General features: G+C 34.2%; 28 protein-coding genes and 1 long non-coding RNA gene across 82 annotated transcripts in view; 14 read left to right on the forward strand and 15 right to left on the reverse strand.

Moving 5' to 3' along the window:
• Positions 1-5,802, forward strand: part of LOC129805183 (uncharacterized) — an 18,461-nt gene extending 12,659 nt beyond the window's left edge. The window contains exons 8-12 of the mRNA XM_055852975.1: positions 1,392-1,631; positions 1,693-1,960; positions 2,033-2,295; positions 5,343-5,506; positions 5,577-5,802. Of these exons, the coding sequence (XP_055708950.1) occupies positions 1,392-1,631; positions 1,693-1,960; positions 2,033-2,295; positions 5,343-5,506; positions 5,577-5,750 (1,109 nt within the window). The 3' untranslated portion in view covers positions 5,751-5,802. The remainder of the gene's footprint in view (positions 1-1,391; positions 1,632-1,692; positions 1,961-2,032; positions 2,296-5,342; positions 5,507-5,576) is intronic.
• LOC129802378 (crossover junction endonuclease MUS81) lies at positions 5,466-7,267 on the reverse strand. Its single transcript, XM_055848143.1, has 3 exons — positions 6,657-7,267; positions 6,184-6,601; positions 5,466-6,126 (listed from the first exon to the last, which is right to left on the reverse strand). Exons 1-3 carry the CDS (start codon positions 7,139-7,141, stop codon positions 5,764-5,766), a joined length of 1,266 nt encoding a protein of 421 aa, XP_055704118.1. The 5' UTR covers positions 7,142-7,267; the 3' UTR covers positions 5,466-5,763.
• Positions 7,268-7,865: 598 nt separating this feature from the next.
• LOC129802326 (formin-binding protein 4-like) lies at positions 7,866-17,914 on the forward strand. Of its 2 annotated transcripts, none has more exons than XM_055848056.1 (5): positions 7,866-8,544; positions 8,855-9,484; positions 16,440-16,573; positions 17,275-17,527; positions 17,595-17,914. In XM_055848056.1, the coding sequence occupies exons 1-5, from the start codon at positions 7,945-7,947 to the stop codon at positions 17,889-17,891; spliced, it is 1,914 nt and encodes a 637-aa protein (XP_055704031.1). In that variant the 5' UTR covers positions 7,866-7,944; the 3' UTR covers positions 17,892-17,914. The 2 variants fall into 2 exon arrangements, with proteins under 2 accessions (XP_055704031.1, XP_055704040.1); XM_055848065.1 differs by having other exon boundaries at positions 7,866-8,538.
• LOC129802400 (40S ribosomal protein S13) lies at positions 17,903-18,705 on the reverse strand. The gene is made up of 3 exons (XM_055848182.1): positions 18,615-18,705; positions 18,303-18,430; positions 17,903-18,240 (listed from the first exon to the last, which is right to left on the reverse strand). The coding sequence occupies exons 1-3, from the start codon at positions 18,635-18,637 to the stop codon at positions 17,936-17,938; spliced, it is 456 nt and encodes a 151-aa protein (XP_055704157.1). The 5' UTR covers positions 18,638-18,705; the 3' UTR covers positions 17,903-17,935.
• A 17-nt stretch (positions 18,706-18,722) lies between these two features.
• On the forward strand, positions 18,723-22,733 carry LOC129802386 (PHD and RING finger domain-containing protein 1-like). Its single transcript, XM_055848156.1, has 2 exons — positions 18,723-19,042; positions 21,803-22,733. Exon 2 carries the CDS (start codon positions 21,841-21,843, stop codon positions 22,528-22,530), a length of 690 nt encoding a protein of 229 aa, XP_055704131.1. The 5' UTR covers positions 18,723-19,042; positions 21,803-21,840; the 3' UTR covers positions 22,531-22,733.
• Positions 22,734-24,726: 1,993 nt separating this feature from the next.
• Positions 24,727-27,699, forward strand: LOC129802371 (uncharacterized). Its single transcript, XM_055848132.1, has 2 exons — positions 24,727-25,390; positions 26,898-27,699. The coding sequence occupies exons 1-2, from the start codon at positions 24,806-24,808 to the stop codon at positions 27,624-27,626; spliced, it is 1,314 nt and encodes a 437-aa protein (XP_055704107.1). The 5' UTR covers positions 24,727-24,805; the 3' UTR covers positions 27,627-27,699.
• A 13,684-nt stretch (positions 27,700-41,383) lies between these two features.
• LOC129802364 (uncharacterized) lies at positions 41,384-43,422 on the reverse strand. Its single transcript, XM_055848119.1, has 2 exons — positions 42,054-43,422; positions 41,384-41,980 (listed from the first exon to the last, which is right to left on the reverse strand). Exons 1-2 carry the CDS (start codon positions 43,420-43,422, stop codon positions 41,619-41,621), a joined length of 1,731 nt encoding a protein of 576 aa, XP_055704094.1. The 3' UTR covers positions 41,384-41,618.
• Positions 41,384-44,142, reverse strand: LOC129802409 (tubulin-specific chaperone A-like). Its single transcript, XM_055848194.1, has 2 exons — positions 43,767-44,142; positions 41,384-43,649 (listed from the first exon to the last, which is right to left on the reverse strand). Exons 1-2 carry the CDS (start codon positions 43,973-43,975, stop codon positions 43,529-43,531), a joined length of 330 nt encoding a protein of 109 aa, XP_055704169.1. The 5' UTR covers positions 43,976-44,142; the 3' UTR covers positions 41,384-43,528.
• A 4,752-nt stretch (positions 44,143-48,894) lies between these two features.
• On the reverse strand, positions 48,895-80,198 carry LOC129802294 (putative helicase MOV-10). The gene is made up of 11 exons (XM_055848012.1): positions 79,763-80,198; positions 79,543-79,679; positions 72,683-73,011; positions 72,429-72,592; positions 72,024-72,145; positions 70,732-70,814; positions 70,544-70,666; positions 67,636-68,091; positions 67,147-67,566; positions 66,875-67,077; positions 48,895-50,734 (listed from the first exon to the last, which is right to left on the reverse strand). The coding sequence occupies exons 1-11, from the start codon at positions 79,800-79,802 to the stop codon at positions 49,368-49,370; spliced, it is 3,444 nt and encodes a 1,147-aa protein (XP_055703987.1). The 5' UTR covers positions 79,803-80,198; the 3' UTR covers positions 48,895-49,367.
• LOC129802338 (uncharacterized) lies at positions 54,990-62,264 on the forward strand. Of its 5 annotated transcripts, none has more exons than XM_055848091.1 (7): positions 54,990-55,640; positions 57,051-57,203; positions 58,239-58,731; positions 58,885-59,437; positions 59,500-59,846; positions 60,313-60,496; positions 60,575-62,264. In XM_055848091.1, the coding sequence occupies exons 2-7, from the start codon at positions 57,172-57,174 to the stop codon at positions 60,748-60,750; spliced, it is 1,785 nt and encodes a 594-aa protein (XP_055704066.1). In that variant the 5' UTR covers positions 54,990-55,640; positions 57,051-57,171; the 3' UTR covers positions 60,751-62,264. The 5 variants fall into 5 exon arrangements, with proteins under 5 accessions (XP_055704066.1, XP_055704057.1, XP_055704080.1 ...); XM_055848082.1 differs by having other exon boundaries at positions 54,990-55,606; XM_055848105.1 differs by having other exon boundaries at positions 54,990-55,606; positions 60,331-60,496.
• An 8,334-nt stretch (positions 80,199-88,532) lies between the features above and the next one.
• Positions 88,533-94,808, reverse strand: LOC129802317 (putative helicase MOV-10). The gene is made up of 10 exons (XM_055848044.1): positions 94,504-94,808; positions 92,881-93,229; positions 92,647-92,810; positions 92,446-92,567; positions 92,308-92,387; positions 92,119-92,250; positions 91,573-92,043; positions 90,224-90,643; positions 89,585-89,787; positions 88,533-89,516 (listed from the first exon to the last, which is right to left on the reverse strand). Exons 2-10 carry the CDS (start codon positions 93,210-93,212, stop codon positions 88,591-88,593), a joined length of 2,850 nt encoding a protein of 949 aa, XP_055704019.1. The 5' UTR covers positions 93,213-93,229; positions 94,504-94,808; the 3' UTR covers positions 88,533-88,590.
• Positions 94,809-96,008: 1,200 nt separating this feature from the next.
• On the reverse strand, positions 96,009-118,059 carry LOC129802305 (putative helicase mov-10-B.1). Of its 2 annotated transcripts, none has more exons than XM_055848024.1 (11): positions 117,795-118,046; positions 117,594-117,730; positions 116,760-117,082; positions 116,528-116,697; positions 116,341-116,462; positions 116,190-116,275; positions 116,012-116,134; positions 115,500-115,952; positions 99,849-100,268; positions 99,363-99,565; positions 96,009-98,219 (listed from the first exon to the last, which is right to left on the reverse strand). In XM_055848024.1, the coding sequence occupies exons 1-11, from the start codon at positions 117,832-117,834 to the stop codon at positions 97,114-97,116; spliced, it is 3,183 nt and encodes a 1,060-aa protein (XP_055703999.1). In that variant the 5' UTR covers positions 117,835-118,046; the 3' UTR covers positions 96,009-97,113. The 2 variants fall into 2 exon arrangements, with proteins under 2 accessions (XP_055703999.1, XP_055704007.1); XM_055848032.1 differs by lacking the exons at positions 96,009-98,219; positions 99,363-99,565; positions 99,849-100,268 and adding exons at positions 109,980-111,162; positions 114,752-114,954; positions 115,016-115,435 and having other exon boundaries at positions 117,795-118,059.
• On the reverse strand, positions 100,335-107,720 carry LOC129802419 (uncharacterized). The gene is made up of 7 exons (XR_008751798.1): positions 107,528-107,720; positions 107,319-107,458; positions 102,154-102,500; positions 101,889-102,049; positions 101,178-101,829; positions 100,991-101,113; positions 100,335-100,796 (listed from the first exon to the last, which is right to left on the reverse strand). It is a non-coding gene; the product is annotated as an uncharacterized LOC129802419 (long non-coding RNA).
• A 1,763-nt stretch (positions 118,060-119,822) lies between the features above and the next one.
• On the reverse strand, positions 119,823-130,538 carry LOC129802284 (putative helicase MOV-10). The gene is made up of 11 exons (XM_055848002.1): positions 130,244-130,538; positions 130,020-130,156; positions 129,595-129,944; positions 129,347-129,516; positions 129,157-129,278; positions 127,648-127,730; positions 127,347-127,469; positions 126,813-127,262; positions 126,329-126,748; positions 122,785-122,987; positions 119,823-122,726 (listed from the first exon to the last, which is right to left on the reverse strand). The coding sequence occupies exons 1-11, from the start codon at positions 130,281-130,283 to the stop codon at positions 121,360-121,362; spliced, it is 3,465 nt and encodes a 1,154-aa protein (XP_055703977.1). The 5' UTR covers positions 130,284-130,538; the 3' UTR covers positions 119,823-121,359.
• Positions 130,539-133,125: 2,587 nt separating this feature from the next.
• Positions 133,126-139,426, reverse strand: LOC129802432 (putative helicase mov-10-B.2). 2 transcript variants are annotated; one of them, XM_055848237.1, is made up of 8 exons: positions 139,164-139,426; positions 138,953-139,104; positions 138,555-138,889; positions 138,179-138,482; positions 136,539-136,588; positions 135,817-136,470; positions 135,335-135,754; positions 133,126-134,174 (listed from the first exon to the last, which is right to left on the reverse strand). In XM_055848237.1, the coding sequence occupies exons 1-8, from the start codon at positions 139,183-139,185 to the stop codon at positions 133,202-133,204; spliced, it is 2,910 nt and encodes a 969-aa protein (XP_055704212.1). In that variant the 5' UTR covers positions 139,186-139,426; the 3' UTR covers positions 133,126-133,201. The 2 variants fall into 2 exon arrangements, with proteins under 2 accessions (XP_055704212.1, XP_055704221.1); XM_055848246.1 differs by lacking the exon at positions 139,164-139,426 and having other exon boundaries at positions 139,066-139,095.
• A 59-nt stretch (positions 139,427-139,485) lies between these two features.
• Positions 139,486-140,581, forward strand: LOC129802457 (anaphase-promoting complex subunit 10). Its single transcript, XM_055848270.1, has 3 exons — positions 139,486-139,594; positions 139,666-139,902; positions 139,975-140,581. The coding sequence occupies exons 1-3, from the start codon at positions 139,486-139,488 to the stop codon at positions 140,184-140,186; spliced, it is 558 nt and encodes a 185-aa protein (XP_055704245.1). The 3' UTR covers positions 140,187-140,581.
• LOC129802424 (uncharacterized) lies at positions 140,271-153,543 on the forward strand. Of its 2 annotated transcripts, XM_055848225.1 has the most exons (10): positions 140,271-140,511; positions 144,422-144,594; positions 144,650-144,861; positions 144,921-145,842; positions 148,440-149,384; positions 149,443-150,781; positions 150,844-151,168; positions 151,321-151,424; positions 151,723-151,978; positions 152,042-153,543. In XM_055848225.1, exons 1-10 carry the CDS (start codon positions 140,271-140,273, stop codon positions 153,519-153,521), a joined length of 5,997 nt encoding a protein of 1,998 aa, XP_055704200.1. In that variant the 3' UTR covers positions 153,522-153,543. The 2 variants fall into 2 exon arrangements, with proteins under 2 accessions (XP_055704200.1, XP_055704189.1); XM_055848214.1 differs by having other exon boundaries at positions 151,723-153,543.
• Positions 140,527-142,307, reverse strand: LOC129802446 (RWD domain-containing protein 2A). Its single transcript, XM_055848258.1, has one exon. The coding sequence runs from the start codon at positions 141,425-141,427 to the stop codon at positions 140,582-140,584; it is 846 nt and encodes a 281-aa protein (XP_055704233.1). The 5' UTR covers positions 141,428-142,307; the 3' UTR covers positions 140,527-140,581.
• On the reverse strand, positions 153,539-154,316 carry LOC129802465 (60S ribosomal protein L31). The gene is made up of 3 exons (XM_055848283.1): positions 154,274-154,316; positions 153,783-154,033; positions 153,539-153,720 (listed from the first exon to the last, which is right to left on the reverse strand). The coding sequence occupies exons 2-3, from the start codon at positions 154,004-154,006 to the stop codon at positions 153,570-153,572; spliced, it is 375 nt and encodes a 124-aa protein (XP_055704258.1). The 5' UTR covers positions 154,007-154,033; positions 154,274-154,316; the 3' UTR covers positions 153,539-153,569.
• Positions 154,317-154,394: 78 nt separating this feature from the next.
• On the reverse strand, positions 154,395-156,091 carry LOC129802466 (uroporphyrinogen decarboxylase). The gene is made up of 6 exons (XM_055848299.1): positions 155,824-156,091; positions 155,614-155,727; positions 155,382-155,552; positions 154,870-155,328; positions 154,644-154,811; positions 154,395-154,584 (listed from the first exon to the last, which is right to left on the reverse strand). Exons 1-6 carry the CDS (start codon positions 155,839-155,841, stop codon positions 154,441-154,443), a joined length of 1,074 nt encoding a protein of 357 aa, XP_055704274.1. The 5' UTR covers positions 155,842-156,091; the 3' UTR covers positions 154,395-154,440.
• A 120-nt stretch (positions 156,092-156,211) lies between these two features.
• LOC129802467 (DNA polymerase alpha catalytic subunit) lies at positions 156,212-163,838 on the forward strand. Of its 2 annotated transcripts, none has more exons than XM_055848315.1 (4): positions 156,212-156,371; positions 156,433-159,899; positions 162,651-163,446; positions 163,513-163,838. In XM_055848315.1, the coding sequence occupies exons 1-4, from the start codon at positions 156,356-156,358 to the stop codon at positions 163,677-163,679; spliced, it is 4,446 nt and encodes a 1,481-aa protein (XP_055704290.1). In that variant the 5' UTR covers positions 156,212-156,355; the 3' UTR covers positions 163,680-163,838. The 2 variants fall into 2 exon arrangements, with proteins under 2 accessions (XP_055704290.1, XP_055704301.1); XM_055848326.1 differs by having other exon boundaries at positions 156,436-159,899.
• Positions 163,839-166,451: 2,613 nt separating this feature from the next.
• Positions 166,452-169,601, forward strand: LOC129802471 (uncharacterized). The gene is made up of 4 exons (XM_055848340.1): positions 166,452-167,475; positions 168,384-169,189; positions 169,255-169,390; positions 169,452-169,601. The coding sequence occupies exons 1-4, from the start codon at positions 166,866-166,868 to the stop codon at positions 169,586-169,588; spliced, it is 1,689 nt and encodes a 562-aa protein (XP_055704315.1). The 5' UTR covers positions 166,452-166,865; the 3' UTR covers positions 169,589-169,601.
• Positions 169,602-169,693: 92 nt separating this feature from the next.
• Positions 169,694-171,041, forward strand: LOC129802730 (m7GpppN-mRNA hydrolase). The gene is made up of 2 exons (XM_055848775.1): positions 169,694-169,867; positions 169,932-171,041. The coding sequence occupies exons 1-2, from the start codon at positions 169,778-169,780 to the stop codon at positions 170,994-170,996; spliced, it is 1,155 nt and encodes a 384-aa protein (XP_055704750.1). The 5' UTR covers positions 169,694-169,777; the 3' UTR covers positions 170,997-171,041.
• LOC129802738 (40S ribosomal protein S8) lies at positions 170,986-172,499 on the reverse strand. The gene is made up of 4 exons (XM_055848787.1): positions 172,419-172,499; positions 171,961-172,067; positions 171,376-171,778; positions 170,986-171,142 (listed from the first exon to the last, which is right to left on the reverse strand). Exons 1-4 carry the CDS (start codon positions 172,420-172,422, stop codon positions 171,033-171,035), a joined length of 624 nt encoding a protein of 207 aa, XP_055704762.1. The 5' UTR covers positions 172,423-172,499; the 3' UTR covers positions 170,986-171,032.
• Positions 172,500-173,452: 953 nt separating this feature from the next.
• LOC129802496 (modifier of mdg4-like) lies at positions 173,453-220,851 on the forward strand. Of its 45 annotated transcripts, XM_055848394.1 has the most exons (7): positions 173,453-173,586; positions 174,164-174,400; positions 174,493-174,635; positions 175,240-175,807; positions 205,864-206,132; positions 206,188-206,329; positions 206,401-208,914. In XM_055848394.1, the coding sequence occupies exons 2-7, from the start codon at positions 174,187-174,189 to the stop codon at positions 206,610-206,612; spliced, it is 1,548 nt and encodes a 515-aa protein (XP_055704369.1). In that variant the 5' UTR covers positions 173,453-173,586; positions 174,164-174,186; the 3' UTR covers positions 206,613-208,914. The 45 variants fall into 45 exon arrangements, with proteins under 45 accessions (XP_055704369.1, XP_055704449.1, XP_055704583.1 ...); XM_055848474.1 differs by lacking the exons at positions 205,864-206,132; positions 206,188-206,329; positions 206,401-208,914 and adding exons at positions 199,580-199,718; positions 199,780-199,999 and having other exon boundaries at positions 173,454-173,586; XM_055848608.1 differs by lacking the exons at positions 205,864-206,132; positions 206,188-206,329; positions 206,401-208,914 and adding exons at positions 186,967-187,127; positions 187,193-188,752 and having other exon boundaries at positions 173,454-173,586.
• LOC129802748 (sorting nexin-12) lies at positions 210,092-218,052 on the forward strand. Its single transcript, XM_055848799.1, has 3 exons — positions 210,092-210,498; positions 216,742-216,837; positions 216,954-218,052. The coding sequence occupies exons 1-3, from the start codon at positions 210,322-210,324 to the stop codon at positions 217,182-217,184; spliced, it is 504 nt and encodes a 167-aa protein (XP_055704774.1). The 5' UTR covers positions 210,092-210,321; the 3' UTR covers positions 217,185-218,052.
• On the reverse strand, positions 220,823-232,212 carry LOC129802480 (condensin complex subunit 1). The gene is made up of 4 exons (XM_055848353.1): positions 231,992-232,212; positions 229,811-231,896; positions 224,699-225,961; positions 220,823-221,571 (listed from the first exon to the last, which is right to left on the reverse strand). Exons 1-4 carry the CDS (start codon positions 232,110-232,112, stop codon positions 220,938-220,940), a joined length of 4,104 nt encoding a protein of 1,367 aa, XP_055704328.1. The 5' UTR covers positions 232,113-232,212; the 3' UTR covers positions 220,823-220,937.
• A 37-nt stretch (positions 232,213-232,249) lies between these two features.
• Positions 232,250-236,796, forward strand: LOC129802488 (CCR4-NOT transcription complex subunit 10). Its single transcript, XM_055848382.1, has 3 exons — positions 232,250-232,432; positions 232,497-233,660; positions 236,020-236,796. The coding sequence occupies exons 1-3, from the start codon at positions 232,344-232,346 to the stop codon at positions 236,714-236,716; spliced, it is 1,950 nt and encodes a 649-aa protein (XP_055704357.1). The 5' UTR covers positions 232,250-232,343; the 3' UTR covers positions 236,717-236,796.
• Positions 236,797-236,874: 78 nt separating this feature from the next.
• LOC129802486 (cell division cycle 5-like protein) lies at positions 236,875-243,564 on the forward strand. Its single transcript, XM_055848367.1, has 3 exons — positions 236,875-237,019; positions 237,129-238,685; positions 242,446-243,564. The coding sequence occupies exons 1-3, from the start codon at positions 236,975-236,977 to the stop codon at positions 243,436-243,438; spliced, it is 2,595 nt and encodes an 864-aa protein (XP_055704342.1). The 5' UTR covers positions 236,875-236,974; the 3' UTR covers positions 243,439-243,564.
• The last annotated feature ends 538 nt before the right edge of the window (positions 243,565-244,102 follow it).

Consider the following 244,102-nt stretch of genomic DNA (forward strand, 5'->3'; position numbering starts at 1 on the left):
AACATACTAAAATTTCAGCCCGATTGCATAAGGAATTTTCGAGTTATTTAACTTATAAGATTTAAAAATTTTCTTTTTAAAAAAAGCGCCCCTAGCGGTGGTTTTATGAACTTGCGATGTTAGAAGGGGAAGTGGCATTTCACGAGAGCTTTCCAAAAAGCCCTCACTTTTTAAATTCTGACAATTAGAACCGGAGTTATGGCCATTTTAAGAAATTTTTTTTGGACCCTTATAGCTCGGGTCAGGGGGGTCGGGGGACCTTAAGTTTGGTACTGATGGAAAGCTCTAAGGCCCAGCTATAACATACTAAAATTTGAGCCCGCTCGATGCCATAGGGGCGGAGCTATTGAGAAAACAAAAAAAGGGGGGTCTTCAAAATGGCGGAAGGAGGGGTGGGGGGTGGGGGGTCAATGCACCATGTTGCAATTTTCATACGATATTTAACCTTTGCCGAAAACCGCAAGTCGATATCTTTTTTAGTTTAGGAGCTATTAAGCTCCAAAGAGCGGCCGGACGGCCGGCCGGCCGGCCGGGAACGTAACTTAGCCACATATATTCTCAATCAGGAAGTGGCGAAACACATTTTGGCCAAATTTGAGGTCGATCGGACGACATGAAATTTTGTTAGGATTATAGTAGGTGAGATTGTTAAGAATCTCACCTAATATGCTTTTTTTAATCCGCGTCATCCACGTAACCCCTTAATTGAAAGAAAAACGCAATGACACTATGATATGGTTTTACAGCTTAACCGAAATTCTAAAAGCCTAATGATATTAACATTTTTTTAAAATAATTGTGTAACGTTATTGGTCTGCTAGACTGTGAAACTGAAAATGAACATTTGTCCTCCTATAATAGCGAAGCGATATAGGTATATTAATTCTTGTGAATTCGAACAATCTACTGAATTTTCCGGTGCCATTATTTTCAAACAAATTTACCAGGTAATTTCATGACATGACGATGTCACAAATTACAAAAGACTGTATTATGAATCCTTTTGAATATTCTATCATCCATAATCCTGAACCAATCCACTAAGATATTCATTATTCTACCTTATTTAAGAACCTCTATTGCAAAGCCTATTATCTGCATAAATGGCTTTTCCAAAATGTCCATTGCACCAGAAATTAATTTTAATATCCCCATCTTGGTATAATAATTTCAAGAATTTTATTATCACCACTACCACATAAATTTTGCCAGTGAAAGCTATAGGAAATATATAGCATTTTTAAACCAACATCAAATTGCGCAAATTTATACCAAGCATGGTAATGTATCTTGATGATAATTTTATGGTCTAATACTATTGCTTACTTTAAATATATTTTCACCATAATTTAATAATACGTCTGCAATGGCGAAAACATCTGCATTTTCAGGTGATCACTGTAGGCATGGAGTATCAAATGCTGAAGGTACAGCAAAACTTGTCATTCATTGTCAATCAGCAATTGCTGATCTGAAGAAGGGAATTAGGCCATGGGGATGTGGATTTCAAGAAAATATACAAATTGTTTGCTGCCTAGATCCAGACGATACCTATCCCATTACTCCTAAACCAGCAACGACCGTGGATAGATTTTCAGGGAGTAGCGGAAAAGAGAGGGTTTCTATGAGAAGTTTGTTGGAAGTCCAAAAGTATAAATGACTTTTAATTGATTGAGAAACTTTGCCTTGCAGAATGCAAAGAATATGCTGAGTATGCGTATGAGAATATCACCCTACCCATATCAATTCCCGGTTCTCCTGATATTACAAGGAGAGTCAACAGGTGTGGCTTTAATGTGATACCCCTGATCGTGGGTGGAACACTAGCTGGACCCAGAGAATTCCCACATATGTGTTTGATTGGATATGGTGACGATCCTATTCAGTGGAAATGCGGTGGAACTCTCATTAGTGAATACTTTGTACTCACAGCTGGACACTGCCTTAATTCTCAAGAATAGTAAATATTATAATTTCTTCTAATAATGCATCCTGCCTTATATTAATCTACTTCTTAAAAAATATCTCTCAGTGGACCAGCTAAAATGGTGCGTGTGGGTGATTTGAATTATGAATCTGAGCAAGATGAGGCAAGGCCAGAAAATGTGAGAATCAAGAGACACGTACCATTTCCAGAGTACACAAGAAGAACGCAGTACAATGATTTGGCACTCTTGGAACTCGAGAGGAAAGTCACATTCAATCCTTACGTGAGACCCGCTTGTCTTTTCACACAATTCAATACAGAGACTGATAAAGCCATCGCTACAGGATGGGGTAGAGTTGAATGGGCAGGTCAGTCGCTCTTAAAATAATTTTTAACTCTAAAAAGAGGCGAAAATCCTTAGTTTTTTTTTACCGTTATTTTGATTACTTTATGGTACATTGACTTGAGAATTGATAAAATTTGCATGATGATGTCACACCCATTCGAAAAGCAAACCTACCTGTTTTATATGTATTATATGATTCGCACAAAAAAGCTTAAACTTTACTCACCAACTCGAAATATGCTCCATGCAAGGAAGTAGTCTGCTGAATAATTGCCCTAATTGATACACATCTTCTATAGCAGATATGATTAACTTGTAATTTCTGTTTTTTTTTTTTGCAATAACCCACATGAGACATCCTACGTGAGATTTTGAAATAACTAACTAAATTAAGAATCTTGTCCAAATAGCCCTACCCACCAAAAAGAGATCATACACCCAGACAAACTGTAAGAAATTCAATTGAAAATTTCAACAATTTATAGAGGTTGTAGTCAAATTGGGAATTTCGGTGAGAACAAAACATGTAAAAAAAGACGGACGTAGCCTCAGAATAAACCTGACATTTCTAAGTTTTCCTTTAGCCGTACATTTTTAACCACATTCCGGAATGATGCCAAGGATGGTTCATAAATAACTGGGCTTCTTTTTCATGGTATTATCATCCCACGTAATTTTGACGTCAATGAACCATAAAAGTAACAAAAATAGAGCTTGCAAAGCGTTTCAACTTTTGCGGAATGCTCGAACTTGTGACTATGTAGTGTAGATAGTATACCCGCAAGTCTGGCTTTGTAAATTCTTTAGTAAACCAACTCATGGAAAAAGTCTCTCGTGAACATGGGTTCCAGCATTCCGCAAAGTAATTTTGCACGCTGCCTTTTCTTCGATATTTTTATGAAACTTTAAATATAAAAAATATCATAATACAAACACATTTCCTGATACAAATTAATAATTTAGTTGAGATTCTTACCAATCTCAGCTTTTGTGGTCCTAAAATCTAACCTCGTCAGATCGGGCCTAAACTTTGTACGTATGTACACAGTGCACACGTTTTTACACTCAATCGATATTCGTGGACATTGGATATCCTATCCGTCCGTCGTATTAGTACTTCTAGAGAGAGAACGACAAGCAATTTCCGGCAAAGGTTAATTGGTTAATAGACAGATCGTCAATAAATGGCTAGTTGATAATTTTAGGATCCACTATCCCTTTCTTAATTTTGGAATATCCCAAAAATTTTGTTTTACCAATAACTCAGCCACTATGTTTATGGATTGGTCTCAAATTTTAGTATGCTACAGCTGCACGGTAAAAAATTTCGGCACGTATTTGTTCCAAAAATTAGCTCGTCCACGGACACCATAATTTTTGGCATAATCTTGTTCATTTTATGAGACTCAAAAAGATACCCAATATTAGTAACGAATTTGTTCCAAATTGTAGCTCGTCCACGGACACCATAATTTTTGGAACAAATTTGTACCTTCTAGGAGGAACGAAAAATACCCAATATTAGTAACGAATTTGTTCCAAATTGTAGCTCGTCCACGGACACCATAATTTTTGGAACAAATTTGTACCTTCTAGGAGGAACGAAAAATACCCAATATTAGTAACGAATTTGTTCCAAAACGTAGCTAGTCCACGGACACAGAAAATTTTTGGAACAAATTTGTACCTTCTAGAAGGAACAAAAATATTCCCAATATTAGTAATGAATTTGTTCCAATAAATAGCTCGTCTAGTATAAAAGCGTATCCCTCCTCTCACACTCAGTCACCCCTCACCGAAGTGAAGAGGACGCCAAATCTGCGGCAATTTTCGTGATACATGGTTTCACTTTTTTTAATTCGAGATTCCCTTCCCCTCTTGCTGGCAGCACTCGCATATGATTTCGTCATGCACGCGTCTGTATAAAACACTCTTAAGATGATTCTTATTTGATGTTCCTTATGAACTTTCGCCACCGAAATCCATCTCGACTGAAGTATAGGCCTTAACTGTAAGACGAAATCACTTACACGGATTTGTTCCCGACAATGGGAACAAAAAGATTCCCCATATGAGTAACATTTTGGTTCCAAAAATTACTTCGTCCGCGGACATGGAAAATTTTGGGAACAAATATGTTACAGATGTAGGAATAATATTGTTATGAAAAATATGTACCAATTTGTTCCTGACAGTGGGAACAAAACAGCCGAGTGCAACAAATTCTGTTCCAAATTTCAGGAACAAATTTGTATAAAACGAAATCAACTCAAATTTGTAGACATTCCACTGTATCAACACGGTTCAAAAGGAAAACTCTAACAAAATTGTAACTGTATTTTGTAACGAAACTGTAAAGAAAACTTTTTGGAACAAACAAATATCTTCTCTAGGTACAAAATGATTCCAAAAAAATTTGTTCCAAGGAAAACTTGTTCCAATATTTTGGTTAATGTCCAAAAGTTTTTACCGTCTACTTAGGACTTAAACCGAAAAACGGCTTAATATAATTATAATCAAAATAATGAGCAGATTACATTTCTATCAGTTTCTGACTAGTCCTTCTCTCGGTTTAACCTGAGAAACGGCTTAACTAGTGGGAAATTGATGGGAATTTAGTCAAATCATTATTTTGATTGTGATTACGTTAAGCCGTCTCCTGGCTTGGGTCGTAGTAAGTGTGTCTAGGACATAACATTACATTAGCTCATTACATAATTTCTGATTGAGTAAAACTACATAAGGCCTCAAATAGGCTCACATTGATCCTTGAGAATATTTAGAAGACTGTAAAATTTGGCAGTAAAGGATTAGGCAATTTACTCAACCGGCCTCTAAAATCAATGATCAGTCACTTTAATTTTGTAGGCTAAGGTCCTTGACACACTTAGGACTTAAGCCGAGAGACGGCTTAGTGGAAATGGATAGAAATATGATTTAATCATTATTTCGAATACAGTTACGATAAGGCGTCTCTCGGCTAATCCTCATGTATATATGTCAATGCCCTAAGTATTCTCGAGGATCAGCCTGAAAGAGTGAACTAAAAGGCTTTTTTCTTGCCACCAGGTGATACCAGCAGTAACCTCCTCAAAGTAACTCTTGAGCTGTTCACGCATCAAGAATGCAATAAATCTTTTGAATTCAATATCAACAGAAAACTTAGCAAGGGAATTGTGGACGAATCACAACTTTGTGCAGGTTCTCACAGCGAAGAAAAAGACACTTGCGAAGTAATATTTCTTTTTGTTAGATAAAACTTTTTTTTTTGGAACTTACCACACATTCCGGCATCAATTTCAGGGAGATTCCGGAGGTCCACTTCAAATCTACAACAACAATGTATACTGCATGTACAACATAATTGGAGTGACATCCTTTGGCAAAGGATGTGGGTCAGTGGGTCAGCCAGGAGTCTACACGAGAATCTCCAACTATCTTGACTGGATTGAAGAAGTAACGTGGCCGAATGAGTGAGACATTGTCTGCATCAATAAGTCAGAGTATTGTAATAGAATTCATAAATGATTTCGCTGAGTTTGTGACCAATTTGTCTGCCTAGTCGCCCATATTTGATGTTTGTCAACAAATCTCTTCCCTCTTGTTCATTACGCATTCTATATGCATTCATGAGGATTCTGGGCGTGCCATAGATACGTGTGATGGCTAGTGCTTTGTCCACAGACATTGATGATAATTGAATTAATTGCCGAGCAAAGAAATCTCGGACTTTCATTTCTCTTGTCTTTGAAGATAATGCATTGAATTCCTTAAAATGCATCAAGGATACAAAATCATCCGTCATTTTGAATTCCTTGATATCTACTTTAGAGCAGCCTACTAGGACCTTTTCCTAAAAATGTTGTGAATTATTAGAAAATGTATGAGAACTAACGTGTCAAAAATGTACCTCAAAAATCTTCTCTAACATCTTGCTCATGACGCTTAAGTACAAGATGCTACCGTGATGATTATCTGTGATCTTCACTGTGAATTTGTTATGAACATTGGTATTTGTAGCTGCCTGCATGATTGTCTTGAAAGGGAGCCCAAGATGCCGGGAATCATACATTTCAACCATGTAGATCACATTCGGGATTCCACTGCGCATTAGCCGAAACTTCTGCTCATGGAATCTCCCATCTCTTATGCTACTCCCAAAATCATCCAACCTCTTGCGTTCAACGATATACGGAAGCACGAGCTCATTCCCTTCTGGATCTCGAGCTATCCAGGCAAAGTCACCAACACTCAAATGTCTAACTTCATAAATTACCTTCGAAGCATTCAATTCGCAAATTGTTGCATCCAATGCCTTCTTCGTTTTCCTAAAAAAAAATCATCTTATTAACTTTTTCAGCAAGGTTATTCCTAAAATCTTACCCTTTAGTTTCTTGGGTATCCACCAACAAAATGATTTGGAACGTACTAGGAGACATTACAACAATATTAGCGTCTTCTTTCTGCTCAGATTTTGTTTCAGGGACAATCTTTTTCGTAGCTCGTTTCTTTGGGGATGTTTTTGAGGAAGATGGTCCCGCTTTTGGTTTCTTAGAGACTTTTTTCTTCTCAGCAGGAACCTCGACATTTCCTGAACACTTCATCTCTTCGTTTTTATATTTTTTGTGTTTCTTATCGAGCATTTCACAAATAGTTGGACCAAATCCTTCCAAAATTATACACTCCCGAGCAGAAGCAAGAGGCAGCGGGTATTTTTCAAGTGAATTAAGTGCTCTGGCCAGTGCTGTTTTGTTTCCTAAATTATTTTCCTCGGAGTATTTAAGCCACTCTCCCAGCCATTTTTTGAACAATGGATTTGGATCATTGTATTTTATAGTCACGCGTTCTTTTACATATTTTTTCTTCATTTGATCACTTTTATTTACTAAACTTTAAGGAAAAAATAATATTTTTAATCTATTTCACAATTTCCCTCCAAAAGTTACAGCCGGTTGTGAAAAAACTGACAACTGGAAAGCAAAGCACACAAAAATGCACGAACTTCCAAATTCCACAACGCAACTTAACCTCACTTTCGAAAATGATATGCAAAATTTTCATTTTTAGAATTTCAAAGAATATTTATTACATTATAGAGATTTGAAATATGTTAAAATTTTAAGGAATTAGATATTACTGCCTTTCCTTGCTCGTATTGTTCAATTGAGCTCGCAACTGTTGACTGAAATCATCTTCAACATTGTCGTCGTCCCAGTTATCCTCCCAAACACTAATTTCTTCCTCATCAGCCTTACTTCCAGCCCATTCTATAGAGCAAAAATAAATAATATTAATAAATTATTTGTTCAAAATTCAGAAAATAAAATCTTACCCTCAGCAGGAAACTCTTCAAATTCATCATCTTCTTCCAGCAATCCCAAATCAACTTTTGGTTTTTCTTTTTCCGTCATGGTTTCTACAGAGATTTTACTTAATTACGGGCCAGATAATTGATAGTTTTTCTCAAAAACTCGAGAAAATATTCTTCAGAGTAAACCACGCACAATGAAAACAAAATGTGGAACAATGACTTTCCAAAGTTCTACACTGCTAGAAAATTTTTTCCATGGAAGTGACAGCATAATTTTCGTTGCAAAAAAAAATGTGACAGCGTGAATTGTATGCCAGACGCTTTTGTTTTTCTCTTTATTTCACAATTTATTGTGTGATAATGCACGCAAACAGTAGTGAAAATCGGTTAACACACCTCTTGGGTGTCTATAATTCCGACAGTGATGACGAGGAGAATGAGGAAAAGGAAGTACAAGAGAAACATGGGAACAATGGAGCTGCAGAAGTGGCAGACAATATCGTCCAGACAGACTGGACACAATGCTATGATAGGGAAACGGGAAAACCATATTTCTTCAACACCAGCAGCAATCAGCATCAATGGGAGATGCCGGAGGATTATAGATTGTATCTGGAATGGGTGAGGCGCAACAAATTCAGTGAAACTGAACAGAAATGGAAGGTATACGAAGCAGAAGACAGTGGAGTTCCCTACTATGTCAATGAAGTTACCCGGATAGTGTCATGGGAGATGCCAGAAGGGTACAGGAAGCACCTGGAGAGTCAAAAGAAGGAGCAAATGAGGAAAAAGAGTGTGAAACCAACAAACAAAATCCAAAAGAAACCCCCGAAAAAGTATCCGGAACACCTTTTGAATCATGATTCTGACGAGGATAAGATTGAGTTGATCTCTTCCTACAGTAGATCCAGTGATTCTGAAGATGAGGATGTAGCTTCAAAGAGAACTGAAAAGGTAAAGGTAAGATAAAACATTTAAATTATTTAATTTATAAAGGCACATGATGATTAGCTGCGCCTGATTGTTCAAGAAAAATTGAAATATCAAAATGATGGTGAAGTTTTCAATCTGATGCCTCGGATTTTTCCTAGAAAAATCCCCTGAATTGTGATGAATTTTATCCAAATCGTTGATAGATGAACATTCTTTGAGAACATTCAATTAGTTCTTGGAATGAAGTCATTTGTCTCGTGGATAGCTGAATAAGTTTTGTTCATTCCATAAGAAACCTTCCGGAGATGACAGTTTTTAGAATAAAATCCTATTTCAGACGTCAAAAAGTGACAAATCTCCTGATCAAATTCCAAACGAAGAACTTCTTCCCTACAAAATGTACACTCAGGATTCGAACACAGACCCTCAGTCTATGGAAAAGTCCTCAAATCAGCCGAGTAGTATTCTGTTCAGTAATGAAACTTCGGTAACTCTGTCTGAGCTCGAGAAGACATATTTAAGTAGCAGAAAATCAAGCAAATCCCCTGAAAATATCATCCAACCAGAAACAAATAAAAGTATTCCGACTATTGGAGAGGAAATCGACGCGAAGCTGATGATGAGGAAGAGAAGGATAGAAATTCCGAGAATTCCTCAAAAAATAGAACCACAGCCAAAAGTGGAAGTTGACGAAGAACTGCAGTCAAAGGCCAAAACGGGTCTCTATGCCAATTTTCAGAGCGGCGGAGTTGAATTTGCTGATCAATCTGAAAAGAAGGAGGAAGTTGTTGAAGTCAAGGAAGAGAAGAAGGAGTTAAAAGATGCTTCGACAAGTACAGCGGAAGATGATGAAACTGGGGAGGAGGATGTAAAAGAATTGAGCACACTAATTGGTGCGAAAGTTAAATTTCTCTCCGAGGGAAGGCCTATTGTCTCAGGAGTACAGATCATGCAGATCCAATTGGAGGTAAGACTTTTTTTTATAGAAATCACCCCCGGAGACCAAAAATTCTAATGAATATTATCAAATCGGATGATATCCCATTCGTCCGTGCAGCCCTTAACAGAGCTAGGAGCCAAACGGATAGTGACTTAGCATCCGTTCTCTTCCTCCCTAAAACCGTGTTTTTTTATTGGGAAATTACATACTGTCATCACTTGGATAGAGACTTGGAATCTTCGAGGGACCTTTTTTAGTCGTTTTTGGATATGTTTTAGAGATCACCCAGGCGAATATTTCGTCTTTATACGAAAATACCGTTGAATCATTCGTGATAACGGATTTTCAAGGTCGAAGGTTAAAAAAGTTCTAGATAGCGTATTTCTCAACTGAATGGTATCAGGTTTGGGCTCGTTGGAAAGGTCTTGGAAATTCCGATCAAACTGAACCGGTTCCAATCAACTTTAACCCTTTAAGGACAAGAAGCTTTCCGCTGAGCGAAATTCAATGATATCAAGTTTCCCTCGATATTTTAGCCTAAATAACAGATTTATGGTTAGGAAAAAAATTTCCTATCCCTAGAAGTCCTGGAAAAGTATGGGTCATATATGACCCAATCGTCCATAAAAGTAAAAAAACACAAAATTTTCCAGACGACTAGTTTACTAGTTTGCTCTGTTATTTTTGTAGGAGGAATAACTTGAATATATTTGTGATAATAAAATGACTTATTTAGAGTACGAGTAAAAATTAAAACGATCAAAAATTAATTTAAAAAAAAAATATCTTATTCAATTTTTGGTCTCAAAGAATCTTGAAGAGTTGTACACAAAAACAATAATTTTTATCATAAAAATGTATTAATGTTTACTTCATTTTTTTATTTTTATGATATTAATCGAAACAATTTCGAATACTGGTCACACAGAGAGAAATGTCGCATGCCTCACAAATACAATTGTTCTTATAATCTTTTTTTTTCTAATAGCACCATGTGCACCTGCGCCTTTCCTCAGTTTTCTTCAAAACATGTTTCATGGTAATGGGTAGGTGCAATTTGTCTCTGCGAATTTCAGACGTAGTTACACATTGCTGTGAATCCGGGAGTTCTTCCGGCGTTGATGCGTTCTCAATAAAACTTCAAAATCCACTTCATTAACGTCTTGTTCCAAGTATATTTTGTCGCTTTCGTTCAGGACAAAATTGTCATCTGGGCATTATGTGAATGATTTCGTGGTCATTGATCTTGCATTTTTTTCCATTTTTCAAGTCATCTACAAGAGTAAAAAGTTATGAATTTACAACATAATACGCAGAAGTATTTTATAAATTATCAAAATATTACCTGCTTCAGTCAGTATTTGACTGGGAAATCTCAGCTAAATGATATTATCACATAATATTACACGAATAATTGACTATTTTGCGCACACATAAACAAAAACATGAAACATTTTGACCTCAAAACTTGGAAAATCCATTCGGTATTTTTTTTACCTTTATGGACGATTGGGTCATATATGACTCATGAAAATTATAAAGCTTTCCTGAAAATAACAATAAACTATAATTTTTACTTTGTTGAGAAATATTATGTATAGTATTACAATTTCTAGCCCCCAAAGGTTTTTGCTTTAAAAAAATTAGATATATTAAAAATATTAAAATTTAAGCACCAATATGAAAATTTGAAAATTCGTAATTTTTTAAGTAGCTTAAATATTTTTTATATACGCAAATAGTTGGAAATAACTTCGGGAGGACAGGAAAAATTATTTTCTCTGTGGGTCACGGGTGACCCAGTCGTCCTTAAAGGGTTAAACCAATAACTATTTTTTATTCGAATTTCAATTAAAACTACTTTTGAGCTTGAAGTGTATTTTGAGCAATGTTTTTGTTTTGAGTTGTTTATAAATCGGTTCAAATCGGTTGTGAACCGGTAATAAACCGATAAGTAATTTTTGTCCAAAAATCAATTCTATTACTTTCAAAACTATTTTGGGCTGGTTTTTGAATAGAATAGAATATTTATTTGGTTAATGCCCCGGTTGAATGCAACAAGTTGGGACTATACAATATTATACATTTTAATATAAAAGACAGATATGTTTAGAACAAAAAGTATACAATCAGATGCTTAACAAGACGAGAAAAAAATGGAAGTGCTACAGACTTGTGATAAAAATTAAATGAATCGGTTCAAATCGGTAGAGATCCGGTAAACAGTTAATATAATAATGCGAAAGTGTTTTTGAGCATACAGTAGAATTTTGTTGACGATTTTCACGTATTATTTTAAAGCAAATTTGTTCAAATTTGCTGTATTTCCCCTTGCTTTATCGTGATTCTTTAACTTTGCGCGCTTTTTGTGGAATTGATTTTGATGCCCAAATCCCTCGATAATTTGGATGACATTTTGCCCCATATGCCCGATTGAGAGAGAGACTAAGGGAGACTGGGGCAAAAAGTCACAAATCGAAAAATTCAATATCTTCCAAGGTAAAAAAGATAGCGGGTCAAATTTTTTTCTATAGATAGCCTCCATAGACCTTCTTCAATATCGTAAATTTCTTAGAATTCGAACAAGGAACTTACAAAATGAAAAATATCGAAATTTTTAGTCCTATTTTTGAAATATTTTCCTTGCAGAAGATAACAATTATTAATTACCTACTTATTTTCCAAAATTGATGCACTGGTGAATATTTTCTAAATAATTTGGATATTTTGAATACGAATCCGTTGTCTATTTTAGAATTTTACAAAAGTTCTTTTCTCCAGATATCCTTTCAATAAAAATAACCACTTGCGGTAAAAAGTCACAAAAGGTAGGGTAAGTGTCCTAATTCAAAACCAGTTCCAGACGCTTTAACTTTGACACAAGATTCAAGACATTAAATTATTTTTTTTTCTGAAGAAAATTACATAAATTTGCTCTTTGGCTCTTCTAGAATATTACTATTTAGTACAAATACTTTAAATTGAGTTTGAAAACTACTTTAATACAAGAAAAAGACACATGTGCAAAATGCTACTATTGGAAACAATTTAATCCAAATGGAGGCAAGGGAAATTTTTCAATTGGAGACAAACACTAAGTGATTAAGAAAATAGTTTATTTTATCATATTTTTTTTTAGATGGCATTTTTAGTATCCTCATTCTCGCCTTTTCACTGGTTTTCTCAAACCAGTCAGTGATGTTCTCAGAGGTAACACAGGCTCTTTGGGTGGTATATGATTCTGGTTTACGTCGGCTTAATTCAGGATGTCTCTTCAAAAACTTCCTGAACCAAGCATATTCTGGCCTTCCATCTACAAACTCATTGGTGATCTCGAACTTCTTACACATGAGTTGCACGGTGTCGAGGACTTGGTCCTTAGTTATAGGATGCCATTTGTCAACGCATTCCAAAATCCATTCAACAAGCTCGTCTTCCATGACCTTTGGTAAAGTAGGGCGCCTTCCCACTAGAGATGTGCGCCGAGATAATTTCGGCGGCGGCGGCTAACATTTAAAATTGTCGGCGGCTGGCTGCGCGCCGGCGCGCCAGCTAAAGCAATCAGCTGCGGCTCAGCTAGGCGCGCCAGACTTTTTTCCTTAATATTTTTCGATTACAATCCACATAAATTATCGATTTTCCTCAAATTTTTTTCTTGCTAGAATAACTAATCATGGAAATCTATTTAAAAAAAAATAGTAACAACAAAACAGATAGAAAACAATCTGTCAACTTTAGGCACAACTTTTGATGATTTAACAAAAAGACAGATTCAAATAAAAATATTAACAAAAATTTTTGAAATCCGTAGACACGTAAAAATGAAAATAATTTTATCTGGAATTATAAACTTAAATTCAATATCCAATAGAAAAATTGTTTATCTACAAACAAAAATATTTCTCGATGAAAATTTGATAACAGTTGAAATATTTGGTAAGAAATGTTGAATTCGATGCACTTGATTAAAACATTATTTTTAAAAAAAATGTTTAAAATCTTAACCCTTTAACGACGGGACACTTTTCACGAACCGAAAATCATCAATAAAAATTAAACTGGTGAACGTAATCAATGATAAATAATATTACTAATAATATTACTATTATTATTAAAATTATTTGGTCAGCAAAAAATTAAATTTGATAAGTAAAAAATACAAATCTTTCCAAAAATGGATTTAATTTTTCTATCCATAAAGATAGAAACTTTCATGAAAATTCTACCGCTTTTAAAAGCTGCAAATTTAGTCACTTCTCAAACTTGATGTTTTACTGCTCGTTTGTACAGTATCAATACAAAAATGAGCTCATACTAAAGTTATTTTTTTTAATGTTTATACGTAATCGTAAAGTAAAACGTTGTAGGAATCCATAATATTTTTGCAGATGTTCAGCCATTTGCTATCTAGTAAATATTGCAGCACAAAAGTGAATAATTTTCAAACTACCGCATTGATGAATGATTTTTATTATTTTTTTCTAATAAGGTAAAGTATAGTATGTCGACCACTTAAGGATAGATTTTGTGAAAAAATTATGAAAAACAGTTATAATTTGTGTTTTTTGATAGGGTTTTTGCCTAAAACTAGAATAGATTCTTATCTATCTAATTGTTAACTTCATTTAGTCATAATATAATTTTACATTAGGAAATAGTTAAAATGTTTTAAAAATGCGAAATGTGAAGTGAACCAATTTTTCTTAAAATTAAACAAATCACAAAACTAAAAAGCCACTGATTTAATTTTGGCTTGTTTAATACATCATGAATAGCACTTAAAATTTAGTTAATCAATAAAATAAATAGGGAAACTCACGTTTATGATTTCATTCGGAAGTATAGAACAACATTCAAGTGAAAAAAGCTTCACTTTGCTATGATTCGTCGACCGGTCGAATTGAGGAACAATTTATTTAAAATGCACTTTCAATTTTAATACATAAAATTAATCTTCAACTTAGTCATGGAAGTAAGATTTTTGCACAAGTAACAATTTGAATTCTCCAGTAATCTGTAAGGGTAATAATTGAAATAATTCCTTAAGAAAAAAGTCAAGAATATCAAAAAGTATGCCATAATTTGATGAAAAATTGCGATTTTTTTTAAGAAATACTTTAACGCTCCGTATTTTTATGATTTTTTCCAGGGTTTTATGGTCAATTTCTATGATATTTTCACTGATTTGAATTAATTATGAAATAATTGGCCCTATGATGTTAAACCATTCGCTAAATATTATTGTAAATGCAAATAAATTAAATAAATATTTCCACCGGTCGACTTGAGGAACCCAGGGTGGTCTACTCGAGAGGCGATCGACTCCAGGATACTTTACCTTATATTCAAATTTTTTTAAGGAAAAGCCTCTTGACAATAGATAGTATAATAATTAACTATCCTAACTATACATTTTTTTCATAAGAATGAAAATTGTCTATTATGGTTATTGTCAGAAAAATTACTTAATTGAATTGAATTATAAACAAAATTCGCCGCGGCGCGCTAAAAAAGAACTGGCGGCGGCGGCTGGCGGCGCGCTTTAAAAATTTTTGGAGGCGGCGGCTAAGCAAAAATCGCGGCGGCTCGCGCCGAGCGGCTAAAATCGGCTTGGCGCACATCTCTACTTCCCACACTGCATTCCTCCGGATATCTTCTAGTAAGCTTATTATAAAGTGTTGATTTCGGAACGTGAAACAAAACTAACGCCTCTGTTAGTGATTTTCCACGACGAAAGGCTTCCAAAGCTTTGTTGAGTTGCTCTTAAGTGTAGGTTTTGTTCTTTTCCTGGTCTTATTTTCCTTTCCCATCTGAAACAATAAGGAGATCGCTCCAATAAACCCATATTTTCGGTGTTTCCCATTGAAGCACTTGCACACATTTCACAAAAGTACTTTTTGGTCAGAAAATATGTAATTATTTTAATTGAGCAGTTCATTTACTGTTAACAATAAAGTTTAAGACTTAATTTCACTAAAATTTGCCAGATATAGTGCATAAACGTCAAAAAATTAATAAACAACAATCAGCTTACTTGCCTTTTTTATTAGAAAAAATGGTCGATCGATGAATTTTTTCGACGGTGAAAAGTTACACTGTCAATTGAGATGAGACTTTTAAATGTTAAAACTTATTAATATGAATGGATTTTCGCTTTATTTGAACCATAAAGAACTAAATATTAAAAATATACCACAGAAAATGTATGAAAAAAAACTATAAGTTGAGTATTTATTGTGGGAAAAATATGTTTCCATTTGGAGTAGCGAAAAATTTCCAATTGGAGCAGGTTTTGAATTAGCTTAATTTACCCTATGGAGCAAAAAGTAACAAAAAGCGAAGCAATTTCTGATGTCTCACGGCGAAAAGAAACGTCATTATTATGTCTCACCGCTTGTTTGCATTGGCCGAACGATTCGCAGTCTTTTGTGTGTGTTTTTTTTTTTTTTTAAATAGCTTGAAAAGCGCTTTTCTCGTTCTCTCGCTTTTCTCGCAGAGGAAACGGTGTTTTACAAAGGTGTATATGAATAAATTTTCTATGAAAATATGTCCTCTAGGTATTTTTTCAAATTTACGGAAGCCTGTAATGAAGCAAATCAAAATATGAATAGTCACAAAATTACCTTTTAGAAATTGGCTCGATAAACGTATTTCCTTACAAAATAGAGGAAAATTACTTTCACAAAGTTGTAGAGCAGTAAATTTCCTATAAAACTGCGCTAATTAGAAATTTTTGAAGCGCTCGAGTAGCTTGTAAAAAAATGAAATATCCGTTTTGTGCCTTTTTGCCCCAGTCTCCCCTACTGTATAAGTCAGGACAGGAGTTCGATTTATCATTGGCATAGCACCAATAGAACGTTCTCTGTTATTTCCATATTCATTGACGTTATTTTATGCTGTTGAATTATTTTGTGAAATTTAATTGAATTTATCGATGTCTAGCGTAACTAGCAATAATTTTATTTTTTGCTCTGTTTTGCAGACTCTCGTTGCAGCCTTCGAAGCGCAACAACTGACACGATTTTATGTGATGAATTGGCTTAATTCCACTGCCAAGAGCCTTATGCAGCTGGAGAATGATGTGGCGCCTAATGGTTGGAAGTGCAAATGGGATAGGTAGGATATTTTTACGGATTGTACAAAAAGAGTGGCATTCTATTTATGCCTTCCTCAGCATCCTTCATCTCTATCTGTTCCACTTTCTCTCTCTATATATATACATATATATTTTTTAATCATTGACAAAATATTGTTGAGATAAAATTTGTGATGAAATTTGTTAGAGAATCCTTTCTACAGGAAAATGAATTCAGGCTTCGTGGGATTGAATTGAGGGAAAAATAATCAACAATTTTGCTCTGTGTGAACTTTGTGATCTGTAATGAGAAGCTATGTCTTGTTAAAATTTCTTGCAGGAGTTGACAAAATAATTTTTTTGACAAATTGCTCCTTTAGTATTCTCAATGAGAAATTTACAAAAAAAAAATTAAGCATCCTAAAGAGGTATGTATGCATTTTTTTGTACTGTTTTAGTGGATGATTTTTTTTTTTGATCGTGATAATATTTTTTTGTGATTGGAGTAATCTATACTTTTGTCTTCTTAGTCCAACCTGGCCCGAAGTGATTTACAGGGAGAAAAATAACTCCTTGATGCTCTCAAATTGCCATCGTGTGAGGGCAGAAATTTGAGAAGTTTTCAAAAAAAAAAAAGAAGCAATGACAAAACATTAAAAAAAAACTGGACATTTTGTCAGAGGAAACGTCGCTGTTATTTTTTTCTTCTCTTTTCTCTTTCTTTTCGGATTGAAACTTTTAGGACTAATTCCCGGTACTACTATCAGAGTTTGGTCACGGGAAAAATTCAATGGGACTTTCCGGAGCCCGATGTCACGTGTCATGGGGATGAGATGGAGATTTGTACGACACCACCTCATCCAGGAGTTGAAGATGAGGAGCCAGAGGCAAAGAAATTGAAACAGGAGGATAAGGAAGGTGATGATTCCCAAGAACCTCGAACACCTGAACCACCAACATGGGATTCGAGTCCTGAGCCACCTCCAGCACCTTCGGTAGGATTTTTTTTGACCCTCTGTCACTAAATTTCCCATATCTGACAGGAAATATAATCTTTTTCAGTTCGATGCTGCTCCACCACCTCCAAGAATCACAGATAAATTTCACTCAGAATTGGACTCTTTCTACTCGGATTTGGCATCGTTGGAGACAACAGCAAACCCAACGGAAGAGCCAGTAGCAGAAGTAGTTCCAGTCCCGGAAGTTCAAAAGACAACGAAGCCCGAAGAGCTCCCAGCTCAACCTGTTGCGGCTGTTAAGGTGAAAAAGAAGAAAGTCAAGACGTCGAGGACTGAGATGAAAGAGATGTCTCAACTGATGGCTAAATGGCAAAAAGCTCAGCAAGATTTGAAGAAATAAAATCCACTATCTTCCGATTAAAACTGTATTTTCGGATTATCAATTTAAGCCACAAGGGCAGAAGCTGTACTGGATTCGTATTTCCAGTTTGGGGGCAGAACACCTCTGGTCTTGTAAAAACGGGCCAGACGGTGGATTCGTGACTCCACAAGAATCAGACGGAATTTACTGTCCTTGTCCTTACGATTCCTCTCCAAATGCTTCCTGATGGCTACGGCCTTCTTGATGAGGTAATAGAGATCCTCAGGGATGTCTGGTTTCAATCCCACTGACTTCATGATTCGCAGGATTTTATTTCCATTGACGAATCTCACTTGAGCCACTCCATGAGAATCTCGAAGAATGATGCCTAAACGTAAGAAATAAGTGAATTTAGCTATAGAGCCGGATAAACATAACCTCAAAACTCACCAATTTGTGAGGGAGTCATTCCCTTCTTGCCCAGCCGTTTAATTTGATCCTTCACATCATCAGCAGTGAGCTTGAGCCATGAGGGCACCGATCGACGGTAGGGGAGCGCTGATTGGGATATACCCTTGCTGGAAAATTGAAGAAAATATTGTCATTAGAGCCTCCATGTGGCACAAACACTAAAACACATCTTTCCACTGATTTTTCTGCAAATTATCAACAATTTTCACATCCACTCTATTCTCTGAACAATCTAAATCAACTATCACAACATCTCATGGTTTTTAAAGCATAAAATAAAGAGAAATTTACCCAGGAGCGTGCATACGACCCATGTTTGGTGGATTTTTGTTCCAAAAGAGACAGAAAGCGGATGCTGTCAGTCCGCCATGTGCTTTTAGTACAGAGCTGCTAGAAAAAAAATTAGATTAGTACAAATTACTCCGCTCATGTTAACGGGAGTTTTGAAATAGAGCTCTGTGAAAATAGATTTTATATTTTCATTTTTGTTTCAATCAAGAATAATCTGATAATATTTATTGACATCAAATATCAAAATGAACTTTCTTTATGATAGTGAGAAATGCGAGGCAGAATCCTAGTGTACCTTGCAACGCTTGCAACTGTTTCAACAAAATTTATGTGCTTTATGGCTACAGAGTAGACATTGAAATTTTCTGCAAACGAAAACTCATTCTCCTTTAAGAAATTTAATAAAGAAATACATTTGTATTGCAACTGTAAGTACTTATTATTTATTTCATTTATAAAGGCTGCTAAAAAAGTGCCCCTAAATGAACAAAATTAGGGGTTAATTCAGACATCCCAGCTGATTACTGATTTACTGATTAAAAAAGTCTCCAAAAAGCTCCTATGCTGTTTTCGTATTCAGACACATCAGTCGAATCCAGTAAATTACTGATTAGCCGCTGATTTATTCTCGACCACTTCTCGCGCACAGAAAAAAATATTTTATAAAAATGTTCGTAAATGTTTGTGAATTCCTTTAGGGGAGTTACAAAATGATCGTGAATCGTATAACCCACAAACAAGTTCGTAAAAGTTTGTACTTTTTTCACAAACATTGTTCGTAACATGATCATTTCACGAAAATTTTTTTGTACTTTTAAAAACATTTCTTCGTAAATGTTCGTAAACACACAAAAAATGTTCGTAAAATTTTGTCATTTGTTCGTAAATGTTTGTAAAATTTTCGACAGAAAAACAATTGTATGACAATTTGGGATAAATCTTTACTGCCAAATTTTACAGGCTAAATTATTATCGAAGATCAGCCTTTTTGGGGTCTAAGGAAAAAAAGTGATTAAAGGTTTTCACAGCATTTTAAAAGTCATTCCAAACGACCGCCAAATACTAAAAGTTAGCACTATATTGCTTATATTTAGCAAATAATTTCAAATGGCCATATTTTTTTTTAATTCTTGGTGTTCGCTCTATCCTTAAGGGCCTTGTATCCGGTAGTTTGCTAAAGAAAAAAAAACAGGAAAAAATTCCTGAGTATTATTTTAATTATCTATTTATTATTATAAAAAATAGTGAAATCATTTTGAAACACAATTTCAGCGCGAGGCGTTGTCATCTGGCACCTGACGAAAGTGATTCGAATTTTTTGAATGAATTTTGCTTTTACTCGTCGTCTTTACACAGAAAAAAATATTTCGTAAAAATGTTCGTAAATGTTTGTGAATTCCTATGGAGGAGTTACAAAATGCTCGTGAATCATATAACCCACAAACATGTTCGTAAAATTTTGTACTTTTTTCACAAACATTGTTCGTAACATGATCACTTGGCGAGCATTTTTTGTACTTTTACAAACATTTGTTCGTAAATGTTCGTAAACACACAAAAATGTTCGTAAAATTTTGTCATTTGTTCGTAAATGTTTGTTTTCCTGTACTTTGTTCGTAATTTTTTTTACCCTACGAACATTTACGAACAAATGACAAAATTTTACGAACATTTTTTGTTTGTTTACGAACATTTACGAACAAATGTTTGTAAAAGTACAAAAAATTCTCGTCAAGTGATCATGTTACGAACAATGTTTGTAAAAAAAGTACAAACTTTTACGCACTTGTTTGTGGGTTATACGATTCACGAGCATTTTGTAACTCCCCCAAAGGAATTCACAAACATTTACGAACATTTTTACAAAAATGTAAAAAATAATATAACATAAATTTATAATATTAACAATTTGCAAAAAACAATTAAAATTAATAAGAAAAAATATATTTGTCTCAATTTTTTATCCAAATGCAAAACCAACTTTCATCCCGAGCCCTATATTATATTTTTCTCCAACAAATTTCATTAAAAAATTACAAGAAATTAGGATAGTTTTTAAAGTAAACACCTTGAACTATTTTTGGGATATAGGGGAAAGTCGTCTGCCTTCAAACGAAAAATGGAGTTCCAAATTTAAGATTTTTTTCTGAAGAATCCACAAAATGGATTTTATTTTCTACTACACCAAAAAATTCTCTTGTTCATTCGGCGTATATGATTACCTCATTTAGCACTTGCAAGTCCTCAGTTTTTCCTTCTGAGGAAATTAAAAAAGTGATGTCGATTTGTATGAAGACAGCTGGCATAGTCTGCCTTCAAACGCGAGGCAGCTGCCTTTAAATGTTTTTTTTTCACTGAGAATATTGAATCAATAAAACTAAATGGGCTATAAATGATGAGATTGAAGCCTAACGCACTCACTAAAATCATCACTGCAGTCAAAAGACATTAAACAATAACTTTTCTTCACATTTTTCTGAAGAACTGTTTTGCACTTGAAAATTTGGAAGAAAAAGCCATTGAAGTTGAAAATTGTCAACTTGAAACATCCCGGCCGGAGCAAGATAGCAGGTTATAAGTATTTGTATGACGTTCGTCAGAGAAAAGTAGGAGTTCGATTTCACATGTTTTGATGTATGGAAGGATAGGATTTAAAGGCACACGACATTAGCATTTAAAGGCTGCTGCAGGGTGATATTTGCAAATTTTTGCCACCCACAAAAATTGTGTCATCTGAACCAAAATGTATTAACAGAAATATTAAGCCTGATTAACCTTCTATGTGTCACAATGGAAGATTTATTTGTAAAATGATTTTTACTATGAAAAATCACATGATTTGTGGAACATCAAAATTACAGTTTAGAGCTCATTTTCATTTTTTTTTTATCTAGCATCTAGGAAATAGGAGCTAGGCTCTCCATTTTTTGATGATTTGTGAGGATGATGGATAGCTACCTAATAGTTAATAGAATATAATTTATGCTTTTGAGAACAACGAAAAAATCGCAACATTTGAAGGCTGCTGCATTTAAAGGCAGACGACTTTCCCCTACCCCTTTAATCGACTTTGAGGACCAGTGGGTCATCAATTAGGCAAAAAAATAATATTTTCTATGGTTGGCCCGCTGGTCTTTAAAAGAATGAGCTGCAATCTTGATAAAAGATATTGGGACTTTATTTCCCAGATTTCATCGATACCTTTAAAAGTTGCGGGAATCAATTAATGTCCAGAACTAAATTCTACAATTTCCGGAAAAACAATAAAATTATGGCTAGTGATACATGCGCAATTTGCCTGACAAATTTCACAAACGAAGAAGTTGCAATTCCCCAAACGTGCAATCACGCGTTCTGCAAAGATTGTCTAGAGTCTTGGACTAAGAAAAACAAGAGCTGTCCAATTGATCGAAAGTACTTCTATTCCAAAAGCATTGTTCCAAATTACAAAATCTACAAAAGCTATATTCGTCGGCTGCATCCATCTGAGTATATTTGGGATATTATTTGCCAAAAGTGCCTCATTGGTGACAATGATCCCACGCGGTCATGCCTATCTTGCAAGTTTACGTTTCACGAAAAGTGCTTGGACAGCCTCAATTGTCCTCCTGAATGGAAAGACAATGATTCGGATGGGCTTCATGTCAAACATGAGTTCTGCAAGAATTTTAGCCACAACTGGAAACCTATTTCTGATGACAATGCTGAGTTGGAGTTAGATAGTGATATGGGGAGTGGTACAGAATCTGATGGCCTGCTTTCAAGCCTTGAAGAAGATGAAATGTACAGTGATGATCAGTTTGACGAGGAAATGTCCGTAGATGAAATAGATTCTCACGAAGATTCGTCTGAAGACGATGATGATCTTAATGATGTAGCGGCTATTACTGCAGCAAGACTTCTATTTTTAATTTAACAATTATGTACGAAATCCCAGTCATGGATTATTTATTAAAAAGAAAGACCTCAATCCAAAATAAAAAGATATTTGTCTCATTTATTAGTGATTGATCAAAGTGAAATATCTGTAAAATTTATTAGTGTATTATTTCCTGATTATTATTTGAAGTGGTACAAAAAAAAAAAGATGAAAAAGCGTAATAAAAAAAGTTAAACACACTTTAATAGTTTCTGGGATAATTTTTCTATTTTCTCTATCGAAAAAGGCCTGTACGAACGATACTTATTAGGAGGGCTAAGGAATTTCGTGATAACATGGAAAATTTTTATGATTATCTCTTACTTTTTCAATTTCCTAATGATTAAAAGCCATTAACGATACCCAATTCTTCGCCTAAAATCATCAATCGTTTAATAATAATTTAGAAAAATTTTGACAAATTTATTATAATTTATTAACTTTCCTTTTGCCAAGAATAATTCAATAAATATTCATCTTATGCATTTAATATTTAGAATTTTCGTTTCATTTATACACTGAGAAAAAAGGGGTTAGGGGAAGTGCTCATAATTTTGGACAGTCTGCATATAAGCATCGATATCCCAAGTTTGAAGTGCGATATTTTCAATACTAATCGATTTTTTTTTATACTCGCTTTTCAGAAGGGTTGTTTAGAAACTTAGCAAGCTATTTATCGTCTTATTTTTATTAAAATTAGTTTTAATACGTTTAAAAATGAATTGATATGTAGAGGTAACTTTGGCTCTTATTTTGGACAACTTGTTTATTAATTTGGCCAACTTGACTGTAAATTTGGACAGCTAATCCGCCACAACAGGATGCCCATTGTTATTCATTTTATGAACCAATCTTACCAAGTCCTCTTCCTGTTCATGTAAGGGAAACGTAGAATGTCACAGAAGCCCGGAAACTTTCCATATCATTAATTAAAGTGAGTTGTCTTCGATACTCCAAGTACGTGCGGATTCGCTCATTCCCTGGCCTTTCCGGGAACTTTTCAAGGCATTTCTCGCTACATCTCTTTCGTAGAGATGATGCTCCTTTGTTTCTCCAGGCATTTGTCCAACCTAGTCATCACAAAAGCTAAAACTTCACGAAATTTCGTGAGAAAAACACCTGTCCAAAATAAGAGCCATCACCTCACTGGTAAATGTCTTAAAACATTTCCCATTTTTCACACGAAAAATCTAATTCACAAGGCAAATCTCACTTCAGATCAAATGTACAAATCACCAGTAACGAGAATCAACACAATATTCAATGAGTATTCAATAATATCACTCAAAAAAAACCGAAGAAACATTGTTAGTACTTCACTACAGCTAAATAAGAACTGAAGTAAACACGAAGTTCTGTCATATTTCTCGTAAGCAATTGCTCACACTGAATTTTCAACAAAGCAATTTCAACTCAAATCATATTCAAATTTTAACGTATTTAGTGTTAAAATATTCCAAAAAGAACAAATATTTAGATAGAATTCATTATTCATCAAATATTGGAATAAAAATCCATCATTTTAATCAATTTATTTTTAGTGTCCAATGTTATCCTGAAAGTGTCCAAAATAAGAAACTGGACAAAATTATGAGCCTTTCCCCTAATATCATATAAGCGCGATTAACTTTTTTTCCGCATAACTTTAACACTTTTTAGGTATAAAAATATATCAACATTTTTTAATGTTATTTTAACTTTTTCGAATTTCTCTCAGTGTATAATAACCAAAATTCATTTTTTTATCAGAATCTACACAATCTCCTGGCAACGGCTTTATGTCGCATTATTATTTTTTTGAACTTTGCTGTAATTAAAAAAATCATTTATCTTGAAGTTGTATTGCCATTCATTAGAAACTTTTATATTGTTATACAGTGATGCTTCAGATGTTGAACAATTTTTTTTTTTTGGTAAATTTAAATGGGTTGCCGTAATAGTTTTTTAATAGTTCCATTACCCATTTTATACTTATTGCATTTTTATGAAGCCATATGGAATATTTTAAACGAAACCGAAACATAATGCTGTAAAAACTGCATCCCTTCGTCATAAATGTTAATAACTCATCAGGTCATTTTTGGTTTTCGACCCACTGTAAGCTCATTATGCAGAATTCCTTGGAAAATTACAGTTACTTCAAGTTTGAGGATAAAACACACAATTTTTCTTAGCTTGGTCTCATTTCATCAATGACCTTTGAAGAGTAAAATCGTTTGGGAGAGTATAAAATTAAACTTTTTATAGTCATTGATATTAAGGTAAATACACAATGTCTGATGCTGTGAAGGATTTTGATAGCGTTCAGGACCAAAGGGATAGTGATTTTCAAGAAAATCAAGTTTCTGAAGCTGGTGAACATGAAGCCAAAGTAGAAGAGCAGAAAAGTGAAACAATTTGTGAAAATAGTTCATTGAAAAGAAGATCGTCAAATTTTGGCGAATGCACATCGGAATCATTGTCTTCTGAAGCAATTGATGTGAATTTATATGAAGCAGGCCCAAGTCGGATTCAATTGAATAAGGATGAATGTCCTCAAAGTGCAAAAGTTGCAAGTGCAGATAAATCTCAATCGGATAAAATGACCGGAAAATCTAAGGAAGATCCTTTTTGGGATGATCTTCGCAGTAGTCGTATGTGTATAGACGAAGAGATGTCAGCAGAAGATGAATTGCGGCCAGAATGTGCTTTAAGGTTCATCAGGAGGTTTCGGAAACGACGATCTCTTGTCAATAGAAGTTCACAAACTCTTCCATCCGACATTTTTCCAGAGAGTAGATTTTACACTCAGCCTAAACTAAAGCGAAGTTCCCTGAAAGTGCAAATGTTGTTTCCGACTCCCTACTCTCCAACAATGGTATGTTTCTTTGACTCTATTTAATTACAAAAAATAGTTTTATTAATTTTTTTCTATTATTTATGCAATCTCCAGTTTAACTTATGTAAATTAAAATGTAACTAATGTGTTACTGGGTAAATTTGCCATTACATTTGTTAAAATAATAAATTTTATAATAAATCATATTCCTTTAAATAATTCTTTAAAAAATAGTATCTGTTTTGTTTAACTTTTAAAGACGAGTGAGTCACAAGAGATACAAGTTTTTTCTCTTACTTTCTCATTAAGCATTAAAATAAAAATATTCTTTTCTTTATAAAAATATTTAGGGTAAAATGAGGTAATTTTTGGAACCATTTACAATTTGGAACATTTGAGATTTTCTCATTGTTTTGTTTCAGATGAGCAAAGAGAAAACAAAGATCGCGACATAGAAGAAAAAGACAATTAAGAAGAAAAGAGGAACAGCTTTTTTCCTTTTGAATCTTTAAAAACAGTGTAAAAATCTCAAATGTCCCAAATTGTAAATGGTTCCAAATTACCTAATTTTACCCTATACAATTAAGTATTCTATCTTATAAAATATTTTGATTCCACTAGTTTATAATGAATATTGATTAACAATTTAAAGAAACACATCCAACGTTTTCCTGCCCAACTGAAGTATCTATAAATTTCTCTACTCTATATAAATTATGTTTTTTGATTATACATTTGAAAAAGATTTTTTATCTAGATGATTCATTCGTTTAATTGTCGTCCTAAGGACTAACAACGCATACTATTCTTAAAAATTTGGAAAATGACAGAAATTGATAGAACACATGAGTGATGGTGCTATTCTAATTATAAATGAGAAGGGGAATTATTTCGCCTAAACATTTCTTTTGCACTATACTGTTTTTAAGTGCTTCTACATAATCAACTTTGTATTGGTTCCTGTCGCGACTGTTTGGTGGCTTTAGAACACGACGGCGATTGGGGATACAGTCGAGACATAAACCAACACAAAAAAAAGTCGATAATACAGAAGCACTTGAGAACAGTATAGTGCTAAAAGTGTTTAGGAGAAAGACTTCCCATTTTCAATGAAAAATGAAAACTTTTCTCAATTATCGACTTTTCTTTGTGTTGGTTTCTGTATCGACTGTTTTCCTTAGAACTTTCTGTGTTTTAAAACCACCAAATAGTCGTAACACGACGCAATATTAAAGAAAAGTCGATTATGGAGAAAGACTCGAGAGCAGCAAAGTGCTAAAAAAAAATGCTCAGGAGAAGGATTTCTCCGTTTCATTTCACTCGAATTCAAAGAAAGAACAGTTATATAATCGTATTTTTTCAACTTGTCACCGTTCTGGAGCTTAAATGGTAAGATATATCGACTTCCAGTCTTTGATGACCCCCAATAAAAAAACAATATCTCTAGACGTTTTCCTCATTTTATCATTGGAATAGCACTCTAACTCTGTTATTTATTATTCTTAATATTTTATAAAAGGGCTTATGTAAAATCTATTCGTAATAGGTTCGATGGCGTGAAGAATATCAGAAATTTTTGGAAAATTTATGGAAGATGTACGAGGAGAGTTTTGGAGGACCTACTGAGGCATCATCTGCAACTGGAAGCAGTACAAATCTCCCTGATAAATCTATGAAAATGCCTGATGAACATCACGGAGAAGGAGAGCAATGCCCAATTTGCTTGCAAGTATTCAATAATTCAGAAATAGGCATTACAAATATTTGTAATCATAAATTTTGTGCTAAGTGTATCTTTAGATGGTCCACTGATAATCAAGTTTGCCCATATGATCGTGCACCTTTTACACGAATTACAGTCTTTAGAAATTACAATACCATACGTGAAAAAATCTACGAAATACTTTTAACAAGGGAAATAGACTTTTACGAGGGAGAAGAGTCAATTTTGACGTCATACTGCTCCTTCTGCAAAAGAGCTAGTGTCATAGATATCTCAATTATTTGCAGTATTTGTGAGATAAGTAGTCATATGCGTTGCCTCAATTCCGTAATGTTGCCAGGAAATGATTGGTCATGTTCAAATTGTAATAGCAAAATACTCAATGAAAAGGATCACTGTAAAATTAAAGAATTTGTAGTACCTTCCGTATTTGAGGGATTTCCTGAAATTGATAAAATAACAACATCATTTAATTCTAATTCAAATTGTACAGATTTGTATGAATCTGACTCTTCAAGCCTATCTGATGAAACAGGTAATATAAATGTTTAATATTATTTTAAATAATAATTTTTATAGACATCGTAAAAGAATTTAGTATTATTTTTAATATTTTAGTATAGCCATCAAGAACCTCAGAATAATGATGTCGTTTGTTATTGTTCGATTAGTTGCAAGGAGAGTGAGAGACTAAGCGGTTAGAGATAGTTACTTGGTGTTTTCCGGGTGACCTCCTTACACTGGCCAACTCAAAGACCATTAACATAGCCATACCTTACAAAAATCGAAATCATTTTTTTTAGAATATTGGGAAAACGCGTCGTAAGATTTTATCATTATTAAAGGTTTTAAAATTTAGAATAAGGTACATACAATTAGTGGAAACATGGACTCTAAAACTTTTAATTTGTACAGCTATAGGACTCTCTAATAAAGGTCCATATCGATAGCTCAGAACAAGACTGTCGTTCATTATTAGTTTAATTTTCTAAAACTTAAATTTATATATTAAAATGAATTCTCTATGCATCAATTATATTGTTTTCTAATTACAATTCCTACACCGCTCCATCGAATAAGTCTACTTTTTAAAAACTGTTTAAAACCCTGGTATTTTAACTATTTCATCTTTTTCGTAAAAATGTCGCTTAATAACAGTATAGTATGACTTTTAATATCATTAACATAATGTATAAAAGATCTTTTTTATTTCTTTTTAAATTTCTAATATTCATTTGAGTGAATTAAATCATAAAAACAAAAATGCATTGGTTATGTTTTAGGTATCTCTTAACCTGGTGAATTAGTGAAGATTTCGCGGTTTAAATTTTTAATCCTATTGAGTACCTTAATGGAATCAGTATTCCTAGCAGAGAGGTATCTAATCTGGGAATAATCTATTGCAAAACCGGTTTTTGACAGCATTGGGAAATCCCCTTATTTGTTGAGTTCCTCTAAGCTAAGCTTCCCTGTAAGTCTTCTTTTGTTTCAACATTATTTCCTTATTTTATATTGACATTTCCTCTCTATGTTGTTAACTTGTGCGGTGGTCTTCCAGTATGGCAGAATTTACAGACGGGGTGGACCATTGATGATCAGTGTTAATTTTTGGTGCATTTTTGGTATTTCATTTTTTTTATGCATTAGCCAATTTAGCTAAAGGCGTCTACACATTGGGAGAAATTTTCATCAAAAATTGCATTTTTGACAAAATTTTATCATTTCTACCTACAACACTGCAGGGAATTTCCTTCAAAAAAGCAATTTTTGACAAAAAATGCTCTCAATGTGAAGATGCTTTAAGGCAATATGTATATACGGGCTGCGCATTTCACTGAGAGAAATCCGAAAAAGTTAAAATAACATTCCGAAAATGTTAATTTTACCCTACAGTGTTGATCCGAAATCGGTGTAAATATTACCCTTTTTAGGTGTATTATGGGTTAAAGTTACCCTTCTTTCATGTTGATTTTACCCTTAAAAGGTGATATATTTTTATACCCGAAAAGTGTTAAAGTTATGACGAAAAAAAGTTAATCGTAGCCTCTTCTTTTCTCAGTGTTTACATGGAATCATAAAAAATTCACTTCCTTCATAAGAGTGTAGCATTGGAAAAAATTGATCTTATTTATGTTGGGTGATGCCTTATTTTTTGTTTCACTCCATTTAGATATTCTCTCAATTTTATTTAGAGATTGTCTTATCAGCTTCTAAAGTCAAAAATTCTTCAAAATGTTCTATTGAAACATCATCTATTACTACAATTTATGTAAGGTATCGCTGGAACTAAGACTTGATTTTTTTGTCTATGATTTTATTAGTAAATTCTGGATCTTTAAGAATTGCTTTCACGTTGTTTCCGTCCATTTTTAAGATTTTTCTAAATTGCTTTTACCCCCACTATTAGGTGAGATTCTTAACAATCTCACCTACTATAATCCTAACAAAATTTCATGTCGTCCGATCGACCTCAAACTTGGCCAAAATGTGTTTCGCCACTTCCTGATCACGAATATATATGTGGCTATTTTACGTTCCCGGCCGGCCGGCCGCTCTTTGGAGCTTAATAGCTCCTAAACTAAAAAAGATATCGACTTGCGGTTTTCGGCAAAGGTTATATATCGGGTGAAAATTGCAACTTGGTGCATTGACCCCCCACCCCCCACCCCTCCTTCCGCCATTTTGAAGACCCCCCTTTTTTTGTTTTCTCAATAGCTCCGCCCCTATGGCATCGAGCGGACTCAAATTTTAGTATGTTATAGCTGGGCCTTAGAGCTTTCCATCAATACCAAACTTAAGGTCCCCCGACCCCCCTGACCCGAGCTATAAGGGTCCAAAAAAAATTTCTTAAAATGGCCATTACTCCGGTTCTAATTGTCAGAATTTAAAAAGTGAGGGCTTTTTGGAAAGCTCTTGTGAAATGCCACTTCCCCTTCTAACATCGCAAGTTCATAAAACCACCGCTAGGGGCGCTTTTTTTAAAAAGAAAATTTTTAAATCTTAAAAGTTAAATAACTCAAAAATTCCATTGTGCATCGGGCTGAAAATTTAGTATGTTATAGCCGTTGATTATATCTATCAAACAAAAAAAAACCTTAAGTGATCTAAAACCCCTGACCCGAGCTATAAGGGGTCAAAGTTCGAACATTGACCGGCCTCTATCTCCGGTTCTAATTAACATAGCGACCTAAATTTTACCTTTTTGGTTTCGTCTCGATGAGCACTTTCAGATGGAAGTTCAAAAAGTCACCATAGGTGGCGCTGTGATAGCGCCAAAATTCATCGAAATTCAAAGTCACTTTTCTCAAAAACGGCATTGTGCAAGTTAATGAAATTTTAGTATGTTGTAGTCCAGTCTAGGACGTTTCCAAAATGGTGCGTATGCGCGCTGTGGTTTCAATAGAACCGGAGATATGAGGGGTCAAAGTTAACGAAATTCAAAAAATCATATCTCCGGTTCTATGTGACCGATTTTGATGAATGAGGGCTTAAACGAAAGATCTCACCAAATGCTACAACTTTCTAGAATATTTGAACTTCGTGGGACCAACACCAGGGGCGCCACAGTCGAAAAACCAATTTCAATATCACATAACCTCAATTATCTCGACTGTCGCTGAACCGATTTTGATGATTACTTCGACATAATTGTAGAGGACATTTGTCTCTACATTTCGTCCATACATCATTTTCCGCTCAGACTACGCTATCACTCCGATTTTGCCGTTTAAGTGTGAAAAAATTGATTTTTCCTATAACAACGCTTTGAAATCACTCAGATGCCAATTTGACTGCCTCTACTTCACCAAGACACTTAAAATAGGGTTTTATATGGAAAGTCCCGCAAAATACAACAATTCTTTGATATAGTTGAAGTTCAACAAATGACTACTTGGGGAACTCTGGATGAAAAAACGAGTTAAGAAACAAAAAACCTCGCTTATCTTGGCTTCTGAGTAATCGATGAGTTCAAGTTCTACGGCAAAATTATAGAGAACATTCTGGTCTACATTTCACCCATATAACACTTTTCTGTCAGTTCATCCAAATCCTTGATATTTTGGTTTAAATACAAAATTTGTATAATTTCACGAATTTGATTCAAGATAACTGAATGGCGTCTCCCAACTTCAGCTCTAAATCGAATTTGCATGCACTCCGAGTTAGCTAACGTTAAGAATCTCACCTACATAAGCCGGTTAGGATTATCTGTCCCTTTTAATAATGTTTTTTGCAAGCTCTGTATATGGCGTGTTTTCTTTTCTCAGAACAATAACGAATGTGTTCCCATCGGTATGTTTGTACTACAGTTCCTTTGGCGCCTCGTTTTTTTCGATCGAAGAAAGGTATCGCCCTATATGGTTAGTCCATTTCGTTACATTTCAGTTCGGTTTTGAAATAGGTAAAGATGCATACATATCTAAATCTGTACATACATTCTATATACATGCATTATATACATTCTTAAAATTAAATTTCATTACTTAAATCTATCTTATCTAAAAAAAAATAATTTCTCTAATACTTCATTTTCATTATCACCAAGTAATATTACTATTTTTCTATCTATTTTTAGTTCTTCTCTTATATTTTTATACTTAGTACAGTCTACTAATGTTGTTCATTGAGATCTACATTGCAACAGTCACATTTGGTTGGAAATTCTTTTTGGAAAATAGAATTATGTGTTATGCCAGTATGGCCCATTCTTAATTTGGATAATATAATTTCTTCTTTTCTAGTATCTCTATCTACGGTGGTATATTTATCAACATTGTTTTTGATTTTATACATCTTATTATTTTCAAGAGTTATTCTACTTATCACTCCATTTTTCTTTAATTTTAAAGTAGACAAGTTTCTTAATATCTAAATAAGGCACTTTATATTCTGTATGAAGTTCACTAGCCTCTTTGGCAAATTTATCTGCTATAAATCATTTCCCTCAAGGTCAAGGTGGCTTGGGATCCAACAAATTGTAATATTGTAATTGTGCTCTTTCTTAATATCATTTGCTCCCTGAATTATTTCTTTGATTATTTTACTCTGTATTATATTAATATTCTTAATCATGGATTGCACTTAAGGAATCCGAAAAAATTATAACGTTTTTATTATTTGCGTTATCAATCCGTAAATATTTTAGGCCTTCTGATATAGCAAGTGTCTCTGCAGTAAATATTGAGCATTCTTCATATATTGGGAATGTTATTTTAACACTAGCTAACTCCAAGTCCTGTATGATTTACAGATTTAGATCCAACGGTAAAAACCTGCTCATATAAATGGTCATTATAAATTATAATGGTCACTATAAATTACTATTTTTAAACCATAATTTAAAGTTTATTTCTTGAAAATCATACTTAAAGGAAGTTGGCCTGCTTCTACTAGTAAATATTCAATGCATCTTGTTCTATGTGCACCTATAACTAGTCTTATACTGTTATGGTATGCACTACTAAGTTTTTTTAGGCTTTTGTTATTGAGATTTCCATAAACTATTATACCATTGATTGGTAAAGTATAATACTAACAATTAATGCGTTGTGCATCATCATCAGTGTTTTTCTATGAATACCCCATTTCTTTCTTGCAACACATTTTATAATATCAAGTCTTTTTGGACATTTTGTTTTAATTAATCTAGTATTATCTTCCCATTTTACCGATTATACTATACTTGGACTTTACGATCAAAGAGAAAATTAGCTATAAAGTTCAACATTTTACCTCTAATTCCAATTTTTTCTAATTCTTTTAATATTCCTACTTTCCAAACTTGATCATAAGCCTTACTAATAAGGGAAGAGCACCCCGGATCGGAATGTTAAAAGACATGCTCGATATTTAGTTGAAAATATAAGAATCAAAATTACTATTTGGTATTTTTGTGCATGCTAATTGGTATATTAGTGATCCATTTACCTATATCTGCGCATTTGAATTCTTAATTTTTACAATAAATTTATAAAAATTAGGTGTAATTGCAAACATGCAATCTGTACCTCGGATCGTCACGAATTCAATCAGGTGTCTCACGGAAATTTGATTTTATAAAATAAATCATAGCTAATGCAGTGCATTCTTGTAAGAGTTAATTTGTAAAAAGTAGCTAATAATTTTTAAAAAATCATTTGATTTTGAGCAACAATACGGTAATAACCTGACGATCCGAGGAACACTGCCGATCGCTGGTACTCTTCCCTTATATAGGGGGCAAGCAATATCTACTCTTAAATTTAATATACTTGGAGGTGACCTGCTTATGCAATCGACTGGTGTGGGCTCCAGACTATCGCGAGCTCTCCGCACTATGTCCTATCACTTGTACGACTTAAGACGAACTCACGTCCGTACTCATTAAGATCGAACGATCGACTAAACTAATATAGTCGTCTCCAAAGACTCTCTCTGGCCTAGAAAGGAGACATTACGTCTCGAATATTTAGGGTTGCCTTAGAAAAGCATTTATTGCTATAATGCGGTAAAATTTAAACTCTACAACTGAATTAAATTATCATTAGTAGTTCTGCCTCTTCTAAAACTTGCTTGAAATTGTGATAGAATTTTATTTTGTTCAAGAAAAAAAGACTAATCTTTTATTAAGAATGCGTTCTAATATTTTTGAAAGGCAATATGATCTTGAAATTGGACAATAGTTAGGGGAAAGTGGGGCACCTTTGAAATTATGATTTTTCACCTATTTTTAAATAAAATTGAGCCCTATCGTGATATAATTTAGCTTCTTAATCTGTTTGTGCAGCTAAATTATATCATTATAAGGCTGAATTTTATTTAAAAATAGGTGAAAAATCCTAATTTCAAAGGTGCCCCATTTTCAAAGTGCCCCATTTTCAAAGGTGCCCCACTTCCCCCTATTGGAATCGGAGTTACTTTTACCAGGTTTACAAATTGGTTTAACCCAAGCTATTTTCCAGGTATCTGGGAAATAAAATCCATCATAAATTTTGTTATATATTTTAAGCAGAACTTCTAAACCTTTTTCATTTAGATTTTTAATAAAAGTGTAATAAATTTCATCTGGTCCTGGGGAAAACCCTGTCACTTCATTTAGGACTCTTTGCAATTCATGCATAGTGATAGGTTGATTATAAGATGTCAGATACAGACATAAGAAAAAAATAACTTTGGGTAGTCAGGAAAAATTATTTTCTTTATGTGACACCGGTGTTCCAATCGTCTTTAAAGGGTTAAAGAATCCAAAGGAATCCGTATAATTTTTTAAAGAACCCAGGCCCTATACATATTTAAGAAAACCTGTACAGTAGACTCTCGCAAATTCGCTCCTTTAAGATCGGCCTACTTTTTAATTCGGGCAGCGGTTACATTTGAAAAAAGTTTGTTGTCATTTTTCAAGTTTGATTATGATTATCAAATGAATCAAATATGCTCAAATTTGATATGGTTTGTCTTAGTTTTGCATTATTAAGGGATTTTCATGCAATTTACGTTATATATGAGTGTGCAAACTCAATATCTATATGCACATGAATAAAAAGTCGTTGCATTTCAAAAAGTTTGTCGCCCGAATTTCTGTCTAATTCGGCTGACATTTCGGTCCCATATGCTCGAATTTGAGAGAGTCTACTGTATATATTTTTTCAGGTAACTCGAGGCATCCATATTATTAGGGAATCCGTAGATTTTTCTTGGAACCTAACGCACCCACAGTTTTTTAAGGACCTAGAGTTGGAGTTACTTTGATTGCTTGTGATCAGACGTGTGCAAGAAACCGTTGAAACCGAATTAACGTCAAATGAAACATGTACGTCAATACGTCAATGGTCAAAACGCTACTATAACAAACTTATTTTGACGTTAATTCGGTTTTAACGGTTTCTTGCACACCTCTGCTTGTGATTATCCTAAGTAACTCCTTGGTTTGAACTAGAAATATAGGCAAATTTTTTTGAAAGGTTTAAAACCCATAACTAATCCCCATCGGTTTTTTATTAAATTAATTTTTATTTAAAGATCAATTGATTGCCTGCGGCCTATACATGATTTCGAGAAAATTTCTGAGTTTTGAATTTACTACTTCTTTTTAAGTTAATAGAGTGAAGTGGAGCAGTAATAAACGTGGGGTAGTTGCATACACTGCGATTTTTTTTTAAAATAATTATTAGACTTCAGAGGACGATACCTCAATACCGTCAATACCTATATGAATTCTTAGATACTGTAGACCTCCTCATTTTTCACTCGATTCACTCAAAAAAACGCTCAATACTTTGGACTCTCTATTTTATTATGTCTTAACACGTCCACGTCTACTCTCGTTCTGTCTCCGTCCGTTGGTTCGTCAGTCCTCGTCCGTCGTGGAGCGCCGCCTCGCGGAACTCCGTCAAATCGTCAGTTTAAATGTCATGTCGGTTGGGTCAGGTCTACAACTCGGCCAACCTGACCCTGTGATCGGCCTCGATCACCCTACCGTCCGTCTATTAAATTACATATACACATAAATTTAAAAAAACTAAACTAATATAATAAAAATCTAAACTAACATAATTTAATTTTTTTTCAAGTATCTAAGCTGAAGCTACTTGTCTAATTATTCGTCTTCGTGTGACACTTGAATCTGGTTCTGCACGCAATCAATGGCTCTCCACAATCGTATATTTTTTGCCTCGACAATTCCTGAATATGGTATCTGAGTGATTTGGCAATTCTCCACATCCCTAACCAAGTAACGATCATGTGGCAGCACCTTTTCTACTACGTATGGCCCTTTGTATTTGGGAATCAGCTTCTTATTGGTCCCAGCCGTGGTGTCAACGTTCCTCAAAAGGACAAAGTCACCAACCTGGTATACAACTGGAGACTTATGAGTCTTCTCAAACTGTTTCAAATTTTGCTCCTGCACTCTCGCTATTCTTTGGGCCGCGGTTTCTCTCAAAACTTGTAAATCACGAACTTCATCTCCGATACCCTTCATCTCTAAAAACTCTGTTAGGTAATCTACGTCATCACCTCTCTGATCAACGCCAAATAGCAACTTACTAGGGGTAGTACCGATCGACCTTTGCCACGAATTATTAATTGCGAATTCAACCTTGCTCAATTGTTGGACCCAATCAGAATGCTGCAAAGGTTCACTCAACTTTGCCAACATTGGCGTAATTACTCTGTTCACTCGTTCTACCTGCCCATTCGCTTGGGGTGATGCTGTCGCAACTTCAACATGTGAAATATTCCTCTCGTCCAAAAAGGACTTGAATTCGTTTGACTTAAAACAACTACCCTGATCTGACACTATTCTGACTGGGCGACTGTAGTAGTCGAAAAACTTTTTAAGGGCACAGCACACTTCCTTTGCACTGGTGGATGACACTGCATAAAGTTTCGTGAACTTCGTGAACCCATCTACAACCACCAATAAGTGTTTCCTTTTTGACTGCAAGGAAGGAAGAGGACCTAGGTGGTCCACATGGAGAGTGTGGAAAGGCACTGGCTTTTTTGGAATGTTATACAACGCTTGTTGATTCCTCCGCGACGGGACCGAATAAAATAGACACTTGACGCAATTCTTCACATATGATTCTATCTTTTCCTTCATATCAGGGAACCAGTAATGAGAGCGCATTTTCTCATAACACTTCTGGAACCCAAAATGACCGATCTTCTCATGTACGTGTCGAATGAGATTTACTTCCATCTCAGCTGGTACGTAAAAGTACAATCTTCCTTGTCTATCCTTACGATAGACTTGCCCATCTTTCAGCGCATACATCTTGTGGTCGCTTTTCTCTAGTCTCAACTTCAAGTCCCTTATCACTCCGTCCCTACTCTGGGTAGCACTCAACTGAAAATCTATGTCCTCACAATCCACTGCCGCCACCGGACAATTCCTACTCAATGCATCAACATGGTTCATCTGACTCCCACTTCGATGAATTATCTTGTAATTAAAATTCTCCAATTCTAAAGCCCACCTTTGAATCCGAGGACTGTGTGTCCTATTATTCAATGTCATGGCCAATGACCCACAATCGGTCACGATCACAAAAGGAATACCTTTTAAATATACTCGGAATCGCTTTAACGCATAAATTATCGCCAACGTCTCAAGTTCGTATGAATGGTACTTGGATTCAGCTGTTGATGCACTCTTTGAAAAGTAAGCTACCGGATGTAACTTCTTATCCTGTTGTCTCTGCAGAATCACTGCCCCAAAACCCAAAGAGCTAGCATCCGTATGCAATTCTGTTTCCTTTTTTGGATCATATATCGCCAACACTGGCGCAGAAACCAACTTCTCCTTCAATCTCTCATACGCATCCCTACACTCATCACTAAACTCAAATGTCACCCCCTTTTTCAACAAATTAAGCAATGGACGCGCGATTTTTGAAAACCCCGCCACAAATTTCCTAAAGTAGGAACATAGTCCTACGAATGAATGCAACTCTTTTGCATTTTTGGGCTCTGGATACCTTTCAATAGCCTCCAAGTGGTCATTGCTGGGACGAATCCCTTCCCCAGAAACTGAATATCCTAAATACTCAATGGAATTGTATCCAAATTTACATTTAGATTCCTGAATCTCTAGGCCATTTTCGGCCAAACAAATCAACAGTTTCTGCAGCGTATCTACATGTTCTTCAAAACTCTCACTGGCTATTAAAATGTCATCCATGTATACTATTATCAACCCCTTCTCAATAAATTCTCGCAAAATTCTCACGATAAATCTTTGAAAAACACTTGGGGCATTTTTCAACCCAAAAGGCATCCTCAAAAACTCGAACTGCCCCTCTGGGGTCACAAAAGAAGTGTACTTTATTGAATCTTCCGCCACTTTAACGTGGTGAAACCCACTCTTTAAATCAATCATCGTAAAGATATTCTTTCCCCTCAAATGGTCCAAGCAATCTTCAATCAACGGAAGGGGGTAATTATCACGAATTGTTAATGCGTTTAATGCTTTGTAATCGATACACAACCTGGGCTCTCCATTCTTTTTCGTGGTTAAAACAATGGGAGACGCGTAGGGAGAATCACTGGGTCTGGCAATGCCATTATCACACCACTCTTGAATAATGTTCCTTACTACCTCTCTATCCGAATATGCCAGCCTTCGAGGGCGCTGGAAGAATGGAACGTCATTCGTCAATCTGATCTTAAGATCAAATCCCTCTGATTTCGCTTCCGCATTGAACTTCTCAAAATAACATTTTCTGATCAGATTTTTCAACTCTTTCTGGCAACTATTTGACAACTCTGGACAAACACTAATTTCGGGATTCACTGTCCCAACAAAATCTTCACTACTTGCACTCGGTACCCTGAAATTACACTCTTGGACAATTACTAGAATGTCCTCATCTCTACCGAAAATCTCGAACACTTCATCGAATTCAGCACTATCTTCCCCATTATCTATTTCTATCCCCAACATCCCTGAAAACGGTTCTTCATCTCTACAGGTTAATTCTTCATATTCCTCTTGGCCACTCATATCAGCTCTCCAATTTGAATCCCGATCAGTTAACTTTTCCACCTCAGTAAGACACTGAAGCTCACTCCCAACATCACTATGACTTGTCACATTATAAACGATATTTTTATCTTTAAAATTATCAAGTGCCAATGTGCCCATGACGCACTGGGGAGGACCTGAACAATTGCCAAATTCATTAAAATAAATTCCCGAATCTTTATTATTAAGAGTTAGTCCAATATTGAAAGACTTCATAGCATTTCGTCCCAACAAAACTTCAAATGGCATAACTCTATCTGGGACAACGAATATTTCAACAACTTTGTTTAAATTCATCAAAATTATATGACAGTTAATCTTCCCGTAACTGTAAATATCTGCTCCACTTAGTCCTTTGTAAGGAAGAGCCTCTGCTTTGATACTAGGAACGAATTTGTCCGGCACTCTAGATCTCTGAATCATACTGATTGGGCTGCCGGTGTCGAGCAGAGACATGAGTCCCAACGTCACCTCACTCTCAGAACCAGAATCAAATAACACACTTACCCTCTGAAGAATTTTCACGTCATTAGTCACGTCATCTAAGCTAATCCCTGCCTTGTTGGATTCCTCTGCTGCCGCTGATACTCCTGCTGCTCCCTTGCTCTTGTAAAGTGGGCACTGCTTGAGCTGATGACCAACCTTCTGACACTTGAAGCAAATGTCTATCTCACGCCTGGGCTTGGAACATTCTGAGGAAATATGTCCCCTCTCCGAACAATTGTAACAGCGGGTCCCCTGGGCACTGATCGCTGATTTGACAAGCGATTCCTCAATTCGCTGCACCATCGGAGTTGCACTCATCAGCTGTCTCTCATATCTACGCAAGTTCCTCTTCAATTCATCAATTGTCTTGCATCCTGCGATGACAGAGATATTCGTAGACTTGTCCTGAAGCCCCTCAAGAATTGCGCAGATCACATCCTCCTCATGTATTGGATAGCCTGACACCAAGGCCTGCATTGCCAAGACATACTGGTGACAAGTCTCATTTGATGTCTTCTTGCGTGTTCTCATCTTATCCAATATCTCTCGCACTGTCAATTCCTGGCCAAATTCATCCATCAGTGCTTCTCGCAGTTCCGCCCAGGTCTTGAATCTTCCACTACGAATTAGATCCCTCGCTGGTCCACTCTTGATAAGACGTCGAGCAAAAACAAGGCGGGATCTGTCAGATACGGCAAAATCATCACAAATTGCCTCGAAATCTTCTATCCACTGTTGCACTCTGAAGCCATCATCGCCTGTGAAAGCCTCTACTGCATTCTCAACGTCTTCGAATGTACATTTCACTCCAATATCCTGTTTTGGAACACTCAATTCACTCAACAATTTCACTAGTGTTGTACGAATCGCGTCTTCATCGATCGTAGCTTGTTGTTTTTCATCATCAATTGGTTTTTCTAGAAGATTCGGGGCCGAACTCCCAATGGAATTTTCCATTTGCAATGTTGGCGTCACTCGCTCTTTAACGGCCAATTTGAATTTGGCGGCCGCCGCTGCTTGCTCATCCATCGAATTTTCCTCATCGGAGCTCACTGCAGAATTTATAGGAATTTCTCGTGCTTCCCATGGGGCGCTCACTCCGGAATCTTTTGCATCTTGATTCTTCCCCTTGTTCACTGCAGACTCTCCCGCGTGTGATGGCGTCACTCCAATAACCCTCTCAAAAAGCACTCGAATTTGCATGGGAGATACTGTGGAGGGCAGATTCTCTCCTATGCCCATCAAGGCTTGCCTCATCTCCTCCACTGTGGGCCTACTGTACCCCACACCTGAAGCTGTAGACCTCCTCATTTTTCACTCGATTCACTCAAAAAAACGCTCAATACTTTGGACTCTCTATTTTATTATGTCTTAACACGTCCACGTCTACTCTCGTTCTGTCTCCGTCCGTTGGTTCGTCAGTCCTCGTCCGTCGTGGAGCGCCGCCTCGCGGAACTCCGTCAAATCGTCAGTTTAAATGTCATGTCGGTTGGGTCAGGTCTACAATACTATGGAATCTTATCCACTGAAAAATTTGTCGACATTAATCCTAGTAGTGCAGAAATAAAAATCAGTAATTAGAACTACCTCATGTATAATACTGCCCCAGTTTCCTCTACGTCTTTTTTATTTTGTTTTCCTGCAATTATAATATCTAATGTGTTTTGATTATTTATAGATTTTTTATCTTCTTAATTTGTTTGTGATTGATGTGAAAGTAATATATTTTATTATAAGATATTATTTTTAATATCTTTATTTGAAAATGTAAAACTTCAAAACAAATCGCCTGACGCGTTTTCGAACAATTATTAAAAATAAAAACAACTGGTTTGGGAGGAAAAGGACATGGACGTGGGAAATGAAGAAAATGTTAATTGTCCTTGGATTGATTTTATAGGGAGATCTCCCAGGATCGCTATCTCTAACCGTTTGACCTCTAGGTATGACGACAGTCTGATCATCAGAAATATTAATAACCAGCGTGACTTTCTGAGATAAGAGTGGTCCTCGGGGACTAGAAGATGATAGACTATTTTTGATAGACGACATTTAACCTGTCGTTAAATGTGTAGTATCGGAAATTTTGTGTTGATAATTTTAATGGAAATTACATATAGCCATACTGGTAATACTAATACTAATACTAATACACTTCGGCTTTTATTTTAGCTCAGGCCTGGGTTAGAGGGCAAAAAACCCAGGGATATTCTGAGCTAATTAAGATTATTTGGCAATCGTATTCTAAAATACTAAAATTTAAATATTTATTCCTAGTAGGAAAAGAAAACGAAAAAATATTAAAATGTAATCAAGAAAATTTTAAGAAATTCATGTAACTTTTATTTCAGAAATTATCGCATATTAGATTAGAGACTAATACATGTAAGAGATCGTCAAAAATAATTAATTATAGAATTCATTTGTTAAAGAAATAAGAAATATACTTCACACTGTGTCTACAAGACTAAAGAAATTGTTAATTTAAAAAAAAAATAAAGGAGTGTAAGAAAATTTGTGAATTTCACTGATTTTCTTCGTCAATCTCTGGGGTATCAGTTCGAATTCTTCTGAAGGTATGGCCACCACTGGGATGTGGAATTGCGTGAGGGTAAAGCCCAGAAGAGTGGAATGGATGATCCCATGTCCGGTGGAGCTCCATCGGGCACAATACATCGATCCCAGAGTGCGCGTATGTGAAAGAAATTACTGATATCACGTTCAGCGATCAGGAGTGGATTGTTATCATCATAGATGCTATCGGCGCCAAAAATCGTCTCCAGCCACTGTGCCTGGATGGACTTTGGTTCTGGCGGCAGAGGAACATGTGAAGTACGACGATCGAGGATGGTATCAAGTGTGATTTTTTCCTCTTGATATTCCACAAGAAGATCCTCCCAAACAGCTTGAAGTTCATCTGAGGATTATTGGGAAATAAATTTTTTGAAATTATACAATGCAATTTTTTTTTTAGAGATTCTTCTACTGACCCATTTTCTTCATAAAATCCTCAGCTGGAGCTCCAGTATTCTGACCATCTGCTACAATACGCACCAATGAGAGTTGCTTGAGACGTCCAAAGATTTCAATAAACTTTTTGGTCTCTCTGATTCTCTTTGTGACATCCACGAGAAGCTCCTTGGCTGCTTGCTTCTCCAGTTCCTTGTCTCTCTTCTCATCCTCCATTTGCCTCAATTTCTCATTCCACTCATCAATGAAGGCCTTTGTGCGAATCCTACGCTCCTTCTCCATCTGCTTCTGACTCCTATAGACAGCATTTTTCTTGTGGAACCATTCCCGCTTGGCCTGACGTGCTTTAAGCCTCTCCTGGAGCATCTCAATAGCACCCGGTGCTAGAATAGGGTCCAATATCTCACAAATCTCCATCCGATAGATAGTCATCTGCTGACTCTTCATTTCCCACTCATAGTCCGGAATGGTATCAACTTCTGCCACCATATGTGCCCTTAGCTTGGAGATCTTCTCTTCTATAACTCGACATTGTTCAAGGATAGCCTGTGCCAGAGCAATGTTCATCTTTGGCCCCTCTTCTACTTCCATTGCATCATCATCTGGTGTAGGTGTCGGTTTTGGACGTTTTTGTGTGCTGTAGCCACGCTTCTTGAGGAATTCCTTCAGAATTTCCTGAGCACTTTTGCCGTCCCCAGCGGGCTTTTGGGACAATTTTGAGGTAGAGGCTTTAGAGGTGACAGGGAAAGTCTCCTGTGGCAATTCAAATCTAAAAGTGGAAGCTTTAGAAGGTCCTGGTTGGGAAAATTTTGAGGTTCCAGAAATGGGAGGAGGCGGAACATTGACAGTATTGCCAGAAAAATCAGGAAGAGGCTTAGAGAAATTTGGTGGCGGAACAGTTGGATCAAACATATGCAAATCCGCATAAGACATTGCAGAGGACCTTCGTGGGAAAATACTTCCAGGATTTGGATCATTTTTTGATTTTGAATCTTTCTTTGGGGATTCTTTCAGTTGAAAATGGAATTGTGTCGAATCTCTAGGTCGGTACTCGGAATGTCTCCTGCGGTAATCAGAATATTTGGTTTGATCTTTTGTCCGTACTTCTGAATCCTTTGCATGTGTTACAATTTTACTTCTTCTGTGATTGTAGGGTCTGTTTGTGAACTCCTTAGAGGTCCTCTCTTCACTCTTCTCCACTCGTTTCCGACTCGATGCTTCTGGCTTGTCTGCCTCGTCCATCTTTCTGGGCCTCGAAGAGGCAGTTCGGGATCTAGTAATTGGTCCTTCCTTGGGCGATTCATCTCGTTGAGGTGGTCTAAGATTTCTTAGTGGACTGGATTGTTTAAGTGCCGAGAAAGGCGATAGTTTTGACTTGGATTTATTCATGGTTTTAGTAAGACTGTTTTTTTTGATTAATAATTTTAAAAGTCTTTGTGCATTTGTTAGAAAAAATTAATTTGCCTTCAGAGACACGAGTGTGTTGATGAATATTTTATGGGAGTTGCACTTTTGCCTCTTCAATCACAGCCATTGCATTTGTGTATTCTTCAGTTTCCTTGAGATCCTCCTCAGCCTTGAGAAACTCTTTCAATTCTTCATATGCTTTGGCAAGTCTGAAAACAAATAGAAGAACAACAAAATAATGAACACAGGTGCAGAGAGGTTCATCAATTTTGGAACGGGACTGTATGAGTGAATCATGGTGTGATTGAAAGTAAACTTAACCTCACCTTCGCTGACTGTCCGGAATGATCATAAGGCACTCCTGAAGAACTTCCTCTTCTTTACGGATTACGTGCTCGTCCTTTCCCTCACCCTTGAACTTGTCAATGCGATTCCTCTGGGAGACAGCTTCTTTCTCGTATGAAATTTTCTCTTTGAAAAGACGCTTAACAACACCAGTTTTAATTCTAAGCTGTTTCACTCTCGGATCTGCCATTTCACAACACTTTTCGATGAATCTGCAATTTCCTCTGCAAGATTCTATTGCATATGGGTAATTATGTGATAAAACTTTACAGTCGGTGAAATTTGATATTAGAACTGCTCTCTGTGTTGCACTTCAACGACAAAATACACTAATTCGCCCGGCTGAACACCCATCAAATAACTTTAAGAGTGCTGCGTAATAAATTTCACAGCTTCTGTAATCCTGCCAAGCAGTTAAATTCTTTCTTTTACTGATATTTGTTTTTTTTAATTGCAGTTTAAAATTAAGTTTTGTGAAATTGTAAAAAGTTGTTTTTTGTGGAGTTGAGAGTAGCTGATTAGGGTAAGAGTGCCAAATTCCGGCCAGCTTGCAATTTCGGCCACCTGTCTTGTTCCTCGAATTTCCATGAACTTTTAGATTTTACGTACTTTAGAGATTATACACAGCAAAAGAATAACAAAAAATGTAGCTTCGACAAACGAAATGACGTGAAAAAGATATTGGAAGAATTCCCGAAGGGCAAGGAACTATGAGAATGAAGGTGGCCGAAATAGGGCACCAAAGCTATTTCTATATTTTTATTCATTTTAAAATGTATTAAGAATGATTTTAGAGTAAATAATGACGGTAAACTCATTACAAGGTTCCAAGCAACACTATTTCAGAAGAATAAAAAAAATCAATTTGAATTTAACCCATTCCTTACGATAGGATTACACATCATACGTAAATTAGGCGATTTTGCATGATTTATTTCTGCGCAATTAAAATTCGAATTGCTGCCGGAGAAGGAATTTTAGTTACAATAGTCCTTCAATAACGCAGAAAAAATAGCCCGACAGAAGCAGAAATACATTTTAATGCTTTATTTTAGCTTTTCGGAAAGGTTTGCAAGTACTATTTTGACATCGCGTCGTTTATGATAATTTTTGCCTTTATTTTCTTTCCTAATTTAAATTATGGGTAACTAATCCTTTTCTTAGATAGTTAGACTGCATAAATCAACTGTATTTGTAATTAGTTAATGTAAAGAATTTAAATAAACTCACGAAAAACAAGCGTGTATGATATATCATACGATCCAGAAATTAGTTTAATTTTGAGTTCCCGGAACATCCATTTTGAGGTTATGAATGCAGAAAGAAGTGTAAACAAGCTGCGAATTTTCTAATAAATTTATGATTAAATTTCTCAAGAAACTCAAAAAAGTGAAAGTGAGACATCTGAAAAGACTACAATATGTCTAGTGATGGGTATGTATTAAAAATTTAATCATTATTCATTATAATTCTTGGTGAAATAAGCGAGTTTTCTTTCAGATTCAATGACGTGCAGGTTTCTACTCTACTCGCTGTTGCCTGAATGGGAATCTGTTGAGGATAAGATTTCTTCAGCTGATACAGAAACCTTGCGCAGTGCTTCACATCTTGATATTGTCCTTCTTCCGGTTGATGATGGTAATGGAAATGGACTGTGACAAAGACACAGCAATGAGCGACGAAGAGGGACATATTGGTTCATTGGGCCGTGGATTACTGAAATAAAGCGGAGAATACTTTGCAACCGGTCAGAGCAAAATTCAGCTTTGACCAAATAAACCAGACTATGTTTAAAATGACTATGGACAACGAAATTGTGGATAAAATCTGTGATGATCGAGTATGCCAGACAGCCTGGAAATATGGTATTTACAGTGTCCCTAGAAGAAATATATCAATACCTTGGAATTCTTTAGTTTCCGGCTATGTGAAACTCCCGGAACAAAAAATGTGCTTTGAAACGCAGGAGGTTTATGTACCCCTAATTAAAAATAAATGAATTATTACAAGCGAAATTTTGTTGACCTAGGTTTTCATCAATTAAATGTGAAAATTTGAAAAATTTGAATATATAATACAAGTTTGGTACTTTTTCCGTTCGTTATCCAACGGTTACCGAATTTGAAAAAAAAATAAACTGAACCTCGCAGTGTATGTTTTATCATACACTGTCTCCCCGCGCCCCCATGATAGATAATTTTTTTTTCTTTTCAAAAAAGTCATCTATTAATCTGTAAGGAATGAATTCCAAATTATGAACATTCTATCCCAAGTATTTCTAGTACATTGACTGAATGGGTTAAAATATAACATTTCAAACATGAGACTTTGACGCTTGCATGCAACTATGCCGGAATTTGGCACACTTACCCTACATTATGCAACAAATTGACAACTTTTTTTTTGGCAAACGGATCTTACGGACTCCACTTAGGACTACATTTTTGCCATAGAAGACATTCAGCTCCGATACCTCTAAATGCCTTATTTTTTGATTTATACTCTGCCACTGTTTTATTTGAAGGCACTCAATGGGTCAAGTTGTAGAGGACCCATTGATACCCATTTAACCATTTAATGATGCAAGTGTCCCGAGATCGAAACCTCTAGGTCCTTTAAATCATGAGGAATTTTTCTAGCGTTAAAGGTGTTCGGATTGCATCCAGTGAGCTTCACATGCACTTGATTCCACGGGGCATGGGACTGACAAACCCATCCCTATGTAAGAAGGCCTAAGTTCCTCTATGGGACGTTGTGCCACTATTATTATTACTGTTTTATTTGAAGGTAACTGCGCCAGGGAAAAATATATTCTTAACGGAACCTTGCAGATTCTAATAGTTTTCCCGTCTTTTTTTAGTTTGCAACAATAACAAAAATTACAGAAAATTGGTCATCTAAACAAAAACTATGCATAACACTACATTTTTTTAGTGCACGGATCTCACATGGTACGTTTGGTTCAGTCGAGTCTCTTGATTAAATATCTGTTCCTTGGTTTTGCTCCTAAACCTCATAATTTTCTTTAATTTTTTCTTTGTTTTTGCTTTTTTCACATTAAAAATTATTAATCTGGTTGTAATGTACAAAACTTAATGGAATAGGCTTCCGTTGGAAAGGTAAGTAGTTGTGTCTCAACTTTAAAATACATGTATCTACAAAAAATTATAAAAATGAAAAATAATTAGCAGATAATTTCGGTTTCAACACTTTTTTAATGATCGTTTATTTTTTCTTTTGTGTTTATTTCACTTTTGAACAATCTTCTAACTCTAAAGTAATAAAATGTTCAATTCAGTAATTTAAAGTTCTTTTTTAATATTAACTTAATTTTTAAAAAGGTAATTTGGTCATTAAAGTAAGTGCCATCATAGTTAACAGTTCAACTTGTGCTTAAGTCTATGTTATAATCACAAGCCCTATATGCTAAAAGAGGACAATTTTAGGGTCATTATCATTATACCGAAGAGATCACTAATTTGTAAGACAATTATTATGTAATACAAATAAATAATTTATTTTGACCTGCCGGGATAAAACCATAAAATCAGATAGCAGCGCCATCTAATGAGTAGGGAATTTAGATAATTTCAAATGAAAGGGATCAAACGGATCAAATCTCAAATATTAATCATCTAACAGTAGATAACGACTTTTATTATCTATAGGGGAAAGTCAGGCAGTTTTGAATTGGGGTACCTTTAAAAATGGGCTTTTATTGCTTTTATCTCTTATTTTTAAATGGAACTAGACCTAGACCTTACCATGATATAATTAAGTTTTGTTTCATAAACTTATTGTGAAGCTGAATCGCAATATGGTAGGGCTAGAGGAAAAAATCGAATTTTAAAGCTTGAGGTTCCTGATTAGACATTTCATTAATAACTGTTTAATTTTTTTCTTAAATTTCGTCCAGCTTCTGGCTCTTAAAAGATTAATTTAACTCCGATATGCCTTTTTTATTTACTTTGAGTCGAATTTAGATTTTTTTTTTCAAAAATGATGATAAATAATTCAAGTACCCTGAGTATCCTAGATCTGCATGTCATTAGACATCCTTTATGATTTAACAAACTAGGACATAACTGAGAACTAGCTGAAATAAATTTATTGTTGAATTTAGGAAAAAAATAGAAAAATTGTTCAAATCAAAATGGACAGAAAAAATCATATGGTTAGTAAACAATCGTTTTTAGTGAAGCGAAATACTCTAGCCAGTATTGTTGTTCAAAAAGTCATACGTAAACGAACAAGATAGCTTTTAAGTTCTAAATTTTTGCTTTGTCAAGAATATTTCATTATTTTTATGCATTATGAATTTATGATATAGGTTTAGTTTATCCACTTATCCAATTTAAACCATTTTTACTATGATATTGCTAAATCTGTTAGTATCTTCCTACTGTAAAAAGGGAAATACAGTGCCCGCTTTGTTATTCGGGATAATTGGAAAACAAAATGCCAGATATCCGTTTCGTTATCCGGATGGATTTTTTGAATTTATTCAACGTCTTGAAAATATAATACAAGATTTTTTTAACTCTTTATAGAATTATAATAACGGCTTTAAAGAAGGAAGACATAATTTGAGAATTCTATGCCATTATACTGCATTTACGATTTATACGATTTCTTTTATTTTTAGATATGTGTTGGAGGTGGATTTGAATTTGTAAAGCAAAAAGTTTTTACTACTTTAGAGGTCCTATTTTTCAAATGATATGGTTGAATTTAAAGTTTTTGGAAAGGTCTTGAAATAAGTAATGAATCAAATCCGTAAATGACTTATTTTTTCTCTTATTTCCATTTTTTGTTTGTCCGTATGCCTGTAACTCATACCAGAATTTTCTAGAATGATCATTTCTTTATCAATTTTTGATTTCGAAATGTTTTTAGTGATTTATCAAATAATCGCTAGTAGCCCTAGTAGACGAGTTAGCAAGCACCAAAATACCATACGAATAAATACTTTACAGAGAGCTCTATTTCGTGAGTTATTATTATTATTATTAATAACTAATAATAATAGTTCGAGCTGGGACGCTTTGCCATCTATTTTTTTTTAATTTCATTAGGCTTAGGATTTAGATCGATTTTAAGAAAAAGAAATTTATTATCAAAATTTTGTACTCTTCTTTATTTCAGCTCCCTTATACATTTTTTATTGACTTTTGATTTGTTTTGAAAAGTTATTACGTCTAATTTGCCTACTTCTTTGCTCTGTTAATTCCTTCAAAAGAAAAAAAAATGACAAAGGAACATGAAATAAATTGCACATGAGCTAATGTTCGAAAATTTGTATATTTTACTCTTTGTCTTCAGATTTTGATATAATGTATTTCAAAAGTTTTTTTCTTATAGTATTTTTACTTTTTAAGCCAAAGAGTAAGAGTTTGTGTGTACAACAAATTTCGCAGTTTTTACTTCTCTTCTTCAAATATAACTGTAATTCAAGTATTATTGATATTATTGAATGAAAATTAACTCGAAAATCAATTCAATCATTTTTTTGTGCCTTTTTATCTTTGTATATTCTAGCAAATCTCTCTCTTTCTTACATAAATCAAGAGAATTTACTTTACTTACATTATCAAGCATTTCTTCTTTTTCTTCTCAGTCCCAAAGGGGGGACTAGGGTTGAATCTCGCAAAACGATTTACCGTATAAGTCACAGTTGGTGATCTTGCACGAGAGACATCGTAATGTATTTCAATTGGAGGAGCGTTTACGAATTCATATGTCGAAGGCACATTGACCACAACAGGCTCGGGCCTTGGTCTTATGCAACGCTCGTACGAAGAAGTATCCCCTTTTGCACCAGTATAAGAAGCTAGATCAAATTCTCCTGGAAATATAATCTTTTTTGGTAGACACTTTTCATCTTTAACTTTCTTGTCCTCACATCTATCGCAACTATCCAAATTATTAGAGGCCTCACCAAGGCTCGCCTTTCCCACGACAATTGCATTGGCTTTCTCAGTTGAATTATTCGCAAGTGCTACAGCTCCAATTTCAGACGACACTTCCTTCTCAATGAGATCCATACAAACAGAGGGATTGCGATCATCAGATTTACGTAGATCAGGAATCCTTCCTAAATCATCCTTTGGTACATCTGGCAATGAAAGTGACAACTCCGAACTCGCCTTTACACGCTCAACTTCCCTGGTAGAGCTAGTAGGAGTTATGGTATTTTCCTGATTCTGAACTTGATGTTTAGTCCTTTTCTGCGCAGCACAACCGATATCATTTATCTTCTTCACCAAATTGTTTCCTTTGCAGAAATCAATAAATTCATTCCATGTGGGATCAGTTTGAAGGGTATCCACATTCCCCACTACGATTAGAAGAGCCTGGGCACGTGTTAGAGCCACATTGAGACGTTTGGGATTATTCAAAAATCCCACACCACGTGTCAATGATCGCACAGTCGACAGAATTATTACAGGTTTCTCCTGACCCTGAAATTGCTCCACTGATCCCACATCAATATCCTCCCATTTCCTCTTCTTACACTCAATCGTTATCTTCTGACATTGCTTTTTGTACGGAGTAATGACTCCAATGCAATTTTGTGTGATTTTTCTGCCAAAAATATTTTTGGCTTTCATGAGTTGATCAATATGGAACATCACTCGTCTAACCTCCCTCATATTGTACCAACTTGGAGAGTTATCATCCTGTTCCGATTCACCAATAACGTGCTCAAAAATAATTGGAACCGATTTGTTCGGTAAAAATTTCCAGCCACAAGCCCAACGGGTAATTTCAGGACTGCCCTCAGCCATCAATTCACCACTATAGAATACCTCATCAGAGAATTCCAGAATTTTGGGATGTGACCGGAAATTACGAATTAACTTTGTTATAACACGTGGATTGTACTTTCCAGTGTTTGGATCCTTAGCATAGATCCCCGTATCAATTAGGCGCTCAAGTAGTGATACACCTGAGAAAAATAGCATACAAACCATTAGACTATTGTTTCAGTATTCAGTTCAGATCACTATATTCATATTTAGGTGGACATTTCGGCTATCTACGGTAATAACCTCGAATCACTCCTTCTAAAGTTTTTCAAGGTGCGTAACAAAGCGTAACAAAGCGTAACAAAGTGAAATTTTCAGTCAATTGGATCAAGTTTGAGTTGATTTGAAAGATCTTTGTTTCCCCAAATTTTCAATAAATGTCAAGCAATTATAAATTCAACTAAAGCGGTAAATTTTTTGCTTATTTCTGCTGAATTTTAAGCAACAATACCTATAGCACTGCTAATAGTAAAAAAATGTGTGGCGTTTTAGACGTGAGTGTAGATAATGTTAGCTTCCCTCACACAACAGTTCTTACGACAAAACCTTGCAATAAAGTACAAGTAAGTTATGTTACAAGTAATAAGGCACTCAATGGGTCAAGTGGTAGAGCACTGGCTCTATGATGCAAGTGTCCCGGGTTCAAATCCCCTTTAGGTCACCAGGAATTTTTCTGGCGTTAAAGGTGTTCGGATTGCATCCAGTGAGCTGCTGCACCGCACTTGATTCCACGGGCATGGGACTGACAACACCTCATCCCGTACAAGAAAAAATAATAATGCGTGTCTAGAAATCCCCTTGTGGGAAGGCCTAGTTTCTTCATGGAATGTTGCGCCAGCAACATTATTAAGTTAGGACAAATGTGAAAGAAAGGGCACTGTGCAAAAATCCTCTTTATAGTAGTTACTATAAAACGTTTAAAACTGTGTTCTAGCGGTTCTAGCAATCCCCTTTAATGCAGGGTCGAAGGAACACCTGTTCAGTAAGGTACACTTGTTAGCAGTTTCATCAAAATATTGAAATTTATTTAATGTGTCTAATAAAATGGAAGTAAAATGATTTTTTTTATGTTCCAATAAGAAGAGGTGTTGTATCACAAATGATACAGAATCGTCCTAATCGCCCATAGAGGGTTAAAGGCAACTACGAAAAGGGCCCAAAAATTGAAAATTAGTGTAAATTGAATTTTAAGGACCAAGAATAACGTCAAGCTAATTATTAATTGAGTCGAGGCCGTCGAGGCATAAAAATTAAACATGTCTTTCCGAGAAACCGACTTCGTCAAAAGCGACACAATTTGCCGAAAACAAATCCTCTGCATCCTCTGCATCGCAAGACGACGGAAAAACACACAAGTAAGGAGTACTTTGGACTACCCCACAGTCACTCAGAATGTCATCTTCTGAGAAACCCCATCGCCTTCTCTTCTCTTGATCATGCAATCCCGCTTCTCAAACAATTGAGAGCTCTCTACGTTCTCCCATCTTGGTTGCCACCAGGAGGAAGACTTTCCTTGGACTCGACAAAATCTGGAGGGACGACATCCTTCCATAGATTAAGTATTGCATCTAATGGCCTCTACACACTAGGGAAATTTTTGTACATAATGAATCAAAATCCCTATGCTTGTACATAAAGTTCTCTGGTGTGTCAAGCTAATTGATTTCGTCAAATTAGTTATATGAGCACTAATCTTTGGAAAATTAATGATATATCCTTATGAAAATTCACAAGTTTGACATTTTATTTCTTGAAAACGGCTTAACCGATCTTAATGAAATTCGGCTCAAAGTCAATGTATGACTTAAGCTTTAAATTTAGAGATTATCCAGGTGGATATTTCGTCATTCGTCCATATACAAAAATACTACTATTAAATATTTTCTAATAACAGTTTTACAAGGTCAAATGTTAAAAAGGTTATAGAGAGTGTATTTCTCAACCTAATGAGTTCATGTTTGGGTTCGCTGGAAGGGTATTGCAATTTCTGACAAGTTTGAACTGGCTCCAATTTCCAATCGATTATGAACCGATAGATAATTTTTGTCCAAAAATCAATTGTATTATTCCTATAAGGTATACCGAACGCTTTTTTGAGTAATTTATGATTCGGATCAAATTGATTGTTAACTGGTAAACGATAAATGATACGAAAGTACTTTTTAGATGTAGAATATACGCCACGAGATCGAGCTTTTCAAAAATTCCTTTTTAAAAATATCACTGATTTTCACAAAATGTTTATCATCTATATCTGTACTACAGCTACTACGACACAGTAATGGCAAAATCATAAAGTTCAAAAGTAAAAAAAAAAATAAGTTTAGACATTAAAATTCAATATGTCACATTATTAAATATTAAAAAGAACACTAATTAAAAAAAAAGTACATGCAAAGAGTATAAAATGAAACATTTTTGTAAATCTTTGAATTAATTAATTTAGAATGTAAGCATTCTCTTAGAAAATTCGTATTCATTTCAAAATATTTTTCCATCATAGACTAATTCAGCTTTTTTTATCTATAGGGGAGACTGGGGCAAAAAGTCACAAATCGAAAAATTTAAAATTCAATATCTTCCAAGGTAAAAAAGATAGCGGTTCAATTTTTTTCTATAGATAGCCTCCATAGACCTTCTTCAATGTCGTAAGTTTCTTAGAATTTGAACAAGGAACTTATAAAATAAAAAATTTCGAAATTTTTAGCCCTATTTTTGAAATATTTTCCTTGCAGAAGATAACAATTATTACCTACTTATTTTTCAAAATTTATGCACTGGTGAATATTTTCTTTTATAATTTGGGTTTTTTGAATAAGAATCCGCTATCTATTTTAAAATTTCATAAAAGTTCTTTTCTCCAGAAATCCTTTTATTAAAAATGGCCACTTGTGGTAAAAAGTAACAAAAAAGCGAAGCAATTTGTGATGTCTCACGGCGAAAAGAAACGTCATTATCATGTCTCGCCGCCTGTTGTTTGCATTGGTCAAACGATTCCCGTCAAATAATATCTGCAGATATCTTTAAGATTTCTGTAGAGAAAATCTACACCTCTACAGAATATCTGCAGATAAATTCTGTAGATATTCTTACGAATTTTATTTGGGCTTGGGACAAAATTCGTCAGAATATTTCGGCAGATTTATGACGAATCTCTGATGAATTTCTGTAGATATTCTGTAGATTTTTTCTACATTCCAGACTTTCCAGACAAGATGTGTCAGAAGAGATGGAAAAATTTTTCACTGAAGTTTGCGAAATTCTATAGAGTTATTCTTAGTGATATCACGGTGTTTATATAAAATAAAGAATTCTGCGACGCCGTGTTACAAGTAGAGAAAAGTGAAGTGAAAACTTTAAACAGAGTGTCGACCAAAATTTCGTGTTTTTGTATCATTCGATCGGTGATTTTTAAGAAATTAGTATTTTTGCTCGCAGTTTTTTTACTTATCTAAAATGTGTACTCGGTAATGCTTGTTAAGCAGAGCATACAATTTTCTTTATAACTTCTACAGTTTCTTCATAAATCAACAATATTTTTGTGAAGTAATGGAGGTTATGCAGATTTTCTAGGGAGAAATTCTGCCGAGAATCTGCAGATTTTCTCTGAATGTACTAGAATATACCGTTAAAATTCAAAAAACCTCCGAGTAAAATCGGCAGGTAGAGCAATGATTTGACGGGTTTGCAGTCTTTTGTGTGTGTGTTTTTTTTCTAAAATAGCTTGAAAAGCGCTTTTCTCGTTTTCTCACTTTTCTCGCAGAGAAAACGGTGTTTTACAAAGATGTAGTGTAGAAGATGAATAAATTTTCTATGAAAATATGTCCTCTAGGTATTTTTTTCAAATTTATGGAAGCCTGTAATGAAGCGAATCAAAATATTATAATACCCAATGTCTGGTACTATTTGTCCCAGCATTTTTGAGAATAGTTACAAAATTACCTTTTTGAAATTGGATCGATAAACGTATTTCTTACGAAATAGAGGATAATTACTTTCACAAAGTTGTACAGCGGTAAATTTCCTATAAAACTGCGCTAATTAGAAATTTTTGAAGCGCTAGAGTAGCTTGTAAAAAAATAAAATATCCGTTTTGTGACTTTTTGCCCCAGTCTCCCCTAACCTTTATCGCTCTGAATTAAAAATATGAGAAAAAATAATTTCAATGGTGCCCCACTTCCCCCTACTTAGAAGATTCTACAAGATAATACGGAGATGGAATGGAAAAGAATTTGTTTCTAACCCTACTTTCTTGGCGCCTTTTCTGGCTTATATTTGGCGGTTTATGTTGCTTTCTCTTTACGCCACATCCACGTGGTTGGCGCTCTGATGGCATTTGGCGCGCAAAAGGGGCCATTGGCGGGGTACTTAAAGCCCCACCAAGTAATGTGAGTCAGTATTAAGGTGTGCAAAGTGAAAGGTGAACAACGGGTGGACTATCAAGTCTCTCCAGAAGAGACCAACACACCCGAGAAGACATTATAGTTCTTTTCTTATATTTGAAAGAAATCTGAATATTCCACTGAAAGAGGGAATCCTTGAGAAATTTGTGTCCAGTGTTCCAGATATAGTGACTGGTTAACGGACATTTTGGAAGATTTTCTGGAAAACTTCCTGATCACACAGGTTTTGTAGGGGGGCTCAGAAGTTGGGAGTAGTAGCAGCGCAGCGGAAAGAGAATTGGAGACTCGTTGGAAGTGAGAGTGAAAACGATTCAAGAAAAACGATCTGGAAAGTCTTGTTGGAAGTGGGAAGTGCACCTTTTAAGTGAGAGTGGAAGTGAACCAACTCAAGAACAACAAAACATAATTATATATGTATATATGAAAGAACTTTTGAGACTTCAAAAATAATTAAAGAGGAAACTCGAGGACATTTTCACAAAAAAGGAATGAAAAGAATCGTCAAATTTGTGGAAATCTAAGAAACAATTCATAGAATCAAAAATCAAGGAAAAAAGAAAAAACGAAGAAAAGTAAAAACGTGATTTGAATTGGCGAGACAGAAAGAAAGTATGAGGAGGAATTGGATAGTATAGTCAACAGGGTGATCACAATTTTCACATTAATTTGCATTATAAATCATTCCAAAATCACTATACAACGGCCCGTATTTTTGGAAAAAAATAAGAAATAATTAAATTATTCAATTTTTTTCATCAAATTAAAGAAATCTCAAAATGTAGTTCTATTTTTAGAAAATATTCAACTTGCCTTAAAGATATGTAGTGTCGAAGGAACCCCTATTGACGCTTTTGTCAAAATGATGAAATTTATTTAAATTTAATGTATCTGGTAAAATGCAAGTAATGTTTTCTTTCTGTAAACTACCTTTTCTTATAAAAAAGAGATGTTAAAATTTCATATCCTAAATCGGTACTGAATGTGTCAATAAGTATGGCACGATAAATTCTTAAAGTGTCAATAGGTATTTCTTTTACCCTAGATAGAATATTCTGAAGTAGGGCTTTCAGCATTTTCGAAGCTTTTACCAAAGCTTAGAAAGCTATTTTGGATTACGGACCTAGGATGATTAACTAACGGATGGAGCATTTTAATTCAGAAATGGTATATTTTTCTTAAATTCTTTATAATTTTTAAGTCTTAGATCCCACAAAAATAAATATAACACGAAATGGTAGGCACATGTACAGAGATTATATTTTTATTGATTTTAAAATGTTACTATGGTGTTACAAATACAAAATTTGTCAGAAAAATTCAAAAAATTGCGAATTTTACGTTTTTTTCATACAGGTTTTAGGAACTGTTATCCTCGTGCAATCATTATAAATTTTGAGCCAATAATATAACATTAGATACTCTTTCATTTGGCAAAAGTTTTTAAATAATTGCATTTGGTATTATACTAAAACTAAAAAATCACTTAAGAAATAATATACCATACTTCTGTACGGAAAATGTATGAGAATGCTCCGCCCTGTTACGGCCCGATATATTTAGACTCGAGATTTTAAAAATCGTCATCTTCTGCATTCCCCTAGAATTGGATGTTGATCACGATACCACCTTCCTAATCTCTTTTAAATTCATTGAACCTCATAGTTTCATTTGAACCTAATGGGCCCGGCTTTTCATTCTCTCAAATCTGATATTTGTGGATTTAATATTGCGGCACAATTAATTTCTTCAAGCCACTTTTGGATACCATTATTTCTATGTTTAACTTTGATAGAAGGGAACGAAGAAATCATACTTATTCAAATCTTTTATATGACCAACACTAAGTCGGAGGTGGACATAAGAAAGCTTTTTTGTTTTTTTTTCACAAACCATAAATTCATTTAATTCCAGTTTTAAAAGTTTTAAAATCGTGTGTGTAACTATTATTTAATAAATTGAAAATGAAATATCTTCGATCACCCTGTTGATTGATGAGAAGAGGGGAATTGAAAAGGTGGTCAGTGAGAGTGATTTTCTGGCTCAAAATTTAAAGGTCACTTGGACATAAGTTTCAACTATTTTTCTTGAAATTCAATAACTTAAAGTGGTAAAAGAAAACAAAAAACAAGAAGTGGAAGAAAAAAAAGCAGAAAAAAGTGAAAGTGACAAAAATAATGGTTAAAGCATCACCAAGGAAGATGGCAATGTAAGTGATTGAATGAATTTTAGTCCGAAGTTGCCAGTTAAAAAGAGGTGTGCGTGCGGTGCGGCTAAGGTTTTATAAGCCAAGGTCGACCTGTGCACTCACCTGGAGGATACCTTTCACTCACGTGTGCTCTATGTCTATATAGTGTTGCTATCCAAATCCAAAATTCGATTTGCAATTTTATTTACAGTATTTTCGGTTTTACTCTAACTTAAAGACACGGTCAAATTCCCGTCAAAACTTTTCTGCTTAACTGGAACCTTTTTGCCTTTTCTAATTTTCCAATGAAAATTCGGCTTGAAATAATTATAGACTACGTCTCTTTTACCTTTCAACCCCCTTTCCCTGGTCAATGATGAGCTCAGTTAGAGGGTTATGCCCTAGACACACTTACGACTAAGCTCGTTCATAGCCAAATCAGTTCCTGACACACTGCAAACGAGGCTTAGCATTTTTACTCACTGAGAGAAATCCGAAAAAGTTAAAATAACATTCCGTAAATGTTAATTTTACCCTTCAGTATTGATCCAAAATCTGTGTAAATATTATGCCTTTTAGGTGTATTAGGGGTTAAAGTCACCCTTTTTCATGTTATTTTTACCCTTAAAAAGATGTAAAATTAACATTAAAAAATGTTGATATATTTTTACACCTAAAAAGTGTTAAAGTTATGAGGAAAAAATGTTAATCGCACCATCTTTTTTTTCTCAGTGCTGGCACTCAAGCGCATTTATCAAGCGAATGCGGTCATGTTTGGGGTCGTTGGAAAGGTCTTGGAATTTTCGACAAAACTGAACTGGTTCTAATCGGTTTTGAACCGGTATTGGACCGGTTACCTAAAAAAAATTAAATCCTTGATCTAGAACCTAGGAACCTAGAAAAAATTATATCCATATTTGACAGTTTTTTCTACGCAGCGAAAGCAATTTTCTTCAATATTGATATAAATTTTTCTAGTGTATAGGAGACCTTAAAATTGCCTTCATGTTTATGAATATTATAATCTCAATATCTGCACAAATATTTGATTGTTAGGATCGTGGGCATTTGTCTAGTAGCAACTCTAGTAGCTTCAGTGACCTCTGAGACCCCGTCTTTAAGTTCTCAAACGTTAAGCCTATCAGGGCGAGAAAAACCTGAACTGTCTGAACATCTGAGTGCTGTTATTGGTGAAGATGTGGCCAAAAGTATCGAATACAAGCGACAAGTAGAAGAAGCAGAACTTAGATCAACAGCTAGAACACTATTACTTACAACGCCATCTACTGAATCGACTGCAAAGTCGCGAATTCAGATCAAAACAGCCCCAAATGGAGTTGATTACGAATATGAGTATGTTTATTACTACTATGATGAGGATGATGATACAAATAAGACTACAACACCGTCTGAACGTGGAAGAAGTCGCTACCAAAGCATAGAACGCACCTCCAAAGCACCCTTGGCCGATAATAGTCGAACTGAATTGAACGAAGAGGAAAGATTACCACAGAATACGCGTTTTCCGCCGAGAAATTCACCTGAACTGGTAAATTTATGATTATAATTTATGTTTTATTACGGGTAAATTTGTTCCATTAATACGATTTTAGTGATAGGCACAAATTGTCTCCATATTGTCTGAAATATAGATATTTATATAATACCTAGCCAGTGATCTGTAACAATTTCTCTTTTGTAGATAACTGAAGCTCCGGTAAAAATCAGCGTTAAACATCCTAGCCTGGAACTTGTAGACAGCGACACCTTCAATACGGCAGACAATCGCAATCTGTATGGAAGCCAGACAGATGGTCCCATGGAGAAGGCTGCTTTTGATCTCTACGTGATCCTTCAAAATGAAAAGATGGCAGTAGATGCAACAGAAATTGCTACAACTGAAGAACCTACAACGCCAGACATTACCACGGAATTTGTTGAGGTGACAACAATGACTCAGGAAGTGACAACAACAACCCGAAGGACAACAGAAGCACCATCTCCAGCACCAACGGAAACTAGGAGAGTCGCAGCACAGACTAGAAATCGCTTTAAATTGCGCCCAACGCCATCTACTACAACAGAAGTCACAGAAAGGGCGACATTTGCAGCAAAGAGTCGATATGGAAGTGGAAAACCTGGTGGTGGAAATCGTGCAAATTCCTTTGGACGTACTCTAAGCACCTCAGTGCCATCTACAACGGCTCCAACTGAGCCCGAAAGTAGATCATCATTCGGATCACGTGCCACTAGAAGTAAGTAGATTTAATTATCCATTGATGGATTCAACAAATAATTTTGTACTGCCTGCTTTCAGCTCGAAATCGTTTCAATTTGCGATCTACCACAGAAGCGTCTGCTGTATCTGAAGAAACATCTACGGCAAGTCGTCTAACACGTCCTAGGGGAACATTCAGTAGTCGTACTCGCACTAGAGCCACAACGCCATCTTTAGAAGAAGTAACAAATCGCACAACAGAAACAACTACAGCAAGACCAAGAGTTGCTCTTCCTAGCCGTTCGTCCAATAGACTTTTAGCACCTAGAAAGAATCTCCTACGTTCATCTACAGCTCCACCTAGCACTGAGCTACCTACTGAGGATCTCGAGGAGTCTGATGTAGAATCTCAGACATCCCGAAGTCGACCAGAGGAAATAGAAAAGGTGAAAGGAACTTTCCCTAAATCACTTACGTAAAATCCTAGAATTTTCGGCAAACCGTAGCAATTCTTGACAAATTCTTGACTTCACAAATTCTTGATTCGTAACCCCGAAATTTTTTGGGTTTGTGCACAAAGAGAGGCGACAATCAGAATCAGTATCACCCAATTCCAAAATTTCACTCAAGTAGAGGCAGGAAAAAATTCTGCCCCCACCTAGGCTTGAATTCGGGACCTCTCACTGTCTAGGATCTAGGTGAAAACTCTAACTGCTCAGCCTATTACCTTTTCAAAAAGCCCTTAATCCTAAAAATCGATCCATAAAAAGAATGATTGACTATTCCCATAGATTCCTCTAACAATTGCACAGGAATGTCAAAATGTGAATGTTGAATGTCAAAATTTTTAATTAATTTAGGGATCACGATTAGCATTGATGCTTTTTTCTGATAATTAATGGTAAGTCTTAGGGTTTTTTCTTTACACAGACCGAAAGTACAACTAGTCAGAGTGGAATAAATCGACTGAGAAATCGTCCACGTATTAACATCCACCCTGCTGGACGTCCTAAAGCACCAGTCCAGAATGTCTTTGCGGCTAGAAAAGTTAATCCATTGATCAGGAGACCCTTTGGCAACACATCCAGCACTTCTGGTGACGATCAATAATTTCTAACATATGAAATTTATGTTTTGTATTCGGTTTTCCACTCACTTCCCAAAATTTTTACAGAGTCTCCAGCTGAAGCAGAAGAAACTGATGCTGAAGAAGAACCAGAAATCGATGCTGAGGAACCGGCCATTGAAGTCACAGAAGCCCCATCATCGGAGGCTCCACGTGGCCTTGGACTACTAGGGACAAGACGTCGCCTACCATTGAGACGGCCAGGAACTATCAACACAGCCTAAAATATGGCCAGACAAGCTTATGGTAGCTAAGATCAGCTGAATTAATCGAGCTGAAATCGATTAATAAACACCGAAAATATAGTCCGATCAAGTTATTATCGTTTATAGCTCCGATCGAGTCAGGGATAAGTGGCAGTTTGATCTATCGTTGGAAAGGTCTCGAATTCATATACAACATACTAAATTTTCATTGAAATCGAAAATAGGGATTTCAAAGTTACTCAACATAGAAAATTTCGAAAATTTATTTACCGATTTTAGCAACATTAACAGTTGCTAAAATTAGGGATTTAGGGAATCATAGCATTTCACGAGACCTTTTATTATTATCTTTGATCATCAAATTTGGTTAACTAAAAGGAAAGTTAACGTCATTTTAAGAACAATTTTTGAACACCCAACATTTCGGTGGTTTCTGGTGTGGTGGATCTGACATTGCCATCTTTTGTTTGCCACCTATCGATATTTCACTTCAGCCGAAAACCACATGCATTATATCCACTTTTTTTTTACTAAGCTATAAACTTTTTTTTAGCATTTTTACTAAAAACGAAACCTATAGGTGTCAAAACGTCTTTATAGAAAGTTTGGGCTTAATTTACCAAGTCGGAAGTCAGATTTCAATCGAACCACAGAAGCTCAATTTAGCTAAATATTTGGCTTAAATTTGCTAACTCTTCAATAAATAAATAAGATTCCTTTTTTAGACTCCGGTTTAGCACTATATCTTCAAAGTCTGCTAAACATATGCATTTAGTTAAAATAAGATAAGAAATGGTTGCTATTAAAAAAAAGCATGGGCTTTAATTAATTTCGAAGAGATTTTAAACGATTTAAACTTTTCAAACCGGTTATAGACCGAATACAAAAAAATAAATAAAACACTCAAAAGAGTACGCAACGGGATAAAGCGTAGAGCATTCGCTTTATTATACAAAGGTCCTTGGTTCAAATTTCCTTTAAGTCACCAGAAAGTTTTTGACGCTAAAGGTGTTTAAATGGCATCCAATGAACTCAATTGTACATTAAACCAAGAGGGATGGGATTATCAACCACAATTCTTGGATAATAATTAATAAATTCACGTGAGGAAGTATAGGTTCTCTACGGAAGGGTGTACTTACATTTATTTATTTATTTATTTAACAACTGTAGAATAATAATTATAGTCAATATTAAAATTGCAGAAGAAGAATAGGAAGTAGATTAGTAAAATTGGTTAGTAAATAAATATCTACTCCCAAATGTTAAAATAACACATTTTCAGTGCATGAAAATAGTGAAATACTGTTAGTAAAAGAAAAATTAAGGAGTTGTGAACCATCTGAAAATCTCAGATGTGTTTTAAACTTAAAGTCATTTCTGATCAATTTTACGTTTTTTTTTATGACAAAAATAGAATATTTTACTGGCCAAAATGGAATATTCTACTGACAACAAATAGTTTTGCCCAATTAAATCATCAACGAAGATTTTTCAATTTACATAATAATCCTACGAAGTAGATTATGAAATTTGTTTTTTTTCTATCTCATATTCTTCAGTTTCACGTATGCATGGACTATAAAAAATATATCATTCTTTGGAAATTACAGGTGACCAACTCATTCTGAGCAATTTTTTAGGAGACAACATGAAAGATTCAATTTGTTGTAAACAACTATCTTTCTTCGATATTGGAAAATCAAAGTTCAACTTCATAAATTTTGCTTTTGCTTCATGAAAGAAATTGTTTTCAGCATCGGAGTGGTACTGGAGATGTGGATATACTGCAAATTTCCTAAACCCAAAAAATCGTAGCTTTTCACTTGGTGAAGCATCAACATTGATGCATTTGGTCGTGTGTGATATATTTGATGGGACCAACAAATAATTGTGCATTATAAGCTACTGAATTTACGTAAAACTGTAAATGGACATCGGTCAAGGAACACAGGAGAGTGATTATTTCTTTTAACTTGAACTACTGCATTCCTCTGACGTCCAATTATTACTTCGGTAGATAGTGCATAATTTGGATGCGCAAATCTTACATAATTTCAAAGAACTGCAGAGCTGGATGAATGAAAGGTTTTGGTCCAGAACCGCTACGTTCTATCGTCTTTGTATACATGTAGGAGAAAGTACTCTCCCTTCGAACGTTCATGCCTTTGAATAATGTGAAGTTTCTTGTATTTTTCCTAGAAGCTAACTAAGATTTAATAAAAATGTGTAAGTCTCTTAGGAAAATCAAAAGAAAATTCATATTATTCGAAGGAATGAACGTTCGAAGGGAGAGTACTTTTCCCTATTGCCAGAGGGATGACAAAGCTTTGCAACTATTTACAATTGAATACATTTTAAATAAACTTTTTGTGTTTCTCTTGAAATATTACGTTTTTGGTACAACAAAAGGGCAAAATAAAAGAAATTGACAACCTGGTATCTAAAAAATGCGACAACTAGTTTGTCAATATGAAAAGGAAACAAATGGAACTGCCCCACAGTCCTATATTATAAGAAAGTGAGACAGTTCATGCTGAACGACTTTTTTATTTTATTTATTTATTTTTTTTTTGGTAAATCACTTTGATTAATATATTTCGAAGATACAAATACGAAAACAAAAGAACGCCTACAAATTTGCAAGCGCTCGGACGAACATCTACTAAAAATTTAGAACACGTTTTCTCCCTCTTTTCATTTTTATAATTTCTTCGAATTGGCAGGAAAAGAAAACAAATTATTGACCGATTGAAACAATCCAGAATTAAGTTCTCTTCTAGTTGAATAAAAAATCTGTTAAAATAATGGTTTATTATAATATTTTTCCCCAAAAATGCATTTAAAAAAGAAACCTGAGTAAAAGTTTCGATTTAACGATTTTGTTCGGTTCTTACTGCTCGCTCGAACTCCAGAGAGAGCGGTATATATAATTCTTCGAGTTTCAGTTATATAAGACGTCGTATTTTGGAAATCTGAAGTTTCGAGTTTTTGACGTCACGCTGTTTGTCAACGGTAAGACATAGAGACATGGAACCTTCGGGGGACACTTCATAAGTCGACCCTGGCCTGGAACCATTGCTCCAAGGTCCACCAATATGCTCATTTTCCCCTCACTCTTCCGAAAAAATATTTTTTGGGATTGCTCGATAATGCGTCTTGCGATTTCTTTTTTTTTCAATTTTTGGATATGCTTCAGAGATTAACAAGGCGGATATTTCGTGCTTATATGAAAATACCGTTGAATCATTCCTAATAACGGTTTTTCAAGGTCAAAGGTTAAAAAGATTCTAGAGATGGTATTTCTCATCCGAATTCTATCATGTTTGGACTCGTTGGAAAGGTCTTAGAATTTTTGACACATCTGAATCGATTTTAATCGGTTCTCAATCGCTAATAAACCGATTTATAACCGATAACTAATTTTTATCCGAAAATCATTTTGATTATTTCTGAGCTATTTTGGGCGATCTTCTGAGAGTATTTCACGAATCGGTTTAAATTTATTGAGCACCGATAAACGGTAAATCATGCGAAAATACTTTTGAGGCATAACATCTAAAGGCCTCTACATAATGGGAACAATTTTCATTAAAAAAATGCATTTTTTGACAGAATTTTGAGGTTTCCACCTACAACCCTGCAGGCAATTTCCTTTCAAAAAGCAATTTTTGACGAAAATTGCTCCCAATGCGTAGAAGCCTTAAGTCACGAGTACGAGCACTTCGTAAAATTTATGACGCTTCGCTTTGCCACTCCTTTTTAGTTTAACTATGAAATAGGGGAAAGTGCCCATGCTTGATACGATCCAAGCTTAATAATAATTATTTTTTTCCTACGTTATTCAATAGTTATGACTCATCGCAATATATTTCAATAGCTGGTGCTAAGCCTCGCATTTCCTAAAAAAAATAGGATCCTAGCTCTTTTTTCCTAGTTTCAGGAAGCAAAAATCAAAAATAGGTCCAAAACTGTAATTTTGATACATGATATTTCATAAGTATTTCTTAATTAATGTCGCTGTTCACGAAAACTACTATCATAGGCACATAGAGGGTTCATCAGTACTAATATTTATGTAAAAATATTTTTACTTGGGAACACTATTTTTGTGGGTGGTGGCAAATTCATAAATTCTACCTGTGTCCATCCTATATTTTAAAAAGGGTCCATGAATGATAATTTTAATGTGGCAACTCTATCATTAGATGTGATTCTTTCATAATTACGCCTATTGTAATCCGCCAATTTCATCGATAATTGACATAACCTTCATCTGTTGCCTGAATTTTAAGGTTGCAGAGTGACATTTTCATGGACTCAAAGTGAAAAAATGGTTTTCGCTAGCGCCCTAATGTCACAAAAACATGGCTTAGAAAAATTACATAAAAGTGATTTTAAAACTAATAACTAGTCGTACAAACGATTTAAGCAAATAGATTAGAGTTCCGTCTAAATATTGATGTGCAATTTTTTGTATCCGGTGAAATTTTTATAGTCAAAATGGGCCTCCGAATTGTCGAATCAATTATTATACAGGAAGGCCCCGGACCCAACTTATATAAAAATCGCCAGTGAATTTCCATTTTCTTCTTGAGGAAAATCTAAGGATTTCCAGGAATTATTTGAGGTTGGATTATGAACCTAATAAGTGAGACATTTTTTGTCATAGTGTAGGAATCGCTCCGGTTTGTGTGTTAATCAGAAAATAATCACAAACCTTGGACATCATTTTACAGTATAAAACATGGGCACTTTCCCCTACACTTAAAAAATAATTTTTTTTCACACAAAAATTACGAGATCATTTCCCACCAATTAGAGACCGTTGGGACGAGATGATTTTTCAAGGATTTTTTATAATTTTTTTTACAAAAAAAAAATTAATCATTTAAAATATTTATAAAATTATACAAAAAAAATCAAGAAGGTTGTTTTCGTCCAAAAAAGCGCGAAAAACTCCTAATTTTTAGTCTCCTAATCCGATTAAACCCCCTCAACTATCCGAAAAAAATCAAAATAGGGTAGAGTAAGCCCTTTTCGCCACCTTAAGGTTTTGTACCCTTGTAATTCTTACAATTTTTGTCAAAATAAAAAAGAAATTTTCTGTACAAGTGCTTTGAAGCATTGTCTCTCTAATGAACCAGGAGACTTTCCGGGAATTTTTGGGCATCTAGTTGAAAAAATACATTTCCTGCAACAATGCATGTTTCAGTACTTTTCGCCACCTTGTAAACACTTTTTCGCCACTGTGTAAGCACTTTTTTCGCCACTTGTTTTCAATTGATTTTTAAGAAACAGCAGCTTTCGAAAACCCGCAAAAGTACATTGCACAGTACTATTCTTATTTAACACCTATATTAAACAATTATTAGAGTATTTCGAATGATTTTTTGCACATTTTTTGTTTGCGACAAAAATCAATTGACACTTACGTCTGTTTCAACTAAATTCCGCGAGGTGCGCCACTTGTAAAATGCTTGGAAAAATGAATGGCGAAAAGTACTTACACAACCGAAAAAAGTAAGCCCTATTTCACCACATCCGTATTTCTTTATTTTTTTGGAAAACATTATTAAATAATGATATTAGAGCGAAGCTTAGTTAATAACAAAGTGACTTTCAGTGAAAAAATATCAAATACTGTACTGCAAAAACATAAAATATTGCAAGACAATTTGTCTGAGCGTTGACAAGTTTATTAAGAACTCCATATTTTTTTGGTGACTGTTCACCTTGTCGACAATTTCTTCAATTAACTTGCAAATAATCTAGTCGGTGGAGCACCAGTTATGGTTTTCTGATCCGTTGGACTAGAGGTTACAAAGTAATAGTCATTTCGTAGGTCCATGAGCTCATAATTCCCTGAAAAAGTGATTTTATTTGTAGGTGGCGAAAAAGTGCTTACTGGCGAAAAAGTACTGACTCTACCCTAGCACAAGTTTACATTATCTTCATAAAAACGCGTGAAATTGCTTCACACTTTTGTGTACTTCACTTTCCGGATGACTTTTAGCTCTCTAAGGAGCAACAGAGTTAATAATATTTTATTTCTGTTGCTCAAAATATTCTTATGTTTTAATAAAATAAATAAAAAATAAAAATATTGTATTTAAAAAATCGGATAAACTTATTGACTTACCCAAACATTCGCGGGCTGTATCAGACTGCACAATAGGTCCCAGCTGCATAGGATCGCCAGCTAGGACAATTTGACCATGAATCTTACGAAGTGAAGATATCACACCAGCAATTGGTATCAAAGTTGAAGGTTCCGTACAGCTACCAGATTCATCAATGAACACATAGGAAAAATGCGTTCGGCTGATTTTTGCTTGAGCAAATCTGCAAGTAAAAAAGAGCTAATGTAATAAACTTTTTCACAAAAAAACATCATATTCCATCGTTTCTTACTTTCCAGCAATTGCTAGCGTTGTAAGCACAACATTGTAACTAGCCAACTCTGGTATATCAGGGTAATAGTGCGAACCATACTTCAAATTTGAAATCTTCACCAATTTATTATCAATGGAATCCAATTCGGATTCCTTTGAATTCGCGAACATCCGAAAAATGACCTTTTCTGGTAGTATCTTGAGAAGCCGATGAGTAATAACATTGCAAGCATAATTGGAACTTGCTGCAACAAGAATCTTAATATCTGGATTTCGTTTAATGATCTGACAGATTGCTTCGACAATTGTGGTGGTTTTTCCTGTGCCTGGAGGTCCCATCAGGATATAGGGCGCTGGAAAAGATGCTTTTCCCACAATGTGCATAATAGCACTCTGTTGCTCAGGATTAGTCTTCACACTCTCATTGATCCAGTGAAACCTTTTAAATGCAGATAATATGATAAGGATGTACATTATCTGATAAAAATTACGCTGGAAAAAATCTTACCTAGAAACTTCAATTGGATGTGTTGGAATGGTATTTGGAAAGAAAAATCTTGCAATATTCTGCATTTTTACATAATCAAGTGCCTCTCTCTCCAACTGAATCGTCATTCTGTTAGGCAAGAAATGGATATCGTAGAGAGCTTTTACGTCCAAGACATCACTTGTCTGCACATCCAACACAATGTGATCCTTTTTCACTTGATGCACATTACCAAGTAACTTATTTCTTGGCTGTGCCGATGGTGCAACTGTGATCCTATCTCCTTCCATTATAGCAGGGTTATGTTCAGAAAGATTTGGTATAGACAGCAAATAGTATCCTTGACTCCAACTCAAATTCTTATTCAATTTGTCGATCTTTGCCATATTCTCGGTTTGTGCACAATCCTCCATTTCAATAAGAGTAACCCAAAACTGAACATAATTTGACTGAGTTAAACCAGTATTAAAGAATTCCCTTAGAATAATAGTAAAAATTATTAGATACTTTTTAGCAATTACTTACATTTGATAAAATAAATCGACGGCTCCATTCCATACTATGCTAAGTCGACTTAGCCTTTTATTACTCCGAGAGATACAGTGGCGACAAGATAAATAGCACAGTTTCGGACACTGTACTGTATGCTTTATTTTTCGAAAAATTATGCTTTTAAATGATGAAACTAATAATAATAAATGAACTTGTATATAAATACTTGTATATAAATAAATTTAAATATGAAGAAAAAACCTGAAAGTTCTGTCAAGAAATTTAGTACGGTAAAAAAAAATCTTCAAATGGCACATATTAAGGGGACAATATAAATAGCACACCCTATAAGAAGTGATAGTTTTCGGCTTCTACTGCAATTAACAACTTACAAATTCTATTTGAAAATTAAATTTGGAATAATTAGTACTTAGTTAAGTAACTTTTGGGAAAAATAAGAGCTTGACAACGAAGAATCATTAAGAAAACTATGATTTGACACTTTTCTAATGTAATTGTAATTCATGTAGTGTGGATATCTACTTAAAACTATTCCAAATTAGTCACATTCGAGAGATTTGCCTTGTGATCAATCTGTTCCTATAAATTCAACAGGATTGAGGTCCTTAGAAGACCATCCTGCCCATTCCAGAAAGTCAATTTTGTTCTGATTGAACCACTTTTAAAAACTCTTGGAAGTGTGTGTGGGATCATTAGCTTGATTCAAACTTAAACCAAGAGAAAATTCTTTTCGATTTTGGAGTACATGTCTTGTCCAATGATATCCTTGTAAATAAATTAGTTTACATTGCCTGATATTCCATATACAGACCATACGCCACTTCGCAAAAAGTAACCGCATACTATAAAATTACCACTGCTAAGTTCTACCTTCTTAATTATGTATCAAGGACAAAATTCTTGACTTTTGTGACATCTAGGGTAAGTGTGCCAAATTCCGGCCAGCTTGCAATTTCGGCCACCTTTTTTGTTCCTCGAATTTCCATGAACTTTTAGATTTTGCGTACTCTAGAGATTATACAATGCAAAAGAATAATAAAAAATGTAGCTTCGACAAACGAGATGACGTGAAAAAGATATTGGAAGAATTCCCGAAGGGCAAGGAACTATGAGAATGAAGGTGGCCGAAATAGGGCACCAAAGCTATGTCTATATTTTTATGCATTTTAAAATGTATTAAGAAATAGAATAAATAAAGACGGTAAACTCTTTACAAGGTTCCAAAGAAACATTCTTTAAGAAGAAGGAAAAAAAAAGATCAATTTTAATTTAAAATATTACATTTCAAACTTGAGACTTTGACGCTTGCATGCAACTATGCCGAAATTTGGCACACTTACCCTAATATTTTTTTATGTCATATCCAACTGTATTAAACAGGAATACAGGGAATACATCGATTCAAAGAATTTTATTCCCGAATTACAGGTCCTTCTGCATATGCTCTTTAACAAAAGTCAAACAACAGGTACGGTTTCGTTTGTATACTAACTCTGTACATCTGGCAACAGTTCTAAACTGGGTATTTTTACATAATTGGCTTTTAGTAATGCTCACATGAGTTACTCTTTCAAATTTTGTTCAATTTGTTATTTTATTTTTGGTACTTCAGCAAAAGAATTCAATTTTACTATACGAACAATGGCAGAATATTCTATAGAAATGGTTATTCTTTCTCGAAATTTTCAAGCTTTTAGCGTAAATTTTAAGTCTTATTATAGTAAATTATTGGATTATTGGTTCTCTTCCTTGAATAATAAAGTTTATAAAAAAGTTTCATAGTTATCCTAAACTTTTTTACCTAAAGCCTGTACATCTGAACCAAAGGTTTTATTTACATGATTTTTCTGTTCTCATAACTTTATTTTACGAAAATTTGTGACATTAATGCCTACAGATGATCAAAAACCAGGAATATAATGAATTTAAAAATAAAAGTAAATTTCAGGTAATATTTTCAGAGAAAAATGAAGGTGTTCTATTTAAATTATCCGCACGAATTATACCTAAACTCATAAAATGACACAAACACATGGTTTTAACACATACAAATATTGAATATTTATCATTTTTATTTATGATGGGCATTATATTTTCTAAATAATAAATCATGATCAGGAATAAAGATTGATATGGTATCATAAAACATCAAAATAGGAAAATCTCTGAAGGTGCGCTATTTATCTTGTCGCCACTGTATGTATGTTGTTGCTGAGACCGAGATTTACAAGTGGTGAAAATTTAGTTGTCATCCGCCGTCCGGGTAACGAGATATTCCATTTTTTCGAAAAAAAAATTATGCAAGCAACATAGGAAATCGCCAACTTCAAATGGCTCTCCTGGCTCTCTTGAGAAGTTGTCATTCTGAGATAGCATAGTATGGAATGGTAGCGTTAAAATATTGAATTGAGCTTACTCGATCTGCAACAATAAAGCTTTTGCCTTTGAATTCAAATCAGTGCAATCAAAATTATTCGTAATCAGCATCTTCATCTCTTTCGTTGGATGATAAAGAGGCAAGACATCAAAAGTCATTGTCCTATGCAATGCAAATGAAAAACTCGTAAATTTATATGTAAATAATATAAAATTTATTGACTTTACTTGACGTGATTTGGGAGATGCGAAATCCTTTTCTCTTTAATCTCATCCAATGTGATGTCATCGGTGCTCAAAAGTTTTTTCACCTGAAGAAATTACGTTTAGAAAAATTTGACGAACTTTGGAGAAATAATAAGGGAAATGTACCAGCGATCGTCAGTGTTCCTCAGATCGGAAGGCTGTTCCGCGTATTGGAACCCCAAAACAAAATATATTTTTAATAATTATTCACTGCATTTTAACAATGATCTTTAACTAAATGTATTATGATGGTTCATATTTTAATCTATAGAATCAATTTTCTCATCGAATTTCTAACAAAATTACTATTATTTATCTCACTTATTGAATCACTGTATCAGACTTTTAGCCAAAAAAACCGCCATTCATCACTTTTTTAAAATTTTACACGAGAATTTGTCTAACAGAATATGAGGAATTGTGACTGATTAAAACGATTTATAAATCTATGTTAATTAAAAAAATAATACTCAGTGATTCTAATTTCACTATAAATATTTTTTTTTTATTGTCTTGGCAAGAAATATTGAAAATAAATTATTTTTTGCGAAGAAGTACGTTTTGTTCCATCTGTTCCTCGGATCGGAACACTTTTTTTTCGTGGAAAATTGAGCTCAGTTTTTGTTGTGAAAAAACACTTTGCCAATGAGATTTTCATAAAATTAAACAATTTTAGAAGTTTTTTCTTGGTGAATATACACTACACTACACAGTGTAAGAGTGACGAAAAGGCTTCAATGAAGCCTTGCAGACTGATTTGGATGCTATGAAAGCAGATGAATCCGCATCAAAAACGTCTGCCGATCCGTGGCTCACCCCTTTCCGATCCGTGGAACACCTGATTAAATCCCTTCCGATCGGCGGAACACACTACATCATTGCATTTAAATCTATGTTATTAATTTTCGTAAATATCAAAAATGTAAAGACACGAAAATATTTAAATGGATCATTAATATATCAACTGGTATACAAAAACTACCAAATAGTGTTTTGGGGCTCATATTTTCAGCTAAATATGGAGCATGTCTCTTAACATTCCGATCCGTGGTACACTTACCTTATCTATATTTAATCTATATTTATTTCAAACTTTCATATTTAAAATTTTAGAACTTTTCAGTAAAGTCTGATTTAACTCTCGATTCTCGAATAATCAAGTTGAAGAGATTTTCGCCTTTTATTATAATAAATAAAGTAGTTAGTAAAAACTTTCAAATCTTATCAGATCCAAAAAAAGCAAGTCTTTGAAAAAAAGTTACATTTTTTCTTACCGTAAAGTGATATTGCGTCAGGAGAGATGTCTTGCATGCCAACGAGTAGAAGATAAGAACAGTGTAAGGATAATTCACTGCTGAAAACAATTCACAATGCACGTCGAATTTTGTACAGTTTCCTAAAAAAAAATAGTAATAATAATTTCAAAAATTTCTTAATCAAAAACTATGTATATTAGGGAGAGGCGGGGCTATTTTGAGCTGTGGGGCTGCATTGTTATACGAATTTTTCTCATATTTTTAATAGAAACTGGGTTTCAACATGATGTAATTAGGATACACAAAATAATTATGGATTTAAATAAAATAATTTTAAGGACCAATTTTGTTTAGAAATAGGCGGAAAATTCGTATAACAAACAAGCACCACAGCTCAAAGTAGCTCCACTTCCTCCTACATACCTTCGGTGTAGATACTGAGGGGATGGAAGGTATTATCCTCAGGAAAAACAATAACTATCCTATCAATTTGTATCTTCACTTCTTTCATCGTCGCTCTGACTTTGCACACGAATTTTCCTTCTTTTGCCCGAAATTTTGAGGTCATGTCAATCATTTTCTTCCACCTACATTTTAATTGAATAAGTTAACGAAAATATGTTTTTCTTTTTTAATTAAATAAGGATAGTATAAGTTATTGTGGAAAATAACATTACCAATTTGTTGCCTTGATCGTAAACACCCGTCCATGACTTTTCATGTGATCCTCATATTTTTTCTGATCATTAAATATTTCTTTGCATACGAAGCAACTTTTATCTGAGAATGCAAAATTTTCCTTCGTCGACTGTTCCGTGGTCAATATGTATTCAACACAATGCTCATCAAAATCTTGTTCATTGCCACTTTCTTCTGATTCCTCTTCTGCATAGATTTCTGTAAGTTTTTCAATCTTTCCTGTGTTTACCATAAAGAACCTTGAATTATGAGCCAGATTCTTTCTCATATAATAACAATAGTCATATAAGAGCATTGATTTTGGCATCTGAAAATCACCAAAAATAAATGATCAGATAAATTCATCCTTATCACAAAAAAATCTTATTAATTTGATTCTTATATCCACAATATTCTAAATTCTTATAACTTAGAAGTTGTTGTAGTTACAATTTCACTCGTTAAAAATTATCTCAAGTTCTAACCTAAAGTTTAAAAATTTGACATTAAACATGGAATTTTACATATTTTCTCACGTTGTTTTTAATTTATAGGTAATAACTCTATTGGAGTCGTAATGTATTTTAAAAGTAGCTCCAGATTTTAATCCATATGTTATTAGTACTTGTCATGACATATTCGTTTGTCTTTAACTCTTTCGTCTCCTTTGAGACTCTGGATACCCATGGAAAAAAGAATTTTTTTAGACTATTTAGAATCGATAAAATTCCGATTCTTGTGGATGATTACAAACTATAAGGATGTCCAAATCTAGGATATTTTTTGCAGGATCCCAATTAACTCATGAGCTAAGATATTCTTGGTCAAAAATCGTGAATTTTCGATTTTCTGCTTCCTTGCAGATATTGTGACTTTTTTGATATTTCTAGACCCGAATAAGGAAAAACCTCTCGGGGTCAATAAGTATGATAACTAACAATTACAGATTGCATAAATTCGAAAAACAATTTTTTCATAAATTTTCAAAAAACTTGTTCAAACTTGATGGGAATTCTCGTCGTTCTTGGCAAGCAGGGATTTGGTGTCTTTTTAACCACTTCCTGGACATCCCACAAGATACTGGTCAATAATTCTTCTTGTTTTAGTGATCAACTTTGTAAAGGAGTCATTCGACACGCAAAAATAATTCACAAAATTGATATTATTGGCTTTTGGAAAGTTCAAGTTTGTCTCCTTTTCGTTCTTTTGGGGACGAGAGTACCCATGAGTTTTCCAATTTCCCAGAGGCGGAAAAAATTCTTTTTCTACAAAAGTATCATATTTGACCACTAAGACTTACAATAAAGTGAGTTTTACTGAAATTCGTTCGCTGGATATATTAGCATTGAACAGACTGGGCCATTGCTCTTTTAATCGATTTTCAAAGAAGCAATGGAGAAGTGATATGACACCTTCATTTTTTTCGATTGGATAACTCACTGAGAACAGCGCCATCTAGTGTAAGAAAAATTTCCAAGGCGGGAAATATTTTCAGTTGTTCAAAACAATGTAATTCACATTATTCACATGTATTTTATACTAAACTTTAATTTCACTAAGCCTAGACTCATTTTAAATGTATTTCAAAAGTTTTCACAAGAGTTTTATGAGTAAAACAGAGGAACCACTACTAAAGGAAAAAGTCATTTTTGCATTCAAATCTGGCAACCCTAAAAAAAAGTGGCTGATGTTGCATTTATTTTTTAATGTTTTTAGGAGTTTTGATTATTCTTTAGGTATTCTTCTTGCCTAACTATGTTGAGAGACAGCTAATAAAGTTAAAAAATATGATAATTGTGATAAATTTGTGAAATTTGCAGGTTTTTTCGAGACCAAAACACAATGGGTTAACGAACACTGATAGAAAATTGGAAAATTTTAATCTTTCTTGTAACTTTTTTATTCTCTTCTTCCTTTACAAAGAAAAAGAAACTATTCTAGAATCCTTACAGTGCAAAGAATATGAAATTTTTACAATTCTTGAAGGACAAAAAGGAATTTCTTTCTAGTCAATGACACTTCTGGTCATATAATGGAATTAGTTTCTGTGTCCGGAAGGCTTCCTAACAGTACACGGATTCTCTGGGAGGCTACCTAGAACTTCTAGGGCTTCTTCCCGAGAAGATAGAGTATCAGGATGTCTAAAAAAAAAAACCACCAAGAGCCCCAAAACAGATGACAAATACGGTCTGCAGGGCAATTTTCGAGGGCAGTTTTCACACTAAAAAAAATTACAAGAAAAAACGGTAAAATTCACAGAATTTTCCCACAAATCACTTCACTGACCACTTCTTTAATAATTTTTGATGAATTAACTACGGGAATTTGCTTACTTCCGTGCAAAATGACGTGAAAAACATCAAGAGAAATGTCCCAAAGGGCACTGTCCGCCATCTTCTATTTGACAACTGAACCGTCTTGTGGTGCATTTTTCGAGCAAAGCAAACACTTTTTCAAGGCAATTTTTAGAAGATTTTCCACGGAGAATTCAAAAAATAAATAGTCACAAATGCTTCCAAAACTCCCCAATTTTCTATTCCAATTTACAAATCACCGATTTTCCACGTGATTTTAATAATTTTCCACGAATTATGAAATGTTGCAAAAGTCACTGGGCGACCCATATTTAGCCTATTTTTGCTATCAAATCATGCCTTTTAACCAATTCTATGTAACAAAACTAATTCTGAAAACTATTTTCTTTATGTTAGCATCAATTTTCATTGAAATTTCCTTAATTGGACTTTGCAAATCGACTTTAAAAAGCAATCTTGGCGACGGTTTTTCTCAAATGCTGGCGACTACCACTACAAAAGCAGAAAAACGACTTTTTCCTTCAATGTTGGTTCCTCTGACCGGGCAATTGCTTTTTGCTTTTTGTTCAAGGTATTTAAATTTGGCTAATTTTACTAAAATATCATTTTCTTTTTACAGAATATTGTCTCAGAGAACGGAAAAAGATCAAATTGATGCAAAAATTGATTTGATGCCTCAATTTTTTGAATATTTTTTCCACGTGTAAAAAAGCAATAAAGGAGTAAAAAAGCAATGACCATGTAAAAAAGCCCAGTCTGTTCGATGTGATTGTGGTCCGGAAAGAGTTAACTCAAAATTGCAAATATTAATTTTTAGTTTAAACACTTATTGAATATTAGACCTTGAAACAAAATCTCTAAGAATTTCAGGGAAAGCAAACAAATCAACAGTATTATATCTATCAGTTTTCAATAAAGCTTATTTATTCATTGATAACCTGCAGCATAAATGAAAGTGCATTATCTTTAAAATGGATCGAATTATTTGAAACAACTCGTTCTTATCTACTGTGTTGTTATATACAGTTACTCTGCAATAGGCGAGCGAGCTATGATAAGACTGTAATAGATACATAGCTTTGTTGTGATTTTTTTAAACAAAAATAATACAATTACATTTAAAATTTTTCCTATTTCCACTTCGGAGAAGACTGAATGATTTGAATATCACTACCTCTGATTGTTGATTCTCTGTATTTAAATACGATTGATATTGAACAAAAAGTTTGCTAATTCTCGAAATACATAACAGTTTATTTCGGGTTTAAGTTCAAACGATATGGGGGACATCAAACGATAACCCCCCCCATAAGTGGAATTATCTCGGACGATCTCTTTTTCTTTTTCCTTCCATCCCTTTCAGCCTCTTCAAAGATATTTTTCTTGGTTTGTTTCGAAAACGGAACAATAAATTTCTTTTATCTTTGAATATGTTTTAGAGGTAGCTTAGGCGAACATTTCGTCTATACCTTTGACCGGAAAAGTCGCCATTTTGAATTATTGAGGGATGAAAGATAAATCACTTTGCAGGGCTCATTTTTTAACCGTTTTTGTTAAATTTGGATTCTTTGGAAAGATATTGAATTCTCGAACCCGGCTATGTCAATCCCAATCGGTAATAAATTCATAAAGTAATCGTAATTGATTTATTTTTTTTTCAATTACAGTCAAGTGTGCTAATCAGGGCGCTTCGCTATGTGGATCGTTTATGACTAATCCACTTAAAATAATATTTTTATTTTAAAATAATAGCCGTACTCACTATGGCGCTGTTATCTTGTAATATCGTTATCTCGTTATCTCGTTATGTTCTCATAATGTATTTTATAAATGAAAAATTATAACAAGATAACAGATTACGGAGATTACGAGATAACGACGCCATAGTGAGTACGGCTAATATTTTTTTTTATTTTTATAATATAGTCACTACAGTAACATAATATAACTATTCAAGTTTGAGAAAAAGCAAAAATAATATTTTTATCGATTAAATAAGTGAGTGTAATCGACTCATTTCAATCTTGTGCCAGCTGGGTTCTTCACTAAAAATTTTCTAGCTGTGATATTTTCGCTATTTTTCCTTATGAAAAAAGTATTTTAAATCTAAAGGTTTAATTAAAAGTGAATTAGCGAAAAGGCGGCCCGCAGTTAGTGCATGCTGTCTTTTTTCAGTATTATCATTATTTTATAAATTTTCTTTAATATTTTTGATAATTTTTTTATATTATGTTTCTGAATGAAAGAAGTGATTAATTCTATGGATTTAAAAGAAGTTAAAAAGATTTTCATCAGTCCAAAAACAAGCGTTTAAGTAGAACTCTTCGGAAAACGATCCAGTTACCCCACCTTACTATATCCCTTTTTATTTCTGAGTGGACAGACATTACTAAGGTAAGATAGGGTAACTTGGAGTCATTGTTTAATTTGGAACTTTGAGTTTTCCTAACAGTTTTAGATGGTAAATGGTCAAATCTTGTACTCCTTTATGGTTATATTTTCCTCTTTGACCATCTGAAACAGTGAGAAAATATCAAAATTCCAAAATAGACATGATTACAAATTACCCCATCTTATAATGTCAAAAATATTCTAACATGTACACTTTTTACCCAATTTTCTAGTTAGGAATTGATTTATGATTTGTGAATCAATTTAATTGGTAATAAACCGTTTCACCCAAAAATCATGTGACAAGTTAATTCACGGATAGCCCTATCTCATGAGTTTGATTGTTCCACAAAGTCGGACGCTTTGTCAATTTTTAATATAATACTGTGAGATCAAAATAACCGAGGTCTTGGAAGCGGGCAGAGAAGTACAACCTGTGGTGGTGGCTTAACCCTTTAAGGACGAGAAGGTCAAAAATTGGGGGTCTAAAAAAGATACTTTTTCTGACTTTTTAGAGCAAAACATAGCTTTAGAAGGCTATAGGAGAAATTTCATTTTTGGGTCACCGGTAATCCGATCGTCCTTAAAGGGTTTACAAGATTACTCTTGTTAAGGGTGTGTTGATGTACTCGTAGCTCGGGATTCGGTATCGACTGCCTGTTGAGACCGTACCATCAGAAGGCACATTTAGCTCTCTGTCTAAAATCTTATGCTCATCGGAAGGCATGGTTCACTAATAGGCTTTCTTAAAGATGTACACCCTTCACCTCCCACTCAGAGCGCTAACTCTCTAAGAGACAAGGTACATTACATACCAAATCCTCAACTGAATCAGTCTTTCGAGATTTATAATAACGGTAGAGACTGAAGCCGCAGAACGCGCAGAACCGCGCAGAACCGTTTTAGTCTACTAAATTCTTAACTACCAACTTGTTCATAATTTTTACTGTGAACATTAAGCAACTTATTCAATAAGCCCTTAACTCTTTCCGGACCGCAGCATATTCTGCAAGCCAATTTCACAATTTTTTAATCAAAAATATCTAAGCTCAGGAATTAATTGAGGACCTACAAAAAATATCTTACATTTGGACATCCTTATAGTTTGTAATCATTCAAAAGAATTGAATTTTTCTCAGTTCTGAATAATTAAAAAAAACACTGTTTTTCACTGAATATTCATATGCTGCTTTGGGTACTCAGATTCCCAAAAGAGACGAAAGAGTTAAAGGCTTTTGTGATATTTAAAAGCCCAAGGACTCAAAATTTCAGCCATTAATTCGTCAAAATAAACGAGCGAGTTCAAGTCGTGGTCGAACCAACTTTGCAGCAATAAGACCGCGGGTGCAATCTCATTTGAAAATAAATAAAGTTTTTCCCCGAAATGTATTTCACTAAATTTTTTAACAGTAATATTTCCAATGTCCTAGATAGATAATAAAAGAAGCAGTTGTTTGGTTAAATCAGCAAGTTTTAGTTTTCTACTCAGGATATCAGGATGTGATAATTGTTGTAAAAATTATTGTTGGAACTTAGCGAGTAATGGCCAGCGCACAATAACTTTTGTTTGTAAACATGTTTTCAGAGGATCCTGTGAGAGGGAGTGAGATCTAGATCTAGTCATCTTGCTCACTCTCATAGGCAGTTTCGAAAACATGTTTACAAAACAAAAGTTATTGTGCGTTGGGCATAACTGAAAGGATTACAATAACTCGAACAAAATAAAGGGGGACGCCATCGGTAGCAAAAGCATCTGAACCTTAGTAAAGGTTGATCACGATCAAGATCAAAGATCATGATTTTTTATGATTATGAGTGAGATTATTGAGTATCTAATACGAATACTCTCATGTAATATTATGCAACTGGAACTATTTATTAAATACTGCTTATTTAATAGTTTATCTAAGATTTTTCCAGTCAGCTTATAGATTCCATGGATAATTTTTTAAATGAATTTTAAAGAAAATAGTGTTCTTTTTCAGTTGTTGGCAATATCTGTGGGATCTTATTATAGAGAAAGCCACAAATTCATGTGAAATGCAAAATTAGAAAAAATTAAGTATTTCTCAGAGCAGGTAAATACATAAATGGTATTCTACCAACGAAAAAATTTTAATAGCAAATTTGTGATTTGGAAAAACCATACTCACGTCCATGTACTTGAAGCCACTAATACTGTATTTCTGAAGAAAACTATTTGTTTCTTTCCTAAGGGCGTCCTTCGACAATTGGCCCTCATTAATAATCCCTTTTCTATACACTCGAACCAGTATCCGTTCCACAATCTCTGCCAAGAAAAATAAAACATTAAAATTAGCGAAATCAGCAAAACACAGGAATCCTAGCATTTCCGAGCTATTGATAACTTACCTTTAGTGTCCCAATTTGATGAAGTATATTGTTCAGCCATTGTTTGCTTCGTTTATTATCACAAAAACATTAAAAATCAAGAAGTGGCTTTTTGACTAAGCACGTTTCAAACTTTTCTAGATTTTACGGTATCAAAACAGACATCCCAGGCTTTGAATTGCGAACGGGTTACACTACACAAGAAATCCGGTAGACACATATCACTATTCATCACATCACTAAAAAAGCAATTGCCTGGTATATACTTCACAGCACATAAGATATCACATATATTTCAAAGATAGCAATAAACCTTTGATGAGAAAGGGACACTTCGCAAAATCTCTTATCACTCTCAGACAATCGCACTCGAACAAGAAATCGGTGTATCCCCGGAACATGAAAGTTTATTGCATCTGCATGCGCATGCTCAATTTCACTGCTCATGCGATTTCATACTTTCGTTCAGTTTTTATATTATGGCACACTATTTGAAATTCAAATATTAAACGTTGCAGCCGGTGCAACCATATTAAATGAGGCCCTCGGAGCAAAAAACTCTAAGTCGTATGCATTTCCCTATTAAAATAGCGTTTTTTTGCTCTGAGCTCCTCAAATTTCACCTTTCCATTTCACATGTAAATATTTTTTAATTGTAAAGATTATTTAAAATATTTCCAATAAATGTTTAAATAATTACAGGAAAATTCTAAAATAGTTAAAAATGATTTTTTTAATACTTTAATTTAAAAGAGATAAAACAAAATAAATTGTGAATGCAATATGTATTAATGTCCAACATGTCCAAGCTCAGAAGTATTCTGAATATGTTGTGTACAGAACTTACTTATGTAATACTTACACAGACTGTCTCGATCGTCTGGATAATTGAATAAAGTTAAATTTGCGTCTAGCTACAAAATTAAACCATCCTCTCCTCACAGATATTTTTCAATTTGATTCGACATCTTTTCTTAATTTTTGATAATAATTAATACAATCTTTGACCTCTGCGCTATATTCCTGAATCACTATTTTATCTAATTAACAGAAATTTTTTACGATCTTATTATTTCAAGCAGGCTTGATAAGTGTGTAGGGGAGACCAGGGCAGATTAGCCACGTATAGTATTAGATAGGGGGATAGGGGTATCTATCTTATAGTATAGTTTGCCTGCGAAGGAATATTGAGGAAACCACTCTTTATTCTAAATATTATACTTCTCTTCCTATTCATTGAAATATTTATCAGTCTCACGGCGTTATCACACTTGCACATTAAAATTTTAATGTGATTCACATTAATTGTCGCTTGTGAGCGTCCAAATATGTTATTTGTGTCTTTGAGTCACTTAATATTTGGGGTTTTTCTATTTATTGATAAAGAAGTGGACTTGGCCTGCAAAAATAAGTTTAAATTTACCTAAAGCATAAATATTTTTCAAATTAAAAAATTAAAGACAAAATCGCATTAAATTTTCGCATTAATGCTATAAATCAATTTATATCAAATATTGCGGGCCAAGTCTACCTTTTTATCAACAAATAGATCAAATTTTGAATACAAAATGATTCAAACACACAAATTACACATTTGGACTCTTACCAGCGACAATTAATGTGAATCATATTAAAATTTTAATGTGCAAGTGTGATAACACAGTCATACGAACATTTTTTGTACAAATTATACGCAATGGAAAATTTCACTTGGTGGCAAATTTTACCCCAGTCTCCCCTACTACTCCTTGCCTCATTAGGAATCAGATTTATCACTAATTTTTTTTTTAATATTTGCAGATCTCTAAAAGTAGATTGTCGAAGTTAACTTCATTTCGAAAAGTTCTCACGGAAAGAGTTTACAATCTCACTTACCATTTTTTTTCTATGGAGCCGTTGAACCGGCCTCGATTAAAATAACAGCCTTTGGTTTATGTTTTACCGATTTCGGGCATTATTGTGGTATAGCAATATGATCTCAAATTTTTATTTTTAAATCAACAATCCTTTCAAATTGTATTATATACTTATAAAATTAAATTAAGATCTAATTTTTTTTTGAAACACTTTTATAGTGAAACTTACTTAATTTTTTTTTAATAAAATATAAAAAAAACTATATGTTAGAACCGTCAGGGAATCGGTAAGGGCGGAGCCCTTAATGCAATCGCGTGGATGAGCGCCTTGGCCGCCAGAGATTTCTCCAGAACCCTCAGCGTTCCTCCTAACGATCTATACCCTACGACGATCCAACATGAACTAACTCTCACAATACTAATCCTCTCTACGATACCCCTCCCGTAGGGGTAACTCACAGGCTAACACTAGGAACACTCTTAGGAGAAATCGGCGCCGCTCCGAGAGACATCTATGATGCCAAATTCAAATACCAACGGGGGGTTTAACCGTTGGGGAGAAGCTAGTGCTAACATCTCGGCCATTCCTGACAAACATCAACACAGGTGTTGATGACCAAAAGAAGACAAGTCAGTTAGTACAGTACGTTACTTTGTAAATGCTCAACTATACTACTTCAAGCTCTTTCACATCACTGAACCTTTTCGAGAAACTACTTCCTAAAGAATGGCGAGTCATCATTAATTGATTCCTATCGGGTACGTTGCTCCGATCACTAGGGCATCTATGAAAAGACCCCATAGGAGGAGATTCCAAAAATCCCACGCTCGTCAGCGTTCTTCACAGGCCTACACACAATAACAAACTACCGTGTCTTCCATATTGGCGGAATATTTGCGTCGCCCTCAACAACACTTACACAAATACCTATCTCAGCCACATCGTTGGGTAATTGTCAGCGGGATTACAATGTCATATAGGAGCCGATCGACCTACAGTGGCTTGGGACCCAGACAGACATACCCGTCGGCAGGCGGGACCACTTGCACACTGTTTCGTGACATTGTATCGAGCAAAAACATTACCATAGCGTCTCAGTCGTCTCGTCATGGGCACATCACATCTTCAGCATCTTCGATCTGGGTTCCATCATGTCAGACTTCCTTGATCCACAAATATTTTCCTTCATATTTCCATTGTAGCTCTCTGTAAATTACTCAAAAGATTCACATAACAGTCAATCAAAGTACTTCCTTTATTGTGACTTCCTGTGTTTAATAAATTCAACCTGTATAAAGTATTCCCAACTGTCAATTCTTCTTCACATACATTAATATCTTTCCAATATCCTTAATAATTCTCTCATTTAACGTATCCTGTGTTTACTACCTCATCAATAATTCACATTACTATTTGTCAACATCTTCTTTAACCTCTGAATCTTCCCCTTCAACAATCTCATCAACCTCATCACTCTCTTTCAAATAAGACTTTTCTAACACTTCCAAATCTCCATCATTACCCCACGACTTTAGCCTGTCTGCTACCTGAATTCCCTCGTATGGCTTCTGTGACACTTGCGTAATAGGAGTATCCTTAATAAGATAGCGATCTCTACCCAAAACTTTCTCAACAATAAAAGGTCCTCTGTATCTAGTCATTAACTTCCTTGAACTACCAGTAGGTGGCGGATTCCAACGACACAAAACTAAGTCTCCTTTCTTGTACACTTGTGGTTTCTTATGCTCTTCATTAAATCTCTCAGCGCTCTTCTCCTGCATAGTGCTCATTCTGAATGCGGCTGCGTCTCTAATATCTGGTAAGGGTTCCTGCAATTCTTCATCATCAACTGTCGTCGCTACAGCATGCTGCAACATATTCTGTAGAATATTCCTGGGCCTGTACCCCAAAAGAAGTCTCTGCGGTGATTGTCCTGTAGTTCGGTTCTCGTAAACATTAATCGCCCATTGCACTGCCGGTAATTGCTTTTTCCAGTCTTTACCATCACACGAAAAACCCTTCAAGGCGTCTAATACTGTGCGAAAAACCCTCTCGATCTGTCCGTTGGCGCGAGGAGTTGAAACTGCTACTGGTGAGTGTTTGATGCCATTTTCAGTACAAAATGTCTGGAATTCCTTGCTCTGGAAAGCAGTTGCATTGTCACTGATGATAACCGCTGGCATTCCAAAGTACTGGGAAATTTCATCGATGACCCTGATTGCTGATTTTGCTGTTGGTCCTGGCACAGAACAAAGAATTGTGAAGCGTGTAAAAGCGTCGATTAGGCCGAAAATGTGATACTGTTTCCTCCCCCTGGTTTCAAAGGGCCCACAGAAGTCGATGTGGACAGCATGGAATGGTACTGGTTTCTTGTGTACAACATACATCTCCTGACGATTTTCATCCAGACCTGGTTTTGAAATGCTGCAGCTTAGACAATTCTGTATGTACTTTTTAAGATGACGATTCATTCCCGGCCAGAAGAAATCTTTCCGGAGCAGTTTCTGAGCATCTCTGAGACCACGATGACCCATTTCGTTGTGCACTGAGTGCATGAGATTAAATCTGACTCCATGAGGAACGTAGAATCGAAGACCATCCGGTGTTATTGCAAAAACTCGTCCTTCAACCAATTTGAACTCCTTCTTCACCTTTTTCTCATCTTTTTCGTCCTCTAATGAACCCTCAAGAATTTCACGAATACGACTTATCTCTCTATCATGAATCTGTAGGGCAGCCACCCAATCCACATTCTCTGACACTACGTTCATTACTCTGGGATGATTGTCACTTGGCTCCGAACGATTTGGAGGATGTCTACTCAACGCATCTGCATGACCCATTCTCACTCCTGCTCTATACTTGATTATAAAATCAAACTCCGACAATTTCAACCACCACCTGGCCACTCGATCTACCAAACACCTTGCAAGATGAGTCTGCTTGAGAGCATGACAATCCGTGTATATGACAAAATGAATTCCGATCAAATAATACTTAAAACGACTCAAAGTATCCACCACTGCTAGCGTTTCGAGTTCGTATGGTGTGTATTTTTGTTCCGCTGGTGATGTTGCACGGCTGTAGAATGCGACAGGTCGCCACTTCTCATCGTCGTTTTCTCTCTGGAGTAAAACTCCTCCCAACCCCACTCTACTCGCATCCGTGTGGACTTCGTGTTGTGCATTTGCCGAAAAAAGTACAAGAACTGGTTGCGTTGACAAGGCATCTTGAAGAGTCTTGAAGGCTTTTTCCTGATCTGGTCCCCATCTGAATTTCTGATCATTCCGCAACATTTCGGTGAGTGGCTTCGCTATCGTTGCATAATTTTCCACATACCTCCTGAAAAATCCAGTGAGTCCCAAGAATCTTCTGACACCCGGAAGTCCTGTTGGCCTGAGAAACTGAGCTACTGCTTGTGTTTTGAAATTTCCTGGCTTTACTCCTTCTTTGTCAATTTCATGTCCGAGGTAAGTGATTTTATCTGTCAAAAATTCACACTTCCTTATCCCCAAAGTCAAATTATGCTCAGCCAATATCTTAAAAACTTCTTCCAGAATTTCTAAATTGTGTGACACACTCTCTGTAGCTACCACGATGTCGTCCATGAAGAAAGAAATGTTCTGCTTGCCCAATGGTTGGAGGATTCTTGTCATAATTCTCATGAAAATCGCTGGGGCGTTCGCTAAACCGAAAGGAACTCGTTTGTACTGGTAAACTCCATCTGTGGTTACAAAAGCTGTATAACGTCGGCTGTCGGGATGCATCTGCACTTGGTGGTAACCCATCATAAGGTCTAGACTCGAAAATACTGTCTTCCCCGCCAATCCATTGATTTCTTCTTCGAGGTTAGGCATTGGAAAGAATTCCTTACGAACACGATTATTGAGAAGGCGATAATCTACACAAAGTCGTACGTCATTTCCAGTTCTTTTCTTGAATACAATCGCCGGGCTAGAATAATCCGAATTGGAAGGCTCAATCACATCAGACTCTAGTAACTCTTCAATTTTTCTCTTCAAGGGAGCTTTCAACGTCTCAGGAACACGATATGGCGCGTATCTTATGGGAGTTCTATTCAAAATCTCTAATTTCATCTTCTCTACTTCAGTGCAACCGATTTCCTTATAATCCACTGCAAAACTTTGACGATAACGATTTATCAGCGATAGTAATGTCTTTCTCTCCTGGGTGGTGGCGACTGCTCCGATTTTCAAATCTTCTTCTCTAATTTGCTCTCCCCCTTTCACCGTGAAAATTTCCTGTTTCACATCAATTTCACCACGATTTTTGTTCCGATTATCAATTACCTTCAGCTCATCGGGTGTCCACATGACAGCAATATCCGGATCCGAGAAAAAGTCCCTTCCAATTAGCAATGATTCTGTCTGTGCATGATCAGGCACGATGTGTATTGAAATTTCTCGTGTTACCCCATCCATCGAAATTTTCCCACAAGTACAACCCAATGTTGGTACTGTGAAACCCCCATAAGTCTTCACATAAGATGGAGGACCACTTCCTACCATTTCCAATTCCTCTGCAACACTTTTCTTCACCACTGTACACGTACTTCCCAAATCAACAAACGCCTGTATTTCCTTTCCCTGCAGTGTAACCGTCTTCAGCAGTTCATTTTTATTTGCTTGGGTGGGAGACTGCCTTTCCACCCCGAGCCGAAAATCCTTCTGCTTTGGGCAGTTTTTGATCAAATGCTCCGATGACTTGCACAAGAAACACGTCCTAACTGAACCACCTGAACTCTTATTGTCTTTTCGCTCACTCTCTCTTTTCTCTTCCTTTAGCCAAAAACCTTCTTTCCTTGTACAATTTTTAAACAAATGCTCAGTCGACTTGCACAAATAACATTCGCGCTTACTCCTTGCACTTCTGTCAGAACGATCATCTCCACCTCTATCACTTTGCCATGCACTCCTGCTTCGATCACGTCGAGTATATTCTGATTTAAAATCACCACGGCGAAAATCTCTGCTCCTTCCTGTGAATTCGCGTCGACGAGAACTATTGTCATCCTTTCCTCTTCCGTGTGAACTTTGACGTGTGGAATGCTGTTGATCTGAACCCTTGGCTTTGCCATCAGCTTCCATCCTCTTCATAGTTTGCAAAAGCTCTCTCAAAGAAGCATGTTGATTGCCGAATAACACACCCCTGTGGTGCTCATTGCGTATCCCCTTAATGACATATTTCATTGTAACTTTCTCGCTGCATTTAATTCTTTTTGCCAAATTTGTTTGAGCGTAGAAATATGTAACCAATGACTCTTCCGGTCCCTGTCGACGGTTATAAAGTTGATGGTGAATTTCCGCTTCATCGATGTCACTTGGAAAACTCTCCAAAAACGCATTCTTAAACATTTCCCATGTAGAAACTTCATCTCTGCAGCTTGCCAGCCAGCTCTTGGCAGATCCCTTCAACTTGAGTGTAGCCTGAAGATGCTTATCTTGTTCCGAGAGACCATATCGAGCACAAATCGTATCAATCTGTTCAATCCATTGTGTGGCTTCCAAATTGTCTTTCCATTCTGGGTCAAAAACAGGGAGCAAATCTTTCATCTCACGAGTGCCCACAGTGAGAGGCATATTCACAGGCCTCAAGACTCTCTTAGGGTTATTTGCACTGCCACCCGGCAAAGGGTGTGGAACAGAGGAGCTTCCGGATGGCTGGCTTGTGTCATCAATCATTTCCTGCGCCTAAAAATCCCCAATAAATGTCTCATTCCCATACAAAATGACAACTACAATCTCCACAAATTTTCCCCTCATTTGACTACACTGCAAAACCAAATTTACCCTCATACCTCATCTTCCGTCATTAGAACGTAGTATAACTCCTTCTGAGCCATTCCTGCCACCAATTTATTCACTTCGTGCTACAAAAGGTATTCCTGAAACCCAATTTTATTTCTTTCTTAGCTAAAATGTGCAAATCAGAATTTTTCCCTAATTGCGCAATACATTTTTCCCCTCCATAAAGCTATTTGCGCAACCATTTTTCTGAGTGTTCCGTACCTGTTCCTTTTCTGATAAATACCCGTCAATTAAATGTTTTCTCCTCAAAAATTTTATTTCAGACACTTAAATTTGAACTTCGTATAATCCTGAATTGTGAAAACTTCGAGAAAATAACTCAAAAACTCTTGGAAAATGCGAACACAATTTACTCACGAGCAGCTTCTCTGCAGAAATTCCTTTCGATATTTTGTGCTGAAAAATATAGAATTTGCGTTGGCAACACTTTCGCCCCAAATTTCCCCTCAATTTCGCTCCACACTCAAGGCGCCTTGTCATCCACACATACACACTCACACAAACATGAATATTCAAATTTTCCATAAGCATTTAATATATTTCTTCCCACGATTTCCTCACAAAAATCCACGGCGAAATCCTAAGAAGTTCTCTGATTGCCTCGGTTGCTCCAAGGTGCTTTTCTGCGCTGAATTTGATGACATCTTCGCCCCCTGACGCTCTGCTGAAGTTTTCCCGCCAAATGCAGCGTCCACTCTGCTTCCACGAACACACTCACACACACACTCCCGACACTATTTCACAACTTAACACAATTTTCGTTTTCCACTTCTGGGCATTGCTTATCCCACTTCTGATGATGTTAGAACCGTCAGGGAATCGGTAAGGGCGGAGCCCTTAATGCAATCGCGTGGATGAGCGCCTTGGCCGCCAGAGATTTCTCCAGAACCCTCAGCGTTCCTCCTAACGATCTATACCCTACGACGATCCAACATGAACTAACTCTCACAATACTAATCCTCTCTACGATACCCCTCCCGTAGGGGTAACTCACAGGCTAACACTAGGAACACTCTTAGGAGAAATCGGCGCCGCTCCGAGAGACATCTATGATGCCAAATTCAAATACCAACGGGGGGTTTAACCGTTGGGGAGAAGCTAGTGCTAACATATAATTATTATTTATTGCTCGAACAATATTAAAACAATATAACTTCTTCATATTCATAATATAGTGCATTTGCAACATGAGCTCTTCTGTGATTGGATCGAAGACTGTGATGAAATATTTTGCCAATTGGGGTTGAACCATGAAATTGATGGAACATCACGAGGAACGTCTGGTAATCTCAAGGGAGCATCATTAACACGAGTGTGCAATGGAAATGCCTCACTTGGACGATTTTGTTGAATTAGACGATTATCCAGTTGTGTGATCCCATTCTCAGCTTTGATGACTTTTAATACATTATTCCTCATACAGAAATCAATAAATTGTCGCCAAGTTGGATCAATCTTTAGTGTGTCAGTATCTCCCACAATTATAAGAAGAGCTTGAGCTCGGGTGAGAGCCACATTGAGCCGTTTCGGATTATTTAAAAACCCCACACCAGGCGTCCTAGATCGAACAGTTGACATAATTATTATAGGTTTCTCCTGACCCTGAAATTGCTCCACTGATCCCACATCAATATTCTCCCACTTTCTCTTTTTACACTCAATCATTATCTCCTGGCATTGTTTCTTGTAAGGAGTAATAACTCCAATACAGTTTTGTGTGATAGCTCTACCATTAATTCTTTTCCGTCTTATGAGTTTATCTATGTAGAATGCAACACGTTTGACTTCTTCTGGATTATACCAACTAGGTGAATTATCGTCTTGAACCGATTTACAGGACACGTGCTCAAATAGAATAGGAACTGATTTGTTTGGCAAATATTCCCACTCACAAGCCCAATGGATTATTTCTGGGTTACCTTTGCCAACCAATTCATTGTTGTAGAACTGGTGATTCGAAAATTCTAGGATTTTTTCATGCGAACGAAAATTATAGAGCAATTTCGTTATAAATCGAGGATTGTATTTTCTTGACTGACGATCTCTGGTATAGATTCCTGTATCAATTAGGCGTTCGAGTAAGGATACACCTAAGAAAAAATACAAAATAGATGTTAATTCAATGTTAATGAATAATAAAAATTGCAAAAATATTTACTTAGGTGTCTCTTAGCTTTGTCCGAAAACACAATCGGTCCCAATTGCTTAGGATCACCGACTAAAATTATTTGGCCGTGAATTTTATACCGTGATGATATAACTCCAGCAATTGGGACCAAGGTTGAAGGCTCAGTGCCATTAGTAGATTCATCAAGGAACACATAAGAAAAATGAGTACAGTTGATATTAGCCTGAGCAAATCTGCAATATTTTCAAAAATATAAAATTATCTCTAAATTTGATTTAAAAATGTTACAAAGCTTAACTATGGAAATTCTGATTAATTTATCATTTATTATAGTTTAATGTGACTTCCACCCTCGAGTATTAAAAGTAAAATTGTTTTTGCTTTCCACATTAAAGAAATTAAATGTTCCTTCAGGAATTTATAAAGTTTTATAAAATTTGTTTTCCAGTATATATCTATAAGATTTCATGGAATATTTTCAAAGGTAAAAAGCACTTGAAGATCAAAGGTTTTATCAAAAAAAATTGGTATAGAATTGCATCTCCCACATCCTGAAGTATAAAAATATCTTTTTAAAAATTATTTAAATTTTAACAATCACAACATCCTTATTGTGAAGTCACATATTACATTCCCTTCAAATGCAGTAAAATAAAATAAATCATTTACATTCCAGCGATTGCAAATGTTGTAAGAACAACATTGTATCCAGCTAATTCATCCAGATGAGGATAGTAGTGCGAACCAAATTTCAAATTCGAAATTTCCTTTAATCTAAAATCAATTGAGTCCAAATCTGCTTCCTTGGAAACCGCAAATATGCGATAAATCGACTTTTCAGGAAGATATTGTAGGAGCTGATGAGCTATGACATTACAAGCATTGTTGGAACTCGTGGATACCAGGATTTTAGTATTCTGATTTCGTTTTAAGATCTGGCAGATTGCTTCAACAATCGTTGTGGTTTTTCCTGTGCCTGGAGGTCCGAAGAGAATGTAGGGCGCAGGGAATGATGCCTTTCCCACAATATGAATAATAGCGCTCTGTTGCTCAGGATTGCTCTTAACATTCTCATTAATCCACTCAAATCTGAAATACATTAAAATAGTTTTAAAAGATTGCGCAAATTTTGACTTTATTAGGATAGGGTAAATTAAGCTAATTCAAAACCTGCTCCAAATGGAAATTTTTTGCTACTTCAAATGGAAACTTCACTGTTTTCATGATCAATACAGTACTAAATTACTATATTTATATATTTTCTATACCACAGTTTCATTATTTAGTTAATTTTGCTCAAAAATAAAGCGACAGTCCAGTCATATTCACAAATTTTAATTTGTTAATTTCTCAGAAAAATTAAAAGTGTACCTTTTCACCATCGAATTTTTCATCGATCGACCATGTTTTGCAATGAAAAACACAATGAAGTGAATGTTGTTTATTCATTTTGTTAAACATTTACGTCATATTTCTGGCTAATTTTAGTTAAATTAAGTGCTAATCTTTATTGTTAACGGTACGTGAAGTTTTCAAATGAAATAATTACCTATTTCGTGAACAAAAAGGGGTTTTCTGAAGTGTCTGCAAATGCTTCAGTAGGAAACCCCCGGAAATATGATTTTTTGGAGCGATTTTCTTGTTGTTTTATATGGGAAAGGAGAAAAGACCAGGAATAAGAACAAATCCTGTACTCAAGAGCAACTCAACAAGGTTTTGGAAGCCTTTCGTCGCAGTTTCACTTACACTGTTTGTCTCCAATTAGAAATTTTCCCTTGTCTCCATTTGGATTAATTTGTTTCCAATAGAAGCATTTTACACTCGCATATTTTTCTAGTATTTAAGAAGTTTTCAAATTATATCTAAAAAAATCACTAAACTGTAACATTCTAGAAGAGTCAAGAAACAAATTTGTGTAATTCTCTTCAGAAAAAATATGAACTTAATGTGTTGAATCTTCTGTCAAAGTTAAAGTGTCTGGAAATGGTTTTGAATTAGGACATTTACTATTTACTTACCCAGTATAATCAATCGAATGCTTTGATACAGTTGTTGGAAAGAAAAATTGCGATAAATCATATTTCTTCACATAACTGAGCGCTTGCATCTCCCATCGAATAGCCTTCCTGTTCGTCAAAAAGTGCACATTGTAAGAGATATCCTTATCCAAAACATCACTATTCTTCATCTCCAGTAGAATATCACTATTCCGTATTTGTTGAATGTAAGCATACATCCTTTTGGAGGGACAATGAGATGGCGAAATTTCCACATTCTGCATTTTATCCAATATGGTAGATGAATGCTCGGAGAGATTGGGCACTTTCAGTAAGTATAATATTTGTTTGTTCTGTAAAATGCATGTAAATTTTACATGCCCCATATCAATTTGTGAAAATTTCTCTGATACGGCACAATCTTCCATCTGGATGAGGGTCTCCCAGAACTTTACATAAATTTTCTGATTTACACCGTTATCCAAGAAGTAGCTTAAAATAATTATTATAAACCAAATAAATAATTTTTCTGTATGATTTTATTAAAAAGATTTAAAATGAAATTACCTAATAAGCATTTGCAAATCTTTGGCTTTTTGGGTCAAATTGAAGCTTTTAAAATTCTTTCGGCTTGGACTTAGCAATTCTTTTATTATATTACTTGGGTAGTGCATTGGAAGTGGATCTAAAACCATTCTCCTGCAAATAAAAAAAAATATCTAAAAATGTTGTAATTATTTAATGAAATTGGATTACCTTAAGTCACTTTGTAAGTTAGAAGTTGTATTTTTTATCTCTTCTGATCTCGGGTCTTCATGTCTCAGCGCTTTTTTTACCTTAAAAATAACGTGAATGTGTTTAAGCGAAATCGTTTTGTTATTTTTTTATTTTTACCATAATGTGATACTGTGTTAGAACTGATCTCTTGTCGACAAGAGTGCTTAATAGTATGATAGAGTAGCGGTGATTCGCAATTGAAAGGAGTTCGCAGTGTATATCAAATTTTGTAATGTTTCCTAGAAAATATTGTTATTTAGATGGCATATCAATTTTTAATTTTTTTTTTTAAATTTAAAATACAAATGAATTATTTACCTGCTTCATAAAATGATAAAATGTGAAAATCATTTTCTTCAGGAAACACCAGAAAAACCCGTTCAATTTCCACTCTCAAATACGTCTTGGAAGGTTTGATTTGGCATATAAATTTTCTTTCTTTTGCCTGAAAATCTATTTCCAAATCTAAAACTTTCTTTAAACTGAAAAAAAGATATGAACCAAATTTTCAGCACTTGAAAAGAAAAAAATTAGCTAAAGAAAAATATTTACCAATTCGTTGTTTTGATAGTAAATTCTTTACCGTGTAGTCTCTTCATATGATCTTCGAATATTCTCTGATTTTCAAATACTTTTTGGCACACAAAACAACTCTTTTCTGAGTATATAAAATTCTTATTTTTCTCATGTTCAATAGTTAAGACATATTTGAGGCAATGTATAGCAGATGATTGTTCACACGCATAATCTCTATTTGGTTCTGAAAAACTCTGGACTACACTCTTCTGATTCTGAATATTGTCGTCCCAAACGAGTTTCTGATTTTTCTCTCTATCAACACTAAGAGAGTTAATGTTCCGCTTTATACAGTAATTCAACTCCATAATTTTTTTTCCATTATCTAAAAAAAAGAAAAGAAAAGCCTTCTCTTCAAAAATTGTTCTATAATATTATACGAATCCTATGCATTTAAGAACGATTGAGAGGTTTACAAATTTCCTATAAAAAAAAAACTTTGAGATTTCTCAAGTATAAAGTGCTTAAGTACGTTTCCAAAAATTTCTCGCATTTCTCTTTATTAGGGTCTTAGGCCATGATGCCTTATTTTGATCAAAATTCAATATTAAAAGGTCCTGTTTGTAAAATCACATACGTTCACAAAATACATACCAAATCATCAACTGATAAAATTAATTTGTCCATTATAAATGGTAGGATGCAATAGACTAATTATTTTTAACCGAATTCAATCCTGAACTTTTAAATTCCACTACATTGTTTCAGATGGACAAAGAAAAAAAGACCACCAAGAAGTATAAGAGCTTAAAGTATTTCATCGCTTTAGCCCATCTAAAAGTATGAGAAAATATCAGTATTACATTCAGTTCACAATTAGCCTGTTTATATTAAAACTAAATAAATTACACATAAAAAAGAAGGAACTTACACATCACTAGTCTACAGCTGATCTTTGAAGGAAATAATAAATTTGCATTATAGTGAAAACAAATTAAAGAAAACTACAGGGTAAAGTGTACTAAATTCCGGCCAGCTTGCAATTGCGGCCACTAATTTTGGTTCCTCAAATTTCCATGAATTTTTAGTTTTTGCAGACTCTTCTAGAGATTATACAATGCAAAAAATAACAAAAAATGTCACTTCGGCGAACGATATCATGTAAAGAATTCCGGAAGGGCAAGGAACTATGAGAATGAAGGTGGCCGAAAAAAGCCACCTACATTGAGAATGATTTTAGAGAAAATAAAGACGATAAACTGACAACAAGGTTCCAAGAAATACTCCTTAAAAAGAAGGATCAAAAAAACAATTTGTAATAAAAAAATATTGCATTTCAAGCTTAGCAAAATTCTGATCAATTTTGAAGACTCCCTTGTACAAAAAGCCTAAAATGCCGTAATTGTTTTGTGGCTGAAAGCTCTTATATTAAAGTTAATTTTAAAAAATACTTTTACAAAGGTAGACAATTTGAGAAATGATTACAAAAAAAAATTTAATCTGTTTCATTTCTAAAAATTAAAAGTTCAATGGTGTTACCTTATTTTATTCTAAACAAAACAACAAGAGCATTTTTTCCAGCAATTTACTTATGAGTATGAGTTTTCTTTGTTATTATTTAATTATTATTTATTTTAAATAAAATAAAATATTACTTACATCCTTCCTGTAAAAGGTTGAGTGTTGTCTTTTTCAAGGAAATTATTAATCTCTCTCAAAAGAGCTCCCTTTTAAAAGATTGTTCTTTGATAACACCATTCACAAACAATCGTGCAAGAAGCTTTTCAACAATTTTTTTAAAGATAAAATGCACAAAAACAACTAACTTTACTACTGCTGACCCTTTCTTATTTTTTTTAGGTCATCTTCATTTTTCTGCTATTTCTGTTAAGTCCCTCACCGCAGTTTTTTGTTGCACCACAAATTCCTATGCAACCACTTAGCTCAAAGTGCTATTCAATACTGAAGAAAAATTCATTCGCTCACCATTTGGGGACATAGCTGGAATAGAACTATAATGATTGTTAAAAGAGTTCGCTGTATTCTTGAAATTCATGACCTGAGGATAAAAATGCTAACTGTCTAAATATCACACAAGATTTCTTTTCAAACATTTAAAGAATTGGAAAAATATTGCAATTTTAATTTACAATTTCACAATTATTTACAATATAAAAAAACACATTTTATTAGTTCTGCATAAATATAATTTATTTCTTACTAAGAGTTTTATTTTTATTTAAAAGGGTTTTTAATCGTTTATCTTTAATAGTTATGACATTGAATTAAATCTTAAGCTGATCATCATAATTCTTAAAATCTATACAATATAAAAAGGATCTATTACTTCATTTTGAAGACAGAGTAATATTAATATTACCATTATTTACAATTACTGTGTCAATTTTAATATGATTTATTTATTTTTTTTTATTTAGTTTAATATGATTTTATTTTTATGTCTGATATGACTTTATGTTATTATAAATTATGCCAAATTTAATATGATAAATTTTAATAAGGCAATATCTCTCCTACCCTTCCTTTTATTATTCTAAATTTCATCTGTGTAGCTCTGATCGTCTAACTCTCAGACACAAATATTTTGTTGTTAGCGTTGTAAGATATTTTCAGATTTCTAAAATTTCTGATAAAATTTATTTGGGTTCATGTTCATGTACAACTGCAGAAATGTACACTTTTCATAATACAAATAATCGTTAATAATAGTCACAATATAGTAAAATTATGCTGAGTGTTGTTAATAATTTTATAACATTGCCAACAGAATTTTAATTCCCCGAATCCAACAAACGATTTTTATACTATCTTGATTTACTTTCTTGGTTGATTTCAGTTCAGTCAGTTAGAAAAATATAAACAATATCATCAATTTTTTATCGCTAAACAAATAAACAAATATATCTTTTCTAAATAATGCAATTCGATGACAAAAATGTTTACATGTGTATATGTATAGCATACAGTAGTGGACAACATTATAGCACCAAATGTGCAAAAAGTATACTTTTTTAGGTTTTGTAATATTAGGTGAAATTCTTAACAATCTCATCTACTATTTTATAATTCTTGGAATAATTTGCTGAAAAAGATATTCAAATAATTACATGTCAATAATAAAGTTCTGTTCAGACAATAAAATAGAATAAATATTTTTATTTATAGTGAAAAATTCAAATTTATTACAAAAGTATTACAAAAAAAATACTAAATGTTAATATAATTATGTAAATTGATATTTTATGGCTTAACAATAGATTTTACAAGTTTATGCAAATGCAAGAATGGGAAAATTGTAATTTTTCTGTTAAACTATTTTATTTTTTATTTATTTATTATACAGTTCCATGCCCCTGTCGGAGTACAACAATTTGGGACTATATCAAAAAATGTATTATTATTGTTTTTTTTTTCTTAATATGCATAAGATAAGTAGAGAATAAGATACAATCAGATGTTACAAAGGAGAAAACAGGCGGTGCAAAAAGAGTCGTGAATATAAAATTAAAAACTTTTCAAATGAGTGACTTGTTTACAGAAAAGAGCTTTATTTGCATAGTAAAAGTTTTTTGATTTAAATGTGGATTTCTAATTTTTTGATATTCTAATTTTTTAATTTTCAATTTTTTTTGATTTAAATGTGGATTTTTAATATTTTTCAAGGACAATCCTGGCGTCATCTTGACCATCCTTCCGAAGAATTCAATCAAAATTATTTCAACAAAGTAAAAAAGAAAACAATAAAAATTTTTAAAAAAAAGTAGGTTTTGCACGAGTAGTCCCATTGTTTTGTTAACCACTGTTTGTGAAACAAAACTACACAACCCTGAAGATAATTTATTCTATTGTGTAGAAATGTTTTTTATGAAAGATTGCTAGTCGTAAAAATCGTCATTTCGTTTTCTGTTGGGAATTAGCAGTCTTTGAGTCCTTTGGACATGTGAGGACTTGTAGAAAAAGAATTGTAAGCGCACTGGAAATTTGAGATATTTCAAAGGACGATTCTCTGTTGCAGCATGCAAAAGTCAATAAATCTTTAAATGTTACTTAAAATTGTAAATAATTAACTAAAAATAAATGCAAAATAGCTATATTTCGCATAAAATAATCTGCTAAAATATAAAAAAAAAATAGAATTAGAAGAAAAAATAAAAGATTTTTTTTTTAATTTCTTACCTCCGTGAAAGTTTCATGGGATCTTAGTAAAAAAAAACACTTTACCAAATACATAGTAAAATATTTTTGTAGTTATGTACTTGCTCTGCGATGTGAAAGATGATCTTTTTGGATCATAAAAACTCTCTGAGAATTCCGAAGGTTGCCAGATAATTCAGTGGAAACATATGGCAAATTAAGAGAAAGAGCTGACAAAGAGGCTTGTAGAGTATTAACTGATGGTTTGGAGCATCTCTTATCTCGTGGTAATTGATCAATTTTACTTCTCGGTTGTAATTTTAGTGGCTCCTCAGAATGAGGCTGATTACTGGTTATATTTAGACATTTTGTATTCTTAGAGGATATTTGTCTATTGTCAAGTTTAAGCCTGTGAGAAGGAGTAATTTCACCAGAATCATTTGTTGTTACATCTGGTGCATTTTTAGAAACATTCTTCAAATGTACATCTTTCTTCTTGGAGAATTCCTTTTTATCCTCGCCAATATGTCTTATCAAACCATTTTCATCACAGAAATCAATAAATTTTCTCCACAGAGGATCAATTTGCAGAGTATTCACATTTCCTACAACGATCAGAAGAGTCTGTGCTCGTGTAAGAGCCACATTAAGACGCTTGGGATTGCTCAAGAATCCCAGACCACGCATTAATGATCGCACAGTTGAAATAATTATCACAGGTTTTTCTTGACCTTGAAATTTCTCCACGGATCCCACATCAATATCCTCCCATTTCCTATACATACATGCATATTTTATTTTTTGGCATTGCTTCTTATAAGGTGATATTACTCCAATGCATTTCTGAGTGATTTTTCTCCCAAATATTTTTTCATCCTTCAGTAATTCTTCTATGTAAAATAGAACACGCGCAATTTCTCTTCGATTGTAGAGACTTGGTGAATTATCATCTTGCATTGTACGTCCAATTACATGCTCAAATAAAATCGGAACAGATTTATTTGGTAAGTATGTCCAATCACAAGCCCAACTAGTAACTTCGGAATCACCTTCAGCAATCAGTTCACTATTATAGAATTGATTATTGGGAAATTCCAGAATTTTTGGATGTGAACGAAAGTTCCGAATTAGTTTTGTAATTACTCTGGAATTGTATTTTCCAGTACCACTATCCCTGCTATAAATTCCAGTATCAATTAAACGCTCGAGCAGAGAGACACCTTGAAATATGTTAAAGATTTATAAGAAAATGAGAAAAATAAAGTCACACAAAGAAAAAAGACTACAGAATCTTTAAATATATTTTGCATTACATATTCTAACTAATTCACAACATTTTATGAGAACCATACAATGATTTTAATGCTGCGCTTGTATAGGATGAAAAGAATACCTGCAGGAGAATTCTTTAACGATATGACAATGTCATATGACAATTTTTAAATTTTTTATCTGGGAAATTCTAAATAATTAATTGAAAATCAGATTCATATTAATTACTAAGAGCTCCATAGAACTCCTCGTAATGTCAATTCGACGCTCACTGGGGTTTAATGTTGCCCTGTTCCCAAATTTATCACGAAAATTTGTCATATGACATTGTCATATCGTTACAGAATTCCCCAGCTGGTACTCTCTAGGAACTTGTGGTATTGGTATTTGCTGAATTTCATTCGGAATATGAAATTTGAACATCTTTAGGAAAAGATATAGGTTACACTTCATGTAAAAGCAATTGTTTTCTTATTCCTATAAAAAAAAATTTTCAGTCTGGAGGTCGATTTTCTTAATCGATAATAGTCAAGTTTAGGTTCGTTAAAAAGGTCTTGGAATTTCTAACAAGTCTGAACCTGTTCTAATCCGTTACGAACGAGTGATGAACCAGTTATGAACCAGAAACTAATTTTTATCCGAAAATTAATTGTACTTATTACTCCTAAGTTATTTTGGGTGATCTTTGAAGTGTTTTATTAATAGGTACAAATCGATTCTTTACCCGGTTTACAATTAAATGTTATATGATGTGATTCAGGGGATTCTGGTATAACTTCAGCCCCTCTTCAGCCACAAGTTCGAGCATTTCGCGCTATTCCACCCTTTTTTGGTCAGCAAATTTGGTAAGTAAAAATATATTTGTGAAAAAAGGTCATTCATAACTTCTTAATTTTTCCTTTGCTAAATATTTCATTACTTACCAATTTTCATTATTACTGAACCAGTTTTACCAAAATATTCTCAATTTGCTGCAGCTTTTATTATTTGATATTCATCTTAAACCAATTCTTATTGAACGCTCTCTTATTGAATAGTACTGTATTGAATTTCTTTAATTAAATTAAAAATATGGTTAAAAATTTGCATACCTAAACGATTCTTAGTCCTGTCTGCAACAACTACTGGCCCCAATTGTTTTGGATCACCAGATAGAATTACTTGACCATAGACTTTTCCTTCTGATGATATCACACCAGCAATAGGAACAAATGTTGAAGGTTCTGTGCTGCTCCCAGATTCGTCAATGAACACATAAGAGAAGTGTTTGAAATCTACTTTTGCATGAGCAAATCTACAAATAAATTAAATTATTATATGTAATAAATATAGGGGAAAGTGCCCATGCTTGATACCATTGGAAGCTTCGTAATGACTAAATTTTTCCTATGTTTCTCGACAAACGTGACTCCGCAATATATTTTAAAAACTGACCACTTTCCTATACTTTTAAAAAATGGTTGCGATGAGTCACATATATATTGTTGAAACATAGAAAATTTAGTCATTACGTAGCTTCCAATGGTATCAAATATGGCCCCTTTCCCCTATAGAGAAAATAAAAAGTGTATACTTACTTTCCAGTGACTGTAAGAGTAGCAATTATAATATTATACGTTTTCAAATGGGTAATGCAAGGATAGTAGTGGTGTCTAGATGACAAATTGGAATTCCTTTTTAAAAGTGGATGTATTGAGTGAATTTCAGCCTCCATTGATTTTCCGAACATGCGATAGACGCATTGTTCAGGTAAATATTTGAGAAGACGAAGAGCAAGGACATCGCAAGCATAGTTAGAACTTGCTGCTATTAAAATCTTTGCATCTTTATCTCTCTTTAAGATTTGACAAACAGCTTCCACAATCGTTGTGGTTTTTCCTGTACCTGGAGGTCCCATCAAGATATAAGGCGCTGGAAATGATGTCTTTTCCACAATGTGAATAATAGCACTCTGTTGCTCAGGATTCGTCTTCACACTCTCATTGATCCACTCAAATCTAAAAGATTAAAGTAATTAAATTGTGAAAGAAAAAGAATTAGATAAAAATTAATCATACCTTCTATGATCAATGACATTCATGGAAGCGAGTTCTGGAAAAAAGAACCAGGATATCTTATCCGATGCAACGAAATCAAGTGCTCGCCTCTCTGTCTGAATTGTAATTCGAATCGGGAAAAAATGTACATTGTACAATTTTTTTAAGTCCAGTTTATTGCTTTTCTTGTCCAGCTCAAATTTTATTATTATATAATTTTTTTTGACTTTATGCACTACACCACTTAATTGACCGTGAGGCTTTTCTGACAGTGCAACAATTACTTCACTATTCTCAACGATCGACGGTGAGTGTTCAGAAACATTAGGAATCTTCAGCGCATAATAATGTCTCTGTATTTCGGTCAACTTTACACCCAATTTATCTAATTTTTTATACTGCTCAGTAGCAGCACAATCCTCCATCTCAAGGAATGTTTTCCAAAAATCAATATAATTCTCTTTGGTTGGTCCACACCGGTTGAAGAAGCTTTATGATGTAATAAAAATATAACAAGAATTAAGTTTGAGAATGTTAATGATATTGAAAATTAAATGTAATGTAAAAATAAGTTGATTTAAAAAAACGGATTTAAAACTCAAAGAAGTTGTACCGATTAAATAGAACATAAAACAGTTTCAATCCAAATTAGACAATATTTATCAAAAGTATTATTTTCTTACTCAATTTTTTTCAGTAAATGATCTTCCACAAGAGAAAGATTTGTGCTGTTAAACTTTATCCGAGTTAGTTTCTTCATCTCCTCGGATGGTTCGTATAGTGGCAAAGGATCACATTTCATTCTGCTGTTATAAAAAAATAAAATATTAGTAAAAGTTCAGATTTTCAGATAAATTTAAAATCACTAACCTTCTGATTGAAATTACTTGTGTATCACTTTTTATTGTTACCCTAAGACTCAACTAAAAAATATATATATTTAAAATTATTATTTATATTCCAGCTATTTCGATGTCATCACACTTTCACATTGAATTTTTAATATGATGCACATTAATCATATCGTTGGCGAGCGTCCAAATTTGCGTATTAAAATCACTTTATATTTAAAATTTCATATTTTTATTGATTAAAAGGTAGACTTGGCCAGCAAAAAATTGATTTACATTGATTTATAGCATTAATGCGAAAAATTAATGCGCTTTTCACACATATTTTTTAATGTAAAAAATGTTTATGCTTTAGGTTAATTAAGAATTACAATTATATGTCTAGTCTAGTCTACCATTTTATCTATAAATAGAACCAACTCTAAATATTATGAAGCGATGCAAAGATAGAAACCACAAATTTATATGCTCACCAGCAACAATTAGTGTGAAACACACCAAATTTTAATGTTCAAGTCTGATATCTAGGTAAGCCGTATTTTAATTTACCGTAAAATAGTACTGTGCTAAAAATGAAGACTTCATATTAAGTCTATAGAAGAGAAGAATAGAATAAGGATGATTCATCATCAATAGGACATCTTGAAATAAATCAAAGCTTATGCAGTTTCCTAGAAAAAATGAATAAAAATCATAAACATAAAATCTATGAAGAAAAGCAACTAATTACCATTTTTACATAATCTGAGAGCATAAAGAAAATTATTTTCCGGTAAGACAATAAAAACTTTATCCACTGTTACTCTTATATCCTTTTCAGTCCTGATTTTAAACACGAACTTTCGTGCCTTTAAATGCATTTCGGTAGTCATGTTAAACATTTTTTGAACCCTGAAAGTTCATATATATATATATATATATATATATATATATATATATATATACAATATTGAATTAAATTTATTGCCATTTCTGAAAATGCGATTTTTACTTACCGATTTGTATGAGCAATAGTGAATGTCTCGCCATGAGCTTTCATATGTTTTTTAAATTCCTTATTATCAGCAAAGGTTTCTTGGCAAACACAGCAATTTTTCCTTGATAATGTTAAGTATTCATTATCCTTTAGTTTTACTGTTAACCCATATTTAAGATGAAAATCAAATAAATTTTCAATATCGTTATCGCTCAAATCTGAAGATTGTTCTTGAGAAACTCTTTTTGAAGTCTTTTTAACAAGTTTCTTAATTTTTCCAACGTTTACGTATAAAATCGTGAATTCTTCGTCTGGCTGTTTCTTCATGCAGTAGCAATATTTGTATTTTAGCAGTGCTTCTGATATCTAAAAATATAGACGTTCTGCATATACAAAAGTCGAAATTGATGAATGCGCAAAAAATGTAGACTGTATAAAGATTAACATGTTTATGCTGCATGTGATTTTAGCCCTAAAGAAGATTGTTTCCTTCACAATTTTTAGGAAAGAAACAATTCATTAAACCCTCTAACTAATCAATGCCCAACTAAGATAAAAGCACAAGCGATCGGCAGTGTTTCACGGACAGTTAAATTACCTCCATATTATTGTATCAAAATAAAAAAAAAATAACAATTATACTCTAGTTTTTACCATTTAACTATATTACAAGGATACAATAGGTTAGTTCACAATTAATTTATTAAACTAATTATCTATGACACACCCGCTTAAATTCGTACTTACTTGTACAGTACAGAACAAGTTAGCGATTTAACCTATTTTAATCTCGGGAGATCTCAGTGGCGTAATAGGCAAGACCATTGGGTCTTTGGCGGATGAGATCTCTGACTCGAATCTCACAGTTGTGAGTTCGAATACCGCCCGGTGCAAACAACTTATTATTATTATGATCAGCGCACAATAACTTTCGTTTGTAAACACGTTTTCAAAATATTCTATGAGACAGAGCGAGATGACAAGACCTACATTTCATTCACTCCATAAAATGTTGAAAACATATTTACAAAGAAAAGTTATTGTGCGTTAGGCATTGATCGTATCGGAATATTTTGTTACAATGTAATCATGTTATATTGCTGTTGTCGCTGTTGTATTCCGTGATGGAACAATCTGCTAAGTCCATATTAGACCACCCAAGAGCGCCTTCCCCGTGATGTGGATGCTTCTTCCATAATCCTAGACTTTTTTGGGCAGAGGCGGTGCAATATACCTATTACATTTTATCACAGTGAAAATGTCTTTTTCTGACATTTAGTTATTTGCACCGGGCGGGACTCGAACTCATAACTTTGAGAGTCGAGTCAGAGATCTCATCCGCCCGAGACCTAACGGTCTTGCAAACAACTGAACGTCTAGAAAAAAGACATTTTTCACTGTGATAAAATATAAAAATGCGCAGCCTCTGCCCAAAAACTTCGGGGGTACGGAAGAAGCACCTACATCATGGAGAAGGCGTTTCTGGGTGGTCTAAAATGGACTTAGCACATTCTTCCAATACGGGATATACACAGCATGATTACATTGCAAAAATTTATCCCGATGCGATTAACAAAATAATTACTTATTTTTTTATTAAGTTTTGTGAATAGTTTCTGTGAATAGTTTCTATTCACAGAAATAGTTAAATGAATCACAAATATACCAATTAGATTTAGAATATTATATACAAAAACATTAAATAGTGCTTGGGATCATGGGCGTACCCAGCTAGGGGCAGGGGGGCAGCTGCCCCCCCTAGAAGCTTCAAAGAAGACAAAAACAAATGAAAAGTAAAAAAATATATATTTGGTCAGCAAAAATAAATAATTTTGTTCAGTAAAAAAAAAAACAAATCTTTCCAAAAATGGGCTTCATTTTTCGGTCCATAAAGATCGAAACTTTGATGAAAATTCTACTTCTTTTAAAAGTTGTAAATTTTGTCACTTTTCAAATTTAGTGTTTTACTGCTCGTTTGTCAATACAAAAATGAGCTAAAAAAACAATTTAAAGCCCAATCGGGGAGGAGGGCAGAGCAAGGCTGTTGCCCCCACTGCACTACATTCAAAAATTTAGAAAAAAAAGTGTAAAAATGGGCAAATATTTAGTAATTATTTTTACTTTCATTTTATAACGTAATTTCAGTAATATATTTTTCGAAAAAAAGTAAAAGCATAGGGTTAGAATTTGTTTTATAAAAGTCGTCATTGAGTTCTCTAAAGATCGCTTTTAGCACCAACAATTTACCATATACTGTTATTGAAAAGTAAGCAAGTTTCTTCTGAACATAATAAAAATTTTATTTAATTCAAGCTCCTAAGCATATACAATACAAGCATAACATATAAACTATATTTTTTGAAATTTTTATTTAAAAAAAAAAATAAAAATTCGGCCGTTAGGACCTGATTGTCGGAAACATTTATTGAAAAAAACTTATTTTTCGTTAATACCTAACGATTACTAGAGTAGATTCATCTGATCTCAGAAAAACCAATTATTCCCTGTTAGCAGATGAGTTAAACCCGTTCTTAAACTTGAGGATTTAAAAAAAAACAAAATTAGGTCTTTTTTTGATAATTTAATACAAAAATACGATTTTCGGCGTATTTTGCACCACGTTTTGTCTTAAAAAATAAATCGTTATCAAAGCAACAAAAAATCCATGGTTCAAGTTAGTTTAACTCATCTTCTAATAGGAAATAATTTTTTTTACGTTAGATTAATCTACACTGAGTAATCGTGACTACCGAAAAGTAAGTTTTATTTTCAAAAAGACATTTCCAAAAATTAAGTACCAAGTTACAAGAGCTAAACTTTTAAAGTTGTTAATGAAAAATTGACAAAATGCAGCTCAACTGTTGTATTTTTACATACTTAAGAGCTTATATTGAATTAATTATCACGTTGACAAAAAAGAAAGGACACATGCTGTTTTTAGGCTGCGTGATCCATGTAACCCTTTAAGAAGGGGAGACGTGGGTCAAAATATACTAAAAACAGCATAATTTTCTTTAATATTTTTTCATCGGAATAAAAAGTTTATTTAATCCTTTAAGGACGATAGGAACACCGGTATCCCATAAAGAGTATAATTTTTCGTGACTACCTAAAGTTATTTTTTACTTATGTTTATACGTAATTGCAAAGTAGAAGTTTAAAGGAATCTAGGATATTTTTTGCAAGTCTCCAACTATTTGCAATATAGTAAATTTTTAAGCTAAAAAATGACAGGAATTTTTAAATTCTTATAATGAAAATTGATTTTAATTATTTTTTATACTTCCAATTTTTTTTAAGCAAAACCGTTTTAGAACAAAGATACTGCAATATTCAAACATAATATTTTTCTTTAGAGTGAAAATTATCTGTCATTGGTATCGTCAGAAAAATTACTTAAATTTTTGAGCTATTTTTGTCCCTATCGTTCAGAGACAAAAAATACGCCAAATCAGATTCTATTGGCTTTTCGAAGGCCAAATATAAGACGTATCACAAGTTTTGTTAATCAGTTTCATTTTTATTGCTGATTTTCGGTCAGCGAAAACTGTCTCGTCGTTAAAGGGTTAATTCGAGCTCTTAAGAATATAAAAGTACAACATTTAAAGTATATGTTCTGAAATTTTCTTTTAAAAATTCAGTTGTAGAGATCTGACTTTTGGAATTCGGAGACCTTTTTGAAAAAAAAAAAAAGTTTTCGATGGACAATATTTCTTGAAATAAGTACATCTGAAATCCAAAAGCCAAATATTTCCTGTTAACTAATGAGTTAAACCAGTACTTGATGATCATGAGCATTATCATTTTCAACCGCTTCTCCCTATTGGGGTCACGTCCCTGAACGAAGGATTTTTGAAAAAAATGATATTTGAATTTTTTGAAGACTATTCTACAAGAATAGCATTTTTGAAGTATTTTACAGATTTTACACCACGTTTCGTCTTGGATTAGAGAATAAGTTATGATCAAGTAAACATAAAATCCTTCGTTCAAGGACTAGTTTAATTCATTACCTAACAGGAAATATTTACGTTTTTGATATCAGAAAATATAGCACAATGGCTGAATTTTGAAAATTTTTAAATTAAAATCCAGAAAATATAGTTTAAATCTTGTTATTTTTATGCCTAAGAGCTTGAATTAATTTTTTTTTATTATGATAGAAAAGAAATTTGGAAAAAAAATCTGTTTTTAGTCTTCTTGACCCTCGTAGTCGTAACCCCTTAAGTAAATTTTCGTTAAATAAAAATGTCAAAGCTGGAAATTTTCAGAAGCATATCATTAATTCTATATGATAGTCCTTTTTGCCTTGAAGGGTATCACGAAACGAAATGTTAAGACCTCCATATTAAATTTAAGAAAAATATATAAGCTCCAAAACATTTTGATGTTTTTGTATATGACAATTGGTATATTAGTGATTCGTTTTACTATATCTAAATTTGCGCATTTATTATCAGAAATGAATAAAGATAGGTGTAATTGTAAAAATGCATCGTGTTCTGCGGATCGGAAGGGACTTAATCAAACGTTTCTCGGATAGTTGGTTCTATAGATTAAATATGAACTAAAATGAATGTCTTACTTACTGTAGTAATTTGCTAGAAAGTATCGAATAATTTCTAAAAATTATTTTATTTTTAGCCAATAATATGGGAGAGAGTGTACTGGTCCGAGGAACACTTACGATTATTCCTTACAAATACCTACAAATTAAGCATAGGCTAATCTATGCTGAAAAGTAGGGGACCTGCTTTATTATCCCATTTTATTTTTTTACGTTTTTTTTTTTTTCAAAATAAAAATTATGCCCCCCCCCACGCCAACAAATTTTGAGATTTAACCCCCCCCCCCCCCCCTAACCGAAATCCTGGGTACGCCCTTGCTTGGGATGGCTTGGGACTCATATTTTCAACTGAATATTGAACATGCCTCTTAACGCCTTTAGGTCACCAGGAATTTTTCTGGCTTAAAGATATTCAAATTGCATCCAGTAAGCCCACTTCACTTGATTCCACAGTGCAACCCATTGACAACCCCATCTCTGTATGTGAAAAAATAACATGGATGTCCCGAACTCCCCTTGCGGAAAAGCCTAAGTTCCCTCTATGGAACGATTACAAACGCTCTTGCTGTCGGAAAAAGGCAAAAGGAAATTTTCTGTGTTTTCATGAAGTTACTTACATCATTATGTGTAAAGTGGTTGCTGATATTTTTCGCACGAAGAAAATTAGTGGTTTCTCTTAAAAATATTCCATTTTGGAGTTTACCATTCTCGATTCTTCTATTATTGTACAGAATAACCAGAATTTCCTCCACAATATCTATTGGAAAAAAAAATTACAAAAAATAAATTTTAAATTGTCGATTTTTTTAAACTTTAGAAGACTCACCTCTTTTTGATCTTAGAACTGATGTCTCCTCTTGATCCATTTTATTGATTATATTGAGTAATTTTGATATTTAAGAAAGAACACTCGCAAGACCAACCTTAGTGTTTCAAATTATAATTGAGCACTGGCAACAAAACTCATCAGAAATATTTGAGCTACCACATCCATTCTATGATATTGCGATTTCATCGTCTTTTATTTAGATTTATGTATATACATAATGAGATATGGAAAAAAAATATCAGGCAACATTCTTCAGACTACAATATTGCACGTTCTGCTGTCGCAAGCATTTCATAAGCAAAACGGGAATTCCTTAATTTAACTCTTTCCGGACCGCAGCATATGCTGCAAGCCAATTTCACCATCTTTTAATCAAAAATATCTAAGCTCAAGAATTAATAAAGGTCCTACAAAAAATATCTTACATTTGGACATCCTTATAGTTTGTAATCATCCACAAGAATAGGATTTTTATCAGTTCTGAATAATTAAAAAACATTATTTTTCATAGAATATTCATATGCTTCTTTGGGTACTACAGTCCCAAAAGAGACGAAAGAGTTAAGTTCTTATTTTATCATTCCTGTAACATTTTTATTTCTATTCTATTGAAAAGATGAATTTAAATATTTTTACTTTCTAAAAAAAACTCTGTTAGACTTGTATTAGGTGAGATTCTTAACAATCTCACTTACTATAATCCTAACAAAATCTCATGTCCTTCGATCGGCCCCAAACTTTGCCAGAATGTGTTTTGACACTTCCTGATCACGAATATATAGATGGCTAAAAACCGTTCCCGTCCGTCCGTCCGTCCGTCCGCTCTTTGGGGCTTAATAGCTCCTAAACTAAAAAAGATATCGAGTTGCGGTTTTCGGCAAAGGTTAAATATCGGGTGAAAATTGCAACATGGTGCATTGACCCCCCACCCCTTCTTCCGCCATTTTGAAGACCCCCCTTTTTTGTTTTCTCAATAGCTCAGCCCCTATGGCAGCGATCGGGCTCAAATTTTAGTATGTTATAGCTGGGCCTTAGGGCTTTCCATCAATACCAAACTTAAGGTCCCCCGACCCCCAGACCCTAGCTATAAGGGTCAAAAAAAATTTCTTAAAACGGCCATAACTCCGGTTCTAATTGTCAGAATTTAAAAAGTGAGAGCTTTTTGGAAAGCTCTCGTGAAATTCACTTCCCCTTTTAACATCGCAAGTTCGTAAAACTACCGCTAGGGGCGCTATTTTTAAAAAGATTTTACAATTTTCTAAGTTAAATAACTCAAAAATTCCTTATGCAATCGGGCTGAAATTTTAGTATGTTGTAGCCGCTGATTATACCTATCAAACAAAAAAATACTTAAGTCGATCCATAACCCCTGACCTGAGCTATAAGGGGTCAAATTTCGAATATTAATCGGCCTCTATCTCCGGTTCTAATTAACATATTGACCTAAATTTTGGGTTTTTGGTTTCGTCTCGATGAGCACTTTCAGATGGAAGTTCAAAAAGTAACCACAGGTGGTGTTGCGATACCGTCAAAATTCATCGAAATTCAAAATCATTTTTCTCAAAAATTCCTTTGTGCAAGTTAATGAAATTTTATAGTGTTATAGTCCAGTCAAGGACGTTTCCAAAATGGGGCGTAAGTGCGCTGTGGTTATAATAGAACCGGAGATATGAGGGGTCAAAGTTCACGAAATTCAAAAAATCATATCTCCGGTTCTATGTGACCGATTTTGATGGGTGAGGGTCTGAACGAAAGATCTCACCAAATTCTACAACAGCGAGACACTACTGTAATTGTAGAAAACATTCGTGTCTACATTTCGTCCATACATCATTTTTCGATCAGATAATGCCATCTGTCCGATTTTACCGTTTAAGTGTGAAAAAATTGATTTTTCTCATAATAACGCTTTGAAATCACTCAGATGCCAATTTGACTGTCTCTACTCCACCAAGACACTTAAAATAGGGTTTTAAATGGAAAGTCCCACAAAATACAACAATTCTTTGATATAGTTGAAGTTCAACAAATGACTACTTGGGGAACTCTGGATGAAAAAACGAGTTAAGAAACAAACAACCTCGATTATCTCGGCTTTTGATTAATCGATGAGATCAAGTTCTACAGCAAAATTATATAGATCATTCTGGTCTACATTTCACCCATATGTCACTTTTCTGTCACTCCATCCAAATCTTTGATATTTTGGTTTAAATACAAAATTTGTATAATTTCACGAATTTGAGTCAAAATAACTGAATAGCGTCCCACAACTTCAGCTCTAAATCGAATTTGCATGCATTCCAAGTTAGCTCATGTTAAGAATCTCACCCACATAAACCGGTTAGGATTATCTGTCCCTTTTTTATGATTAAAATTTTACATGATGCTAAAAGAACATAAAGCACGTACCTCTATTGAAACGATAGAAAAAATAAGGCATCATTAATTTTCAAATGTAGTTTTTTTTTTATTTTAAACTGGATCAGTGGAATATTTACAATTTTGTCTAGCACATAATAAAATTTCAACACACACAAAATTTACAAGATAAAGTGGAAAAACACATACAATACAAGCTAAGGAATCAATAAATTAAAATGTTCTCATTATTCTGAAGGCAACACTTTGTAATGGTTTGGAAGTGATTTAGTTGTGAATTTAGAAGGGATCTCATAAGCTTTGGACACTTTTCTGAAACTTTTGAACGAGAATAGAGAGTTTCTGATCAGTAATGCGAGCTTCATTTAACTCAGATGTGTTATAATTTTGGATAACATTTGGAGATTTTGAATTAGAATTAGTTTTCACAGACACCTTATTCGAAATTGTAGTCTCTGAATTTTGTTTCGACTCATATTTTCCAGGAGAATCCCTTTCACAGATCTCGAATATGTCACTGATTTTAGGAGTTGGTACTGGTTTTTGCTCTTCGTACTTCCTAATTACATTATTGGTCTTGCAGAAATCAATAAATTGGCGCCATGTGGGATCATTCTGCAAAGTATTAATGTTCCCCACAACAATTAGAAGAGCTTGTGCTCGTGTAAGTGCCACATTGAGACGTTTGGGATTATTCAAAAAGCCTATACCACGCGTCAAGGATCGCACAGTTGAGAGAATTATCACTGGTTTTTCTTGGCCTTGGAACTTCTCCACCGATCCAATATCTATCCATTTTAAATTCCTCTTTAAACATCGCTCAGCAATCTTTTGACACTGCTTTTTGTAAGGTGTGATCACTCCAATGCTACTCTGGGTAATTTCTGCTTTAAAGGTCCTTTTGCCACTCAGAATCTTTCCAATGTAGTGCAGCACACGTCTGACTTCTAGCAAATTGTACAGACTGGGAGAGTTATAATCATGCTTTGCACAACCCTCCACATGTTCAAATAAAATTGGAACAGATTTGTTTGGTAAATATTTCCAGTCACAAGCCCAATGTGTCACATCCGGACTTCCTTTAGCCAAAAGTTCGCCACAATAGAATTTTTCATTGGGAAATTCTAGAATTTTCGGATGTGATCTAAAATTCCGAATCAGTTTAGTTATCGCACGAGGATTATATTTTCCTGTATTTGGATCTTTCGCATAAATTCCTGTATCGATTAACCGCTCAAGTAGAGATATACCTTTAAAATAATAAAGGATCCTTTAAGTAGGGGAAAGTTAAGTAGTTCAAGCATCCAAGATTTTTGAAAATATTAAATTTTAAGATATTATTTTATTAAATTATTATCAAAATATGCTATGTTTTTCAATAATGAACACTTTGTAATTGCGTTAGTGATAGTAATGAAATAGTAAGCTTGAATATGAGTATTTTAAAGAAACTCTAGCTGACTGAAACTAATGGCCTCTACACAACTGGACATGGGCTTACCCAGCTAGGGACAGGGGGGGGACAGCTGCCCCCTCCGTAGAAGCGTCAAAAAAATTCAAAAACAAGTGAAAAGTAAAAAATATATTTATTCAGCAAAAAAATTTAGTTTGACCAGTAAAAAAATCCAAATCTTTCCAAAAATGGGCCTAATTTTTCAATTTATAAAGATCGAAACTTTCATGAAAATTCTATTGCTTTTAAAGTTGTAAATTTAGTCACTTCTCAAATTTGATGTTTTACTGCTCATTTGTAGAGGGTCAATACAAAAATGAACTTATAAAAACTCAAAAACTATTAAAAGCCCAATAGGGGGGCAGGGCCGCAGGACAAGGCCCTTGTCCGTAGTGTCCTACATTCAAGACTTAAAAAAAGTGTAAAAATGGGCAAATATTTCGTAACTATTTTTGCTTTCTTTTTCTAACGTAATTTCACCATATGAGAAGAAAGCAAGTTTCTGAAAATGATTCTACTGATTACACTATGCAACACGGTTTTGTTAACGAAGATCTCACATGGTACGTTTGATAGAGTCAAGTCCCCTGATTAAGAATCTGGTCTTGGTTTTGCTCCTATACGTAACAATTTTTTTTTTATTAATACTTTTATATTTTTTCAGCTTTGCCCTACATTATCCGTTATATCTCAGGTTCTAGTGATCGGAACTTGAAAAGTGTGGGTGCATTGGAAAGCTCATTAGTCGAGCTTCAATTTTGATAATTACAAAAAACCTTGTAAAACCACTCCTTCAGGGTGTAAAATTGAAGTTTCTCTAAAAATTACCAAAAAAATGGTCCTAAAGTGAGGTTTTAAAAATTTGTATAAAATAAACTAAATAAAATATTAAAAATCCAATGATACCAGGTGATAGGCCACACTTAGAACTACAATTTTGTCCATCTGAGACATCGCGCTCCGATCACTCTAAATGCCTCATTTGTTGGTTTTTGTCATTTTCCAAAAATATGAAGTACATATTTTAAAGCAAATTTCCTAAAGATTACTGAGAAAACATCTTTTAAAACTTGTGTGAAACATACATAACTGTTGAGATCCTTCTTTAATTCGATCGGGGGACCATTAACATGATTTTCTTTAACATCCCCAATCAACATTCAGCCACGTGAAGAAACCCCTAAACTCCTTTTGGAATGCTTTTTTATGATTGGTAGAAAACGCATCAGCAAATATTTCGTAAATGCATTTCAATGACTTTAGATCATACTTTCATTTAAAATTAACCTCTACTAGAAATAGTATTAGATGGATAGATGGAAATAAATAAAAACAAAAATTGAATACTTAAAGGAAAATTGAGAGCTTTTTAATGAGGGTTGATTGGAAATGTAAATGAAAATTATGTTAATGGTCCCCCGATCGAATTAAAGAAGGATCTCAACAGTTATGTATGTTTCACACAAGTTTTAAAAGATGTTTTCTCAGAAATCTTTAGGATATTTGCTTTAAAATATGTACTTCATATTTTTGGAAAATGACAAAAACCAACAAATGAGGCATTTAGATTGATCGGAGCGCGATGTCTCAGATGAACAAAATTGTAGTTCTAAGTGTGGCCTATCACCTGGTATCATTGGATTTTTAATATTTTATTTAGTTTATTTTATACAAATTTTTAAAACCTCACTTTAGGACCATTTTTTTGGTAATTTTTAGAGAAACTTCAATTTTACACCCCGAAGGAGTGGTTTTACAAGGTTTTTTGTAATTATCAAAATTGAAGCTCGACTAATGAGCTTTCCAACGCACCCACACTTTTCAAGTTCCGATCACTAGAACCTGAGATATAACGGATAATGTAAGGCAAAGCTGAAAAAATATAAAAGTATTAATAAAAAAAAATTGTTACGTATAGGAGCAAAACCAAGACCAGATTCTTAATCAGGGGACTTGACTCTATCAAACGTACCATGTGAGATCTCCGTTAACAAAAAAAGTTGTGAATTTGTTGCATAGTGTTATTTTTAATAAACTTCTTTATGACCTATACAAATTGGGAACTATTTTCGTCAAAAATTGCATTTTTGACAGAATTGTGACGTTTCCACCTAGAGAAGTGCAGAAAATTTCTTTCTAAAAAGTATTTGTTTTTTTTTTTTTTTTGAAAATTACTCCCAATGTGTAGAGGCCTTAAGACATCTTAAAAACTTGTCGTGATGGACATCTAATTTCCTCGGGGGATATGTGAAAAAAAAATCACCTACGACTCCGAAAGTTTATTTTAAGCCATAAGATAGAACAGTCGGAGGTGACATTTAAGAATATGTAATTAAAGCTGAGGTCGTACATATATTGACTTTGAACTTTGATCTGTTGAGGGGCTATGCGGGTCAAAAAGGCTGAAAATAGCATATTTTCTAATTTTTTTTCTCAACATAATAAAAATTTTATTTAATTCTAGCTCCTAGGCATATAAAATCATAACATTTAAACTATTTTTTTTACATTTTTATTTAAAAAAAATAAAAATAAAAATTCGGCCGTTAGGATTTGATTGTCGGAAACGTTAACTGAAAAAACTTAGGCAAAAAAATTAGGTAGCGTGATCCATGTAACCCCTTAAGGGGTTACGTAGGTCAAACTGACTAAAAAAAAGCATATTTTTCTCTAATATTTCTACAACATAATAGAAAGTTTATTTAATTCAAGCTCTTAGGCATATAAAAGCACAACATTTAAAGTATATTTTCTGAAATTTTCTTTTAAAAATTTAGCTGTAGGGATCTGATTTTCAGAATTCGGAGACCTTTTTGAAAAAAAAATTACTTTACGATGGACAAGATTTCTTGAAATAAATAAATTCATCCGAAATCCAAAAACCAAATATTTCCTGTTAGCTAATGAGTCGAACCAGTTAATATTAGAAAACATGGCTCAATGGCTGAATTTTGATTTTTTTAAAATTAAAATGCAGAAAATATAGTTTAAATATTGTTCTTTTTATGCCTAAGAACTTGAATTAATTTTTTTTATTATGCTGGAAAAGAAATTTGGAGAAAAATATTCTGTTTATTAGTCTTAAGTAAATTTTCGTTAAATAAAAATGTCAAAGCTGGAAATTTTCAGAAGCATATCATTAATTCTCTAAAGACTGATAGTCCTTTTTGCCTTGAAGGGTTTCACAAAACGAAATGTTAGGACCAATGTTCCATATTAAGTTTAAAAAAATATAAGCTCCAAAACACTATTTAATGTTTTTGTTATGCTTATTATTATCAGAAATGAATAAAGATAGGTGTAATAGGTCAAATAAAAATTACCAATTTATTCTATCTTACTTTTTTTCTCTCTAAAATAAACAATTAATAAATTTATTAACTCACCTAGACGTGTCTTGGCCTTTTCAGCTATGACTACTGGCCCGAGTTGTTTTGGATCCCCTGCCAAAACTATCTGACCATGAATTTTGTCATCTGATGATATAACTCCAGCAATAGGAACTAATGTTGAGGGTTCAGTGGTGCTGCCAGATTCGTCAATGAATACATAAGAATAGTGGGAGTAGTTTATCTTAGCCTGAGCAAATCTGCAATTGAAATAATTATCTTATGATTTTCTTACCCCTAAAACTAAAATAGTTACCTTACCTTCCAGCAATTGTAACGGTTGTAAGCATAACATTATAACGGGATAGGATGTACATTGAAGGATAATAGTGGCAACGATATTTTAAATTTGATATCTTCATCAATTGCGGATGGATTGAATCAAGTGTCCGGCACTTGGAACTAGCATACATACGGAAGACAGTTTCATTAGGAAGATATTTGAGAAGACGAAGAGCAAGGACATCGCAAGCATAGTTAGAACTTGCTGCTATTAAAATCTTAGCATCTTTATCTCTTTTTAGAATCTGACAAACAGCTTCAACAATCGTTGTAGTTTTTCCTGTACCTGGAGGTCCCATCAAGATATAGGGCGCTGGAAATGATGCCTTTTCCACAATGTGAATAATAGCACTCTGTTGCTCAGGATTCGTCTTCACACTCTCATTGATCCACTCAAATCTGCAATATTAAAATAACTTATAAACCCCATTGGAACTTTTATCCTGATAATCATCAATTTTACCCCCTATAATCAATTGGATGCGTTGGTAGTGATTTTGGGAAGAAGAACTTTGAGATTTTATTCATTGACACATAGTTGAGTGCTTCTCTCTCCAATTGAATTGTTACTCGATTGGGCAAGAAATGTATGTTATAGAGTGTATTTCTATCCAAGATATCACCATCCATGTCTAATACAATATCATTTGTCCTAACTTGATACACACGTCCTATCATTTTTTTAGATACTTCATTCGATGGTACAACAATCACTTCACCTCCTTCCATAATTGCCGGCGATTGTTCTGGAACATTCGGGATCTGCAACACGTAGTATTTCTCTTGACTAATCAATTTTTTACCTAACTTATCAATGCTGGCAAATTGTTCTGTTGCAGCACAATCTTCCATTTCAATAAATGTTTCCCAGAAATCAACATAATTTGTCGATGTTAAACCATTTCTAGAAAATACGCTGAAAAAATCAAAGTAAATATTTTAACACTTCTCGATAAAAAAAATAAAAGATCTTACTTGATTTTTGCCAGCAAAAATTTTTCTTCATCGGTGAGACTATTCTTTGCAAATTTTTTTTGAGTCAGTTTTTTCATCTCTTTGGAAGGATCATACGAGGGCAAGGGATCCAAAAACATCCTACTGCAGAGTCATTGAATTATTTTAGATAATTTTATAAATAAATCACATGACTTACTCGATATGATACGGCAAAAACCTTAGTTTCTTCTCCTTGATTGCTTCATCCAACTTATTCTCGTTACAGCACAACGATTTGTTCAACTATAAAATGAAGATTAATTTTACGATGATTTTGCATTAAACGCAATTAAACAAACATTGCATACCGTAAAATGATACTCCGTTACAAGTCCACTCTTAAAATCAATATCAAAGTAGATTAAAATTGAATATGGATGACTTAGAATGGACAGTTTTTCGTAGAATAGATCAAATTTTGTGCAAGAGTCTGAAAATGAAATAAATAAATTAAACAAATAAATAAAACTGGCATTAGACAATTTCTAACTTTACCTTCTTCATAAGTAGTCAAAACGTAATGATCTTTATCACTAGATACTACATGTGGAATTACAAAAACTCTAGAAACCACTATCTTTATTGTCTGTATTGATTCTATCTTAAAAATGAGTTTTGCTTCCTTAGGTTGAAAATCCGTTGTCAAATTGATCAATTGTGACCAGCTAAAATAAAGTCTCAATTAATTTATATCCAATACAAAGTTACTACAAATTACAGCTTTTACCAGTTCGATTTATCTATGCTGATATCATTTACGCAGCCTGTCAAGAATTTCTTGTCGTCGTCAAAAGTCTTTTTGTACACGAAACAATTACTATCTGAAAGCCCTATCTTTTGCTTTTGCTCAGCTGTAATCATATATTCCAAAGAGCAAGCATTTAAATAATTCTGATCTTCTCCATCAACTATCTTAAGCAATTTATCCTTGGGATATTTTTCAACCACTCTCTCAATTTCAGTAGTATTAACAAGAAAGCACTTAGATTTGTGAGCCAAGTCTGGTTTCATATAGTAACAAAAATTATATCTCAACATGGCCCTAGGCATCTAAAACAGAAACAACATAATAAAAAAAAGCTTTTTAAAAATAATTGCCAACACGTCAATATTCAATTGGATTGATAAATCATGAAAAACTGTATTGGATGGGGATTATTAGAAAAAGTAAAATTATGGGAACTGTAAAAATATCTTGCAATATCATTTCTTTCATATTAAATAAAATTACTAACTCAATTTATTTTAAAAATATTAAATATTAGTTTGCTTAATCAATTTAAACTCTCTGAATGTTTTTTCTTATTTTGTTAAAAGTTACTAAATATTGTATAACATAAATTATAAAATTTATTACTTAATAGTAGCTTCATAATTTAACTTAATTCGAGTTGAATTATAAATTTAAAAGAACGGTTTCTTAATATTAAGCACGTAATGTAACACTGATTTCTTAAAGTGTTATTAAAAATAAATATAATTTTTATGTAATTCAAGTAACAATAAAGTCTCGAAAGTTTTATTATAAATTCCATTTCTATGAGTTATAATGTAAACCTACCTCGTCGTAAGAGAAATTCCCAATATTATTGCAGCGTATGAAATCATTAGCCATAGTCTGTAGAATTTTCTTCGATAGTTGACCATCCTTGATACTTCCATTTATATAGAGCTTAACCAAAATCTTCTCAACAATTTCTGAAAAGATATTGGACGAAAAATCAAATAATTTTATAAAAATGTAGATGTAGAACAAACTCACCTCTTGTCGTGTCTAAATTAGATGCAATTTTATCGGTCATTTTGAAGGCTTTTCTGGTAACTCAAATAAAGTATCACGAATGTAGGCACTCTCACAAAAATTGTACTTTTCTTATAATCAAAACGATCAGACTTTCAGAATATTAAAATTGGTTACAATTAGGACACAAAACTGGGCATAAACTAACGATGGTAAGAAGGGACTAAACTATACTGCAAATGAGTAGAAAAATTGGAGTAATCTTGCTCCAAATGCAAAGTAACTCGTTTTGAGGTAACGGGAGCTACATTTATAATGAGCACATTTTTTTTTATTACAGCAATTATCAAAATCATTATATTAATCCAATTGTTAGTTAGCTGTAAAATTGAAAAGAAAAATCAGTTCAATATTTGCAATCAAAGAGAGAGCGAAGTGATGTTCTTTGAATGTATATTCAAAATAATCAGTTTCTTCAGCAAATGTTGTAACTTTATTTAGGATAATTTTGGCATACATGAGAGAGTATTTTAAAATGATAACATTAAAAATAAACTGTAATCTAAGAAGTGTATAGATCGATCGCTCAGAATAAGAAACGAATAACTCGCAGTAGGCAAATTTTTCAGGAGAGCGATTTGAAGCTGAGATTTTCTAGGATTTTTGATAATTAAAATCTCTATAACTTTGAAAATAATTATCTCTCAAGTATAATATTCACAGGGAAGGTAGAGGGTATAAAGAAGTATCCAAGAAGCGAATAAAACGATTTTTAGAAAAAACGAGTTGTTCGACTTATATCCTGAATCGTCGAGATACTTTTAAAAATACAAAATGTAGTACTTAATTTGAAACTTGTAAATAATAGGGGAAACTGGGGCACCACCAAACACGGGGTACCACCAAACACTGCGATTTTTTAATCGGATATTGGATATCAGAGGATAAGTCCGATAGGAATTTATAGGCACTATAGGGATGCTCGCCCACTGAAGAAATGGTCGAGATAGCCCAAGTAGTTTAGAAATAAAAATTAGTGTTTGGTGGTACCCCGTGTTTGGTGGTGCCCCAGTTTCCCCTAGTCTTGTAAATCGGCATAATTACGAAAAAAGCATTATATTAATATTATATAAAGTTTGAAATATTTTAGTGACATTTTCTAGAAAAAAAAAACAAGAACATACTGCGCTAACCGCGCTATTACACTAGCATTTTTCAAATAGATTAATTATAATGAATTTCTCATTAAAATGTCTAAAACTAAATTTAAATCCTGTGCAGAAAGGACGTATTTTTGCGAGAAATTTACTAAGTTCCAATGGTGCCAGGAATTTTTGATAAATAATAACTTCTGAAAAATATATGATAATTAAAATGCCTTTTACATTCACTTACGCGGAAAGAACTCCAAAGCTATAAGGAAAATTTCTATTGTAATATTACATCACGCAACAATTTCTTGCACATAGTAGTTGTAGGGGAACTTGGCAAATTACTCCCAATTGTAGGGTCACACTTTCAACAACTTTACCACAAATCCACTGTAATCATTCTACTTTAATAGCCACAAATAATAAGAGTTAACTATATTTTAAGAACGATAATTTGATTTAAAAAAATATTTATTAGGCAACAAGAAAGGGAAATTAATAAGAAATTTTAACATCATTTTCATTAGAATTAAATTTCCAAGTTAATGAGCAACAACGTCTATTATTTTAACATATATTTAAACATGTTTTGGAGACTAAGTATATAACTAAATTTGAAAAAAAAAAATCAATTAAAATCAAATCTTTTTGTTCTGTTTTGTAAAGTTATATAAAATAAAATTACCCATCATCCTCACCACTTATGTGAAAAAAAAACAATCAGTAAGTGCTGGCCAGAAAATAACGACAGAAAATGTAATGATAATGATACTGCGAGACATCGCGAAATCCATCTATACATCTACAGTAATTACTGTTACAAAGGACGATATTATAAAAAATACACACATTGAGAGAAAATAAATAAATTCCTGAGCAATAAAATATTTAACATGACTTTAATTTAATCCAACACCAACTTTATTAAACTTTCCAAGATACATTAACATGTTGAATAATAAAAATATGTAATATGTGTAAATATAGAACTTTTATCATTTTAATTCAAATTAACCATCACACATTTAATTTTTTTCATAGATGAATAACAAATTCATTTTAACTTGTTTTTTGCTTATTTTTAATGATAGACGCCTAAACTTAAAGCGTGGAATCATTTGAATTTTCCCAATACTTGATATGATTTTGATAGTTTCAATTATTGTTTACTTTTTGTTTATCAGTTGTCATTTTTAGTGCATTTCATTAGTTTTATTTTGATACCACTCTCGTTTAAAAATATTGACTTTTGGTTGAGATATCTCAAGAAGATGGAGAGAATCCGACAACAGATAGTTGACATTTACCTACAAAATCCAAATGCGACTTATGCGGAAATAGGAAAACTCACCACAAAGTCGCGCTCAACAGTCCGAAAGGTAGTATTGCGATTCAAGGATACAAAGACGATTGCCCGAAAGCAAGCTGGTGGTTGGAAGCCCCTGGAATTCAAGACCGCGACATGAGGAAAAGGGTGCTGGGGTACTTTAAGAGGAACCCTTCTCTACCCTCCGAGATGTGGCCAAAAAGACGGGTATTTCACATTACCTATACTATAGTTCATAAAATTAAGAAGAAGAATAATTTAGTCATTTAGTGACTTATAAAGCCCAACCTGCACCTCATCGTACAGATAAGCAACGACAGTCCGCCAAAACAAGGTCCATAAAGCTGAATGATCACCTTCTTAAAGGTTTTGAAAGATGTGTTTTAATGGACAACGAAACTATCGTGAAAGTCGACTTCCACCAATTGCCTGGACAACAATACTACGGCAAAGACTCGCACAGGTGTACGTGTACACATCAAGTATCGATATAAGAACTACACCAAGTTCCCGAAAAAAGTACTTGGTATGGATGGCAATTTGCTCGTGTGGTCTTTGAAGTCAAGAATTTTTCATGACTGGGATCATGAACAAAGAGATTTACATCGAAGAATGTCTCGAAACGTCTTCTGCCGCTCTATCGAAGCCATGATGTTCCACCATTGTTTTGGCCAGATCTAGCATTAAGCCACTACGCTAAGGTTTAGCCCAGTTCCCGAATGTCTCAAAATCTTAAATTGCGAGTAATTTTATTGCTTTTTGAAAGCCTAATAGGTCATTTGTCCTTAATAATCCAATCCTAAGTTAATTTTTTCCAAAAATTCGCAATTGATAAAAAAATAGAGTTAAGCCATATAGCTAAACCTCATTTGATGATTGTCAAAAACCTGATGAGGGGAATTAAGAAGAAGGTTCGCGAGTTTACTAACCAGCCATCGGAATAAAGCAAAGAAATGGTTTAAAAGAATCACAATAAAATGACCTTTCCAAATCTGCCTTAGGTTATTTTTATCTACTGTGACTAAAATTTGAGAGTCATTCTTCCATGGGGAAATTCACTCGATTTCACGCTTTACTTTTGAATTTGTAAGTACAAAAAGATCATGAACTACATTATTACACAAGTAGATTCCTTTTTGAGCTTACGGTGGATTGTTGGGTTACTTTGAGAACGATATGCTGCATTTGAGACATATCTCGAACTTATATTAGATCCGTAACTAGGATTGAATCCATCAGGTCTAATGAACCTGAGTGTAGTAGGAAAATCGGAATTCCTATTTGCAACACTTTCCATGGAATTCCCAGAAAATAGCGGGGTAGTCCTCTCAGTGGAACTTGCCATAGGCACTTCTTTAGAATTCCTCTCAGAGAGAGGCAGCACATTGTGCATATCATTTTTAAGATTGCCAGAACCATTACTCTGACGGGTAACAGAGGGCCTAAAAGTAGTAGCAGAGTCATTTCCATGTGAACTGCTTCCCATGGGACTTCTAGACAATGATGAAGGCCTCTCAATAGAAGGTACTCCTCTCAATTCTCCAACAGAATTCATATTGGTCAAATTGATAGAGTGAGGCACCAAATTGTGCCTAACATTTATAAAGTTGTCAGATTCACTACTCTGACGGGTAGTATCTTTAGGTACATCTGGCAAAAATGGTAAATCTTTCATTTGTTTCGATGGTTGCATTACCTTATCAGGAGTCTTTGCTTTCTTAGCACGCCGGGCTTTGCCGACTTGACCCTTAACTTTAACAGCTTCATTCTCCTCCTCAATCTGCTTCATAAGTTTATTGTTTTTGCAAAAACCAATAAATTCGTTCCACATAGGATCCATTTGAAGGGTATCAACGTTTCCTATAACTATGAGAAGAGCTTGTGCTCGTGTGAGAGCAACATTGAGACGTTTGGGATTATTCAAAAAGCCCACACCACGTGTCAATGATCGAACAGTCGAGAGAATTATAACAGGTTTCTCTTGACCCTGGAATTTCTCCACAGAACCCACATCAATATCCACCCAATTCTTCCTTTTACATTCAATCATTATCTTTTGGCATTGTTTTTTATATGGAGTAATTACTCCAATATCCTTTTGCTCAATCTCTCTGCCAAATGCTTTCCTTTCTCTCATGATCTTTCTTATGTAGAAAATAACACGTTTGACTTCACGCTTATTGTACCAACTGGAAGAATTATCATCTTGCTCCGATTCACCAAAAACATGCTCAAACAAAATAGGTATTGATTGGTTGGGTAGATATTTCCAGTTACAAGCCCAATGTGTCACATCCGGACTTCCTTTAGCCAAAAGTTCGCCAGAATAGAATTTTTTATTTGGGAATTCTAGAATTTTAGGATGTGACCGAAAATTCCGAATCAGTTTGGTTATTGCACGAGGATTGTACTTCCTCGTATTTGGATCCCTAGCGTAAATCCCGGTGTCAATAAGACGCTCAAGTAGGGATACACCTTAAATAAAATTATCTTATTTAATCCTTTAATTAAATAAAAAGACGTGATTACCCACCCAAATGTGGCATAGCTGTATCGGATATCACAATTGGTCCAAGCTGCTTTGGATCACCTGCTAGGATTATCTGACCATGAATGTTATTTTTAGATGATATAACACCAGCAATAGGAACTAATGTTGATGGTTCTGTGCTGCTGCCAGACTCATCAATGAATACATACGAAAAGTACGCACAGCTTATCTTAGCCTGAGCAAATCTGCAATTCAATATTTTTGTCCTCAGTCCTAACAAAAATTTCTGCTAAGGTGGTTATCTTGCATTTTGATTTGTATGAGACGAAATGATAAATGTGATTTATCTAAATGTTTTCAGAACATTCAATTTTTGTTCCAATATTTGCCTGTGAGAGTAATTTTTGCAATATGCCTGTAGGAGAGAGAGGTAGGATAGTTTCACGTATCACTTTCTAAACTATAACATTTTTAGATAATAAATTAATACTCCCTCCATATCAAAAAAAAGTCGCACTTTTAAAACAGTCTTATGGTAAATGTTTTGTATACTTATAGAAGATATCTCTTGTATGAACTATTGTTAAAGTTCAGTGCTAATATTGCGGTCCGTCACTATAGTAAGTGGAGGAACACGTCTTAAAAATTTCTCATTTTCCGTATATTATTTTCAATCTGATTTAGATGTTTAACTCTTTCGTCTCTTTTGGGACTGTAGTACCCAAAGAAGCATATGCATTTTCTATGAAAAACAATGTTTTTTAATTATTCAGAACTGATAAAAATCCGATTCTTGTGGATGATTACAAACTATAAGGATGTCCAAATGTAAGATATGTTTTGTAGGACCTCAATTAATTCTTGAGCTTAGATATTTTTGATTAAAAATTGTGAAATTGGCTTGCAGCATTTTTTAATCAAAAATATCTAAGTTCAGGAATTAATTGAGGTCCTACAAAAAATATCTTACATTTGGACATCCTTATAGTTTGTAATCATTCAAAAGAATTGAATTTTTCTCAGTTCTGAATAATTAAAAAAAAAAACACTGTTTTTCACTGAATATTCATATGCTGCTTTGGGTACTCAGAGTCCCAAAAAAGACGAAAGAGTTAAGGATGAAAGATAGCAACTTGTATTATTCGAAGGATCCACCCTACACCCTGGAAAGTGGCCTTCAAAGTTGAAGCCACTTTCTCACATTCACATACATATTCGTATGGAAATTTTTCAGCACTCGTGACCGTTACACGATATATGTCACAATTGACACAGGACTCTGTGCCTCATAAAGAGGGATAAATATTCTATATTTCCATCTACAGTAGACTCTCTCTCAATCGGGAATATGGGGCGAATTGTCATCCGGTTTATCTATAGATTTGGGCGTCAAAGCCTTTGTAAATTCCACAAAAAACGCTCAATTATAAAGAATCACGACAAAATAGGAAGAACTACAGCGAATTTGAGCGAATTAGCTTCATAATTAAGCGTGAAAATTGTCAACAAAATTTGACGCCCGATTGAAAAAGAGCCGATTGAGTGAGAGTCTACTGTAAAAAGCTTTTTGTAACTCGAAGTGTAAGCTGAGTTTGGAAGCAATTTATGACATGGCTTCAAACACCTCCATATAAAAAAAAAATCCTTTTGCCAGGGGGTAGGATCCACCTATGTGTAAACTCTAGGATCATTAATCATAACGTAAACTCTAGGATCAGACGCCGGTGGGCGCAAATTATAGATTTCTGACTTTATGATTGTATATTTATATTTTAGGGCTGCTTCAAGAGCCTATGTTCAAAAGCTGTTGTTTTTAATAAATTGAAATTTAAATTGAATACAATACGTATTGATGAACAAAATTACATTCCCGACTCAAAGGAAAGCTGAGAAATTAAAGCAAACGATAAATTGAATTAATAACTATCATTTTTCACCCACTCCTATAGTTCTTTTCTATAAACAAATGCTTTTGGTATACATACAAAACGACTTAAAAGATCTCTTTTATTTTTAAATATGTTTTAGGTATTGTTTAAATAAACATTTTGTTCATATACGCCAATGACGTAATATCACTCCTACCGGTTTTTCAATGTTAAACTTTTTTAAGCAAAAAAATGGCATAACAGAATTAACCCTCTAACGTCTGTTTCTTTAATATGGCAAAAAGTAGTGAGATATTTTTTTCTAGACTAAATATGATTCAATGAACTCAAAAATACCATCCGTTTTTCATTATCTCTTTTAGTTTAGGCGCAAAATGTGAAAATATTAAAAAAAAAATTTGAAACTCTTTCCGCTCCTAAAATTCACATTTTAATTTTATTTCAATTTTCTTAATTAAAATTTACAAAGTTAAACGACATTATCTTTGAATAAAAAATAAATTTATTTTAGTCAGATTACATTAAACCGGTATTTTTCTTGAAATTGGAAATGAAATTTTTTGAACAAAAATTTTTTCCCACTTTTTCTCTGACCTGCTACACAAAACTGTGGATAGCACCTAAACGAAGAATCGAAATAAGTTTAAACCTTCAGAAGATGTCAGTAAGACTATAACCGGGGACACTATAGAAATTTTAAATCAATAAAACCATTATTGTCGCAGAAAATGCAATTTTTGTGATGCTACTCTGAAGTGACTCCGAAACGTTAGAGGGTTAACTATTGATTTTTCCCATTTCTCCTTTTACATTCTCTAAAAGTTTAGAACAAATTCTAGACTGTAATATTAACTGCAGTTAAATTTTCAATATTGGACTGCATTTCATGGATATTTAAAAAATGTTGTCACAAATATAAGCTCGTAATATTAGGCAAAGGTGCATAAGTGTATTTACATAATCCCATCATGCATAGTTCTGATATGCATATTCCCAGAACCCCCTGTAAATTATATTCATTTTACCATTTTTATATAAAACGACCTCAAAATTTAATTTGAAATTTAGAAGTGATACTACCCCATCCTTCCCTATATTGCACAAGTAATACCGCAAATGTCTCACTTGGCTCAAGCAAGGTGCGAATTGAGTGCTAATTTCTCGAAACAATAAACAGTTCGAGAAATGCTTAAACTTTTGAATGCAATCACTGAGGAAAAAAGAACGTTAACACTTTTTACGTGTAAAAATATATCAACATTTTTTAATGTTAATTTTACACCTTTTTAAGGGTAAAATTAACATGAAAAAGGGTAATTTTAACCCATAATACACCTGAAAAGGGTAATATTTACACCGATTTTGGATCAATACTGCAAGGTAAAATTAATATTTCCGGAATGTTATTTTAGCTTTTTCGCATTTCTCTCAGTGATGTTGAACGCCGAAAATTCATTTTGCATTAAATTGGAATAGTTTTTATCAATTTATCTCATGGTAAAAGCATCGTGCTCATAAATTCTTATTTTTATTTTTAATTTTTTCATCGAGATTTCACCTCAAATTATTTATAAGAAGCTGAGATTGTAAAGAATCTCAACTATAATTTGTGCTTATTTATTCAAGGAATAGTGACAAAGAACAAAAACTTTTTTTAGTAGGCTCTACAGAATTTAAGGAGTTAAAAATTTTCTTACCTTCCAGCGACAGAAAGTGTTGTGAGGACAACATTGTATTGAGTTAATTCGTCCAAATGTGGATAATAGTGGCTGCCGAATCTTAAATTTGAGATTTTCACCAACTCATGATCAATAGAGTCAAATTCTGCCTCTTTAGATCCTGCAAACATCCGAAATATCGAGGTCTCAGGCAGATGCTTTAGAAGTCGATGAGTAATAACATTGCAAGCATAATTAGAACTTGCTGATACGAGGATATTAGTGTAAGGGTTTTGTCGCAAGATTTGACAAATTGCCTCGACAATTGTGGTAGTTTTTCCTGTGCCTGGAGGTCCCATCAAGATGTAAGGTGCTGGAAAGGATGCTTTGCCAACTATATTGATAATAGCACTTTGTTGCTCAGGATTCGTCTTCACACTCTCATTGATCCATTCAAACCTAAAATATTATAAACCATGTGATTATTTACATTACTTTCCTGACCTGAAACCACATAACTTACTCATATTGCTCAAAATGATGGTTCGGCAGAATGGCAGGGAAGAAGAAGGATGAAATTTTATGTAATGCTACGTACTGAAGTGCCTCCCTCTCCAATTGAATCGTCAAACGATTTGTAAGAAAACGAACATTGTACAATGCTTTCAAGTTCAAATGCTCCTCAATATCTAGCACAACATCATTTTTCCTGACTTGATATACCCGTCCGATGACTTTTTTCTTGGGCTGGTCAGAGGGGGCAATTGTTATTTTGGTCCATTCCACAATTGCAGGAGTTAACTCAGACAAATTTGGAATAGAAAGGATATAGAAACCCTGGCTAAATTTTAGCTTTTGGTGCGTTTTAGTGATTTTTGCATACTGTTCTTCTGCTGCACAATCCTCCATCTCGATAAGAGTCTTCCAGAATGATACATAAGTCTTTTGTCTTATGCCATCTTTCAATAAATCACTTTGTGAATAAATAAAATTGTAAAAGCATTTTTAGCATGATATTAAAATCTTATTTATAATCTCAAGAACATCATATATATACCTAATTACACTTAGCAAAGATTTTTCTACTTGCGTCAAATTATTTTCAGCGAATTTCTTCTTACTCAACGACTTCATCTCTTTGGACGGATAGTATGAGGGCAATTGCTCAAAAACCATTCTCCTGCAAGAATAATTATTAGTGGATATATTGTCTTTTATCTGACTGAAAAGACTGAAGGTTTTTTTAACTCCATTGGTTAACAATAACTTCTCATAAACCTTCATTTTACGAAATTATATAACTTAAGCCAAATAATTAAACCTAAAATCTAAAAAGGCAAAAGCCTCAAAAGACTTACTTAATGTGCTTAGGAATGTTCGACTTATTCCTTTCCTTTATTGCATCATCATCAATGTCATTGGAGCACAGTAATTTATTCAGCTTAAAGGAGAAAAAAGAAACGAGAACATTTTCTAAATAAAATCTTCTAGATCAATTTAGAGATAGCAAAGATTCATAAAAAGAAAGAAAACACAGATTTCCTATAAATCTGGTTTAAATCTGAAGTTCAGGGATCTTTGATACATAATGTAAAAATTTTCTGACAATTTGAATTCACTCCGGCACACCTTTTAGATCACGAAAATTTCATAAAGTCGAAATTCGCACATCTTACTTTCTCAAACCTATTGCATATGTTTATCTCAGTCTTTCGCACTCTTCTTCTTTTAAACATCATAACAAATTAAAATTTAGCTCAATCGAATTTGAAGTGCGAAAGAATGAGATATGGCATATACAAAACGTTTGAGAAAAAAGGGATATCAATTTTGATTTCATGAAATTTTTCTGATCTAACTAAAAGGTGTTCCGGATCGATTATAATCTTTCTAACCAATTGCCTATTTTATATCTCACGGCGATAGAATGGTTCAGAACGGAACCGTCAATACATAATATATTATATTCGTTTGGTAAAGCTTATTGGAAGAGTATTTCGTGAAGCTTTCACAAAAAGTGGCATGTGAATCATTTATACATCACCTCAGAATTCACATCGCTCCTTTTAAAATTATACAAGGAGCCAACTCACTTTCTGGCGATTTTGAGATTTTAATGCACTCAGAAAAATACTTTAATAAATATAATAAAAATATAATAAAAAGACTTTAATAAATACCGTAATTATATTAGAAATAGCGGTTAAGTTAAAGTGCATTTCCATAATTTTCTACTAAGTCGTCTCTCGGCTTAAGTCGTAAGTGTGTCTAGGGCATAACTCAAGCAAGTTGGACCCCTTGTCATTCTAATTTCAGAAAAATTTACGCCTAAATTAGAGTGACAAGGAGCTAAATCATAAAAAAAACATATTTTTAAAGGAAAAAATATATATGATTCGATGTTTATATAAATGCTCATACAAATAATAAAGACATAAATTGTTTTTGTTTAGTCGTACAATTGATATAATTATTTACAGAAAGTTGAATCTTTCATGCTGGCTCCTGAAAACTAGCCTAAAATGAGTTGGTCCTTTGTAATTTCCAAGGAGCGACATGATAGTTCTTGCGAAAATTTCATAAACCGCTTACTAAAGATGATGTCAGAGCCGTGAATTTCTCACGTGAATAACTCGTTAAAAAATTCTCCGATATGAGATTCCCTTTTGTAAGTATTTCAAAAAACTTATTATTATTAATCATATCAATTACTATCATAAGAATTTTATAAGATCCCTTGAGTATTTCATATGACATTTTGTGTGAAAACTTTACCGTGTATACTCAGAAAAAGCGTTCTAAGACCTCTGAATTTCTCACGTGAATAACTCATGAATTTCGGAATTCACTCCTGGTCCATGCCTTACCTTAAAATGATACTGTGTCACAAGTGATATCGTCCTGTTAAGGGTGAATAATACCAGAATCGAATAAGGATGATTCTCAGTTGAAAATATATCACAGTGTATATCAAATTTCACAGAATTTCCTATGATAAGAGAATGAGTAATCATTATAATCAGTTATTTAAAAAAAAAAAAACAATAAAATGCACACCTTGTGGGTAAATTTTCACTTCGTGAAAATCATTATCCTCAGAAAGAACCAAAAAGATTCGAGTAATGGTAATCTCTTCGTCTTCGTCATCTTCATGAGACTTAATCTCGAATACGAATTTTCCCTCTTCTTGCTGAAAAACTGCCTTCAGGTTTATCATTTGTGGCCACCTTTAACAAAGAAAATTAGATATGTATTTATGAGATAAGATAATCAAATAAATTATATAAATTATGCTATTTTCTTACGAGTTATGTGTTTTCCTAACAAGGAATTCCTTTCCGTGCCTCTTCATATGACATTCAAACATCCTTTGATCGTCAAAAGTTTCCATGCAGACTATGCAACTTTTATCAGAGAATACAAAAGTCTGATTTTGCTTTAGCTCGGTGGTCAGAACATATTTTACAGTAAAATCAAATTCTTCGCAATTTTCTCCTTCGCTCACTTCTGGTGACTCATCCAGAAAATTATTACGTGGATACTTTTCTGCCAGTTTTCCAATAGCAGCAGTGTTGACATTGAAAAATTTGGACTTGTGAGCCTGTTCTTTTTCCATGTAGTAGCAAAAACCATGTTGTAACATTGCCCCAGACATCTATAAAATTAACAATTATTCATTAAAAAGAAATATAGTAGAAAATACATAGATTCGTGGAATCCGCATACGAACATCTTTGTGCGTAAAATGCGCAATCTTCTTAATACGTATATAATCATTGGTCATCTTATATAAAACTTTTTTTTGGAGCCGTCCTTCCTTTACACTCCCATTGATGTATAGCTTAGCCAAGATTGCCTCAACTATTTCTGCAAATCAAAAAGGAATATATAGGTCAACTAGAAAATTATTGGAAAAATTTTATTTCAAATCTCAATTTATAAAATTGCTCTTACCTAATTTTGTATCAAGCTTGCTTGTTTTTTGTTCAGTCATTTTAATACTTTTGGTTTAATCCAATGTTAGGAAAGCAAGAGGTAAATCAAATTTTTTCACGATCGACCACACTGATTAAAGTGAAATGAGACACTAAAAACGACACTACCCTGCACTGAAAATTTAACAATCGACTTTCTGATGAAACACAATTAGATATTCTGCAAGTACGTGCTTATCACTTAGAAAAATTGCACAGGGCAAATCTAAAAAAATATTGGGGAATCCCCGGAATTCCCTAACCACAATTCCGTTGCTGGGAGAAAAAGTTTCGTTAAGTTTTACAGAATCTTTCATATAAAGCTGTGACATCTATATACTCAGCACCGAAATACGCTGATACGTTGATATTGCGTTTGATATACGGTTGAACTGAACGAGTAAGTCCGTTATAGCAAGATTTTGAAATATTATTTTCCCGGATTTTTTCATTGCATAAGAAATTAATTTTTGCAAAATGAATTACAAAGCAAGATGGATGGATATCTTTAACTCTTTCGTCTCTTTTGGGACTCTACTGAGTACCCAAAAAAGTAGCATATGAATATTTTGTGAAGAACAATGAATTTTAATTATTCAGAATTGATAAAAATCCGATTCTTGTGGATGATTACAAACTATAAGGAAGTCCAAATGTAAGATATTTTTTGTAGAACCTCAATTAATTCCCGAGTTTAGATATTTTTGATTACAAAATGGTGAAATTGGCTTGCAGCATATCGTCGGTTGCCTCAGCAACTGTGCTAACTGCATTTGCTTTGTGTCAGCATTCGTTGTAAGCAACGCTTCGCTGCGCGGCGTTTGCAATGAATGCAGACACAAAGCAGATGCAGTTAGCAGAGTTGCTGAGGCAACCGACGATATGCTGCGGTCCGGAAATATTTAATCATGAATATAACAGAATCAAGGGAGAGATATTAGGATGAAAATGTGTACACCACTTCCAGACACTTCCACTATTTGTATGGAAGACCCATTCGCACTTCCAATATTTCGGAAGACTCCTGAAAAAGCTGCAATACTTCCAGCACTCCCATGCACTTCTCATACTTACGAATCAATAATTTATTTAATAATTATGAAAAAATCTAATTAGGAAAACGATATTTTAATATTATCTGTGTTTTATAACCAACAGAATTTCTTATGGATTTTCTAAAACACTAGTGGAGCTACTTTTGGAAAAGAGTCTCTAAAAAAAAATGTATTGTTGTTTCTAATTTATTGAAACTGTCTTGGAGAGTCTTTCTGGTTTTAGACAGCTTTCAAGGAGTCTTCAAGATTGAAGCAAATGATAGTCTGAAGGGTCCTGAAAGATATTCTAGGTTCTGGAGAATTTTCCATTGCAACTTCTGAAATTTTGGCAGTGCCTATTGTTCGACGCATGATTTAGTGCTGTCGACTTGCACTGCAAGCTTATGCCCTTTCTTTCGTTCGAAATTGGACGTTTTTCATTAAAAAAAAAATAAGCGCATTGAATCTAATGAATTAATCACTGTGCTTATTTGATGGCATTGTAAAAGCCCAAGAATTCCATAAAATTTGCAATCAACACTGGCTATTTTTTTTCAAGACCTTTTCCGTTGTTGCTGTATTAGATCATTTCTCAACAACACCTGTCGCAAATCTGATCCAGAAAAGGTACTTTATCCCAAAATATCAGGAGGGAAATCGCTACCACTGGAAAGTATTTTGTAGTTTGGATTTTACTCTTTCTTGTACTCCGAGTTAGATTTACTTTTTGGAAGAAATTGTTGACCTAATTCTAGTTGCAAGGGACTATAACAATACTAATTTGCATATCGTTCATCAGAGATCACACACTTGTCTTTCGATACAAGGCTCTAGCTAAACGTTCTAACCTTGATATTGCAACACTTAATCTATCCACCAGATTGGCATAAGGCTTTTCGCAGTTGGGTATCAACCAATCTAGCCCTTAAACAACTCTTTTTCGCAATTTTAAGTTCGGACCAGTATATATCGCAACCACCAAAATAAAAAAAAGGGGATTTCTTAATTTTTATATCATCAATAAGAGCATTAATTCAGTATCTACTATCTGATCAAAATCGACAACCCAGCCAATTCCTTTCTCAATATTGGCTTCTAAAGACGGGAACCATTAGGGAACCCATTCTCGGTCTGCCCGTTTAACCTGGACTGGCAACAGGTCAGGGTTTAGTTCGAACCTATCCTAGAGGGCGATAATCCCAAGACAATCTCTTTCATGCCTCTCTACAGTCTCCAAAGGTTTCAAGCCCGTTGTCCAGCGTGGCAGTAGTCTCACTACAATATCTGTATAGGTTTCCCAGTCATTTCATTATCATTGTATCTCATTGTAAAGTAAAATGTCAACAAACTTTTTTTCAAATAATACTACCACTCGAATTAAAAATCTGAGCTAAAGGTAGCGTATAGTCTGCAAAATTCGGAATTAACTCTTTCCGGACCGCAGCATATGCTGCAAGCCAATTTCACCATTTTTTAATCAAAAATATCTAAGCTCAGGAATTAATTGAGGTCCTACAAAAAATATCTTACATTTGGACATCCTTATAGTTTGTAATCATCCAAAAGAATCGGATTTTTATAAATTCTGAATAATTAAAAAAAAAAACATTGTTTTTCGTAGAATATTCATATGCTTCTTTGGGTACTCAGAGTCCCAAAAGAGATGAAAGAGTTAAACAGAGAAAACTTTATTTTTAGACACTCCCACTTCCAAAGACTTCCAAACACTTCATTTTAGGCTGTACACCATTTCCGACCCTAAAATCTCCCCCTTGGACAGAATATTTCTTACAAAATATTAAATTATATACCATTTAGAAAGAATGTGTTTACTATACTAATTAATGGTAATTTGTATTTTCATTATTATGAAAATATAATGTTGTTTGAAACTTTTATCAATCTTACAAGTTCATACGTCTAAAATCAATCGTCATGCCAGTGAGTACTTCATCAAAATATTTAGAAAATCGCATGTTGTAGGACAATGTAGTAATCAGTCCATATTCTCTGCAAAGATCAACAACAAATCTCCAATTTTTGTCATTCTTGAGCGTTCCAGGATTGCCCACAATGATCAAGAGTGCTTTTGCACGAGTCAGTAAGACATTGAGCCTTTTGGGATCACTCAGAAATCCCAGCGATCTCCTTTGTGATCTCACCGTTGACACAATTATCACTTCTTTCTCCTTTCCCTGGAACAATTCCACAGAACCCACATCGATATCATTCCAATTGCGAGCCGTACATTTTTCACGAATCTTCATCACTTGCTTTCTATATGGTGCAATTATACCCAAATGACTTTCTTTTATCTTCCTTGAATTGATGCCATTGGAGAGTATTTCTTCAATGATTGTCATCACAGCATTGACTTCTTCAATATTAAAATAACTTGGTGAATCGTAGTCTTGATCACAGTATCCTACAATTGGATCCATCACAATCGGGATACCCTTATTTGGAAGAAATTTCCAATGCAATGCCCAATCATTGTCGACATTCGAAATTAGTTCGTCATCGTAGAACATTATGTTGGATATATCGAGAAGAGGTGGGTAGGATCGATAGTTGTGAATCAATTTAGTCACAAGATTCGCATTGTACTCGTTAGTTGCGACATGCTTCTTGTAAACAGGACTATTGATGAGACGTTCCATCATAGAAACATGATAGTCTCGATCCCTTGCCAGGGAAGACGTTAAAACAGGCCCCAATTGTTTATGATCTCCAGCAAGGATTATTTGTCCATGAATGTTATGCTCATTTGCAATAACACCCACAATTGGAACAATTGTTTGTGTCTCTGTGCAGCAGCCACTTTCATCAATGAAGACATGACTGAAGTGTTTGGTATCAATTCTAGCTTGCACCAATCTGAAATGTAATAATATACCGTGACGTAATCATTTTTTAACTGTTATTTCTGTATTATTAGAAATAAAATTTTTTCTTCAAAGCTGTTATGAAAAATTTATATATCTCTTAACTCTTTCGTCTCCTTTGGGACTCTGGGTACCCATGGAAAAAAGAATTTTTTTGGACTATTTAGAATCAATAAAAATCCGATTCTTGTGGGTGATTACAAACTATAAGGATGTCCAAATCTAGGATTTTTTTGCAGGATCCTAATTAACTCTTGAGCTTAGATATTTTTGGTCAAAAATCGTGAATTTTCGATTTTCTGCTTCCTTGCAGATATTGTGACTTGATATTTCTAGACCAGAATAAGAAAAAACCTCTCGGGGCCAATAAGTCTGATAACTAACAATTACAGATTGCATAAATTCGAAAAACAATTTTTTCTTAAATTTTCAAAAAACTTGTTCAAACTTTATGGATATGTACTCTCGTCCCCAAAAATCTTTTAGGTCAAATGTAAGGTTATCCCGCCAATGCCCGCCATTTGCTTTTTGACACCAACCTTGTAAGAAAATTCCAAGCGGGAGCGATATTTTTGCCAATATGGCCGATAATTTTGACATTTATCAGTGCGGGAGATTGCTTTCAGGGAAGTTTTTCCTTCTTTTCCTGATTTTAATGAATTGTGATCGTCGATGAAGTATTTTTTTGGCTCTTGAGAAAGCTTAATGTGTCTGCAATGACATCGTGTTGAGAGAAATGTGTTTTAAAGTGTTATTGTGTGAAATATTCGAGAAATCTGTTGGCAAGCAGGAATTTGGTATCTTCTTGACCACTTCCTGGACATTCCACAAGACACTGGTCAATAATTCTTCTTGTTTTAGTGATCAACATTGTAAAAGAGTCATTTGACACGCAAAAATAATTCACAAAATTGATATTATTGACTTTTGGAAAATTGAAGTTTGTCTCCTTTTCGTTCTTTTGGGGACAAGAGTACCCATGAGTTTTCCAATTTCCCAGAGGAGGAGAAAATTCTTTCTCTGTAAAAGTATCATATTTGACCACTAAGACTTACAATAAAGTGAGTTTTACTGAAATTCGTTCGCTGGATATGTTGTGGTCCGGAAAGAGTTTAACATAAATAAGGTTTATCTAGATTTAATTGTACTCACTTTCCCGCTGTACTCATGGTACAAACGACGATTCTGTACTCGTATATCCTCTTTAGCGGTGGATAGTACAAAAAATCACCTTTCACATTCGCCACTCTAGCCAATTCAGGGTCCATCATGGGGAGTTCCTTCTCCTTCACCTTAGAAAACATTCTGAGAATGTCGCAACTGGGCAGGTATCTAAGAAGGCGCAAAACGATCTCATCGCATGCGGAATTAGATTGAGCAGTTATCAAAATGTGGGAGTTCTTTTGCTGCTTCCACAGTTGGCAAACTGCTTCGACCACAGTCAAAGTTTTTCCCGTTCCCGGAGGACCAAAGATTATATAGGGACAGGGATATGCAGTTCCAGCTACAATGTGCATTATTGCACTTTTCTGTTCAGCATTCTGTGCCACACACTTATTAAACCAAATTGGTCTGTGAAATGAAAATGAATTTGTGAAATCAAGTAAAGAAATCATCCAAAAAAAAAAACGTACTCTTTCTTAGCCAAAGAATTAATAGGTGCTGGTGGCTCAGTAGGAAAGAGAATGCTCTGAAGTTTAGGTGAATTCTTCAGTAAGTAGAGAGCATGTCCTTCAATGCGAAAATTACTTCTGTTGGGCAAAAAGCTCACATGGTACATCACATCTGTCCTGATTTCTTCCCATATTCGTACCAATATAGAATCACACTCAATTCGAACAATTGATCCGAATATCTTTTCTGCATCAGCAATTGTTTTCGAGTCATACGGTGGTTGTGTAAAAAAATACTCATCTTGCGATATCAAACAAATTCGATCAAATGGCAAAATCGACGGTCTCATCTCTGATACATTCTCAATATCCAGAGAGTAGAGGTGTCTACCATAATTATGTAGCATTTGGTCACACCTATTGTACTTTCGTACTTCTCTGCCTACACTCAGTTCCTCAATCTGCAGTGAGTGACTCATAACTTCCACATAGTTACTCTGACGAAGTCTGGTTGATCTATCAGCCGTATTGTACTCATTGAGCTTTCTATACAAATTGATTTCAAGGGAATTGGTCTTTCCGTCAATTGTAAAGTCTCTGTTAAATAGAGCCTCCATTTCATACGTTGGATAATGCTGAAGTGTTCTATACAATTTTAGCTCATCATTATCTTTACTGTAGGGAAAATTATACTACTGTAATTTTGAATTAACTACAAATATTTTGTCCGAAGGACAACTTACGTCTCTTCTTCAGCTATCAATTTCTTCACGTACTCGTTTCTATCGTAAGACTTCAATTAAAAAAAATCAAGATAATAATCCAGAATGAGAAATTTATGTACTACAGTTATTAGGGTTGCAGCTGGTTGGACTGTACTTGTGTAAGTATGGTCAGTAAAAATGAAATTTGGTCAGTACTTAGGAGAATAATTCAAAACTTCGGAATACGTAAGCTTCATACCACTTGAATCAGGCGTTCGTGAATCAAGTTCATGACAGTACTGTTAATGCAAGTCCTATGCTTCACATTTCTTGATAATAACCACGGAACAAATTTATTAACACAACACCTACCTTAAAAAGGTGTAAAATTAACATTAAAAAATGTTGATATATTTTTATACCTAAAAATTGTTAAAGTTATGAGGAAAAAAAGTTAATCGCACCCCAGTTTTTTTTCAGTGTAGTTACGATGGAATTTAGAATTTTAGTTTTGTTATGATCAATAATTTTTTTATGGATCCGGCACGTCTTTTAGATTGAGATCAAGAAAATTTCGAAAAATCAAAATTTACATCCTATTCTTCTTTAAAGGTTTTGCAAAGATTTATCCCATCCTTTCTCACTCTTCTTTTCAACATATTCATCGCAAATACCGTTGAATTATTCCTAATAACGGTTTTTCAAGGTCAAAGGTTAAAAAAGACTAGAGAGAGCATTTAACAGGCGAATATTTGGGCTCGTAGGAAAATTCTTGAAATTTCCGATAACACTGCTTCCAATCGGTTTTGAACCGGTAGAGAAGCGGTTCATAACCAATAATTAGGTTTTTTTTAACATTGAATTATATTAGTCCATTGTCTTTGGATCTAAATAGTCCCGTAAAGACTCAGTTTTCTTTATTGTATCCTTTATGGCGCTGCGATCTTAATTAATAATTAATTTGCATTCGGAAATATCGTTTAAGGGAAGGGGTAAAAAAATGTGCCTGCAGAAAAAGCGATCGCAGCGCCATAAAGGATGCAATAAAGAAAACTGAGTCTTTACGGTACTATTTAGATCCAAAGACAATGATTAGTCCTAAATTATTTTGGCCAATGTTTTAAGTGATTTATAAATCCGTTCAAATCAGTTGTGTACTGGTAATGAACCGGTTATGAACTGATAAGTAATTCTTCAAAAATCAATTTTATTACTTCTAAAATTATTTTGTGGAATCTTTCGTCGCGAGTGGTATACAAATCGGTCTAAATCGGTTGAGAACCGGTAATTGGTGAATGATGCGAAAGTATACTTTTGAGGGATGGCAGCTAACTCACGAGTTCGAGTACTGCGCAAAGCCTGGGACGTTTTGCCACCCCTTTTTTATGACATTTATGATTTTGACATTTTTCTGATCACAAGTGTACCGGAATAGTTACTGACCATTTGAAATTATTTATTGACCAATTTTGTTTTTTATTGACCGCAATCTGCTAATTTATGAAAATTGCTCATTTTTATTTTAAATAGATCATAAATTTAACAATTTTTAAGAAAATCTATAAAATATTGTAATAAGTTTCCTCGATGTAATAATCTCTTTCCTATTTAGTTTTTTTTTAAATAATTTTAGAAATTATTAAAAGTAAATTATAATGAAAAATTCTAGATTGACTTACCACAAGATCATACACTTCCGTTCCTCGACTGACTTTCTTCCCGTTAAACTTAAAGACAATTTTCCAAATGCCCATCACCTCGAATATATCCTGAAAGACAATCCGAGGCACTTCGAGAACTATACTTTTCCCTTCATCTAAGAAAATTGGCCAATTTGAGACGGAAATTGGAATATTCATGTAGGACGGAGAAATTAATTGAATCCTCTGGATACTCTGATACGTATCAAGTCTGTTTGCAATCTCCAGCACGACGTTCTGCATTGTTATCTCCACCACTGATAGTTTGAATGACTGAGGAAATCTGAAAAAGAAAATTATGAAAAAAAAAATTAGGCAACTGTAACGCTTCTGTAGCAATAAGGGAGAATCTTACACTTTAGCCGTCCTGGGAATAGCACAATTAACATGAAATCTCATATGATCTTCATATGCTCTTGGTAACTTGAAAGCCATCTCGCAAATCGCGCAGTAATAACGATAGGGAGCATCACCGGGTGTCAGTGAAGAGAATGTCACACTGTGATGGACAAACAATTCACTGGGTTCCGGATCAATCAGTCCCTTGAGTGTGAAAAATTTTCCCACTTTGGTAAACTTCTTGATCAACTCAAGCAGACGCTCACTGGAGAACTTGTAAATAGTCCTGTCATCTTTTCGAGAACCCTCCAGAGGATCAATAATCTTGCATTCTTCCAAGATAGAGGAGAGCTTAAAAGAAAATCTTACAATTATACCTTGTTTTAGAAAATTTCCGCCATAATGATGGACTACATTGTCTTGGTAAAATTGATCGAAGGCGCCATGCTTTATCAGATAGCTTCTAAAGATCTTCTTAATGTGACTCTTTTGGATGTGATTATCGGGATATTTGTAGGTGATTATACCTTTAACCAGCAAATCTACTACAAATTCATACAGAATTGCTGTAAAAAAGGATTCAGGTATAAGAAATCTTGACAAAAAAATTTATTGATAAAAATACCTTTTTTCTTCGATGTTAACATATTTGCAGTTCAAATCTCAACTTCTTATAAATGTTAACAGTATTAACATGTAATTTCACAAAATAGCACATAAATAATTTAGGTTTTTAGGGAAAAAAACGGAACAGAACACGAGAAACACACTTCCTGCTAAAACGAAGCAAAATGCACTTTTTACCGTATAATTTTTCCACGAAGGCTTGATACATTTTATAGCACCCTTTTCGTTCAGTTTTTTATGGCACATCGCAGTGTCATTTGATTTCGTCAGGTAGTTGCTATTTTTGTTGTTGCCAGGAAACTTTGGGATTTGTGTTGGATATGAATCCTAAAACAGGCGGAGATGAAAATCCATCAGTAGAGGAACGTGCAGGAGTAGTTCGAGAAGTAGGATCCAATGCAGTTTGGAGTTTATCATCGTGTAAACCTGGTAAAATTTAACGACATTAATAGGGTGCTAGTTTGCTAATTTTCTGGGATTGTTTTCTCGGTTTTCTCCAGGATTCGGCGTCGAACAATTGCGTGACAATTGCATGGACACCTATTGGCAATCCGATGGCACACTTCCTCATCTCGTGAATATCCAATTTCAACGAAAAACAACAGTCAATCAAATCTACATCTATACAGACTATAAATTGGATGAAAGCTATACACCTAGTCGGATTTCCATAAGATCCGGAACACATTTCAATGATTTACAGGAAGTAGAAGTAATTGATTTATGCGAGCCAACAGGTAATCATTGTTTTATATTCAATTCTCAGAAGCCCACTGAGACATATTCTGTAAATGTAAATATTTCTCCAGGCTGGGTCATGATTCCCATTCGAGATATCCGAGAGAAACCCATTCGAACCTTTATGATCCAGATTGCTGTGATATCTAACCATCAGAATGGGAGGGATACCCATATGAGACAGATTCGTATTCACTCACCCATCGAAGGCAGAAATTGTCCGATTGAAAATTATGGCAATTTCAGCACTGTTCAATTTCTCCAATACAGTACAATACGATAGTAACGGAATGTTAAAACACGTTCCATTTGTCTCTCTCCTTCATGCATCTTCACATCCTCAAGCCTGAACAGTCGTGGATTTGCCATGTGGTCGTGTAGAGTGGTCTTTTTGCATGTTCTCCTTGTTCTAAGTTATACACTGTGGGCAGAGGGAAATGATAATCTGGAAAGGAATTTCCTAGATAATCTAGAAGAAACATTCTCTAAAAAATGGAATGCATCCAGTGAAAAAATCGAAAGTGAAATAGACGAGATAATCCATGAATTTGTAAATCTAAAAAATCAAAGGAAGAGATTCCGGAGAGACACCCAATGGCGTGGTTCAGGTAAGAAAAAAAATCATTGTTTTTTAAAAGATAAAATTTAATAAAATATATAAATGGTAAAAAGATAAAATCATTCAAAACCAAATAATTCCTTTTTGATATATCCACAATTATGAAGTTCAAGGAACTTTATGAAATTGCTCATATTGAGAACAACTTCTTCATCATTGCCCACATCGGCAAAGAGCATTTCCCTAAAATCTGTAAAATGCCTCCCTGAAACCTCAATAGACTCACACTTTTTCAGTGTGATTTTTTGCCAATGCATCTGACGCAGAAGTTGCCAGAATTCCTGAGTGTTATCCCTCTCACCCTCTACGCATATAATTCCTGGTTTGCCCGGCAAAGAAAATCCCGTAAGAGCGAGATCATTGGCATTTTTCACGATATCACGTCGTTTTGTCTTGCTCTTAATGTGATGAGAATAGATCCATAATCTCTCGAATACACTCTTGGGCATTTCTTGACTAGATATCTCACACGGTACCGTTGCGCGTAAATCCTCAATATTGTCCTGCAGCCATGATACAATTTGATAAATATACGGTTCACTCTTATCTAGATTATTGATGTATTCCTCAATTGCACTGCCAATTGAAATTTCTTGTTTTTTGGTGAGTTTTGTCGAATCAATTTGTACACGTGGGATCTCGACGGATGGATAAAACTGTGGCAATTCGATGCTGAGGAACATTTTTCCATCAGTCAATGGCAAGCATATCCGAAAATCAAGTTTTCTGTTGATAATAGTGTGCTTTCCCTCGAGAAATTCATTGATATCTGCCGCAATGCTATGATCATCGATATGAAATTCTCCAGGATTGCAGAAAATAGATTCTAACATGCTTAGTTCTTCAATTTGTTGACGAAGACACGTTCGTAAGAGGTCATTCTGCGTGCTGATCACCTCGTCCATTCTGTAAAGGCAATAGAAACAGTAGCAAATCGAATATATTGGGCAAAATTGGGTAAAACTGTAAAAACGAATAAAAATCTTGATAAAAGGAAGTGGAGCACCTTTGAAGTTGGGGTAGCTTTGAAATTGGGAATTTTGTTCGGTGGAATTGAGCCATATCTTAATGTAATTTAGCTTCTCAATCTCTTTGTAGACCTAAATTATATCATGATCAGGTTGAATTTTATTTAAAAATATGAGAAAAATCCCAAATTCTAAGCTGCCACAAATTCAAAAGCGCTCCACTTTCCTCTAGATAATTAATGAAAAACGATCTTGCTTAATAATTTATGATACAATATGGATTTATGGATTTTAACGTCAGGGAATCTGAGAGAGATTACACATTTTCTGACACTCGTAACATTTTAAATTTTAATCTTTGAGAAATTAAATTTTTACCCTTTACTAAATCCATTCGCAATTATTGCCTTTATACATCAAACAAAAATTGATCCATTTTCGATAGTTCACTTCTGTGTATAAATAATTGATATTTGATGTTTGAATTGTTACCGAAAAAAATATATTTAGGGGAAAGTAGGGCTACTTCGGGCTGTGGTGCTACATTGATATACAATTTTTATGCTGGGCCTCATCTTATTTGACTTAGTTCCACAATTATTTTGTAGAGATAAATTAGGGCCTTAGCAGAACTGAGGATTAGCGGAGAGTCGGCTCAGTGTAATTAAATTCGAAATAATGGTTAAACCACATTTCTATCATTTTCCACTAAGCCATGTCTCGGCTTAAGTCGTAAGTGTGTCAAGGGCCTTACATTACTTTCTACCAAAGATTCCATTAGAAATATGCCAAAAAATGTATTTGCACGGTCCCAAGCTTTACAATGACTAAATTTTCCAAACAAAATACTTTCCCCTAGTTCTTAAAATGTGGATGAGATGAGTTACATTTATTAAAAAACATACTAAAAATTTAGTCATTGTAAAGTTTGGGATCGTGTAAAGTAAAGCATAGGCACTTTCCGGGTCCCGGTCAAAATCCCGAAAGCCAAAATCCCGAACGGCAAAATCCCGAAAGCCAAAATCTCGAATGGGCCAAAATCCCGAAAGCCAAAATCCCGAATTTTTAAAAGTGTCATAGCTACTCCCACGATTGCATCCGCATTGCACTTGCTGGAGGCAAAGGGAAATCCTTGGTGTCGTGGGAAATCATTCTGAACATTTTCCTTCATATAATTTCATCCCTTTCACGATTTTGAACATTCGGGATTTTGGCTTTCAGGATTTTGGCCTTTTCGAGATTTTGGCTGCCACCGGCACTTTCCCCTATCAATGTAGCCCCGCCTCCTTCTACTTTAGTCATTCAATAACGGAACCGAGGCAAAAATATATTTTGTTGCTCTTTTCTCGCTTCTCAAAAACTTTGCTAGAATTTACGCGCGGAAAGTTTGACATTACACCGATTTTAATAATATTTTCTTCAGTTGTCTTTTCTGATTTGAATGGGATGCAAATTCTTTTCTTAGTTAGTTACACTATATAAATAAATGGTGTTTTTAATAATTTCATGAAAAGAATTTGAATTCAGTAAAAATTAAGATGCGTGTTTGTTAACGTTCCCTCGCTCCCTTAGGTTAATATTTTTTCTGTTAATGTAGAGAACAGCATTTAATAAAAAATGCATTCAATGTCTTCCCGGCTTTTATCAGAAATTTCTCCTCTAAAAATATTCATCCAGTTCGGGTCCCGGTCAAACTCCCGAACGGCAAAATCCGAAAGCCAAAATCGCGAATTCTTAAAAGTGTCACAGCTACTCCCACGATTGTACCCACGCTTGCTGGAGGCAAAGGGAAATCTTCTGAGTCTTAGGAAATTGTTCTAAACATTTTCCTCCATATAATTTCATCAATTTCAGGATTTTTAAAATTCGGGATTTTGGCTTTCGGGATTTTGGCTTTCGGGATTTTGGCTGCCACCGTCCAGTTCATATACCTGTGGCAACTTTCAAAGGTGACCAAGAATTGTCTACTTATTATTCGAAGTAATGCTAGAATCGCAATTTTCACAATATGAAAAACAGAGATAAATTTTCCACTCCCAGGACCACTTTTATCAACATGTCTTGGCGTATCAGACATGTCAGAAATAATGTCACTCTGTTTGTCCATCTGTCGCCCTGATCGGTGTGTTCGTCCAACTGTCGCCAGCTCTAGAGACTAAACAGTAAGAAATAGCGACTTGGAACCTTCGGGGAACCCCCTCTCCCATAAGTTGACCCAAGGATCGTTAACATGCTCCTCGTTCCCCCCCCCCCCGATATTTTTTAGTTTACTTAGATAGATTACTCGAAAACGCGTCGTGCGACTTTTTTTTTCATTTTTGAATACATACGAAAATATCATTGAATCATTCCAAATAACGGGTTTTCGAGGTGAAAGATCTTGTAATTTCTGACAATTTTGATCCGATTTCAATCGGTTATGAAGCGGTAATACACCGATAGATATTTTATTGTCCTAAAATCGGTTGTATTATGTATTATTTACTCCTGAGTTATTTTTGGTCGATCTTGAAATTTATGAAAGGGTTGTGAACAAGTAAACGATAAATCATGCGAAAATACTTTAGAGTTATTGCGTCTAAATCATAAGAGCATTCTACAAAACTCAGACCTTTTTTTCTTTTATTACTAACCTTTCTGTATTCTTTCTTAAATTTCGAATCGTTATAATCTTTTAAATACTCGTGGGGGCATGGATGAGGGGGGGGAGATATTTGTTTAAAATATTTGGAAATCAGAAAAAAATTTTGTTTATCTGTGTATATCCCTTAGTTATTCTCAAAGGATTAGAAAGACGAACAAATTTTCATTATTTATCAATATGTACGTTAAAAATATGAGTTAATTTAAGCAAGAGAAATTTTAATGCTAAAATTCTTTCTTTCTAAAAAGCTTGTTTAAATAACCAAAGGTAAAAATATCCCTTTTCAGATCACTTGAAACTTGTGGGATTTGAAGAAATGGGTTCCATTCCAGTAAGTTTCCCTCTTGACTTCTGTCTTATTAATGTCTTCGGAGCAACATTTGCCGTAGCACTGCACTCAAAGGGACCAAAATTTGAGAATGCCACAAACAGCACGGATATTTCTTTCCTTCAGTTAATTGTATGAAGGTATTTTTAAACAATTTCTTAATTCTTAATGAAATGATACTTCTTAGGGTACAGATTTTGAGATAGTCTACCAAAAAGAACTGCCGAAAAGCCACAGTATGGATTGTATCTCAATGGGTGATCAAGCTTTTGTGGCAGTTGTCGGTGAATTCAGAAAGAATACCAAAGATTTGGGATCACCAATCTTTCAAATTCAACAAAGTGGAGTCAGAATAGTTCATTTAAACAGAATGGAACATCAACTTGTTGCGAAATTTTGGTGAGAAATTATATTAATAGTAGAATAATGTATGAGATAATTAATTGCCTAATTTTAAGGTCGCATGGAAATGATATTTTTCTCATGGAAACTTGCAAGACAAGTCATATGCCAATTGAGATTCAACAGAAATTCCTCTGTCCCATCTACAAGTGGACAATTGGAGGAAATTTTGAAATATGGAATGAACTTCCATGCTCAAATGCTGTTGCAGTGGAAGTCTTTGAAGTGAATGGAGATATATTTCTGGGTCTTGCCAATGGTATAGGTGAGAAGAGATTGCCAATAGTCCCTTCCGTCATTTACAGATTTGATGAGAATTCCCATAAATTTGCTTATCATCAATCAATTGTAACTGATGGTGTTGTGGATCTCAAGTATTTCCATGCAAATGAGGAAGACTACTTGATAATTGCAAATTCTCCTGGACAAGATAATCCAGAAAATGACAATTTCGTTGGATCTTACAGTATCATCTACAAATTCACTCATGGTCATTTCTTGCCCATTCAAAGTATAGCAACAGCTTCAGTTACTGGTGTTCTACCAGTAACTGTTTTAAATGACCATGTAATTCTTCTCTTTTCTGGTCGAACAGAATCTATGAAGATTTTTGAATACGATGGATGGAAATTTCAAGAATCTACTTTAAAATACACTACGGAATCTTTTGAAATTGGTGTATCTAGAATGAGAGAATATTCATTTGGAGAACAATCAGTGATTGTAATTGCCAATAAGCGTGTTTTTGGAGAGATCCAAAATGTTTTCATGCCACAGTTTAAAACAGTACCAAACTATGATGTTCATGGAGCAATGCTTGAATGGTGTGAAGAGAGTATTGCTGAAATGTCCAGTATTAATTTTGAGGGATTCCTGGCGGCAATGACGAATCTTCCAAAAGCCACAGATGAAGTTCTCGAATTTTCCAATGGCTTGGAATTTTCTTCTCTCAATGTGGAAAATTTATTGGCTCAAGAGGTAAGTTTCAGAAATAAAAACCAAAATGTATTATTTTATACATTGATTTGTTTTTTTTTTTTTAATTTCGACCGCTCAGAATAAGAAACGAATAACTCGCAGTAGGCAAATTTTACAGAAGAGCGATTTGAAGCTGAGATTTTATATGCAGAGTATATCATTTTTGAGATTTAAAATCTCTATAGGGGGAAGTGGGGCACCTTTGAAAGTGGGGTACCCCACCTTCAAAGGTGCCCCACTTTCCCCTAACTTTGAAAATTATCATCTTTCAAGTATAATATTCACAGCGAATGTAGAGGGTATAAAGAAGTATCCAAAAAGCGAATAAAACGATTTTTATAAAAAATCGAGGTGTTCGACTTATATTCTGAGTCGTCGATTTTTGCTTTCAATATGTTGCATGTAGCTTAGGGTCCTTGTTTAAAGAAATTTAGGGTGAGTCACCCATCTTGCTAACTAGAGGCCATATCTAAATCCCGAAAAGTTAAAATGCCGAATGGGCCATAATCCCGAAAACCAAAATCCCAAATGCCATAATCCTGAAAATGCCAAAACCTGAAAGCCAAAAACTCTTAACGTCAAAGTCCCGAATTATTAAAAGGTCATAGCTTTCCGCTATTGCACCCGCACTTGCCGCAGGAAAAGGGTAATTATTCCACTCAATACTCTGTATAATTTCGTACTTTTCAGGATTTTGACCATTCGGGATTTTGGCTATTCGAAATTTTGGTTTTCGGGATTATGACCCATTTGGGATTTCGACCCATTCAGAATTTCGATCGTGCAGGATTTTGGCTTTCGGATTTTTACCGTCACCGATTTTGGCTTTTTCGTGAATTAAGTCCTGATTTTGATTTCTGACTGAAAGATTTTCGGGATTTCGACCCATTCGAGATTTTGGCTTTCGGTTTCCGTTTATTGGTTTGTCCCTTATAATTTTGGCTTTCAAAATTTTGGCCGGCCCCGTGCTTTATACATCTTATTGTTCCGTTTAACTTAATTCAATTTAAAGCTGTGCCAAATTTAAGATGGATTATTACACTACAGCGTCTTAACAAATTTTACTATTTACGAAATTTGAATTTGGTAGAATATTTTCTTCTTTCGTTTGTCTAGGATTTCTGTCAAGTCACAATGAAAAAGATTTTTATATAGGTAGGGCCCATCGGGCCTTTTTATTGTACCGATTGTAACCCCTCCAAAAAATATTTTTTTTATTGACAATCAATTTATCATCCAAAAACGATAGGGGAGGGTGGGGCAGTTCACCCCTAAATTGCAAAATGGATTTAGAGACCATTTTGCAAAAAGGTGATGAACAGAAGTAAAACTTTGTATATTCTGTGAATTACAGTTGGGTTTAGGGTTAATAAAAATAATAACAATAATCCTTCAATTTCATTAGTCTATTGTGGAAAAATTCCTTTCACGCGAAAGGCAGAATGTGTGAAAGTCCCCCATTGCGGGGCAATTTCAAGATAAATATGAGGCAATTTTTGAGAAAGATAAAACGTGTTTATAGGGAACTTGCGATACCAGAATTGATTATAATTACTATTTTAAAGTCTTCTAAGACTCTTCTAAAACCTAAAATTATAATTGAACAAGAACTTTATAACAGAATTTGAACACTAATTGATTACACAGAGAAAATAAAATATCGCCAAAGATTTCCAAGACTATTTCTCATTAATTGAGCAATTTTCTTTGAATTTTTATACGAAAGAAATGTCTTGTAGTGCTAAGCTAATTCTGTACATTGTTTGATCTTTAGAACATGTCCTTTTTCGTATGACAGTTTTAGAATAGTATTTTAAAGTCTTTAATTTTTATAAAACTAAAAAAAAATTACAATATCTTGCTGAAAACATTCTGAAAAGATATCATAACAATTAAATTCATCATTTTTAGGCACTTAAAAAACACTGAGATTTTTTTTTTTAATTTTTATATGAACTTTTAGGAAATATTACTTTTCATAATTTCGAACTTTATCGACAAAAACAGCTACAAAACGTTTTCAATGATTATTTTAAGTTAATTTTGATTAAAAAAGTAAATTGTTAGACACTGGAAACTTCTCCGTGTATTTGCATGAAACTGCCCCTCACGCACTTTCGGAACTCAATTGAAAATTGTCTGAACCGTCTTAGATATCATTCAACGCTAAATGCCTTATAATAATCATAAAACCACTGGTAATTTAATACAATTATGTTATTTCGATAGCTAAGTGCAATAATTCAGAAAATGTTGAAAATAAAACATAACAAAAAGTTTCATTTTGATGCAGTTTCATAAAATCAAGGAAGCGTCACGAAAATAATTATTTTTATGAACATGGGTCTCAGTTATCTCTTCAATAATATAAAGGTTTTGTCCCATTCCTTTTAAAGGGATAAGAAGAATATGCAAAAATTGAAACTGCCCCACCCTCCCCTATCAACTTTAAATTTACATAAATTTCCGAAAGAAACCGAAAAACTGAAAAATATTTTTTAACAGGATTTACTTAGGAAGTCAAATTCTATTTCCATGGAGAAATTAGTTTTTAAAAGTTGAAAGCGTGCGCTAATAACAAAAAATCTTATTTTCAGATAAAAACTCCTCTGGTTACCTTAAATGAAGACACAGCAAAAGAAATAAATACCACAAGTATAAGTATTGTGGCTCTGAACGAAAAGATGAACATTATTAACACTACATTGAGGAATTTTTTGAGTGCTAACAGTGGCATCTTAACTCAAGAACCTCTCCAACAAAATTCCTCACAAGAGCTCTCCAGTGAAAAATATGATTTTGACGAGCTGACAGTGGAAGAAATTCAAACAGAATTCATCAATGGTTTACCTTTTGAGAGTCTCATTCGGACAGATACTCCCCTTAATTTATCTGGAATTGAGCTTGAGTGCAGGAATGTGTCAATTTTAGGCGAATTGACTGTGAAAAACTTCCTGGATGGCGTTAAATTAGACAAAAATCACATTCTTCTGAAGAACTCCGATCCTCAACATCTCAATTTTACAGCTCTCGATACGCTAATTGTAAATGATGTTCATCTGCAGAGAATCAATTCACTTGATTTTTCCCTGATTCTGAATGGCCTTAAAGAGATGAAGTCAGTGGAGAAGAATGTGACGGTCCTCAAAGCCGACAATCTCTTTGTCAATGGATCCGTCAATGGGGTAGATTTAGCAGTTTTGGAAAAATATGCTCTACGCACAGAAGGCAACCAAATAATTATAGAAGTGAGTGAAATTGATCATTTGGTTGCTGATAAAGTCAATGCCTTTAGAAAGGTTTCGGAAAAAAATATCTCAAATGCCGTTCTTGCATCAAATGGAGACTTTCTTCTCGACTATCCAGTGAGTTTTTACACAAATATCTCTGTGGAAAAACTACAAGTGACTGAAAGGCTGAATCAAATTGAAGTTTTTGATGGAAAATTAGATATTATTTTGTTAAATTCAACAGAAATGCAGATTGTTGATGGAAAGAAAACTTTTGATAATGTCAGTTTGTTGAAACCTATCCTATTGCAGGTAAGAAATTTTCATTTTTTGTTTTATTTAATTTTTTAACACTGTTTGTTTTTCGTAGGGAAAGATTAATAGCCAAAGTTTGGATAAGATGAATCCTATGGCAAGTATTAATGATAATTTAGTTTTGGATGGAGATTACTTTATCACAGGTCCAGTGACTGTTAATAGAGTCCTCAGAGTAGAAGATCTTGTAAGTGGGAATCTCAGTCTGCAGAAACTCTTCTCAGATGGCCTCAAGATTGACACAATGGAAGTGCATCAGAATATAAATTTTCAGCAACCCATTAAAATCTTTGATTTCTACACAGAGTCAATAAATGGATTGGATCCTGAAAATTTTGTCAAGATCAATACAGAAGAAATTCAAACGATCACAGGGAAGAAGTACTTTAAATCCGATCTGATGATCAATGATGGATTTTGCGATGCTGAAATAATTCAAGGAGTAAATCTCACTGAACTCAATCTGAATATTCTCCATAGGGATGGAAATGAAACGATAGATGGTGATATTCATTTCAGAAAAATCACAGTAAATAGCGTAAAAGGAGAAAATGTACGATTTTCAGGACAAAATTTCAGCAATTTCCTTCACTTTGACAGAGATCAATTTATTTCTGGGAGAGTTACGATAAACAAAACATTTTCTGTCCAGGACAATCTTACTATTGGCGATTTGTATGGAAATGGAACAGTGGGTAAAGTACCTATTGAGGATTTTGTTGTGAATTCAGCAAGAAAAGGCCAAAGGATCATATTGACTGGGAAGAAAATTTTCAAAGGAGGTCTCACCATTGGAAGTATGGATGTTAATCATTTTCCAGGATTCAATGTTTCACAGATTGATGGGCAATTCTTTGGATTTCTGGGAGAGAAAATCATTTGGGGTTCTATTGAGTTTCCCAATGAAATGTCTATAAAAAATTTCGACTTCAGAGGAACTCTCAACAATATTGCAGCATCTGATTTTGGAATTTGTTGGTTACTAACAGAAGGTGATCAGGAATTTACAGCTAATCAGATTTTTTCGAAAGTTCAAGTTCAGGATGGGGCAGTTCTGGAGGGATCACTGAATGAGAAAGATTTTGAAGAATTGTACAAAAATTCATATTTCATCAATCAACAGGAAACACTTCCAGTTGTTGAATTCCTCGACGAAGTAACTGTTAATGATGCCCTTTTGACCAATGGCAGTCTTGCAGGAGTTCTTCTGCCTCAACTTCTCATGAAGAAGTCCAAAGCATCCTACAAAATTTCAAAACTCGATGTCTATGGGGATTTGTTTGTTGACAAGAATTTAATGATTTTGGAATATGTCAACAACATCAATTTACCAACACTTTCCAAATTTCTTGTGCCTTCATCCACCAGTTCCCTTGACAATTTAGTAGTGCATGGTAAGGAATCTTTTGGAATATTACCAATGAAATATTCTTAAAGTGGTTTGTTAAAATTTCAGGTAGTGCCACATTTAACATGGAACCGAAAGTTATTTTTATCAATGGATGGAATATTGCGTATGTCTTGCAAAATGCCCTGATGATCTACAATCAGATCCACTTCACGGAATTTGTACAATTCTCATGGGCAAGCTTTAGAGGAAATATTGATCTGGTGGGGACGATAAATGGTATCAATTTAACTTACGTGGCCACAAACTACATGAGTCTCACGAAGCCGCAAACAATCAGCACTAAAATTGCTTTTCTCAACAATGTTGAACTGAAAACTGTTCTTTCATCCTCTCAATTGCACATCGATGGATACTTGAAATCGATAAGCAGGTGAGAAGGGAAGATTTTTCTGTGATTTTTTTTTCACAGAAAATTGTTTATTTACAAATTTTTGTATGATGAGCACACATGCAACTGAAGTTACAAATAATACCAATGGCGCTGTAGTCGTATTTTATAGCATGTTTATTTGAATTTTATAGCGGAGAAGCGATCAAGATAGAAGAACTTAACGAAAAGGCGGCAAAAATTAGCGGGAATCAATCAATTTCCGGTCAATGGGTTGTTGAGAATATATTTGTTGAAGGTGAGATTTTGTTGATTTACAGTAGACTCTCACTCAATCGGCTCTTTTTCAATCGGGCGACAAATTTTGTTGACAATTTTAACGTTTAATTATAAAGCTAATTCGCTCAAATTCGCTGTAGTTCTTCCTATTTTATCGTGATTCTTTATAATTGAGCGCTTTTTGTGGAATTTACAAAGGCTTTGACGCTTAATTCTATCGCTAAACCGGAGGACATTTTGCCCCATATTCCCGATTGAGAGAGAGTCTACTGTACTACCCCAAAATATACTTAATAATAATATAATTTTTGGAGCAGGAGATCTCAAAAATGTGAAGATAAATGGATTGGATATGCAGGAGGATATTGTTCGCTACGATGTTGACTTCAACAACGTGACTGGATTGAAGAAATGCCACTATTTAGTAGTGGAAGATCTGCAGTGCGAGGATACCTGCATTATTCAGGACGTTGATGTGAAGAAATGGTTTGCTCAGGCAGTCTTTTTAATTGGGAATCACACAATACACGGCAAAATAACTCTGAAAAATTCAATCTTTCTCACGGATATCAAGTATGAATTTTTCAGATTATTCTTTATTAAAATTCTAATAATTCTTTTTTTTTGTATTTTTAGGGTTAATGGGCTTGTGAATAACATCACTTTCAATCACGATACCATCCTCACAAAGAACTTGGAACAGACAATTGAGGGTAATATCTATATTGATAATAGATCGAGGGATAAGACAAAATTGCATTCGCTGAATTTCCACAAACTTCAAGCTGAGACTATCAATGGAAGGAATATTGAGGAATTTTTGGAGAATGTAGCTACGCAGAATGATTACAAATCAGGAGAGAATCTTGTAGAGACTCCTGTGATTTTTGAGAAATCTCTAGTTGCTGAGCATCTGCAGTGCCAGGGACAACTTTTCGGGGTGAATATAAGTGAGATGGATACTGAACTGGAAATGGCACAGACATTGAGTTTTATGGAGAATAAGCTGAAGAGATTGTATGAGAAAGCTCAGGCAATTATTAAGCATAGAAAGGGAAATGCTTTCTATGTTATTCATTACACTGTGGCTCAAACATTTCCGGGAGTTTTGAAGAAAATTGTTCCTATTGAATTGATGAGGCATGAGAAGAAAAATCTTTATCTGGCCATCTTAGCTGGAAGCTCCAATGAGACTATTATTGATTTCTACAGGTTGGAAGAATTCAAACGGAGAAGCTTTGTGGAGTCTGATATCCTGCCGATACGCTTTGAAGATGGTGAACTTACAAGTATTGATCGATTGCATCTACTTGGTCAGGATTATCTCTTTACTGAGAAGTACAGTGAAGATATTGGGTACAAGCAAACAATATTTCACTATGCAAAAGACAAAATTAAGGTGATCTATGAGAGATTCACTGATACTCCCAAAAGAATGACTTCAGTGAAGCTGAATAGCAAGAACAGCAAACAAGATTGCATTGTGCAATATTCAGTGAAGGATTTCCAAGTGACTGTGGAATGTTTGATGGTCAATGAGAGTGGAAATGTCACCTGGAAGCCCTATCAGAATCTCATAATTCCTGATGCCAGAGAAATAATGCCCCTAAAAATCAATTCATTTGCCGTCATTACCACAAATGGAAGTGTAATTTTGTTAGAGAATCATCCCAAAGAGAAGTGGCAAGAGAAACAAACGCTAACCGTCATTAATCCATTGGATATGTCTTCAGAGACTTTCGAAGACAAACTTTTCCTTGGGATTTGCTCGGGGCAAACCAAAAATTCTGTTCATCATGGATCTGTAGAGATTTTCCGTTTGATCGGAAAGGAATTTGTTCACTTTCAGAACATTCGTATTGAGTCGCCTGTTAGACTTCAATTTTCCATTCTGCCAACAGGAGAATTTGTTCTCTATGTGCTTACCAGTAATCCTGCCCAGCCTCTTATTGTCTACAAATACTCAGGAATTTCGGGATTCAGACAGTTTGCTATAGCACTAACAATACCAAGAGGAAACCGACTTTCTGTTATCAAAATACCCAAGTTCAGCAAAGAGTTTGTCGCAGTTTTGTCACCAAATGAAGCTACCCTTCTTGAGGCTATTATGAGATGAATAAATGATCTTTAGAATGCAATTTCATAGTGTATATTTCCGTACACTCTAATCATCGCTAGATTCCACATTTTCCGTTTGGAGGCCCTTGAATGTGGGCACTGGAACGTAGGTTACGAGGGTGTACAGCTTATTAGGTGAGTCCTCATCATCGTTGCGTCGACGCGCAAGGCGGACACGGACACGTACCGGAACACTCCTATAGAAAGTACAATATTCAGAGCCCTACTCCCAACTAGAACCTTTTTTTTTAATTCTCACCTGATTCCCTTGGACCAGATGTGTTTGTTGAGTCTGGTGTCAATACGCACGTCTTTCGTGCCCATTTCGTGCTCAGCAAACTTCCGGATTTCCTTGATGGCGCGTGGGGCGCGCTTCTTGAAGCCAATGTTGTGGATTCTCTTAGATAAGTGAATTGTGCATTCACGAGTCACCACCTCATTGATGGCAGACTTGGTTCGCTTTTCTGTCTTGGACTTGGCCATTTTTCCAAGTGGATTTTCACCAAAAATCTGTAAAAATTGAAAACAAAATATTGAAGATAACCTCACTTTATCTTTGACAACACCACGCCACGCGAGACAACCGAAGTCTTGAATTTTCTCAATCTTCCCCAAAGATAATTACTAACATTTAATTCCTATTTTATCCCTCAAACACTTAGCAACAAAGCCATTCTGTTTTAAATCCAGAAAATGTAGGATATCATGGGTAAAATTGAGAAAATTCAAGAGACTTTTCACTTCACGTACCTCACACGTCTAAAAATGGAAGGTAAAAGAACTTCGCCACTAGCGCCAACGTTTATTTCCAGAAACTTGTTCTACGGTGTCCCAAAAAAGCTCAGGAGACAAAAAAAATAGCGGAAATTGTAAAAAAAATCTATTTTTATTCCTTCACCAGGATATTGCCTTTTTTCCTACAATGTTGAATGAACGGTATCACAGAAGATACTCATGCTTTCTATTGGAGTCTGCGGAGTGATTCCATGACCCAAATTTGCGATGTATCGCTTTTTGCCAAATTTTTGCACCATTTCCTTGGTCAGAAAGAGAAGCTCTTCCTAGAAGGATGAAATAATTAAATAATATTTCTTTTAGAATATTGCTTTTTTAAACTTACAGGGTTTTTGTACATATCCTGAGGATCCAAATTTCCCTGTAGTGTAATGTTGTCACCAACTTCTTCTCTTGCAACGAGAGGATCAACAGTCCAATCAATTCCTATAACTTCGTAACCCAATTTAGCCTGCTCCTTGAGAGAATGTCCAGCTCCCTTTGCAAAAATTGTCTGGAAATATCATGAAATTATTAATCTAAAAATAAGACTTATCCATGGAAAATTTTACCATGGGAACAGGTTCAATGTTCTGCTCTTGTAGTTTCTTTCGCAGTTTCTCGGGAATTTCCTTTAAATGTGGAAAAGCTACAGACAGGAATTCCTCTTTTGAAAGATGTTCAGCGCTTGATTCAAACACCTGAAGCATCTGAGCACCTGCTTTCACTTGCATCTCAAGATAATCAACAATAATTCCTGTTAGAAGGTCCAGAAGCTTTCTAGTTTCTTCAGGATGATCAGAAATCCAGGATTTTGCCTTGGACATTGTCTTGCTTCCACCACCCTCAATCATATAGCCCATGAGAGTCCATGGAGCACCTGTAAATCCAATAAGAGGGACTTTCCCATCCAACAAATGCCTCATCATTGTGATAGCTTCACCCACATACTTCAAACGATCTACTGCCCCATCGGGAGTTAATCTGGCAAGATCAGCTGGACCATTTAGGGGGTCTGGGAACACTGGACCCTGAAATTATGGCTTTTAAAATGCTATTTTAAAAATATTTTGCATGAACCTACCTTTCCCGGATGCATCTCAACGACAAGTCCTAATGCCTGAGGAATAACTAAAATATCTGAGAATATTATGGATGCATCGAGATCAAAACGCCTCAGGGGTTGCATTGTGACCTCACATGCTAATTCCGGTGTCCTACACACTGTGAAGAAATCATATTTTTTTCTAACTTCCTGGAAAATTAAACAGATTTTTAGGGAAAAGTCCTTTTTATAGCTTGACTGAGAGTTTTACCTGGAATTCTGGCAAATATCTTCCAGCTTGTCTCATTACCCAAACCGGGATTCGGTCTACGGTTTCTCCACGAGCTGCCCGGAGAAGATTGTCATTCTTGAGCACAGGAAATTGCTAGTCATCCAAAGTAAATCCGTGTAATATTGAAAAGCAAGAACAACACATGATTCCAGAAATATCTTCTTACTTAAAACTTTAGACCGAGCTTACCTTATTCGAGAGAGACATTTTCTGCTGTAAAGAATCACGTATTTCCACTAAAAAACACAAAATTGTTATCGTCCGCCAGAGAAACCACCTGAAGAAAACAAACCCTAGTAAAGTGTGAAACTCATAGTTGGCTACTGATTTTTATTTAAACCAACCTCCTGAACATAGTAATTTTTGGTTCGTTTCTTGTAAGTGTTGAAGGTAAGTTACATGAGATTTTTTCTTGAAATTTTCGTAAATTTTGTTTATACCCCTATTTTCTTTTAAAAATTTAGAATAATAATAATAAAAACAATCTGACTAAAAAGCAATATCTGTGAATCGTATTGAATTCTACACACGAGCTTTTTCGAACAGTTTTTGGTAGAACTAGAGTATGTCCCAAAGCTTCCCATGGGTACGGTTCCCGCGCATTCTATGACGTCTGCACCTGGACGAAAACATCCGTATTTTCAGTGTTTTTCCGTAATAAATTGCACGAAAACTTCCTGTTTTCTTGTAGAATTTGTGAAAGTGATACATAAGCTTTGAAATGGGTGATTCAGCGGGTAAGTTGACAAAGAAACATTTGAAATATCGGCAATATTCTAATGAGACAGCATAACCTAGCAGAGCCCCGTTCCAAGAGACAAAAGATCGACAAACACGGACGATTTGCAGCCCTTCAGCGCCTTAAAGAGATCAAATCCTCCGGCACAAAGCACAAATATGAGCTTTCCGAGGAAGTAGACAATGTCTATGACACAGTTGATGAGAGGGAATATTCTAAGCGTGTGCAAACACGAGCTGCCGAGGATTGGATTGACGATGACGATGGTGAATATGTGGAAGATGGCAGGGAGATATTTGATGATGAAGATTCTGATGGAGAATCAGTTTCCACTGCTAAAAATAAGAAGGAATCCAAAAAGAGAGGTCGAGAAAATACTAAACCAGCAAAAGGCAAAAATTCCATCAGGAATCTCTTCAGCAATGCTGTTCCCAAGAAAGCCTCCACCGTTACACTGGGTGAGGACAGCATCTTATCGGAGATCCTTGGTGAAATTGATGGATCTCAGGATAAGGCTAAGGATACTACTAGCACAGTGGCAGTAAAGAAACCCTCTGTTACAAAGCAGTCGGAAGATAATGCTGCCCTCGTGAAGGAATACATGCAAAGCTTTTCCAAAAATATCAAACGAAAAGAAGTGCCTAAAGAAGAAGGAGGGAGCGACGATGAACTTCTAGATCGCATAGCAAATCAAACAATGGCAAGTAAGAATCCGTCGAAGGAAACACTTGTACATTCTAAGGAAGTTCATTTGAATGGGAAAGAGGACAGAAAAGAAGACTCTGAAGTAGAAAAGGTCAATGAAGAAGTGAAAAACTGTTCTGAGCCTGAAAAGAAAAATGAAGTCACAGAATTTGCAGTGCCTGAGCAGAAAAATGAAGCCAAAGGATCTTCAGAGTCTGAAAGAAAATCTCATGAACAGGAAAAAACTGAAGAGAATTTGGCAGACTTGTTGAACACTGAAGATTTTGCAATGGACTTTGATATATCAGTTCCCAATGTGGCCGCAGAACCAAGAAATCACGCAAAGGAAAAAATCCAAGCTATCTCCACCGAGAAGATCACAACAAATTGGGAAGCAATCGCTCAAATGAACAATGATAACGACATAGATTTCACAGCATTCGACATGGCGGACTTTGCCAGTGAGTCTGAAAAGAAAATATGGTTCTGGGATGCATGGGAGGATCCAGTAAAACGTCCAGGTCAACTCTTCCTGTTTGGACGTGTTCAGGTAGAGAATTCCAAGGAAAACTACAAATCGGTCACTGTACACATTCAGTCTGTCAATAAGAGATTATTTCTCTTGCCCAGACAGTATTTGCTAGACAAAGTCACCAGGGAGGAGACAAGGGATAAAGTGACTTTGGGTCATGTGATGCAGGAGTTCCAAGAGGTACTGCAGGAACTCAAGATTGAATCCTTTCAATCAAAGCAAGTTACGAAAAATTTCGCATTCAGCATAAAAGGGGTGAAGATTCCTCAGTCTTCGGAGTGCATAGAAGTTCGATACAGTGGTCACTTGAAAGCACCACTCAACACATCCAAGAAATACTACTCCATCGCCCATATTTTTGGTACCTCAACTACTCCTCTTGAGACATTCCTGCTCGACAGTAAAATCAAAGGACCTTGTTGGCTCACCATTAAACACTTCCAGATCCGAGAACGACCCCTCACGTGGAGTCGTGTTGAGATGGTGGTAGCCAATAGTAAGTCTGTTTGTGTGGCTCCTGAAAAAAACCAAAATCCTCCTCCACTTTCTCTAATGACACTCAATGTTCGATCAAATCTCAATATGAAAACGACGAAAAATGAAATTGTGATGATTTCGTGCCTTATTCAGGATAGATTTCCGCTAGATAAACCACCACCTAATCCAGCTTTCAATCGCCATCTCTGTGGACTTACACATCCTTCTCATCAGGGATGGCCCATGGATTTTGCTGGAAAATTCAAGGGGTACAACAAAACCAAGGCTAAAAAATTTGAATCTGAACGAGAACTGCTCAGTTGGTTCCTAGCCATTTACCAAAATACTGATCCTGATCTCATTGTAACTCACGATGCTGCTGATTGTCAGCTAGATGTGATCTTTGAGAGGATCATCACCTTAAAAATTCCTAATTGGTCACGAATTGGGCGACTTAGAAAAACTGTGGTGGACAGCAAACGCCATCAAGATAACTTTACGGGCAGGATGATTTGTGATGTGAAAAAATCAGCCGAGGAACTGATAAAATCTAGGAGTTACGATCTCGGAACTTTGTGTACGGAAGTGCTGAAGATTCAGGAAGAAGATCGCATTGAAATCTCAAACGATGACATACACTTTATGTACGAGTCTAGTGATGAGATCCTCAAGCTTATCACCTTGACCATGCAAGATGCCTCTTATGTGCTACGGTTGATGTGTGAGCTGAATGTCCTTCCTCTGGCTCTGCAGATAACAAATGTATGCGGCAATATGATGGCTAGGACCCTCCAAGGTGGACGATCTGAACGGAACGAGTATCTGCTACTTCATGCTTTCAATGAGAGAGATTACATTGTGCCAGACAAGAAGGAGAGATTGATTGGAAAGGAGTGGGATAAGCAGGAAAATGCAGAGCAAGGTCAAGGACGCAAGAAGGCTGCCTATGCAGGAGGTTTGGTATTGGAACCTATCAAGGGTTTCTACGAAAAATTCATCCTTTTGATGGACTTCAATTCCCTGTACCCAAGTATTATCCAGGAATACAACATTTGCTACACTACTATTGATGAACCATTGCATGTTGAAGATCATATTCAGCTACCGGATTCTTCAGTGGAACAGGGAGTTTTGCCCAAACAAATCCGTCGTCTGGTCGAAAGTCGTCGAGAAGTTAAGAAACTTATGGCCAATCCAGACTTGGATCCTGAACTCAAGATGCAGTACAATATTAGGCAGATGGCCCTCAAACTAACTGCAAATTCAATGTATGGATGCTTGGGATTCAGTCACTCTCGCTTCTATGCTCCTCACTTGGCAGCATTGATCACTAGAAAGGGGCGAGATATTCTCATGGATACTAAGAATTTGGCCACAAAACTCAATCTAGAAGTCATCTATGGAGATACAGACAGTATCATGATCAACACTAATTGCGTGGACTATGAGCAGGTGTTCAAGATTGGACTCACGGTTAAGCAGAAAGTCAACAGGATGTACAAAAATGTTGAATTGGACATTGATGGAGTATTCAAGTTCTTGCTGTTGCTCAAGAAAAAGAAATACGCTGCTCTCACTGTGTCCAAAGGCAAGAATGGTGAACTGAAGTATAATCAAGAACTCAAGGGTCTGGACATTGTCCGACGAGACTGGTCGAAATTATCTGTAATGGTGGGTCGAGCCATTATTGAGGATATTTTCAGTCCAGCTGAAGCTGATGATAAGATTGAGAAGATCCATGATCGATTGGAGAGTATCCGGCGCGATATCATGGAGCAAAAAGTTCCATTGCCTCTGTTTGTGATTACGAAGCAATTGACAAAACCACCAAAGGTAAGTCCCTCAGGATTTTTTTAAATATCAAAAACATAACAGTAATAACTATTATTAAGGGGCTATGTGGGTTACAAATAGTAAAAAAGCATATTTTTTCAACATAATAAAAAAGGGGAAGCTCTGCCTTATATTATTTTTGCAAATTTTTTGAACATATAAGGTTAATGTAGTAAACCATTTTAAAGTTAAAAATTGTTTAAGAAGAGGGTACTTAAAAAAATCATATACATTTTAATAATAATTGGCCAAATCGGATGGAAAAAAGGTCCTTTGACTTATTAAATTCAAGATGGGGATTTTTCCGGTGAAAGTGTGTCTATGGATGTAATTTTACATAGGGCTATACCTCCAAATTTTAAAAATTAACGAAAAGTTCAGAGCCAATTTAGAGAAAAATCACAAAAACCTCATTTTTGTCGTATTTTAGGGGGATAGGGAACGCATAAAGGGGATCGGGGAGGAGAAAAAAGAAAGAAATTAGTGTCGAGATTACGTGACTTTAGGATACCGGAAACCAGAAGTCGTATCTCTTACCGTTTGAATTTTATTTGGGTCAGAATACTAAAAAAAACGCAAAAACCGCATTTTTAACCCATTCCTTACCATGGTATTATACATCATACGCAAATTGAGTGATTTTAGATGATTTATTCCAGGGCAATAGATATTCGAATTTCTGTCGGGAATGGATTTTTAGTCACTTTAGTCCTTCATTTACATGGAAAAAATAGCCCGACAGAAATGGGAATACATTTTGTTGTCCTTTCCTCGCTTCGCGTGAAGTCATGCAAAAATTTTGCTCAAAATGGCGGACGGAAAATTCGACATCCCATCTAATTTGTTAAAAATGACCTTCATCCTCTTTCCTGATTTGAATTCTAGTTGCAAATTCATTTTCTTGAATAGTTATTCTATCTAAACCAATGGAGTTTGTAATGAATTAATGTACAGAATTTAAATTCAGTGACCGTTAAGACGCGTGTTTGATGGCAGCTCCCCGCGCCCCCATTAATAGGTATTTTTTTTTCCTTAAAAAAATCATCTATTAATCTGTAGGAAACTAATCCCAAAATATGAACATTCTATCTCAAGTATTTCTAGTACATTGACTAAAATAGAGCTTATTGCCGCATTGCCGCTACTTTATCGATCCGTCACCGATTGTGACCGATGCAATCGGGTTCGGAAATACAAGACCTTTAAAAAAAATCTAAATTTAACCAAATCCATTGAAAATTAGGCCCTCCACAAAGTGGTTGAAATTTGACCTTCAGTAATTCAAGATGGCGATTTTTCCGGTGATAGGTGTTGAAGGACGAAATATTCTTTTGGACTACCTCCAAAACATTCGAAAATGAACGAAATCGCCAGGGCGAATTTTAAAATCAGTCAAAAAACATGTTTTTGGAGGTGTTGTTGGAATAAGTGAGGGTTGGTTTGGGTAAGTTTGTTCGCTAGAGAAAGTTTACTTGTGGGGGGGGGTCATCGAAGACCGGAAAAAGATATTTCAAAAAAAAAAAAAAACAAAAAAACAGTATTTTTAGTTATGTCCAATGCACAATAACTTTTGTTTTGTAAACATGTTTTTGACATTTCAATTAGAGTGAATGAGATCTAGATCAAGTCATCTCGCTCATTCTCATGGGAAATTTTGAAAACATGTTTACAAACAAAAGTTATTGTGCGCTGGTCATCATTATCGTTATACGCCTAATTGGGCGTTATCAACAAAAATTATTGTGCGTTAACGCACAATAATTTTTGTTTTGTAAACATGTTTTTGACTTTTCAATGAGAGTGAATGAAACCTAGATCTAGTCATCTCGCTCACTCTCACAGAAAATTTTTAAAATATTTTTATAAATAAAGGTTATTGTGGGCTGGTCATTACTTATCGGTCATTCACCGATTGTAAGCAATGCAATCGGATTCAAAATTTCAAGATCTTTCAAAAAATGTTGTATTTTTACGTACATAACAGCTAAAATGAAATAAATTTTTATTTTGTTGAAATAAAAAAATAAAGAAAATATGTTTTTTACTCATTGTATCCCGTTAAAACAAGCTAAGAATTACGTGCTATAGATGAAAAGCATTAACTGGAGGCCTAATTAATATTTTTTTCAATTTTTTTAATCGTTTTTTTACTGTACCTTTTTTAAGTTGTACATTTAGGGCAGAATCCCGTTGACAGTAAAATGCTCACCGTATTTCGTTAATTTACACATTTTCATTGCAATTCTTACGCAAATTCTCGATTACCGTATTACCCTGTCTCATAATCGGTGGCACTAAGTGAAAATAAAAGAATATTGAAGAAATAAAACGTAAATGCGATAAACATTGAGCTAAAAAAACTACGAATAATTTCTCTTACAGTTTTCTTGCTCACCGTTTATCGAATTTTCGTTTTATTTCTTCAAGGATAATTTGCGTAAAGAATTGCAATGAAAATGCGTAAAATCACGAAATACGGTGAGGCTACGGCGAGCATTTTATTATCAATGTGATTCTGCCCTTAATTTAATAAAAACAAAACATTTTTATTTTTATATTTGAGGTATCTGATTTAAAAAGTTAGCGGATTCAGGGACCATATATAAAGATTTTCCAACAAGAAATACCCTCGTTGATTTTTTTTTAAATTTTTACAATACATTTATGAATATTCCAAATATTTTAGAAATATTTTTTACTTCTGAATGGCATTTATTTATTTATTCAATATATAAATCTTGTCTGAATAAGGAATACGCCAGCAATTCAAACCTTCCCCATGTCATTGTGGCCCTGAGGATGAACAATACTCAGAATAGGAGGTTCAAGAAGGGAGATACCGTGAGCTACGTCATCTGCCAGGATGGCACAGATAAGTCCCACATGCAGAGAGCCTACCACTTGGATGAATTGCAGCTGAATCCAGACCTGAAAATCGATGCTGAATACTATCTTACACAACAGATTTTCCCAGTAATTTCTCGTCTTTGCGAACCTCTCGATGGAACAAATATCTCTCGTCTGGCGCAGTGTTTGGGCTTGGATGCCAAGAAGTACAGGAGCATGGAGGAGAAAATGGATCGCGAGGACGAACTCAATGATGACGTCAATACACTCGTGAAGACCAGTGCCCAGAAATATCACTTCTGTGAGAAGTTTTCATTCAAATGCGTCTCCTGCCATCAGGAGAACCCCATGGCAGCGGCAGTGAAGCGTGTTGATGCGAATCTTGTTCCTGTTCTGGCTGCATGCGTTAATCCCGACTGTAAAATTCCTCCCTACGAATATCTGGCCGGAATCCAGAATCAACTGATCATGAAATTACGAACTTTTCTGGATCGCTTCTACGAGAATTGGATGGTTTGTGATGACAATGTGTGTTCTCATAACACGAGGATCATCACTCATGTTCTGTCTAGCAATGATCGACCGGTCTGCTGTGCCTGTGGCAATGGAAATCTCGTGAGGCAGTACTCAGAGACAGATCTCTACACTCAAATTCGCTACTTCCAATATATCTTCGACCTCACTCAGCCGCAATACAAAAGTATATGCTTCACATTGTTCTCTTGAATTAGCAATTTTTTTTCATCTCTCTCTGATTTGCTTTCAGAAATGAAGATTGCACCTCAGGTGGAAGATGCTTATCAGGTGCTCAAGGAAACAGTAGATCGATTTCTGGGTAGATCAGCTTATTGTATTGTCAATTTGGGCACAATTTTTAGTAAGCTCCACCTCGTGAAGCCATCAGAGGAGCGACAAGATGTACAATTGAATTGAACTTCCGCACTATGTTGTCAATTGCCTTGCTCACGCAAATTGTAGTTCACTAAGAATTCCTTTCCTAATTCTAATGATGAAGTGGATTTTTAGTTGTATTTGTATCACTATAAAAACCTTAAATTTTCAGATAAAAAATAAGTAATCATTTAACTGTAAGAAGTGTATTATTTAGTTTAGTTAATAACTATGAACTTTTCTGGCCTTCCTACTCTATTAATTTTGGTATTGAAAAATAATTTCATAAATCTCGGAAAAACAACCATGTCACTATTTTAGGGTGCTTACCAGTTAAACCAATTTTAACCAGTTTATTAATCTTCAATTTACATAATATCAATACAGTTATTCCCTCAGAATTTTATTACTGATAGAAACCGGTGTAGTAGCTGAAAATTTCAAAGACTCGAAATATATTTAGCCTAAAACACTAATTAATAAATTTTATATGCCATTTAAAACCTGTAAGTAAATACAATAGATGGGTGGTTTTAGTGAATACTGTCTAGAATACCTTCATAAACCATCCTAAGTTTAAAGAATTTAATTTGCGAACCAGGACAGAAGTTAAAGAGAACATAAAACGTTTTTGAAAAAACTTGTTAGGGCAAGGCTTCTTGACATTGCACACACTCTGGCTTGGAACATTTCATATTTTCCCATATCTCGTTAATAGATCTCACCCATTTTTTTTCTATAGAAATATGTGACTTAATACAGTGGTGGAAGTAAGTATAATTCCACCGATTAATCCTTAAAGAAACTCAACAAAAAAAGAAATGTCGAAAAAATTCATACGTAGACCATAACATCCTTTCATGCCAACATAAAAAATCGACATTTTGATTTTTTATTCTAAGTATTTTTAGAAATATAATAGAATTTTGTTTTTTAGGGTGAAAATAAGTATAATTCCACTCAATAAATTGAGCGCTAGAGTATTTATTTTTGACCAAATTTAGGTTAATATCTTTTATTAATTTCATTTTTAACTAGAATTAGTAAATTAAGTTTCATTTTCTAAAGTTTTGCATTAACTTTTAACCGAAATATCGTAGTAAAAATGTTTAACGAACAAAAATAAGGGAAAAATTAAAGTCTTGGTGGGGATGGATCTTAGGAACTAAGAAAAATGACTAGGTTCTATCAGGTAATTGTCAAATTTGTCAATATATCCACCATACATGCCTCTTAATGTACCACAAGGGTCAAAAACCTTCAGTTGTTAGAGGTCAAAAGAGCTTTTTGCCTCTAATAGTGTTGCTTTTCAGTAGAAAAAAGAACTTTTCCACCGAAATTTGATTGTAAAACTATGGTTTCTGTTTAGTCTGGTTATGTCCTGATGCTTTTGTCTCAAAATGGCATTCGTTAGTGACCTCGGGTCATCGTCGCATAAAAACTAAAAATTATTGCAAAAAAGGCTTTTAACAGTTTAATCAACATGACATGTTTTACGCTATTTTAAAGCTTCAAAGTTATTTTTTGCACAAAAATGAATGATAGATCGTATTTTCACTTGTTTTTACTCGGAAAAACTAATTTTGAAACTTTAAAATAGCGTAAAACATGTCATGTTGATTAAACTGTTAAAAGCCTTTTTTGCAATAATTTTTAGTTTTTATGCGACGATGACCTAAGGTCTCTTACGAATGCTATTTTGAGACAAAAGCATCAGGACATAACCAGACTAAACAGCAAGCATCATTGTACAATCAAATTTCGGTGGAAAAGTTCTTTTTTCTACTGAAAAGCAACACTGTTAGAGGCAAAAAGCTCTTTTGGCCTCTAACAATTGAAGGTTTTTGGCCCTTGGGGTACATTACGAGGCATGTATGGTGGATATATTGACAAATTTGACAATTATCTGATAGAAGAACCTAGTCATTTTTCTTAGTTCCTAAGATCCATCCCCAGCAAGACTTTATTTTTCCCTTATTTTTGTTCGTTAAACATTTTTCCTACGATATTTCGGTTAAAAGTTAATGCAAAACTTTAGAAAATGGAACTTAATTTACTAATTATAAAATGAAATTATTAAAAGATATTTACCTAAATTTGGTCAAAAATAAATACCCTAGCGCTCAATTTATTGAGTGGATTTATATTTATTTCCACCCTAAAAAAACAAAATTCTATTATATTTCTAAAAATACTTAGAATAAAAAATCGAAATGTCGATTTTTTATGTTGGCATGAAAGGATGTTGGTCTACGTATGAATTTTTTCGACATTTCTTTTTTTTGTTGAGTTTCTTTAAGGATTATAAGAATTAATGGGTGGAATTATACTTATTTCCACCACTGTACTAAGCTATTGATTAATTAATTAATATTGGCATATGTCAAAAGAAATGGGAAAATATGAAATGTTCGGTGCCAGAGTGTGTGCGAAGCCTGACAGCCTTCCCCTACCCCTACACTAACTCTAACCGTGTAGCTTCCTAGATCTTGAATCTAGATTAGAGAGAGACATTCAAGGAGTTTAAAATAAATACATTTTTCTAATTGAATAGGTACTAGGTCCAGTCTAGAAGATGTGTAGAATAGGAGATAAATTTATAAACAATTAAAAACTCTTAAAAATATTCTCATCAGAATAGATTACATTTTAAAATTACGTTCTTTCTGGGAGATCTTTAATTTTTAAATCTGCGGTGTTTTTTTTAATTCTCCACGCAAAACAGTGAACTCCCGTTCGCGAATTATTTCCAGGTAAAAGTATTTGTGGAATTTGGCAGCCTTAATTTGGCAAGATCGTGTGTGAGAGAGAGACCAAAAAACCATCACAGAGATGAGAATTCTGTGTAGATTTCAGCTGAAGTGAGATGAACATCCAAGAACGAATTCCACACAGGGCCCTGCACCCAAAACCAATTTACTGAATCAACGACGAAATCCAATGCTCAACGCGGTCCGATTGAGCGAAAATAGTAAAACGTTTTTATGAATGAATGAGCCCCTAATTAATCGACAGGTTGGCTGATCAATCAACACAAGTGGTTGTTTGTGTATGCGTGTGGGATTCTCCCGCCAACGAGAATACACCTCGAGCACAGAATTAAAAAGCGATGATTCCAGGGAGAAAACGAGTTAGTTTAATTCCAATCACCTTCGAGAATGGTTCTCGTTTAATACAGCGGGCTGTTTAAAGCGTGCTTAAATTTATGTGGGAAACCAATTATGCACAATGTCAGTGATTCGATCGATTTTTGTGATCTTTTTGGCGCACATCTTGGCGCCTAGATTTTCTAATAGTGCTTTGGAAAAAAGTGTACTTCTAGCACAGGATCAAATGGTGGATTTGACCAATCAGTTGGGATTTAGAATTCTTTACTACCACTCCTTGGCCAATAGGAACAATGTAGCTCTATCGCCATGTGGTTTAGCAAGTGTTCTTGTGGCGCTCTTTGAGGGATCAGATGGACAGAGTGCTCTAGAAATTCGTGATACTTTGGAGTTACCTTGGGAAAGGGATATAATTCGTGTGGGTTTTAGGGATATCCATCGTCGATTGCGAAGCTACTTTTACAATCAGGAAAATCTGCTCAGTGGTTTGAGCCTCAGCAAGGAGAATGTTACCATTCGACCAGAATATGAAACTCTTTTGAGATTTTATGGGTATGATCTCATGTCTGGCATGATGCATACAAGCACAGAATCATCCACGAAGGAAACATCAACAGAACTCTCAACCACGGTTGGTACGACAGAGAGTACAACAGAATCTTCTACTGAATTAACAACAACCACAGAAATGATTACAACAACAGAATCATCAACAAAGCAGGAAACTACTGGTGAGTATATTTTTAAGGGTTCAGAGGATTTAGAATTAACACAATCAGAGCAAAAACAGGCTATTTTAATAATGTTCATAACTGCATCAATTCTGCAAAAATTCTATCAATTCAATTGTATTTAAAAATAATTTAACATTTTTTTTATAGAATAGGAAAAGATAAATTTAATTAATAACTTTGATTCCTAAAAAATAGCTTCATTGCCTTTGGGTCCTTTGGGTCAATAAGTGGAAGCGCTTCAAACCGATACGAAATTGTCCAAGACTTTCAAAATCCTTAATCCTCATACCTAGTTCCAACAAGTTAAGAAATACGTAACCCAGAGGATTTTTAAGGAAACTTATGGATTTGTGAAGAATTAGTATTTTTTTTATTAAAAAGGTGGATGTAATGGTCTTTTCGCAGTTTTTCCTAATTTTTGTTGAAGCGAATAGAGAAAAAAGCAAAAGCTGAGAAAATAATGACTTATCGATCAATTGCAAATGACACGATTAGGCAGCAGCACTCCCCATAATTAGTTAGTTAAACAAAGTGAAATTATAAAATGCAGAACTTGTAACTTTAACAATAGGATTGATGTAACTTTCTAAATTTATTTCATTATGCGTTTATTGCGTAATGTGATCACTCAAGAGAAAATTAATAGAAAAACAATAACAGACACCTCAAGTATCAATTGCTTAAGAATTTGATTGATTAAAAATCGACATATTCAAATAAAATGCATTATTAAATTTACACATAAGAATGAAAATGTTGAATGGAAGAATATTAAGTCACGAAAATGCATCTGAAATATCCGATATAGAAATACAGTTATTTCCTATGATTTTTTAGGAAGTGCTGAAATGCTGAAATCTTCAAGGATTTTTATATTGTAATTTATATTGAACTCATTTTTGCAGAAACTACCACACAATCTACTACTCATACACCAGAAATGACATCTACAATGGAACAAACAACGACCACAGAAGCTGAAACCACTGAGACAACTACCATTGACCCCACTAGGACTACAAAGTATATCTTTACCTTTACTCCTCCAAATATAAGTACAGAGAATGAGGAGACAACATCTGAAATGTCTACAATAACCACCACTGTAGAGTCCTCTACGAGGGACACGGAAGAAACGACGGCACCAGGAGAAAGTATGGCTCAAAATGAGGAAACAACTACAGAGATAGCCCTTGGCAGGAGAAGACGCAGAAAACCTAAAAGACAGTCTCGACTTATAAATTATATCCGAAGGAAACGTTCTCCAATTGAATTTGTAATCCCAGAAATAGACACTCCTCCACCTTTTATTCACTACAATTCTATTGCCACCCCAAATCCCCAATTCGATGTTCCTCCTTATCAACTAACGGAAGAGTCACGAGAGGATGTGGATCTATTCTACCTCAGTCGCTTTGAGAGTGCTCAAGTTCCCTACAAATTCTTCAATACCATCATGAAATTTGCTTATATAGAATCCATCCAGTCTACGATTCTAGAAGTTGAGCTTGATTCTGATAACTACAATCTCCTCTTGATTTTGCCTGATTACTACTATGGTCTTGATCGTCTCCTTGCTGCTATGAAGACGCGCTTTGTACCCAATCTCCGGGAACTTCGCACCGAAATTCTCCAACCCACGTGGATCAAAGCCATGATCCCAAAATTCTTTCTCCAAGGTCGGATTGTACTTACAAATGATCTGCAAAATGTTAGTATAAAATAATTACAGGAGATCTGTACAATTTTTGAAATTTTCTTTACTTAATCTTGCAGATGGGTATCCTGGACATTTTTGAGCCTACTCGAGCTAATTTTTCTCCAATGACCGATGATGAAGGAATTTACACAAGACACGTAGAGCAAGCGATAACGGTCAATATTAGGATCCAAACGAATGATAATTTGAAAAGTGAGTAGAAAATTTTCCATACATAAAATGGAATTATTAAAAAATAATCCATAATTTTTAGGATATTCTTCATATTACAAAACACCTGTGGAGTTGGCCATAAATCGACCCTTCCTCTTTGTGGTAGCTGATAAGGAAAATCATCTAGCGATCATAACAGGAACTGTGCTGAATCCTTTAAATTCGAGAATTCAATAAAATATGCTGAAAATGTTGTTACTTTTTGAGTTTTCAAATATTATAGCAAGCGGGTTTGGGTTTTATGGTTTTTTTATGGTAAAGTAAACCCTAGGGAAAAGTGAGGTTATAGAAGATTAAACATATTTTTTGTGATGAAATTTGGACATTTAGATTGATATTCTCACATATCCTAATTCTCTAAAAGAGATGAGTGCAGCAAAATCTGCCCTGCAGATTGACGAAGAGTTTCTCGATGATCTGGCCAGTCGATTTATCATAAATGTACCAGTGGAAGAGGTGAGATTCTAAGGAGTGTTTCCTGCAGTCATGCAATTGTTGATTGTTTTTGTTCATTAAATAGAGAGCAAATCTCATCCGGATTTGCTTCCAAGTCGAGCTGGCTCACTGGTTCTACTTGGATTTCTACTGTGGAGGTGAAGATGATCGTGGAGTATCGTGTACCTTGAAACAATTTGCCACTCAAATCTTCCAACACGTGCCCTTCCTGCGTCCGCGTCTGCCGCACATGGATGAGATCCTGGACAACTGGAAGAAGTACAAGTTGTCTGTGCCAACGTATGGAGCCATTCTCATATCCGATGACCTAAACCACGTTCTTCTAGTGCAGTCGTACTGGGCAAAGAGCTCTTGGGGCTTTCCCAAAGGAAAAGTTAATGAGACTGAGGATCCTGTGCATTGTGCTATTCGAGAAGTTTTTGAAGAGACGGGTTTTAATATTTCTCACCTCATCCAACCTGGAGATTTCTTCGAAAGTACATTCAATGACCAATTTACGCGACTCTATGTGGTCAGCAATGTTCCCAAGGACACCATATTTGCTCCCCGGACTCGCAATGAGATCAAATGCTGCGAGTGGTTTCCCATTGATCTTCTACCTAGCAATAAAACTGAAACAGATACAAAATCCACAGTTGGCTTCAATGCTAATTCCTTTTTCATGATTATGCCCTTTATGAAGCGTCTCAAGAAGTGGGTACATACACGTCGGGAAAATGGAAAGCCATCCACAGGAAAAACTGATAGCAAGAAACGTCAGCGGCATAAGTCAATGGGAGAACTTGAGAGTATCTGGACCACAAGCGAGGGTACCATTGTGGTGCAAAACAGTGAACTTAAGAGGCGCGACAAGGCGTCAAAGGCCAATCCGAAGCGTCAGTTGTTCGGATCTGATGCCTTTGCCACCTCCACTCCTGATGCCAGTCCCGGAATCATGACCAAGAATACTCCAACACAGCAGAAATCAACCCCAATAACCCCCAAAGCCAAAGCCAAGGGCTCCGAGAGTGGCCCCAAGAAGCCCCCTCCTCGACCCCAGTTTGTGTTGACACCGTGCTGGGAATGGGACAACTTCAGATTCGATATTGACCGAATCTGTGATTTACAACAACAAACTGTCAGATTGTAAAATCCTGTCGATTTTATTAAGTCCGCAAATACATTTTTACTTTGACTTCTTGGACTTGATTTTCTTCAAGTAGAACTCCAATTCCTTCCCCTCCAGGATGTACCCGTCGGCCCTGCCATGTTGTCCGGGTCGGGAAGCAATAGCAGCTGCAAATAATAAATTATGATTAGAATTTCCGTCCTTATTTTCTTGAGAATAATTAAATCCCGCGAAGGACACTCAGTGTAACTATGACGGATATCATCTCTCGCCAGGAGTGATAAACTCAGAACGAGCAATACACCCACTAATTGGCGAATCACCGAATAAGTACTCATCACTGTAGCTTTAAATACTTCACTTTGATATTTTTTAGTCCTTACAAATCTGAGACACTCACCAAGCAATCTTCCGGAAGTAAACTGCTCCTCGAGGGCGGGTTCAACTTTGGCAAATTTCTGCCTTGCCAAGTACTTCTTCATGACACGTGCACTGCGTTTCTTTGTTAGTACATCATTGTCATCCTGACCCTTGGTGTCCTTCTTGCGTCCCAGTGGCAGGATGTAGTGGCTCTCGTACCACTGCCGGAATGGAGTGCCATCAATCACCACAATGGCATTCTTCACGAGTGTCTTCGTGCGCACCAATTCATTGTTTGACGCATTGTACACGACATCGATGATACGAGTCTTGCGGGCTGTGCCCTCTGATGCCCATGAGAAATTGCCCGTGTCCAAACGTAGAGCCCTGAACTTCTTATTACCACCACGTGTCCTCACGACATGGATACGAGAAGCTGCCAGCTGCAAAAGAAAACAAAACAAATTACAATATCATCCACTTTGCACTCCTATCCAAGGCAATGTGTTTCTCAGAGTGCCTATTCTTCATGGGAATCTGCTGACACGCAAAAGGTAAAAATCCTCATCACAGAAAACACAAACACTCTTCTTTTCCACCAAATCATCTAAGGAAAAAACCTTACCTTTGTGTTGGCTGCTGGACGTCCCAATTCATACTTTCGCTTCTTGCGAATTGGCTTCCTCTTGCCTCCAGTGGAGCGCCTCTTATGGTACGAATCCCTGCTGATACCTGCAACAGCCCCAGAATATTTTAGGTTATGTTAAACAAAATAAAATTACCGGGTATAGGACTTGCCATGACCAAGCAAATCAATCCTAAATACAATTAAGTAACTCTCAAATGAACAATTTCCTCTTAAATTTCAATACTTTGAAAGAAATAGGCCAAAATAATAAAGCAGACCGACGAGTCGACATTCACAATAAATCAACACATATCTCAGTCATCCATTTGATTTTTCATCATTTTGTTCAATTTTCCGACTAAAACATTTTCACAGTTTTCAATAGATGCGAAATGCTGGCCATTTTTGTCCTATTTCTCGAGATATTTGCCAAAATATTCAAAAAACCAACTCACCCATCGCGCAGAAAAGTACGGAAAGAAAGACGACAGGCGATGGCAGCGCTAGTGGTAATAAAAAGCAAGTTTATCGAAAATGTTCGGAAATGTAAAATTATGGTTCAAAATGTTCGAAATTGCAAGAAAAATTTATAAAATTCCCTAATTTTTTCTATGTAGAAGTAAATAATTACGTATATAACAAAATATAAGGTAGATTGGTAGATGGGGTCAGGTGTAAAGAGGTGTTAATAAAAGATAGAGAAGTTGGGGAAGAATTAATAATTTCGTCGTAATCTGCTCGACTTTTGGCGCCGTGTTCGAACAAAAGAACAAAAGAGAGAAAAAAATGTGATGATAATGAAAGGCGAAAGGAATAATAAAATCCATCAGGACATCAGGAGTCGCGTTGAAAAAATCGCACTAAAATTTTCATTCTTGAACCACACAAAAAAATTTATTTTTTTCGCAAAAAATATTTATTCATAAAATATAACAATATCATTTTAATTAGGTTTCAAAGATCTTTCTGCTCCCCAAGCAATCTCTTTCCAGCAGATGTATTTTATTTTATTATTTATTTATAACCTTAATCATTTTTGTAGTAAATGCATAATTGAGATTATTATTAGCCATGAATTTATATAGAAGGATTTAGAATTGAAATGTAAAAAGTCTTAAGTCTTAAATTTATTCTTAAGCACTTTAATTCGCAAAGAGAATAATAAAAAACGGTGTGGAAAAAGTGTTTTTGAATATTTCCTTTTAATTTCAATTAAAGTGTATTTGCTGCTACGTAAATTATTGTTGCCTGACAAAATTATTAATATTGCCTTTTACTTATTTTATTAATTTCTTCGATATTTCTGAGTTCTTTGGATATTTTTTATCATTTAATGTCGTTTTTCATCATTAAAATTCGATTTCATATAAAATAGCGGCAAAATATGAAGTAAATAGGCCGCTTAGAGTTCAAACCAATCAGAAACGAGCTTCTATCGCCGGAAGTTCTATTTACCACCGAGTATTGTAGTTCGCCACAGTTGCCGTCGCTTGGCTTCGTCATTCTGGATAAAGTGGTCCGTGCGTGTGGACGTACTGCTAAGACGCTCCGTGAAAAAGTGGAAAAAAGTGTTTTTTAATTAGTGATTTGTGCGATAAAACCTTTTTCAAGGTTTGACTAAAGGTATGTGATGCACTTTGGTGCAATTTTCATTACGATAGACATATTATTTGTGGGGAAAATGGGAAAAATAGATGTGGAATTTTTTTTTTGGGACGCCATCTTCGAAACGATACATTTATGGGCGTCTTTGCTGGTTGAAAGTGGGAACTTCTCGAAAGTGAAATAATTTTTCTGTGACTTTGCCATAATCGAAAAATGGCTGATTGTACAATATTTCCCAAATATTTTTGTTTACGCGATGCTTATTTGATTTTTCTGAGGATTTTCTTTGAGGTCGATTTTTTTTCTTTGTCGCATAAAACGCATTAAATTTTATGGAACGCCTCGGTGGCTTGGCTTGTAACGCCTGCGTCACTATATTGATTTTCAGCTTGAGGTTTTTTTTTCGTGGACTTTTTCTCCAACACTTGCAAACAGATAGATGGGAAGTTGTAGATTTTATGGGAATTTTTTTTATGGGAAACGATTGCTTGTTTTTTGTGGTCTAATAAGCTTTGATTTTCTGTGAAAATTGTATCAAATTTTATGCGATTTTCCCGCTAATTGGAGATTATGTAATTTCCTATCCCACAAACAGCCAAGCGTTGATTCGCCTTCAAAATGGCGGATGAAGAACTATTTTCTCTGTGTTGGAACAATTTCAACACAAACCTCTCGGCGGGGTTTCATGAATCGCTCGTGAATGGCGATCTTGTGGACGTGACGCTGGCGGCAGAGGGGCAACTCGTCAAAGCGCATCGGCTTGTGCTCTCCGTCTGCTCTCCCTACTTTCGTAAGATGTTCACCAACATGCCCGCCAATCAGCACGCATTTGGTAAGTTTTTTTTTTTTTTTGTTGCACTGGAATTTATCTAGAAAATATGAGGAAAAATGCTTCAATTGAATATTATTTTTGTTGGATTGCAGTATTCCTGAAAGATGTGACCCATTCCGCGCTCAAAGAACTCATCCAATTCATGTATTGCGGGGAAGTTAATGTGAAACAAGAAGCCCTGCCAGCATTTATCAGTACAGCAGAGGCTCTTCAGATCAAGGGACTCACTGACTCGGTAAGTTTATTAACCCTCTAACGGGTAAGACCACCTCCAGGCGGTCTTCACAAAAATCACATTTACAGCGACAATAAGGGTTTTATTTATTTAAAACTGCTATAGTGTCCTCGGTAATAGTCTTATAAACATCTCTTGAAAGTTTGAACTCATTTTGACTCTTTGTTTTGTTGCTATTCGCAGTTTTGTGTGACAGGTCAGAGAAAAAGCAACAAAAAATATTTGTGCAAAAAAATCATTTCCAATTTCCATGAAAATACTGATTTAAAGTTATCTGACTAAAATAAATTTATTTTTTACTGAAAGATATGTCATTCTACTTTGTATACTTTATTTTAAAAAAATTGAAAAAACTAAAAATGCTCATTTTAGAAGTGAAAAGATTTTCAAAAAAATTTTATATTTTCTCACCTAGCGCCTAAACTAAAAAAGATAATGAAGAATGGATGGTTTTCTCGACTTTATTGGATCATAATTATCCTAGAAAACATTGTTTTAGAACTTTTTTTTCGCATATTAAAGAAAACACCGTTAGAGGGTTTTAAAAACATTTTTTTTTTTTTACAAATTATCTTTATGTATTATTTATGTATGTTTTCTGTAGGGTGATTCAGCCCCACCACCTCCTAGTTCACCCACCAAAGTTGCAACGCCATCACACTCATCAGCATCATCACCTTCACGGGTCCGCACGCAACAGCGCACTGTTGCAAGAACAACGTACAAAATGGAGTCTGAAGATAGTGCTGACGAGAGGCCGATGATTCAGGTGCATACACAAAAGCGCCCAGCCCCTCGTCAAACAGTAGCCCTTCAGTCAATACCTTCCACCAAGAGGACAAAGATTGAAACACTGGAAAGTCCAGAACAAGTGGCAGAAGCATCGGCAACGACACGGATCTCAGAAAAATCAGAAACGGCAGAATTCATTGATTTGCCAATAAGTGAAACACTATCGGCAAAAGCGGAACCCGTTGAAGAATATGCTGAGGATACGGCTGAGGACATTGAACAGGAAGGCGAGGCTACGTATGTGGAGGAGGACACCTATGGTGACATGAAATACGACGAATCATACTTCACGGAAAACGATGAATCCAACACAAAGCCAAATGTTTCTGGATTTGGAGAAAGCTACACTGAAGGGGATCAAACTGTTGCTGAAGCTCAAGGTGAGTGTCGAAAATCCAATAAGATGAAAGAGAAACAAAGTGGCTGTAGGCATAAAGTTCTTTTTTGTTAAATATGATGACAATTCTAAAGTTCGGCCTGTTGCAGAAAATTTTTATTCCACTTTACTATTTAAATTTATTAAACTAAATTTTCTTTTAAAGTAAAAACCGGGATTTTTTCAATATTTTTTCGCGCGGGTTGTAATAATTAAAATTAATTTTTGCCACAAATATAAATTGTCAGTTTGTTTTTTGATGCAGGTAGGTGGTTATTTTTTCTTTAGTATTGTTCTAAACATTGCTTCAGATCGCATCAAAAATAAGTTTTTTTTTTTGACTTTTAAAACATTCATTAAAAAAAATAAATTAATGCAAGAAGTAAATTTTTTAATTGAGTAGTTACCTGAAACGTACCTGAAACGCTGATTAGAGCAATACTATTTCGAAGTGGAATAAAAATTGAAAGATTATTAAATCAAAAATGAAAAATTAATATTGAATAATTATTTTTTAAAAATTCTGCACAGCGCTAGCCTACGAAATAAGTTTCTCAATATATAATGTTTAAGATAAAATTAGCAATTAAGTATAAATTTATTTTTAAATGAATTTTCTTTATAAAAAAAAGAAGTAAGCAATTTTCCATTATACAGAGCATCAAATAATATTTGAAATTATCTTGAGTAGGATGTAATAACAAAATTCTGCTTTTTTGACTTTTTTTAAAGTTTGAAAGAATTTAACAAAATTTGTTTAAAGAAAATTAAATTAGATTTTGGAATTTAGCAATCAGAATTAATTGAATATTTTAGTTTAGTACAATCTAACCAAAAATTATTAAGAAATAAACAATATTAACTATAAATTGATCGCTCAGAATAAGAAACGAAATACCTCGCAATAGACAAATTTAACAGAAGAGCGATTTGAAGCTGAAATTTTATAGTATTTTTGATAATTGAAATCTCTATAACTTTGAACATAATTAACTCTAAAGTATAATATCCACAAGCAACGTAGAGGGTATATAGGAGTACAGTAGTAGACTCTCGCTCAATCAGCTCTTTTTCAATCGGGCCAAAGATTTTGTTAACAATTTTCACGTTTAATTATGAAGCTAATTTGCTCAAATTCGCTGTAGTTCTTCCTATTTCATCGTGATTCTTTATAATTGAGCGCTTTTTGTAGAATTTACAAAGGCTTTGACGCCTAAATCTATCGATAAACCGGATGACATTTCGCCCCAAATGCCCTTTGAGAGAGAGTCTACTGTATCCAAAAAGCGAATAAAACGATTTTTGTCAAAAATCGAGTTGTTCGACTTATATTCTAAGTCGTCGAAATGAAATAATATTGTTTGCTTGCTTACTTCTTGCTTAATTCATTGATTTGTTCACCCAACAAAGCATAATTAGAATGATTAAAATTTGAAGAAATGCATAAAGAGACCTTGATATAAAATTGTTGGGTGTTTAATGCAAAATATGGAGTACAAGAAAAATATTGCAATATCTTAATTGAATTCGTTGAGATCAAATTAAAAAAAGCGTGATCTATCAATTTCATACTTAATCGATTTATTCCGATTTATTTATTTTTTTTAATTTGCCGTTATATTTTTTTCTAATTGTCAAGAAAAATAGTACAGTGAAAATTCATGTGTTGCTTTTTATCTCGTGATATATTGTAAGTGCAAAATAGTGTTTAAAAAAATAGTGCAAAGAAGAAATGCAATATGCAGTTATTTGGGCCCAACATCAGCTGAAAAAGCAATTAAGGTAAGTAGTTTTTTATTTGATAAATATGTATTAATATGAATTTAAAATCTTCTCAATTTATGCAGGATTCCTTATCATGGCATGATGAAGAAAAGAAGGAAGACGCTTATAAAAATTGCCCCAAACGAAGAGGAAGATCTATGAATGAGAGCACCAAAACGGACAAGAAATTTCTCCAGTTTACCAAATCGGATATTTGTTATGGTGGGTATGAAAGTATCGTTACTGTTATATTTTATTCATATTGTTATACACCATTCGTTGATGGATTTATCGCATTGAAATTTTTCGTGGCAGTGAGTGTTGGATAAAATCTAAATGTTTCGTTAAGTGAGGTTAACATTGTGGTACGAGTCTTGGATAAATCGGTTGGGTCTCGTGAAAGTTATATGTGTTCTTGCTAAAGTGTATGTGGTGAATATAGGAGTGAAACTTGGGAATGGGTAATACAAAATATACAAAGCATGGTGTCTCAGATAACGCAGCCGACTTTCGTTGAGTTATTCAGGTGAGAGTTTGGAGGGAATGTAGCATCTTGCATCTGCATTTACTTCTCATACAATTACTAATGTAATCCAAACATCATGAAATAAAATAAAAATTATTTGATTTTCCGTATGAATTGCAATTTTACAATCTTTTACTTAGTCTGTACATTAGGGTGAATTCAGTGTTGGGTTTAAACTGTTTTTATTTAAATTATCATTTTTAGTCAATTGCAATTGTACCAAAACAATTTTAAGAATTCTGGATAGGATTTGAAACGACTAGTAGCAATTTAGGAGTATTCCTTTATTAAGAATATACAAATACACAATTGCTTCAAGAAAATTAATTTAAACCCGGCACTGAGTACATTAAATAATTAAATGAAAGAATTTAAATTGTTTTGCCTGCAAATTTGTTTAATAATAATAAAAAGAAAGTTACTGAGATCGGAAAAAAAATTTTGCTTTTTCTCAGGCAAAATACAGTTCATACGGAGTCAAAAGAAAAATGCCCAACTTGTCTTCGATGGTTACATTTACAACAAGAAACTTACACAAGCCAATGGTTTAACCACATGGCGGTGTACTGATGTCTCAAAAACACGATGTCGAGCTATTTGTATTACCAAAGGCAATCAACTGGTAACATCTCGCAGGACTCACTGCCATGAACCCCATTGGAATCGGATAAGCAATCGACCCTTGTATAGCTTTGAAGATGATATGAGTGAATATATTGAGATATCGGCAGATACTGAAGAGAAAATAGATGAAATGATTAGCAATATTGATATGAGTAAAAAAGGTATTCAACTAGAAATAATCTCAGAAGATAACAAATTTGGATAATGTGCAAGAGAAATTCAGTGAGATAAATTTAAAAAAAAAGGAAGAACCGAAGAAATGATCCAAGAGATGTAACTGAAAGTCCCAATAAAACTGTAACTATGAGAATTAATTTAATCCTTTTATTTTTTTTATTTCCTCTTTATTTTTTCTTTTCAATTTTTTGAGGAAGTTTAAAAAAAAAACGTATTTTTGTTTCCCTTGACTGTGCAGTGAATTTTGGCGAACACCAATTGTTCATCATTAGTCGTAAAGGGGGAATTCATCTAGTACAGGATAACTATGTGTATCGGTCCAATCTGAGACGTCAAGGACGAAACAAAGATGTGATATACTGGGAATGCATTCACAATCGTAACATGAAATGCCGTGGGCGACTGAAGAGTGTGGGAGATTATCTATTTATTACAAATAAACACGGTTAGTTGGCTCTGTTTAAAAAAAAAAAAGAAGATAATCTGGATCTGTTGAATAAATATGCAAATCCTTTATTCTCTTTCAGTGAAGCATAATCACGAGCCAGATCTACTACGGGTGACCCAAGCAATCAAGTCCAAACTCACTATATTGAAATATATTAGTGAATTAGGATTTTAATAATTTCATATTATTTATCTACTTATTGTTTTCGTTTTTGCACAAAATGATCAGATTGAAAATTTGAATTATTAAAAAGAAAAAATTACTATAAAAGACTTATTGGGAAATGGTGAAAAAAAAAGAAATCAATTGTATTACACATTCTTAATTTATTTTTAAGTTTGGAAATTATTTGTATAATGGAGAGAGAGAAGAAAGCTGTGTAAAACTCTATGATAAAAGATTATATGAAATTTTACTGCTGTAATTTTTATTCTTGAATTTCTATGTTAAATATAGCTGTTGTTTTTGATCCATTGCACAAGATCCCTTTACTCATTGAACTTTCGTATAAATTGTTTTAGATGTTAAAGGCATCTTCACAGTGTCAGAATTGCCAGAGGTCCAAGTAGTTCACAATGAAAAGGGACGAGTCCGTCTGAAAATCGATGGATACTTGTTCACGTTGAATCAATCCAGCCACAACAGAACTGTCTGCTACTGGGAGTGCATTCGACGTAGAGCAAAGATAAGGGATATGCAGTGTCGTGTGAGGGTTGTTACAGTGGATGGACGACTTAAATCTCTCGTTGGTTTGCACAATCACGAACGGGATTTCGTGATGGATAGATATGCTGAACAAAAAATTTACAAAATTTCTCTGTAAATTGGGCTTAATACATTTGAGATATATATAACACAAAAAAAAATGTGGATAAATTATTGCAATAAAAGAAAAAATCAAAAATATATCTTTGATGAAGATAAAACACACTAAAAGATGATACTTTTGCTTTTCCCATTTCCATCAACATCGTGTACAAATGGTTGCAGGCCTGAGGAAAAGGATTCAAGAGAGTATAATTGAACATGAAGATGAGAGCAATGTGACAATGAGTTTTAGGCAAACATCAATGGGTCGACCGTGTCTTGAGCTCAATGGATTCACCTTTCTCTACAATAAGAGTGTTGAGAGTACAGGAACGACATACTGGAGATGCTCTTTTTCCAGTGCCAGAAAGAAGAATCCCTGCGATGTGAGATGTATCACACGACATGGGATTTTGCAAAAACGTTCTGGCTCCCATAATCATCCACCACTGATTAAAAGTACCAAATACAGAAGAAATTAAAGTGCTTTTTTGTAAGAGTTACATATGACTAAAATATAAAATGTTCTAGGTATTTAATTTTTTGGCGTTTTTTGCTTATCCAATAGACTTTAAAATTATTTATCTTGGGGTGATAGAGGCTATTGCTAACACGGGTTTCTTGTATTGTGTTTTCAGCTGGTCCACTAAGCTTCATCAAAACTCCATGGTCAACATCGTGTTTAGTAATTGATAATTATATATACAATTGTCACAGTAATACACACAAAGGGAAGTCCTACTGGAGATGCCACAATTATTCAAAGAGAAATGTCGATGAGAGATGTAGAGCAAGGTGTGTGATTAAAGATGGCAAAATACAAGCTCTAACTGGTGGACACCACAATCATCTGCCACATACGGAAAAAATTCAAAAGATTAGAAAACGTGAATCACTTATGGATAAATGTGATTCTTTTATTTAGACAAAAAAAAATATCGTAAATTGCTAAAAAAAAAAAAAGAAGAAGAAATGTTTTGTAGGAACAAGAGATATCTACAGATCAATAAATTTCAAGTTCAAGCTAGTAAGATGTTTCTCTTATAGTGAAGTAACTTGTTAGTTGAAAAGAAAACTCATAAGTTTATGGTGATGTTTGTATTTTTGCTTTTCAGCTTCAGATGAGGACGAGGTGCATTTTATGTTCATTCGAAGTCAGAGAAATGCAGCTCTTCTATCCCATAAAAACTACGTGTATCGATGTGAAAGATTTCAGCGACAAAAGAGTTATTGGTTGTGTTTAAATTATAAAACAGATCACTGCAATGCACGATTGATATGCGATGGCAATCGTATTGTAAAAGAGACTCTGCACAATCATGTCCCAGATATTAGGCGTTTAAAAAAATCAACAGTTGAATATAAATCCCTCACTGATCCCGATATCAAGAGCTTTATTATAAGAAAAGGCTAAAAGAAGTGATTGTGAGAGAAGAATTTTATTGAAAAAAATATATATAAAAATTGGTACAATGTTAAAATGTTTTTACTGTGTATAAGACATCCTTTCGTCCTAAATGTACCACTTTTTATTGATTGAGGGTATATCTCTCTGTAGAAATCATCGATTTATCATCAGTTGAGGATGTGAAAGAAGACCTTCAGTTCACACGAAGTCAACGTGGAAAGCCAATTTTGTGTATGAATGGCTATCGACTGAGGCTGGAGCGATCATCAAACAAGGGAATTGTATACTGGAGATGCGTGAAGGGAAATTGCCGTGGACGAGTAAACATTTCCAAGGGGAAGATCATTAAAAAGCAACCACATGATCACGAACCACCTGACTATGTTGGTCATATTTAGAACATTTACTTTTTTTTCATGCTGTATCCAAATGCAATAAATGCACATGAAAATGGAGACACAACACACTTTTTCTTCCTTTCACACCACTATCATTTTCTACATGTGGCTTTTCGTGGGAAAATTTCTCCTAACATTTACTGATTTTTTGACATTCAAGGTCTGGATTTCATATACAGCCAACGTGGTCATCCACTGTTGATCATTGACGATTATCTGTTTCGCCACAATCGTGGGCACTACTGGCGATGCATCGGATGCACAAAATACAGTTGTCGCAGTCGAGTAATTCTCAAGCCAGGCCGACAACCATGGTGCATTGGGGAACATACTCATCCACAGGAGACGGAAAAAATTCGCTGTGGTCGCAAAATGAAGAATACTGAGAGAAAAAAGACCAAACAAGTATTGAAAAAAAATGAAGGAAAAAATAAATGTTGAAAGAAAAGCCAAAAAAATTCATGTCTTTAGTCTGTGAGCAATTAAATAATGACATTAACATATATCTGATCTTATTTCTTATTTTATTGCAGATTGGCTCTATGGACAACACAAACTTGTGCCTAACAGAAAGCATGGAACAAATCTCTATCTCTGTGGATACGTATACAGGAAGAAGGCTGTCTTTTCCAACACAGTCAATTGGATATGCTCAAGAGCGGCAAAAAAGTGTGCAGATACAGGAAAATGGGTTTCATGTTCCGCACGAGTCATTACCAATCAAATGGGTGGTATTAAGATTGGCAAATTGCCTCACAATCATTCTCCACCAAAGTTAAACATGAAAGATCTTATAACCGAATAAAATATGCAGAAAAAAAGTCAACGATTTTTTTTTTCAACCATGCCGAGAAATTTACGAGGATTGGAAGGAATTGGAAGCATTTATATTAACATCCGTTTGATTGTATTTTTACAGGATCACCTCCAGTTGCTGTATGGATACCAAATCCCAAGGTAATCTTCACGGAAACTGAGAGAGGCAGACAGTTGCTCAATTTCCGTGGGTATACGTACAAGAAGGAGACCACTTTTAAGACTTCCATTAATTGGATATGCGCCGAAGATAAGGAAAATCGAAATGGTGCTTGCAATGCACGCTGTGTAACTCGACAAGATGGAGCTATAAAGCTCGGAAGGCGTCGTCACAATCACTCAAATACTCTTACGGAGAACAAAAAGATATCTCTTTGGAAATAAAGTGCATAGGGAGAGATTAACCACTTTTCGCCACCGTTTTAACCACTTTCCGCCACTATTAAAAAAATACATTAAAAAAGAAATTTTATTCTCAAACAAAGATATTTTGCATTTTTTTCTTAGCATTGATAAAAAAAGATGATATTTTAAAGTGGCGAAAAGTGTAGGTAATTGGCGGAAGAATCTCTTCTCTATTAGCTGATAAAAGAACATGAAGGCTTTTCAATTAATACTATCTGTAAAGTAAATAAGAATTTTCAGCTGATCAATAGAAGGTTTATTAAAATAAATTGTATATATTTTTTCTTGCAGATATGTTGTATTACGTTATGAGCAACAAAGGACATCGGCAGTTGGTCTTTTGTGGATACATGTTTAATTACGAACGATCTCGAGCTGGTCGAAAATACTGGGCATGTGCTGGAAAATATATGCATAAGTGTTCAGTGAGACTTATGACAAGTTTAGATGATACTTTTTTGTACTCAAAGGTCCAGGATCATGATCATTTGCCGCCAACGAGTAGATTGAAAAAGAAGCAATTGTATCATGTAGGAAGGAAGAATTTTGTTAGGAAAAGACAAGATGATGAAAAAATAATTTGTACAGCTTTCGAATAAAAGACTATTATAATCTGTGAAACCACTGTCTTGGGAGAAATTGTCACAAAAAAAATTATTAGGAGATAAGTTTCAGCATGCAAGAGTTAATAACTAACAGTGATATTGTTATTTTTGCAGGCTGTGCAGCTGCAATCTATGAACGTACAATGCGTGGCAAAGATCAAGTAATTTACATGGGTCAACCATTTATTTTTGACAAATATGTTCAACTGACAAATGGCATTGAAAAGAGGATCTGGAGGTGCAACCAGTGGTGGAATAAGAAGTGTAGGGCACGGATATACACAATTGGCGATCTTGTAACTCCCATCAATAAACTCCATACACATGCTGATATCATTAAGAGGAAGAAGAGAACGACAAAGAAAAGAGTAGCTTTGGATATCGATGAAGCTATAATTGCAACAATTTAAGATCCTTTTTTTTAGTGACATTGAGATGAAATTAATAAATTTGATTGTGAATGAGATGAAACTATATTAATTCAACTTGGCATGTGAAAAGAAAATCTTTGGAAAATTTGTCTGAGTGCAGTATGATTAAAATATATCTAATATTTTCTGTCGTTTCAGCACTCGATCTTATTCCCCTGCACAGTGGTAGTTCTGTATATGTTTCGAAGAAAGATCTCATAAATATTTTCACGAATAAACCACACGTTTATACATCCCGCCTGGCTGATTTACTCTTTGGACGAGACGCTCTTGTGGCATGCAAAGAAAAATATTCCGTCAACCTCAGTCATCTAGATCCAGTTAAGCTCAAATCCCTCATAAGTACGATCAATTGACAATTTGTCCATTGAATCAAATCTAACAAATTGATTTATTTAACTTTCCAGTTCACATTGTGCAAGTTTGCAAGAGGAGCAGTATGCAAATGAATGAGCAGTCAGTATTAACGTATTTAAAAACAAAAATTAACAACTTAACTGCGAAGAAAGAAGGGATATAAATTAAAAAAAAAAAGAAGAAATATCGCTTATTGACAAGACTTTTTGAATTTTAATTAAATCTGTAATTTGCTTTTATATATAGAAAGAAAATAAAACAGTCATTCATTGAATTTTTTACAAGTCTAGCCGAAAATATCCAAAAAAAAACATTGAAAATGTTTTTGGAAAAAAAAAACACAAATTTTCTTTATTTAACCAAATATATTGCAATTTTTCATTTTAGATTCAAACCCTCCACCAACAACCTATGAGTACGTAATGTCATCACAGGGAAGACTACAGATACTCTTCGAAGATCATGTTTTTACAAAGAATCACGAAATCAATGATCGAGCATATTGGCGGTGTTCACACTCCAAATTGCTAAAGTGCAAGGCACGATTGATTGTGGCAAAGAACTCTGAAGTTATTGTGACCAATTCTGTGCACTGTCATAAGCCAATGAGACGACTGGCCTATGGCATGGGACTTAAGAGCAAAAAAACGCGAAATCTACTGAGAAATAAGCTGGAAAATATTGAATAAATTTTCTAAGCACACAGAGTTTTCTTTTCAATTTAGATGATTTTTTTTGTAGTTGCGTAGCGTATTGCAGGGAGAACTAATAATTTTTTTGGATCTCTTTTTCAGATAATACACCAAAACAAGATGGTATTGTTTTAAGTTATGGCGATGCACTTATAAAAGACGATGTTATGGAGTTACATTCGAAGGTTTACAAGAGATACATGGGAAGAGCTTTCAGGAGCTATTGGAGATGTATTCATGCATTCTGTGGGGCTCAATTGATGCTAAGTGATCTGAAAGGGGGCTCAATAAAAATCCTGTCTGACCACAATGATCTCTGCCAGAAAACCGTAGTATGTCAAGAATAAGTACGATCTACTGTGGAGTCACCACTTTCCGCCACCTTTGACACCACTTACTGCCACTTTCTATAAATGACTCAATGATGCTAATATTTCAGCTCAAAAAGAAATTTGATATTTATTATTTTAGCGGAAATGGTAAAATTTGGGGTTTAACTGGTGCAAAGAAGTGATTCCACTTTAAATGACCAACTGCTTTTTCCATCATTGCACTAACAATGTGCATTAATTTTTTTTCAGGTGCAAGATCATCAATAAAAAAGAGGATTATTGCATCGTTTGTTTTTGGATGTTTTGATAAATCCATCTTTAGGAAAAATACAAATTTTTCCTTGAGCAAAAAATAATACAGTCTCCTTTTAAGATTGTAGAAAATGTTTGAGAAAAAATAAGAAGGAATGTAATACAAAAGTTTTTTGAAATAAAATTACTGGATTTTTACGTGTAGTGTTATCAAATTTTTTTTTAATGCAGTTTTGCTTTTTCTAAAAATACATTTTAATATTTTTCTTTTGTTTCTCTTTTGCAGGAAATGGCGAAACGTCCTATATGACCAGTAAATATGGCTCGAAACAATTAGTCCACAATAATTATGTGTTCAATCGTCATGTATTCCGTGGAGATATCACTTATTGGCGATGTACTCAGTATTCTGTTTACAAATGTCGAGCGAGAATTCGCACAAAGAATGAACGAGTTGACGTACTAAATCCTGAACACAATCATGCTGTTATTACAGAGCCGCGAAAGTATGGAAGTCTCAAGAATATGAGAGTCGTCACCTAATTATAATTTAACTGTATAGTGAAAATGTTTTAATAAAATGTCCTCCTGAACGTGTTAACACATTTCATCCAATAAGCATTTACTCTCTTTCAATTTTTTTTTTAATCTTTCAAAAAACCATACTAACTTTTTTATCTATTATTCATATTATTAATTAAATGTTTTTTTTTTCTCAATTCTTCTTTCAGAAAATACAAATTTGTCTTTTGTCACCGGCTTTCGTGGAAGTAGAAAACTCAAAATTGGTGATTACAGCTTCACGAAGAATAAAGTGTCTGGATTTAAAACGTACTGGTCATGTGCTAGGGCAGCATTATGCAAATGCAAGGCTCGTGTTGTTACTGTCTACGAAAATGGTGTTCAATCAGCAATCATCCGATGCAGTACACACAATCATAGTCCATTCTAAAAAACGATTTAGTAGTTTAATTTGGAATTGTCAATATAATAAAATATTGTTTTTGATTCACAATGAAACTACAATTTGTTTTAAAACAATTCTATTCTCTAAATATTTAGGGAGAAATATTCCATTTATTTATTCATTTATTTAACTAATAAACATTGATTTATTTTAGGAAACAATAAAGAACTTCACTGGATTTTGAATGAAGAAGATCGACATCCCGTGAGCTTTGTTACTGGACAGAGGGGATCAACATTGCTAGTGTTAGACAATTTTACCTTTGTGAAAAATAGAGTCTCTAAAAATAAAACCTACTGGATCTGTTCTCGAAAGGTATTGGCAAGACATTGCTAATTTTATTTTTTTTTACTATAATTTTTTTTAAATTTTCTTTCCAGGGAAGTTCAATGTGCCGTGCTCGTGCAGTTACAATAAGGAATAAGGATGAAGATGTTCTTATTTCTAGAACCAAATATCACAATCATGTTTGTGCTTATAGAAAGACAATGGGACATTGAAATATTTACAATGTCTCGTAGATCACAGAAAAAAAAGGAATTGCTTTGCTGGTTATTTTCAAACAGAAGGATTACCCCTAACACTTATCCTTCGTTAAGATTTAGTTTAATACACAACAATAATGATATAGAAATGTATTAAATAAAAAAAGAGCCTGATCTAAACTCAATTTTCAATTATAATAACTTTTTAAATTGTAAGAATTAGCTTTTCATTAAATTTTAACTAACATTGTATTTCTTTTCTCTCTTTCTTCTCTTTTTTTTAAGATGTAGAATACATCGAGTTGAAGGCGTCTGATTTAGATTTTAAGTATGAAAATAGGAGAAAAATTGGAAAAAGAGAGACTACAGCTGAAACGATGGCCTACAAAATAACTTATCAAGAGTCAGGCAGAGGAAATCATTTGCTCATACACGAAGGGCATCGATACATCCGGAACAATTGTCATGGGAATAGGATCTACTGGAAATGTACAAAATGGCATACTGGCTGCAAAGCCAGAGCCATAACGAAAGTCTTTGATTCTGAAGTGTGCAGATTGAAGAATATTCACAATCATCCGGTCATATTTTCAAATGTCTAAATAGCAATTTTAGTGTTAGACTAAAATAATAAAAAAAAAGAAAAACAAAAAGAAAATCATAATGCCAAATCTTTGGCAATATAGAATTCCTTTTAACACAATACAGTGTCTTTTTCTCTTCAATTTTTTGTTTTGTTTTGCACTAAAACACTCAATTTTCTCTTGCAACACCATTTACTAATGAATTATCTGGATATTTTCAGGATTCTACTCATCAAGAAACTATCATGGAAATCCACTATTTTACAATGGTTATCGCTATGTAATTAGTTCGAGGAGTTTCAACAAAATATACTACAAGTGTGCATCTTTTCGCAAAGGCTGCAGAGCACGTGGCATTTCGGATATTGCAGGAGAAAAATACTCCTTTCTCAAGATGCACAATCACCCAAAAATGGAATGACAAAGCTTATCATAAAAAAAATTATGAAATTGAGTAAAATAAAATGTGTTATTATTTAGGCTCTAATAAGTTTCTTTTGTACATATTAAGTTATTTTTGATCAGTATTTCTAATATGTTCTTTTTATTTGTGAATTTTTTAGATATCAAAATAGAATATGTTCCATCGAAGCACAGAGGACGACATTTGTTAGTATGCAATGGTATCCGATTCTTTCGCAATCGACGTCGTGGCACTAAGCAATACTGGAAGTGCAGTCAATACTACAAGTACAAATGCCCTTCGATAATCATTGTCAACGAATCAGCGAAATATGGGAGATTGATGTACGAGCATAATCATGTTGCTGTGAGAGATTTTTGTTAAAAGAAAAAAAAAGAAAAGAAGACTTTATTGAATAAGTTGGAGAAAAAGAAGAGAAATATATTGAAGTAAAATTTGTGTTTCCAATTTTTTTTCTAAAAAAAAAAAATAGTCGGAGAAATTTTGACAAAAAAATTTATGAAAATATATCCATTATTAATTTTAATTTGTTCTTTTCTCAGGTGAGCTCGATGTGGTTTTCACAAAATCATCTCGTGGGCGACCGGCAATTGTGGTGAATGGAATAAGATATTTAGTGATGACGGATTCGCCAGAGAAGACACTTTGGCGATGCAGTTATATGGCATCAAAGAAGCTAAAGTGTCCTGCTCGTGTGCTAATGCTTAAGACAGAACCATCCACTTTTGTCTACATTCGCAGGCTGCACAAACACGCCCCATTGAAGCGTGAGAGGATTGATGAATATGAATATACGGGATCTTCTCGATTTTAGTTGCGTTAACCAATGTTTCTTCTCATTTTGCCTTTTCTTTCTGGTGGAAACAAATAAAAAATGAATAGAACATGTTTTGAAATTTACTCACTCATCATATACTTTTTTTTTCTTCAAATTTATTTAGTCGGATCTTGCAAAATATACACATTTTTTTTCTAATACTCTTTGATTCTCTTTGCAGAACTTGATGGTGATGGTGATATTGTGTTCATACGGAGTCAAAAGGGCAAGATTCATTTGGAGTACAATGGGAATTGCTACTTGCCTGAGAAGGTGACCAAGGGAAATAAGACGTACTGGAGATGTGTCGAGTATACAACAAAGTATAAATGTCGTAGTCGTCTGCACACCATCATTGATAACAACACACGACAAATTACAAAGTGCTCTCCACATAATCATGGAAAAGTCCTCAAGTGGCCAAAAAATAAGAAACCTAACCAGAATTAGACAGTGATCCCATTGGAGTTTTTTTTTTTTTAGAAATAAAAGGCACAATAAAAAGAATCTTTCTCCCAAGTACTTAACATCAGCATTATTTTTGAATTTGGCAAAAGTGTGTGAAAAAAAAACCTCTGATCGAGAGAATTTTTTGCAATTATTTTCTATTAATATTGCTATTGTTTTATTTTCTCTTTTCAGACTTTAAATCGACTTTTCTGTACTATGTGAAGACACAGAGGGGACGTGATATGTTAGTTCACGAAGGTTACAGATATGTTTCCAATCGCGAAAGTTCCAAACACATTTTCTGGCGATGTTCACGATATGTAAAATATCATTGTCGAGCAACTGTTGTTACATCCAAAAATGCCCATGCACCATCAATTCGGATATCTGGCCCAGAACATACACATGATCCGGAAATGCACAAAGACATGCAATACATAAGCATTAAGGAAGAATATGAGAAAAAGTTGCAGACTTAGGGCAAAAATAGTGAGAGAAAAAATGAAAATGTACTAAATATTTTTTGCAAAAATATTTCATAAGACATCCGGGCAATTAAATATTTCATTTTCTTTTTTCTTTCAATCTTAATAGCATTAAACACTACAATTATTCACATGATATTCAGTAAAAAATGAATTGTAGGATTGTTAGGTATCCGAGAAAGGAAAACAGAATGATCAACTAATATTTACATTTTAGATGTATGATACTTTTTCATGTAATATATTAGTATATAGACTAGTGTTAAAAAAATATATATATAAATGTCATGTAACTAAAAAAATTCAAAAAGAATTTTTTTTTAATTCGAAAAAATCCGTTTTTTTGTCGTGCCTTTGTCATAAAACTAACAATATGTTTATGTCTTTGCAGAACCGCAGAACAGAGCAAGATTTGGATATTCACAACGTGGTGCACGGGTATTAATTGTGGATTCATACAGATTTGTAAAGGATAAGAAATTTATGGATTCAATAAACTGGAGATGCAGCAACTTCCGCAAAGATAACTGCAAAGCACGTGCCATAACTAAAGTTATCGATGGCGTGGAAGTGGTTAAACTATCTAGCAAATATCATTCACATCAACCGGACTATTTAGTATCAAATGAGATGTATTGAAATAAACAGTAGTGGATTAACACAATGTAATTTTCTAAAAAAAAAATATTTCCAAATACTAGTATAGGCAATCACAGTAATTTTTTTGTGTATCACTTACGACAATAACTAACTTCACTAACAAATTATTTTTCTCTTGTTTGTTTACAGATGAAAAATCATCAATAGTGTATGTACCATCGAAACGTGGTACAAATTTAATTCTATACGATGGAAATACATACACACCAAATGACAAAATCCAACCAGGACATCTTTCACGGAGCTGGAAATGTTCTCAGTACTATCGGCAAAAATGCAAAGCACGCATTGTCACGAAAAATGATACAATACGTGTGGCTGTTGCAATGCACACGCATGAACCGATGTTTCCTGTATCAATGAAATATGACTATTTTTGATCAAATTTTTATGTAAAATTTTAGTCAATGTATATTTTTTTGGAAATTAATTACTTCGTCATGTTTTTTTTACATCTTTCCCACAATTTTCCTAATATTTACTTTCGATTTTCTTTTTTTGGATTCGTTACAAAATAATTGAATGTGCCCTAAAAGTCAAATAAAAACTTTTTCGTTATCATAAAAAAGGTTTTAAAAAAACTCACAGGTGTGGTTTTTTTTCTAATGTTTAATTATATATCTAATATTTATTTATTTTTTCTTTTTTTTTAGGTGAGAGTACCAATGAAAATAATGTAATTATTTGGGAATTTATCTACAGTAGTAGCATGAGGCCCATGCTGGTCTTCAAAAATAATTTATTCTATGGCCAAGTCAAAAGGAACAAATTATATTGGTCCTGCTATAAGTCAAGAAGACAACGATGCCTTGTAAGACTTTGTACGTTGAGAGATTCCAATGTGGTTTTTGAAAGGGATGAAGTCGAACATAATCATCCTCCAAAGTATATGAATACTCCAGATAAAAATATTCTGAGAACGTCCAACATTAATGACATTTTTGAGAGGTTTGAATGGATGAAAGATGTCAAGCATAATCAACAATAATAAACTAAAACCATTCTTAAGAAAAATGTTCAGACATGAAAACATGTCCATAGGCTGTGAATTTGTGTTATAACTAATATGAAGTAAAACATTACATAAAAGTCAATCATCATAAGTTGAATTTAAACTACCTTAAAGCAAATACTGAAGCTGTAAAGTTGATATTATGTTCTACAAATCAATGAATTTATTGTGATTACATCAGAAATATCCAAACCTGAAAATAGGTCCATAGGCTGTGAATTTGTGTTATTACTGATATTAAGAAATAATATAGTAACATTGATGATATTATATTTTTCATAGATTTGAATTACAGAAAAAAGATGAATGTTGTCCCATAAAGGAACTTACAATTCAGAAAAAAATCCAAAACGGAAAATAAGATCTTAGGCTGTCCAGTAAATTTATACTTCAAATATTAATAAAGTAGTTGTCATATACGTGAAGAAATCAATTTATAATAAATGCTTCTAATTTTCAATTTCTTACGTGTTCCGTAAAGGACATGAAACTATATTTTCAGGTTTTCTACAAGAAGCAGAGAAATATATTCTGTAAAATTGTAAAATCTCATTGGGGCTTTTCGAAATGAAAAAGTTCGTAAAAGTGTGTAAGTTTTTACAAACATTGTTCGCAGCCTGATCACTTGATGAGTATTTTTTGTTCTTTTACAAACATTTGTTAGTAAATGTTCGTAAACACAAAAAAATCGTAAAATTTTGTCATTAGTTCGTTAAGTTTTGCCAAACCAAAATGTACGAACAAATGTTTGTGGCAAAATTTTACCAACATATTCTTGTATGAGTTTACGAACATTTAATGTTTGTAAAAAACCAAAAAATACTCGTCTAGCGATCATGTTATAAACTTTTTTGTGAGTTATACAATTTACGAACATATCGTAAGTTCCCAATGAGATTCACAAACATTTACCAACAATTTAAAATTTAATTTACTTTAAAATTATAATGAATGATTTTTTCTTTAAATTATTGTATTTTTTTAAATTCTAATTTAGTGTAAGTTTTGTGTTAGTGTTTCAGGTAAAATTATAAGTTATCGAAAAAAACTTAATTTACTAATAAAATATATTTTTGATCTCTTTTAGGTCAAAGCATCAAAGAGCATTATGGAATTATATGGGAATTTATCTTCAGTCGTAACAAGAGGCCCATGCTAATCTTCAAAAACAATTCATTTTATGCTAAGAAAATTACAGGAAATGATATATATTGGAAGTGCCATTTGAGCAAAAACCAACACTGTCCTGTGAAAGTTTGGACAAAAAAAGATTTCAATTATATTCCATTTGAAACCAATGGTATGGAACACAATCATGCATCGCAGTTTATGGATACTTCATCAGATAAGAATGTACTGAGAACGTCCAATTTTAATGATATTTTTCACAGGTTTAAATTGTTCAAGAAAGCTTAACGTAAGCGTACAATTAAAATAAACTTAATGCCAAACATCCCACCATATAAATAATAAATTATTCCCATACACAGAAAAAAATATTTTGTAAAATAGTTCGTAAATGTTTGTGAAATCCTATGAAGGACTTACGAAATGCTCGTGAATCGTATAACCCACAAACAAGTTCGTTATATTTTGAACTTTTTTCACAAACATTGTTGGTAACATGATCATTCGACGAACATTTTTTGTACTTTTACAAACATTTGTTCGTAAACACAAAAAATGTTCGTAAAATTTTGTCATTTGTTCGTAAATTTTTGTTTGTCTGGCAAAAATTTACGAACAAATGACAAAATTTTACGAACATTATTTTGAGTGTTTACGAACATTTACGAACAACTGTTTGTAAAAATACAAAAATTCTCGTCAAATGATCATTTTACGAACAATGTTTATGAAAAGTACAAAATTTTACAAACTTGTTTGTGGGTTACATGATTCACGAGCATTTCGTAAGTCCTCCATAGGATTTCACAAACATTTACGAACAATTTTACAAAATATTTTTCAGGAAAAATAATTTTTAGGCTGTGTGAACTAAAGCCATTCTAAATATATATGAATATATATTGTCATTTGAAGATTTCAAGTCCTAATAAATGTTTCTAATATTCCATTGAATACATACTATCATGTTTCCGGCGCTTAAATACGGCTATTTTATTAATTAATGCAGAGTTTAAGTCAGAGTTTTAATGCAGAGTTATTTATAAGTTTATTATTTTTTAATATTTCTTTCAAAATTTTCAATTTTTTTTCATTACACTTTCAATGTGTTCAAAAGTGAAAAATAAACTTTACCTTATGAAAAAGGTTATGAGAATATTTAATTCAAAGATATGCCGCACTATTTAACAAAATTTCTTTTCAATTTTTTTTTAGGGGAAAAATCCAAAGAATACGATGGAATAACTTGGGAATTTGTCTACAGTCGCGTTAAGAGACCAAAGTTAGTCTTCAAAAATAATTCATTTCTCAGCAAAGTTATGGCAGATAGAATTTACTGGTCGTGTCATATGTTGAAGAAAACTCGATGCACTGCAAAATTCTTAACAAAGAAAAATTTCAATAGCATATTTTTTGAAAAAAATGGCATTGAGCACAATCATCCACCGGAGTATACGAATATTTCAACAGAACAGGCTATTATGAGAACTTCCAATATTAATGATATTTTTCAAATGTTTGAAAATACTCAAAAAAGATATATGACTGAAGTGAAACCTCATAATTTCTAAAAGAAAAAAAAGGCTTTTTTGAAGTAGGAAACTAATTCTCATACAGTGAAGTTAAACTATGTGATCATAGAATTTCTCATTATTAAATCTAAAAAATTACCCCTATTAAAATGTTCCTTATTATTCAATTCCAATGTTCCAATGAATACATAAAACTTCATGATGAGTGTTTCTGAGATACAACTGTTCCTAACAACATTTAAATATGCAATTTGTTACGCTGTTTTTTTTTTTGAATTATTACTATTTTAATTTTTTCTTTGACATTTCTTACGGATAAGGTAATATGCAAAAGAGATCAATGTGCTTAAAAATCAAATAAACTTATGCTGAATTAATAACAAATGATTTTGAACAAAATATTAAAAAAAAATGTGGCTGTAATGACAAAATTTTGAAATCTAATAAAATTTCCTTTTTTTCTTTTTAGGTGAAAGTCGCAAACCAAATGACATTATTTGGGAATATGTCTACAGTCGTGAGAAGAGACCTAAATTAGTCTTTAAAAATAGCTCATTTCACAGTAGAGTCATGAAAAAGAAAATATATTGGGCATGCCATATGGCTAAGAAAACGCTATGTCCTGCAAAATTCATGACAAAGAAAAATTTAAATTGTATATTCTTTGAAAAAAATAGTATTGATCACAATCATCCACCTGAGTATATTAATATGTCTATGGATAAAAATATTCTGAGGACCACAAATATTAATGATATTTTTGAGATGTTTGAAAAGTTTGAAAATGCTCAACGAAAAAGTGAAAAGAAACCTCAAGTCAAAGTACAGAATTTCAGTACCAAACAAGAAATTGATTGTCAAAGAACAAATCCCGATCTCATTTAAATAATTTATAAAATTCCTTTATGATTAATATGGCTCATTTTCCAAGTTCACATAAAGTTCCTAAAATATGACAATTTTTAATTAGATTTTAATATAAAATTTAAGTTAATGTATATTTACAGAAAATAATTTATTTTTATTTATTAGCCATATGTATGATTGTCATGTTTCCCTTTAAAAAAGTTTCAAGTCAGGAGAAAATTGGTTGTGTATAAAAATTAAATAAACTTAGTGCATAAAAATATTGATAAAAGATTTTTTTTAAACAAATTTAATAGGGGGGAAAATAGTCATGTAGGTTCCAAACGCGTCAGGATTTGCATAATTGTAATATTCGAAGGATGGCGCATCGGAAGTTGACTATTTTTCCCTAAATCTAGATAATTTATTTAAGTAACAATGACTTTAATAGCACAAAACGATGTGGTTCACGCAAGAGATCTTTGATTTTACGTCTACCGCCGTCTTAGCGTAGACAAACAATCTCCAGAGCAAACTTTGTAAAAACTTCCGCAGGTTGTGTATGCCAAGAGGAACATTTAACGGATGTTCACAAAATCTTAATTATTATATTTTTTATTTAATAATTTCTATAATATGTGATGCTTTGTTAAACTTTATCATCTAATAAACTTTGCTTTTTTTTAGGTGAGAGTACCAAAGAGAATGATGGCATTGTATGGGAATTTATCTACAGTCGTAAAATGAGGCCTATGCTTGTCTTCAAAAATAATTTATTTTATGGCGATGTTACCGGAAACAAAATATACTGGACCTGCTGTATGTCTAGAACACAAAAATGTCGTGTGGCCTTCTACACAGTAAAAGATTGCAATTCCATGATTTTGCAAAGAGATGAAGTCCAACATAAACATCCTCCTAAGTATACGAATAATCCTTCAGACAAAAATATTCTGAGAACGTCCAACATTAATGATATTTTTGAGAGGTTTGAATGGATGAAAGATGTCAGGCGTAGTCATCAATATTAAACTAAAGCCATTCTTAAGAAAAATGTTCAGACATGAAAACATGTCCATAGGCTGTGAATTTGTGTTATAACTAATATGAAGTAAAACATTACATAAAAGTCAATCATCATAAGTTGAATTTAAACTACCTTAAAGCAAATACTGAAGCTGTAAAGTTGATGTTATGTTCTTCTACAAATCAATGAATTCATTGTGATTACATCTAAAGAAATCAATTTACAATAAATATTTGTAATTATGGTGTTTTGTGATTACCAAATTGACTATTTTTAACCATTTTAAATCGGTTTAGAAACTCACTAATTTCAATATTTCTTTTTCTTTCTCTTAGATTTTAAAATTGACGGCAAATCTGAGACTGAGGAGATACACTTTGCACGAAGCATGAAAGGGCGTCCCAGGTTAATTCTTAAAGGTTACTCATACTTCAGGAACAATGGCAATTGCGAACGAACTTACTGGCTCTGTTCAAGAAATCGCTACCACAAGTGCAAAGCACGCGTCATTACATCTTCAAATTACCGTGAGATTATACTAAAGAATCAAGTGCACAATCATGATCCTGATCCTCAAATTATGAACAATAGAGATGGATTTTATGTCAATGACGTGTAAAACAAAACAAAAAAAAACAAATCATGATTTCTTATGTTTAAAGAAAAAAGAACTATATTTCAATATAGTTTATTATTGAAATACATAATTTGAAGTTAACAAATTTTTATTCATACAAATGGCAAGAAGATAACAAAAAGTTTATAAACTTTTTGTATGTAAAAACAAACATAAATATATTTAAACTAACTATTTTAATTCTATTTAATTTTCAGATAAAACAATGAAGTATGTGAGGCACCTGACTTTTGTATCGGGACAGAGAAATTGTCCAAAGTTAGTGGTTGATGGGTATTCTTTTGTGAGAAATAAAGGCAATTACAAGTGTACTTATTGGAGATGCTCTAGGAAGCGCACCAAAGGGTGCCCTGCAAAAGTCGTCACATATCCTGACAGCACAAAGATTTACTTGAGAAATACCGATCACAATCATGAGCCGGATTGCAGACATTTCATCAAAGGGGAAGATGAATAATGCATGTAAATGTGAATAAAATTAATAAACAAAATGCAAAGATATTCAATTATTAAATGTAATTAGGAATAATCCTGAATTTTTGATTGAATTTAATCAACTACTTTTGACTAATATAAACTATTTTCTGATCTTTTCAGGATTTATTGATGTGGCTGTATTTGATAGGACTCAACGTGGATATCGCTGTTTAGTGATAAATGGTCATCAATTTGTAAAGGATCGCCTATCGCATGATTCAATTAATTGGAGATGTGGACATTTCCAAAAGTTCAAGTGCAAAGCTCGTGCTGTTACAAAAGTATACAATGGCGTGGAAATGCTAAAGATTACCCAAGGCACTCATTCTCATACCAAACCACAGAGAATCCGCAAACATGTAGCAATGAAAGTTTAAAATAAAACTTTACAACTTTCCTTTTACTTCCTCAAAGTAAAATACATAGAGCTAAATATGTAGTAAAGAATCAGAAGAAGTTGACAAAAAAAACTAAGAATGTGTCTTTTGCTTTAATGACCAAGCATTTAATTTGATTTTTAGAATAGACTTTTATAATTCATACTAATGGAAATTATTTCTAATTTTTCAGAGTCTTGGCGACCAAAAAAGCTACCTCTGTTTACGTATGTTGTTGGACAGAGAGGAACACCCAAAATTCTCTATGAGGGTTTCACCTATATTTGTACAAAATCTATTAAGAACCGTAAATACTGGGTATGCTCTAAGCAGCGAAGTCGTGGTTGCAGAGCACGCATCATTACGGACTACGATGAAACGGAATTGATCACGAGGAACAGTCATCATACTCATTCTTTTGAAAATCCCAATCACTTGCACTTCGCTTGATGATCGACTATTGACTATCGAAATGCAGATAATTGAAACATAAATAAATCAATTAAACACTGGATACGATTATGATATTACTAAGACTTTTATTTGTTTTCTATTTTTTTTTTAACTTTAGTATTTTTTTTTATTTTAAATTTACCGGTTTATTTTTATTAACATTTGTTTTTTTTTTCTTCCAATTTCTTCTAGATGAAATACTATTACCATTTAATCCAAAATTTCCCCAAACAACTCATGTACTGTGGCATCAAAAGTTGGAATTTGTGCGTGGACAACGAGGACATCAATTACTTGTATTTGATGGTTATTGCTTCTCTAAAAATAATACTTCCCTCAATACCACTTACTGGACCTGTCGGTATAAGTCACTCACTAAGGGTTATTGCAGGGCGCGTTTAATGACCACGCAAACAGATGAGAAGAATGATTTGCATCGCATAACAGTTACGAAACCACACCACAATCATGAGCCAACAAGGAGAATGCAGAGGAAATACAAAGAAGATCACTATAATACTATGCATAATATCTACTAAAAAGTTCGTGAAATTTTGATTTTTTCCGGATTTAATAAAGAAATATGTATTTTTAGTTTGTTTTATCTTTTTGTTTTGCATTGTGATAAATTTAAATTTATGTTTTAGCTCGAAATTCTTTATACTGACATTTTTTTGTGTGTTTTTTTTTTCTTCCAGAAAAAAGACTATCTAGGAAACGTCCGCAGCGATCAAAGGCACCAGCAAAGAAGTCAACGGCTAAAGTGGATGTTGCTAAAATTCTAGAAGGACCATCCTATCCAATGGAATTGGTCAGTGCCAAATTTGGCGGGATGAAAGTGTCTTTCAAAGGACACCACTTTGCTTTTCATTTCTCACGCAGACCCACATGCAATTGGCGTTGTCTTTTCTTCAATCAAACGGATTGTCCTGCAAAAATAATTACGAAAGATAATCGTGTGTTTGTTCTCCATGGGGAGCACAACCATGAGGAGAGGGCTCTAGCGGACACGGAGGATTATGTGCCTGAAACTGTCGAAATGACTGCAACTCCAATTTCTAAGCCTAAGATCCTCAATAAGGATGCCAATAGAACACGATAGATTCTTCCAATTGGTCACATTTAGCATCAGTCACTTTTCTTATAAGAATATTAATGGCTTTCACAGCCAAATTAATCACGGTGTTGGGTTTATTTTCTAATAATTTTTCTTAGCTTAAAACTTTGTATTTGTCTCAGATATAATTCAATTCATGTAATCTCCAATAAAGTCTACCAAAAGTTTTTTTTATTGTTATTTTGTACAGATAAAAAAAGTTCAGGATTTTTTTTTACCTTGTAACATTTGAGCTAATAGATTTTACTATTTTCAGACCCATCGGACTTTCCAATTGAGTATGTGAGTAGTATTAAAGGAAGTTTTCAACTCTGCTTAGATGGCTATCCTTTTACGCGACATCGAAGTCGAGGAGAAACAATATATTGGCGTTGTGTCCAATTCAAGCCACTGGGGTAAGGGTTCTCGAGGAATATTCTTATAGAACAATTTTAATAGTGAATTGTAATCTATCAGTTGCAGAGCAAGACTGCGAACACGTCGCAATGGAAAACAATTGGAAATTGTTGATAGTCATCACAATCACAAAATTCAAACAGAAAGACGCAAGAAAGGATCACTAAAAGCTCTGTATGATGAAAGGAAGCAGAAACTGCTCGAATCAAAGTCTAATGTTACGACTCAAAAATCGGGAGGGGTTACGAATAATTAAAAATGTAAAATTATGCAGAAAATATAGAACGTGTATTATATTAAAAAATAATTCTAAAAAAAAAATCATACATAAAATCACCTATATTTGTATTTAAATACCATTTCAATAATTTGTAATTTTTTATCTTTATACTAATATGATTTTCTAATTTTGTAGGTCCATCGACGATTGATTTGAAAACAAAAGAAGAAGTTATTGCCAAATATATAACTGATCACAAACCACGAACAGCACGAACTGGAGTTATTTCCGATGCAATTCCACCATCTGAATATTCGTACAATGTTAGAGGTATGCTGGTGTACAAAGATTATCTGTACACGAAAGCAATGGTGAAAGGGCAAGATAAAGTGATCTACTGGCGATGTACGAAATATAGTCAATTGAATTGCAAAGCTGCTCTCAAAGCTGTGGGTAAAACCATCTACGTGATGCGCGATTTTCACAATCATCCATCTACGAAGCAGAAAACCGTCAATGTTATTGTATGGAATGAGCAGCAAGAAAATTAACTATTCTTGCATTGCTCATCGTCACACACAAATTCAATAAAGGCATGCTATCTCCTTTACATTTAATCATTGAATGTACCATCAGAACAATCCTTAGATAAATTGTTATTTTTTAAGTACAGGATACAATGGGCCTAATTTGGAATTGGACCTAAATTGGAATTTAGGATTTCTTTACAACTGCTTCAGATGGGTAAAGAAAAAAAAGAAGATTACGAAGAAGTACAAGATTTACACTAAAGATAACTTCTTCATAGTCTTTTTCTTCCGTCAATCTAAAACTTTGAGGAAATTTCAATATTCCAATTTAGATCCAATTTAAAATTACCCCTTTGTACCCTATGTACCAAATAAATTGATTTTCAGTTTTACTAAAAAATCAATTTTAAGTAACACTAAAAATATTCATGTAGGCACAACGTTCTATAATCTATACGCATTTTTTCCTACATTAGCGATGGGGTCAGGAGGGAATATTAAGCCTAAAAGAACGTGAAGATTTAACACTTAAAATTTTGAAGATATTGCACCGAGATTCAAACAAATTTGCTCGTAATTCTCGTATGATTTTGGCAAGAATTATGAAAAATGTATTTTTAGATTTAGATAACTCTTAATGCTCTATTTCGAAATATCATCAGAATGATTAGTAAATTCGCTTTAAGAAAGAACTTACCATTAAATTTCAGTATGAAAAAGTGAATCCTCTTTATTACTTTGTATTAAGCCCTCAATCCCCATTATCTTATCCCAGTACATTATTCAATTGTTAAAGATTTAATAATAGAAAATTTCTGGTGACCGAAAGTTGATTCAAACTCAGGACATTTACATTTAATACTTACGCTCTATTACGTATACACGTAGTCTTCAATGCCTAGTTTTCATTAATTCTTATTTAGCTATGGTGCTTAACATTAACTCTTTCGCGTCTTTAGGGTCATATATGACCCGGGGAAAAAAGTTTCTTTTTGGCTATTTACATTAATTGAAATCTAACTGGAGTCTTGAGAAAATGAGCCAAGAATCTTACATCCTTCTATTATGATGTTGTGCACGAACAGATAGATTTCAGTTAATGTAAATACCCAAAAAAAACTTTTTCCCCGAGTCATGACATTACCCTAAAGACGCGAAAGAGTTAAACCTTACCGACGGTTTTTGGGCGTTTTTCCCAGCACGATCAGTCAAATGGTAGACCGCGGTAGGTAGGATATTCAACAAATATTTCTTGGAAAAGAGGAAAAAATTAAAATTTAAACATTTAAATATATATTACATACATATTTTGATAGCGAAATTGTACAGTCCAAATACGTGTTAATTTTAAAAAGTTTATAAACCGGTCAATATGACCGGTATTGGTAGGTTTTAACTACATTTCACTAGTACTTTCGCATCATTTACCATTTACCGATTTTCAACCGATTTAAAGCGATTTGTAAATCACTCGAAAGATTCTACAAAATAATGTTAAAATAATAAAATTGATTTTCGGATAAAATATACTTATCGGTTCATAACCGGTTCACAATCGATTTGAACGGATTTATAAATCACTCAAAACATTGCCCAAAATAACTTACAACTAATAAAAATGAATTTCGATAAATAAAAATTAGTTATCGGTTATGAACCGGTTAATTACCGGTTCAAAACCTATTGGAACCGATATGGTTTTGTCGGAAATTCCAAGACCTTTCCAACGAACCTAAACATGACCAATTTAAACCAATCAAAAAATAGTTATAATTCTAAATATAAAATTATTCAAATATACACCCCACATTGCACATTTGGGACAATCAATGTGAATCACATTAAAATTTTAATGGGCAAGTATGATATCCGGTTAAATTTATATGAGTATATTATTACTTAATAATGGAATATTAAATTTGTACTTCATTTATATCCCAATTGTTGTAAAATTATTTTTGGAAATCATGGCTATAAGTGAAGCAGGGGCACACACTATAGCTTCGAATACTTCATATTTTTCCTATATTTCTTCAATGAATCTAACTTTTTTTTTTTCAGGAAGTGACTTAGGACTAGCTATTAAAATATATTGTTATTAAGTCAGATTCATTGAAAGAATATGGGAAAAATATGAAGTGATTGAAGCCAGAGTAGGGGGAAGTGGGGCACTTTTGAATTTGGGGAAGCTTTGAAATTTGATTTTTCAGTTCGTGGAGCTAAATGATATCATGACAAGGATTGATTTTATATGAAATTAGGAGAAAAATCTCAGTTTCACAGCTGCTCAAATTCAAAAATGTCTCACTTCTCCCTATATGCGAATCCTGAAAGCATTCCCCTAATAGGTATCTTTGAAAATAAAAATACAAAACTATTGCTGAAAATTCTTCAAAAGATTGATTTTAGTATGTTACGTTTTATAAGTGTAGTAATCTTGGTAATAATGCAAAATCTTAGATAGAATGCTGCACGATTTTCATATGTGCTTAAAGTGACCTTTTGTTTCCTGCATTGATTATGAATTATTGGAATCCATCTTAATTAAATAAGCTAACTCAGGGCAATTGATATAAAGTGTCTAGCATGAAAGTAATATTTGAACTTCTTAATATGCTCCGCCCATAAGTAATTGTCCGTCACTCTTTATTCAGAAGCAATATTCGAAATTTTCGTTTTTTTATATTATTGGGTTAGTTCTATAAGAAACTATCCTTTTGATTGCATTTTTGCTAGAAGAAGCTTGAATAATCTCACTTATAGTAATTAGGCCCTACCCCCTACAAAAATTTGAATTAGAAAATTAATTCATTTATTCGTTAATAGAGTTCCTTAATTCCTACACAAAACTTTAATAATGTAAGTTGTTTGCTCATGAATTTTCTTTGTATCCTAAATTAGAAATTCAGACATTTTAATAATAGCTAAGGACAGATTCTTTAGGAAATATGATCAACAATTATTCATTCAAAGTAAATAATTCCTTTGATTTAAAAGGTTTCAATAAAGAAATTTTATTTTTTATAAAAAAAAGCTTAAAATACATGTTATTTATTCAAAATATATTTTACCAGTAATTAAATATGATGTATTTGTTTATATTGCTTAGTGTAAATTGTTAAAATGAAAATCAATTTATTGTGGTACAAAACAGAAAAATTAGATAAAAGTTTATAAAAAATATATTTTTACTCATGTTGATAAAAACCAAGAAAATATGTATGAACTTTTATTTAATCATAGTACTAAATAAAAATCAATTCTTTTATTTTGTTGCAATTTTATTTAAATAACTACGTAGAATATCTTACAATTCTATTTCTAAGCTAAAATTTAATTTAATCCCAAAAGTATAAAGCTCTCTAAACTGCGTGGAACATGATGGTATTCCTTGTTAAATTGTACTAATTGTTTTCTTTTTAATTTATTTTAGGTGAAATTGAGATGGTGGTGCCGGAAGATTACGGCAGGGCTCAATCTAATAAACCGGTAATGATTGTGAAAAGATGCTCATCTGCAGCTGATCTCCATATGAAACAACAGCCAATTGACGAGCAAAAAGAAATACCTGACGATCAAATCATCAAAAAACTCCCCAATGGCCATGCTTTGTGCATTATCAAGCGAACACGTGTCAAGGGCTTCTGTGTAGAATGCATTATTAGGAAGGGCGAAGTTGAGAATTATAAGAAGACTCTGCCGAAAATTGTGACATTCTGTCCAAAATGTCCAGGTGGTCGCTGGTTTTGTGAACCTTGCTTCGATCGACTCCATTAGATTGATTTACCTTTTTTTTCGTGTGTATTGCTTTTGAAATTCAATAAATACTGAAATACAACATTTCTTGGAATTTCACCTCTGTACTATAAATACTGTAGCATGTGTTTAAGTAAGAGAATAGTAAAATTATTAGTATATTTTAATTTTAATGATATCCATTTATTCCAGCTAAATTTACAATTGGTCAGCGAAATTCCCTGAAACTGATCTACGATGGATATTGTTACACCAAATCCTACATGGCCAATAGCACAATTAAATGGGTGTGTTCTACGAAGAACTACACGAGATGTCGAGCCAGGGTGCGTTTGAATAAGGACATGACCGTCGTTCCAATTATTACCGAACACAATCATGAAAGGAAGAAATCTGGCTACCGCAATATCATGCAGTGTACACCAAAACTAGTGAAAACTCTCTTCAAGGAAACTACCGCGAGCAACGAAATATATTTGGAAATTGATATCGATTCCGATGATTATCATGAGCATTGAGAGTTATTTGCTACAATTTAAAATAAAATTAATGGATGTATTTTTGTGTTTGACTGTTTCAATTCAACGTGATCACGGATCATAAAACGCATATTTTCGTAATAAATTAGAACAGCAGCTCAAGATCCCATATAAAAAGTAGGACATGCAAATGTGGGATTTCCAGTGGAGTAAAGTGTAGTGAAAAGCTTGTTAGGGGAAAGTACTCTCCCTTCGAACGTTCATGCCTTCGAATAATGTGAATTTTATCTTATTTTTGCTAAGAGACTTACACATTTATATTAAATATTAGTTAGCTTATTATCAATTACTGATAATTATGTGATAATTTATGTAAGTCTCTTAGAAAAAATAAAATAAAATTCACATTATTCGAAGGCATGAACGTTCGAAGGGAGAGTACTTTCCCCTATATGGAATTCTAATTGAATATCTTTAATTCTAAAAAAAAACTACTGATCAGAATAAAGATGTGAATTCGGGGCTCTTGCATCATAGCGAGTGCTTTGCGACTTAATTCTTTAAGGACGAGAGGGTAAAAAAATTGGGGCTAAGAAAAAAATCATTTTTTCTAATTCTTTTAGTGTAGAACCTAACTTCAGATGGTCATTGGGAAAATTTCATTTTTTGGTCACCTGTGACCCAATCGCCCTTAAAGGATTAACCCATATTAAATGCTCATTTCATTATAGGATAGGATAGCCTAATTCAGACCTGCTACAAATGGGAATTTTTCACAACTCCAAATGGGAAATTCAAAATTTTTCCCTAATTAACACAAGTTCCTCAACTTTGATTTATAAATGATCTATGTCACATTTTCTCATTTTAATTCTTTGCGCTTCAGAAAAATTGAAAATTCATAAAAAAGAATTCAATTAAAAAATCATTTTGATCAAATTTTAAATAAGGCTATTCTATCCAATTATTATCAATTCCAATTCATAAGATATAAAGCATTTTCGGTCAGTACACTGAATTAGAAGCTTAGTCAATAAAAAAATATTATTATAAAAATTCCTATAAACAACACCGATAGAGTCTGTTTACCATATATTTATTTATTTATTATTGGAAATCAAAGATTTCAATCTTAATTTTTGACAACATTTTTTACTAGCTCCCGTCAGCCCACTATGCAGCGATCCCAAGGAAATCTTGGAAAAGATTCGAAATACTCAATTAGAACAAGGGAAGAAGCTACGAGAGCAAGCTAAAATCCAAGAGGAGCAAGGAAAAATGCTTTCCTATCTCAAAAAGTGTATGGGTAAAAATAAAATCAAGAAAGAACTGATCAACAAAATAAGGGAAGAGTTTCCAATCAGCAGCATGAATCAACTAGCCAATTTTGAGAAGAAACTTCTCATTCAAGACTGGAAGGAAGCTTTCGTAAGACCAATTATATTTCATTTTTTCATAAATATATTTTTTTTTTAAATTACAGCAATCGATTGTGAGGGAGAATTTGAAATTGAAGGAATTCTTGACTGACGACGTTATCTTTCAAACAAATATGTTTGGAAACAAGAGCGGTGGCGTTCAAAAATTTCAGATGTCTTCTTCTCGCTTTTACAAGATATGGAAAGGTGCAATTATTTATATATATTTTATTTAAAGAAGTAGAATATACCTAAATATTGCGTTCTTCATTCTACAGAAGCAGCGAATGATTCAGCAAGCAAATTTGATGTTATGATGAGAAAAGAAATTGAGAAAGCTAAAAATCGGGTTTATGTGAAGAATTTTAAAAATAAGAAGAAGGAAGAAATTTCTAAGGTTTCTCAGGAGTCTTTGCAGGATGAGTCAGACAAGGATCATCATCAATTGAACACTATTTATTTGACAATGCCTTTTTCTTCGAAACCTTAAAGTCATGTCTTCCGAGCTAGATTTTCATAGATTAGTAATTCTGTTGAATAATAAGAGTAAATCCATTGAAGTAAATAAAGAAATACGCTCTTTCAAAAAAATTGCAACACGTAAGTAAAAAAGAAAATAAAATGATCAGTAAGATATCCTTTGTAAACTTAATCTTTTACTTCTGCCAATGTAAACGTAAAATTTATTAGAATTCAGTCTATTTGAGATACCAAAGTATTTAACTAGTTTTATAAATTAGGATATTGTGATTTTAGTGTAATTAACAATATAATTAACACATTACTAAACTTTCTGATAATTTTTTAGATCAATTCATTATTTCTACATCCTACCCTTCCTACCGCATCCGGCGATGCAAATGACTGGCAATGAAAAAAGTTATCAAGGGCTAGAATATCGATTTTCAATTCCCATCCTTCTTGTATATATTTCAGAGAGTGCCCCTACCCCTCCTGCTTCCACATGGTAATAATCTGGTTAGACGAGGAGGTTTTCTTTTTTTTGCCAAAGGGATAAAGCTAGCCACTTCAAATATTCTAACAAACCCCTAAAAATCAACCTAACAAATTCAAATGCCATATGGATTTTTTTCTCATCACACATCTTCACCTTTAGAAATTACTCTTTTCGGAACATATCTCAAGATTGATTCCTTTTTTTCCAAGATTCCTTTTTTTGGATAAAGGTAGTCAAGGCGGACATTTCATCCTCAAACACTAATCTCGGTTTCGCATCTTTTGGGATTCTGACTACCCAAAAGAGAATATGGTTACTTTAGAAAAAATTATGGAGTAGCGGAAAGGCTCATATTTTAGGACAGGGTGCTTATAAGCATCAATGTTCCAAGTTTGAAGTACGATATTTTCAATATTTAATTGTTTTTTTTTGTTAATAACTTTTCAGAAGGGTTGTTTAGAAACTTGGCAAGCTATTTATCGTCTTTATTTTTACTGTAATTAGTCTTAATACGTTTAAAAATGAATTGATATGAAGAGGTGAATTTGACTTAAATTTTGGACACCTTGGCTGTATATTTTGACAGCTAATCCGCCTCAATAGGATGCCTGTTCTCCATTTCATGAATCTATCTTACCAAGTCCTCTTCCTGTTTATGTAACGGGACCGTAGAATGTCACAAGAAGTCCGGAAACTTTGTATATCATTCGTTAAAGTGAGTTGACTTCGGTACTCCAAGTATACGTGCGGATTCGCACATTACCTGGCCTTTCCGGGAGCCTTTTAATGCTTTTATCATTACATATCGTTCGTAGAGATGATGCTCCTTTGTTTCTCCAGGCATTTATACAACCTAGTCATTACAAAAGATAAAACTTCATAAAATTTCGAGAGAAAAACACCTGCCCAAAATAAGGAGTATCACCTCACTGGTGAATATCTGACAGAATTGCTCATATTTCACACGAAAAACGTAATTCACAAGACAAACCTCACTTCAGGAAAATGTAAAAATCACCATTAACATGAATCAACACAATATTCAAAGTGTCCAAATTTAGAAACTGTCCAAAATTACGAGTTTTTCCCCTATATTATTTAAAAACGATGAAAACAAATTTCTAATTAGATGTGAACAAAATATAAGAATGCCCCATAATCCAGGATATTTTTCAGAAATTAAAGATTAAAAGATTTGGGTTAGAAGGATTACTGTACTTTTCCTAATCATGAACATAAACTCTTAAAAACCACTTAATCATTTTCAAGAAAAAAATATTCTTATTTTGAGATGACGATACGATTTTAAGTGCCGATCATTCCAGCGTTTTCATCATGGAACCTAATAATTTTTATGTTTCATTTAATAAACATTTGTACAAAAATACTGCCCAAACAGCTACAGTTTTTTCATGATCATTCTTATTTGAATTCCTTAAGATTGTTTTCTTTATGATAAAAAAAGGATTAGGATTTACAACACAGAAGGATATGGTTTAAAATTGAATGTAAACTTTCAATTCATATGGCGGCGAATTTAATATATTTAATGTTCCTCCAGTCATATAGTACTTTTTAATTAATTAATTAATTTAATTAAATAATCATTTATTCTTTTACTACTACTGACTATTGAATTAAAAGCAATAAAATAAATTGGAAAAAGAAAAATATTTAATCCAAAATTGAAATTTAAAAAAAAATCGTTAATTCTTAAGGACTTCTTGATGCACAAATTGCATATGCAATAATAAAATTAAAAATAACATTTTATGAAATTGCACTTCTAATGTTGCACTTCTAATGAACTAAAAAATAAATAAAACTTTCACCATTTTGACTGTTTTTTTTTTAGTATTTTCTTAACCCTTTAAGGATGAGACACTTTTTTCGGACTGAAAATCAACAATAAAAATTAAACTGGGAAACATAATCAATGATCAGTCTTACATCTAACCTTGGAAAATCCAGCAAAGTCTCATTTGGTGTATTTTGTGCTTCTATGAACGATAGGGACAAAAATAGCCCGAAAATTTAAGTAATTTTTCTGACAATACCAATGAATAATATTTTTCGCTTTCATCAAAAATATTCCGTATGAGTATTGTAGTTTTTATTGCCAAAAGGGTTTTGCTTAAAAAATATTAGAAGTATAAAAAATAAATAAAATCAATTATGAATTTGAGAATTTAAAAATTCGCCATTTTTGAGGTTAAATATTTACTACATATCAAATAGCTAGAAACTTGCAAAAAATATCCTAGATTCCTTCAACCCTACTTTACAATTATGTACAGACATAAGAAAAAAAATAACTTTAGGTATTTAGTCAGGAAAAATTATTTTCTTTATGGGACACCGGTGTTCCAATCGTCCTTAAAGGGTTAAAGGGTTACGGACGATTGGGTCACCGGTGACCCAAAAATGAAATTTTTCCTACAGCCATACAAAGTTGTGTTATGTTCTCTAAAAAGTCAGAAAAAAAACAATTTTTTCTGACCTTCATTTTTTGACCTTCTCGTCCTTAAAGGGTTCCCTACTTCGGTTTGAATTTTAAAAATCTGTTCATTTTGCTGCCGAAAATTTGGGTTCAATTTTGGTGAGTAGGTGTCGACCTCAAGGCAGATCTAGGACAAGATGGTTGAAACGGTTGAAACAAATTCAGGATCTTACTTTGGAGCGCCTTGGGATCGACCGCGAATGTCTTCCTGAAGTTGCGGAAGATAAACGCGTGAGCTGTGGCTAACCTAGGGTGTCCCTTCCTGGACCGGTAACCCCGAGGGACAAGCCGTTTAAAATAAATGAACGAATAAATACTTCAATAACCTAACTAAGTACTTAGTAAATTTTATCTTTAAATCCCTCACTTTATTTTTCTAGTGGTCTCAAATTCTTTTGATCTAATTCTTCAATTTTAAACTTTAAAAATCTATTATTGATAGAAAATCTGTTACATTTTGCGATGTTTTTGAAATTCATTCGTTAAGTGATTGAGATGTGTGTGTGTAAGTGAACGAAAGAAATCGAGGGGCGTCAAATGGTGGCAAAACGTCAGAGTGCAGTGAGAGAAAATTCCATTGGTGGTATATTTTGCGGAAAAACTCACGCTAAAATCGTCCAGAGATTGTTCATTTTAGCATAAGTGTGTTGTGCAAGGATTCCCCAGTGATAAACTATTGAAAAAGTGCACTAAATAGTGAGATATCTGTGGTAGGGCGGCATTGTAAATTGCAAGAGAAACATGATGGTTGAAGATTCGGGAACTTCGGAAGCAACCAGGAGATTAAATGTGAAGAAGCAGACACTGGACGACGCGTATGCAGTTCCAGCTAATTTCCTCGAGATTGATGTCGTAAATCCCATGACGTCCATGGCAGCGGGAAAGAAGAGATACACAGACTATGAAGTTCGCATGAGGGTGAGCAATTTTGGGGCTGTTCAATTTCCCAATCATCATTGCCAATACCACTTCTTTTTACGTAATTCTTCCTCCTTTGTTCCGCATCTTTAACAAAATCTCACTGTTGCTCCTCATGCTCTCCGCACTGGGGCAGTCGCCAAACACTTTCTAAGACTGCACCAAAGTGCATTGGTCACACAAGAGGCAGCATAGAAAGTTAGTCATTCGAGAAATATCTCTAATCACCGCATATCGACTTATCCGGCGTTGAGATAAATGAACAAACAATTGCACAATAATCTATTCGATGCTGAGAGAATTGTGTAGCATTCTGGAACCTTTATGCATAGCAGCAGAATGTGCCTTCATCAATGAATAATATTTACACATACTTTAAAAACTATTTTTATGCTGAATCTGCACTTGCTGTAGACATTTCAATATAAAACCTTATCATCGCATTTCTTTTTATGACGTCTCTTGGGTAAATATTAGATTAGAATCCGCGGTGCTTCTCTCCAGAACGTCACTCTTACTAATTGAATAATAAAATCGGTTTGAGCCACGACACGACCAAGGTCAATGTCACTCAATATAGCTCGATCTTCCACGCTTCTTATGCTGCCTTATCATTTTTTTTCCTTTATTTCATATTTTGGAAATTAATAAATCTAAATAGTCTGCTGATTGGACAAAGGCACAGCTATCGACACTGATGAATAACCACGTAATTGATATTTCGGGACCGCAACATTGAACTGAGATAATGGGAAAATTTCACTTTTTAAACTTGGTTTAATTTGTAATCAAAAGTATATTTTATGAATTATTGCTTCATTGGTAATTTTGAATTGTATTCAGATGTTTTTTTTAGAAACTGTATTGATGATACAAAATTTGTGAAATAGGATTTAGCTAGCTGATAGCAGGAAGGGGAGTTTTCAGTAGTCACTTTTTCCTAGACAGACATTTCTGTGATGATTCATTAAAATGATTCATATGGAAATCAAAAAAAATGTTAAACAAAGAAATACTTCCATAAATTACATTAAATTTACAATAATCTAAAAAAATATTTAAAAATATTGTTCAAATTTAGGGTAATTTATATTGGTTCTAAAACGAATTTACCTGCTGACAAAATACGATACATAAATGTTAGTAAAATTCATCATATTTGACTTGGAACACTAGGATGATTTCCTTCTTTGGTTGAACTCTTCATATATTCTTGCTTGGTAAAACTTTTATTTGGTTGAAAAGAGTTTACTTTTCTTATTTCTCCTTGAATTACTACTATCTACGAATATTTTACTTTTGTTTTTATGCTACTGCAATCCAAAGTTTTTTCACAAAATATTATTAAATTGCAACGATACCTTGACCATTAGTACTCTAACATATAATTGGAAATTCCAACAAAGTTGAATTCAGTGTTTTTGTACTCAATGGTATAATGTAAATTCTTTTTTGGAAATGCCAATGAATGATAATCTTCACTGTAATGAAAAATGTTAATTATAGTTATTGCAGTTTCTAGTTCCAAGTTTCCAATTTTTGACCTTTAATAATTACTATAATAAGTAAAAAGTAAATTTACAAATATATCTTATTAAATTCTACAATTTTATATTTCGCGATTAAGTGCAAACTTTACAAATTATATATTTGATAGTCAGAAATAATTAATCTCTGAATAGATCACTGATGTGGTCGATGTGGTGACCCAATTGTCCTTAAAAGGTTAGATTCCTAAATCAAATAATTCAATCTCTAATTTCAATTTAAAAATAAATAAATAAACAACATAGTTATTCATAAAGCCGTTATAACTGCATTAGATTTGATTAGAATGCAAAGAGCTTAAAAAATTAATCCATTTTCGCTATCTCTAACCGTTTGCTCTGTATATCTAATAAAGGAGAATCAGTCAAACATTAGTTACATTATTTTTTGCAAATTATCAGATTCGCGCAATTATACGTTAATAAATTAAACTTGGAGATCGGGAGCTAAAATTTTAGATATCATAAAAAAAACATTACATTGGTCTTTTTGGAGAATTTGAATAAAATTGGTTGCTTGTGGGAAAAGTCAGAGCAAGAGACACCAAAATGACTTGCAAATATTCTTATTTACGAATTCAATAAAGACACTTAAAGGTATGATCGTTCTTACTTTGTACTCCCTCCATTAAAAAAAAGTTGTACATTGCTAGTACATTTTGTATGAAAAAAATGTAACACTTTTTTCAAAATAGAGGGAGTATATTTTTAATTGATAAAAATTGGGAGTATATTTTAGAAGCAAAACATACGCAAAACGTGTGAAAAAAAGGGATGCGAATTTTGATTTTACGAAATTTTCCTCATCTAAAAGGTCTCCGGCACATTAATTAGTATTTATTAAAGGCAGAAAAAAGTTAAATTTGAGCAGAAATAAAAATGTAAAAACAGTGATTATTATCGTCCAAATTTTGGCAAAGGTAAAATAAAGAGCCTTTCATTCTAGGTGCAACAATTTTAAATGTTAATTATATAAATTAGATCCATTTTTGTAAATATTTAAATTTTTTACTGACCAAATTTAGATATTTTACTGCTCATTTTTAATTTTTTATTGCCTATTTTTAATTTCTTATTACTCGTTTTAACAAAAGATTCTTGCTCACTAATTTTTATCAGTCCTAAAAGTCATGTTTTGAGTGCTAACCGTAGCTACCTTAGTTCTCTTATTTTTCTGCGAGACTTGAAAAATCCTCCATTTGTATGTTTTTTTTAATATAGTAGTTTATTGCTAGAGATTTCTTGTCTTGACACCATGTCCTTTACGATTTTGCCGGCCTGCCGTGTGATGAAATTTATTTTCTATTCTTATTCAATTAATATTTTTTGGTGAAATTTGGTGCACACACTTTTTTTCTTGCTGTAGTCTCGCCTATTTCTGGGGTCTCTTCCGGGCCCTCCGCCTTTTCTCTATCCAATATTGTACATAGGAGGGTGACAACGGAGTATCCGGAAAGGGAGAAGTAGGGTTACTTTGAGCTTTTTGAGTTTTTCACGATTTTTTTCACATATTTCTAAAGGACACTGGGTTTTAACATGATGTAATTCAGATAGACAAAAATAAAATAATTGTAAGGACCAGTTTGATTTAGAAATAGGCGGAAATGTCGTATAACAATCTAGCTCCACATCTCAAAGTAGCCCCACCTCCCCCTAAATAATTCTAATTTTTGTGTCCAACTTTTTTCAATAAGCAAGTTTTACGGATCTATCATCATAACAACTAATATCATAATCATTGACGTGATATATTCCAAAACTCACTATATTTTCTTGTCGCTTTGAAAATGTAGACCGTCAGGGTCTTGATTAAACTTCTGGTCTGAAGACCTCTTTACCGTATGTCCTCTAAAACTGGTAACAAAGGATACACGAGCAAATGATGGGACAACATAGGGTAACGTGTGGTATTTCTGGACCAGGTACTTTTCCGGACATAATATGGGTATTTTGGGACACATCAAAAATACTATAAATATTTGTTTTCTAATTATTTTTAAATTCTATATGAAATATTAAGCTCTTTGCGTATCAGATAAACATAAAAGTTCTGAGATTTTATTTATTTTAAAGCGTGAAATACGCGTGAATTGTGAATGTCACATTTCACTTTTACAAAACTTTCAGTGTGGTCAATTTTGCAGATGTCAACACAAACAGTGCTTAGTTTTTTTCGATTTAAGTCACTTTAAAAGTGAACTTTAAACAAAATTTTTATAAAAGAGTGAAGTTTAGAGCTTCTACTTAAAGGTAAATAATCAGACTCGGTGAAATTTATTTGCATAATAGCGACTTTTGCCAGTCCCGAAATACGCAACTGTTCCGAAATATACCACTCTTACTTCTTTACATTTTTTTGCTATTTTGTATAAAAAATGATGTATTTTTCAAGATTTTTCGATAAGAATTTCATTCTGGATAGCATAAGGAACATAAATATTTGTATCAACAAAGAAAAAAAATTGAGAAGTCGTGAAGCTGTTTGAAACTTGAAAGTCCTAAAAAGTGTCCCGAAATACCACTCGTTACCCTATTGCTAAAAATTTCAGATCCGGAAATCGTTTTAATTAGTTATTCGAGGAGAGATGGAAAACCTTTTTTATATTCAATATTGTGGACACGTTTTTAACGCGAGATAAAACGAATCTCACTGGTTTGTCATTTGAAAATTCTAGAGATTTAAGATATCTATATTGGAAAGACCAAGATGAAAATAGTCACATCGAAAAATTATATTTAAAAAAAGGTGCATTTTGAGGCACTCAAAAAAAGTGCGTGTGAGATGGAACACCCCTAATTTTAGCAAAATATTTTTATTTTATTTTATGAATTTAGAACAGGAGGAAATTGGTTTTAGACAAGAATACTTATTTCATTGAGTTTATTGAAGTTTATTTTGATTTTTCAGTATAAAAGATTTATTTTATGGAAAATTAACCCATTCAGTCAATGTACCAGAAAAACTTGATATAGAATGTTCATATTTTGGGATTAGTTTCCTACAGATTAATAGATGATTTTTTTTGAAAAGAAATTTTTTTTACCTATTGTGGGTTTCGCGGGGAGCCTCTGTCAAATAAACGTCTTAACAGTCACTGAATTTAAATTCTGTGCATTCATTCATTACAAACCCTATTGGTTTAGATAGAATAACTATCCAAGAAAATGAATTTGCAACTAGAATTCAAATCAGGAAAGAGGAAATAGGCCAATTTAAAAAAAAATCGACGGGATGTCGGATTTTCCGTTCGCCATTTTGAGCAAAAATTTTGCATGACCTTCCGCGAATTAAGAAAACAATAACAAAATGTATTTTCATCTCTGTCGGACTATTTTTCCCAAGTAATTGAAGAACTAAAGTTACTAAAAATCTATTCCCGACAGCAATTCGGATAAAATTTGCCCAAGAATAAATCATCTAAAATCTCTAAAATCACTCAATTTGCGTATGATGTATAATACCATGATAAGGAATGGGTTAAGCTTCTCTATTTCGATTGCAGTTTCGCTGAACGTATCAATTCAGTCTTACTAGAAATTTAGAGAAAATAATATCTGAAATTGACTTGAAAGGATTTTGAAGTACATTGACCAAAATTCACACAGGAAGTGTTGCCAACACTATTGTGTTCCATCTCTCCTCAACCTCCAAATACACGTATTCTTATGGGGAAATGAAAATTTTTCAGACACCCAAAAATTCAATTTCTATTTTCTCGTATAATTTTAAAGGTAGAAAACTGTGACTTGAGGGTTTTCATTAGAATGTTGAAGGGCACAAATAGACCAAATGATGTCAAGATCGTGCGTAGGGTGTAGGCAGGAGGCGAAGCGATCCATCTCTCCCACTGTTCCATCTCTCCTCGAATTACTATATATATAATCCTTTACTTACAGAAATTTTGTATATTCTTTGGTAGCATTTATAACCTACACACTTCCATAATATGGTCCTTACAATTATTTTATTTAGATAAACAATTGTTTTGTACGTTTTATCTATCCAAATTACATTATATTAAAACCCACTCCTTTAGAAATATGGGAAAAATGGGAAAAATCGTATAACAATGTAGCCCCACAGCTCAAAGTAGCCCTAAGATTTTTTTTTGGGAATGATAAAATATTGATTATTCTCTGTACAAATACCTAATAATTTGTATATACCTATTGAAAAATAAATATTTCTGGATAAATTTCATAGAGTTTAAACTACAATTTAAATGTAAATGCGTCACATGACACAATTTAGAAGTGTCTTAATAAATAATTCATAGATGTTATTTATTTTTAATATTAGATTGAAAGGGTATTAGCAAAAACACAAAGAGCAAATCTCTCAGTGAAAAAATTGAAAACAGCAAGTTCTTTATGAGATTTTCTTTATTCTATTGCTTTGTGTAATGAAGATGAGTTCTATTGAGAATAGATAGTTGTGCATTTTCTTTGCCTCCAGCAGCAATTCAATAAATAAAAGATTATAACCATTGATTTGCAACACACTTTTCATACTATTTGTTTACATGATTTGATTTTAATTATTATTAATTGTATACAATTAAACTCTCAAATGCAATTATTTGATAGACTAACGAAAATTCATTAGAATTGTTAGGCTGTGATTAAAACTTATTGTCTGGTAGAAATATTTTGAGTGGAGACTTCATTTTATTTAACATACTGTTCTTTCTTGCAGACAAATTTACCCGTCTTCAAAGTGAAAGAGTCCAGCGTTAGGCGACGATACAGTGATTTTGAATGGCTCAGAAACGAATTGGAGAGAGATAGCAAGGTATGGTGTGAAAATTGGTGAGATTTCTCCTTTTTTTTTTTAGAAAAGAAGGAGGTGTATGATGTGAGAAAAGGTGAATATAATTTATTCACATGAATACTTATGCTCCTTATTAGATTGTTGTACCGCCGTTGCCTGGCAAAGCGTGGAAACGTCAAATGCCCTTCCGCGGAGACGATGGCCTTTTTGATGAGAACTTCATTGAGGAACGACGAAAAGGATTGGAAATTTTCATAAATAAAATTGCAGGACATCCTTTGGCGCAGAATGAAAGATGTCTCCATATGTTCCTTCAGGAGCCCACCATTGACAAAAACTATGTCCCAGGCAAAATTCGGAATACATAAAATGCAGACAGGATAATTAATTTCACCAGAATACATCTAAACATAAATAGTTTTGTACGTTGTGAAGAGTGAAGAAAAATTACCTTGAAATTTAAAATTTATAAATGTAATTTTCTGAAAAAAAAAACAAATGAAAAGGAGAACTTTGGAGGGACAAGGATAACAGTGAAAAATAATTTTTTAAAAAAGATTTTTCTTTATAGATTTGTTTTGTTCAAAAGGTGGTTTTACATGCAATATATAAATGATAATTAGATGAATAGAATTGTAATGTAAAGAAACAGCGATACAGAAGAAGAGGAAAAAAAATCAAGATAAAAATTCTATTTTTGGATAAATGGAAAATTATTAAATTTGTCACTAAACGCAAATCTTATCTGCAATCTCCTACATTTACAATACATTATAATAAAAATATTAGTGAGACGAGAGACAGCAACATGTTATAATGAAAAGGTGGGATTTTTTTTAAATACACCTTTTTTACGAATAAAAAAAAAAACAAAGTACATTTATTTTCTCAAATTGTAAGACAGTAAAATTTATTTTCTAGCAAATAATGTATTATAGATTAATTCCGTGGTAAATTTCAAAGCTACAATAAATTTATCAATTTGAATCTGTTTATTATTTTTGGATGATATGAAAGTGAAAATATTTTTGGGCAATATGTATTTCTCGAAATTTTGATGACATTTCAATAAAAAAAATTTTGGGTGAAAATGACACGATTAAGTTGAAAGAAAAATTATTAAAGATGGTGAATAACATTGTGTTGTAAAAAAATCATTATCATTAGAATGTATGTAATATCTGTTTCAAATGAAAAATTTCTTGAAAAGATAAATAAAAATGTTTCAATCATTTACTTTGGATTTTACTACATCTCTTCACATTCCTATCCGTTTTTTTTTATTTATCAATTGCAAACTGTTCAATTAAACATTCTAACATTTTTTCCCTTTTTATTTTCAGATAATCTCTACTATGGGAAATGGGTTCAGCAGTTGCACTATATGCAGATTGGAGATTAAGAGCTCAATCACGCCATAAAACTATTAAAAAGCAAAAGAATTTATATAATACTTCCAGGAAATGCTTGTGATGCCAATACTTTTTTTTTTTTAAAATAATACCTAAAAAAAATGAATAAATAAAAAGTGAATTAAAATGAGTGGAGTTTTTAGGAAGATCTACAAAATCGACTCTACACGGTAAAAACTTTTGGGCACTGACCAAAATATTGGAACAAGTTTTCCTTGGAACAAATTTTCGGAATCAATTTGTACCTAGAAAACATATTTGTTTGTTCCAAAAAGTTTTCTTTACAGTTTTGCTACGAAATATAGTTACAATTTTGTTAGAGTTTTCTTTTAGAATCGTTTTGATACAGTGGAATGTCTTAAATTTGAGTTGATTTAGTTTTATACAAATTTGTTCCTGAAAGTTGGAATAGAATTTGTTGCACTTGGCTGTTTTGTTCCTACTGTCAGGAACAAATTGGTACATTTTCTTTATAACAATATTATTCCTACATCTATTACATATTTATTCCACAAATTTTCAGTGTCCGTGCACGAGGTAATTTTTGGAACGAAATTGTTACTCATATGGGGAATCATTTTGTTCCCATTGTCGGGAACAAATTTGTGTAAAAGATTTCGTTGAATCTTGAATTAAAAAAGTGAAACCATGTAGCACGAAAATTGCCATAGATTTGACGTCCTCCTCGCTTCGGTGACGGGTGACTGACTGTGAGAGGAGGGATACGATTTTATACTAGACGAGCTATTTTTTGGAACAAATTCGTTACTAATATTGATTATCTTTTTGAGTCTCGTAAAATGAACAAGATTGTGCCAAAAATTATGGTGTCCGTGGACGAGCTAATTTTTGGAACAAATAATGTGCTGACATTTTTTACCGTGTACATGAAGCTCTACAAAGAAAATAGGTGTGATTATGAAAAAATCACACCTAATTGATATGAACAGAATGTCACATTAATCCAATCAGACAAATAGAAATTAATTGTTATTGAACAAAGAATAACAAATATCTATTCAAGAAGCGCAAATAGATATTATTAAATATCAGCTTAACCCTTTAACGATAAGACACTTTTTACGGACTGAAAATCAACAATAAAAATTAACATAATCAATGATAAGTCTTACATTAAGTCTCTCTTGTGTACTATACGAAGATCTCGTATAGTACACAAGAATATACTTAAATTGAAATTTTCAAAAGTCTAGAGCAGTTTTGAATTATTATGCTCATTATGCTAGTTGTGCTGATTTCGATAACTTCGACTTTTATTTTTTCCATCACATCACAATTCTTAAAAATTATTTTTTTGTTACATTGCTGTTTCGGGTTACTTTACATTATTAATCATAACCATAGGGGGAGGTGATGCTGGGCTGAGACTACATTGAAAACATTATTATTCGCATAGTTCTAAAAGAATCTGGGCTTTATCGTAATGTAATTTAGATGGATAAAACAATCGTGTATCTAAAAAAAGGTCTAGCTTCCTTTAGAAAAATACGAAAGCGTTTTCAATGTAGCCTCACCTTCTCTTAACTACGGTTCTATAAGTGAATAGAATTTAAAAATTTGTAAAAGCAAAAAGCATACCTTCAGGGTGAAATAATGAATTTCACAAAAAATCTCAGAAAATGTTTTCTATTGAGATTTTGATGATGATGAATAATTTTATTGCTCCCTCTGCAAACTAGTGCTTAGGGAGTGTTATTGAGATTTTGAGAAATCATAAGTGTTTTGCAAATATGAGATACAGTAGACTCTCTCTCAATCGGGCGCAAAATTTTATTGACAATTTTCACGGTTGATTTTAAAGCAAACTTGTTCAAATTCGCTGTATTTCCTCTTGTTTTATCTTGATTCAATATATTTGAGCGCTTTTTGTGGAATTTACAATGACTTTGATGCCCAAATCTCGATAATTTGGATGACATTTTGCCTCATATGCCCGATTGAGAGAGAGTCTGCTGTATTATAAAGTGTCTTCTTTGTGAAGCATTAGATCCATTAGATATTTAGGAATATTCGTCCAAAAAAGACACCGAACTCTGATCTCTTTAAATGCCTTATTTATTGGTTTAAGCAATGATTGAAACTTAAACCCCAAAAGACTACAAAGAATCATATTGAAAATCGTAATCTCAAAATCAATGACTGAATTTGTATACCTTTTGCAGATGATTCTCTCGAATTTGTTGTGTACAAAGCCATTCCTCGAAAGGGCCTGAAGATCGATGGTCACTTGTACCACAAATCAGGGGTCGTAAAAAATGGTATAACTTACTATCGCTGTGCCCGGAGCAGAACAGATGGCTGTCCAGTTACTGTGAATGTCGATGCCTTAGGAAATGTTCACACTAACATATTCCCTCACAATCACAGCAAAGATGATAGAACAAATGGCATGATGGCTGTTTATCGCGGATTCTCCTTCTACCGCCACATGACGGCCCAAAACGAACGGATCTACTGGCGCTGTACCAATTTCAATGCGGGCTGTGCAGCGCGAATTCACACCGACACAAAAGGAAATCTAGTCAGTGTTCCTTGCCAAGAACACAGCGAGAAGTGCATAATAAAAGAACAACCAATGTAAGTTCAAATAAAAATTACTTTATCAGAAAGATCTTCTCTACACGTTGAAAGGAATATTTACAATGGATTTTTGCCTACTGTGTTAACACGTAAAAATTAGAACACTACCTATTTTCTAATTCTCTTCGATCTCACAACTCTCTGTCTCTCCTCTGAGTCTGAGCTACTGTTATCAGATTCCACAATTGCTGTGGCATTTTTTGTTGCCCTTCTTGGCCGAGAATTGTGTGCAGGCACTTGATTCTCACGGTCATTATCACTCTCAAAGTCATCATCATCGTCAGAATCTGGGGCAAATCGACCTCCTCTCTTCTTCGGCTTCACCACATTTTGCTTCCTCCGAACTTTCTTTGCACTGGCATTTCCTCTCTGCTGTGTCCTTCTCTCACTCACATTTTCTCCATCTTCACCCTCCTCGTTATTGACATTGCCATTGCGGAGTTCCTCCACTTTGTACTCAAGCTCCTTTACGAGCTCCTTCAGTGGCTGTTTGGCCAATTTTGCCGTGTTCGATATGATAGACTTAAAAGCATCGTACACATCGTCATTTAATATTTTTGTCTTGAAATTATTCATATTGTCAATCAGTTTCTTTATCGCTTTCTCATTGTACGATAAGAGTGAAAGACAAAATGCAAGATCTCTCCATTGTCTCTCTGTGGAAATCACAGTGTATCTTAAACATAGCTTCTCTACTAGATTTTCAATGTGTTTGTCCTTTCGAATCAGCTTCATGATAAATCTGTTAAGAAGAAAATTGAAACGTTTAGGTGTTATGAGATTTACTTTTTAGACTTTTCTAACTTTATAAGTTATCTCTAAAAAATCAGTAAAGCTAAATTGAATTTCGGTTTTAAAATGATTATACATAAAAACTCCAAGGTTTCTTCAAGGGCAAATGTTGAATACTAGAGCGTAAATGCGTAGGGTATACTGGGGTAATTTGGAACATTTGAGATTTTCTCACTGTTTCAGAGGTTTCAGATAGGCAAAGAAAAAAACAAGACCACGGAATAGAAGAAAAAGAGAAGTAAAATTTATTTTTACGAGCTCTCAGAAAACTTCATCGACTTTTAATGAGCATATTCTTATGAAAAATTTTACTGTTTTACGGCGTTATCACACTTGCACATTAAAATTTTAATGTGATTCACATTAATTGTCGCTTGTGAGCGTCCAAATATGTTATTTGTGTCTTTGAGTCACTTAATATTTGGGGTTTTTCTATTTATTGATAAAGAAGTGGGCTAAGCCTGCAAAATTAAGTTTACATTTACCTAAAGCCTAAATATTTTTCACATTAAAAAATTAAAGAGAAAATCGCAATAATTTTTCGCATTAATGCTATAAATCAATTTATATCAAATTTTGCGGGCCAAGTCTATCTTTTTATCAACAAATAGATCAAATTTTGAATATAAAATGATTCAAACACACAAATTACAAATTTGGACTCTCACCAGCGACAATTAATGTGAATCATATTAAAATTTTAATGTGCAAGTGTGATAACACAGTTACTCATTGATAAAGACCATTTTCTTCTATCTCCAAAAAAATACCCTTTTAAAACCATTTTATAAAAATCGATTTATAAAAGTCCTTGCTCGAATCTCTTGAAACTCTTACATTTAAAAAAGCTTCATGAAGGCCATCTATAATAAAAATTCTAATCTTCAATTTCTTTTACTTTAATTTCAATTTAAATTTTTACTTTAAATTTAATTTCCAATTCATTTTTTTTTGAAAATTGTCACCGCTCTGGAGCTTTAACGCTCTTCTGGCCTTTGGTGACTCCTAATAGAAGAACATTATCTTCAGGCGTTTTTCCTTTTTCTTTTTCTTCTCGCCCCCTTCCTCTCCTCCAAAACCATGTTTTTTTTTGGTTTTTCTCAAAATTGGCCCAAGCTTTTTCAATGATTTTCGGATATGTTTTAAAGGTAGCCTAGGCGAGCATTTCGTCCATACATACCTATGACCGAAAAAAACACCATTTTGAAATATTGAAGGTCTAAGGTCAATCACTTTGGAGAACTTATTTTTTAACCGATGTGGTTCAATTTGATTTTTTTTAAAAGGTATTGAAATTGAAACTTCGAACCCGGTTGCATCGGTAATGAATCAGTTAAGTATTTTTTTTTTAAATTATTTTTCTACTTGACCTTAAGTTTTTTTCCAAGGTAGAGGATAAACGGTAGGAGATATCGACTTCCGGCCTTCGAAGACCCCCCTCCCCATAATTAGACATTATCTTGGAAGGTCTTTTTTCCCTTTTCCCCTCAACCCTCACCAAACCTTCTAAAACCATGTTTTTTCGGTCTTTCTTCTTTCTTAGAATTCTTACTAGGAACTTACGAAATGCTCGTAAATCGTATAACTCACTAAAAAGTTCGTAAATCTTTGTATTTTTTTGTAAACATTGTTCGTAACTTAAGCACTTGGCGAGCATTTTTGTCTTTTATTACAAACAATTGTTCGTATATTTTCGTAAACTTATAAAAAATGTTCTTAAAATTTTGTCTTCGTCTAAACATAGGGTAAATGTCCTAATTCAAAACCATTTCCAGACGCTTTAACTTTGACAGAAAATTCAACACATTAAGTTCATATTTTTTCTGAAGAGAATTACATAAATTTGCTCCTTGACTCTTCTAGAATGTTACTGATTAGTGAAAATTCTTTAGATATAATTTGAAAACTTCTTAAATACAAGAAAAATACGCGAGCGTAAAGTGCTTCTATTGGAAACATATAAATCCAAATGGAGACAAGGGAAAGTTTTTAATTGGAGACAAAAAGTGTAAGTGAAACCACGACAAAAGGCTTCCAAAATCTTGTTGAGTTGCTATTGAGTGCAGGATTTGTTCTTATTCCTGGTCTTTTTTCATTTCCCATCTAAAACAATAGGAAAATCTCTCCAAAAAATCATATTTCCAGGGTTTCCTATTGAAGCATTTGCAGACCCTTCAGAAAAACCCTTTTTGTTCACGAAATAGGTAATTATTTTATTTGAAAACTTCACGTACCGTCAACAATAAAGATTAGCACTTAATTTAACTAAAATTAGCCAGAAATGTGACATTAAATGTTAAACAAAACGAATAAACAACAGTCACCTCATTGTGTTTTTCATTGGAAAACATGGTCGATCGATGAAAAATTCAATGGTGAATAGGTACACTTTTAATTTTTTTGAGAAATTAACAAATTAAAATTTGTGAATATGAAAAGGTTTTCGCTTTATTTGAAGCAAAAATAAACTAAATAATGAAACTGTGGTATAGAAAATATATAAATATAATAATTTAGTACTGTATTTATCGTGAAAACAATGATGTTTCCACTTGGAGTAGCGAAAAATTTCCATTTGGAGCAGGTTTTGAATTAGCTTAATTTACCCTACTTATGACTAGAAAATTCGTCATTTTTAATTATCGAAGGACAAAGATCACTCCCTTATTTTATTGAATTTGGAAAAGGTCTTGACATTTTTTATCTGATTATATCAGTCCCAATATGTAAGGAATTAGTCAAATAATCGTAATTGATATATTTTTCTCGAAAATTCTTACTTATTTGCGCGTAATCATGCTAATTCGTGACAAGAACATTCTGAAATGCACACTTTTTAGCAAATTTTCTGATACAGAATTATTCTCCTATTTGAGAATGAATTTAAGGAATTTAATCGGTAATAAACTGGTATACAACCAAAAAAAAAATATGCGAAAAGATAATTCAAGGATAGCTCTATCTCGTGTGTTCGAGAATTCCGCAAAGCTGGGACTTAAATAAATTTAGCATTGGGACTATTTGAGTGATGTTTCAAGCTAAAAAAAAATCTTTGATAAAATTCAATCTATTCTCACCTCATTATTGTCCTGTACTTCTCCTCTTCCAAATTGAGCGTACTATCACTGAGTCGTGAAATGATGTCTGGCATCACATTGTAGAGCATGGTGGATTTGGTGGCAATCTCTTTGAAAAATTCCTCAGTACACGTTCGAATGTCCTCATTTTCATCCACAAGTCGCAGTGCCAAGTCAGATACTTGTCCTTTGACACGAATCATTTCGTGCATGATGAGGTAAGAGAGCATTTTAACCGTTGTCATTCTCACTTGTAAATTAGTATCATGGAGATTACTGTAGATTTGTCCAGCCCATGGTTCAGTCACATTTGGTGATCTAAATGTGAGATCAGCCACTCCGATTATTATGTTGCATTTGAGTGATGATTTCTTTGTACCACTTAAAATGTTCATAAGCAATCCAAGATTGCTCTCACAGAACTTTGATGATACACACATCAGTCTAATTAACGTGATTATTGTCGTCTGTTGGAGTTCATCGTCATTGTAAATGGCAGGATTGCGACAAATGTGAGTGATGCAGGAAGTGAATTTTTTCAGAAAACTCTGAGATTTGAATAAAAGAACTTCTTCATAGATATATGTAATCACTTCGGCAATATTGTCTTCAGCTGTTGGACCCACAAGAGCCTCTTCATCCGGATCTGCCATTCTCTTGAGAGCATTGCTAGCTGATGTATCAAGAGCTGGTGATGATATTGATTTATTAGCACGTCCATTGACAACATTCTTCTTCATATTCTTCAACTCCTGTCGATATTTCATATTGTGGTACACATTTGTATCCAAGAAGATCAACTCCCTCAAAGCAAACATCCCTATTGTGTAGATTAATCGCTTCAGAATCTCACTGCATAGTGTATATTGGACTATTTTGCTGTTCTGTGACAACCTAACACTCTCCTCACTCTCTCTATCTCCATTGGCAATCTCGTTACATTTCTCGAGAATTATTAACAGAATATCTTCACAGACAGCATCTGGTGATTGCACCATATTATAGATGAACTCTGTGGTTCGTGAAGCGATATCATTGAAATTTACAACATCCGGTGTGAAGAAAAATAATTTGAAGTTATCCCTTATTTTTACCACTATATCGCTATCTTTCTTGATGCGTTTATCAGCAGTGTCACCAGTATTTATGTTCATGAGGAAATCAATGCAACTAGCATACAGCAGAGAATCACTTAGACCTCTCTCACTGAATGCAATGCTTTCAATGACACCTTTATTTACGTTTGCCACCGAATTTTTAGTTCTAGATATAAAAGAAAAGAAACAAAAGCACATATTTATTGATGGGAAAATGCGGAGGTAATTCTTTAAAATAAATTATTATCTAGTTACTATCTGAATCTAGATGCAACACTTCAGTATCGCTGTTATCGTCAAACAGAGATGTTATAATCACTGATATATGATTTGCGTAAACGATATTTCTAAAGAGGGCTTACAGCCCTATAATATCAATATATATTATTATTATTATGTATAGATTATCCACTTTTAATTGAAAATTTCATTCCACAAAATATTTTAGTCCAATCGTGTTGTCTGAACATTCAAAGCTCTATCCAATCAAAGAAAACTATAGAGGTAAAATATTTTATGGGATTAAATTAAGGGGTCACGTGGGTCGCGCATTCTAAAAAAAAACAGCATATTTTCTTGATATCTTTTTTCAACACAATAAACAAAAATTTAATACGAGTTCTTAATCATATAAAAGTATAAAATTTTTAACTATATTTTCTTAAATTTTCATTTCAAAATTTTAAAAACTCTGCCGTTGGGATCTGATTTTTCGAGACAGTTTTTGAAAAATTATATAGGAGAGACTAGGGCAAAAAGTCACAAAACGGATATTTTATTTTTTTACAAGCTACTCGATCGCTTCAAAAATTTCTAATTGGAGCAGTTTTATAGGAAATTTACCGCTCTACAACTTTGTGAAAGTAATATTCTTATATTTTGTAAGAAAATACGTTTATCTAGCCGATTTCTAAAAGGTAATTTTGTGACTAATCTCAAAAATGCTGGGGCAAATAGTTCCAGACATTCATTATAGGCTTCCGTAAATTTGAAAAAATACCTAGAGGACATATTTTCATAGAAAATTTATTCATATACATTAGGGCGTTTCAACTAGGAAAAAAATTTTTTGACACTATTCTCATGGTGATGTATTTGATGAGACAAGAAAGTTTTTCTTCTACGACCATATGATCAGACGCTGTTTAGAGGTGGCTGAACGACCCTCTCTGTAGTGTAAAATCCGGTAAAATCAGAAATTTGTTCTACAGAGAGGGTCGTTCAGCCACCTCTAAACAGAGTCTGATCATATGGTCGTAGAAGAAAAACTTTCTTGTCTCATCAAATACAGCACCTTGAGAATAGTGCCAAAAAATTTTTTTCCTAGTTGAAACGCCCTAATATACACCTTTGTAAAACACCGTTTTCTCTGCGAGAAAAGTGAGAAAACGAGAAAAGCGGTTTTCAAGCTATTTTAGAAAAAAAAACACACAAAAGACTGCAAATCGTTTGACCAATGCAAACAACAAACGGCGAGATATGGTAATGACGTTTCTTTTCGCCGTGAGACATCAGAAATTGCTTCGCTTTTTATTACTTTTTGCTCTATATCTTTTATTACTTTTTACCCCAAGTGACCATTTTTAATAAAAGGATTTCTGGAGAAAAGAACCTTTGTGAAATTCTAAAATAGATAGCGGAGTCGTATTCAAAGAATCCAAATTATTTAGAAAAAATTCACCAGTGCATCAATTTTAGAAAATAAGTAGGTAATAATTGTTATCTTCTGCAAGCAAAATATTTCAAAAATAGGTCTAAAAATTTCGATATTTTTTATTTTCTAAATTCCTTGTTACAATTCTAAGAAACTTATGACATTGAAGAAGGTATATGGAGACTATCTATAGAAAAAAATTTGAGCCGCTATCTTTTTTACCTTGGAAGATATTGAATTTTTAATTTTTCGATTTGTGACTTTTTGCCCCAGTCTCCCATATTCATCTGACATCAAAGAACTAAATATTTCCTGTTGGCTGATAAGTTAAACTCGTACTTGAATGGTCTTGATCACAATTTATTTTACAAGACAAAACATGGTAGTTTGTCAACGACCTAGGGAATAGGGGTGGGAGTTCAAAAAAAACCAAAGCAAAATATGGTGTGAAATACGCCGAAAATTGATTGTTTTGTATAAAATTCTGCCAAAAATCCAAATTTCATTTCATAGTACGAGTTTAATTCATCAGCTAACAGGAAATATTTGTTTTTTTTAGACATCTGATCAATACACTCTGAGAAATCTTGTCCACGGAAAAGCATGTTTTTTTTTCAAAATAAGTCTCCAAAAATCAAATCCAAACGGCTGAATTCGAAACATTTTTAAATGAAAATTTCAGAAAATATAGTTTAAATTGTTTTACTTTTATATGTTTAAGAACTTAAATTAAAATAAAAATTTTTTATGTCGAAAAAAAAAAAGAGAAAATATTGTGTTTTTCAGTGATTTTGGGCCACGTAGCCCCTTAATTAAATGTGAATAAAGAGAATGTGAGGTAAAATAGATGACGTTTAAGCAAACTATCGTTTTAGTCATAGTGATATTCTATACATGAAAAGTTTGCAAATTGAAGAATGGTATATTTTATACGGAGTTCTACAGAATTATTCATTCTATCAAAACCTGTAAAATATACAGATCAAAGATACAATCATTTATTAGAGTACCTAGGGGGCATTGGGGCACCTTTGTATAGGGGTACTTTTAAAAGAGGATTTTGTTTCTGTATTTTTAAATAGAAATGGACTTAATATGATTTAGCTTCACAATCCTTCGATTTTTTCACATCCATTGTCCTTGTAATTATCCAAATATCCTAGAATGTCCTTTAAGTCCATTGAAAGTATAGCGTGGTTTTATTGAAATATTCTCTCCAAAAAAAGAAGCTAGAGTTGCAGAAAATTATAGAATTGAAAAGGTATCGTTACCAAAAGAATTTCAACAAAAGGTTCAGATTATCCTAAACTTATTATTCAAAGCTTTTAAATAACGGTGTCTTTTAGGACCATGCAGTCTGACGAAGCTTTAACTCTTTTTTCTAGGTGAATATTTCTCCATAGGAGACATATCCTTTCAGACAATTTTTTATGAATTTGAAGGATATTTGAAGGATTTATGAGGAATATCTGGAAAATTAAGAAATAAAGATATGATTTGTTCTAGAAAAATCTTCCTTGAGTGTTCCTTTACAAATTTTTCTTTGAAACGACAAACATTCACTGAGAGAAATCCGAAAAAGTTAAAATACCATTTCGGAAATGTTAATTTTACCCTGCAGTATTGATCCGAAATCGGTGTAAATATTACCCTTTTTAGGTGTATTGGGGATTAAAGTTACCTTTTTTCATGTTGATTTTACCCTTAAAAAGGTGTAAAATTAACATTATAAAATGTTGATATATTTTTACACCTAAAAAGTGTTAAAGTTATGAGGAAAAAAAGTTAATCGCACCCTCTTTTTTTCTCAGTGTGTAAATATTACCCTTTTTAGGTGTATTACGGGTTAAAGTTACACTTTTTCATGTTAATTTTACCCTTAAAAAGGTGTAAAATTAACATTAAAATGTTGATATATTTTTACACATAAAAAGTGTTAAAATTACGAGGAAAAAAAGTTAATCGCACCCCCATTTTTTTGCAGTGTAAAATAAACCGTTATTGTATAAAAGGAGCTTTGTAAAAAAAATCGTCACATTTCTTAAACATATATTTTATGCTTTAGTGCTTTTCCTACATATTTTTGGGGTCGGTCCCGGGACAAAAGTTGTTACCTTTGCCAATACCTATTCGGAGGCAGAGGTCTTATTCGTGTATTCTTATTCGTCAATGAGTTCATTTAAAATCTAGTTTATCTGAGTGAGAATATTGATCATTTATGAATTTGTCATTAGGCATTTTTATGTTTTTTGAAAAGATTTTTTTTAGGTCGGTTAGTTTTAGTTTTCCCTAGACAGCTTATGTAAATTTATGAGAAACATGAACATTTAAAATGAAAATAAATAATAAAAAATAACTCACCTTGATATAAGAACAAGCAATTGCAGAGCCTCTCTAGCTTCCTTCTCGGTTGTGTCTTCCAGTTTCATTGTGAACCTCTCAAAGAGCACTTGAATAATCTGATGATCAATATCTTCATCCTCAACCCACTGTTTGATGAGGAATTCCATGGACATGTAGCGTCCAATGGACAATTCACCAATAAAATTACAGAGATTCTTCACAACTTTTGCGGCATGTTGACGTCCTTTGCAGTCCGTGGTAAAAAGAACCTTCTTGTATGCTGCACTAACTGCTTCTTTCTTCTCCTTGTCACTCGACCAGATTACCGACAGCATCTTGTGCATCCCCTCCATTGTGCCTTTCACATCAAATTGATAGCCAAGTGTGAAGAAATTTATGGCCTCGCAAACATCACTATTTGTCTTGGATGAGAGCAGTTGCATAATCTTGGGCATTGCCTCCTGAATAATATCCAGGAAATCGATGCAGTCATTGTGAAATTGAATGGTATTTTTTTGCTGATCGAATTCCTTTTGGATTTCCGGGTGATTTTTCAGCATGTAGAAGTAGGTCTGGAGCAGAGCTACGTAGTATGAACACTTTTGGCCCAATTCCATGCTACTGACGGGACTATTTGAGATAGCCATGTCACTACTGTATACCACTTTGAGGGCACTGAGGTAATCTTTCTTCTCCAGAAATCCCGTTACCAATTCCGACTGATTCTCAATGTGGTTTGAAGGAGTCCCCGTGAATTGATGCTCACCATTTCCATTGGTATCCAAATGAGAGAGATATTCTGTGACAATTGAAGTAGCATCTTCAACTATATCTGTCCATTCCCGTTCAATTTGTAGAACTTTCTCACGGAGAACTTGAAGTTTCTCTTCCTGCACAGTCACTTCTTGCTTCAGCTCCTCCATTGACAGTTTTCCGGCAAAAGGATTGCTCTCCAGGAAGGATTTTATGAGGACAACTGCATGTTTTCTCACTGAAGCTGTTCTGTCTTCAAGCCGTGAAACACCTAACCGTAGGACTCTGTTATGCCACACCAGAGGAATAGCCATATCCTCCTTCAGCTGTATCCAAATCTGAAGGACTCTTGAGCGCGCAAAGGCATTTACATCTTGCCCATGATCATAGAGATGTTCCAAATATTCTTCACGAGTTTCCTTCATCTCATCCGAGAGCTCTTCAGATGTCAATTGGCTGCGCACAATATCTCCCATGATCTGTAGGACGCACATCCGCAATTGATACGCTTCCAAATCCAACATACTGTCCGCTAGCATAGAAATGTGTGGCATAATGAGATTCTGAGCCACTGTGGAGAGTCGATTCAGGAACATTGTTGCATGTTTAACTGTTTTGCTGTCTTCAGACTCATTGGATATGGTTTCGAGCAAGTCCCTGAGCAGCATGGAACAGAGAGTTTTGATGCCAAAGTCTTCCTCGAGCAGACAAACTCCATCGGCAATTGCAGAGACGGATGATTCGCTGTTGCGGAGAATTGAGAGAATTCGGACAGGAAAGTGCATGGCATGATTATATCGCTTGATTGCCACTCCAAGAATCTGAAAGACTGCGTCTGAGACATTGTTGGCCTTTGAAAAGTCAGATTCCAGCGTCCTATAAGCTACATCGCAGATCATCGTGACAAATGTTTCCTCAACAAGTGATCTCTCCCACAGCTGCTCCAGCGGAAGCTGAAGCATATTGTATAACTGAATGAGACTCTTTGTTCGCTTTTCCTCCCAATTGCTTAAATGGAAGTTCTGATCATTCTTCTGAGCGCCCTTCTTTTTGTCACCTCCCGTGGCGTTGTTGAGATAAATTTGATCAGTTGCCTTTACAACTGCGGTCACGAGATATAGTATCATTTTAGTGGCATTCCGCAGAGAATCCCTCTCTTCAGTCTCCAGTGAGCTCTGCTCCAGAGCTGATGCCAGGGTTTGCCCCAATTTATCTGTTGTTGTGTAGAGTAAATCAAAGGCACAAATTGCGATGCTTGGAGAAACATTTGATGATCTTTCCACCAAGGAAAAAAATACATCAAAATGGTCAAATATGTAATATATTTTGACTTGAGACGCTGCCCTGGCTCCTGCAAGACAAACAGGAGAGAAAAAACAATGAGAAATTTTGCGCGAATTATACGAAAAAGGGCTCCAAATTCAACAAATAGTAACTGTCACACACTTTTGAGTAATTCAGGTATTTCAGCCAGTTGATGCACTTTTTTCACATAATACCCATTTTTGGGTGCATCTATATCCAATAGATCAGCATTTTTGTTCGGTATTATAAACTCAAATTGCATTTTTATGCTGTGTAAACTTATTTAAACCAAAATATATCTTTATCAAAGCAACCGCTTTAGCGTCGCGTCAGTCAGACTTTGAAGGTTGGCAGCAATGTGAAAATTCCGTTGGCGCTTTCGTTAAGTTTTTACGAGCTTCTTAGATCAGTCGTTCGTGGCGCTGATAGTATTTGTTTTGGTAAAAGGTTAAGCTCATTTTCAGGATATTTTGCATATTTCTACAGGAAAGAAATGTTAGAAGGTGCAAGTGATGGTTCTTCCATGACCTACAAAGATGAGGACCGTGTGTTGATAAAGTTGTCTTTTGAGGAATTTGTGAAGTAATTGAACTTTTTCCAATTTTACAAAATATCAAAATTCATGTTGATTCTTTGGGATTTCCAGGCAAGATTATGGGAATTCACTCAATTCCCTGAATAAATTGGAGGCTTCTATTGGTTCATCACCGAAAATCTCACACAACAAAGCTGTAGTTGAGTACTATTTGAATGACTTGCAGAAGCATGATCAGTTCAGAAAGAGCCTTCAGCAACTCACCGGAAGTACAGATTTTCCTGCTGGATTTGAGATTAAGGATGTCAAGATGTGTGCAGCATACTACAATCAAGCTCTGCTTCTTCACCACTTCCGGCAACCACAGCAGGCACTGAAAATCATGACAGCTGTTCTTAATGTTCTCAATCATGCCAACCATTTGGATGAGAATTTTATCCAGAGAGCCTATCTTCTTACTCTCACAATGCTCTTGGACACCAATCAACCCCGGAAGGCAAAGGCACTCCTCGAACAGCTGGAAAATCGTCTGGGTATCACGCGTGAAGCTATAATAAATGATGACGATGAAGTTGTTGCAGCTGTTGCAGCCACTGAAGAGATTTCCTTGACACCAAAGGACAAAGACAAGAATCTCGATGATTTCCGTGAGATGTTGAAATTATGCACAATTCGAGTAAATTTAGCAAATGGAAAATCAACTCTACTACCCTCTGAAGATACATCAGAATTCTCAATTGCCAAGGGTCATCAATACTACCTGGGTAATGATTTCCAGATGGCGGCCCGGGAATTGTCCAAGAAGTTCACCAATGAACCATTTACATTGGCGGTAAATGGTGAGGATCAGAACACAATAATAGCCAACAATATGGGGCTGATTCACTTTGCAGTTCGTCACTATGCAATGGCTGTGAGATTCTTTCAGCACGCTCTGAACTTCGACAAGAATGCCAATGAGGAAGTTACACAGAAATTTTCTAAAGGCCTTCCCCTGCACGCTGTTGGAGGCTCGAAACAGACACAGATCCTTTACAATCTCGGGGTAGCTCTACTGCATCTGCAGCGTCCAAAGGAGGCCTTTGAGTGTCTCATTGTACCCCTCAATTATCACCATAACAATCCACGACTGTGGCTAAGAATTGCCGAAGCCTGCATCATGCTCTACCGCCAGGATATCAAGCAGAATGAAAATAAGAACTTGGTGTCTTCTGTGGTGGGATCGGGTGCTCACAGGAAATACATACTCCAACCAACGGCCCCTAAACATGTTTCGTAAGTTCTTTTTAGAATATTTTCCAGGATTATGATGCTATTCCAATGAAAAATGAAAATAACTTCACTGTTCTCACTCAAGTGCTCTTGCATAAACGAATTTTCTTTGCGTTGGTTCATGTCACGACTGTTTGGTGGTTTTATGGAATACAACAAGGACTGGGGAAAACAGTCGAGGCAGAAACCAACACAAAGAAAAGTCGATAATGCTGATGCACATGAGATGAGAACCGTAAAATATATATTAAAAGAAATTCAAGAGAGAGTTCTCCTTTCAAGGAGTAACTCATATTGAGAGACCCTTGTCAATTGTCCGAGAAATGCTTCGCGAAACCCGAGCGAGAAACTGACTCTTTGCATCGCGAAACCCGAGAAACCCAAGATTTGCATCGCGAAACACGAGAAATCCAATTTCTGCATCTTAATTCCCAAGAAACCCAATTTCTGCATCTTGAATCCCACGAAACCCAATTTCTGCATCGTGAAACCCAGTTTTTGCATCGCGAATCCCAAGAAACCCAATTTCTGCATCGCAAAACGCGAGAAATCCAATTTCTGCATCGTAAAACCCACTTTTTGCATCATGAAACCCGAGAAATCCAAGATTTGCATCGCGAAGCCCGAGAAATCCAATTTCTGCATCGCGAATCCCAAGAAACCCAATTTCTGCAACGTGAAACCGACTTTTTGCATCGCGAATCCCAAGAAACCTAATTTCTGCATCGCGAAACGCGAGAAGTCCAATTTCTGTATCTCGAATCCCAAAAAAAACAATTTCTGCATCGTGAAACCCAGTTTTTGCATCGCGAATCCCAAGAAACCCAATTTCTGCATCGCGAAATGCGAAAAATCCAATTTCTGCATCGTAAAAAACAGTTTTTGCATCACGAAACCCGAGAAACCCAAAATTTACATCACGAAGCTCACTTTTTGCGTCGCGAAATCCGAGAAACCAGAAACCCTTGTCAGAAAAAATGGGAGTGAGTTACCGGAGAGTTACCCCTTGTCTCTTTTTCATGTTTAATCGCAATACCACCATAAAAAATTGCAAAAATGAATATTTTTTACCACATTACTGTTCTCAAATTCTTCCGCATAAACGAAATTTCTTTCTGTTGGTTTCTGTCACGACTGTTTGGTGATTTTAGAACACTACGAGGACTGGGGAAAACAGTCGAGATAGAAACCAATACAAAGAAAAGTCGATAATGCAGCAGTACCTGAGAACAGTAAAGTGCTTAAGAAAAATGTTCAAGAGTAGGGTAAGTGTGCCAAATTCCGGCCAGCTTGCAATTTCGGCCTCATTTTTTGTCCTTCGAATATCCATGAATTTTTAGGTTTTGCATACTCTTCTAGAGAATATACAATGCATATAATAACAAAAAAAATGTCGCTTCGACGAGCACGATGATCTAAAAAAGACATTGAAAGAATTCCGGTAGGGCACGGAAGTATGAGAATAAAGGTGGCCGAAATAGGGCACCAATGTTATGTCTACATTTTTATTTCCTTTGAAAATGATTAAGACTGAATTTAGAGAAAATAAAGACGATAAACTGTCTACAAGGTTCTAAGAAACTCCTTATTAAAAAATAACAAAAAAAATTTCTATTAGGGTAAGTGTGCCAAATTTCGGCATAGTTGCATGCAAGCGTCAAAGTCTCAAGTTTGTAATGTAATATTTTTAATTCAAATTGATTTTTTTATTCTTTCTTTTATAAGAGTGTTGCTTGGAACTTTGTAAAGAGTTTACCGTCTTTATTTACTCTAAAATCATTCTTAATTCATTTGAAAATGAATAAAAATATAGACATAGCTTTGGTGCCCTATTTCGGCCACCTTCATTCTCATAGTTCCTTGCCTTTCCAGAATTTTTCCAATATCTTTTTCACGTCATCTCGTTTGTCGAAGCTACACTTTTTGTTACTCTTTTGCATTATATAATCTCTAGAGTACGTAAAATCTAAAAGTTCATGGAAATTCGAGGAACAAAACAGGTGGCCGAAATTGCAAGCTGGCCGGAATTTGGCACACTTACCCTAAAAATATTACATTTCAAACTTGAGACTTTGGCGGTTGCATGCAACTATGACGAAATTTGGCACACTTACCCTAAGGCTTCCCCATTTCATGTTTCATTGGAATAGCAGCATTATGGTGTTATTCCAATAAAAATGAGCATGTTTTTAGCATTTTCTGCATTATCAAATTTTCTGTGTGTTGGTTCGTGTCTTGACTATTTTCCACTCTTGCGGTAATCCAAAACAGTCGTGACAGGAACCAACACAGTAAAAAGTCGATAATGCAGAAGTACTTGAAAAATAGCATCATTATTCAATAATTTTTTTCTATCCTGCAGAGATAGTTCCCTCTTTGCCATTCCAAGTCCTAATCTGGAATTTGCGGTACTCTGCCTGAGGAATGCCTACACGCTGGTTGAACACTTTCTGGCCCAAAGGAAGATGGAGGAAGATAAGCAGCCCGATGCCGACTTGAATGTTGAGTGGGACAAAATGAGAGAGGGAATTGCAACTCATCCATCCAAGCCTCTTAAAGATGGGGCTTTTCAGCAATTGCGGTGCTCAATACTTGCAGCATTCTCTTATGTTCTCGTCACTCTTGGAGATTATACATTATCCCTCAAGTATGGAAAGGAATTGCTGAAGATACCCAATCTGCCAGACACCCTAAAGATGCTGGGGCACCTCTATTGTGCTGAATCACTGATAATGCTCAATAAAGTCCCAGAAGCTATCAGTTACTTAGACCCAAAGTTCCTCAGTGAACTTCGGGGAGAAGATTTTGAGACAAGGGCATCACCAGATTGGAATGTTAATAGCCTGGAAGCTGCTCAGTCTATCATAACGTATAATCTGGCTGTGTCATTGGTGATGAAGGGTGATGCTCCGGAGGTGGCCAAGAGTGTTTTACTGTCGTGCACTCATCCTATTGTGATGAATCATGTGAAAATGCTGAAACTTTACATGGAACTTCAAGCGGGAAATGTTGAGAATTGTCGAAAAATGATTCGTGTGGATACCCCACAATTTATTTAAAAATTAAATTGTCCGCAACTAACCTTTTAATATATTTTTTTACTTTTTCAATTTAAATAAATAATCAAATAGTTTTTGTTGAATCTAATTTTTTAATTATATAGGTGAAATGTAACGGTTTTATATTCAAAATAGAGCTTCGTTAAGTTTTTTTGCAATGGCAGTATCCGTCACTGAGAAAAACATTGAACACCCTGAATTTTTAGATCTCCGGGAAATTTCTTAGAAATTAGTGAAAAACACAAATAAATCGTCAAAATGCCTCGTATTATGATAAAGGGTGGTGTGTGGAGAAACACAGAGGTGAGTGCTAATCATAAAATCTACAAAGGACATGAGAAATTGCAGAAAACATAAACGTTTTTCTTAACCTCAATGTTCTTTGGGGGCTTTTCCTTGCATTTTTTTCCAGGATGAGATTCTCAAGGCAGCTGTTATGAAATATGGGAAAAATCAATGGTCCCGTATTGCATCGTTACTGCACAGAAAATCTGCCAAGCAGTGCAAAGCTCGATGGTACGAATGGCTAGATCCGAGCATCAAGAAGACAGAGTGGTCCAGGGAAGAGGATGAGAAGTTGCTACATTTGGCAAAATTAATGCCAACCCAGTGGAGGACAATTGCGCCGATTATTGGCAGAACAGCAGCACAGTGCTTAGAAAGATATGAATATCTCCTGGATCAAGCTCAACGAAAGGAGGATGGAGATGATACAGTTGATGATCCGAGAAAACTAAAACCCGGAGAGATAGATCCCAATCCGGAAACTAAACCAGCACGACCAGATCCTAAGGATATGGATGAGGATGAGCTGGAAATGCTATCTGAAGCCAGAGCTCGTCTGGCCAATACACAGGGAAAAAAAGCGAAACGCAAAGCTCGGGAGAAGCAGCTGGAGGAAGCTCGGAGGCTGGCGGCTCTACAGAAGCGTCGGGAGTTGAGAGCTGCAGGCATTGGAGGGGGCAATAATCGACGGCGACGCAAAGGAATAGATTACAATGCAGATATACCTTTTGAGAAGCGTCCCATGCCTGGATTTTACGACACGTCGGAGGAAAAAGTGGCTCCTGTTGAATTTGACTTCAACAAGATGCGGCAGCAGCATCTGGATGGGGAGTTGAGGATTGAGAAGGAAGAGAGAGAACGCAAGAAAGACAAGCAGAAATTGAAGCAGCGCAAGGAAAATGATATCCCAATGGCCATGCTGCTCAATCAGGAGCCTGCCAAGAAGAGATCAAAACTGGTGTTGCCTGAGCCACAGATATCGGATCTGGAGCTGGAGCAGGTGGTGAAATTGGGCAGAGCCAGTGAATTGGCTAAGGAACTAGCGTCAGATGGAGGATCAGACACAACAGAAGCCCTCCTAACGGACTACAGCATAACACCTTCGGTGTCAGCTACTCCCAGGACTCCAGCTCCAGCAGCCGATAAGATTATGCAGGAAGCTCAAACCCTTATGGCACTTACCCATGTGGATACGCCACTCAAAGGAGGTACCAATACTCCTCTACATGCATCAGATTTCTCTGGAGCACTGCCACAGAATTCCACTGTAGCCACTCCCAATACAGTCCTCGCAACACCCTTCAGATCATCCCGCTCCGATGCTCCCAGTACTCCGGGCTTTCAAACACCAGGATCTGCTCTAGTTCCCATCGGTACGAATGCCGTGACGCCGGCATTTGTTAGGGATAAACTCAATATAAATGACGAGGATGCCCTCAATGTGGGCGATACTCCAGCTGCATTGAAAAATTACCAGAAGCAGCTGAAGATGAAGCTGCGTGAAGGCTTGTCATCTCTTCCCACTCCCAAAAATGATTACGAAATTGTGGTACCCGATGAAGATATGACGGAGGAAGAGCCACAGCAGGCCAATGATCTCATTGAGGATCAGGCTGATGTTGATGCAAAGATGATGGCTGATGCTAAAAGAGAGCGTGAGAAGGAAATGGCATTGAGATCTCAAGTAAGTTTGTTGAAAAAAAATCAGAAAGACAATTCTTATAATTCTCACAAGATTCTATTAGAAATTAGTTAATTAACTCATTCAGTCAATGTACCAGAAATACTTGAGATAGTATGTTTATATTTTGGAATTAGTTTCCTACAGATTAATAGATGAACATTTTGAAAAGAAAAAAATAAGAAAAAAGAAACGGTCACAGAATTTAAATTCTGTGCATTAATTCATTACGAACTCTATTGCTTTAGATAGAGTATCTATCCAAGAAAACAAATTGGCAACCAAAATTCAAATCAGGAAAGAGGAAAGAGGCCAATTTTAATAAATTCGACGGGATGTCGAATTTTCCGTCTGCCATTTTGAGCAAAAATTTTGCATGACCTTCCGCGAAGCAAGAAAACAATAACAAAATGTATTTTCATCTCTGTCGGACTATTTTTCCCAAGTAATTGAAGAACTAAAGTTACTAAAAATCCATTCCCGACAGCAATTCGAGTATCAGTTGCCCAGGAATAAATCATCTAAAATCACTCAATTTGCGTATGATGTATAATACCATGGTAAGGAATGGGTTAAGGATTTTACTTTTCCTTCTTTTTACCTTTTTTAAATCAATGCAAAAATTTTCCATTCTTCAATTCTTTATAAATTGTACATACAACAAACCCCTTAGCAATGTTCATGTGTTAGAATAAATTTTAAGTAGAAAATTATATTTCAACACATGGCAATGAAATATTTTTTTCAAAGATAACCTTAAATATTTTTTAGATTTTGCGATTTTTTTTTGTCATTCTAGTGTTGGCCAAAAATTGGCTATATTATTTGTCTAATTTATTTCCACGGGAGTGATATTAGCTGTGAAAAATTCGACCGGTTTTAGTGTAAATTTTTCCCTGTTTTCGAACACATTTCACAAGATATCTCCAAAACTACGTAGGTTGCCAATTTGTAGTTTTCGATTGCCTGTTCAATATTAAGTTGGCTTTTATTTTATATTTAAATTTTTTGCTAATTCATTCTACACTGACGGAAAACAGCTAATAAACCCAAAAATCTTTTCGGCACACTAAAAACATACGGGAAACATAGTCATGCCCTGATTATTTCCATACAGGAGTCGGGATTATGGTGCTATTCTAATAAAAAAAAGGGGTGGCAAACGTCCTAGGCTTTGCGAAATGCTCCAACTCGTGACTTATATTCTATATACCTCAGAAGTACTTTCGCATAATTTACCATTTACCGTTTCTCAACCGATTTGAACTAATTCATATATCATTCAAAAGATCCTCCAAAATTATTTTAAAAGTATCGATTTTCGGATCAAAATTACTTATCGGCTATGAACTGGTTCATTACCGATTCAGAACCGATTGGAACTGGTTCAGTTTTATAAGAAATTCCAAGACTTTTCCAACGAGCCGAAATATGACCCCTTTCGCTTGATAAATGCGCTCTCTAGTGTGTTTTTTAATCTTTGACCTTGAAAAACCGTTATTAGGAATGATTCAACGCTATTTTCGTCTAAGGATGAAATGTCCGCCTGGGTAATCTCTAATACATATCCAAAAATGAAAAAAAATCGCACGACGAGTTTTCGAGTAATCCCAAAAAAAACATGGTTTTGGAGGGGAAGGGGAGGGGTGGGGTGAAAATGAAGGGCATGTTAACGATCCTTGGGTCGACTTATGGGGGGGTCCCTCTTAGATCCCAAGTCGCTATCTCTTACCGTTTGGCCTCTAGCAGAGCTGGCGACAGCCAGACGGACAGACGGATAAACAGCGTGACGACATTTCTCTCAGAAATCGTCTGAAACGTGAAGATTTATTTACAAAAGTGGTCTCCGGGGGGTAGAATGTGGAAAATTGGGGGGGGGGAAGGGGAGGGGTCAAAAAATCGAGGGATTATACTGCTCTCTCCGTGGAGTTCGAGCAGTAAAATTCGCTTTTTTGTAGCACTGGGGGAAGGCTTTCAGAGATTTTTGGACTTTCGGAATTGACTCTTTGGATTAGTTTTGGAAATCGATTTTTTGGAATTTACTTTCAGAATTACTCAATCGGCTGTTTTTCAATCGGGCGAAAAATGTTGACAATTTTCACGTTTAATTATGAAGCTAATTCGCTCAAATTCGCTGTAGGTCTTTCTATTATATCGCGATTCTTTATAATTCAGCGCTTTTTGTGGAATTTACAAAGGCTTTGACGTCCAAATCTATCGATAAACCGGATGACATTTTGCCCCAAATGCCCAATTGAGAGAGGAGAGTCTACTGTATGATTATGTGAACACTGGGAGAAATCCGAAAAAGTTAAAATAACATTCCGGAAATGTTAATTTTACCCTGCATTATTGATCCGAAATTGGTGTAAATATTATGCTGTTTAGGTGTATTATGGGTTAATGTTACCCTTTTTCATGTTAATTTTACACTTATAAATGTGTAAAATTAACATTAAAAAAATGTAAATATATATTTTTACATCTAAAAATTGTTAAAGTTACGAGGAAAAAAGTTAATTGCACCCCTTTTTTTTCTCAGTGAATGAGTTTTTTTTACCGTTTTGCTGAGATTTTGATAAAAAAAAAAGTTTCTCCGACCTCCTTGAACCGAAGAAAGGGTCAAAAATTCAATTTTCAAATGGCCATATATCCGGTTCTAATTATCGGAAAGTGAAAAAATGGTGTTTTGTTTTGGAAAGTTCTCGTTGAGTGCTACAACCCTTACGATACCCCAATTTCATTCGATTTAATCGAAGGTCGAATTAATCGAAAAATGGATTTTCAAAACTTTGATTTAGAATATTTCTAAAACTAGACGATGCTTTTTCTTTAAATTTTATTAGATAGAGTAAATATGAAGTACTAGCTCTTAAAGTTCTTTTTTATATTCATTACATGGTACTGACACAGTAACTCATTTATCACCTGAAAACCCGTGGCAGATTTTGCTCGCACGCGAAAAAAAATGTGGCGACGGCGACGGCGCGCTTTCGCGCACCGAATAAAATTATCTGCGGCGGCGGCGCCAAAAATAGACCTCGCGCGCCGCGCGCATTTGCTCCATTTCGCTTCGCGCAGGGCTCTATTTTAGGATGTTGTAGCTGAGGTCGAGACCTTTCCAACGGTGGGTCGCACGCCTCCCTCGATGTTTCCTGACCTGAACTATAATCGAAAAAGTTTTGACCGGACTACATTTTCGGTGTTTATGAAGCGATTTCGATGAAATTTTAGTATATATTGTATCTGAGATCGAGAGCTTTTTAACAATGGGTCCCATCCGTCTCTACACCAACCCACTATACCCCGTTCGTTACTATATTCAAATAGACCGGACTGGATTAATAAAATTTAATTGTCTATCTACCTATAAACAGAATTTTCTGTGCAATTCGAGCAGTAAAAACTTATTTTTGAGCACAAGCTTCATTTAAGGGGGTTGCCTGAATCAAGAGGCCAAAAATTTGCCTGTTAAGACAACCAAGAGCTTCTTGAAATTTTTGGTAATTATTTTCGGATTAAAAAGTGCATGAAAATTTTAAAATATTCTTAGCAAAGGGAAAGTCAAAAAGTTATGAATCATCTTGTTACAGGGTTTAGATTTATTTATCAAAATGAAATACTTTACTGATCACAAATATTTTTTTAACAAAATAATTCATAGGAAAGTAATTAAGAGTTTGCTGATCTTTTACTTCTTCGAAGTTGTGAAGTTCTTGAAATTATTGTCACAAATTAAATGTAGATTTATTAATGTCTTTAGGTGGTTCAGCGTGATTTACCTCGTCCTTTGGATGTCAATATGTCAATTCTACGTCCTCCAGCCGACATGCAGGGCCTCAGTGACCTTCAGCGTGCTGAGGAATTGATCAAGCACGAAATGGTGACAATGTTGCACTATGATGCTCTCCGCGATCCCATTGCGACATCTCAGCCCCAAGCGGCTCAGATGCCCAAGAAACCAAATGTAGCGGCACAGCATGCGGCTTACTTGGAGCAGCATCCTTACCATGACTTCACGGAAGATGAACTCCAAATGGCACGGAATATGCTGCAGCAGGAGATGGGTGTGGTGAAAAATGGCATGGCACATGGTGATTTGGCGCTAGAAAGTTATACACAAGTGTGGGAAGAGTGCTTGAGTCAGGTGCTTTTCCTGCCCAGTCAGAATCGATACACTCGTGCCAGTTTGGCCAGCAAGAAAGACAGGCTTGAGTCAGCGGAATATAAATTGGAGCAGAATCGGAAACATATGGCCAAGGAGGCCAATCGCTGTGGGAAGATAGAGAAGAAGCTGAAGATTCTCACGGGGGGCTATCAGGCACGGGCACAGGCCCTCATAAAACAACTGCAGGATACATTTCAGCAGATTGAGCAAAACTACTTGGCACTATCGACGTTCAAGTTCCTGGCTGACCAGGAAGACCATGCGATTCCGCGGCGTTTAGCCTCACTCACGGACGATGTTGCGCGACAGACGGAACGAGAGAAGCTCCTTCAGGCACGCTATGCTCAGCTTCAGGAAGAGCTGACTCAGTTACAAGCTGCTATGTCACAAGGTGAAATGGCTCCACGTGAAGAGAATGTCGGCGAAGATGTTGAAATGGGGAGAGTAGATGAAGAAACAGGGCAGTCACAAAGTGTCGAAGTGGAGGAGACGACAACTCAATCGACAAATGAAGAAATACTTGAGAATCATTGCGCTAATGGGAATAGTGTGGAGGTTGAAATGAACGAGAGTAACGGTACTGAGTGAGTCATTTTCACGTTTCAAGAAAATGAATGATTACTCCTTAATATCTATTAATTTACTGCAGGAAAATTGAAATACTATGACGAATGTAGATGATAAATTAAATAAACTATGAAGTATGAACACTAACGATGGATGAAAATGTCTCTTTTGGTCATTATTCTGTGCAGAAAATTTGCCGGAACTTCGTAATGATTAATTTAACAGTAATTACCGTACTGAGGTCCTCTAACATTTGCGTGGCTTTGAATATTAGAAGTTGTTCTGAAGGGGGTGACATGATAACTTGTTTTTGATACTATCGACTGTCAATTCTGAAAAATTTACCTAAACTAGACCCTTGTCAGTGATAATAAAATTATTTTTCCCAGTAAAATCCTAATAAAGCTAGAAATTTACAGTAGATTCTCTCTCAATTGGGCATTTGGGGCAAAATGTCATCCGGTTTATCAATAGATTTAGGCGTCAAAGCCTTTGTAAATTCCACAAAAAGCGCTTAATTACAAAGAATCACGATATAATAGGAAGACCTAAAGCGAATTTGAGCAAATTATAATTAAATTATAATTATAATTTAAAATTAAATTAAATTATAGAATTATATCATAATTAAACGTGAAAATTGTCAACAAAATTTTTCGCCCTATTGAAAAAGAGCCAATTGAGC

This window comes from Phlebotomus papatasi, chromosome 1 (assembly GCF_024763615.1).
Source record: "Phlebotomus papatasi isolate M1 chromosome 1, Ppap_2.1, whole genome shotgun sequence".
Lineage (NCBI taxonomy): Eukaryota > Metazoa > Arthropoda > Insecta > Diptera > Psychodidae > Phlebotomus > Phlebotomus papatasi.

What these genes read in the sequence shown, in the direction of transcription:
- LOC129802378 (XM_055848143.1), bottom strand. Translation starts at nt 7,141, where the DNA reads ATGAAGAAAAAATATGTAAAAGAACGCGTGACTATAAAATACAATGAT. An exon ending in GATACCCAAGAAACTAAAGG is followed by an intron (nt 6,602 to 6,656) that starts GTAAGATTTTAG and finishes ATTTTTTTTTAG; the next exon opens with GAAAACGAAGAAGGCATTGG. An exon ending in TGTTAGAGAAGATTTTTGAG is followed by an intron (nt 6,127 to 6,183) that starts GTACATTTTTGA and finishes CAACATTTTTAG; the next exon opens with GAAAAGGTCCTAGTAGGCTG.
- LOC129802326 (XM_055848056.1), top strand. Translation starts at nt 7,945, where the DNA reads ATGCACGCAAACAGTAGTGAAAATCGGTTAACACACCTCTTGGGTGTC. An exon ending in AGAGAACTGAAAAGGTAAAG is followed by an intron (nt 8,545 to 8,854) that starts GTAAGATAAAAC and finishes ATCCTATTTCAG; the next exon opens with ACGTCAAAAAGTGACAAATC. An exon ending in AGCCACCTCCAGCACCTTCG is followed by an intron (nt 17,528 to 17,594) that starts GTAGGATTTTTT and finishes AATCTTTTTCAG; the next exon opens with TTCGATGCTGCTCCACCACC.
- LOC129802400 (XM_055848182.1), bottom strand. Translation starts at nt 18,637, where the DNA reads ATGGGTCGTATGCACGCTCCTGG. An exon ending in GGTCGTATGCACGCTCCTGG is followed by an intron (nt 18,431 to 18,614) that starts GTAAATTTCTCT and finishes TCAATTTTCCAG; the next exon opens with CAAGGGTATATCCCAATCAG. An exon ending in AATGACTCCCTCACAAATTG is followed by an intron (nt 18,241 to 18,302) that starts GTGAGTTTTGAG and finishes TCTTACGTTTAG; the next exon opens with GCATCATTCTTCGAGATTCT.
- LOC129802386 (XM_055848156.1), top strand. Translation starts at nt 21,841, where the DNA reads ATGTCCAGAACTAAATTCTACAATTTCCGGAAAAACAATAAAATTATG.
- LOC129802371 (XM_055848132.1), top strand. Translation starts at nt 24,806, where the DNA reads ATGTCTGATGCTGTGAAGGATTTTGATAGCGTTCAGGACCAAAGGGAT. An exon ending in CTCCCTACTCTCCAACAATG is followed by an intron (nt 25,391 to 26,897) that starts GTATGTTTCTTT and finishes TATTCGTAATAG; the next exon opens with GTTCGATGGCGTGAAGAATA.
- LOC129802364 (XM_055848119.1), bottom strand. Translation starts at nt 43,422, where the DNA reads ATGAATAAATCCAAGTCAAAACTATCGCCTTTCTCGGCACTTAAACAA. An exon ending in GGATTTTATGAAGAAAATGG is followed by an intron (nt 41,981 to 42,053) that starts GTCAGTAGAAGA and finishes AATAATCCTCAG; the next exon opens with ATGAACTTCAAGCTGTTTGG.
- LOC129802409 (XM_055848194.1), bottom strand. Translation starts at nt 43,975, where the DNA reads ATGGCAGATCCGAGAGTGAAACAGCTTAGAATTAAAACTGGTGTTGTT. An exon ending in ATTCCGGACAGTCAGCGAAG is followed by an intron (nt 43,650 to 43,766) that starts GTGAGGTTAAGT and finishes ATTTGTTTTCAG; the next exon opens with ACTTGCCAAAGCATATGAAG.
- LOC129802338 (XM_055848091.1), top strand. Translation starts at nt 57,172, where the DNA reads ATGGTTAAAGCATCACCAAGGAAGATGGCAAT. An exon ending in CGAGAAATTCACCTGAACTG is followed by an intron (nt 58,732 to 58,884) that starts GTAAATTTATGA and finishes TCTCTTTTGTAG; the next exon opens with ATAACTGAAGCTCCGGTAAA. An exon ending in CAACACATCCAGCACTTCTG is followed by an intron (nt 60,497 to 60,574) that starts GTGACGATCAAT and finishes AAATTTTTACAG; the next exon opens with AGTCTCCAGCTGAAGCAGAA.
- LOC129802294 (XM_055848012.1), bottom strand. Translation starts at nt 79,802, where the DNA reads ATGGCTGAACAATATACTTCATCAAATTGGGACACTAAAG. An exon ending in GTGGCTTCAAGTACATGGAC is followed by an intron (nt 73,012 to 79,542) that starts GTGAGTATGGTT and finishes GGTGATTTTCAG; the next exon opens with ATGCCAAAATCAATGCTCTT. An exon ending in CATCTCCCAAATCACGTCAA is followed by an intron (nt 70,667 to 70,731) that starts GTAAAGTCAATA and finishes TGCATTGCATAG; the next exon opens with GACAATGACTTTTGATGTCT.
- LOC129802317 (XM_055848044.1), bottom strand. Translation starts at nt 93,212, where the DNA reads ATGGAGTTGAATTACTGTATAAAGCGGAACATTAACTCTCTTAGTGTT. An exon ending in ACTATCAAAACAACGAATTG is followed by an intron (nt 92,811 to 92,880) that starts GTAAATATTTTT and finishes TCTTTTTTTCAG; the next exon opens with TTTAAAGAAAGTTTTAGATT. An exon ending in GATTTGCAAATGCTTATTAG is followed by an intron (nt 92,044 to 92,118) that starts GTAATTTCATTT and finishes AATTATTTTAAG; the next exon opens with CTACTTCTTGGATAACGGTG.
- LOC129802305 (XM_055848024.1), bottom strand. Translation starts at nt 117,834, where the DNA reads ATGACCGATAAAATTGCATCTAATTTAGACACGACAAGAG. An exon ending in AGCATAGATAAATCGAACTG is followed by an intron (nt 116,698 to 116,759) that starts GTAAAAGCTGTA and finishes ACTTTATTTTAG; the next exon opens with CTGGTCACAATTGATCAATT. An exon ending in TTTTTGCCGTATCATATCGA is followed by an intron (nt 116,135 to 116,189) that starts GTAAGTCATGTG and finishes ATGACTCTGCAG; the next exon opens with TAGGATGTTTTTGGATCCCT.
- LOC129802284 (XM_055848002.1), bottom strand. Translation starts at nt 130,283, where the DNA reads ATGACTGAACAAAAAACAAGCAAGCTTGATACAAAATTAG. An exon ending in AACATTCCTAAGCACATTAA is followed by an intron (nt 127,470 to 127,647) that starts GTAAGTCTTTTG and finishes TTATTCTTGCAG; the next exon opens with GAGAATGGTTTTTGAGCAAT. An exon ending in TCTTTGCTAAGTGTAATTAG is followed by an intron (nt 127,263 to 127,346) that starts GTATATATATGA and finishes TTATTCACAAAG; the next exon opens with TGATTTATTGAAAGATGGCA.
- LOC129802432 (XM_055848237.1), bottom strand. Translation starts at nt 139,185, where the DNA reads ATGTTAACATCGAAGAAAAAAG. An exon ending in GTTAACATCGAAGAAAAAAG is followed by an intron (nt 139,105 to 139,163) that starts GTATTTTTATCA and finishes CCTTTTTTACAG; the next exon opens with CAATTCTGTATGAATTTGTA. An exon ending in TTGATAGCTGAAGAAGAGAC is followed by an intron (nt 136,471 to 136,538) that starts GTAAGTTGTCCT and finishes TTTTCCCTACAG; the next exon opens with TAAAGATAATGATGAGCTAA.
- LOC129802457 (XM_055848270.1), top strand. Translation starts at nt 139,486, where the DNA reads ATGAATCCTAAAACAGGCGGAGATGAAAATCCATCAGTAGAGGAACGT. An exon ending in TTTATCATCGTGTAAACCTG is followed by an intron (nt 139,595 to 139,665) that starts GTAAAATTTAAC and finishes GGTTTTCTCCAG; the next exon opens with GATTCGGCGTCGAACAATTG. An exon ending in TGATTTATGCGAGCCAACAG is followed by an intron (nt 139,903 to 139,974) that starts GTAATCATTGTT and finishes ATATTTCTCCAG; the next exon opens with GCTGGGTCATGATTCCCATT.
- LOC129802424 (XM_055848214.1), top strand. Translation starts at nt 140,271, where the DNA reads ATGTGGTCGTGTAGAGTGGTCTTTTTGCATGTTCTCCTTGTTCTAAGT. An exon ending in CAACTTGTTGCGAAATTTTG is followed by an intron (nt 144,862 to 144,920) that starts GTGAGAAATTAT and finishes CCTAATTTTAAG; the next exon opens with GTCGCATGGAAATGATATTT. An exon ending in TGAAACCTATCCTATTGCAG is followed by an intron (nt 149,385 to 149,442) that starts GTAAGAAATTTT and finishes TGTTTTTCGTAG; the next exon opens with GGAAAGATTAATAGCCAAAG.
- LOC129802446 (XM_055848258.1), bottom strand. Translation starts at nt 141,427, where the DNA reads ATGGACGAGGTGATCAGCACGCAGAATGACCTCTTACGAACGTGTCTT.
- LOC129802465 (XM_055848283.1), bottom strand. Translation starts at nt 154,006, where the DNA reads ATGGCCAAGTCCAAGACAGAAAAGCGAACCAAGTCTGCCATCAATGAG. An exon ending in ATCTGGTCCAAGGGAATCAG is followed by an intron (nt 153,721 to 153,782) that starts GTGAGAATTAAA and finishes TACTTTCTATAG; the next exon opens with GAGTGTTCCGGTACGTGTCC.
- LOC129802466 (XM_055848299.1), bottom strand. An exon ending in TTGAGATGCATCCGGGAAAG is followed by an intron (nt 155,329 to 155,381) that starts GTAGGTTCATGC and finishes CCATAATTTCAG; the next exon opens with GGTCCAGTGTTCCCAGACCC. An exon ending in ACATTGAACCTGTTCCCATG is followed by an intron (nt 154,812 to 154,869) that starts GTAAAATTTTCC and finishes TGATATTTCCAG; the next exon opens with ACAATTTTTGCAAAGGGAGC.
- LOC129802467 (XM_055848315.1), top strand. An exon ending in AATTGACAAAACCACCAAAG is followed by an intron (nt 159,900 to 162,650) that starts GTAAGTCCCTCA and finishes TGTCTGAATAAG; the next exon opens with GAATACGCCAGCAATTCAAA. An exon ending in CACTCAGCCGCAATACAAAA is followed by an intron (nt 163,447 to 163,512) that starts GTATATGCTTCA and finishes ATTTGCTTTCAG; the next exon opens with AAATGAAGATTGCACCTCAG.
- LOC129802471 (XM_055848340.1), top strand. Translation starts at nt 166,866, where the DNA reads ATGTCAGTGATTCGATCGATTTTTGTGATCTTTTTGGCGCACATCTTG. An exon ending in TTACAAATGATCTGCAAAAT is followed by an intron (nt 169,190 to 169,254) that starts GTTAGTATAAAA and finishes TTAATCTTGCAG; the next exon opens with ATGGGTATCCTGGACATTTT. An exon ending in AACGAATGATAATTTGAAAA is followed by an intron (nt 169,391 to 169,451) that starts GTGAGTAGAAAA and finishes CATAATTTTTAG; the next exon opens with GATATTCTTCATATTACAAA.
- LOC129802730 (XM_055848775.1), top strand. Translation starts at nt 169,778, where the DNA reads ATGAGTGCAGCAAAATCTGCCCTGCAGATTGACGAAGAGTTTCTCGAT. An exon ending in TAAATGTACCAGTGGAAGAG is followed by an intron (nt 169,868 to 169,931) that starts GTGAGATTCTAA and finishes TTCATTAAATAG; the next exon opens with AGAGCAAATCTCATCCGGAT.
- LOC129802738 (XM_055848787.1), bottom strand. An exon ending in GTCCAGCAGCCAACACAAAG is followed by an intron (nt 171,779 to 171,960) that starts GTAAGGTTTTTT and finishes TTTCTTTTGCAG; the next exon opens with CTGGCAGCTTCTCGTATCCA. An exon ending in TACTTCCGGAAGATTGCTTG is followed by an intron (nt 171,143 to 171,375) that starts GTGAGTGTCTCA and finishes TATTATTTGCAG; the next exon opens with CTGCTATTGCTTCCCGACCC.
- LOC129802496 (XM_055848394.1), top strand. Translation starts at nt 174,187, where the DNA reads ATGGCGGATGAAGAACTATTTTCTCTGTGTTGGAACAATTTCAACACA. An exon ending in AAGACTGGAAGGAAGCTTTC is followed by an intron (nt 206,133 to 206,187) that starts GTAAGACCAATT and finishes TTTAAATTACAG; the next exon opens with CAATCGATTGTGAGGGAGAA. An exon ending in CTTTTACAAGATATGGAAAG is followed by an intron (nt 206,330 to 206,400) that starts GTGCAATTATTT and finishes TTCATTCTACAG; the next exon opens with AAGCAGCGAATGATTCAGCA.
- LOC129802748 (XM_055848799.1), top strand. Translation starts at nt 210,322, where the DNA reads ATGATGGTTGAAGATTCGGGAACTTCGGAAGCAACCAGGAGATTAAAT. An exon ending in ACTATGAAGTTCGCATGAGG is followed by an intron (nt 210,499 to 216,741) that starts GTGAGCAATTTT and finishes TCTTTCTTGCAG; the next exon opens with ACAAATTTACCCGTCTTCAA. An exon ending in AATTGGAGAGAGATAGCAAG is followed by an intron (nt 216,838 to 216,953) that starts GTATGGTGTGAA and finishes GCTCCTTATTAG; the next exon opens with ATTGTTGTACCGCCGTTGCC.
- LOC129802480 (XM_055848353.1), bottom strand. Translation starts at nt 232,112, where the DNA reads ATGCAATTTGAGTTTATAATACCGAACAAAAATGCTGATCTATTGGAT. An exon ending in AATACCTGAATTACTCAAAA is followed by an intron (nt 231,897 to 231,991) that starts GTGTGTGACAGT and finishes TTTGTCTTGCAG; the next exon opens with GAGCCAGGGCAGCGTCTCAA. An exon ending in AAGTACAGGACAATAATGAG is followed by an intron (nt 221,572 to 224,698) that starts GTGAGAATAGAT and finishes TCTTCTTAACAG; the next exon opens with ATTTATCATGAAGCTGATTC.
- LOC129802488 (XM_055848382.1), top strand. Translation starts at nt 232,344, where the DNA reads ATGTTAGAAGGTGCAAGTGATGGTTCTTCCATGACCTACAAAGATGAG. An exon ending in TCTTTTGAGGAATTTGTGAA is followed by an intron (nt 232,433 to 232,496) that starts GTAATTGAACTT and finishes TGGGATTTCCAG; the next exon opens with GCAAGATTATGGGAATTCAC. An exon ending in ACGGCCCCTAAACATGTTTC is followed by an intron (nt 233,661 to 236,019) that starts GTAAGTTCTTTT and finishes TCTATCCTGCAG; the next exon opens with AGATAGTTCCCTCTTTGCCA.
- LOC129802486 (XM_055848367.1), top strand. Translation starts at nt 236,975, where the DNA reads ATGCCTCGTATTATGATAAAGGGTGGTGTGTGGAGAAACACAGAG. An exon ending in GTGTGTGGAGAAACACAGAG is followed by an intron (nt 237,020 to 237,128) that starts GTGAGTGCTAAT and finishes ATTTTTTTCCAG; the next exon opens with GATGAGATTCTCAAGGCAGC. An exon ending in AAATGGCATTGAGATCTCAA is followed by an intron (nt 238,686 to 242,445) that starts GTAAGTTTGTTG and finishes TAATGTCTTTAG; the next exon opens with GTGGTTCAGCGTGATTTACC.